This window comes from Centruroides vittatus, unplaced genomic scaffold, assembly GCF_030686945.1.
Source record: "Centruroides vittatus isolate TY-2023 unplaced genomic scaffold, ASM3068694v2 contig_272, whole genome shotgun sequence".
NCBI classification, from domain to species: domain Eukaryota; kingdom Metazoa; phylum Arthropoda; class Arachnida; order Scorpiones; family Buthidae; genus Centruroides; species Centruroides vittatus.
The window spans coordinates 224,416-451,460 of record NW_027121732.1 but is presented as its reverse complement, the minus strand read 5'-3'; the positions used below and the strand labels follow the sequence as shown (position 1 = coordinate 451,460).

The following is a 227,045-nucleotide window of genomic DNA, read 5'->3' as shown; positions in this document are numbered from 1 at the left end:
GCGACAAAAATCAAATGTTTGGAGGGCCGACGCGGCTCTATTGCCCGTTGGCGGGTCAGAAATGGGTTACACAAACGTAACATCTTCCCAAATTCGTTTGCGACGTGTTCATTTTATAAACCTAGAGTACCTAAATATGAGAGTAGCGACACACGGTTCATCGCCGCTGTGTTCTGTCGACTGTCATCACGTGTTCTATGTGTTTATATTAAGAAATAACGATTTTTTTAGTTCATTATAGCACTTTTAGGAATAAAATGTTTTGTTAAACTAAAAAAAAGTCGTCATTTCTTAATGTAAACCCTTAGACCACGTGATGACAGTCGACAGAACATGGCGGCGATGACTCGTGTGTCGCTACTCTGAGATCTAGGAGTGCATATACTTTTGGAATCAAACTGATCCAAGATCACTTCGATCGTTCAAATTGTGTATACAAAGGAACTACTGCGATCCGATCAATCTCTATTTGCGTATACAAACGCCATCTAGGATCAATTGGATCGCGATCAAACTAATCCGAGCGGAGGGTAGGATCGTTTGGATCAGATAAGAGATTAAAGATGGCGGCTTCCATGGTTGAAGTTAAGCTTACAGTAAATAACGAAGAAACACGTTTAATTGTTGACAAGGAAACTTATTTAAAACTTATAAATGACAAGTAAAAACATCATTATTAAAATGTCCGATAAACTGAGATGAAAAAATAAGTATTTAGAAACAATTTTGCTAGATTGTACAGCAAGAATGTATGGCGTGCACTTTCACCTTTTCTGCAAGTTTTATTTTTAATTTTGTAAAATTTTTATTTAAATTTTATTTTGTGGAAAACAATTTTATTCACAGAGTAATACGATTTAAAAATTCGTATGAATGAGCACAAACAATTTTGTCAAATAAACGATAATTCATAACAGCGTATGTCGTTTAGTACCAACTACTGTTTTAATATCGAGGGATAAAATGGATTATTTTAATATAATTAATTGATCCTTGTTAGTTAACATATACAGAGTTTCAAAGATATTATACGTATAATATTTTTAAAAATCAGTATATGTTAACTAACAAGCAGAGACTATTATTAACTAACAAATGTTTGTCGCCATCTTCGATCCTACTTGTATATTTTCTACTATGACAGAAGCTATCTGTATCACGTGACAAGGGCTGATCCGATTTTACAGATCGATCTATACAAAACTAAAAGTATGTGCACCCAAGGTACTCTAAGCCAAATTATGGGCATTGGTGCATGCGCTTTACAGAGCACAAACCTCAACCAGTTTAGCTGGTGGAAACTACACACATGTAACGCTTCCAATTATTCTATCCCTTAGCCACTGGTAGGGAGCTATTTGACTAAGTGAACTGTTTAAGACAATAATGTTAATGAAATCATAGCTACTTCATAATAATATTATTATTTATTTATTAATTTATTATTTGATTTCGCCCTGTGGGCACTAAGAGGCCTTTATATCAAGCTCTCAGGGGTTCGGTCAGATCTACAATGGGTAGGGTGACCATATTTTTTGTTGGAGAAAATAAAAGACAAATCAGGAATTATTTCATAATAATAAAAGCAGGTTGCGTTTATTTGTTTGAATAAACTAAAAAGCTTGATAACAATTATTATAAAATATAAGTAAATATAGCATTTTAATCTCATGTACAGTACTCCGGCCATGTTTTGTATACGTTTATAAATTTATAATTAAAATTAAACAGTAATTTTAAATTTAATCTAATAAATAATTTATTATAATTTACGAATTTATCACCATACTTTATTTAAACAGATAAAATATTTAAAATAACTTAATAAAATATTTTGGCTATAATTGTGCGGTAACCATTTCGTATCGGCGAACAGGATGTGCGTCATCGTACGTAACCGAAAGTTGTATTACGTTCGTAGTATGATGTGTATTAGGGAATAGTGTGATGCAATTCGAATTTCGATCATTGTAACTTTTCTATTTTTAATGAAATGTTCTCGAAGATGACGAATATGGGACGAATTTTAGTGTGTGCTTTAGCTTTTCTAATTCATTTATCAATTGCTGTTGCGGGTAAGTTTTTATACGTGGAAAAACATGGGTTAAGATACGTTCTATTTGTGTATCCATATATATATAGATAAATGACCTATATCTACATCTGTTCTACCAAATAGAAAGTTTCCTTGTGGTGTTTTATTAAACAATGTAAATTACATCATCAAATGGGTACAATTCTAGGTCCGAATGACGCGGTTGGGACTTTAACAGAGCTGTAGAGCATACTGATAGGAACAAAAAAAGTCTAATGAACTATGGGTCTACGAGCGCGCCTTCGCGAGATATAGGCCCCCCAAAATGACTATATGTGAACTTTTCGAGACCCTCAAAAATGAGGTAAAATTTAAAATTCTTCGCTAATTCTGTCAGGCGTTTAACGGCAGTCTTGCCCAAATGAAGCCCTATTCTAACGACACTCGTCGACAACGACCAAAGAAAAGCCACCAAACACGAGGGTGCCACCTCTCGACCGCCACTTCCGTGGAGCGCCGTCGGGACTCGCCGGGAATCTTGCCATCAAATGTGTGAATGGATCCTCATTCTATAGATTCTACATGTTTCTGAATTATTATACTTTTGCCAAAATTTAGTTAATTTGCTATATCATATCGTCTGTTACAATGGTTAGTAGGGATTAAAACTGTTTTATTTTCATATAATAGTTCAATTTACTCAGTTCTGTATAATTTTAAAATCCGCTTAATGTTACCTATGGTAGCGAACATGGTGGCTCGTCTCTGAAACAGTGGGGACACCTGACCTAGCCTAACCTATTTTAATAAATTACCATAATTATTGCCAGTCAAATTATTAGACTAGGTTAGAATGTGCATCTCCACTGTTTCAGAGACGAGCCGCCATGTTCACTACCATAGGTAGCGTTAACTTAAAATCCTTTTAATTAAAACATTTTGTATTTTACAAAATTAACTAGGCAAAATTCAAACATTATGGCACTGCTAGAGAGGTGGGTACGGCTGCCGACTTTCTTCCAAAAACAAGGGAGGACGTTTGTAATGAAGTTATTATTATGAATATAATTTGTAGTTAGTCGTAGAGGTAATTATATAGTCTCTTACCGTTATGCGTTTTCTTTTAATTTGTTACTTTAAAAGATGCTTATTTAATAGACGTTTCCAAAACCTGTAGGATTATTTGGTGCCGACTTGTATAAAAAGCACTATAAACAAACGAATTGTAGGACTACTTTGGGCTGTCATTGTTTAAGCTTGTGTTTGTTGTGGAGTGGCACGGCAGATGCGTACAAAATGTGTTGCATAGCATGGTTTTAATGTCACTCGGTCACGTGACTAACTAGAACCGTCGACATGAAACATCTCCGACGTATTTTCAGAGAAAATTTCTTACTTCAAAGAGTCTGTGGACCACAGTTTGATAAATGTTTGTTACGTTCTGGTAATACTGTAACATTCTACAACAAAACTCGTTGACTTAAGATCTGATAAATTCCCATTGTCGTCTGTCTGTCTATCTATTTGTCCTTCCTTAATCTTGAAAACAGTGTGGGATAGATTAGAGTCGAGTTTGAGAGAAAAAAAAATAAATCGACAGAAAACGGTGTTAAGGGGCTTTTTTAATTCCTTTGCTAGCGCTTTTGATATTCATATAAATATTGTCATCGGGTAACTCAAATAGAATGCTTTTTAAGAACAAAACTTATTCTTTTTTTCTCTCAAGCGTTTTGGCGTGACTACATTTTTACATTATTTTATGAGAGTCGTGACCAGGTAGGGAAAGTTTAGGGGCAGGAGTCTGTGATTAACTATATAGGAACTTCCAGTCTAGACTGGAAATCATGTGATTTCAATTCAAAAATTTTCTCCAGAATGGAGTTACATGCATGACTCTTGTTATCAGTAAAAGTATGATGTACAGAGGCAAGACACTACTAATTTCAGATTGAGAACATATATTTTAAATAAAATAAATTAAAAATAGATTAAAAATTGCAGCCCAGCATTGTGACAATGTCGCAATAAGTTTTGCTTGTCTTTCTCATAATTTGTTAATGGTTTATCATAACCCTTCGTTTCTCTATCAGTTGACTGTAATTTCAAACTTTAACAGTTTTGTATTTATAGTATATGTTGTCAAAAATGCATCTTCCCTTCATCCCTTGGAAATAATAGCTTTAAGCCAAAAAAAACCTTTTAAAAATTATGCCCAAATCTATGATTTTTGGACACATTTTGTCTGGTTTTTGTCAGTTTATTTATTGTATTTTTTCTGTTTAAAATTAACTAAAACCAATAATTGTACATTATTAAATATATTTTATTGATAAAACATTATTTTCAGTAGATAAAATTTAAAATGTAAGAAGTTAATCTGTTAGTTAATATGTGAAACTAAATTTCTAATTTTACATTTTAAAATTTTTTAAAGGATCGGACAGAATTAAGTTAACAGAATTAAAAACTGTTACCTTATATTCTGGAAGATTAACAAATGGTAGAAGAAGTGCTCCGATTTCTCAGCTAAAATGTGTTGGTGGTAGCGCTGGATGTTCGGCTTTCATTCCTAAAGTTGTACAGTGTTATAATAGAGGGTCCGATGGATATGACGTTCAGGTAAAAAATAAATAAATCTATTATTTGTATAGTTTGAATGTTTTCAAATAGTTTAAAGCTACATCTAACTAAATATATAAAATCAGATTTATAAAAATTATATAGTGATACCTCTGTTTTCATCAATAATCTGTCCGAAAACAGTTGGTGAAAACCGAGGCAATTATTTCCATATGAATCAATGTAAATCCAATTAATTCATTCTAAACACTCCAAAATACATACCAAAAACACATTTTATAGAGAATAAATATAGTGTTTAATACTAAAAAACAATAAGAAATTAATATAAAATTAACATAAAAGACTAATGTAAAGAATAAACAAACATTTATCATGGCATTCGAAGGGCTGCTGGCTCTGGTAACTTTCTTTGGTTTCATCATGGAACTAAAAGGAAAGAAAAGCAATGGAATTGTTGGGTAGACACATGGAGTAATGCTCACACGAAGCAGGAAAATGCATGGGTTGCTCTTTGTTTTGCAAAATTAGCAGCAAGGTCACATGGACAGACCAATGTAATCTGAGGCAACCGACAACAGCCAAGACAAATTTTTCAGGAAAAAAATCGACAAAAACTGAAACCAATGATAACCAAAGTCAACAAAAACCGAGGTATTACTGTATGTTATATAACCTACGTGTCTTATATTAAACACAAAAGTAAATAAATAAATAAATGAGTTATTATATATAAAAATATTTAAATTAATTGTACTTTCAAATTTTTATGAATAAAATTTTTGCATAAGTATTGTAATCTGCATTAAGGATGAACGGTGGGGCTTATGGAGCAGGAAAAGCTGGGGCTCCATTCGATCCCTTCGCTTTTATCCAGAGACCACAAGTTATCCTAAGATTGTTATGCTGGTTATTTGCTGTAGTAGTTTTTGGATGTATTGCTTCAGAAGGATGGTTAGAAGATAAATGTCTTTTTAATGACGACATCCATGCTTGTAACTTTGGAGTAGGTATTGGTGTAATTGCCTTCCTTGCAAGTATTGCATTCCTGGTTACAGAGGCCTTGTTTGAGAGCTTCTCAAGTGTTAAGATTCGTCGCCGTGCTGTGATGGCTGATATGGGATTTTCTGCTATTTGGGCTTTTCTATGGTTTGTTGGATTCTGCTATCTTTGTGATGCATGGAGAAAATCTTCAATGCCAAAGGGTGGTTTTGGAGTAAATAATATTTGAGCAAGTATTGCATTCAGTTTCTTTTCCATCTTCACATGGGCTGCCTGCTCTTTCTTTGCTTTTCAACGTTATCGACAGGGTGCCAATTCAGCCTTTGTCCCGTCATATGAAGCAGAGCCACATGAAGTTCCTGGTGGCGTACCTTATACAACTTATCCAGAAGGACCAGAAATGAATGAGGCATATCATGAACCCCCATTCTCTGGTGGTCAGATAGAAAAAATGCAGACAGGTGCTCCTAATTTCCAACAACCCGCTTATTAAATGTAGGAGACACCTAAGTTAATGTAGGTGGCTACAGATAGCAAATGATATCTTTTATGTAACAGTTAATATATGGAGTGAAGTTATTTGTGGTATATGTGATGATTTTCAGAAGTTGAAGTTTACACTTGTGCTTGAAATTATATTCTGGAATGAAATCAATTTTTCGGGTAAAAGAATAAATGCGTTTTTCTGTTGAAGCAAACAGTATGCCCATTATTAAAGATATTAGCTATAAATTTCGTAAGTGAATTGTTTATGCATTATAAAAGAGATTGGATTTCTATGTCATTTAAAAAATGCATTTTACTAAATATCAAAAGAGAAAATTACGTAACATATATTGTAAATTAGGGATTAAGTATTGCAAATAGGCAAGATTTATTAGGTCATTAATAGGTAATGCTTTTTGTGTGACGATTATTGCCATGCTGGAATATGGACTAAAATGTCAATTCTCATTGTAAATACATCCATTACACGTTACATGTCAGCAAATATTAATCCTAATATCTTTTCACTTGTGAATATCTGCAATTAAAAATTGTTAAGGAGAAAATATATTGTATATTAGAATGATCAAATGTTTAAGAGTTCGTACGCATTTATTTCCCCATTGTGGTTGAAGTCAAAGATCGAAAATTATATATTGAGAAACGATTATTTTTATTATAGATATTGTTAAGTTAAAAATTTTTTTTAGGTATTCTTGAAACCGTGTTTTCTTATATGTTGAGCATCAAACACAAGACCGTGTTATTTATTAAACACTTGGCACTTTTCCACTTCTATTAGTTGAGACGAGATTTTATTTCACTCGTTTCGGGCATTTCGCCCCTCTTCAGTCAACTAATAAAACAATATACAACATTTCAAGTAATATAACACACACTAACAGATACCACAAAAATTAATTTAAAACGTACCGTTAGTTCCTCGAACTCAAGGGTGCGCGTGCATAGCACAATTTGGACCTCAAAGTTACAGCAACAAATGTAAATGTTCTACGTACGGCTAATTAAATTGTAAAATTTCTTTTAAAATATATAAACATACAGGCTTATTTTATACATATTGGTATATTAAACATATTCGGTATCTTACTTTTTTAAAATCGAACGCAATAGATCTTTAATCTTCTTTTTACTAACTTTTTTCTTTTCTTCATTGGTGTTTTATCTTGACATAAAGCAATAAACGTTTGGACCTGGTGTTAACTAAAAAACTCACTTTTCGTCTAGTACTGGCTCATTATTATGCAGTTGTTTGTTGACCATTTGCATATTCTGCTGGTTATGACGATCTGAATTTACATAATTAACTGTATAGCCAAAAGTAGCCAAGTTAGGCTGGATCTGTTGCTTATTTTTTATATGATTATAATATTCTTAACCAATTCTTGTTTATATTTATGCTTAAATTTTTATTTATAGAATTACTGGACTTTATGATGGCCACGCTCTCTTTAAATTTTCTATTATAAGCGTATTTTTCTTTATATAAAATTTTTGTACCATCTTGATCTATATTACAATTATTAAGTAGGCAATGATCATGAAAAACAGAGTTTACTCGATTGTATCTTAAGTCGGCGACATGTTCCTTTAATCTGATATTTAACTTACGTTTCGTTTCTCCAATATAAATACTATTATTCTTACAAGTACACGGAATTTCGTAAACGACATTCTTTGTTTCTTTCGCTTCTGTTCTAGTTTGCTGTATACTCTTTTTATTTTTTAGCCGGGATTTAAGTTTCTCATATTTAGGTGCGAGTTTTATGTCTACCTTTCTTAATTCTTTATTAATTTCTTCATATAATCCTTTTACATATGGAAAACTAATATATCTTATTCCTGAGCCTTGTTTTTCTATTCTTTGTTTGTCGTTTCTATTTGTTTTATCATTTATTTCTTTTTCCCATTTTGTAATTATATAGTTTGGGTATCCATTTAATACAAATTTATTTTTTAATTCTTTTATATATTTAGACATATTACTTAACTTACTGGTTCTATTTTTAATTTTTTCATATTCCATATTCCATAGGAATAGAATTAGGATAGAAAGGAATAGAAATAGTATCGAATTTGAACCTTTTAAAAAGCCTTGCACTATCAGTACGACTATCAAATATAACTCTAATATACCTTTATATATCAAATATAACGTCTTTGCAATGGAATATGAAAAAATTAAAAATAGAACCAGTAAGTTAAGTAATATGTCTAAATATATAAAAGAATTAAAAAATAAATTTGTATTAAATGGATACCCAAACTATATAATTACAAAATGGGAAAAAGAAATAAATGATAAAACAAATAGAAACGACAAACAAAGAATAGAAAAACAAGGCTCAGGAATAAGATATATTAGTTTTCCATATGTAAAAGGATTATATGAAGAAATTAATAAAGAATTAAGAAAGGTAGACATAAAACTCGCACCTAAATATGAGAAACTTAAATCCCGGCTAAAAAATAAAAAGAGTATACAGCAAACTAGAACAGAAGCGAAAGAAACAAAGAATGTCGTTTACGAAATTCCGTGTACTTGTAAGAATAATAGTATTTATATTGGAGAAACGAAACGTAAGTTAAATATCAGATTAAAGGAACATGTCGCCGACTTAAGATACAATCGAGTAAACTCTGTTTTTCATGATCATTGCCTACTTAATAATTGTAATATAGATCAAGATGGTACAAAAATTTTATATAAAGAAAAATACGCTTATAATAGAAAATTTAAAGAGAGCGTGGCCATCATAAAGTCCAGTAATTCTATAAATAAAAATTTAAGCATAAATATAAACAAGAATTGGTTAAGAATATTATAATCATATAAAAAATAAGCAACAGATCCAGCCTAACTTGGCTACTTTTGGCTATACAGTTAATTATGTAAATTCAGATCGTCATAACCAGCAGAATATGCAAATGGTCAACAAACAACTGCATAATAATGAGCCAGTACTAGACGAAAAGTGAGTTTTTTAGTTAACACCAGGTCCAAACGTTTATTGCTTTATGTCAAGATAAAACACCAATGAAGAAAAGAAAAAAGTTAGTAAAAAGAAGATTAAAGATCTATTGCGTTCGATTTTAAAAAAGTAAGATACCGAATATGTTTAATATACCAATATGTATAAAATAAGCCTGTATGTTTATATATTTTAAAAGAAATTTTACAATTTAATTAGCCGTACGTAGAACATTTACATTTGTTGCTGTAACTTTGAGGTCCAAATTGTGCTATGCACGCGCACCCTTGAGTTCGAGGAACTAACGGTACGTTTTAAATTAATTTTTGTGGTATCTGTTAGTGTGTGTTATATTACTTGAAATGTTGTATATTGTTTTATTAGTTGACTGAAGAGGGGCGAAATGCCCGAAACGAGTGAAATAAAATCTCGTCTCAACTAATAGAAGTGGAAAAGTGCCAAGTGTTTAATAAATAACACGGTCTTGTGTTTGATGCTCAAAAAATTTTTTTATAAAAGGTTAGTGAAATGTTTACTTCATTATAGAATTAAGATTTTTTCCTCCTGTCTCGTGTGATAATTTGTTAAAAATCTGAGATAAATGTTTAGATATAGTTTGTTTTATCAAATGCACATTTAATCAGTATTATAGTTTTTATTTGGTATTGTTTCATAGTCACTAGAACTGTGAATTTATAAAAATTTCTCACATAATGACTTCTACTATTTTTTGCATTTATTTATTTATTTTTATTTATGTTTAGAACTAGCTCTTTTATGAATTTGTTTAATAGTTGATATTTACATTTTATTTAGTTAAATTATTAATATAAAATTATTTTTTTCAAAACTTTTTTTACTTTAAAAATTCTAGTTATTGCTTTTCAAATTGTGAGTTTTGTTTGATACGGGTGAAAAACTAAATGGTTCTTATTGTCAAATACACAATATTATATTGTGTACTTGAGTGTTATGTCTTATTCAAGTGTAGAAACTATAATGGATTTTTCAACATTTTGGCCAATTGTATTTCACAATTTTCTATATGATGTATTTATTATCAGCTTTTAACATTTAAAAATTATAGGAAGATTAATTGATCTTTATTTTCTTTCATTACTTTACAGTTACTTTAGAAATATTTTTTTCATTAATCATCATTGACATTAAGAATATAGCATGTGACAGTCATCTTCCCAAGGCATCATGCTTGATTCTTGTGAGTTTGAAATATTATTTCCAGTTAGTTCTTAAATTATTCTGAGAGCAATAAGTTTCCCTTGTTACCAGTGAACCCATTTTACAATTTATCAAGGAATGCTATAGTTGTTCTGACAGCCTTTGCTGAGTTCAGTATAGAATCGGCATGTTTCATTGAAGTCCAAAATTATGTTAAAATTATCAGATTGTACAAATGATCTAGATATGTTGTAACCAGTTGAAAATGTTCTCTCTTTATTCACATAGTGATGTACAAAGTATAATAGGTAAATTTGTAGTTGATGTTGAAAATCACATCTGACAGAATAACAAAAAGAAAAATGAGTGGTTGCCGGAAAGTTTAATCATTGTAAGATTTTGAAGCCTCATATATGTATAGATTTGGAGGCCACATTTCTTTAGTCATGTATTGTACTTAATCTTCTGTGATGTATGAATACTAGTCAGAAAAACAAAATAATCTGCATTAAGATTATAGAGATTAAGGATTCCAAGAACTTTCACTGATTTCTCAAATAAAAATATTGCTGAAATTTCTAGCGATCCCTAATTGCTACAGAAATTTTAAGTATAAATTATTATAAGAAAATTTTGATTAAAAAGAACTGAAAGTTTTAGATATAGAAAAAAAAAATTGAAAATATTTTGAATGTTTTTAGTCTGTGTAATCTCACTCATAAAATATTATATTTTATTACAGTATATTAATATAAAAGTTAAACAACTGCCATGTAAATTTTTTAAAGATTATTGTTTTTAACATATACAATAACCGATCCCATTGCTTGATATTTGTTTATTATTTAACTGCCATTATGATTGTATTTTTGTAAATCCTTTGTTATTGCAGTGAAGATCATTTCAAAATTTTTGTTACATCATTTATGACCTATAGAATGATACATTCGTTTTTATCAAATTTGAGTGGAATATATTTATTTTTCGTAAATAATAGAGAGGTTGCAGCTGACGTTTTCGTCACGAAAATGTAAACTCGGACATTCGGCTCTGCCTTCCTGTAACCCTAGAAGTTTGACAATGGCGTTTGGAATGTCAGTGGAATCATGCTTGACATTCCAAATGCCATTGTCAGACTTCTAGTCTTACAGGAAGGCATGCAGTGCTGTCTTCCTGTAAGACTATAGGAAGGCATACAACATTGTCTTACACAAAAATGTGAATGTCGGATGTTCAGTCAGACATTCGTGTTTTTGTGATGAAAACATTGGCCTCAACCTCACTAATAATAAATAAAAATACTTTAGAATAGAATACTTAATACTTTAGTAGAGGCAGTTCTTGACTTTTGGACAATGTGTATTTTAAAAAACTAATATTTCAATTCTTCTAAATTGCTTAATTTCTACATCAAATTAGGACTTTTGTACATTTTCAACCAACAAATAAAAATTTTGAGCTATCATGCGAGAACTGTCAGTTTTCGTTTCACTAATATCAAAATTGTTTGAGAAAAGTTGTTTGGTTGTTTTCTGTTTAATCTAAAGGTTCATTATTTTAAGCATTGTAACATATTCATTATAAAAAAAGTAAAATTCTGCTATCTTAGAGATTTTACAATTTTTCTTTCTAACTCGTTAGGAAGGGTATTTCTTTTATAACACGCAACTCTATATTTTGACCCGTTCACATTTAATTTTCTTACACATCAAAGACTGCCTGTGTTACACAAAATGTGAAAATGTATTTTAAAAATTTTAAGAAAATTCGTTGCAAGGCAGTTCTCAACGTGAGTAAAGGAAGATCACCAATTGTAAATTTATCATCAATGATTTACTCATTTTCATATGATATAATAAGAAAGAAATATAATAAAAGTTAGTGCTCAAGATTAGATTTTTGTAATATAATCAGTTTCTGCCGTTTTCATTATGCAAAATTAGACGTGATTATGAATTATATTGAATAAACGAGGATACGACATCCCATAAAATAAATAATTTAGTGAACAGTGTTGCTTTCAATTAATTCTTAAATAAGTCATCCAGATTAAGATATTTATTATCAGAATTGAAGAAATTACTGTTATTAAAATCCTTCAAAAATACTGAAGTTAGCTGAAATAAAATGAATTATTAACACATCTTTGTATAGATTTTCTGCTGAGATGATAAATTTATATGAAATATTGGAAATGACAAAGGAAAGTTATGATTATTTGAAGTCTGTAAATAAATTTTTTTAAATGAATTCTTAGCTTTGAATTAGTAATATGTCATACAATTATTAATATTAATAAATATCAATTTTGTATGATACAATAGATAATATTAATTTCAATACATCAAAGTTAATGCTGAAATTTATTGGTAATTTAAATTATAAACTAGTTTCTAATAAAAGAAACAAGCATTATATTTTAATTTACTATAAATCATCCTGTTGCTATTTACATATCCTCTAATTAGTAGATAATTTCTGTATATTGATTTATTTTGATCAATTAGGTAAAACATTCAAATTTAAGAAAATTTCAACTTTATAGAATATCATCTAGGAATTAGAACAAATAAATGGATATTTTATTCACAAATTAGTTTATCATTTCAGTTAACAACTAAAATTATTAAATTTTTTTTCAATATATTTATTTCTGGATTTATTGTTTCTATTATAAGCACAGTGAAAACTTGATTATCCAAACTTGATGGGACCAACAGTCTTTCGGATAAATGAAATTTCAAATATTCTAGAAACTTGTGTTGTGGGTACGTCGTTCACTGTGCATTTAAAGTTTCATAATGATAAATATTGTAATGCAATTCCTTTTATGAAAGTAAATGAATTTACTCAAAATCTAATATAATTTTATGCATGTGACTTCGTTTCACAGCAATAAAATCGACAGATGATGTAGTGATTTCCAGTTACATCATCGTTTGGTCTGTGTATAATACTCGTGCAGTATGCCCAATGCTATACATTCAACTTTTCGTTAACTGTTTCAGATAATTCAGAGTTTTGGATAATTGAGTTTCTATTGTAATTAAAATAGTAATAAAGATTTAATTTTTGAAAAAAATTTTATTTATTATTTTATTAAAAAATATTTTTAGTGGGAATGCAAGACAGATATGGATAATGACTACAGATTTGGAAGTGTAGAAGTTCTTTGTGAAGGATATGATTATCCCAATGATCCATATATATTAAGAGGATCGTGTGGAGTAAGTAATCAAATTTAATTTTTCTTATAAATCAGTATGCCTCTACAGGAAATAATTAATTGTTGAAGGTTTTGTACATTTTGATAACAATATACTTTTATTTTAGAAAATTTGTAAAATGTTTTAGAATATTGTAAATTCTATAGAGAACACGGAGGATTTTCTTAAACAATTTTTAAAAATTCTGTTATACAAAAAACTGTTAGTAAAGTACTATAGTAGTAGCCATGTATATACCAAAAGACATTCAACAGATGTGCAAAGTAGTATTTAAGCTATGATTGCAGTTTGCAATGAAAACAGAAGAAAACAAGAATAAACTAAGTGCAATTTATTATATATAATAAATGCTATTCATTGCTACTTAAGCAGTATTTCACACCATATCATCATTAATACTGTTCACTGTTACAAGAACTTGTTCAAGAAATTTGACAATTAATAGATAATTGAGGGTAATAATTTTGAGGGTAGAGATGAATTTTATAAAAATTTGTAAACGTTAATAATGAGTAAAATCTTCATTAACTCCAACCGTTCTTGAGTTATGATCAACCATCCCCTCGACCGAAGAACAGCGAAAACTAAAAATAATGGTGAAAAGCTCCATTCCGTCTGTCAGGCCTTGGGTTGGTGTTGAGCGAATCAGGAAAATAGGTGGAGGTGGCATAACAATTGAGGTCAAAAAAAGAGAAAACATTCCTTTAACTACCAAAATTTAAACCCCAAAATATACAAAATTTTGGAAATTTTTGATAAAAGTCATGGAAATTATTAAGCTTCAAATTGGGTGAACAAAATCGTGCCTACTCCACACACACGTCAATACATACAGATAAAACCTCAAATTTTTTTGTTCTTTTCTTGCATTTCTTGACATTTCATGTCCGAAGTCCAAAAATGTAAACATGTTCCCATTGTTTCCCTCTGTTACATATCATTGTCATCTTTTAAACACTATAAACATTCAGACTCAAGCCAAACTATATATACCTCTACAAACAGCATGGCACAAATATGGCGCAGGAGATGGAGTGGAGCGATGACGTTCATGCAAGTTCTCTATAATACTTGTAAGTGAAATGACTGTATGAAATAAATGCTTGAAAAAAATGAAGCGAGCTTATCATTTTGTCACTGACTGTATGAATTTATATTTGGTATTCAATAACATAAATAATGATTAATGATAAATCACAAAATTTATTTCAATTCTGTGGAAATTATGAAATTTTAACTACATTTGTCTTGACAACAAATTATTGGAGTTATATTTTATTATTATTTTCCTTAAATTGAAGTAAATGTAGTCGTTAAACTTCAATACATAAAATTAATCATAACTGCAAATTTTTTATCAATTCTTAGTGTTTGTTTTTGTGTGAGCATCTCTGTCTATATACTATATATCAGGGGTGGCCAACTTTTGTGCACATAAGATCTACTTTTTATCGTAAAAATGTGTTGCAATCGACTTGTTGTCATAGGCATAGTCTAAGTGGGGAGGGGGAAGTGTGAAATACATACCATGTTTATACACTGTTTCAGTACGAAGTGCACTCACTGCTTATGAGTCGAGTCATAACTGCATGCATACAGTTGCGTTCGGTTACAAATATAATACATTAAGTCAAGACATTGCTAGCGATTGACCAAAATTGGCTTGGCGATTGACTTGTTGGCCACCCCTGCTATATATGATGATACAACAATTCTATAAATACATTATTGATTTAATATAGATGATAAAAAGAATTTTAAATAACATCATTTTCCAGAAATCTAAAGAATTTTTAAATTATTTCAGTTGGAATATACAATTGATTTTACAAAAGGAGGATCTCAACAAAAGAATAGTCATAGTTACAATAGTAATAATAATTATGGATCTAACTATTTCAGGTAAGTATCATAGTATAAAATAATCATCAGTAAATTTTTGATTGATATTTTTCCAAATTTATTATTTCTAGCTGTGATTTCATTATGTTATCATTTACTATTCGTGAATAGTCAAATTTAACTTATGCTTCTCAAATTTCACAATTAGAAACTATGTAAAATGTTATATATGATTTTAAATAGAACATGCTCAGCAAATAATTAGCTTATCACAACACACCTTTCTTGTTACTGAGATAGTTTTCGATAAAACTAACATTTTCGGCCTACTCTATAGGCCATCCTCAGGCTTAACGAGAGAATTGGAACATTGGCGTTCCATTAAATAGAATACGTGCGCTCAAATTCAAAAAACTGACAATGGAAAAAATAAGAAAATAACTGAAAAAATAATATATACAATAAAAAACAAAGTCAGATATACTAATAGAAATAAAAATAAATCCATTAATAATACTTTAAATAAACATTGAAATAAATTGTTAATTAAGGTATAATTGATGGAACATGTAACCATAAACTAAAGTAAGATTACGAGTTCATGGCAAACTTTTTGACTATAAATTTCCATGCCATTGGAAGGCCTTCTGCGTCCCATGCATTTATGCATGCCTCTTCAAGCTTGCTCATGTAAATTTCAATTTTTTCTGTGGTGTTTGCTAATGTTGGGGAGTGCAAGTGTTTGACAATAACTGCTCCATCCCATTTTACTATCGAGCCTTGGGTCTGTGCCGTCTGGGAAAGTACTGTTGTGTTGGAACCTTTTCTGACGTCATACTTGTGTTCTTTGTCTTATCCCCAAATTTCTTGTTGTGGTTCCAATATGGTCTTTCTTGATTCCTAGTTGTGTGTTCTCGTAAGAAATCTTGTACACCCCTGCTTTTTCTTCTTTTTTAATGTTATCTTTGTCATTTCTTAACACGTTCATGGCATCAGTAGATAAACATTTAGGCAGCTGCTGGGTGTTACAAGTCATGGGTGACTCGTAGTCTATTTTAATACAGGGCGGCACGAGTCACCTGTGCTTCGTACTATTAAATTAATATATTTTATTGCATATAATAAAATAATATCAATATATCAAGTATGATGTTTGTAGAATAATGTTATCAAAACATATGCACCGCCCCACCGAAAAACAAGCAATTATGTCTGTAGCCATAACTAGACATGGCCATACGAGTCACATGTGCCTCGTAAAGTGAACGTGTTAAGATTGTATATAGGTTTCGAGCTCTTTTCAAAATTATTCTTGTCTCCTTGCAGTTTGCAATTTCTTTCTCGCATTAATATATACACTATATATATATATATATAATATAAATGCTAAACTAACTATATTTTACAGTTCTAGCAAACGTACAACTTTGGGTGATATCATCTTTTTAATCATCATATTTATTATTATATATGCGATTATCAAAACGTGTCTGTATAGAAACCAACACACTACGACATCCGATGATTATCCATCTCCTCCAAATGACGGCTATTTCAGTGGTGGTTTTTTCTCTCCAAGATCGTCTTACCCGGGACAATCATCTCCTCCACCGCCTGGTTTTAGAACAGATTATGGTGCAGGTAAGATTTATAAAAAAATATATTTTTAATTATAATTCTTATTGTTAAATTATAAATGAATTTAGTACAAAATTTAAGAATTATTTTCTCCAAAGGAATTTTTGATGATAAATAAATTTGTATTTATATTCACTACTAGGGGTATTAAGAGACACAAGGCTTTTTTACATCTTTATTTCTGGTTCTTCCATAAGCCGATACGCATTTCAGAGTTAGGCCCCTCTTCTGTTGGCATGACATGTGAGATTTCCTCCAGGTGGTATTAAAAAATATCATTACAGTTTAAAATATAATATAAAATTACTATTGTTGTGAGCTTCGTGTTTAATATCGTACATCTTCCGGTAAATACTCTTGACACCTGTGGTAGTGGAATCTTTGGACTGTCTTCGGTAATGAATCTTTGGTAGTGGACTCTTGACGCCTGTGGTAGTGGCCTTTTGAAAAAAAAAAAAAAAAGGTTTCACTACCAAAGACAGTCATTAATGATATTTTAACAATTTTAACTGTAAATACGCAATTTTGAACGAAGTGTCCATGTATCAATACCACCTGGAAGAAATCTCACATGTTATGCCGACAGAAGAGGGGCCTAACCCCAAAACACGTATCGGCATATGGAAGAACCAGAAATAAAGATGTAAAAAAGCCTTTTTCTCTTAATACACCTAAAAGTGAATATAAATACGAATAAAAAGAAGACATGGTCTCGGAATACATATTTATATAAATAAATTTAACAAATTCAAACAATAATATAGTCTGATGCAGTTTAGTCATTAATGTATTGTTATATAAACTTTTGCAACATGAAAAAAATTATTTGAATTATTATTTCCTACTAAAACTTGTACAAAATGGAATAAAAACCAATTATGTACTGTCCTCAATTATGTTTTATTCTTTTTTAATCTGTTCTTTAGTTATTTTTATATAGTAATATGTAACTTGATCATTAAATACTAAGAGATTTTACTATCCAGTTTTAACTTAATTGACATCTTGTCTTATATTTTCAAATTAACTATTTAATAATCTATTGGTATTTGAAAAATGAATTATCAAAAATGTTTGCTATAGCATGCATTTCTATTTTTTTTGTAATATTTTAATAAATTACTTTTTGTAGATTGTGGTACTTCGACCAGACCGCCAGGTTCTTCTAGCGGAGGTGGTGGTTTCTGGACAGGCGCATTAACTGGTGGATTATTAGGTTATATGTTTGGAAATAGAAGGTAAGTAAATGTAATTTGTAGTTTTTAAATAATTAGAAATATCAATCATTTAAGTAATATAAAGCTGTATTCTGATAGACTGAAAACTAAAAGCAAGACTAAGGTCATAAATGTATAGTGAGTTCTTTATATACTCCAGAACTCAAACTATATAAAATGTTAACTAAAATTACTGTACATATATTTGAATGGAAAAGTTTGTTTTACAATCTTCAAAAATGATTAATTTTTAGTTAATTTATACTATAACTAATGCATTAGTGAATTTTCTGAAGAACATTAATTAAATCCTTTAATTTTTTAAAATCTTATTGTAATAAAATAATTAGTTTGTAGTATGACAAGTAAAATTTGGTTTTGGAAAAAGAATTAATAGCGAGATTGAGGCTGAATTTTTAAACGTGTACGTCAGACATTCAGCGCTGCTTTCCTGTAAGCCTAGAAGTTTGACAATGGCATTTGGAAAATCAGTGGAATCATGCTCAACATTCCAAATGCCACTGTCAAACTTCTAGTTTACAGGAAAGCGGCGCTGAACGTCCGACGTACACATTTTCGCGTTTAAAATTTCGGCCTCAACTTCGCTAATAATGTTTTCTAAAACTTCTACCATTTAAAATCAGATTTAAGTACAATAAAATACATAAATTTGTAAAACTATATTACTTTATAATTTAGTTCAGATAAATCTACATTTAAATTACATGACAATTTTACTTGCAAAATTTAAAAAAATTTTTTTATTAATGTTTTATCTAGTTTTCTATGCAATGAGTTGGATTGTACTAATATATTCAAAGTCATATTCATATTATAGATATCAATAATACATTTTATCATTCCCAATAGATAGAAATGAAATTACATTTAAAGTCTCTTTGCACAATTTTTTAGCAACTCTTATGGAGGATCGTCTTATCAATATCAAAGACACTCGCGTTATCAAGAGCCTACAAGCTTTTCGTCTGGCTTTTCAAGTTCGGAAACTCGAACGGCTTCTGGTATACTATACTTAAATTTTATCGTCTATATAGTATAAATTTCTATAAACATTTGATAATATATAAATTTATTTAGGTTTTGGAGGAACAAGAAGAAGATGAGTGCCTTTATTTAGTGGGTATTAATGTCACAAGTAATTGTATATAGCTAAGATAACGGTCAAATAAAGCTGTGATAATTTACTACTTTGACAAAAGCAGAGATTTTAAGATCAGACATATTTACGATATTTTAAAAGGTGTTTTTTAATTCACAGTTCAATAGTACTTTCATTAACACTGTACTATTATAACAATGTATATTAAATATTTATGAAATGAAATGGTATGGTGTATTGTTTGAAATTATCATGATGTAAAATCCAATTGGAACAATATAACTATATAATTTCTTCTAGCTAATCATATAAATGTTCAATGAACGAACTCAGGTCTTCCCAATGGAGTTAGTATTGACTCCTTAGAAAAAGGTTGCCCATCCCTGCCCTATGTAAGGGCCACATTTAAAACTTTTGAATGATGCGGGTTGCACACGAGAAAAAAGAAATGTGAATGTGACTTACCGGCATTTTTTTTATGACTATAAATTAACATAATTGTACTTAATTTGACTATTTCTTTACAGTAGAATTTTTGCTGCATACTTAAGTTGGGAAATTGATATGTTTATTAATATTTTGTACGGCACGGGCCACACAAAATGCTCTTGCGGGCTGTGGGTTGCCCACCCTGCCTTAGGGATTGATGATCAAGTTAGATTCTACATATGCATAAGTAAATAATGAAAATATTTAGTAAATACAATATGAACCAACACTAGATGGTTTGTTAATTTTTGCATCCAGCTTTGAGTTGATTTATAATACGTAAAGCATTTTCAAATATATAAAAAATTTATTAAGAAAATATGTTCACGAGGTCAATAAAAAAAGTTTCCAAAGTTAATTCAAAATGTTGAATTCTCCAGTTTTGAATTAACTTACTTTTAATACTTTAAATCAAAATTAAAAGTTAAATTTTTAGCATTATATTTTTTATTACAGAAAATATATGAAACTTATTTATCCTGTGCAGTGATTCAGATTTCTCTCACCGTGCTGTACAGATTCTCTTCAATACTTCAACATTTTTTCCTCATATTTTGACTTGTTACAATCATGTCACGTTTCATCCTTTTAAGTGTTCGTTGATGATATCTTGAGACTTTAGTAAGCTGAAAGCAATTTTCAAATAGACTAATAGACAAAGAAAGTAAAACAACTTTACTTCTGTAAGAATAGTGTTTTATTTGCACAAAGTTTGACTAGTTTGTGTACATAAATAATACCTATAAAACAGTGCTAAACAATTGAGTATTAAAAAAGTCGTAGATTCCTTTAGCAAAATCCAGGATTTTCTTTTCTAGACATTACTGATATGAAGAAGAAAATTATTAAATTAGTTTCCGTATGTTAAATAAATACATTGTTGCACACAATATGCATAATTACACAAGTGATTAAGTAAATAAATAATCATCATATTTAACAAAGAGAACATTTGGTACAAAATTTTATAAATCAACAATTTAAATCTGAATTCCATTTTGAAAAAATTGTTGCACAACAAGCTACTTTTTGAAAGAATAGCTGCCAAAACAAGTTAAATTTATAAATGTATACATTTACAAATAACATTTTTTTATTCATAATTCAGTACAAGTAATTTACTTTGATTACATTAATTTTGATTTGATGAATAATTATAATGAATACTAAACTAAATACAGTTTAGTAAAATATTTAGATAAAAATCCAAAGATGTTAACAATAATCATTAATGTTTATTAATAAAATTTACTAAAATCTATGAAATAATTTGGATAGTGTGAAACATTAAAACTAGGGTTTCTCAAACGGGATCGTGGTTTTATTTTTAACCCGGGAAATCCCGCAAATTTCTTTAACACAATATAAGAAAAAAGTGAACTTTTAAAGTTGAGGAAATTCTGCAAGTAGAGAGTATAATTAACTCAAACTTTACAATATTAAATTCACAGAAGCAATCACAAAATCTTTGTGTCTTCTTTTAACGTCCTTTTCGCACTTGGGAAATAACTGTCTTTACGGTTTTAATTAAATTTAATGATTGTGCCAAAAGCCTTGGGGATATTTTTAACCGTGTTTTACATATTGAGGCGGAAGAGTAGCCTATAAAAGAAGGTCGACTCCACCGTAAAGACAGTTATTTCCCGAGTGCGAAAAGGACGTTAAAAGAAGACACAAAGATTTTGTGATTGCTTCTGTGAATTTAATATTGTAAAGTATGAATTTTGTCCTGGCATGTTTTAATTATAATTATATTTTTTGTAAACTCATAAACTCTCAATTTACATTTGTATTTATTAATTTTAAGCCTGCTGATTAGTTTTTAAATTCTTGCTTGTCGTGGCATGTGACAGATTGTCAATAATCAATATGTAGCCCTATTTGGGCCAGGACTCTGAAAATTCTTTACTTGTCAGAACCTGTAATATCTGGAATAATTGTGCTTATGCTGTCTTAATTTTTAACCATGCTCTCAGTAGCTTCAATAACTGCATTACTCCAGGTTGTGCAAATTTGGCAAGGATACAAACGAGTATGAAGTTTTCTTCATAAATCTGATTATTAAAGACAAACGAACTGCCGAATTATCGGGCTGTAAGCTTAATACCACTATTAAAGCAACTGAGGTAGACAAATCAAGAATACTGGAGAGCAAAAGTAGTACTAGAAATCTTCCAGGCTACAGGTGAAAAACACATAATATCTGTCTTCTCTTGAATGCATTAAACACTATTCCAATCACATCAATTGAATCGGAAAAGGCATTCTTAGTAGTAAGACTTTTCATTACTAAAATAATAAGATTGAGTGATCAGAGTATTAACCATCTTTGCTTTTTAAAATCTTAAAAAATGTACAATAATATTTTGTATTATATTGTTTTATTTAAAAAAATGAAAATTATTTTTTAAGTTAGAAGCTTGATCTAAGTTCATTTTTTTTTTGGTGGTTGTATGCAGTTTCCAGCAAACTATAATAAATTTTTTCTATTTGTGAAAATTTCTACATAATTCAAAGGTAATTTTTAATATATATCTTACACAGCATTATTAATATGATTTTGGAAGTTACAGAATGTATTATAATTATCTTTCATTCTTTGAAGTAATTTATCATTTGATTCTAAGACAGCGTTTCTCAAAGTGGGCGGTGAGTAAATCTAGGGGGCGCTGGAGGCAGGGTACTGAACGATGATCAAAGGTAAAAGTTTCCTTTCCTCTGTCAAACGGATAAGAGGGAACATTGCATTTAATGGTTTCCAGATGTCGAGAACAATGTACGGTAAGGGCACAAAGTGAGAGATTCATAGAAAAGTTTTCCGAAGAATATTTCCAATCCTTTCTCACACGGGGGGCGTTGGGTATAACTTTATGGAACAAAGGGGCGGTGGATCGAAAAAGTTTGAGAATCACTGTTCTAAGATATTTTGTATATCTTAAAAATAATGAATTCTATCCCGGGAAACAGTTCACTTTTATCCCGGAATCCCGGGACAAGCAAAAGACTGGGAAATGAGAAACCCTAATTAAAACTAATGTAAGTAAAGTATATTGCAATGCATAAGATATTGCTAAATATGGTGGTGTATAAAGTTATTCAAAATGCAAACAATAATGTAAATATTTTTTCTATAGTGCCATCTTGTCAATTTTGTGTGTTGAATAGTTCTGGTACCTTTTGTATAACTTGTATCAAAAATTTACATGAGATAGATGTACTAAACTGCATATAATGTTCAAACTATGATATACAAGGTTTTGACAATTCAGTTCTAGGAAAAATTTGCTACAAATGTTTCAAAGCTTATAGGAACCAGATTCAACCTTCTACGACACTTGACCAATCCACAACCGCATCGTTAAAACATTTTGGTTTGTAAAGATGGAATAAATAGCAACCACTTAAAATTTCATTATTCCTTATTTGCCGACTAATCTAGGCCTAAGTTTTGCATTGTTTCATTATTAAAAGAACTCGCCAAATAAATCTTTTAGTTTTAGAGAAGAGTTTCTTTTCTCTGAAACTAACTACTTTTGAACACCGTTCACAATGGAATTAATGAATTAATTTAATCTTTTAATACTACATGGACTTGTTAAGTGAGTGTGAAGGTTGCTATTGTGTTACAACAATAAATTAGAAAAACTTGACCAATTTAAACCATTATCTTGAATAATCTGCACAGCCCATTTTGAAGTAAATGTGGTATCAAATTTTTTCATTCTCATGCATATTTCCTTTTGGAACTTAATTGCCAAATCTCGTATCTTATTTATCAATCAATCGCAAATATTGATTGAATATTGTCATATTGTTTTGTACATGCCCTTAACAAATAGAGGAAGATAAACATGAAAGATATGTACATGTGAGAAAAAAACAAGAAAACCAATCTTAAACGTCTCTTTTCAGACAAGTTTAAATATTAAACAATTCATTAGACTTTATAAAAACAATATTGAATGCTGAATTAAATCCAAAATATATATACACACTTATTCGTATTCTTCTTATGTAGATGATGTGATCTTAGCTACCATTTTTGACGATTAACATCTTACGATTGTTTAGAGCCTCACGCTTAAAATTCTGGACAGGAGATTCTGTTTTGGTTTCTTGGCAAAAAAGGCTGCTTCGGCATCTTCGTTGGGAAAACGATTTAAGTAGATGTTCAAATGGTTTTCTTTAAACTAAAATTGAGAAAATTATAATGTTAGAATGATTATAAGTAAGTTTAATGAGTCTTATTTAATTTAAATTCTCATTATCGACTCTTCTGTTATTTTTGTACAAATATATATATCTTATAGACAGCTCCTAATATTACGTAACAAACCTGTTTTATTTTTCTTCTTTTTTCTTTGTCCGACATGTTTGGATTACTGATAAGATTTTCCAGGAGGTTGGCCAGAGCTTGTTGGGACAATATGTTCTTTTGTTCTTCGTACTGTGGTAACGATACCTGTTCACAATAAGCAAGGCTACAAGAATCGTCCACTGTGTATTTGATCTGAAAAGGAGCCACGAGGGCGGCAAATGTCAGCGATAGCAGAGAGAGTGTGATCCAGCGTGCAGTGGCAGTGAAAAGAAAGGAATAACCATAATACCGCATTTCCCATTACACCGCAGACAAGAAAGAAAGAAGTAAAGGTTTGCTCAGACCAAATATATAAGCTCTTGGCAACAATAAAATGATTAAATTATCACATAAAGAATAAAACTTAATTGGCTTAGCCTATTTATAATTTATTAATGTTGAAAAGTGGGTAAAAATTTTCCATTATGAGAAACTGTATAACTTTAGCAATTATCTCTATCATCATTTCTCCATTTTTATATAGGTCAAAGGCTGGATACGAAGCCTTAATGGGCCGTATCTGATCTGACCCGCGGGATGCCAGTTTGCGATCCCTGCTGTATAATTTAGATTGGAACATTATTTTTCCGTCTTCCATTCCTCTTAATGGAAACTCTGATCCACAATAGAGTAAAAGTAATATATTGATACAAAACTAGACCATCACATATATGATGGAGTTAAACAAGAAAATCCAAATCATCCATTTTTATATTAAAATAAAAATTATATTTAAGACTATTATGGCAAAAACCAATTATATAATTATTTCGTGAATAACTATGTTGAATTTTATCATACAAATATTCTATAAATGAAAATTTATTGTTCGAATTTTGGCATTTATATTATAAGTACTTATGTAACATTGTGTTTCCAGAGTTTGCTGTAAGAACTGATTAGTCTAAAACAACACTTGCCTTGTCAAACACCTTAGATGCAACGGCCTTAGATGCATTGCAAATGTAAAATTCCATAGTGAAGAGGAGATTGGTTGTCAAAAGTGATAAATACTAAGTCAACAGAGGAGCTTTGACCAACAAAATATTTTCAATTCTGTGTTACGGTAAAGTACTGTATTTAAAAACACACTAAATTTTACCATAAAAATTTAGAATTAGCTAATACAATGCATTGGAATATAAATTTCTGAAAGGAAAACCAAGTTATTACTGATATGAAAAGATCATGAAATAGGAGAATAGTCATAAAATAAGATCTTGCAGTATGTTTTGATTTACCAAACATTAATGAATATTATGGGAGTCACAAGCGGTTCCTATAATGTAAGATAAATGGAATTAAGCTCCTAATAGGAGTATTAAAGTACATGTAATAAAAGTGGACCAACACTGAATTTGCTTCCCATTCAGATTCCATAGCTCTTGTTCATACTCCTATAAATTAATGTTATTTTGATTAACAGAAAACAATCTTTAATACTGCTTATTATTCATAAAAATTTTTTACGTATTTCATTGGTTCTCCTTTGCCACTTTTTGAACAACTCTATTCTTGGACCCCCTATAAACTCTTGATGGCAAGTTGACAAGATATCTTTGAAATAAAACAAAGATTTTATGACTGTTTTATTGCAAAAATATCTTGTCAAAATTGATAAGAACAGTGCAAAATTCTATATTAAAGAGGGGATAAATGATCCCATAACATGTCTATGGCTATTGAATGGGAACTAATGAAACAAAGGTATTTGACAAGATGAGCATTATTTTGGATTAATTGGTTCTTATAACAAACTTGGTAGATTTTATATAAAAACAAATTATTTCCAATTCTGTAGGGTTTTGATTTTACAATATAAAAGCCATTGTTAATCTACATAGCATTGTTATATTGTAATTCTTCTTCTTTGGCCTTAGTCCCACTTAACAGCAGGGTCAGCACATCTGGATTTTATTTTTAATCTCCATTTGGCCTGGTCTGGGTGTAGCATGTCCAGCCAACGCTGCCTCAAGTGGGACCCAGGTACCTCCAAATGTAGGCCCATGTGGATGATGGAATTGGCGTCGGCACAGAGTACATGGCCTTAGAGGTGCAGGCGACACTCACGCGCTTTCTCGCTGATCTCGGCAACGCCATACCGGGCTCTGATGTCAACATTGGGTACTTCATTGAGTCTGGTAAGGCCACTCATCCAACGCAACATCCTAGTCTCCACAGTAGCAAGTCGGCGGTCGACGACCTTTGTAGTTGGTCTGCATCCAGCGCAACAGGCCGGACGACGGTTCAATAAATCTTTGACTTGAGTTGGTCTTTGATGCGTCAGTTGCACGGCGCCACTTCAGCCAGACAGCATTGACGCGTGCAACCACCTCATGGTATAAGTCACTGTCAGCAGAGATCACAAACCCGAGATATTTAAAGTGGTCAGCTTGGGGGAAGGCTGATGCCCTCAGCAATGATTGTACCTTGCTCAGTTGTGTCTGTTGTTAAGTACTCCGTCTTCCTCAGGTTCAGTCGGAGGCCATGTTGTACAAGGCGATTACACCACATCTGGACGAGCTGCTGCAGGTCGATCTTGTCCGTGGAGGCAAGAAGCACAATAATTATATTGTAATTAATATCAACCTTTAAAATCAGTTTTCCAATTTATTTACTGTTTTACAAAAACATTTTCATTTAAAAGTTGATCTCGCACTAATTTTTTTCCTTTTTTTTTGAAGGAAAAATAGTAAAAACTGTTGATAATTTTTTGTCACTTCCAGTTTTATGTCTAAGAAAGGTTTTTAAAGTTAAAACTAAATTTGATCATTCACTTATATCTGTGGAATGAGCATACCCGCACCATTAAATTCTATTTAAACAAGATATATTTGAAAAATCCAAACAGTCATATAGCAACTACAAGTTTTGTTAGAATCATCTAATCCCATTCATGTTAAATCAATCTATAAATATAAGTATTATGTTAATATAAATATTAGTATAATTGAGAAAATAAACCATGCAACTACGAGCTTTAAAATTATAAATAATTGATATTACAGGGATAATTAAACAAAAGTTGCATCATTAAATTTCTAGCAATTATAACAATGTTGAGAAATATCTCAATTTGTGTATTCATTCTATTTTATAAATCTGATTTTCATTCTTAAATAATTAAGGCATACATCATAACAGATGATTACAGAATAAATGAGTGATTTAACAATTTTACAAGGTAATTTAATATGGTATTTTTTGAAACTAAGCTTGATAATATCATCAACAATGCATCTTCTTTCTTTCCCTCGATAATAGTAGCTTTTAGCCAAAAAGACTTCCTAAAAATTGTCTAAGTCTGCATTTTTGGACACATTTGTGAGGTCCCGGATGGACATCAAATGTTTGTTTTGAATGGTGAAAAGCCGGTGAGTTAGTTAAGCTCTCACTTTTCGGAATTAAACAGAGCGGACTTAAAATCTAGCTTAAACAATAAAAGTCCTTTCCAACAAAATGGAAAACAAAGGGTTTGAATTGTGAGGAGAATATCAAAGTTGAGGAAATTGTAGATGAACGGGAATCAGGTTTAATTGTGAAATTGACCTCTCCCATGCCCTGAAAGGTTTCGAATTGTCACTACGTGACAAGAGATCATTCATTCATTGAATATTTATTTGTACAAAGATAACATGTACTGTGGGACCATCCTGGTCCCACAATTATTGCATTACCAGGGTATAAGTAAAAAATTACAATAAATGAAGTCCGGTTACAATAATCCGGTTGTTGGAGGAGGGGTTAACAATCAAATATTAAGTATTAACAAGAGGAGACCAATTGGAACATGAAATTGAGAGAGAAAACTGATAAAAACTCGTGTTTCAAGGTGTTCTTTTGTTCAAGACTGTTTGTTTTGCCGTGAAAAGTCACTAGCAGTTTTTCCATCTCACTCCAAGATAAGTGGCAGTCTTTTCATTGTTTGCATTGCTCTCCTGGCAGTTTCTCACCCTTTGAGATTCTTCCTTACCACAAGGACTTCTCTGTGGTGTTACCGTGCACCCCAGAGCCAACGAGTCTGCAGACACCCAGCAAGAAAACGAGGACGACTCTCTTTGGAATTTGAGACTTTACTGAACTCTCCTTGAAATTTGTCAATGGAGATTGAGAAACATTGTAAGAAAACCTTTAAAATTTTACTAAATGGAAATAGCATTGAGGCAAGTTTTCCATCTACTTTCATGCCCATTCATGATATAGACTCAGTTCTTGAAAAAATGATTATTATATTTTTTTGGACATGCCTTATTCAGAAATCCATTCTGATCCGAATCTTCTGAACTCACAGTGAAGTAAATACTTTTTGAGTTCTCACAGATTAAGTAATCTGTGATTCGGATCTTAGAACAAATTTTTTAAACTTCTAAGAAATTTTTGAAATATACATCATCATTTGAAGAATGTTGTTATTTGGATAGCAAACAATCTCTGTAGTTTGATTGCCCACACCTACTAGAAGAAAATGTTCATAGCTAGTTTGGATTAGCAGAACTTTAACCAATGGAAATTTGAAGGGGGGGGAAAACAGATTAGATTTAAGATTTTTTATTTTATGCATCCAAAGATGCAACAACCCACTGGCATGTGTATAAAAAGTGATACCAATAAAAAACCAAACTATAAACAGCATTGATGCCAATCAAACTCAAATATTTTGCTACAGGGCAAACCATGCATAGGTAGTAAGGTCCAGTTTCCTAGAAGCACACCTGTGTATAATTAGGTAATTTATTATATTGTCAATTTAACACACTATTGTTATATAACAGACATTGGCAAATGCAGCTCCGAGAGCTACATGCGGCTCTTGCTGAAAGCGTTAAAATTGTAAAAATAATAATAAAAAGCAGACATTATTTCCACAATTTTGTGAAAATATGTAATTATATGTATGTAATATTTAGTAATTTATTTCCAAGTTGGTGCAATAAATTAAATTGACATTTCAAATCTATTCCTTGAAAACAAGTTCTTGACCCAGATGGGGACACCCTATCCTTCCCTGCCTTACCATACTATCTGCCACGACAGTACAGAACTGCAGCTCCCATGCATTTTGCTAAACCTACATTTCGGCTCCCATTGAACTCTTGCTTGCCCACCTCTGTTACATAATATGCATACACCTCTGTACACATATATATATATATCATTGGTTAATTTTGTACAGAACAGACAAGTCATTGCGTCCTTATTCCTATAACAAATCCCATCAAAATTCACAATTTTTTATAAGGGAAATAACTATTAAACAAAATGCAAAAACGTTTAGAAATATCTTATAATAATAAAGGAGAATTTTACAATTTTAAAGCCAAAGTTTAATTATAAGTGATTATATAGTGTGCTATGTGCAATGAGAAACAAGATATAACTATAATACAAGCAGTAGCTAAATTCCATCACCATTCTACACACAAACAGAAAAGAAATTTTAAGAAACAAAGAAGACTATTTATATCATATTATTTTAAATAATTTAAATATATAATTCAAAATATAAATTTCAATGTTGATTAATAATAATCTTAAAAGAAATTTAATAATTTACAGATATTCACAATGCAAATATGTAATGACTAAGTTTTTTCTGAAATGCTGTTAATTTTGAATCGCAGATTGAAAAAACATAAACAGCCACATTCATGAAGCAAAACAATCCATTAACAGCCAGGAAAGTAAAAAGGTGGGCATAAGAGAAATAAAGCATATATTAATAGACTTCTCAACTGCAATACAAAGTAATATAACTGATCAGCTGGTCTCTCAGTATCACTGAACAAATATCTGAGTCTTAACAGTGGCTCAGTGATAGTGATGAGAAAGGAAGTTTGCAAATGTGAGGCTCCAGACAGGGTCTGACTCCTTGATCAAATCTGCTAAAACATATGTCATTATAGAAAGGAATGCTGAAAAATAAATGACGTGGATCCTGAGTAAGATTCAAGCTTAGGTGTTGGAATTGATGAATGTCAGGCCAGGAGATCAAACTTTGACTCTAAGTTTCGTCATTTCTACAAGCACTAAACAAATTAGAGAAACAAAAAAATCTTTAGTGAAAGGAAAAGTTCTGCATTGTCACAGTTAAAATTTTTGTATGTCAGAAGAAAAACATTGTGGTCTAAGATACAAGTAAAAGTCTCAAAATTCACCAAACACCACTTGGTTGGAGTCGAAGACTTCATCCAAGTTGAATATTGAAGATCAACCTTTCTCGCTACCCTATTTGATCTAATTTCACCCGGAGACAGGGGACCAATTAGGAGATGATAAGAAAGAGTCGAATTAATCAAAATAATAGTTTTGGAAACTGTCTAAAATCCCCAAATTTCAAGAACAGAGGCAGATTTACATTTACATTTACTGGTTGTGTAAACTGTTACTGTCACCATTGATCTGCTAGCATCTCTGTCCCAATATGCTACTATCTCTATCCAAATTGTGGTCAGCCATCTGTTCACTTCTGAAATTCATTGAAAACACTGTCCCAGAGTTGTTGATTTGGCAAGGGAATATCAGTGACTTGATCTCATCTTTTCCTTTGAAAAGAAGTCTACCACAGAATTTGTAAGATTCCAATTTGTTTCTAAATAAATGAACTCAATTGTAAAGATGCTTCCCATCAGTGTATATCACATCCACATACCTTCCAACATTGCTTTTTCCATTCTGAATTCAATCCTCCTTACTGACATCATCACAAAAAATTGAGAAGGAACACCCATTGATCCAAAAGTTTTGGCTTTTGGTTTAATCAGCAAAATAATTAGATTCAAATTTAATTGCAAAATGGTCAAAAATGCCAAAGTTTGTCGTCTACTTTTCTATTATTGAAAGCAATAAAAATGTGTTTCCAGGAAGTTCAACGAGCACATTCTTGTGCGGAAAATTCAAACACACGATAAATATGTTAAATCTTCATCCAAAGTTATCTAATAGTGTAGCTAGGGGAGGGTGATCTATCCCAGGTGGCACTTTTGGTCTACTGTAACAAAAAGAAAAGTTTTTATAGGGATAATAGAAGGATACAAGAAGCCAGACAATTTTGTTTTTTCATAAAAATACCAGTTAAGTGCTAGTCATAATTAATAACAGCACAACACACATCAAAAAATGTGAAAAATTTAGGATAGTGTTGTGCTTTTTTAGGGAGAGCAAAGTCAGGGAACATCCCAGGTAATACAAACTAGCTATGCCACTGTATTTATCTAACGCAGGTGGAAGATTGACTTGTTATAGAAAAAAGGAAAGTATGCACCTGAAAACGAGCTCAGTTATGCCACAAGCATCTAAAAGGATTCATGACAGGTGGAATGGCAATCTTACTACTCACAAAGATAAATAGCCAGTGCTATCATGTCAATGTATTGCAGGAAGTTTATGACAACGTTTAGCACTTTTGGGCACTGAGGGTCCTGGAAAAGTGAAAATCCACTATGATCACACACCTCACTTTTCTTTCAAGACAATGGTTTACATACTGTAACTGAGAGAGAGAGAGAGAGAAGGATGAAAATCCAGTCATTCCCAAATTTCTAACTTGTGTTAAAGTCCAGATTTGGCACCAATAAATTTTAGTATATTTAGAGTGTTCGATCAAACTTTCTAGAAATATAAATGTACAACTGTAAGACTTTGGCATGCTATGAAACTGGAAGGGATGAAACTTCCTACAGCACAATTATATGGATTTAAGAATCCAGGGAAAGATGATGTTGCTTAGTAAATAAAATGCCGTGTCACTCATATTGAAAATGTGAAACACGTTAAGAATTAATTTTGTTCTCAATAAAACTAAACTTTGTTACATTTTGCATTGTGATTCTCTGTATTATTATAAATTTATTAATAATTTCAAATAACCTTAAAATTAATTCTTCCAGCAATATCATTGCATTTATATGATTTTGAACTATCGTCATCTACTAGGACTTTTTTATAGTAATAGGCTCATTATACTGGTGTACGTACCAGGTAAGACAGGTGAAAATAAAGAAAGTCCACTTTAATTTTTGACTACCACTTCTTTATGTCTAGTTGATTATACCAGTACAATAAGTGCCATTAGTATAAGGAAATCCTAGTAAATGATAATAGTTGTAAATAGAATTAGGGGCACGGAGACATAAGTATCTGAAATAATTCAAGAAATCACAATGGAAATCTTAAAATTTCTCTTATGTCAGTTGTCAATTCTATTTAAAATTTAAGAAATGATATATCTTGATAACATTAATTATCCTGAATTAATTTAGTAAATTTATTTGTAAACTGATCTAAATATTTCTAAATAAAATAATTAAATTTCAAAAAAGTCTGAATATTTCAGGAACTTATAAAAAGTTAGAATTTAAATTGTGCATATTTAAGAACTTAAATTAAAAAATACAGAATTAAAATCATCACAAACTTTTTAAAAAGAAAAAAATTATTTACGTATCAAATTTATAAATAAAATAAAATCAGTCTTACTCTTCCTCGTTGCATTTCGGTTAACTTAAGGGCAATATCGTCTTTGAGAGCAGATGAAATTTGGAAAACTATTTCACATTCGTCCAGTAAGAAAGATATTAATGCTAAGGCTTGAATTTCGTTGTAATCGATTTCATTCTCGGCGCATATTATGCAACGAGTAAAGGTGCTCAGTAACTAAAAATAAATAAATCAATCGATTTAGCGCACACAAAAATCTTTATATAAAATAAAAACCTGTCTAAAATGGAAAAAAAAAACTAGTACTGTGTGATTCCGGTTTACACAAGTAAAACTACACACACATATACGCACAACCGGTATATATCAATACATATATACACAGACATTCAACTGAATTTATTTTAAAAATTTAGTTGAATTTTCATGTTAAACTCTTCTGTGGGAGAAAAAACAAAAATAAAGGATATTTAATAGTTTGGAAATCATACGTAAGGAAGAAAAATTATGTGAAGTATATCTTTCATGAAGTCAAAATGAATGAAATACTTAAATTATTGAGAAAGATAAATTTAAAAAATAAACTAGACGTTGACATTAAACAACAAAGTCTTCTTATGTCCCCTTCTCACACCTTACAAAATAACAGTCTTATGGTGGAGTCGACCTTCATTTTGAGGCTACTCGTCCGCATAAATATACAAAAGTTATAAAAAATTCCCTCTGGTGATGGCACAAATATAAAATATTATATACATTTGATAAAACTGCTAGGATGATTAATATTTATCAAATATTTGTATTTGTAATTGTATTGTAAGACACAGATGATGAATTATTTTCTTATTTATTTTGTAACATCTTTGAAAGATTAAGAGCTCACATAATAAAAATGCCAACATATTTGATAAACAATAATACAATAAACAGCAATATAACCCATAAATTCTGCTTCTCCAAGTTCTTTATTTTTCATTCAAACTCAAATAAAATTTAATAATTACTATATATATATATATATATATTATTCTATACATTAAAGAAACTGAAATAATTATAGTTAAAAATACTCACAAAATCTCGTGTCATGATATGATTATATAGGTTTAACTCATTATTTTCAAGTATTTTATATATCATTCTGAGCAATAAATGTAAGTGACGTCTATTAGGAGAAGGAAGTAAGAGCAAACAAAGTTGAAGAGCTGCAATCACTTTGTGTTTATGATCTTCATTAATTTTATCTATAAAAGAAAATATTTTAGTATATGGATAATAATTACTTTTCGACGATGAGAAAAATTATAAAAGATATATATTTCTTTAATTTATTATTTAAAATGTCTATTACAAGTTGGGCGGATGGCTGAGGTGGTTAAGGTGCTACTACTATGGCAACCCGGGATCCAGCCTGGGCGAGCCTCCCAGAAAATTTTCATAAGCCCTGTCCCTCATTACCTGGTCCTCTCATTGCAAGTGTAGCCAAACCCACACTAAGCATGGAAAAAGCCATCTTAGTACCCACAGAGTGAAAACAGAGGGAGAGGAAATCATTTTATATAAGGTAGATTAATTAAATAGTAAAATATGAAAACTGATACATTTGCTAAATATTTTAAAAATTGAGAGGTCATCTTTATATTGTGATATATAATAAATTATGAATTAAACTATAAAATACGATATTTATTCTAAAACAACACAGTTTCAAGATGACAAAGTTATAGACAGCACCCTCTAATAGTAAACTGTTTATTGGACAAAGATAAGGCTTATTTTAAACTTAAAAATTGTGTCTATTCAGCATTGTCTATACTAAGTTGAAATTAATTGTCAGTTTGTTGAATGTTGCATTACTGCTCAAATAATTATGAAAAAAAGTTACTGGATTTATTCTATTAATAATTGCACTCAAACAATAGTCATGCCCAATTCCCAAAGAACAGAAATACTGTATAGTCACCTTCTCTAGCAAAGGCAGTGAATAGAAATACAGTGAGTAGAAATGTAAAGTATATGAAACAAAATTCTGTTGTGTATGTATAACTTCAAAAATTAAACTATTATAAATTAAGAGTTAATTTTTATCTAAAAGAATTTGAAGAATGCAGTTCTATGGAAAATCATGAAGCCGTAAAAATAAAGGCTACAAATTTAAGTTAATATTAATGTTTTTTACATATCATTTTTAACCAAATCAGAAAGAAATCTCTCAATTTTATAGTAAGCACTACATACCAGAACACCATAAGTTAATACTAATAAGAAAAGTTTTAATTATAGATTACAGTTAAACTACATTTTAATAGTTATTACTAAAACTAAAACATTCTTTATATTATAAAATGTAAAAATTAAATTTTATAATTATGTTAAATTTGTTTTTCATGATTACTTTCTTTAATAACTGTACAATGGTTTAGTTTCATAATTAGTCTATTAGTTACTTTCACCTCAAAAACATTAAAATGCTAAATTGCATGCTATATTAATTAGTACTACTTTTAAACAACCATGCATTCAGATTTGAATAATTTTTAATTTAGGTTAATATTAGTAAAGATTAACATACAGTTACAAGAAGATTCTCCATCTGGTTCTGGACGAGGAGGCAAAATTTCATCGTGTACAAATTTTATGCTTTCATTTTCAGACTTTTTCAGATTAACCCGTTTGCTGCATGAAATAGGGGTAGGAGGACGATAGACAGGAATTTTTAAAGAACTAAGTATGGTCTTACGAGCAAGTTGAAGTGATGGTTTCTTCCAGAAATGATCGTTTTTCTGAATGTTATCATTATCTGTAAAATCTGAAGAAGAGCGACTTGAATCCTTCACAGAATCTCTTTCTTTAGACCGATTTAATCTTTCTGGCGATTGATGGAGAGAATTATTTTGAAGATATGAGTTTTGATTAAATGAATATTCTCTTATAGTGTTATTTTTACAAGTATTCCAGGAATTATCATCACTCGAATGAGCAGTATAATACGAATTCATAGTTGTATCACTTTGATTGTCGATTGCTTTTGGATTGCCGTTACACTCAGTACCAGATGCATGTTTACAATTTGATAAATTTTGAACATTTCTTGCATGTTCTTCCTTTTTAAACTTATGATCGTATTTTAACTGTCTTAAACTTCCATATCCTTTAATTCCACAAGTTTCTGTACTTTTTGAAAAGCCATCAATACTTGTAGTTAATTTTCTTGGAAGTGTACATAAAGTTCGAGTGTCCAAATTTTGATTTCTCTTAGCAGAATATCTAAGTGAACGATTTAAATTATCTACAGAATTACATCTTGGAGTCTCTTGTACTTCTTTATTTACATAACTTAATTTATTAGCTGCTGTTAAATCTTGGAGGTCATTAGCTGATCTAACTGTATGAAAAGATTGATTTGAAGGAGTTCTTATCATAAAATTTCTTTGATGAGGATATACATGACTACATGCACTAATCGTGCTAGCAGTTTCTATCCCAGATGTTGCTTGACTAGTTAAGGTGTGCAGACTAGACTGTGAACCGTGTTCTTTAGAATAATTCACAACCAATCGAGTAACAGGACTAACAGTAATGAATGCGGTTTCGAAACAAAAATCCTCAGGATAATTATTGAATGCACAATTATTATCAGAGATTTTCTCACTATTATTACATGACTGTTTCATTGATGATGATTCAAAAGGCATCTGAGTGTTATTTAATTCCGTTGCTAGATATAAAGGTGTAGAGGTTTTCTGTTCAGAATCTGTAGTTACTTTAGATTGAACTGGATTTTGCGTTAGCAGATTTTCAAAAGAAGAAAATGTAGCTGCACTATTGTTATCAGATAATTCTTTATTCTTCTCTAAACTTTTATTTTCTTCTGTTTGATAATACAAAGTTTCTGAAATAATAAGTTATAATATATTATTAGAATTAATATAAATTAAATTTAACTTTTTCATATAAAAAAACACATCATGAGCTTATTTTAATTTTTTCAGCTCTTACAATGTTACAATATTGACAAAAAAGAAATCATCATTTAGTTAGTATTTTTCAAATTATACCAAAATCTGAGTGGACTTTTATGAAATAAACAAGTGTTGAGAAAGTGTAAATGATAATATATAGATAGTACTTTGTACAATATTAATTAACACCTACCTAAAGGATCATAAAGACCTAAATAAAAATAAGTAGAGTGCAAAATACAAAAATGAAGCTTGTGAGAAGCACAGCAGAGAAAACGCAAAAGAATAAAATCAAAAGTGAAGAGATTATAGAGGAAGATTAGACTTAGAAAGTAAGCTAAAACAGATCAATAAAGTAAAATTATGATGATATAAATAAATGAAAGGAGGCGGGAAGGATATTTCCAAGACACACCTATGAAAGTAAAATAATAACAAAGTGATTAGAAAAAAGATAAAGAGATAATTGAGCAAGATTTAAATAAAAGAGGAGTTAACTTCAAGCAAAGACAAGTACATTGCAAGTTACAGAAAGGAAAATGGCAGGAAAAAAAATAATAATAATAATCATGATCTATCTGACTATCCTTACTCCCAGCCAAAGAGGAGAAAAATAATTAATGTTTTTGTTTTTAACATAGAAAAAAAATTTATTTTACATTTAGACTTCATTTTAATAAATGTATTTTATAAATTATATATTTTTAATCTTTAAATAATGCTTTAATAAATGAGCTTAACTTGTGTCTTTCAAAATGACACATTCAAAATTTGTTTTCAATTTTTTGTCTAATAGAAGGTAGAGGAAATGATATATTGTCATTGACACATGAAAACCCCTGTAAGTACTAAAAATAAAATTTACAGAAATGACAAAAAACAAGTGATATTTCGTATAACAGCGTAAGGAACTTTCCTTAAATCTATGTTTGTTTTGTGCAATTTTTGAAAAAATATATAATCATGGATGCCATAGGAAATATCGACTTTGCTTGGCAAGAATTAACTGATAAATGCAGTGAACAGAGTGTGGAAAAAGTTATAGCTGAAGGTATCTGAGAATTCTCAATGAGAAGTGTATTGCTGAATGGTTAGGTTGAAAATTTGGTCAACCTAATCAATACAGCAGGACTAGGAGTTGTAGACGAGCAAGATATTGAGGAGTTACTGCAGGTTTCTGGCGAGAGCCTTACCAACAACAACCTTCAAGAACTAGCAGAACAAGGAATTCATGTAGAACTGGAAAAAAGTCATTCTGAAAACGAAAAACCCAAAGAATTTCCCTACTGATTTCCTTAGTAAAAGTTTTGTAATGATAACCGAAATTGTTGATCAAATTGTAGTGAATGATGCAGATGTTGAAAGGAGTGCAAAAGCAAAACAAGGCATTTTGGATGCAATCTTCTGCTACCGACATTTGCTTAAGGAAAGAAAAAAAGCAACAAATGAAACTACATGACTTTATTGAAAAAAAAAACAAAAATTTTATAAAAGCAAGAACCTTCATCACAAAAAATGAACTTTACATTTCTGTGTGCATATGTTTGTGTGTTATTTAACATATATTATTATGCAAATTAATATAAAAATAACTTAAAATGAAAGTAAAATCTGTTTATTTTTGGTCGTGTGCTCCCCTTTCCCTATTTACTCTACGTTAAAATGATCTCGTTTAACACTGTTTTGTTTAGCGCTTTGTCATCTAGGAATGCATCCCCCACATTCAGCGGAGTCTTACTGTACATTGTATTTACTTCTCTCTATCTAGATTATTATTATTCTAATTAAAAAAACAGTATGTTATTAAAAAAAATAAAAACTATGCATAATATTGAATTATTTTATATTTACAGCACCATATTTTTTATAATTTATTATATAATTTTTACTGTAAATAAAATATTAAATATAATATTATGGTATTATCGATTTTAGTTATGTCATTTTATTTTCATTCTAAATTTTTATTTAATTTCCTTTAATTCTTAATTAAAAGTAAAAATACTTACCAAATATATACATAAAAAGTTTATATAAATTAAATGGTATAAGAGGAATTCCCATATTAGTAAAATAATCTTTAACAACCTTAAAAACATCCATTTCAAAACCTGGATAATTTGGAAGACAACTACTACTTCCATTTGCATTTGGCCCTAAAAAAAAATTTTATAAATGAAAATTTTTTTATTATACAAATAAATTACAAAAGATACAGAATGATCTATTTAAATATAAAATTATTAGTGAGGTTTAGGCCGAAGTCTTAAATGCGAAAATGTATGTCGGACGTTCAGCACCGCTTTCCTGTAAGCCTAGAAGTTTGACAATGGCATTTGGAAAGTCAGTGGAATCATGCTCAACATTCCAAACGCCATTGTCAAACTTCTAGGCTTACAGGAAAGCGCTGCTGAACGTCCGACATACATGTTTTCGCGTTTAAAACTTTGGTCTCAACCTCACTATTATATAAAGATCTGTTCCTTCACATTTTGTGGCAGGTCTCTTATATTCTCTCTTGTGAAACTTTTTTCAAAACACAAATAATTGAAAAGAACAATAAAAAATAAAGCATATTACTGAAATTAGATACATATGTTAATATTATGTTTAATTTAATTGTGAAAATTAATCTCTACACACTTGACATTTTTTAAACAATACATTTTTGTGTATATACCTTACAGAAAATTACAAGAACAAAAATAAAATTTTCACATTACTTGCCCCATTGTATACTTAATGTCTATTTTAACAGCCATTACACCAGAGGCACGAGTTCATGATTTCAATGTATAACACGTGCTATTGCATAACTATTCTAAATTGTCTTTTAAATATAGATAACTTATAAATTATATGCATAAAAATGCAATCACGATCTATGTAAGATACTTACAGTTAGTAAGACATTTCATTGCAGACATAACCCAATGAGGAAGATCATCTGAAGCAAATATCAGTGATTATGAATCTTGTACATTTTCAATAGAAAACTAAAAGAAAAAAAAATCATCTCTCTAACCTGTTTTATCTGTTAATGTCACAACGCCTGTTTTGCTAAGACGTGTAGCATTATGCATAATTACATGGCCATCGATCAGTTTTCTATCAATTAATTCATCAATATCTTTTCCTTTTAATATATCTTGCAGCCTATTTGAGAAATTTATTCATGTAAAAAAATAAAATAAAATAAAATAACAATAGTTATTAATTAAAATAAACATCTTGCCTTGAAATGATGACACTTTTCCAAGTATTCTCAATTTCTCTTATAGATAACGCTCTTGCTACAAAATAACATTCAGGTATACATTCAACATTCTGAAGTTGTACTCTGTTATTTTCCATTCCAAATTTACCGTGCGAAAAGAATGGCACAGAATTAAATTTCTTGGGTTTATCTACTTTCGGATAATTATTTACATTCAATGCCGACAATGGTGCTCTAATTAATGCAATTAATGGTGATTGTTTTGTTGATAATGTATTATAAGAAAATCTGAAAAAATAATTCTTTTATTATGAATATCAAAATATTTATTCAAACACAATTTAATAAAATCATAAAAGTTTTTGTTTACATTAAACTATTATGTATATACTGTTTATAAATTTTATCAAGACATGAATAATTATTTAGAATAAAAATATACACACAAATATGCACTGTCTAACATTGGAGTGAACTTAGACAAACTTTAACTACTACTCATGTAGACTATATATAACACAACGATAAGTATTTATGTATCTAAACATAGAAAATGCACAGACATTTATAAATTTTACAGCTGTATTATAATCTTATCAGTCTGCCTTTGTATATGCAACCTGTCATTAAGTAAAATGACATTAAGGAGCACATACTTGTATATTACACATATATGTAATGTCTACATTTAAAGGTTGTACAAAATTTGAAAAATTAACTTTATATTTTTCTTAAGTTTGAAAGAGCTTTATGAAAAATTAGAGTGATAGATTTTATAGTCATAAAAAATTCACAATGTTAATATTATTCTGAAAATTAAAATTTTTTAATGTAGTTATAAAATTTCATATATATCAGTGATCTAACAAGTTATGGTTAATGATCGGGGAGGGTATTCATTGGAGAATTATGAATACCCATTGGACGGTATGAATTGCTAATCAAAATGTGTATTGTCTCCCAAATGAAAGTTAGCCTGGGATTTGTAAAAGCCTGTAACAGTTGCACATTCTTCCAAAGGTTCAAACTGCCATTCAAGACCTTCCTACTTAATTCTGTTGCTTGCTTGGCTTGTGTTCCTTTGATGTTCAGCTATGTGGGTGGTTAGCATTCTGACTGTGGCTTCTATATAAAATGTACTACCAGCATAGTGCTACTTAACATAAAGATTTTATAAATTTTCAATAAAGCGAGATTGTCCCCATTATTTGTTGATAATTTCCTGAGATTGGATTGGAGAGACATGATTAAAACAGAGCCATACCTCTCCAATCAAATAAGTTTCTAGAGATTTTTCTAATTTCAGGGATACAAGTCAAGTATCCCAACTATGGAATAGAGAATGTTAAGTTTGTTTCATAAACAAACAAAAGCAAGGATAAAGAGATAAAAAGTCTTATGTTTAATGAAGTTGAATTTGCTGTTGACAACATAGTAACCCACATTCAGACTGCTAATTTAACGCAAGCTAACTCAAGGTCTGTTTATTTGGGTGTAGAAGATAATAAGTAATCCCTATAGATTAGGGTAGAAATGACTAAATTTTTTAGAGGTTGGTTGAAAAGAATTGTTATCTTTAACACTGAAGATAGTTTATTTTTCACTTATTGAGTATATCTTGGTGAATCTGCATTATCAGTAAAAATAGTAAAAATTTAGTAAAAATAAATACATAAAAATTATTAAATATGTAATTAAATGAAAAAAAAAGATAAAATGATAAAATTAACTACTAAATAGTAAAACTTGTATATTATATATAAAAACAAATAATTTTTAATAAGAAAAAACTTCTAAAATTTATTTAAATACATCATATTTGGATAATCAGTACTAAAAATTAGATTTTACTTATGAAAAGTATCCTAATCAGACTGGAAAGCTAAGCCTTTAATGTCCAGGTCGATTACATCTAATTATTGTTTAATTAATTGTCCTAATGAAACACATTACAATACTTTTAGAAACAGTCTTTAATAATATTTTTCATATGACTATGATTAACTCAATTTATAAATTACATCCATTTTCATTTATTGACATTTTGGTAACAAATAATATTGATTTTGAATTACTGACATTTTTACCATGATTAAAATCATTTTTATTTAAATTATCAAATTGAAAAGAATAATAGTAATTGTTAAAATGCTATTTTTAATATGATACTTTTTGTATACAGTGGGTAATCGGTTAACAAACAATCTGTTCAAAGTCAATGTTCGTTACCTGAATTTTTCGTTAACTGATTATCGATTTACCATAGATTTCTACGGGAATTTAATTAATTCATTCTGGAGACTCCAAAAAATAAATAAAAAATTATATAATTTCTTATTACATTTATTTATATGTAATAACAAACTAAAAGCAAACTCTTCATTTTTTCATGGATCTTTGTTTCTCAGATTTGATTTTCATTACTCCTTTATCCAAACAAAAACATCTGAATTGTAGAAAAATTTCACCAAGTAAAAATTTATGATAGTTTAGATGATATTCAAAATTTTTCTTAGCAGTTTTTTTTGGTAAAGATAAGCTTGGTGCTTGGAGGTGAAATGTAGAAAACAATAGCGAGGTTGAGGCTGAAGTTTTAAATGCAAAAACGTGTAGGTCAGACGTTCGGCGCCGCTTTCTTGTAAGCCTAGAAGTTTAACAATGGCATTTGGAATGTCGAGCATGATTCCACTGACTTTCCAAACACCACTGTCAAACTTCTAGGCTTACATGAAAGCGGCGCCGAACGTCCGACGTACACGTTTTTGCATTTAAAACTTTGGCCTCAACCTAGCTAATAATACAGGTAAAAATCTTGTGGGTACTGCTTCCAAGTGTGAAGCTTATCTTTACCAAAGAAAAACTGCTAAGAAAAATTTTGACCATCGTCTAAATTGACATAAATTTTTACTTGGTAAAATTTTTTTACATCTCAGATGTTTTTGTTTAATAACTATTATTATGTCAAGACATAACCTCAGTCGGTGCTTGGCGACCGCCAATGAATGCACCGCTGACCAAATGTGCTGCCAACCGAACTCTTTCAATATTCATTTTGATTGGCACCAATCGAACGTGTCACTAACCATAAAATTAAGGCCAAAAAACTGAATTAGCTCTATGGGAAGCCATCATGAACTTTGACCTATCAACCTGGAAGTTTTGCAAGCACCTAACTGATAAAAAGAAAGACTTAAGTTTAAAATTTGAGCTTTCTAGCCCCAGTAGTTTTTCTCTACAAATGACTACAGTGCCGGATAAAGAAAAAGAAGAAAATACAGCTTTTTTTGGTTATTTTTGCACCTTTCAATTGCTTATATTTTGACAACTGCTTTATAGAAATCTTGAAATTTTGCACATGTCCCAAGAAAATTATTCTCTTTCAAATCAGATATTCAAAATTACTTCAGGTGTTTGGGGGGCAGAGAAACTGACCCCCAAAAGTTGGCAAATCTGATTCCTGTAAATATAGTCAGTTGGTGACTTTTTCACTTGGCGGGAGTCAGTGACATGACTCCAGATCTGCTTGAGTCTTTTTGATTATATCTTTCTTAGCTAAAATTGTGCCTACTGTAGACCTGTTGAAGCCATACTGCCTAGCAACATCAGACATCTGCCCACTCTCTACTTTGGCTATGTGAGAGATATGACAACTAGGGCACCTCTCGACAGGAAAAAGGGGAAAAGAATGTGAGGGAAGACCAGGCTATAGAGTAGTCCCGTTTGTCTTGCCATCATTCAAGTCTCGCCGTTATTTATGTATCCAATCCCAAACCGAAATAAAGTGTCTAAGTTTTACATGTGTTATTGTTCATAATCTCAACCTTTGTGTGTGTTATTGCTCATAGTCACGACACAAATTGGTGCCGTGATCAGGATTGTGAGATTTGACGAAGATCAAGAACGTTCCTGATTCAGTGTGAACATTACTGCTCATATCATCACTTCTGCAAGTGAGACTACCTGTACCTTCCGACCCGAAAGTTGGTCAGATCTGGAAACCTATTCTGAGTTGTATCGTTAAGTTAACGAATACGATAAAAACCAGTTTCTATCAGAACCATGTGATTCGCGTTTAATCAATCGTGAAAATGCTATTCTGAGTCGTACGTTTCATTTTCGGTTCAGATAGCCACGTGCAGTAACTAAGCTTTTGTTATCGGTCACTCTCGAGCTGCCGTTAGGAACGTAACGAAAGTGAAAACAACATGGTGTCTTTGTTGTATGAATGATTTTACGATTTTACTTCACGAACAATTGGAGAGAGAGTTAATAAACTATGTTGTTGTATTGCTTAAAATAATTACCTTAACTGTTTATGAATATTGTATGAATAATGTAATTGCTTTCTTGTTAAAATTTAAAGTAAGTAGCTATAGCATGAACATTATTTCTAAAATAGGTTTCATTCGCATATGTATAAATTAAAATGATAGTCATATATTTACATTCAAAGCTATCAGTTACTTTTTGCCATCTTTCTGGATCTTTTTGTGAGCCAACTCCATTGGAATTCAGACAGTCGGCTATTTCTTGCCACAATTTCTGGCGGTCTTTTATGGTAAAGGAAGCATCTAACTTCCCTGACATTAATTTCGGGTTGTCTTCCTAAAATTAACGAGCATCTCGAACTGGCAACTTGTAGTTCGCTGGCTTCGTTGTCCTTTCTTCGACATTTTAAAACAAAACTATTTCACTAGCACTGATACACAACAATGCTAAAACCACGTGCTTCACTTAGAAAATAGCAGGTTGCAGTCATGTGACAAAAATACAATGTTAACTAAACTGTGATTGGTTAAAGTGTACTAGCTATCGATAGCATGGAACCCAGATGCATCTCAACCAACTACCCATAGCGAAACCCACTTAATGTGGAGCACAGAATAGCGATTTGTCTAAGGTTCGCTAACTGCCTTTCGCTAAGGGGACTTATCAAATGTCCTGTGTATCACTCTCATTGAGTTATCGGAAGAGCTCAGAATAGGTCCCCTGACACCAACAGATACGAAGATTTACTTGTTACTGCCGTTATCCGATCCGTTTGTTGTCCTACTCATCACCACGTGTTTACACTGTTATATTGCCACATGCGTTTATTTGCCATATTGCCCTGTTTTCTCCATTGTTCACAGAACTGACTTCATTACCCAACCACCACCGTCGACCCCACACAAATTCAAATTCCAACAAGGAATTGAGCAAGCTCCGACACCGCTGCAATACAGTAAGAACATCTATAACAAAGACGATCGACAAGGTCAACGCCACTTCTGACTCAATGCCATTTGATGAAATCAAACTGTCCTGTGACATGTTGAACGAATGGCTTAGGGAATTGAAGTTACTAGATGAGGCCATTCACGATAAACTTCAGGATGTGGAATACGAAACCGATGCCACTGCCTGCAAAGAAAGGGAAGAATCCTCCTGACTTGCTGTGATTAGAATACAATGGGTTCTCGACTGCAGGAACTCCACATCAGACCTGACTCCTGAAAGCTCAATCAATCTAGACTCCCCTTTCCTTCCCAGTCAATCACAGGCAACCACTTGCACTAGGTTGTCCGCCTTGGTTCTTGAATCATTTGAAGGTGAAATCGCTAAATGGCAACAATGCTTCTAGGAACAGTTTACAGCAGCCATTGCTAAAGATTCAAACATACCAGACATTAAGAAGCACGTCTTCCTTTGGGGATATCTCCAAGGAGAGGCTAATTGCCTAGTAAATGGCATTGCCATAACTGCAGGGACATATTCTGAGACCAAGGCACGACTATTGAAGAAATACAGTGATAAGAACTGTATAATTCAGGCATGCATCAACTACCTAGAGAGTTTGCAACCTTTGATCCATCCTACAGCCACGAACTGAATGACCTCTTCGTTGAGTGCAATAAAATAGGGTGCATGCCCTAAAAGCCCTGGGAGAGCCCATTAACTACTACAGATGCACTCTAACACCAAAAATCCTTCAGGCCCCTACAATATACAACTCACAACATCTGCTCTGGGTTTTTGATCCCTCAACAATTAGTACATCTTAGGCCACAAAATACAATCAACATGATGCAATATTAAAGCTGAAGAAAAATGAAAAATTTAGAAATTCAACTTGCCAAAAAGAATAAAGAGATAGCAGAACAAGCAAATGTCTTATTGAAGGTTGGAGAAGTATTTTCTGAAAAAGAAAGTGAAATCATAAAATTGGATTTAATAATTAAATCTATTAAAGAGCAAAATGATTTGCAAAGTCCGAAATTGTGTCATTATTGGAAAACTTGAAGACCCAAATGGTTAAAATCTACTAATAATGGCATCAATGAAAAGGAGGTTGAAAATCAAAAGATCAAAGAAGAATTGAAATGTCTTCGAGAATCAAGATGTGTTGCCACACCTAAAAACTTACTGAATGCAGATGTTAGAATAAATGAAGTACGAGTTAAACTAGAAGAAGAATTGAAAGAAAAGTTGGAATATCAAAATAGTTTAGAAAACTTAAAGAAACAATTGAAAGAAACTTGTCTCAATAATATGAAGGAGACAGCAGAAATAAAATTATCCTGTGCTCAAAACGTGAGCATGTATTTGGAATTAAAGAATAAACTCCTTTGCAAGATTTACTCAGACAATGCCAAATCCTTCCATGCAGCCAACAAAAAACTGCAGAATCTATGACAATCACTCTCTGATACAGAGATTGCCCGCTACTCTGTTCACCATGGCATCACCTGAGTCTTCAATGTGGAGAAAGCGGCTTGGTAGAAAGAATGATGGGGACCATGAAGAGATGCCTCTGCCAGATCCTGGGGAAAGTCTACTAAATGCAGAACAGATGTCTACCATACTCATTGGGGTAGAAGCCACCCTCAACAGCAGGCCTCTGGTACACAACTATGACACTGAAGAGCCAGAAGCCCTCACACCCTCTCACTTCCTGGTAGGAAAAAGAATTACTGACCTTCCAGAGCCTAACAACCATTTCCGACTTCATGACCTCGTGAGACAGTGGCATCACCAACAGTCGATCACTGAGAGCTTGTGGAGATGATGGCAGAAAGAATATCTGCCTGACTTACAAAGCTTTCATCACATTTGTGGGGTCAGGAAGAAACTGCCATTACCCCGTGAAAGAGCTCTTGTTCTTCTTAAGGAAGACTTGCTGCCTAGACAGATGTGGAGGACAGCCATAATCGAAGAGCTGATCACTGGCCGCAATGGTTGCATCCGAACATGCCATCTGAGGCTTCCTGATCAGAAGTGCATCAGGCGCCCCCATCCAATTGGTCCTCCCACTAGAAGCAGAAGACAAAGGTGGGGAGGATGTGAGGGATATGACGACTAGAATGCTTCTCAATGGGAAAAAGGGGAAAAGAATGTGAGGGGAGACTGGGTTATTGAGTATCTTGAGTAACGGCGAGACGTGGATGAAGGCAAGACCATCTGTCTTGCCTTCATCCACGTCTCGCCGTTATTTGTGTATCCAATCCCAAACTGAAATAAAGTGTCTAAGTTTTAATGTGTTATTGTTCATAGTCTCAATTTTTGTGTGTGTTCATAGTCAGACTTACATAAATTCAGAGAACAAAAATCAACTAGTACAAAAAAGGTTATGTATACAACTGTGAAAGTCTCGTTCCATAATTATTCATAGATGCCAATAAAATATAGTTTTATAAATCTTAAATTCAGTGTCGCTTCTTCTTGTGTTTGTTCTCTGAGATGTTCGTAATCTGAACATGTGTTTGTCGTCCAAACATAAAAATTTTTTGCGAAAGTGTTCATTGTCTGATTTGTTTGCAGTCTGAACTGTTCATTAACTGATCACCCTCTGTATAAGTTTTTTTAAAAACTTTTTCACAAAATTAAAAAAATAAAAGAGAGAGAGAGAATGCTATAAAGTTCTCTCTACATTTCTTTATCTAAGAATACTTTTGACAACTTCTTTCACAATTTTTTTACAGATAAATCTTTATACATTTTACATTATTGTAGTTTATAAGTCAACAAACAGTTTAATGGTTATGGTGTTTAAGACATCAGCCTACTGCTATAGGAAGCCTGGATTCAAATCCAGAGAAGCAAATCTCCAGAAATTTATGATGTGCAGTCAATCTCAGATATTTCAGGCTATGTTCCTCATCCTACCATTCTATGGTGGACTTTGCCAAACCCATAATGGATATAGAAAAAAGGCACTCTTACCATCACAGAAGAGAGTGAGTGAGAAAAAAAAAATTGTATAAGTTACTATGAAAAAATTATGTAATCTTGGAATATATCTATCATCTCCATTATATCCCAGATAAAAAGAAAATTAATAATTTTTAAAGATACTCTTTCAAAATTTAAAATAGTTTTATATTATATTCTTTGTTCAAATTTTCGGTAATAATTTATCAACTTACAAATTAATTTTAATTAAAAATCCATTGATATGAACTAAAAGACAATAAATATGTATAAAATGCTCTTGAAGTATATTTAATTTCACAACTTCCACAAATCTTTTAGACTATAAAAATATTGATCTAGAAATTATTTTAGTGAAACTAACAATCATGGAAGTATTGATTATTTAAAATCAATCAACAGAATTGAGCAGAAAAAAAGCCATTAAAATAATTAGTCATAAGATTTTTGAATTAAAAAACAATAATAATCATCATCATTAAGCAACTCATATTTTACTAATCTTTGATAATATATTATAATTATTATCTTTTACATTAATATATATATATTAAATTATAATATATAATAATAAGATCATAAATCATTACATATATATTTGAAAGGAAAATAATTTAAAGTATCTGCTAAGTGATTTTTTGAACACTAGTTTTATTAGTTTTCAGTGCCAATTTTAGTTCGTTGATTGATCTGTTAAATATTTCTTCCAGTTAAGTAAAAATTATTGTTAGTATTATATTTAATGATAACCAAACTATGGATATTCAGTATTATTCAGGATGCTATTGAATGTTATAGTAAGAGTATTGTTTTTTTATTAATAGAGGTTTGTAAGGAAATTTGGGTTAATGTTATCTTAGGTAGCCAAGATGGCGGCTCGTCTCTAATTCCAGCAAGGAAACAGTGGGACGCACGTTCTAACCTAACCTATTCTAATAAATTACCATAATTATTAGCAATCAAGTTATTAGAATAGGTTAGGTTAGGTTAGGTTAGAACGTGCGTCCCACTGTTTCCTTGCTGGAATTAGCAATGAGCTGCCTTCTTGGCTACCTAAGGTAACATTAACCGAAATTTGTAGTAGTTGCCTGCATACTGACAAATTAAAATTTTTTCCTGTATAGCACACCAAGTAATATATTCATAGTTCACCTTTAAAAATATTTACGTAATATATAAAATATATATTTCTTAAAATATATTTAAATGAAAATTGAAATTAAAAAATATTAATATAATAAGTACCATTTTCTTGATTAATTGATTTTAATATTTATGTAAATACTTACTTATATAATTGTGAGTTATCTTTGAATTCTTCTTGATTATCTTTTGAATTTGATTTAACTCTTTCAAAGACACCAGCTTTCATAAATTTTTGTAATAACTGAACTGTTTGCTGCCTGAAAAATCAAAATTTAATTCATTTTAAGCAATTATACACTAATTATAAAATTAATTTTTTTCTTAAGATTTTTAAATTTATACCTGGTAACATCTGGTCCGAAACTATGATTTCTCCTTAAAAAATTATGTAACCAATCAACTGCTTCACTTGCAGAAAAGCAATTTTCAAATGAACGCATGTGCCTGCGATGTTTCCTTAATGGCATACCAGAACGGAAAGCAACCACTACTTCATTCCACTAAAATAATTATTTCGTGATACATTTTTTTATTATTAAAACCATTACATTCTTACAATTAGAACGAGTATTATAAAGAATAACAGTTAATATGAAATAATAAGAAATAATATATATAATAATATGAAATAATATGAAATAATAGATTAATTACATTAAAAAAATGATAATTTGGTAAGATCATGACATGTTTACTATATTTACTACTAGAAATAAATCACGGAAAATACTTTTTCTTAATTAAATGTGTATTATAAACTTATAAAATAAAATAATAATACCAATATTTGATAAGACATTAAGTTTTCAGAAAGGCACAATTTATTATTGATTTTTCAAGTATTAAATGATAAGAGATATAAATATAGAAATTCAAAGTGAAATATTTTTTAAAATTAAATCTTAAATTATGAAAAAGAATTATTTAATACAATTCAAACAAATTTTATTTGTTTATAAAATAAAATGTAATTATATTTTTATATATTTATGTGCTTAAGCATTTTAAAAAAGTACTATTTAAAACAAAGTTGTTATTAAAAAACTTCTGGGTGATATAGTAAACCTTCATAAAAATAGAAGAAACACTTAAAAAGAGTAAGGTGTGTCTTCTTACTTCAACCTTAACACACCTTAGGAATATAAAACATTTTGGTGGAGTTAATCTTGAGGCTCTCATCTATCTCAACTTTAATTGTATCATCCTGATGTTCTTTTACATAATACTTTTTCATTGTGTCGTCGTTTTAAACAAGTACTGTATTTGCACACTGAGACAGACGAGAGCCTCAAGACAGTCTTTTGGTGGAGTCAACCTTTGTCCTTTAGAAACCTCAGAAACATAAAGTTAGAAGAAACTTTTTACCTTTTTTTTTACGTCTCTTCCACTTTTATAAATTTAAATATAATATAGTAAGAAATTTTGAAATCATTACAATGTAATAAGAAATTAAATACTCTTAAATAAAGATAATTTAGAAGTATTTTATTAATGGATTTATAATTGTGTAATAGTTTATTATAGATGACAATTCCAATCAAACTCCAATATCTTTCATATTCATAGTGAATTTCTATCAATTGTAAAATACTCCAACATCAATCAAAGTAATATCTATGTAATGGTATTAGAGAGGTTGTGACCGATGTTTTCAACACGAAAATGTAAACGTTGGACATTCACCGCCACGTTTCTGTAAGCCTAGAAGTTTGACAGTGGCATTTGGAATGTCAAACACAATTCCACCGACGTTCTAAACGCCATTGTCAAACTTCTAGTCTTACAGGATGGTGGCACTGAACGTCTGAAGTTCACGTTTTCGCGTTGAAAACGTCAACTGCAACCTCTATTATGTTATGTTTATTAATTAAAAATTTTAATTTACATCATTATTATTATTGTGTTTTTTTAAATCGCATTAGTTCGAGTCATGATAATCTAGAAACAAAAACTGAGCAAGCAATTTAAGAGATTTCAAAAACCATTTAAAAATTTAATTTTAAAAAAAGAATCTATAAATTTAGTATTGATTACATTCTTAGTTACCTAATGATAACATTATATCAAAGCTCCGTTAATGTATAATTTAAATTTTTCTTATGTTTTAGTGAAATTTTAATGAGTAAAAAAAAACAACTGATTTAATGTGAACATAATTAAAATTTAATCATATTTATTCTTTAAACAAAAATAATATAATTTAAAATTACAACAATATTTTTACACAATCTTGAGACCAAATTTAAACATGACATTGTCATTTTAACATTTAATAAGATATGTAGGAGACTTCATTCTTATGTATTGCTACTGTAATATCATGAACGACAGAAATCAATTTTACTTCAAATTAATACCTTAATTTTTTTTTCTAAAATAACATTAACAACAGGAACATTGAAATTATTTCATAAGTAGTTAAGTAACACTTATTCTATAACAAAATTAACAACTTCAAAATTTGTACTCTAAATATTATGCAAATTATTATACATTCTACTCTAAAATCAACAACGATTTGTAACAATTTAAAAGTGTACAATTAAACATTACTTACATATATAACGTCGTAATATAATTAATAAAATAAACTTTAAAAACTAAACAAATTTTAAACAGGTGCACCTATTAAAAATATTTTGTTCAATATTTTAATATTTTATTATATAAATTAAAAAAATTACAATCATTAAATAGCAAATAAAATTTAGTTAGAAGTTAAGTAAGCACACAAATTTATTTTGGCAAAAGAGGAACAATATTACGATTAGGCATCTTGACTATTTCATCTCTCATCTGCTGAAGTTCTTCGTCACGGATGGCTTCCCATTTTTCCAAGAATTCCGCTACTTTTGTGTGGCCAAATGTGTGAGATTCGTCAAGAGGTGTATGTCCCCATCGATCTTGTGGTTTGTGATTAACACCACACACTTTTAGAAGAAATTCTACACATTCTAAGTGACCTTCGGCAGCAGCTAAATGAAGTGCCGTACGCCCGTCGTAATCACTCTGTCCCATGTCCATTCCCGATAAATAATGACGACGCATTGCCGTGACGTCTCCACTAGCAGCACTAAACAAAAGGCCAACAATTTTTAATCCTTTAGTTTCATACTTCTGTCTTCTTGGATCCCGTTTTTGAGTGGTATGTCTTAGATTGTCATAATGATGAAAATTAAACATTCTTACTAAATCTTCACAAAACTGAACTCCTCTTACCGAATTCCCATAATTATCGAGTGGAGGAGACCATAAACAAAGACCTATTACGTTAGGTACAACAACCATCGTACATCCCGACACTCCAGATTTAGCAGGTAATCCAACTTTAAAAGCATACTGTCCAGAATAATCGTACATCCCACAAGAATGCATTAGCGACAAAACATCACGTACTGCATGACTTTCTATGACTTGCTGTCCCGTTATAGGGCATATTCCTCCATTTGCAAGTGTGCTGGCCATGACACTGACAGTGTCGCAATTAACCTCGAGAGAACACATTTGAAAATAAAAGTCCATAATATCCCTAAGATTTGCCTTTTCCGGATAACATTTATTTTCTTTCATATAAAAACCAATAGCATAATTCCGATCCGCCGCTTCTCTTTCGGAAAGAAACGTGGCATTATTAAAACCGAGATATTCACCACCTGCCATAGCTTTATAATATTGACATATCCAATCAAATTTTTCGGATACTCTCATTTCCGGTTCGACTAAATACAGCAGCAAAGAACACACGACTATGGCACCGGCATTCACCATCGGATTATGAGGTTTTCGAGCGTAATCGAGTACTAATTCGTTAAACATTCTACCACTAGGCTCTTGACCGATGTATTGGTGAACTATATCGGATCCTAGTTCGTTTAAGGCAATAGCATAATTAATCGGTTTACCCGAAGACTGAATGGTAAAGGGTACGCCAGTATCACCGATGGAATATCTCTGCCCATCTACCGTACATAAACTAACACCCCAGTAATCGGGATTAAATTTTGCAAGCTGTGGAATGTATGCGGCAACCTTACCTCCAGTTATAACTTTACATTTCCAATAAGAGTCTTCTACATATTTAACAAAATCTTGAAAATCCGGTATTACAAAATGGTTACGAAATGCTCTACTTATCAAAACGATATTCTCTTTTATAACGCTTTTAAAAGTCTCTCTGTCAAGATTCAACGATTCGGGCGATCCGACGCTCTGCGTTTCTTTATGAACGCATCTTAATTTAGACATCATTTCTTTTAATCTAGGATCATTTTTTTTCAAACCAGTAGACCATAAGGAGGACAAAAACTGTCCGACCGGTACCGTATCATCATTATTTTTAAACATAGTAAATAGGACATCTTCCACATTTGTTTGATCATCTTTATCCACATCTTTTTGTGAACTAACAGTGCTGCTAACTTTCAATTCTTTAGCCCGAGCAAATTCCTCAACGGGCATAAAAACGCGATTTGCATGAGAATTTTTATAAATCGAATTTCCATGTAAATTTCTTTTAAGTATTTTACTCCCCGAATTACCAAACAGATATGGTATTTGAATATAGGACGTTTTCTGTTTCAGACACGCACACAAATGATGTTTTCTATCGGGTTGACCGAGGATAGTTCGTAGAGGACAACGTAGAAAGAACCCTCTCATCGTAATGCCGACACTTCAGACTACGACAATAGTCATTTTCAAAGTTAAATAATGCTCGATGGGATACAAAAGTATTAACAAATGGACGTTATACGAATACCTACGGACTTCCGACTTCCGAAATGTTAAATGAACGGACTAGCAGCGCAGACGCTGCGTCGAATATTCAAGAAATTTCTGTACAAATGCGTGTTGCATCGCACAGATCGATATCAAAATGGCGTACCGCTGTAGTTGACACTTGGCCAAAATACAATGCTGTTTAGAATAGTCGTGTTTACAAACTTCAAATTGCCGTGTTTGCTCTACTTGTACTCTTAATGAAGGATGGAGTAAAGAAATATCGTATAAAAAGATACCAAAAAACATATTTTTCCTATTTTCTGAGACTCATTTAACGATAGTTAACGTTTAATGTATCGTATAGGTAATAGCATCCAATTCCCCCGATAATAACTGTATATACATGGTCTACTTTATAACTCACAATCCAACCAGACTTTAATTAACCATCCATAAAATCATAATGTTTATAACCTCTCCTAATTAAAAGACATAAAATGAATACTCATATTTACAAAATAGCGTAATTAGTGGAATTAAATGAGAAAAACAACAAATTAAACTCTTAATTAGAGCATATATAGGAAAAAATAGCCATAAAATATATCTCATTATAAAAAGCTGTAAACTTTAAATTGAATAATTAAGATTCTTTTTGTAATATCAACATATTAGTTATATTATGAGGAAGAAATGATTTAAATTAATTTAATATGTTTTCAGTTAAGTAATTCTGTAAATATATTTCTTTATTTGTAGATAAATTTTGATTCTGTTCACATTTGCTTCCTAGACAGATTGGCTGTAAGCCAAAGAAATTTATATATAAAAGTAATCCTTAACCTGATCCTTTCATCTATATAATGTCTACCAATTTCCTACTAAGAATATTTTTTCTGTCTTGGCAACAAATGTAATTCTCTTTAGATTAAACTCAATGCTTTTTTGTAACAGTTTCAATTATTTATTGTTACTATTTTTCTATTTGTATGGAAATTAAAGGAAAAAAAAGTTATTTATAAATTTTAAAATTATAAATTGTAATAATTATAAATATTATTTGATATTTAAATTAAATTTTAATTCAATTTGTAAGCAATAATTACTTATATCAGTGTGTGATAACTGAAAAGAATATAATACATTGATAATTATAAATCTAAGATATTCAAAGCGAATTGTATTATTTTTTTTATTATGAAATGTTTTAAAAGCTTTAAGAATATTTTTACCATCAATAAAAATTAAAATATAATAAATCAAATAGAAGAAATAATTAATAAGAAATAATAATAGAGTAAACATGACAACTTTATGTTAAAAAAATTCTTATTTGTTTAATATTGTAACAGAATAAGAAGTAATGCTTTACACTTAATTTTATCAAGAGAATTACAGAAATAAGATAAGATTTAGCACAGTAAACAAAATATTTTATCAAAAGGCATTACAATTGTTTTAAGATAAAATAATTACATTTATAATTACAAACTGCATAATTTATTTTTAGAATTACATCTAAATTTTTAAGTTTATCTTGTATTAAAAAATTATAAGTTATATATATATATATATATATATATATTTATTTATTTAAAAAAACAATGGTACATGCTTATTATATGGAATAATAAATTACATTTTAACTATATATATATATGTATATATACACAATTAAAATGGGTAGAATGTTTGAAATTAGTTATATATGAAAATTATCTTTCAGTTTTTCCCCTAAAAGGTCATTTTTAAACATATTTTTATTGTAAATAAAATATGTATTTTTTGTACATATTTTTAAATTATGATTTTATTTTATAATCATAGATAACTTGTAAAGTATTTAAAATAGAATTAAAATATCAAATTTAAAGAAATAAACAGCTAATTTTAGTAATAATACAGCGTGAAAATTCGCGCAAAAAAATTTGAAACGTGGGTATTTAAATTTCAAACTTACGAACGAAACTGACAAAAACTTACCATTCTAGTCGCTCTATAAGGAGCCCCCCTTTTATAATTATCCATTTTCGAGGTATAATTACTAATTTATATCATATAAAAACCTAAACTAACATTTGTATATACATTTTTTTATAGTTAACAAATTTAATGCAACTTTTGAATTTGAATTTCCTGCGCTTTGATTTCATTGGTCGAGAAAGATGAACGAAATAAAATAAAACTTTATTCGTTTATATGCAATTAATTTAATAGAAAATGATATATTAATAATTCTAACGATCGTAAATGACTAAAAGAATTAATAAAAAAACTGATATATTCAGAAAAAAATCAAAAGTTTTTGTAAAAATATTTATTTTAGTTTATCGAAAATATGATTTATTAACCGTTTGAAACTATATTATTGGATAAAAGAGGAAATAATTTATATATTTTATAACATTTAATTGTTAAATTGGAAAAAGTTGAATGTTTCCCCCTCCTATTTCCGATCGCATTGTTATCAACTCGCCTGAAATTGACGAAATTTTGAGGCAAATGTTACAATTGCTACCGACTTATCGGTATACCTACAGATATTTGGTATTGGGTGCGTTCGTTAATAGCGGTCGTTCTGCGTCTCCGCTACTACGGGAGTACGCTGCTGTTTGTAGGCATTTAGGAACGACGGTGAAAGAAAGAAAGATGGCGGCGTCCGCACTATCGATAGTATGATGATGGAAGAATCTATAATTCTAAAATATGAGCTTTAAAAGTCAAAAGAAGGGACCCAATTGTAAAATCTAACCATAAAATAGATTATTTGTTGAAAGAGCATTCAAAATAGCCACGAAAAAAATTCGAAAAGGCACTTACATCACCGCGTGCACTAACTTGCGCTTTCACAACTTCTAAATTTTTATTCATAAAACCATATAATGAACCCCGAAACGAAACTATTTGAGCCGTGGAGGACGCCATGTTGCTTTCCACCGTAAACTACTGCTACAAGCGGCCGTTTTTGTCGTTCGACGGCGCGCACTCCGACCGGAATTTAGGAACGCGTTCCTCAGGAATTTTTAAACGGATGTCGCTCGCGCGGAGTTACGCGGAGGAATAAAAGAACGCGCCCATTGTCTACCGACATACCGACATCTCTACTTTATATACTGATATTGAGTTTTGCAGCTATTATTACTAGTAAGTCGATGGATTTGCTGCTGATGGTGCTAATTTATGATGGGTGCTCATTATTCTGTTCAAACACTTTTAAAATCAGAAATTCCAAATTTGTATGTCATGAAATGTATATGTCATTCTTTTAATCTGTGTGCGTCATATGCATGTGAAAAACTCCCGAGAGTTCTTGAGGACCTTATATAGATACTTCAGACTGCGACCTAACAGAGTTGCTGAACTACGTAAATTTCAGGGTTTTGTGAATTTGTAAACCACATAAAATGCTGCATCCTACTTCAGACTGGATGGCTGTAACTTTACAACTTGGTGACCGTGTTATTGCAGCAGAAACCATACTAGAAACACTCAGAACTCCACTCAACAAGTTATACTTGGAATTTTTAGAGTTCATTTTGCTAGTGTTCAATAATCTTAATTGTCAGATGCAAGCAGAAAAGCCACAGATACAGTGTCTTCGTCAGCATACATCAGCTGCTCTGAAAATGACACTCGGATGTTACATGAAACCATCTTACCTGAAAGCGATATCTTTGCGGGCTGTTCAGTATCAAGACCCCGACGGCCGGATGGCCGAGCGGTCAAGGTGGCAGCCTACCGCTCTGGGGGACCCGGGATCGAATCCGAACGGGTCGAATAATCCCCAGGAATTTTTCGGGGGGTGGTCCGTTTGGATATGTCGGGCCCCGTCCCTCACCACCCGGTCGCCCCATTGTGGGCCTGGCCGAACCCATAATGGGCCTACTAAAAGAGGCCCTCTTAGTGCCCACAGGGCGGAAAGAGTTAAAAAAAAAGTATCAAGACCCCAGAAACTTTTCGCCAATATATGACATGTACTTTAGTGCAAAAGTAACAGCCCATCTTGTCTCTGAGAATCTCGATTGCAAAGACGTTCAAGAAATGAAAAAAAGTGTCTTAGTTTTTTGATAGAAGGTGCGTCACAAATCTTCAAACGAATATCATTCAATGACAAAATACTAATTGAAAAATGCAAGCAATCCACCCAATAACATTGAAAATATTACAGCAAAACTAGAAGCAGTTTTTCCGAATACAGTATTATCAAAGACGACAATTTGCAAGCTATTGAACACAGAGTGGAGACTACTATGAAATACTATGATTAGTCAAAACAATAATATTGAAACTGAAGAATTTTTGAAAAATGTTCTTAAAAAGAAATACCAAGATGGAACTCCGATGTTTCCTGTATTCGGCATCTTTATATGGTGCATATTAAGCCTTCCTCATTCAAGTACAGCAAAGGAACGAATATTTTCTTCTACAAATTTAAATGAAAACCAAGGCTAGAAACAAGCTTAGTTGCAAAGCTATCCACGTTTTCCGTTATTCAGCATAGCGCTTGCTACCTGCTAGCGGATATGTAAAGTATTTAACTTCCTACTGACGTGTTAGAAGGAACACAACAGCACGCATCTTGCTAATAAAAGCATCTATTATATATGTTTTGAGTATTTGTTCGGAATCTGTTATAAATCCCAATTCTATCTTTTTCAAAAATGACTACGATGAACTATAAGACTCGTCTTTAATAGCTGCAATCGATTCCAACGAAGAATATCAGGAAGATAGGTCCAAAATATCTGGCTATGTTCATGACATCGTGCCTGAATACAGTGATAATATTTTCAAGCAAGCTTTTTTTTTTTTTTTTTTTTTTTTTTTTTTTTTTTAACTCTTTCCGCCCTGTGGGAACTAAGAGGGCCTCTTTAGTAGGTCATTATGGGTTCGGCCAGGCCCACAATGGGGCGACCGGGTGGTGAGGGACGGGGTCCGACATATTCGGGCGGACCACCCCCGAAAAATTCCTGGTGATTTTTCAACCCAAACCGGATTCGAACCCGGGTTCGCAAAGCGCTACTCGGCCATCCACCCCTAGACAATCAAAGACAATAGCTCTAGACAATCAGACGCCTGTCAAAATTTTTCAGATAGGCAAAAGTTAAAAATATGTTTATTTTTAGCTGTTCGTAAACTGTTATAAGTCCTTTCAAGAATATTTAAATGAAAATTTTGATGTTCTAGTACAGGGATGGCGAACCTTTTTGAGTCCGCGTGCCATATTGTAAGCATACTTAGCTTTAAAGATGTTAATGCGTGCCAATGTCTTAGACTTCGTATAATGATATTTAAAGAAATTAAACGAATACGCTTTAATTCGAATAAATGTAAAAATTCTGATTGAAAAAAAAGATGATCAGGTGATAAACAGAAAGGATGATTGAAAAGAACAGAAATCATATGATACATTACGTGCCAGATGATTTCTCTTACGTGCCACTTTGGACACGCGTGCCATAGGTTCTCCATCCCTGTTCTAGTAGAATAAAAACCTTCAAACATACCGCGCTCGTTGTTTTATCAAAAAGCCAAATTTTGTAAGCTTTTCGAGATGGCGCTGCAAGGGAGCTAAAATACGGAAAAACGTGAATTGGCAACACTGTTTTGAAGCAGAAAAGACATCATGGCGGTGATGGAAGGTCCACTTAGCAAGTGGACGAATGTTATGAAGGGTTGGCAATATAGGTGGTTCGTATTGGATGACAATGCCGGTTTACTGTCTTATTATACGGTAAGATCACGTGCCAGTAATCATATATATAGTTTTAAACAAGGTTAACGAAACAATCAATAAATAAAAATAAATCGGGTATATTATATGGATATTATGCGCAGAATTTACTTTAAAAAACATGTATCAAGTCTTGTAATTCACACACAGCAGCTGTGTGTTAATTACACACAACAATATAAATAAGAAAACGTGTTTCCTGCCTTTTAAACAGCATTCTAGTTTATCCCATTGTAAACATTCGCTATCAGATTTACCTTTGATGAAATAACAAACAAGATTAATCAATAAAATTATGAAATATCTCTTTATTAGATACACAGGATTAATAACAGTAGTTTCAGTTAATTGTGTGATAGCTGACCTAAAATCACCAAAACTTGTGAGATTAGGTTGTTTTTTTTAAACTTCCCATTAAAAAAAAAAATCAGAAGTAAATAGTTAAATATCAAATTACTGTGACTATATAATTACCAATAATTCAATATGAAAATAATATTTTTAAATTATTTTCTTTTGGAATTTTGTAAACAATTGTGTTAAGTTTGTTCTAACATTTATTCTAACATGTTAAAAGTTTACATAATTATTAATTATAATTAAAATATTAAGATTATTTAAGTTGTGGGAAGTAGATGTATACAAAAATATATTTTTTTAAAGTATAGTAATGCTTCTATAGTAAAATAAAGCACGTTTGTTTTTCAGTGTTAAAATTTGAATAAAATCTGAAGATCTTTAAGTATTCTGATGTTTATGTTATATCTGTGATGTTTTTAGAAATATTTTTAAAGAAAAGATTGAATAGAATAGAAATAGTTAAATTGTAAAAAATGTAAATATGCAAAAATGTTGATTTGTTAAGATTTTAATAGATTTCAATAGTTTTTTACTATTGAAATGAGCATAGGAACGTTACGTGCATTTCCAGCTTCAGTTGTTTCTCGAATGTAATTTTAACAAACGCTTATATAGCTAATCAGTTTTTTTGAGTTTATTAAAATAAGAAAACTTTTGAAAATGTGTTTTATTAGTTAAATATTCTTATTTGCTCAAATGTTCTAATAATTTGCTTGAAATAGATGCTAGCCTATATAGTATGTAATGAGAAGAGTTTGATATAGTATTAGTGTAGGAAAAATAGTAGATTTTAAAGTCAAAGCTAGACCAGATGCTTATGGACAGATAGTTCAATTGTATGGCTAAGATTGAACCAAAGTTTAGAAAAAATCTTGTCGATCTATATATATAATCGAGATGAGTTAATAATAATAATAATAATAATAATCAGCGCAGAGCCCAAATGGTTAGGAGTTGAAAGTTGAAATTTGGTACACAGTTAGAGTATGTCACGAGAACGCACACTAAGAAGGGATTTTTTGAAATTCCTCCCCATGGGGGAGAGGGACAGGATTAAGGCTTAACACTTCTATCAACAATGGAAGTGTTACATAACAATGGAATTGTTAAGAGAAAGCAACGTGCAAGACGCAGATGCAGTTTTTTTTGTTTTGCGGAAAATTGAACATATTTTTAGACCCATCTAAAAATTCTGTAATTAGTTTGGAAACAGGGGGACCCAATTCTTGCATTCTGTGAAAAAGGGTAAAGTTGACTATAACAATAATTTTAATCTTCGCTATCGTTACTTTTGCCTGAGCAACGCCGGGCCTCCCTGCTAGTTTATATATAATACTGTAATTTATAGGAATATTTATAACAAGATTTATGTATGAAAAGTAATAATAATGTAGTAAGCTTAAAACTGCATTATCTATATTATTTACATGTATCAGTTTTCAGTTTGATATAATATTTAGTACATTTCTAATAAATTCTTCTGAAGAATTGACAAGTGAATTCTTATTGAAAAAAACTATTATTGCCACATCTTTATGCTATTTGTTTATACTGTTAAGCTTATATTGTAAGATATTTTTATTATATCTTACAATATAAGCTTAACAGTATAAACAGTTAGTGCATCAAACTGTGCATTATAACAAACAAAGAATTTGAGAGATAATTCTGTTGTAAAAGCTTTTAAATTCAAAAAAAGAGATGAAATTTTGGAATTTTTTGATTTAATAGAATTTTACAAAAGATCAGACCTTTTTTCGTTCTACTAATGAAAGTAAAAATTGTGTCTTTGGAAACACGCTATGTAATTTTTCATCATCTTTGTAATTGAAATAAAGTAGAAAAGTATTAATATGGAAAAGAATTTGGTCTTTAGATTTCTCATAATTATTTCAGTCAAACATGATGAAATAAACTGGAAAATATGGAAAATCTACATGCTTATGTTTTTAATTTAAATAAAAGTTAGTAAAATAGAACATTTAATTAGATTAAAAACACCTATTAAGGGAAATATTTGATATAAACATTTGTCTTTCAAGTGAGTGGTTCTTTTGCTGATTTTTTGGGTATTGAATTAGATTTATAAATATTTGATATATTGGTAAATTTTGTCAAGAAGTATAAATCTATACTTCTTGACAAAATATAAATCATAGAAGTATAGATTTATATGCTTTAAAATACCTAGGTCTTTCAAACTTAAAATTAAAGGAAGTAACATGATCACATTGATCTTATAAAAATGATACAAATTAGAAGAAATATTTTATTTTCCTGAACTTTTTCTCTAAATTATTATTGCTAAAACTATGGCTAAAAATGGCTAGATCTGCTCACTGTGTAATTTACTTTGGTTCATGAAGATATTTGAAGTATTAGTTGTAAGTAATCAAAAATTTTGTTGGGCTGCAATTTTAAAAAATTGTAGACCTATAAATTCCCACTATCATCCGTCCAGCTGATTTTCCGTCTTTTCTTAATCTTGAGAATGGAGTTATACAGATGAAATCCAAGACAAGGAAGGGGTACGAGGACCCGATAAACTATGTATGAACTTCCAGTTTGTACTGGAAGTCACATTATTTCAATTCAAACATTTTTCCTGAAAGCAGTTAATAGATGACTGGTATGTCTCTGTTGTTAAAGGAAAAGTAGGATGTACAGGGGCAAGACACTATAGTACTAATTTGAGGTGGAGAGCATATATTTTAAATTAAATAAATTAAAAATATGATTAAAAATTGCAGCCCGGCATTGTGACGATGTCACAATAAATAATTGTTCAATAATTATATAAATCTCTGATATGCTTAACTTATTCTTAGCTATTTTAAGCTGATGAAATGATTATTGCTTCATATACTCTTTACAGATAGCAGTGTACATTGAATGAGACATGCATTCTTTGAAAAATAGTTTTTTATATAGAATAAATACAAATGTTTGTGACCCACTTAACTATGCTTGTGTAATTTGGTCTGCCAGTCAAAAAGTTTAATCACTGTTACTCTAAATTATAAAGTTATTATACTATTATACAGGGTGGGCCAACGAAAATGAAACGGCAGAGTGTTCGTGTTCGTCCAAGCAAATCGCTCGGACAGGTCGATTTTATTCTTGAGGGGACATCTTATGCAATAAAGTTTTTGCGAATCTGAATATTAACTAAACAAACATTTTTTTTCGAAATAAATGTTTGTTTAGTTAATACAAAATAAATGAGTTTTTAAAATTTTTTGTTGTCTGTTGTATTCAGAATCTCAAACTTTATTGCAAAAGATGTCCCCTCGAGAATAAAATCGACCTGTCCGAGTGATTAGCTTGGACGAACACGAACACTCTGCCATTTCGTTTTCGTTGGCCCACCCTGTATATAAAGATCAATCTTTTTTGTATAGTTTTATTTCAAAAAGAAATAAAACAAGGAATATTGAAATGATTGATTGAACCTTAAAAAATATTTGAAGAATTGATTTAGAAAAATGTTATTGTTTTCAAAGTTAAAATTACATGCAGTAGAATCAAGAAATAAATTGAACTTTGAATATAAGTTTTATTACATTATTAGTATAAGTATTTATGGAAGACCGATTAAATAAACACCTTTTGCAGCTACACACTTGTGCCAAATTTTAAAACACTTACTAAACAGTCTTGCAGCACTTTGTATTTCTTCACTTTGTATTTCTTTTAGTAGAACTTTCATTTTGGTGAAAACAACAAAAGTTTGGAGAAGTGAGGTTAGTTCACTTATTGGATATTTTGTGAGATATTCACTGACTAGAAGAGTACAATGTACTGGGATATTGTGATGAATAGAAATAGCTGTGGTTTCAATTAGCTAAGAGCTGTGCAGACCTCGTTTTCATTCAGAATTCACCAAGTGTACATTCCTTGAAAAATATTTTTAATAAGCCATCATAAGTCAAATCAATAATTATCAGCGCATCTTGCTTCTCTTCAGATAAATATAGTAATTGTACCCCACATTATATGAAAGGATTTCTTATCCATGAAGATTTGATGCAGGAAAGTAATCTCTGAAATTAGTTGCTAAATCATTCAGGTGCTCAGTTATGCCATGTTTTTAACTTCTGGTGGCAATTCTTTGTCAGTGGATTCCAGAAATGACTCCAATATTGGAATATTGCTGATTCTACCACCTTCAGCTCAGTTTTCATGTAGCCCTAATTTTACAATCATTGCCTATTATCTCTAATGTAAAAAAATAGTCATTACCTTGAAAACATGTATTAAAAACTTTTTTAAGTTTGCAGAAATATCTGTTAAATAGGCTGGCATATGCACCAAGCAAAATTGTTCAATTGATCACATGATAATTTAGAATCAGGCCGAGACTCCACTAGCATAAAAACGGACGTAAAACTCCTCACTGTAAAAGCTTTTAATCACATGACCATGATATTTTACGCCTGATCAGTTTGTAAAACCAGCGTAAAAGTGAGTTGAGCAGTGTTCAACTTTCGACGCAAATACGGCCGTAAAATGGTACCATCCACCAATCAGAAGTCAGTGAAATCTAGGTCATTGTGACACGGTGCAAAAATGGCGGAAAACGAGCTTTTGTGTATGTTCTCTGGTGGCTACTCTAGAATAGATCTGGAAAGATTTATCGAAAGCATCCAAAAGTATTCACGTATCTACGACAAGAGGTATCCCGATTATAATAATGGATGCCTAAACCACGTGATATGGATGGCCAAAGGAAAATCTTTCAATTTAGAGGAGTATATAATAAAAAAGCTAAGCTTATTAGTGCTGTATATTATCTTAATAATATGATAATAAAAGTTAATATATGAAAGTAAAGATATTATTTTTACTACATTTGTAATTATAGTACAGAAAAACTCGTAAAATATAATCATTGTCTTTATATCGATATATCACATATACAACCGTACAGGCGTAACTTCGACAGCACCGTCGCCGTAAAAACTTCGCTAGCCGGACCTCCACCGCAATCCGAGTGCAAATGCAAATAGGTCATGTGATTAAAAAGTTTTTACGGCGAGGGGTTTTACACCTGTTTTTACGCTGGTGGGGTCTCAGCCTCACTCAGAAATAGCCATACTTTATCGTGTAACTTAAAGAATTGTTGCAATGTTTTTTCTCTTTACAACTAGCATACTACTGTATGCAAAAGTAACTGCATATGTCAGATTCCCATTTCTTCACATAATTTTGAGATTTTAAATTTTATGATCTTGCTATTCTAAATTTCTTGCTAAATTTTGCTGAATTCTTGATCTTGAGTACTTTATCAAGTACTTTATTAATGGGTCCAGCATCTTTCTAGCCAAGGTTTCATGATAAATATATTGGTGAGTTCCATTTTTTTAAGGTGTCGGTCTCCACTAGAGCACAGGTCAAGTTTTTATGCCTGACAGCACAGCACATCTGTTGTTAATGCCACATATTTCTCTCAAATTCTTTGTAAAAAAAGTCATTCAGAGTCTTGAAAATGCATGCTGCTGTAGTAGTACTTACAAGTTCATTTGAAAATAAATTTTCTGTAATTTTGTCTTTCCATATTTAGCATGTAAATTTAGCATTTTGTGTCGGTTGTTTTATCAATTTACAATGAAAAAAGTTAAGGTCTGGATCCTTAAAATGAGACAGATATTGTTTGTTTCAATGTGTTGTTCAAAAGGAGTAGTACTTTGCTAATTTTCCTAGATGCTGTTCATTAAGTACTTGTTTACAGATAGCTATAAAAGCAGAAGGAATCACCTTGACTATAGTATGAGACATTCTTGTTTTATCAATGATTTTTGCAACATCACAAGAAGTCAAGGTTGCATTCCTTTGAATGCTTAACCAAAATTTTTTTCTATAGTTTTTTTGAATCTTTTTCAACTCCACTAATTTGATTTTCAAAAATTCTATCGATTTATTTTTATATTGCAAATAGTTTGTTTTCAAATGCTGCTTGAGGTTAATACGCTGTATAAATTCATTAGCCAGAATATCATAACATAAAATACACATGACTTTGGTTACAAAAGAGATGTTTGTTTGGCATCAATAAATTCATATTGAAGATAATTGTACTTATGAATTTTAGATATTTCTATGTACTTGAGATATAACAGAAGTAGACATATTAACCATAAGATTATTTCACTCAGAATAATACCATTTACTAGAGTTAGAACCTTTTGAATTGGAATTCCATAGGGCCTCTAAGTTTGTTGAGTGTTGACAGGCTTAAATATTCATCACTAGATTTTTGAGAGAATTCAAAGTGGTTTATAAGAACAACGGAGTTGAACTAACAAGTTACAGTTTGTACTTTCTTCGACAGATGGCTGATGTGATGACACTCTTCTGTCATTGCATTATTGGAGAGCTTACAGAAACAAATAATGCAAAACTGAGTGCATTATAAAAAGTTTGGATTTTTATGTGATGCCATAGATCCCTTAAATTAGGTCCAGGACCACCAAATGAGAAAAATTGGTCTTTAGTATGGTTATTTTTAGAAAATAATAATTGTACTTTAAGTAAAATAAAGTAAAAAGAATATTTTTGCTGGTTGGAAAAAATATTAAAATATAATAATGTTGTAAACCAAACAGATTAATAAATTATTTATATATATATATGTTAATAATTTATTAATTTGTTTGGTTACAGGTTATATATATATATATATATATATATACATACACATACAATATATACATTATGCACACCACCACAAAATTATGAAAATTACTATTTAAAAATAACTGTTCATGCCTTTTCAGTTAAGTATCTACTTGAAAACATTTAAATGTACTGTACTGTACATAGTTAAGCTATTCATTTTTAACAATGGTTCTTTTTTTTATTATTTATTTAGTTAATAATTTAATAAATCTGTAAAACACCTGTAATTACTGATTTAATGTTTGAATTACTAAATTTATTTAATTTACATAAATTATTTTTAATTAGTTTTTATAAAAATTAAGCGAATGTATAAATAGAAAACTAAATTGATGATTTAGAAATAAATTATAACATGTTTTTTGTTAACTGCTAAACTTATTACATAGCAGTAGCTTAGTGAGGAAGGGGCAAGGGGGCATGAAGTTAATAGATAACTATTAACTTCATGCGCCCTTGCCCCTATTCATTTAGATAACTATTCGTAAAATATATTATAGATATTTTAAGGTAGGTACTACATTCTATTATTATTTGTATTATATTCTTATTACAAGTAAATTCTATATATTATATTACTATATGTGTTTCTGGAGGGGGGAAGGGGGTGCCAATAAAGTGTCATGCCCTAGGTGCCAGTTATGTTCATTACATCACTGTTACATAGTATTGAAAATTATTTTACTGATACAAACTTGTCTTTAATGTTTCATATGTCAAGATCCTTTTAATTTTTATTCTCTTAAAATTTCTCTTATCATCAAATAAGTATTTAAAACAATTTTAGACTTTTGGTTTTATTCTTAAATAAGTTTTTTTTTTATTTTGCTTAATAAAATTTTACAATAAAACACTATAGTAATGAATGAATGGAACATGATTACGATGGAGTGAATCTGATCAAAATCAAATTTGTTTGATAAAGTAGGGTCAGATTATATCGTATCTTTTTTCTTTTTCAATTTTATATTTATAAACTATGTTGAAAATAAGTTTTTAATAATAATAAAAATTAGCAACCTGCTTAGAGATGATTTATTATTTTTTTAAATGTTTTAAAGATTTAATCTATTATTTTGATTTATTACGCTTCCTTTTCTCATTGAATCATTAGCAATAAATACTTTCATACATTAGACTTTAATTATATTTTTACTTAAAATTACTAAGATTTATTTAGATATTTTATTTCAGTGTTATCTTAAATCAATCAATCACTAATTTTAAGTATCATCTTATATTTAAAATGTCTTTTTATCGAGTTACGTATATCAGCAATGACAAAATATTATATATACAAAATAATAATTTAGTGTGATTGTAATTTATATTGTCTTTGAGACTTTGAAATATGATCTTTTGATACAAATTTTAATAATAAATTAAAACTTTTATTACTGCTTAAAAATTAAAATAACACGTTCATTATGACTATTACTACATCTTATAAATTTTATTGTATTTCTGAGATAATTGGTCTTAATTTGCATAAATCATTATTTATATGCAAGCTCTTCAGAATTGCAATCGCATCGTAAATGTAGTATATTTTAATTTTATACACTTTGTAAATTTATTATATAAAAAATCATAAAATAAAATGCAAACGTTAATAAGAATTATCATTGAACTAGAGGTTTATTAGTTATAATTCTATTATAATATGTAGAAAACATTTTAATATTGTAGTTTGTTAAGGGTTAATTTACAAAATTGTAAGAATAATAAGTTAAAAAAAACTTTAAAATTAAATACCGTGTGCTATATCTAATTTAATAAAGCATATTTTAGTGATATACATGATGGTCATTGTATCAACTAAAATTTTTAGTTAAGAACAAATCTGTATATAAATTTATATGTTGGAAGTTTCAGGTAACTTATAGTACTAAAGAAGATTCTTTAATATGACACTCTTGTAATAAAAACACAATAAACATCTTCTACTATTAACACTGCAGTGAGTAACACAAAGTCAGTGACAAAAAACCTTTTACAGTGTTGTATACGACAGAGAACGGCAGAGACAGAGTCGGCCTTGGTGGAGGCCAAAAACATTAATTGGTTCTCTGTCGTATACAACACTGTAAAAGGTTTTTTGTAATAAAAATGTGCAATAAATCCAGAACCTGTTATCAGTGTAATTTGCGTGAAAAAACCTTCCTTTCACAAACGTTTTCGTTTTTTCACGCAAATTACACCGGTAACAGGTTCCGGATTTAGAATTTCACCCCCGGTGTCAAGAAGAGGTTGAGTTTCGTATTTAAAAATGTTACATTTAATAAAAGAAGCCTTAATTCTAGTTAATTAGTTTAGTTTATTTAGAATTAATCAATATTTGCCAGATTATTAAATGTTTTTGATGTATTATTGTATGTGTATTGTATTATAGTATTGTGTTTTATGTATTGATCACTCTGCTGAATTATATAATTGCAGAATAAGCCATTATGTATTATATAAACTACAAAGATTAAATCTTTTAATTGAAATTAAGTATTTAAAATTCTTTGTTTTTTCTTTTGTATTTGAGTGAAGATAAGATTATCTATATAATATATAGTGTGCATAGAATAATAATTAGATATACAAGGTAATTGGGATTATTTATAATTTGTCTTCTGCAGTTGATTCTTGATTTTAGATACGTCTATATGAAGTATGTTATTTTGTTAATTTGATTTAATTAAGAAAATTTGTGTTAATAGTCACTGTGAGCTGTGCTACTTTTCTGAATGTATTAAAAGTTTTTGGAGTAAATAATGTAATTTATTGTGTAGTCATTTGATCCATGTATTGAAGAGAATGATTTCAGATATAACTTTATCAGTTTTTAAAAAAATACTTTTTTGACAATTTGTACAAAAATATGTCATTATTACAGAAAATAAAGACAGATGTCATATTTATTGAGATATTTGGAATGAAATAGAAAAATAATTCAATGCAGTTTCAGAGCAATGACATGTTATCAATACTTCATGAATTTTTCAAAACCTTATAAAAATTTTATTGGGATTATTATAGTATTATTTTAAAAACCTAGAAAAATAATACGAAAGAAAGCACAATAAACATAGCTGAAATATATGAAAATTAGTGATATATAACCATATTAATTTCAAGTGATAATTCAAGTGAAAAATTATTTTCAAAGGATTCTATAATACAATATCTTAAAATAATTACGATGATGATCGACATATAAAAAATACATCTAATAAATTAAAATTTAGATACAGTTTTGAAGAATTTTGAATAATTTACTTTTTCCTAGGCTATTAGACATGTCAAAAAAAAAAAATTCATTTGACAAATGCCTTAACTTGTTATTCTAATTCTGCTCATTTTAGCACAACTAGAAGGTTAGAAACCTGAAATAAACAATTTTTTTGTTGGGAATACAAATTCCATTTTGAGAATTAAACTGTAATACCCCGTTCGCACCGAGCATTTCAATCTAGATTGTGACCAAGGTCGGCGACTATGCCTTGGTGCGACCACCCTCGACCGTTTCAATCGCGATTGACTTGAGAGAGTTCTTGAAACTAGATCCAGTGATAAGAGGGATCCCACAATCCCACGTGCGCGAGAAAATACAAGATGGCTGCGGAACACGTGTTGGGCTATCGACAGAGAAATAAAAAAGATACTGTATTTGGAAAGACGATGACATCTGTCTATATTTAGATATATGGCAAGAAAAAGTACTGTATTTATTTCTAACCAAAACTTCCATTTTGTTTGTAGGTGTTCGTGACTTACCGCGTAGTTATGTCAGTTTTATCATTGCTTGTAATAGCTGGGTTTGTCTCAAGCGGACTGCCTGTGCAAACAGCACGACGTTCGACTGGCGACACTCACAATCCAGATTGTAGGTAAATCGAGATTGAAGTGAGTCGTGGATTGTGTGCGAACATAGTATTACAGATGCGATCAAAAGTGTCTACAAAGTGGGGAAACTGGGGCACTTGTCCTCTCTTGGAATCAAGAAGAAAATTCCACAAATTATAATTTTAAAATTAATTGAGATATGTGACCTTACACTCTTGATCACGGAGCACTTTGTTTTTTGCATCGGTGAAATACTACTACAATCTACTCGCGAAAAAAACTCCAAAAAATTTAATAATCAAATACAGATTTATTGATGTAATTATTTGTTTCCAAACTTTTCCTTTTCTTGGAAAGTTTTCGCTATATATATAATGTTAATCTTAAAACTTCCAAAAAGGTTCAAGTGAAAGCTATTGAAACTTTTGCAATATTTTATATATAGTATTTCTTTTTACAGTAGAATCTCATTTTAATGAATTGCTTGGGATGCTGAAAATCATCCATTGTTCCGAAAATCTGTTATATCACAAACAACGAATTTCTCACACTCCCAGGAAAATATCTGTTATTTGAAAAAATTTTTATTTTTTAAACTCTCTACATGAAAAAACACCCGTACTTGAAATTATTCAGTCTCTTGAGATTTCTATTCTTTATTTTATATGAATTTGTATATTACAAGATTGTACATTATGCCATAACAAAGCTGACAGAACCGTGTACATTATAAGCCAAAAAGCGACAAAGTACATATGATCAATAACATTTTAACAATATGTTAAAAAACTTGTCAATCTTGGTTTGCTTTGATGACGTTTCAAAGGGCTTCTTTTGGTGGCATTGTCAGTACAAAATGTTAGTTATGCAAGCACAATTTTAAGGTGCATATTCCCAAGCATGTGTATGCAACAAAGATGTGGCGCACACTTACATATCTGGAAGTGTTAAGCCGGAAGTAGTTTTCCTCCACTAATCAACGTGCCACAGTAGGGCACTAATGCTTGGCTGCAATGTTAACCATAAATATAATTAATGGATTTATAATAAAAATTAATTTGTAAGTTGATAAATTATTATTTAAAATTTGAACAAATAATTTATTTAAAAAATTACTATATTCAAGACTGGTTTTAAAAAATGCGTAATTATTGATTGACGTAACCATTAAAAACATGAAATTACTGTTGTGAAAAATTGATTACAAAATCTGCATGATTTTAAATCGTCATTAAGAATAAAGTTTTTGAAGTAATAATGAATGTCTATTTAAAAAATAAATAACAAAATATTAGCTTTGATTAGAAGAATATTAGATACTGAAATAAAGTATTTTATTTTTAAATATATAAAACTAAATATATATAAAGTTGCATTTAGTGAATATCTATATGGTTTTTAAAAAAAGTTGGTCTCTTAAATTTAAAAATGCTTTTAAGAAAAATAATTTTTAGAATGTTTTCTTAATTCATCATTTTTACGTTGCATAAAAAGAAATTTTATTGGAAATTATGAGACGATGACATATGAATTTATTCTGCAATGTAATCATTGTTTATTTCAAGAATACTATATTTAGCTTAAAATGATTTGTTTTAAGATTTGATATTAGAAAATATTTACTTTAACAGCAGTGAAAGTATCAATTAAATATTTATCAAATATAAATACTAAATATTTGTGCTAAAAATATTGATATTTCTCCTGCATGCAAACGATCACTTATTTATAAGAATCACACAATTTACGATGACTTACCATTTTAAATTGCATGCAGTATTAATTTTATTAAATGTTTCGTTAGGATTCTGTAAATGAAAATACAGTAGAGCATCGATTATCCGACCCCCGATTAACCGACTTATCAGTTAACCGACCGCGTTCTAGTCGGCAAATTCAAATGTCTGCTAGTGATGTGGCGCTATAATATTTGGTTATGTCTTGGCTACTTTAATATTATTTTTGTTAAATTTTTGCATGTTTTAGCTGGCAACACTGGCTCGAACATGAAAGGGAGGCCAGTATTTAAACCAGGCCTAATACACTATACTAATAATGTATTTTTTCATACTTTTCGGTTATCTGACTTTTCAGTTATCCGACCAACCCCAGTTCCCAATTAAGTCGGATAATCGATGCTCTACTGTAATGTTAATATTTAAGTTGTGGGTTCAAGTCCTGCTCTGGGCCAATTCTTCCAGAAATTCTAAATTATGTTAATGTTTACGACTAGACTAAAAAAAATTTGCATTTTATTGATATTCATCTAAATGAAAAATATGTTTATTGAATAACTGAGAATAAAAAATTTTCATTTTAAATTCAAAAATAATTAATTATTATTCAAGTCGTTACAAAATAGTTTTATTACTCTCTAAATTGCTGTTATATTCAAACGTTTATAATTTATTGTAGCATTTAACTGCATTATCACAACTAGTAAATTATTTTGAATACTCTGGTGATAATGACCATATCAAAAACTTAGCAGTTTGAAGTTATTTACCATTGAATTCTGTGGTAAAAGTTTGAACAATTTATTTATACTTATTGTTTGAGATATCCATTTATACCACTGAACCAAATGCTGTTTATATGACGTTGTAATGTAGTATCAGATAACATGACTATCACTTTCTTATCTGTTTTTGTTTTAAACAGATTTTATCAGGTGTTTAGAACATTACAGAACTGTATTGATTAATAATTTCTTCATAAAATGTATTTTTAATCTTGTGGCAACTATTTACTTTTTTTCGGTATGTCCTGATTACAAGGATATAATGAAAAGGCAAATACAGCATCTAGATTGGCAGCATTTAAGGTTTGTCAGTTTTTGAAACCTGGTTTTTTGAAGAAATTTATATAATTGAAAACTGGCTAAAAGACTAGGCTAAAAAACCAGTTTTTGAGCTTAGACTTAAACATATAAATTAATTAATTATTTGAGTAAAAAAATCAAGTTTTGACACAATTGACTCTGACATAAAATGGGAATATTGTTAAATACTATGTTTCATAAAACTAACTACAAAAACAAAAAAATCCCCCATGCCTAAAAGGCGTCCAATTCTCCCTACAATAGGGAGAAATCTTTCAACTACGGAAAAATGATAGAAAGGTCTGTACACTTAAAATCGCCTTGTTTCAGCTTTGAATGACATTGGTATTTCTCACACGTGGAACGAAGCACAGTATTGTAAAATTGTAGAGCTCTTTAAAGTTTAAGGACCAATACGTTTAGCAGCTGATGCCTTAGGATGACAAAGTTTGCATCTTGTCCTATTTATTAACGAGTGAAGGCATATTTGAATTTCTGTTATGTGAATTGAAAAATTTGAAAACTGAAATTAGTTTCAAGTTGTTACATGCGGAGAGGTACGAATTCAAGAGAGAAGACAAATGGGATTAGTAACACTTCTCCTTTATTTACAAAATCCACATAACGTTTGGACAAAGTCATCTAGCGTATTTCTTCCACTATCTGCAAAATCTGTATCATTAAGTTATCTGGACAAATATTATCGAGATTATATCCAAATTATTCTATAGAAGATGACTGTGATGATGAAAAAGTGGCAAAGAAGAAAATTAACTCAAATCTTTAAAAAATGCTATGGAAAAATCAATACATAAATATCCCCAAGAACCTGAAGTGACTTCGTCCAGCCCTAAGACACTAAAAAAGAAGTTTTTAGTTTTAGAGGGTACAAACAGAACCAAAAATTTTGATTTATTATTTAATGCCTTAAAGATGATTAAACCCAGCTCAGTAGCAAGTGAGAGAGTTTTTTCTATTTCTGGCAGTTTTGTGTGCAAAATGAGGACGCGGTTGAGCAATAGATCTATAAATGTTCTTTGCATTCTAAAATCATATTTTTTTAGGAAAAATAAGAAATAAAATAATATTTTCTAGGCATTCATTGTTATTCATTTTTCTTTGTTTTTCTATGGAGTAAATTTTATAGTTTAATGTGATAATCTAGCATTTCTTTTTTTTTTTCTTTTTTGTAGATGTTGGTCAATTTTTTTTTTTTTTTTTTGTTATATTTTTGAAATTTTATAAATATTAAATAAATTAAAAAGTTTTAAAATAAGTTGTAAACATTTCTTATTTCCATTTTTGGGGTGAAAATTCGAAAACCGGTTTTTTAAAACATCTGTTTTTGTATAAACCCTAGCAGCATTTTTATTCACTTAATTCTTGATGTGATATGCTGATCAATAAGAATAATAAACTTGCAGTTTAGAACATGGAGCAATAAAAAGAACATTAATTTTTTCAGATGATGCTAGTTCTTTTATTTGCTCAATTGCAAGGTTTGCAACAGTTGTGGAATTGATATATTTTATTTAATCTTTAAAAAACATACTGAATTAATGCATTCTTCTCTCTTCATAAACATACATCAAAATACTACATTTATATCCTATTCATTGTTTGATACTTATTATTCTGCTTTAAATTCCATTGTTTTATATATAAATTGTTTTCCAATATTGTCTATTCTTAATATAATCATGTTGTTATATTGTAAATAGCAATGCATTTTGCCTAGTGAAATGGAATTTTAACCCACTTACACATTAAAATGTTATATTTCTCGAAAGAAAAAAAGTTAAAATATTTTTTTTTTTTGCATTTCAATAAATTACTAAATCATATATAAACCGCAATAGAATTATTATGATGTATAACAATTAGTTTTATTTTAATATTGATTTCAAATATTTCAATTAATTCTAATGTATGCAGTTTATATAAAATCACAGTTTTTGTTTAAAAGATTCTAGATGATTCACCTGAAAGATGAATGTTATCAAATTATATATAAACATAATTTATTTAAACATAATTAACGGCTTTTTAATTAAAATTGATTTGTAAGTTGACAAATTGTTATTGAAAATTTGAATTCAAATAAATTAATTAAAATATTATTAATATTTAAGACTGGTTGGAAAAAAATGCATAATTAATAAATTGATATGCAATACTTTTTTAACATTTATTTGCATCGCATTATTTATTAAACAAAAAAGAAACTATGGTATATTGATTAAACTATTAGAATAAATAGCGAGGTTGAGGCCGAAGTTTTAAACGCGAAAACGTGTACGTCAGACATTCAGCATCACTTTCCTGTGAGCCTAGAACTTTGGCAATGGTGTTTGGAAAGTCAGTGGAATCGTGCTCGACATTCCAAACGCCATTGTCAAACTTCTAGGCTTACAGGAAAGCGGCACTGAATGTCCTGTACACGTTTTAGCATTTAAAACTTCAGCCTCAACCTCACTATTAAAATAAAGGAGTAAAAGCAAAGCAAAAACAATTTAATCATGTTTTAAGAATCTTAAGAATAAAGAATTATTATTGAGTTATTTACAAATATTTACAACAAAAAATATAGATATACATATATGTGTCTTTTCATTACAGTCTTTTTTTTTAAAGTATTTTTTTACATTAAAATAATAATAATTATTATTATCCATATTATGCATTCTATTTTCCATAACATTAAAACTATGAATGTTTTTATATATATTGGAAATGATGATGTAAAATTTTATTAATGATACTCAAAATAATATAGATTTTTTTTAAAAATGTAGTCTAAAGACAAGATGGTTCGTGGTGCTAGACGAGGATGTGTTAGACTTAAAGTAAGTTGTGACGTTTTTTAGTTTGTCATTTTTAACATAATCGAAATATTTTATTACAAGTATATCAGTTGGCTTAAATTCAATGGAAGAGTTTAATTTATGACAGTTAGTTTAATCAAGACTAATTTTCATAGGAATTATATAATTGCATGTAAACCAAGCATGGTGTATAGTAATAAATATCACCAGATTTTAATTAGTTTATGATATGGCTAATTAATTATAAAAACATTACATATTAAATTTAATACAAGATGGCAGCTTAACTTTTAATCCAAATGACCTAACATCTTATTAATAATAATAATAATAACAATAACAACAACAACAGTATCTTTTAATGTAATAAATTATAAATAATTTTGTAAAATTTTAGATCTGTATTATCAAAATTATATCCAGATTGTTGTTATTTTCTAAAAATTTTATTATAGCCGTATTTATTCTATTTTAGTTGCATGTACTAAATTTTATTTTAATTAGTTATGTATGCTTGGATTTAAAATGAGATCACATTAAGTTTTAGAGACTAGGCATATTCAAAATACAAGTTCGTGTGTTAACACTGAATTTGTATTTTGTATTCTAAACAAACAAGGCTATATGATTAAATATTAATAAATTAATTAAAAGTTACTGTGATTGATTTCAAAGAGTCCGAAATATCGGTGTACACTCTGACGCAGATTGTACCCAGGAATCGGCAAGAATTCTGATCCAAAATGCATTTAAATAAAATATCTGAGTATTAATTGTCTTCTAAGTAACTCTTGAACTCGGATGAGCATTGGATTCAAAGGACATTTCGGTTTATTCGTCCAAAAACCCCTTTTATATGGTTATAAAAGGGACTAATTATATTTGGCAATTATTGCTAATTTTAGCTTTGTATTAATAAATTAATTATTTCTGCTAAATTTGACATTAAAAATATTTTTCTTGTATTCCATTTAAAACTATCTTCATTTGTGAATTATTGCCTCAAAAACATTTTTCTCACATTAAATAAAAGAATTACTTTTTATTTCATGTACTTTTTTTGTAGTTATTGTCATTTCTAAATTTATGAAAATCAATGAACAATAAAATAATTATAATAGACAAATTTATTACTCTTTTATACTAAAATTTTATTGATTAAAATGTTAATGATTATATTGGGTTGTTTGGAAAGTAATTTCGTTTTTTCCATAGAAAAATAAATGCAATATTCTTACAATAAATAAATATTTTATTGAATTATATATTGACCATTTTGGTCAAATACCTGTTGTCATTGTTTCTGGTAGTAGCATGATTTCACATTCATAAAAATTTTGATCGTTGTTTACAAAAAACTGATCCAAGTGATTTTTGACATTGTCATTTCAAGTAAATGTCCAACAGTTAAAAAAACTTTATATAGACCGGAACAAGTAATAATCTGAGTGTGCCCGATATGGTGAATATGGTTGGTATGATAACACATTCCATCTAAGCTATAACGGTTTCTGACCAGTTACCAAACTTGTGTGAAATTTGGCATTATCATGGTAAAACAATACACTTTGTTTGTTGATCAATTCTGGCCTTTTCTGTTTGATGATATTACTGAATTTGTTCACTCGATGGCAGTACACTTTCAAATTAATTGTTAAATTGTCTGGTAAAAGCTCAAAATAAATTTCTTTAAAATCCCACCATAGAGAGCATCTCTCTTTAATAACATGTGGAACCCATATATCGAGCTTTGAAACGAAACAAATTCGTTTTAAGTAATAATAAACGGTTCAATTTAACAGATTTAATCTCTTAGTGATTTCATGTGTTGTTATACGGCAGATTGCTTCAATCGGTACCTTTATTTTGTTTGTATTGGCTTCAAATGGGCGTCCAGAATGTCGTGTGTCTTCGATGTTAAAATTGCCAGAACGCAATTTTGTAAACCAGTTTTGGCACTGTTTCTCTCAACACATCTCCAAACATGTACCACAATTTTTTTCTTGTTTGAACAGCATTTTGGTTTTTTAGTTATAAAAAAGCAAAATATGCCGAAAATGATGCTTTCGATTTTCCATATTTGATGGGTCACTGAAAAAAAAACAATTGTACAGAATCAAACAAAATTTTTTACAAATAAGCCTTAAAATGTCAACTGTCGAAATATATAATGAAAATGTGGTTTAAAATAAAATTGGCTGGTAAAAATACATCTAATTCCTCTAGTAATAAAAAAATGAAATTACTTTCCGTGCAACCCAATATTAACAAAACTATTGTTTGAATAAAAGATCTTCATTATTTATTCATGTTTATGTAGATTTTGTTTATCAACATATAAATTGGTAAAATTATACATAAAAATTTTATTTTTGGGCTTACCAGAAGCTAAGTAAACAAAACTTCTGAACACTTAGTTGGTTCCAGGTTCATTCCTGACCAATAGACTGGTTGTATATAGTTTTCCAGGCTTTCTTTTCATGTCTAACGTCTATATATATATATAACCCATTGAATGCATTTCCGTCTGTCCGTCTGTGTAATGTTATGCCAGAAATGGGCACTAGAGGTGCCCCTGTTGTGTGTCATATTTCAAACATTTAAATTAACAATATAAAGTTTAGTTTTTAAGATGAAGAATTGTATACATTTATATATATTAAGTGCATCAAACTTTTAAGAATTAGGCGTATAAAACTTTCATATATTAAGTGCATCAAACGTGCCTCATAGGAATTTGTAATGCTGCTAGAATGCCCACTAGGGGGCGTCCTGGGCTACTAGTCTAAATCAAGGTCTGTATAAGAAGGTCAGCATACTGGACACGCATACTGGAGCTGTCATTTTGGAATTTATTGAGTGACATGTTTAAAACAAACTTGTACGAGTAGTCATTTTTATATAATATTAATTAAACTAATTTATGCAATTTTAGTTAAATTGATGTCGTATAAAACTGACTGCTTGTACAAGTTTGTTTTAAACGTGCGACTCAATAAATTCCAAAATGATGGTTTCAGTATGCGTGTCCTGACCTTCTTATATAGACCTTGGTCTAAATAGGAATCAATTTTTACATATGCAGTAGAACGTCGTTTATTTGAATCAATTGGGGACTGGGGTTGTTCGGATAACCAATTATGTACGAAAAAATATATTAACTTATCCCATGTTGAAGTTTTTCTCCGTTGCATGTCGCTATGTGTTGAATTTTCATCGATGTTAAGCGTAACGTAAATTTTTTAAAATATTAATCGTGGCTATTGTATTGTTAAAAATTATTTCTTTATTTTGTACAAACAAAATAGATATATTGAAAAATATAAAAACAAAAAAATTATATTTTGGAAGTTAATCTAGCATCAAAAACGTTCGATCCAGCATCACACAGTCCGACTGGAGCACTTTCGGTTAACCGACGTTTCGGATAACCAGTTTTCGGATAAACGACGCTCTACTGTAATGTCTTTCCAGGAGACATCCCTCTTTGGCAGATTTTGCCTTATATAGACAGACAGAGACAAAATTATTTGGAGTTTTTTCATTTTTACTAATAAATATATAATGAAATATACAAGTATATGCAGACTTACTTAAAATACTCAAACTCCAACAGTAACATGCAATATTAACACTAGAACTAACGTTTTCAGAGTTCTTATGCCACAAGTACTTGATGATAAAATGTATGTAACCACTGATAAATCCATCTTCAGGTTCTGCAGTCATTTGAACGTAGAACAACTTTTTTTGTCAGAAATATGATGACATTTGCATCAAATGTTATTTAAAATGATGAACTTTACTTGCTGTTTAAAATTTAGCACTTATATGTTACTATTGTTCAGTTAGTGCTAATGACATGTTTGCAGTGTGATATTTTTTATATTTTGGATAAGACTCTCCATGCCTTGGCCAATGAGTTGCTGTCTTTATAGTAGATGGCCATTTCTTTTCTTGTTGCTTAACCTAATATCACAGCGCAAACAGATTATTAGCACTAACCAAACATTAGTAACACTTAAGTACTAATTTTAAATAACATGTAAAGTTCAACTTTTTAAAAAAACATTGGATACAAATGTGAGGACCGAATTGAGCCGGTCCGATTTTAAATTTTCATTATTGCAAATCCCCTCGGGAGATAACGATCGAGATTCGCGATAACGATCAAGCTTCGAAGGATGTACAGTCTTCCGCCGTCAAACTCGCTTTCCTCCTTCTCAGGATCCCACCTGAGTCATGGAACTAAGTCACCACCCTCCATCGCAATTGGTGATTGTTACGGAAGGGACCGGGGGTATATAAAGGGGGAAGAGATCTAAGAAAGAGGTCGGAAGAAGGGGAACAACCCGCTGACCCGTCCTGTACTAAGGCCATTCCAGACGCCGGAGCCTCTGCCTCGAAGCCAATCCTGCCGCTCACTGCCAGGGAAGACGCTAGAAGAACCTTCAGCCGACCCGAAGAACCTTCTCGATCATAAGCGATAACCGAGAGGTATGAATTCCCTAACAATTGTGAGCTCTCTCTCTAACGCGATTAGGGACGGAATGCGTCGCTTCGATGTAATCGATTCTCTGTTCGAATAAATCTTATATGTGTCCTGCTACTACGGATATTGTCGTTTTTCTTATCGACGACCCCACACTTCCTCCACTCGACCTGACAATTACATTACCGATCCCGATAAAACGGGATATCGCGATAAATTTAGCCATCCTTGACAGTGGGGTGGGTCTTGCCGACCTGTTCGCTGACAAAAACGGGGTACGACTTCGTCTTCCCCCCGGCGTTCCCACAAATTGGTTTTTCAGGAGTGGGGTTCGACTTTTTCGAACTATCGGTAAGAAAACCAAAAAGGCCATATCCGTACAACGAGGTCGATTTCAGGCGAGTTAGGGCCTTTCTTATAAGTACCAATCATGGAACCCAATCCTCAACCCGCGGCAGGGCCTGCTAACCCAGCGAATCCAGGACCGAACCCCCTTACGTTAGGCGGTCTTGGCGGAATTATTCCATTGCTTCCGGTATTCTCAGGAGACCCGCAAGGCCCCCGGGTAACGGACTTTTTCGATTCTTTGGCAGATATTATGAAGGTTGCTGCATGGTCGAAAGCGCAAATGCTGGCAGTGGCGAAGTTAAAACTAGCGGGGATAGCCCGGGAATTCGTACGAAAGGATCGGCGAATCAAGGAAGTCGACGATTTCGACGAATTCAAGCGACTTATGCTCCAGCGCTTTGATCGAGTGCCTCTCACTTTTAGATTAAATAGATTTTATTCTTGCATGCAACGAAGGGATGAAGATGTTCAAGCATATGCCGCCCGGTTGCAAGCGCTAGCGATAGAAATAGAAATCACGCCGGAACCCGGTGCGGGTGCGGCGGAAACCGCTATCATCCAGAGAGTACAGAGAAAGGAATTGGACAAACGCCTAAAGGTCCAATTTTTAAACGGTATTACACCAAGGATACAACAAAGGGTAATGAGTCATGCCCCAAAAACCTTCGATGAGGCCTTAGACGCCGCAATTAATGAAGAAACGATTGAAGAACTCACCGCGTGTTCACGCGGAAACCTGCGGACAATTAACCTGCGATCCACCGATCATCCCCCGTTAGATGATCTAACGCAGTTAACGGAGACGCTGGAAGAACTTAAAAGTAGAATAGACGGGCTCACTCGAGGTACAATTCCATGTGATTATAGGACCCCATACGGGAGACGAGACGATTGAGAAAGTTTTGCGAATCCCACCTATGTCAATCCCAACCGCAGACCCGATTGACCGAGCGACCAAAATCAACACCGGAACCGATATAATAACAATAACGACATAGGAAATGATAGAAATAGAGTTCGATTCAGATCCCAGTCTCCAGCAGAGGATCGAGATCGCTGGAGAGGCCAAGTGCGAAGTGTCAAAGGTCAACGACCTCGAATTAGACCTAAAAGAAATCCTATAGTTGAGCGGAAACGACGATATACTGATTCTTACAGAACTTTTCCTCCCCCTTATACCGACTCGACAGGAGAGGAGAGCGACACGAAATGGAAAGGCGGGATCGGACTAACGAGAACCTCTTTCAGACCTAAACCTATCATTTTAGTTTACATTAATAATATTCCTGTGAAGATGCAAGTTGATTTTGGAGCTGAAGGCACGCTTATATCAACTAATTTAGCAAACAACTTGAAGGGTAAAGCGCCTGTTAAATTTGGTATCAAAAGGAAGATGACAGGTTCACAGGGAAATTCCGTTCCGACCGTAGATACGGCGGTTCCCATCTTTAAATTAAGGGGACTCAAGTTCCCTCAGTTTTGCAGAATCGTTCGAACAGAGATCACCTCTTCGTGTGACGGCATAATAGGGCGAGACATTCTCGAAACTGTGCAATTGAATCTCGATTTCCATAATAGCCAGGTGATTCTACCGGATGGAAAGGTCGTTCACTTTTGTTCACCTTCCAAACCCGTAAAACGGAAGATAAAGGGATCTAAGAGTCAGGAGAAACGTCCTCCTGAACCAGGGCAAATACGAATGCTCCGAGCGCCTTTCACAAGAGACGCTATAACAAATCAGAAAAAGAAACGACGAAGAAAAACGGCCCATAGGAAGATTAAGCGACCGAAAATACAGCAGAATGATGCTGACATGACCGTCGATCAATCGGAGGTATCACAAGGAGAAGACACATTAAGGACCACGCCACCACCTAGCGTACTACCCGACCCTTGGGATGAAACTATTCTGGCCTCCGTACTCCCTCCACTACCGAAAGAACCGTCAGAACCAGAAAGCGAAAGCGAGTTAGAGGAATCCGAGCTAGAAAGCGAAATGTGTGAAGCGGAAATGACTGGGAAACAAGAAATCATGTCCCCATATGCCCTTCGAAGTCGTGGCCCGGTGGAAGACCCACCGTGGGTTATGCTTAGACATAACCGCCTCCCTCGATTAATTTCTCCCTCCACGAGTCGATCGTCCTCTCCTTAAACTTTAAATAGACTATTGAAATTATCGATAACACTATAATCGCATGCTGAGCGTAGAAAAAGGTTGATCGAATTCTAGTAAACAACTCTTCTATATATAGATAGTCAATCATAACCTATCACCCCACCATTGGAGAACCATTACCCCCCCCACAAGGGAAACGGATGTTGATGCTAATACCCATATTTCCCTATTTTAGGGACGGAAGAAGTTGACTCGGGAGTAGTGCCCTATCAAGGTGACCATATTCTACTCCCCCGACATCTTGTCAACTCAATCAGCCTTAACGTCAGAGACAGAAGCCATAAAACAAAGAGGGACTAATTCATTTATTACAATACAGTTATTACGATATCTTCTAAATGGGGCCTTAATCATAATATATATTCACCAACTCCCGGAAGGTTATGCGATGTTCCAATCTATACGTCCGGTTTCGCTATTTAAATATTATCCAGGGTAGTCAAACGCGGTAGCCCTAACTGTCAATTTAAGCATCTTTGCAAGTCACTAAACATCCAGGTATCGCGCTATCTAGGGACAGGCAGACCTACATGCTATGGCAACGTCACGACTTAACTACGTGTAAGACCGCATACTTCCCTATGTGCTCATTAGACTGCCCCATACAACGAGAGCTGGTGAAAAACTGTAAATATTCACTATTTAGTAGCAAGGAAACCAAGGTCAAAGCCAAAGCAAAATTTTGCGATAATTGTTAATCTCATTGAGGGTTCCTCCATAACCCCACTAACCCAAACAATTATCCATATATGTATATTTTTAGCACTTCTCGTATTCAGAGTTTATATCTTTCTAATTAACAATATTAAAGTTTCGTATATTCATAGGAATATCGGAAATTGTATTCGATTATTAATTTTTACCTTTAGAAGTTTTGAATATTAGCGTTTAGAGAAATGTTTATATTTTGTTATCTAAATAATTAGCTATCATTCTCTGAGAGAGAGTAATATCCCGATCTACATATGTGTTTACATACCTCTATCCTCTATGTCAATGAACTTTAATCCAATTACTTTCTACATTAATACGTTTTTGAATATCAAGACAGTAACTTTTTCCAATCCCGCCGGAAGAATATAGCCTCCCACAGCTCGATCGTAGATTGAAATTCTGACGTTTGCCTCAATGCATTCAACAAGAATAATACCTGCCTCCTACTTCGCATCGCCGGACATTACGAACTTCCATGAAATCCATTCGCCGAGCACCGAAGTAATCTGCGACCATCAAAAATCCAACCGAGTAACCTCGTCCAACAAATCAACTTCTTACCAAGAACAAAGGAAATCTAACAACCACGTGTTTCCTCAAAATACGAACTTTCACTCTCACACCCAACCCGACCAACAAATCAACTGATTGACAACCGATCAACAAGTTAGATCGAACGTACTGTCACCAGTCCACCTCGCCATCAAATTCATCGTATTGTTTTAATATTGGTTCTTAATAGATACAATTGTAACGCGTTAATCGATACAATCTTAATACGCTGCCATCTTATTACGATGTTCAATACAATTCTATCAAGTCAATCTATACAATTGTAACGCGTCTCAAATAACCTAGCTATATTTATTTATAGCAGTGTGTAATGACAAATGAGAGTAATAATCCATGTACACCCCGATATAGAATTAAAATCAAACTAGTCCCGTTTAGGACCAAGTTCGATTTCGAAAGTCCGAGGCAGTGTGAGGACCGAATTGAGCCAGTCCGATTTTAAATTTTCATTATTGCAAATCCCCTTGGGAGATAACGATCGAGATTCGCGATAACGATCAAGCTTCGAAGGATGTACAGTCTTCCACCGTCAAACTCGCTTCCCTCCTTCTCAGGATCCCACCTGAGTCATGGAACTAAGTCACCACCCTCCATCGCGATTGGTGATTGTTACGGAAGGGACCGGGGGTATATAAAGGGGGAAGAGATCTAAGAAAGAGGTCGGAAGAAGGGGAACGACCCGCTGACCCGTCCTGTACGAAGGCCATTCCAGACGCCGGAGCCTCTGCCTCGAAGCCGATCCTGCCGCTCACCGCCAGGGAAGATGCTAGAAGAACCTTCAGCCGACCCGAAGAACCTTCTCGATCATAAGCGATAACCGAGAGGTATGAATTCCCTAACAATTGTGAGCTCTCTCTCTAACGCGATTAGGGACGGAATGCGTCGCTTCGATGTAATCGATTCTCTGTTCGAATAAATCTTATATGTGTCCTGCTACTACGGATATTGTCGTTTTTCTTATCGACGACCCCACACTTCCTCCACTCGACCTGACAATTACATTATCGATCCCGATAAAACGGGATATCATGATAAATTTAGCCATCCTTGACAGTGGGGTGTATCTTGCCGACCTGTTCGCCGACAAAAAGGGGGTACGACTTCGTCTTCCCCCCGGCGTTCCCACACAAATGTCATCATACGTCTGACAAAAAAAGTTATTCTATGTATGAATGATTGCAGAACCTGAAGATGAAGGCATAAGAACTCCAAAAACATTAGTTCTCATGCTAATATCACATGTTACTGCTGGAGTTTGGGTATTTTAAGTAAGTCTATTGTTTCTTGAGTTAAATAGAGGTTATTTATATAATACAAGTATATGCATATTTGTATTTATGAAAGTATCATATTCTTTTTAATGTTTTTATAATTGGTTTGAATATTTTATTCAAGGGAGCTGTAATTGGAATTGATGATGAAGATGATAGTACTTTTACAATAACAGTTGACGGAAAAATTTTTCACTTTCAAGGTAAAATTTAAACATTATTTTTCAAATCAATTTAATATTTTTATTTAAAAGATGTGAACTGTGAATATGTTATCATTTGAAGTTAGTTATAACTATAATTGTAGTAAGATGGTGCTGAGAGTTAAAAATATTAATGCTATACTAATGACTTAAATAGCAGCTTTAATAATGATGATAATTACATTGATTAGATAATGAGAACATTTAATATTTGATATGCTCTCTATTTATTCATTCTTTTGTTCTTAGCAAAACTTATATTATATATTAGGTAAAATCTACTTAAATAATAAGTTAATATATGTCATTTATTAGGAAAAGTCAATAAATAAACATAATTTTTTTACGACAGTGTTACAAAATAATATGGAGGAATAAAACAATATTTATTTTTTTATGTAGTTTCCCTTGTAAATGCATATGGTTCACTGGTTTACAACTTTTGGAAGACTAACCTGTAAAAATTGTTTCAGTTGAGCTTTCAGCAGGTACACAGCCTCCTGTGTCTCTTCAACACCTAAACATTTTTTACCACATGGATAGTTTTTTATAGGAATTCAAAATTCAAATAAGTAGAAGTTCAAAGGAGCCAAGTCAAGGTTATATGGTGGATGCTCTAATTTCTCAAATCCCAAATATTTTATGGTGTAAGTTGTCTGAACCCATCTATTACAAACCTTATGCTATTCCAACTCAATACAAATAATGTTGTAAGCTGATCTATGACCCATGTTAAACTTGTCAGCAGTATTGTGAATTGCACTTACAGATTCTCTAATTAATCGCCTCTTTCACTGTATCAGTTGCCACAGTGGTTGGACATCTGGAACAGATATCATTCACATTGTCGCTCCCATTCTTTGTAACCACTGATATGCAGCCAATTGAATCTTTGTACTTACTGATATGTAGCCACTTGACTAAGACAATCCTCAGTGTACTGAGCTGTCATTCAGCAATAAATTCTGGATGGTTTCCCTTCCCTCAGCATTCAAAAAAATTCAAAAAATGACCAACACTACACTGCTCTTCAGTGGTGCAGCCATTTTGGAATTATACTTCCAAATTAATGTGACAGTTACCATTAGGACTGCGCAATGCATGTAGCAGGAAGCATTATGGTTCACAGATTATCAGATTTTCTTACATTCCAATTTAATGGCAGTTATACAATATTATGCTTATTAATTGACTTTCCCTTGTTAATGCTGTCTCAAATTATTTAAATTGAATATATTTTTAAATTGAAAATTAAATGAATATAAATCTTATTTCAATAAATTAAATATATGATAATCTTTTTATGCTAATATTTTGTATTGAGTCATAATAGCTTTTTCTAACGAGCAATTAATAGTAATTTCAGATAAATAAAATATGAAATAAAAGCAAAGGAAACAATTAAATTAGAGTTATAACTTACTTTTAATTAATTAATACTTTTGTAATTGTTATTTAGCTAGAGATGAAGAAGAGCGAGAACGTTGGGTTAGGTCTTTAGAGGAAACTATTTTAAGACACTCGCATAGTGGCTTATATCATAAGGTTTGTGTTACTTTACATAATTTAAAAAACTAAACATATTATATAGAATAAAAGTAATTTGAATGAAGCATTGAAAAAATGATAATGAATAATTATTACACATATACTTACATGATATACTTTAAAAAAGTAAAGGATAGATGCAAAAATTATCAATTTGAGATAAGTTTATTAAAATTGTGTAAGACTTAAGAATAAGTGTTCTTAAAATTGATATTTATTATTCTATTATTTTAACTTTAAGAATTTGATGATAAAATGTATATATACATAACAGCATCATAAACTGCATAAAGATTAGATAATTCTGCTAATCAGATACTAAATCTTTATTTATGTTTTTTTTATGTTAAATTAAAAATTATCAGAAGTATGAATCATACATTACATAAATAACTATTACTATTATACTTCTCATATCTACCTTATGGACAATAACATCTTAGTTTTTATCTTAATGAATTACAGAATTATACAATAATAATTATAATCATGTTACTTTTGCTGAATTTTCTGATGGTAGCTGTATTATTTGTTAAGTAAGTAAATATCTCTTCAATCTGAAAAAATCCTTTGGTAGACTGCCTCACAGCTCTTCAGGTTATAAAACTCCTTTATTTTTTTTTTTTTTACAGATGCATTTCGAGCTAGTTTAATTTTCTAGCTCCTCTTCAGTGCTACAAAATAAAATTCGAGTATTGAATTGACAAAAACAACGCGAGTAGATAATGTTTACAAACAATAAAAAACACATTTCACAATATTTTTTCACAATACCCTAAGGATCTCCACAGGTTTCACCGGTTTATTTTTCACACCTATATGGTACTTCTAGTTTCCATTTATAATATTTTCACAAAAATTACTTTAAGGGTGTATATCGTATTACATCAAAATAATGTTCACCATGCTACACAAATAATTATAAATTATAACTTTTAGTAACATTTTACAATATTATTTTTTTTAAAAATAAATTAATTTTTATTTGAATTTAGAAATGGGATGAGCTACATTCATCTTCAACATTACAAGATTTTGATAAAAAGTTAATGGAGTCCGATGCTTATCTTCAAATTTTGATTGATCAAGTGAAGGTAAGATTATTTTTAGTTGGGGAAAAAAAAATGCAAAATTTTTAACTGAATATTTTAAAATTTATCAAAGTTGTTAACTCTTTAACATCAGTTTTTGCCAAAATTATAGTAATTGCTTAAAAGGATTTTTTGAAAAGCTAAATAATTTCTTGTATTTAAATTTGACAAATTGTCAAAAATAATTATTAAAAATGTTTTATTTTAGGAACTTGAATTAAGAATAGAAAATAGTACTGACGAAGTAGAAAAATCTCAACTGTCTAATGTGAGAGATAAAGCTAATGCAAGTATAATATTTTTCTATCACATCAAAACTTATTTCTTTTAGTTATATTTTATTGTATGCAATATATGATAATTAGCATATTAATATATATTTTTAATATGTTCAAATACTTTGGTAATGAGTTTATCTTTCAAATCTTTATTAATTTTTAAAATAAATATTATAAAAATTAATAAATTTTGTTTAGTTTTAAATAAATATTTAAGAAATGTATTGAATTTAAAGGGTGTATACACAAAATTTGATTACAAATGCTTGATACTTTACACCCACAAAAAATGTAAAAAAATTAGGCAGAAAACAGACATGAAAACACCTGAAAGAGGTGAAATGTAAGGCACTATAAAACTATTATAGAACCAGCTATGTATGTTTAATTTTTTTTATTCACAATCAGAGCACTTTTAAAATCACATGATGCAATAAGCTATATAGATTTTCCTTAAGTTTTTAACTTGAAAAGATTGTTAACTCTCACATGGAAGAGTTTTACATTTACTAAATGTTTTCTTTACATTTAGTAAACATAGTTGTTATTGATATTACTGGTGCAAACTTTATCTTTACAACTTTTATTTTAAATGGATTGTTATCATTGATTGGGTTGTCTCTCATCATTGTGATACTGGTACATCCCACAGAAATCTAACCATGATTTTTCAATAAAATCCTGGCTGAAAGTTTTCAACAGATCTTCAGACAATATCATTTTCAGATTTTGATTTGACTGAATCTTCTTCAGAACCTCCAAACTGGATGCATATCTTTCTCTATCTTTTAGTTCAAAAATTTATTTACGTAAAAATGCTAAAGGTAGTTGCAATGGCAGAAAATTTGTTTACATAGATTTGTTTATAATAAAGATTGTGCTTGTGATATGGCTTCAAAATTGGCTGGATTAAATTTTGAAAGTATTTCTTTATCTTCTCAAAATGCTGTTGTAATAAATTAGTTTTAAAAGAAGAATTCTACTGTGTGGTAATAGTAGCTTTGGGATATTTGAGAACTGTTTATTTAGAACGATAACATTACTGAATTATTTTATTGCAGGCATTAATTAAAAAAGTATATTTATAAAGTTCATTCACTTTATTTAACATTCCAGTTTACTATTATTTTAATAATCTTGAAACTGTGTCGGTAACTTCTTCACGGGAAAATATGTAAAAAAGTTTTTTTTAAAGAAGAGATTTTTTTAAGTTTTTAGGAATTTGTTATCTCAAGGTATCTCCATTATAAAAATTTTTTATACATGTATATGTTACAGAAAAAACCCGTTTTTAGTTGAAACGCGTTTTAACTTGATAAGCATTTGCATCATATGATTTTAAAACTATTTCAACTAGTTAAAACGCGTTTTAACTAGTTGAAATAGTTTTTACTGGACGTCATTGTTATAACTAGAATTTACTGCTAGTCAAAAATGAATTTGAGTTAAAACTAGTTTTAACTAGACAAAACGGGTTTTAACAATGACATCCAGTAAAAACTAGTTTCAACTAGTTAAAACGCGTTTTAACTAAAAACGGGTTTTTACTGTAACATATATATCAAAATCTGTAATCCATATGTATTCTGTAATTTTTAGTTGGCTGAAGAGGGGTGTTATAGAGCCCGAAACATGTACAAACAATAGGTACTTGTATCAACTGAATTGAATAAACTCAAAGATGAAAACTGCCAAGTGTTTGGGTATTTGCATTGTATGGCATTCAAGAGACATTCCAGTTCACATTATCTCATGTTAGCTAGCATGTGCATAGTGTGATCTAAACATTAAATGTAGTGTTTGAGAACCTTAGACGTTTAATGGATTGCTTTATCTTTTAATAATAATAATAATCTCATAGTAAGCAAAAAGGCTGTTGTAGAAACTTCACAGGATGCAAAGAACATTTAATTATAGATTCAGTCATTCTACAACAAGCACACAAACAACTCAGAAACTTACTGAATAGCTTACCTAGATTACAGAAGGCATTTGACGGCATTCTTTACTTATGATTATTGCATACATTACATCTATACAAGATATCTAACACTTATTAAATTTTTAAAAAACACATTGCAATACTGGAGAACCAACAAGAGATTTCAGACTTCACGACATGCATCAAAACAAATCAAATACATATTTTCCAAAAATATTTTCCAGGAAGGTTCATTAAATCACTCTGGTTTTGTCTGCTCTTGAACCCACTATTTACTAGGTTAAACAACACCTAATATGGATACAATATCAAACAAAACAGAACAGCACAATACATATTATCTCATCTCGTACTTGGACAATGTGAAAGTTTTTGCAACTCTACAAGCACAGCTAAATCACCTCTTAGAAGTTACACATACTTACTCCATCAACATTCAAATGAAGTTTGGCCTAGACAAAAGTAAAAGGAATCCTGAAGAAAGATGATTTTGTACTTAGTTATGGAGATGATGTTGTATCCATGAATGAGGGCAATCTACAACTATTTAGAATTCAACAAACAGCCTCACAGAACACAAACAAATGAACAAACACTAACAAAAGAATGCAACAGCAGATTAAATTTATTACTAACAATGCAGCTGAATGCAAAACATACATTTAAAGCAATAAACATATACATTGTCCTGGTAGTGACATATTCATTGGACACATATATACAAATGAAATTCCAAAGAAAAATGCAAACACTATTTTAAGTCCTCTGTAGAAAGGCTGACTCTTCTTTGTAAAGAGGGAGAACAGAGTCTTGCAGAATATAAATCTTCACTACAAACAAATAGAAATATTGCAAGAGTTTTTATACAGAAAACAAGAAACAACACAATTAACTCTTGAAGCAAAAACAGTATATTGTTACACTTAAGCAATACTGACCTGGATTTACAAATACACAAAATTCACATATAAATCAGACAGTTCTAGGCTTGAAAGGAGTTCCATGGTAACAATCTTAGCCAGAATTATGTTGATCTGTATCATACTGTTGTTGGCTGACTTACAGATGTCTTGTTGGAGAGACAGAAAGGTTCACGAATGCCATAAAACACCAGGTCGTAAATACAAGAAAGTATAGGAAGCACAACTTAAAAGACAACACTCACAGTTGACGCTTGTAGGACATGCCACATAATACACAAGAATATACAATAAATCACTTTGGGTTGCAAGCTCTTAACAAAAATAGATTACTTATGTTAACATAATTAAGTAGCAAATATAAAACAACAAAAGCTTGCATACAAACACAAACAAATTATTACACACTCAAGAACCATATTATAAATACACACCACAGATGGCCATAAAAAAACACACACACAAAATTACTCCGAGGTATAATCACAGACAGAACAACCCATCACAACAGACCAGACATGCTCATTGATAAACAAAACAAATTCACATTCATTATAGACATAGCTATTCCAAATCCCACAACATAAAATGTAGTGAAAAACTAGTATATTTTTCAGAACTTATTCATGAAATAAAGGCTGTAGAAAATGGATAAGGTTGGTTCTTGGTACTTTTCTTGTACAGATGTCATACCACATACACAACATAGAAGTTTATAAACATTAGGACTTCACGACAGCACATACATCACACAACAGAAGACTATCATACTAAGCACATGTCAGTCACATAGTTAGGAAATTCTTAAACATGAATACAAACAGCATGTACAGTACATAAAGTATTAGGTTGTTCTATTGGTATGCTTTGACCTTAGTCTAGTTTAGGATTAGGCATTACCAAATAAACTGAGAAGGATATAATCCACCAATTATAGCAATAAATATATAAACATCCCGAAACCCAATATATTAGTAAAATGCCAAAATGACTGCCAGATTAAATTGGGCTACTTCACTACTATTATTTTTACTCTGGGTAGTATAACTGGCCATGCATCTGCATGGGAAGTGGGAGCTGTGGATTTGAGTTCCACTCTGGGCTGATTCTTTTTCCATAATATTCTAAATTATTTATTATTATTAATTTAATTATAATTATTAAATTTAGTAAGAGATGGCACCTAATGCTTGCCTTTAGTGACAAATTATTTAGAAATTAATTACAAATAATAGTGGTGAAGTAGTTTGATTTAATCTAGCAGTTGCTTGGCATATTACATAGTAGTAATAAACACTAAATCATATAAACAATACATATGGTCATGGCCAAAAGTTTGGAAACATGGAATGACATAGTATTATCATCATTGTAATGTACATACATTTTTATTGCCCACAGATATTATCTTTTCTTATTCTGAGATGTTAAGGTATTCTTATTCTGAGACTTTAAACAAATATTAATTGCTAAATAAAACTGAATTTTAAAAAATTCAGTTTTATTTAACAATTACTATTTGTTTAGAATGACAACAAAAGTATTAAAACTTATTCAAATTAACATTTCCAAACTTGACCATGGCTGTATGTATCATTATTTAACATATTTTAGTAAAAGATTATATTTTAACAACTATTAAATTGTGGTACTCAAAAACATGTTTTATTGCAGAATCAATGCAAAATAAATGAATATGATTATCACAAAACAAGTCCCAAATACTTTAGAAGGTCCTCCTGGCTTTTAGGGGTATCTAGTGTCTACTCATTACTAATGAGCAAGGAGGCTTAAAAGTACTTGGGATGTTAAAACAATATATGATATATATTTTGTTGGTTGTCTAATAAAGCAGGTTTTGGATATTTGTTTAGTGTTAATTCAAATTTGATAATATAATTTGGTACTAGAGTTAGGTGTTAGGTGCCATCTCTTGCTAAATTTAATAATTAGAATTTTAATTAAATAATTAAATAAATTTAGGCCTAACACCTAAATTTATTTAATTAGGCCTAAATTTATTTAATCACCAGTTAGGCCTAAATTTATTTAATTATTTAATTAAAATTTGATAATATATTTAACTAATTTATAATTTTTTGAAATTCTTATTTCAGGCAATGTTAGAAACTATTAAACATTCAATTGTACTTTTACAAATTGCCAAGGTAAGTAATAAATGCAGTTAAGTCTTTTGTAGTCATTTGAAATAATTAAGTATTCATTCAACTATGACTATCCAGTTACACTAAATGATTATGTATGAAATGTATGAAACAAATCAAAAGATTTAAAATACAGTATTATGTTTTAAATCTTTTCATTTTTGGTGAATGTATGTATATGATAAATATAAAGTAAATAAATTTAAATATTAATTATTTATCTCAAACAATTTGGCTCAAACAATAATACTGTACAATACAATGATAATTCACTCGAAGCATTATTATATAAGGTATATATATATACCTTATATAATAAACTACAATTAAAGCAAAACGTGCACTTGTCAGTAAAAATAAATACTCTTAATTTATATATATATATATATATATAACATATTTTAAATTTTGTATATATTTTTGTATATTTTTCTGTAATTTACTTTGTTAATCTCGCCCCTTTTGGAATGAGGTTAACAACACCAATAAAGAATAAAGGAGAGTTCGAGTGAGGACCTGAAAGTGAACGGACGTGTTTTTATGGTCTCCAATTTTCTTTTGTCTTGCTAACCCTACACTCGACCCCACGACTACGACTGCAAAATAATACGACAATTTATAAGAGTCGACAGGATTACCTTATCCAGCAATGAGTAAATCTAGAGACAAATCCATCCCAGAAACAGGTAGTTCTACCTCTCCTCCTAAACTAAATCTTATTCCGTTTAACCCACGCGAAAAGCTAAGTCTAACTTCGTGGATGAGACTGTTTGAGAAGCAAGCGGCGAGACAAAGGATTGACGAACAAGAGCTCCACTTTTACATACCAGAGTATTTACAGCATGAAGCTTTCGACTATTTTTGTGAAAATTTAGTGGAGGAAACGGATTGGAACAAAATTAAACAAAAATTACTCGAGTACTTTCCACAGGAAGAAGAAGATTACTTCACCGATTTTGTAAATCGACAACACCAGCGAGATGAAGACGTCTTAACTTACTATAGGGACAAAACCTCCTTGGCGGAAAAAGCTAAGTTAAACATGCAACAGACCATTACAGGTCTCAATGCCGGCATAAATGCGGAAATTAGAAAATATATGATAGCCGCACCGCCAGCCACCGCTGTCGAATGGCTTCAGAAGGCTACTAAGTTAATAAAAATTCAAGAAGAAGCAGATCATCCGCCGAAGACCCAGAAAGAAAATCATCCGGCAACTAAACCGAATCGAGAAAATTACACAGGATCCCAACACTTTGCCAAAAACCAGATACTGTCATGGCCGCACACAAAGAAAACGACGCCATCTTGGATTCCACCACGGGGTCAACCCCAGTACAGAAATTTGGTACATCACATGAGCAGACCGCCATCCCCTTGCCGTTTTTGCTATCAGCAGGGATTACCAGCACAGCACTGGAGAAGAGACTGTCCCCAAAGATATTCAGCTCCTATTCACAGAGACGTCCACAAGGTATCTGAAGCAAATGAGGCAGAACCAACTTCACCATCTTGACTACTACTAACTGTTTCAATGGAGAACAAGACGATGCCTGCGCTCATCGATACAGGAAGTTCCATCAGCCTTATATCCCAAAAACTATTAGATACTTTATCCAAATACTTTCAATACCAATCGGATGTGAAGATTATCACTACAGCTGCAGGATCTACCACAAGCATGGCTAATGTATCAATCCCTCTTAAGATTGGAAACCTGACAAAAAACATTACTTTACATGTAGTATCCAGGTATTTCCCTTATTTAATTTTATCTTATCCAGACATTAGAAAATTTAGTCTTGTCATAGATTCTAGTCTTAATCAGATCTCCCAAAATCAGACTATCCTAGCATTAGATCCTAATACTTTTGAAGTACGTTCAAATCACTCTAGTTCCACAAATAGTTACTATAGTAGAGACATTAATCATTTTTGTAATAGAATAAGTAAAAATAGTAATAGCTTATATAAGATAGATCAGAAGGAGACCCCTCAGGCTCCTAACCTTGTCTTCCCACCTCCTTTGGCTCAAAATGCAGCAGGAACTTGTAGGGGTAGGAATAGTTCTACTTCCTTAAAGGAATCTCTGTTAAATATTTTTAACATTAGGGATGTTGTTAACCCTAATCTGAAGGATGATCAGAAGCAGAAGCTAAAGAGCATTGTTTTAGGATTTCGGGAAGTTTTTTCTGCTGAGAAGTTTTCAGTGCCAGCCCTAAAAATAGCTTCCCCTAGAATATTACTTAAAGACGAAAGACCCATAACTTTAAAACCTTACAGAGCATCTTACCGTGATAGGGAAGAGATTGATAGACAGGTGGAACTATTGCTAAAGTCGGGATTGATTGAACCATCGTCGTCCCCTTACGCTGCCCCAGTCACATTAGCCAAGAAAAGAGATGAGGGAAAAACTAGATTATGTATGGACTATAGGAAATTAAACGAGAGGATTAAAGTTAACAATGAACCTATTCCCAGAATAGATGAGCTACTGGATAGACTTATAGGTGCGAAAATATTTTCTACGGTAGATATTCTGTCAGCCTATTGGCAGGTTCCTCTCCATTCTGAAGACAAAGAACTAACTGCCTTTGTAACGAATTCTGGTCATTTCCAGTGGAATCGTTTACCATTTGGCCTAAAGACTTCACCCCAGATTTTTCAGCTAGTTCTAAAAAATATCCTAAATAAATATAGATTTCCTTTTCTCATCAATTATTTTGATGACTTGTTAATTTTTAGTCAGAACGTGGACGAACACCTAAAACATTTAACACAAGTATTTGAATTATGTTCAAGGGAGGGTCTCTACTTAAATCTTAAAAAATGTCAGTTTGTTAGATCTGAAATCAATTACCTTGGGTTCAACATCCAACCAGAAAGTTACTCCCCCTCATTACCAAATATAGAAACAATACAAAAGTTAAAATGTCCAACCAATATCAAACAATTACAGGGCTTTTTAGGGTCCATAAACCATTACCATCGATTTATTCCAAATTATGCAAATTTAAGAGCTCCTCTAAATAAGCTCCTAAAGAAAAATCAAAACTGGGTTTGGACGACTAAATGTCAAGAATCTTTTGAGAAATTAAAACGAGCACTTATCACCAGACCCATCTTAAACATGTATAACCCTTTGCTTCCTACACATCTTTATACAGATGCTAGCGGAGATGGTATAGGGAGTATCTTGAAACAGGAACACCCTGTTAAAGGATTACTTCCTATTGCCTATTTCTCCAGGTCCTTACGTGAATATGAAAAAAGCTACACCATTAGTGAGAGAGAATGCCTTGCAATTGTAGCATCTATTGAAAAGTTTCACTTTTATCTTCATGATATCTATTTCACCATACACACTGATCATCAGGCTTTACAGTGGCTGAAAGGTATAAAAAACCCATCTGGAAGGTTATTTAGATGGTCTTTGAAACTAAGCATGTATCAGTATGATATTAAACATCAGAAGGGAAGCCAGAATGTAGAAGCTGATTATTTATCCAGAGCCCCCGTGAGCCATTTTGTTACCACTGAGGAAGTCCTTTCCAACCAGGATACCTCATTACTCACCTCACCCAAATTCTTCCGAGATCGTGAAGATGTAATCTGTATCAGAAAGAAGGGATTTACAAAGAAAGTCATACCTCCATCGCTTCAATACAAGGTGCTATCCAGGGCACATGCACACTATGGTCACCCAGGTATAACACAGATGCTGAAACTAATTAGTCCACGTTACTATTGGCCGAATGTCATCAACGATGTTGTAGAGTTTGTTAAACATTGTGATGCTTGTCAGAAAGCAAAGACATACAACCATAAAAGGTTTGGCTTGTTAGGTGATTTACCTTCATCAAAAGCTCCATTTGACATGTTATCTATGGACACTGTCTCTGGAATGCAAAGATACGGATCTACTAAAGGCTACCTTCATGTTGCCATCGATCACTTTTCTAGGTTTGCTTGGTGTTTTCCATCCAAATCTACTTCTATAAACGCCTACATAGATTGTCTAGGCAAAATATTACAGACAGGCAGCCCGAAACGTCTACTAACAGATAGAGCACCTTCATTTACCTCCTCTAGATTCAGAAGATATTTAGAAAAGAATGGAATCAAACAACATCTAACAAGTACTCAGCGACCTCAGCACAACGGGATAGTTGAGAGACTAAACGCCACACTTGTCTCTAGACTAAGAATAAAATATTCAGAGAATCCAAAACGATCCTGGACTCAAATGTTACGTGACGTTGTGAAAGAATACAATCAAACGCCTCATACTATAACAGGATTCCCTCCAATGTTTTTAATGTACGGAGAAATCCCCGATTCACCTGACAACTTGAATTATCCCTCTCTCAGCGAAGCACGTAAGATTGCCACCGAAAGAACTGAAATAGCTCATGAAAGAAACAGAGATAAATATAATAGTCAACACCAAACTCCAAACTTCAAAGTAGGAGACCAAATACTACTACAAACCTTTTTCCATCCCGACCAAGGAAAACTTGCTCCAAAGTATCATGGACCTTTCACCATATTAAAGATAGTATCTCCTTGTAACGTAGAAATAGACAGACCTGTCCAATCATTAAATAAATTAACTGATATTGTAAATGTAGATAAAATTATACCGTATTATAATCCAACCAACTTTAGAGTTCAAGCCGATAAATTGTATAACACCCAGCCCAACCTCCCTGAGGCTCCATGATGTCGCCTTTTCAGGAGGGGGGCATTTAACATATTTTAAATTTTGTATATATTTTTGTATATTTTTCTGTAATTTACTTTGTTAATCTCGCCCCTTTTGGAATGAGGTTAACAACACCAATAAAGAATAAAGGAGAGTTCGAGTGAGGACCTGAAAGTGAACGGACGTGTTTTTATGGTCTCCAATTTTCTTTTGTCTTGCTAACCCTACACTCGACCCCACGACTACGACTGCAAAATAATACGACATATATATACACACATACACTATTTTACAAGCACATAAATTAAAAGTATTTTTACTGACAAGTGCATCTTTTGCTTTAATTGTAGTTTATTATTCTCTTATATCACATAAAAATTAGACAAAACTTTTAGATTCTTTCTGAAATTATTGATTATTAATATTAATAAGGTCCAATAAATTTCAGATCTTGGACATTTATTCTTTGCTTTAAGTCTTTAAACATTAACTCCTTGGGACTCCGGCGAATTAAATACTTTTTAATTTTAATGTAGTTAAACATAAAAACGAAAAAAAATTATAGAAATGTGTTAATTTTGAAGAAAAAGCTTCAAAGTATAATTTCCTTTGTCTCGCCTTAGCGCGAAACTTGACACCGATGTGTCATTGTTTACACAGCTGGATGACCTTGAGAACAGCTGGTGTCGTCTTTCGCGGGACATTCTCATGAAACTCTCGGGAGGAGAAGGGTAAAAAGTAGGGTGAATACTAGATGGCGGTATATTTCTAAATATTTTTTTAAAATTACGATTTTAATTGAAATTTCCGACCCCCCCGACTTAATTAAACGTATATATAATAAAATCTATTAATTAAAAAAATTAAAAAACTATTGGATGCTGTTTTTGACATCAGAAAATAGCTTTAAATAACTTTACCGAAGTAAAATCGACGCACTAGAACTTTAGAAAGATGAATAAAGTTTTATAAAAAAATCCCATAAAAAAACCATTAAGCGTTAATTGCGTGTCATTAAAGGTTAATTAAACTCGCAATAAAATTTTTTCGCGCGGGTAAAAATTTTTCAAAAAATTTGGAGACTTAGAAAACATCCGAAAAATCAAAAAAAAAAAAAAATTTTTTTAGGGGTCCTAAAGGACCCCATTTTTTGTAACGCTATACAACTTGCCCGAGATATCTCGGGCTAAGGGCTGAACGCGTTAATCTCAAATATCTCATCCAAACAACGATGCAATTGAGGGAAAGGAAAATATCATAGGAGAATCCTTTATGAAGGTTACTATCAAAGTAGAAGTTCAAATTCAGTTTAAATCTTTGATTTTTCATGGACTATATTTCACATTTATGCTTTTTGAAATTATAATGGATTTAGCAACCTATAAGAAACAAAATTCAAGTTGGCAATATGGCCTATTATGAGATATATGATTCCATGTATTATAAAATATTTAATATTACATATGAATTTGAAATTTTCATACATGTGCTTTTTACTTCTATCATCAGCTTACTTATCATCCTTTATTCAGCCTGTTATTCTTTTCCAGGTCAAACTACTACTCGTTTATTATGTCATTTTTATTTCATCCATACAGAAGCATTCAGTAACATACTTTTGGGTTTTATGTTCATTATTGTTGGGTATTATGTTCATAATAAATATTATAATTGCGAAAAGTTGGGCATAAAGGTAATATTTTATGTCTAATTCTGACAATGATTTGGTAAGAATCGCTCACTTTGTCAGTGGATGGAAACAATGATAACTTTAAAAGTGACTGGAAGTCTTACAAGCTTCCTAGTCTTTTTCATGACACCAGGCAAGAAAGAGTTAATTTAATCATGTCTTGCCTTGTGATTTTAAGATCTACATTTTAAGAGAGGGCTATTAAAAGATCGAGTGGAAATTGTGGGGTTGCGGGTAAGTCGATAAGTGTCCAATTTCAGAATAATCATAGATTAACAAATAGATTAACAATTATCAAAAATTTTAATAAACAACAAAGTTTAAAGAAGGATTATAGAAAGTTACACATAGCTACTTTGACCCTTTACTACTACTAGCTAAATTAAGAGAGAGAGTTTACAATCCATTCTAAAAATACCTCTGTTTGATTATTCATAGTCTTCTGATATAGTCTGATCATGGAGATTCTTTGTAGACTAGAGATGGGTAGAAGTAGGTTCATTGTTATGTAGGAGACTTTCTGGGCTAGGTGAAGAGAGTTGACACACAGATGTTTGTCCATGGTTCTTAGGGAGAGTCCGCGTGCAAATCAAGGTTGCAAGACCTTTTATTCTAAAGTTTCCTCCAGTGGGGAGAAATTTTGATAATTTGATTATGAATTAGTTTGTTAAAGTTTTGTCATGGGAAATGATGACATCTCGTTAAAGAAGTAGATTGGTAAAAAGGAAGTTGAATTTCCTTGTTCACGTCAACTTTTATCATCAAAAAGTGGAAAAATGTCACTTTTAACATTGAAATAATACATTGAAATTTCAAACTTATTAAATAAAATATTGCTCTAACTTCAGATTCTCACATGATTATTATTAGTTTGTTTTAATAAAACATTTTTCACAAAATATCTGAATTATTAGGGAATACATTAAAAATATACTTTGTTAGGATAGCAAAGTTTTGATGAGCAAAAAATAATGTAAACTAGAATACATCAAAAGTAATGATTTAGAAGAAATATTTATAATTTCCTGTAAATTATTTTTAAGAATTCAGAAGCAATTATTTAGTTTATTAAACTACTTACGTATATTTTATACATGCATTTAAATCAATATTCAAGAAAAATGAATGTGTACTGTTTTACGTTCTGAATGTAGATGTTTACTTTGAAATGCAGTCATATTTTATAGTTGATACAACTGCTAGCATGTTGCTAGCAAATGATACAACTGTAACAACTATAAGTTACTACAACTGTAATTTGAACAAGCAGCTGACAATTATACATTTGAGACACAGTTGCAGTATGCTTACAGATTGACTAATAAAATTTTAATAGTTTCTAGTATGTGTAAATTACAAACAACACAGTGATAAAAGTAATAAACTGTTATAGTAATTGATAATATAATGTCTATAAAACTTTTATTCTTTGCATTGTGATTCATTTCTGTTAGTTCAGATTACATTACAGAATTCCAGTTTATTGTTATTTTGAATACTCACAATGACATGAAAGTATTTACTCATTCAATGTGTGCTTAAAGTTTACATAAAGTATACAGGTATACCTCACCTTACGTCAGTAATTGGTTCCAGGAGAGGCAACGTAAATCGAATTTACTCGTGTAGTTATGACGTAAATCAAAACTACGGTGGAAAACACCAATAATGAGCACTTAAAGACTGCTAAATAAGACGACAACATAGAAACACAGATGTTTTCATGTTTTGTTCTCTAGGATTTATGATGATTATATTAACATTTACTGTAAATGTACATATTTTAATACAATTTTATGTGCTTTTAATGCTTTTTTTGTGATATTACGACTTCAATATTTGTGGCGGATGAATGTAAAGTCGAATAAAATGACTTAAACTTGATTTTTATTTTTCCATATACTTTTTTGAGATGAACGTAAAGTCGAATAAAATGACTTAAACTTGATTTTTATTTTTCCATATACTTTTTTGACAAACGACGTATAATCGAGAACGACATAACTCGAAATGACGTAACTCGAAGTATACCTGTATTTACATAACATTTGGTGGGAGGTGGTTTGCTAGTTATTAAGAATAGCTGTTGAAGTTGCTTGCATGGCTGAAAATTGTAAAGTGTGATCATTGCTGTATTGAACCAAATATTTTATTAAGCAGTATTATTATTGAAATTTTTCTATTAAATCATATAAATAATTGACAAACTTTTTTTTTAGAATACAACGCATCCTGTGAATGGTGTTTACCATTCTTATACAGGACCAGAAAAAGCTCCTTCCAATCATTTAGCACCTCCATCCATATTGTCAAAAGCAAATGGTAATGTTTAATTACTAACATATTTTAAAACATTAATGATTTAAAGTTGAATAAAAATTATTATTTTAGTAGATAGTTTAATTGCTGCACAAAAATTTGTCAGTGAAACAGCAATAACTGGTATTGATTGTGCAACTGAATGTTTAGAAGATACATTAGGAAATGAAGGAACAAGAAGTGCCTCAGTTCCTTCTTCTCTTAATTGTAGCAAAGATTCTATTCCTGCAACTGTACAGGGTAAATTAACATGAAGATTTTAATTTGCATGATGAATAAATTTTTATTGATTAGTTAAATTATTAATTACATAAAAATCTTACATATAACAGATTGGAATTTTATAAAATTTCAGAAGTGCAAGAAAAATTACCTCATGTCACAACTGCACCTGCTACACATCTGACGCTCTTTGTACCTGAAACATCTTACTCAAGTAGTGATGATGATGACTACTTTGATGCCACTGAAGATGCTGGAACATCTTTACAAAGTCCAAAGTAAGTATTTATGTTTTAATGAATTGTAAGCTTGTTCTTTAGCTTGTACTATTAATAAAATATATATTAACTAAAAGTTATCAGTAATAATTTTTGTGATAGTATTATTCTGATTATTTTTTAATACAATTACACTTATTTAGTCATAATTATTTTATGTAATTTAAAATTTGATTTTAAAATTTAATCGGTATGCATTTATGATACCAGAAAGTAATTGTCATTGAAGAATTATCATGAATATTATTTAATAATTTCAAATATTTTAAAATCATATCATTTATTCATTATAAATAAAAAAATAAAAGTTTAAATAAGATATTATTTTAATGCCACGAACGTCTTTATTGATATATGATTATATTAATTAAAAAATGTATGTAATTTATTAATGGTTAAAATATTTTACTACAGGGTGATTCTCTCATTAGGAAACCTGAACATTCATCAATAACTTATATATTATTATAGTATATTATGGCTTCCTATAAAATTTATATGCACTTACTTTCTTGCAAAACAAGGTCTTTCTAAAGCAGATGTTGAAAATGGCTTCATCCAGCATCCAAACAATTTTGTACATGAGTTATTGAGGAATGTTTGGGTTTCTTAGTGAGAAAATCACCTTATAATAAATGTCTGTGATCTTAAACCGATTCTAAGATGAGATAATGATTTGGTTTATTGAAAGAATGAGTTGATCAACTTAGTAACTTTGATAACTAATTAAGGCAGTTGTTAAAAGATTTCTTATTTCTTCTGAATATTTCATTACTTAGATTAATTTAAATGTGACTCATAATAAGATTTAGGCTAATTCTGTTTTAATTTTTTTGATTTAATATTTATAAAATTCACTTTAGCATGTGACATGATCTCTGATGATGATGATAAAATCTTAGTAGAAGTTTTAATTAATTCATTTTTTATTGTATAAAAATCTATTAAACAGTGAATTTCTGGTATTTTAAATATATTACTCATTTCGTTTTTAACATAAATCTGTAACTTTTGAATTTAATATATTTTTAAAATTAAAGTTAAAATTAAAAATCTTTTTGCAGATTTAAAAACATTTTTTGAAATTGTATAATTTTTATTTTTGTAAGTAAAAAATAGTTTACAATATAAATTTGATTCTGTTTTTAAGTTTGAGGTATACGATTAAACAGCCTAAAGCCTGATATATTAATACTAAACCAAGCAATTGCCATAATTAATCTAGATTGATTATGGCGATTGTTTGGTTTGATATAAGATTAAATATAAGTGCCAAAAATATGTTTTGCAGATGTGTGTAGATGTTTAAAAAAATTATATATATATATATATATATAATAATTTTTTTAAACATCTACACACATCTGAAAAACATATATATGTAGTCTTTATGGAAATTATTTTTGGAATTTTCTACAATATTTTAAGTAAAATCAATATTCTATCAGTTTTAGTAATGTATACGTACGTGTGTGTAAATATATGTGTGCGTGTGTATATGAAAATTGAGGCATAGAGGCTTCAGAGATTACATATGTTATTTCTTAGAATGATGGAAATTACTAAAGTTGAGTATGTATGATACAATTTTCTCTTCATATTTTATTCAAAAATTAAAATAAATTAATAAAACATAATGAATAATTTTACTCTTGAGTCTTGCCAAACAGTTACTTTTTTCTGTTTTTGAAACACTGTACAGTTTAAAAAAAAAGGTGGTAAGAAGTTTTAAGATCTTCACAGAATGAACACAAATTTAGATACAAAAGAATAATTTGATTTTTGTATTTAATTTGGAACTTATTCAATTTGATTTTTTAGTAATGTTGATGTGTCATAGTAAAGATCGTAATAAAGTATAATGAGCATGTACTAAATCTTCTGAATACTGAAGAAATACTGATTTATTTATTTTTTTCTTGGGCCAATTGAGTATATCTAAACAACTATCATAGTTTAATCTTAGAACAATAATCTTGACAGTTCTCACTATTCTGAAAAATCAGACTACAAGTAAAGCTTGCTTTTGTAATAATGTTGGAGAGTGAACTAATCCCAGGAGTAATTCTAGTGTGAAAACTTAATTTTGAATAGAGCTTTTTTTTTTTTTTATAAAAGCTGGTATTTTACCAGGTGAAAACTTTCTAAACATTTATCTAAACAATATTTTAATTAATACAAAAATTAATTAAAATAGTCAAGGACTATAAATTAATTTAATTAATTGTATTTTAACAAGGCAGATGAGAAGCCTCAAAGAAAAGGTCACTTTGCCCATAAAGACTATTTTATTCCTGAGGTTGTGAGAAAGGACAAGATGTGAAAACTTTTATTGTTGCTTCTATACTGCAAATACTTGTCTGAACATATTAAACTAAATAACAAATATGCTACTTCTATTTAACTAACTTACATTTTTTACAAATTTGGGTAAAATATTATCAGAACCCAGTGTCTTGCCACTTTGAATTTGAGATATTACCTTATCCAATTCCTCTAAGTTTAAAAGACTTATCAAATGAACTATTTAAGGAAAGATATTCAAGGGATAAACTCACTCCCTCATTCATATTTAGATTCAAAAGTGAACAACGAGTTTCCTAAAGAAACAATGGTCACATAAACTGGCTGTATGATTTTTTTATGTTTATTCACCACAGACCAAAAAAATAGGTATTTCTGATGTCTTTTAACAACTTAATTAAATTTTTATAATGTTGTCATTTGGATTTACATATGATTTTTACGTATTTTTATTCTTTAAATAGTTCTTCAAAGAAGCAGCATCTCTTGTCAAGCTTCACTCTTGTAGAAAAGTCACATTCTTGCATTCATTATTAAACCAGGGACTGTTTTTATTGAATTTAGTGTGTCTAGAAATAAAATTGAGAGTATTTTTTGCAAGTATAAAGCCTTAACAGTTTTCAATAAAAAGATACCAACATTTCTGATAGAAAACACTCAATCTCAAGGAAAATATTCCCCAGTATTGGAAGTTTTAGATTTTCAAACGTATTTTCTCTGAGTAAAGAACAAGATTTTGTGTGTAAAAGCATTTGCAGCCTAATCTTTCCATTTCAAGAAAAAAGATCTCCCTTGATCAATTCAAACATTCTTACTTATATTAGTTCTAATCAAATCAAGTATAGTTCCTATAGGAAAATGATGAGAAAAAAAATCTTTGGTTATTTTGTCAACAACAGTCCACAAGAGCTATCGATAGGATGTTAAAATTGATAACAGCCTATTTTTGAGATGTCAACCAGAACTTTACTCACATCTTTTGAGATGTGAGTAAAGTTCACATGGCAGTCAAAAAAACTTTTATATAATACAAAAAGTCTGTCGCGAGTTAATCACCAAGAATCACTCCACAAGAATATACATAATTCAATAATGCTTTATTGTTGTTGTATAAAATTTACATTTTACATTCTTATACCTTTTATTATAATCAGAAAATATTACTTATATATGTGTGTGTGTATATGTATATATATATTTAAAGGTGTTATAAAAATTTACTTGACAGAAGGATTATAGTAATTACGAAACAAATAGGCTACTAATTTTGCAGTACAGCTCAGTTTGCAGAAAAAGTTTTTTTATATACACTATATGTACAGTGTAGACATATGTCTAAATATGTGTCATACATATGTATCTACATTGTAGACAAGAATAAAGAAAAGCAAAATAGCTGTTTGCTAACGATGACCTAAATCAAGGTCGAAAACATGCGTAATTACTTTTGCTAACCTTAACATTAATAGTCTGTTTGTTTTGTCATTATAATAATGGTGCCAAGTTTTGTGACTTTTATGATTTAATTTTTATTACATACTACAGAAAAAGCATTTCATGTCTTAAAATTTTATTCTTAAAATTTATCAATTTAATATTTCTTAAATCGTAATTTTAAATGAAAATTGTGTGTATAACTTTTGAAAAATTTAATTTTACTTAAGTTTAAATAATCATTTTTAAAAATATTTCAGTGTTATATAATATATATATATATATATATATAGTTTAGTTTGTTTCTCTATGTGTGTGTATGTACGTTAAACTAAAAGACTATCAATAAATATTTGTGTATTTATTGATAGCTTCAGTTATTTAATTTCATGTGTGCTAGATGTATATTACGGCGACATTTATAAACTATTAAAGACGCAGCTAAAGCTAATTTTGTTAAAACCTACTTTCTAAAATATTGATTATTCTAAAAAAGTAGCGATCTAGTGGGAAAAAGTCCAAATGTTTTGAAAAATACAGTCAGTCTGTTGAAGAAAAATGCCAACATTCACATTTAAAGTTCCAGCAAAAATATGAAAAAATTAGTAAATTTTATTTCCGTTGTGTCAATGCATATGTGAATTAAATAGATTAATTCCTAAAATAATTGAACACAGGATACTAATAAATGTGGTCAAGGGTGTAATTATCATTTATTAAGTTAATTAATAATTAGTAGTAGTTGTTTAGTTATTTTAAATATATAAATAAGATCTAAATGTTGATTTATTAATTTCTTTTATGATAAAAATTTCAGTAGCCATAGAGTATTCGAAGATGCTGTAGAAAATATGTGTGATGATAAGTTAAGACTTAATCCAATAACAGGAACAGAGAAAAGAATTGACTATGATGGTATTGTTGACAATTTCAATATGTTTTTTTAATATATTACTGAAATATTGCTTTATTTCTAATCATATTTACTTGGAAAAAGGTTAAATAGATGTTTAGTTATGCCCGTTTTCATATAACTTAGAGAAAATTTCAAATGAATTTAATTGAATAGTTTTTTAAAAAATCAAGTATATAAATCATTTAAATTTATTTGTTAATCTCTAAACTTTTACTTTGAAATTTATATTTAAAAAATTAATAAATATATTCCACACAATGACAATTTAAATTTTTTTATAAAAATATGCCAATATTTATTATAAGGTTAAATTATATAAGAAGAATGAAAATAAGTAGTTTCATTGCACTTTTTTTAAGAAATTGCAATGTTTGTTTGTTTTCAGAAAAATAGATATTGCAGTTTAAAATGTACGTTAGTGTGAAGTGAATTTTTTGTTGTTAATAACATTTTAAATTTTAAAATAATTAAGGAGATACAGTATTGTTTAGGGTAAAAAGTTTAAATTAAACAAAACATGTAGAGATATTATAATTTTTATACAACTGATAGAAAATATAACAATAAAATAATAGAAATAAAACTTTATAGTAGAAATGAGAGAATGTCTTAGAGGAAATTGAAGACGTTGGAAACATTATATGAAGCAATGTTAGAATTTTGATAAGATTTGTCAGAAAGAGCAGGATTGAAAAAGTGAATTGCATTTAATTAAATCTAGTTTAATTTTTTCAATTAATTGAATACAAATTAAATAAATACAGTTTTCTTAAAATTATTAACCTTTTACTAACCTTTCTTAATGAAGTTTAGTAATTGAGGTAGGAGGAAAGCATCTCTTGTTGAATTATAAAAAAACACTCTTCTTTGAGATAGTAATTGTTTTTTTTTGGAAAAACTTATGTTTAAGTTATATTCAAATTGCATTATAATAGATTAAAAAATCTCAAATAGTGAAAAATAAAGATATTAATAAAATTAGTGAATGCTTTGAGAAAGTTGTTAGTAGAAATTATATCAGTTTAACTTCGATTTATATAGAGTTAAGAAAATAAATGCTTGGTAATCAAGAGTGAATATATCAATTTATATATCTATGTATTATATTTCAGTATTATATTGTGTTCAGTTCAAATAATTTATGTCTAAAAGTGCAGTGTGTTTTTATTTTTAATAAATTCCAAAATCCAAAGAAGAAAAATATTAAAAATGAATTGCATTTGTGGGAATGAAATGAAGGCAATATTTAAAAACTTATTAATTACAAAATATTTTCACCTATAAAAGCTTGATTTTTAGAATGGAAGATTTGTAAAGATATTTGAAAATTTTGAATTAAGGTAAAAATAAATTTTTGGGATGTATATTATGTTAAACTAGTTGTATCCAGCAAAATATTTGCCATAAAAAAATTATTATTAAGTTAAAAAAAACCCAAGGAAAATGAAAACAAACAAATTTATTTACATAAAATTTAGTTATGTAAAACTTATAAAATTTCTTGATAATACAATATTAGTACTTTAATGAATTGAAAATAAATTTCAGGATAGGTTATTCTTTATAGATAGATTTGATTATGTCCCTGGTTAATTTTAACAAAGACTAATATTAACATGTATCAAATATGGCCTTGTCATATGATTCTCTGAAAAGATTTGAATAACCATGTAAATATCTTCACAGTTGATTTGTATACAGAAATGAATATTTAAGGCAATGACTAATCAAATGAAGTTTTTCATTTCTTCTTTGTCTACCATTAGTGTTCTTTGCACCATTTTATTTAAAAGAAATGATCCCAGTTCTCCTGACCAATATTTTACAATAGTCTTTTTATTAATAACATAAACTAAAGTATTCAAGGCAAGGAACTAATATGCAAAGTCTTCAAACTTTTTGATTTTCTCATGTATATAAAAGTAATGTATACAGACATATCAGGTATGGCTAATGTGTTTAGAACTGATATTAAGATGATTGATATACTACAATGCATTATTTTTTTACATGTAATGTATCTAAATCAAATAAACAATAATAAAAATATTAACTACATTAGTATAAATAAGAAGTTTTATCTTTGAAAACTTAACAAAAACTGTATAAATTTTAGAATGCAAATTGCTCTAACAACGAAAACATTAAAAATTGCAATACTGTTTTTATAAATTAAATATTTGAAGACTGTAGTTATGAAAGATTCTATGTGATGTAATTCTTTTAAACATACAGTTTCTATCTATTTTCTGTAGTTAAAATGGTGGCGTAATATCAAAATGAGTGTCACTGTTACTGATGTTATATGTTAAAAGGATAAGAAAACATCTTTATGTATTTTAACTCTTGTACATTTAAACGGATAACGTGCCTTTTGATTGTTTTTATTTTTACATTTTTACCTAAACATTTTATTTAATCTTAAATACAAGAAATTTTTATAGATTTATGTTTTAATTGTTGTATGTTGAATGGAAGCGCTTTCAAAGATTTGTAATTTAACCATTCAATTTTTTTTTAGCAATATATGAAGATGACGATGAAGAGGATTGTAAGTAAAACTTTTAAAATATACAAGTTATTCCTAACTTATTACCATATGCATTTGAATAGACCTAATATGAATCTTTTATTTTAAAAATTTGAGGTGTGGGTTTATTCATGCCTGTAAGATAATTTGAATCTGTGGATTGATTTTTGTATGTTGTAGTGAGTGGCCACAGGGATTGTTAAATGAAAACCAAAAAATAATACTAAAAAGTAACACAGGGAGCTAGAAATATGATGCAATAATTTACACAATTACAATAGGTTATTTGTTGTAATATGTAGCTTAGAAAATTTGGTTTGAAAAAATCCACATATGGATTTATGCAAATACTGTGGGTTTATTTCTTTTAAATGTGACTGAGATGCGGGGTAATTTAAATTTGTGGGTCTAATTGAGTACGTGTGGTATTTATAAGTGACATACTGATATATAAACTAAAAATTTAGTTACTAAGTTATTAAAATATAAATTTAATACTTCATTATAAGAAAAAATAATTTTTAAGACTGCATAATTTTATTAATAAATATTTTTAATAATGTTTAAAAGATAGAATTAATTTTTCAAATATAATTTTTAGTTTCTGAAAATATACATATATTAAAAGATTATGTATATGTATTTATACAGTGCACTTTTGTTAATCTGAACCTATGCTAATCTGAAAGTTGCTTAATACAAACCAATTTTGTTTACTTTTCTGCTAAATGTTCCATTAAAAAAAACTGTAGATAATATTTTAAAAACCCAACAAATTTATAAAATTAATATGTAGTACACTTTAATATAAATATCAAGTACAGTACATTCATTTGTCTGTAATCCTTTTTGACTTTCTTTTCTTTATGTATAACTCTGCTAATCTGAACATTTCCTACAATAATTAGTTTGGATTAGTGAGAATGCACTTTATATAAAATGTATTGTATTTTTAGTTGGGAAAATTATATGATACATTTTTGATTACAGTAGGTTCTGTTGGTGGTCAGGGAAGTGTTATAAGTCATCTTCTTTCCCAATTAAAGATAGGTATGGATCTTACAAAAGTTGTTCTGCCAACTTTCATATTAGAACGACGTTCCCTCCTGGAAATGTATGCTGATTTTTTTGCTCATCCAGATTTGTTTATCAGGTATGTTTAAGACGTCAAATCATTTCTGTTTCCTTTAAATTGAAGTATTTCAAATTTAAATCTAAATTTAATGGGAAAATAAAATTAAAAAGAAATTATTGCGGACTGTTAAAATAAACTAAAATTGAGAGAACTTTTATGGTAGGTCTTTGTCAAGCTTTAAAAATTTTAAACAGAATATAATGGAATTGAATGGATTCATATATAAGTTAATATAGTAATGTAAAAATAAAATATTTTTAAGAAAATTTATTTTTGAATGAGTTTACATAAAAAAAAAGAGATATTTTTAGCATTAGCCAATTTTCATACAAATTAAGTTTCCGAAATATCATGTAAGTATGAAGTTATAGGTAATGTATATCATTTTTATCCTTATTATCTAAGTTAAAACATCTGATATTCTAATGTATAGAATGTATTGATCCAAATATATAAAATAGATTGCCAGTATTTTCTCTTTACTTTTGAAAGTAAAGAGAGAAATGTATGAGTTTACATCTTACAAAACAATTCATTTCTAAATAATTAAACTAATAATAACGAAATTTCCCATAAGGAAAGGTTGCATGTTTGTGGATATGATTTTGGAAGAGCTTTTGCTATCAGGATAAGGTGTATTAAATAACTCTTTAAGCTCTGAAAATTTTGTCTTTTTATGTTCATGAAGACTAAATTGTTTTTACCCTTCAAGCTAAAAGGAGAATTTGTGTAGAAAAACTACTTAAACAACTTTTTTGCCAGTCGATTTTATTTTGAACAAATTAAGCTGATTTTCTCAGATTTTGTGTTTAAAGAGTTAAAATAAAATAGCATTTTAGGAAAGTGGATGTAATTGATTATCATTTGTGAGTAAAAGCAATTTAAATTTTATCATTTCTTGGATTAAGAGTTAGAACTTTAAATTTTCAACACCAGATTTTGATAACTGAGCTAATGTGGACTAGCTTAGGATTCCAGACTATAGTTAAATAGCTGTAAATTTTGCATTGCAATCATATAATTTTTTTAAGTTTAAAAAAAACTGACAGTTAAAACTTTCCATTTTAAGTCCAACTTTTTGCTTAAATTTTGACTAAACTTTTACCTTAACCATTTGGCTGGATGGCCAAATGGTTAAATTGACAGCCTACCACACTGTTGGTCCTAGGAACAAATAAATCCAGCCAGATTGAAAAATCCAGAAATTTTTCAGGAGTGGTCTGTCCCATATATGTTGGATCCTGTTCCTTACCATCTCGCTGAACCCATGATGGGTTTGATTAAAAGGTCCAACTTTTCAGTTTTATTTGATTATTATTTCATAGAATGCTAAAGTTACTTTATATTAATATTGATAAAAATTGTTCAGTTATGAGGATTTAAAAATATTAATTTCTGAACCTTCTTTTTCTTTTTGTTAGATTTAAAATTTTTCTAAAAATTTTACTAACTTATTTTTGGATGGATACTTTTTTTATCAAGATTATCTCAAATGATGATGGTGCTTTGTCATTGTTTTTTTACCTTTATAATAAGGAACTAAGAATGAAAGTCTAAGATTGGCCATCCAAACCAAAAATCTTATTCTGTTGATGTAATTTACAAGTCCCACACATCAACAAAATTTGAATTGGTCATTAGTTGATTCAACTGCATTGGCATCAATTCATTTCATCAGTTAAGGAGCTACATCAGGAGTTACTCTCAATTTGTGGAGAATATAAATTTTGGAAGCGGACACTATTCGGAATTAGTAGAATATGTTATTCCTTTTGTCGAAGAGCATTGTCACTTCTGTTACCACCCATACAATACATGCCTTCAACAAAGATACAAAGTAAACACTGAAGTTTATATATACATCACTGGGGTGATAGTTATGCCATAAAGTGTACTTTATGGCAAAGCTTTATTGAATAATTATAATGAAAAATATAGCTTATAAGTTATTATAAACAAAATAATTATTTGTAATATTCTTAAAGAAAGTCTATTTCATTCGTTATTAATTATTTCATGAATTTTTTAAAATTATAATAAAAAAATTGAAATTAATTAATATATAATTGCTGTAAACAGATATAACTAAACATTAGTTTTCTATTAATAACTTTCTTTTAGTAATTTTTTAACAGAGGATTATTTGATTATGAATATTCTATTTTACTGGGCTGTAATTTGAAAAAATTGTAGACTTATAAATTCTTACTGTCATCCATCTGTCTGTCTATCTTTCCTTAATCTCAAGAATGGAGTTAGATAGATGAAAAAAGGGACCAGATGCGGAAAGCTTAGGGCAGGAGGCCCTGATTAATTATATATGAACTTCCAATGCAAACTGGAAGTCACGTTATTTCAGTTCAAAAATTTTCCCCTGAAAGCTGTTAGATAAATGACTGGCATAACTCTATTGTTAAAGGAAAAGTATGATGTACGGGGATAACCCACTACTAATTCAAAGTGGAGAGCATATATTTTAAATTAAATAAATTTAAAAAATATGATTAAAAATTACAGCCTTGCACTGTGATGAGGTCACAATAAAATAATTGCTCATTAATAATAATAAGTTTTTTACACTTATGTCTGGTTATATTACTATTGTACGATTCCAAAAGTTGTAAATTGATTTAATTTGTGTAAATAAATGTTCTATTTTGAAAAGGGAAGAGAGTTTTCTGAAGGAAAAAAAAAACAAGTTAATATAATTCTGAGAAAATGCTTTTGTATTTTAAAATTTACTTTTTTTAATAGACTAATATTTTTTTTAATCTGAAAGAAAATAATTACATCTTTAAAATCTTTACTTTAGTATAACAGATTATCCTGATCCAAAAGATCGTATGCTGCAGGTGTTGAAATGGTACATGTCAGCATTCCATGCAGGAAGGAAAAGCTCAGTTGCTAAGAAACCATACAATCCAATTTTGGGAGAAGTATTCCGATGCTTTTGGGACATTCCTAACGTTGAAAATTCTGAGGTATTGATTAAATCAAATTTAATAAGTAAAGTTGAATTAAAAAATTATTTATAAATAATGATGTATACGATTTAGTTTTAATATTAAGTTCTGTTAAGTTAAATTTAGTTTAAATGGAATTTACCGAAGACAAGAATTTTTCTGTAAGAAAAGCATTTATTAATAATTTTAGATAATTGGGAATAATTTAGTTCATAATTTAAAAACAAAAGATTTATATTTAGGCAAGATTATATACTTAACTACAAGCTGAGAAGACAAGTTTAAATACATTAACATATTTGAAATAGTTTGTATACTTTTAATTTTTTTAAGGCTGAATCCCATGAAAAGGTTTCAGATGGACCTGTTCCTTGGGCACACAAAAATAATCTTACATTTATTGCTGAACAAGTGTCACATCACCCACCAGGTAAATATATATATTTTTTAAAATTTACATAATAAAGCTATTTATAAAATTTATGAGTGTGTTATATTTTTGTCAATTTAATATTACTAATTTAAAATATAATAATAATTAGTAATAAAAGCATTACAAAATAAATTAGCCTCTTAGTAAAGGTATTAATATTGATTACCAAATTTTATTTTGTGTAGAAAATAATTGTTTAATTCTAAGATTCCATAATTAACAAATTAAATAATATAAAAATATATTTATTTATCAATCTTTTTACATTGGTAAAAAAAGAAAAAGAAATTAGCAGTTTGATTATTACTGTAATCAAAGCATTAATCAAATTAAAAGATTGTCACTGTAAGTTACCAATCTTTTGACTTAAACTCATTCTAACATTAAAATACTTGAAAATTAATTTGTTTGAAATCATTCATTGTTTGTTCTTAACCTTTTACATGTTTATTCCTTTATTCATCTTTTCTGTGAAGTTTGGAATGAAATAGGATCATTTTATTACAAATTATTAAGAGACAGATATAATATGCATTTAAAATTGCAATATATGTGCATAAAGATGCATGTTAAAATGCTTGAATCATGGATGACGCCTGTTAAAAGCACCAGTAATACATACTAAAATTTATAGATTGAAATGCATACATATTTTACTTCTGTCTGTAAACAAATTTTACTAACATCATAAGTCAAATTTTTTTAGGTGGGAGGGAATAGGTATGCAACAATAGGTGACACAAGAGATTTGAACATTACATTGAAATTATGACATCACAAAATACATATTAGAATAATGGTTCATGAAGATGTGCAATCAAGTCAATTACAAATAAAATTGTGTGCACAATAAAATTTTATAACTTTCTATGCTATCTAACCAATCATTATTGAATTTATTTTTATATACATTACAATAAAGGATTTTTTCATTTGTTTTAAATATCTAGTATCCAAACTTCTGTAATATTATACTTTATTAGCAATTCAGCATGGGTATAATGGCAAAAACTTGCCATTATACCCATGCTGAATTGGACAGATTGTGATGTAACAGAATATTTCCTGCACATGCTCCATACATAAAAGTTTGACAATGTCATTCACAAGAAATTCTCTCTTGTATTTAATTAAACATTGTACTTACACAATTTTCCGAAAGATTTAAATGTGTGGGAATCGAGGGTAAGGCGGATGTCTTACCCTTTTGCCCGCAACAGGTTGGTGAAACCTGCCCACTTTGTCAGTGGATGGCATGCTTCTCTTGATCCCATGAAGTAAGGATCAGTTTGTCAGGTCAGGTGGAGGAGGGAGAGGGGGGGTCATTGGTAAGGTGGTGGCAATATACGAGTAATGAACACTATTAACAAGAAGCAAAAATTTAATGGAAAAACGAGAGAACAATTTACAAAAACAAAATCTGACATAAAAGCCTTTCTAAACCCTCTTGTACTGTACATTTACTAGATTCGTAACTTGTGCATACAGTTGGGAGGGGCTGAGAAAGAGTTTACATCAGTTTGATATCATACCTCTTTCCTATTTCTTCTGAGATTCGAACTAATATACCGGCTGAGGATTTTTGGCACTAATTAAAAGTTTTCTGCCCGACTATTAAAATTTCCATGAGTTGCAAGGTGACTGTCCACCAGATATAGCGTTTGGAGAGAGGCTGACCCCGAGGGGAGTGTATCGATCTTATATTTGGCGGGGGAAAATTGGTCAGGTGATTGCCTGTTGTCGAAGATGAAGGTTGCTTTTTGCAGGTGTAGGGTCATAGGTATTCCTGGAACACTGCGAAGATAGTGAAATTGGATGTCAACTTGCAATATTAGAATCCTTCAAAGCTAGATTGATAATGATTGTGTGGATGAATGTTATGTTCTCGATGGAGAGTTATAAACCTTTAGCAGTTGTTGATGAGAAGGGTGATATTCAATCTCTTTCCCAGTGATGTTATTTTTAAGATTGTGTTAAGAAAGTTAGTTAAAATATTTCAAAAATTTTAATTAAAAAAAATATCCTTATAAAAGTCCGGATCTCACAAATATAATGCTTACAATAATTTTAGTCCAATTAATTCAAAGGATTTGAAAAATAAGAGATTTCCATGGCAATGCAAAACATGTTTGTTTGTGGGACTTTTAAAAAAATGTGAATTAGATGGTTCAAATATAAAAGTTGGGATTTTTCACCTCTCATCAGTAATTGGATGATGGAGTGATATTTCTCATGTGAATTGTACTTATGCAAAAAAAAAAAAAAAAAAAAAAAAGAAAATTTACTGCACAGATAGCAGAAATGGACTACAGAATCATTAAAAAAAATAGCACTTTTAAATTGTGTAAACAAGCTATAAAGTTCATGAATCACTTATTTAGTCTCAAAAATAGTCAAATCTGCTAAATATGCAGTAAAAATTATAAACACAAAATATGCATTATTGGACAACATTACTTTGATCCACTTGGACCTAAATTGTATTTATATTGAAGTTCGAACATCATAGCATTTAAGGAGAAAAACATGTGTTTTATAATGATAATTTTATTTATTTAAGGAACGCCAGATTTTCTGATTATAATTAACTTACATAAAAATTACTTACTAAAGGTCGTTTATTATTTTACAAATTATGAAATATTTTATTTTTTAAGTAATTTAAACAATACAAATATAAACATCCATTAAACTGATTTCTGATCAAGGCCAAACGATCTTCCTGATTATATCAGGCTATAATGTGGCTACTAACTAATTTACACTTACCATACAACTTCCAGCACATTTATTATTATTCTGATCACAAACATTTTTGGCTTCATTCAGAGACCCTCTTCAGGTGAAATAACAAATATTATAGTTTTTAGTTTCCAAATGCCCTAAGCTTGCTTAGAATATTTGGATATAACAAAGTCAAATTAAATCTAGCACAAGCTTTGCAAGTTATGCCGAATTTATACAAAGAGGTGTGAATTAATTTTTAATATAAACATCCACTTGTTATAATTTTATATCCAGGTTTACAATTCACATCTGGGAAATTTTTTCAAAAATAAATTTTAGAACACCTTGAGAATTATTCAAATTGTTATTAACTGAACAAAGGAATTTTTTCAACATTTGGACAACATATTTGAATAGCTTAGAGCAGTGTTTCCCAACCTTTTTTGTGCTATGCCCCACCTAAGCCTTTCAAAAATTCTTATGCCCCCTAACATATACACAATTTTTAATATTCGAAAATTGAAACGTTCACTAAAGAAACTTGAATGATTGGTTTTAGGAAGAAATCACTAGGAAATTATTGAGAAAACACAGTAAGTAAATTTTCAAAACATATAATGGAGAACTGAAATTCAAGTACAGTGTACAAAATAATTTTAATGAAAGATTTTCTATAATATTTTAATTATTAGTAATTATTTATTATTTAAATTCAGTGAGACACTTGCTCTCGATGCTTGCTGCAGAGAGATTTTATGTCAGGTTCCAATTTAGTTAACTTTAGTCTCAAGTCTTCCCGTTTAGTTATATCCAGCCGATTTCTTTTTTTTTAGCAGCAAATCATTTATGGCACTAAATCCGCATTCAGATAAATATGAAGATGGAAAAGGTAACAATAGTTCTTTTGCACAATTGGTTGCATTTGGATATTTGTTTTCGGTTTCCTCACAAAGCCATGCCATTGCACCTTTTATATTAAATAATGTTTTAATTGACTCATTATTTTGCATTTCTGCGAGATCTTCTTGGTACTGCAAATTTGAAATATCAGACAAATCCACTAACATTGGCTGCATCATCCAAGTTGGGAAATCAATTTTTTTCAAATCAGAAAATCTTTCTTTTAAATCAGCCAATAAAATTTTCAGATGATCGACAATAACAAGTATAGCGGTATCAGTAACTTCACACTTTTGGAGCCAATGAAACTTATCAAAATTTTTGTTGTAAATATTTGTGACATAATTCAATAAAGGTAATGAAACCAAATATCTTCACTTTTGCATCGACAAGAATTTTGGTAAGTTATAAGTATGGCCTCACTGTCTCTCAAAGTTGATTCATCCATTTGCGCCAAGAATTGTCTTGATTTCAGCTTTTCGACAAGTTGTTTTTCAATATCCTCACTCATTTTGTCTATTCTTCTGCTAACAGTATTGTTACTTAGTGGCATAGCTTTAACATCTTTGTCATCTTTGTCCAGAACCGTTTTAAGAAATGCTGATATTGATGGTTTGATTAAATTCTTCCCTATAGTATGACTTTTCCCAGATTTAGTGATGAGTAATGAAATTTGATAACTAGCCTCCAGAGTACGATTGATAGTTTCTTTATGAGCAGCAAATAGGCATAGAGGCTTTAATGTTACTCTTTTTTCAAAATCTTTCTTCAAAATTTGAAAGTAATTTAAATCTGAATTAATATGAGCATTGTGTTTTGCCTTCAAATGTGCCTCAAGACGACCTCGTTTCATTGATTCGTTGGTCAAGCATCGTTGGCATAAAAGACAAAAAGGTGACCGTTCATCGTGGACAGCGGGTCATAAAACCAAATTTTAAATATTTCTCCGAATACTGATGAACTTTTTTTCTCGCTTGCACCACTTATTTCCTTATGGGCTAGAAAAATGTATATAAAATCAATTAGAAACTAAAAAAAGATAATATGATGTTGGATTCATGTGAAATGGTGTAGAGCTGTAGACCGACAAAAGAAACACGTTTCAAAGACTATGTGACAGTATGGTCAACAAAGTAATTTATTTTGCATAAATGTACAGGTTTTATTTTATATTCCAACTCCACGATATTATAAAATAAGTAACAATAGTACAGTGCAAACAACATATACCGTTTGCAACAATATAAAAACTATAACTAAAACTTATGTACTAACTTAAAACTAGCGATAGAAAAATTAGTAGGAAAAAGATAAGATAGGAAATAGAACATAGAAAAGATTGGAATACATGGGTTTTTTCTTGCTGAACTCTACAATCTCTGGGTAGGATACCACGTTGAACATTTTTGGAAGGTCTCTCGTTGTCGTGTTCGTTGAAGTTTCTCTTGCACTTTCCTGTCATTGCCAAATGTGACCTGGAACAACACAACTCGTGTCTGTCCACCTTGACGTCTGGCAAAGAATGTCCTTTCTCCTCTTTCACTGGCCTCGGGGCCTCGTTTATCTCTTTGTTCTCAGTGGTTCCCAGAATTGTTAATCCCACCCCAAGGGAAAAGGGTTATAAAGGAAAGTTCTAGAAGGAAAGGGAAACAAAGAAGAAAGAAAACTAAAACTAACTTAAATCAATATTTACAATAAATATGGCGTACAGCAGCTATACGGTTAACTTAAACTCTAAACAAGTCCATTTTGAATTGCCCCCCTTAAAGATCAAATTGCCCCCTTGTGGGGCGAGGGCCCCACGTTGGGAAACACTGGCTTAGAGCATTTGGAAGCTTAGTAGAACTATTATTTCACCTGAAGAGGGCTTCTGAATGAAGCTGAAACTATTTGTGATTGAACACTCAGTGTGCTGGAAGTTGTATGGTAAGTGTAAACTAATCAATGTATAAAGTTTCAGCTTGTAGGATATTTCTATGAATGTGGCCACTGTGTAATAATTAAATATTAGCTATATTATAGTCGGATATATTCCGGCAATTATTTGGCCTTAATTGAAACAATTTTAATAACTATACTTGATTTACATAAATATAGGAAATTAATTCTATTTTAATAATTATTTTTAGTATCAGCCTTCTATGCAGAACATTATAATAAAGGAATTTCTTGTTGTGCTCATATATGGACCAAGTCAAAATTTCTAGGGCTTTCTATTTGTGTTCATAATATTGGTCAGGGTTGTATTTCAGTATTGAAATATGATGAAGAATATTTAATTAATTTTCCAAGTGGATATGGAAGGTAAATATAATTATTTTATATTGATTAGCCGTATAATGAAACGTCTTTAAAGGTTTAGAATGAATTTATTTATTTATTTTTACGTATAATCAGAAAAGTCCTAAAAGACAATTGATATCTGCCCCCAAATTAACAAATTCACAAACATAAATATAAATATAGCAAATAAAAAGAAAAAAACAACAATTAATTAAAATTAAAAATTGTATAATGTGTTTTTACATTTTAATTTAAAACGAGAAAAATCATCAAAATTGTTTAAATTTTGAGCAGTATAGTTAAAAAAAAAGACCTTTTGAGATACCCTCAGATGAAAAAATGGAGTAAACACACACAATGAAGGTAGTAGATTTTTTGCAGGAACGTGTAAAAATAGCCAATTATAATAAATAAAACTGTTAAAAAATTTAAAATAAAATAAGTGATCGAAATATTTGATACGCTCAAAAAATGAAGGAAAATTCTATGTAATATTTTAATTACAAAACAATTAAAAAACTACAAAAACAATTTTTGTTTCAAATTAACAACAAATATACACTTAGATGTGCAATAACATTTGCAAGGCCAATGCATGTGACAAGCTTTTGATTGTAATTGCAATCAGTTTCTTGCAGTAAAGCTGTTATATCTTTTTGCTTGTTATTCATGTTAATGGTAGCAGACAGCTCATGTGTGAAATCATTTTCTTTTGTCTCTTTCTTACAAAGGTTTTTTGAATGTGAAATGATATGTTTAATTCATTAAAGAACACTTTGCAATAATACTCAAAAATCGTCCAGTTTTCATCCTTTCTATCAATATTGCATGAGCAATATTGATAGAAAGGAACTGAGGCTGTGATTTACAGTGATGATGTTTAATGTACAGTACTTGTAATTCATCTTGTTAATATTTATCTTCATCATTAGTGCTACTAGAATCAAAATATGAATTAATTTTTTAATTATAGGCTAATCACTCAATCTGTTACCAGTGCTAGAAATATTGAAATCCAACAGAAAATATCCCTGCTTTAGCTTGCTCAGCTGTCCTATTGAAATGAACTTGGAAATGCAGATGGAACCTTCTGATGCCATTAATAATAAAGACTTCACAGATGGAACCATCTAATTTCATTCCAATATCATGAACTTAATGAGAGAGCATTCTAATAATATAGCAGATGGAACCTGATGTGTTTGAAACTCATAGCGTAACTAATGATATCCTACTATGTGGAAATTAGACATTTAAATCATATTTGAATCAAGCTTCCATATTCAAAATTATCATTTAAAAAATTAATAATTGTTTAATTGTTAGTTACCATGAAATGGCAACAATAGCTAATTGTAATGTCATATTTGTTCATAATTAATTCATAATTAGCTTAAAAATCACTCAGTTACTTAACCATTATTAGTTATGTATACAAGTACTGAATTTGAATAAATTAAATTTTGAAAACAGTTTTACATTAATTTTGAATGTCAATAAATTGATTTTATTCTAATAAAAAATTTAATTCAAATAAATTCTTTCAAATAATTGTAGTCATAATCCAATTTAAAAATTGAACATAAATTTAAACAACATTATTCATTTATTTATCTCTGCACACAAAGCTAGAACTAATTTAAAATTGTAGGCACAAAAAACCTTTCACCCTCTGTTTCTATGTTCAGAATTTAATGATAAAATGTTTACTTTTGAATATTCATTGAAATCAATATGTTTATTTTAAATTTAAATTTAAAATTTATATCATTGGGCTCTTATATGGACAAGAAAGAATAAAAGAGTACAAAAATGTATCTTACAGTAATTTACATCACAGTATGTTTTTCAAGAATTACTAGTAATACACATTAATTATCATTGATTATTAATTGGTTTAGAATGTACAGCTTTTGTAATTTTAATTTTTAATAGTTTTATAGTTGTTTTCTTTTCTTAATATTATTTATATTTAAAATAAGAACTTAAATAATAAGTTTTAATATTTTAGATTCATGAATAAAAAAATAACTATATTTCTAAAAATTTTTAAAAATTAAAATATAGAATACAGTCTTCGAGTTTAAATATTCGAGCGACACTGATTCTGAGGTGAAGAATTATGACTTGAGACAGTTAAACCATAAAAAAGATGTTGGAATGTCATTGGATGCATGCTGCGATAGCCTGGTACTGTATAAAAGCATCAATGTAAAACGAGTATTGTTATCCACTGATGAGGCCAAGGAAAGAAGGCGCAATGCATGTGGATAAGAAAAAAGTAAAATAGACATCTTTTTTATAATTTAACTGTTTCAAGTCATAATTTGTTACCTTGGAATCAGTGTCGATTGAGTATTTTAACTTGGAGACCGTATTCTACATTTTAATTTTAAAATATTTTTAGAAATATAGTTGTTATTTTTTAAAATTCATTTTAACTAAATAACTGATCCCATTGAATAATTTACTATTTTAAAAATATTTCAGATCCATTCTAAGTGTGCCTTGGATTGAATTATGTGGTGAAGTTAATATTAGTTGTGCCAAGACAGGCTACTATGCTCATATCGATTTTCATTCTAAAGTGAGTTAAAATGTTTTTTCAAATATTATGTTATGCTTATTATGAAATGAATTATATAATCTTTTAAATTTTTTAAAGTTAGTTTAAAAACTTTATCATAAAAATTGTTTTTATTGGGCTGCAATTTGAAAAAATTGTAGACCTATAATTTCCTACTTCATCCATCTGTCTGTCTGTCTTTCCATAATCTTGAGAACGGAGTTAGATAGAGGAAAGCTGAGACCGGATATGTAAAGCTTAAGGCAGGACTGATTAACTATATGTGAACATTTGATGCGTCGTATTATTTCAATTCAAAAATTTCTCCTGAAAGGAGTTAGACAGATGACTGGCATAACTCAATTGCTAAAGGAAAAGTATGATGTACAGGGGCAAGACACTACTAATTTGAAGGTGGAGAACTTATATTTTAAATTAAATAAATTAAAAAAATATGATTAAGAATTGCAATCCGATATTGTGATGATGTCACAATAAAATAATTACTCATGCAGTTTTAAATTACTAGCTATTTAAATTTCAATAAAGAAGATATTCTTTATTTATAAATATATCAGTTTTTTTTTTCAAATTGAAATAATACTGTAGATCAGGCATGTCAAACTCATATAATATTACAGGCCACATGATCTATTTTGTATAAGTCAGGGGCCACATGTTTTCAATGTTCAAAAAATTAATAAAATACAATTTTTAGAATGATTATATTATGTATTCATTAGACTCAATGTATTGTATATTATATGTACTGTACATAGACATTTTATATTTCATATTATTTTTTGAACTTAAACTATAAATATTTTATATTTTTTTATAAAAAACAAAAATAAAAGTTATAATAAGAAATAAATGAAATCACAGTTTAATATTACTTTTTAGGGAAGATATTTGACAACGTTTTTCACAAAGCAAGTTCCTATTTTTCTTGAAAATTACGATGTTCCTCTTCAATTGACCTTTTCTTACTCATTGTTCATGAAGTTAGTCAAATTTGAAATACCTCTTTTCAAATTAAACAGAACGTTTATGACAACTATTTGACGCTACATGAACTTACACGGTTTACGAGATTTACAAATCACAAAAATTACAATGTTTGCAAAGTAGATTCACACAAACAGTCAAAATTCCAAAAGTCACTATTCCTGAACAGATCCATCGAAAAGACAGCTTGCGACGTATACTTCGGATACAGTTACTCGGAACACTCCTCCTGTCACTCATCATGGCAATAGTAGACGAAACACCTTACAGTAGAGCACACAAACGTCCGCCTTGAAGTTCCAGCAAAAACTTGACTTTTGCACCAAAACCTTTCCTTTTGTATGAATTGTAGCAATTGCCGATGGACCAGTCAGCGCGTAGCAGTCTTCCACGACGTCCGCTCTCATACGATGTTCACCGGCCAATCATCATTCGTAGATTCAAAGCCGTGGCCGTTATCCAACCGTCTTTTGTAGCATCGACCAATTTGAATTGGTTGGACGAAATATGGAACGAACAAACACAAAAAGGGCGGGAATCGTACAGTTCAAAAAAGATCAAACTTTCCAACTTCAAGCGTCAAAGCTTGATATTTAAAAATTTTTAAAAAGTCTCGGCGGGCCGCAACCCATGTGTTGGCGGGCCGCATGCGGCCCGTGGACCGTGTGTTTGACATGCCTGCTGTAGATAGACTTTCTGCTTCTATCGTGTCAATATACATATAATGTCTTAACCTTAGAAGTTGGCAATGTTTTAAAATATTTTAATTTTATACACATGTGTCTGGCATGTTTCTATATATATATATATACATACAATGAAACTTTCTAAGATGAATACCTCTTTTGGGAGATGCCCCTGATATGACTGCTATTCTCAAATGAGTTTTTGGTCCCTATGACCAGTATAACTTGATTTTCTTTGTAAAAGACTACCTCTTCTTTACCAATGGCTACCCACTTACAATATGATAATGAAAAACACACACTTTTAAATGACCATATGTGCTTCAGTCTTTATCTGTATCACTTTTAAAACTGCACCTTTTAAATGGAATTGCCTCTGCAAACAAAATGACTGGTCAAAGATAAGACATCAGAATGTCTGAAGCAAAGTGTATTATTAGTGGACCTTGTTTTCTATTTTTGGCACTTGTATGATACACCTTTAATACTTTAGAACAGCAATTCCTTAGGGTACACAAAGAGAAATTAGTAATGGCGAATGTACTATAAGAATATTTGGATTTTGATTGAGGTCTTTGGCAGCATCACATAACTTGAATTCAATAAATTGATCTTCTGAGTTTTAAATACATATATACAATTTATTATAAGTTTTTTTTTTATTAACCAACTTCAGAGAGCAATGGTGTGGTAAATTAGAAAAGTAGATAAAACACTGAACACTAAACATTTTTACCTATACAGATAACCTTTTAATTTTCATCAATTCAGCAGTCCTGTGCACCTTCCTTGCCATGTTACTGCTATTTATTTGCAGTTGCAAGAAGTTTAAAATACAACTGTATAAAGTATAAACATTTTTCTAATGTAAGAGATACAATTTAGAAAAATGGGCTGCCAAGGGGTATGCAAGTCAAAAAAGGTTGGGAACTGCTGCTTTAGCTCATAATGTTAGAAATTTAAGAGAAATTTTAATTACTGTAATTTGTCTATACTATATATTGTATTTAATTTTTAGATAAATTTTATTATTTAAATGCTTTCATAACAGTGTGGTTTTAAACTTGTAAACTATAGTACAATAGCTTTCTAAATTTTTGTGTATGGATGTATGTTTGGAAACTACAGTACAAATCAGGCTGGTGATTCATCTTTAACTGAATCTATTTTTTTTCTCTCTTGACCCACTTTTCTTTACAGTAAAGTTTTTCTGAGAATTAACCTCAACGTTTAGGGCTCATAGCTTCATTTTAGTCAGCTATGGGCAAGCAAAATGTCAGGTAACAAATGGAAGTTTCTTCCTTACTTTAAAGGAAAATGTTTCTGTATTGAACAAAGTGAAACTGGAAAATTGCAGCAACAATTGGAAAAGGAATTTAAGTGTATGAAGACTCAAATCCTAGCAATTTTTGCCAACAAAGAGCTTTATCTGTGAATGGGAAGCAAACATTATGGAGAACATCAAGCCCTATAAAGATGTCATCAGAGTTATTTTGGAATGATTTTATCACTGTTGTTTCAAAGGCTTGCCTGTCTTGGGATTGATGCTGCAAGAAACGGCTGTAAAGTTTGCCTTGGAACTTAGTGTTTCAACCTTTTTTACCAGCAGTGGATGGTTTGTTAAGTTTTGTCTGTGACACAACATTGTTTCAAGCTGTTTTGAAAGTGAACAAGTAAACAAAGATGCTTTTGATGAATACATATTAGGAATTCTGATTATTTCTGAGTGGACAAGATGAGACATGATTGTGACATTTACAATATGAATAAGGCAGTACAGAAGCTATAATGTGTGTACAATTTATATATTGTTTTTTTTTGCACTTATTACTAGATAATTTCCAGCAAGTCAAATAAAACACACTTTTTTTCCTATCTCACAGTTTTCGTGTATGTGTTAGTAGAATACTGTATGCTGTCAAAATGGTGTATTTATTTTAGAAGACCACTTTCCAGGACTACTGTTTTTCATACAATTTATGAGGGCTATTTTTTAAATAAGGTCCGTTTGTGAATGAAAGTGAGAATAATGCGCAATCACGGCAGTATGCATACGCTTCTGCTCCGAGCAAGCCTGGCGCGCATTTTGACGCCATTTGCAGCCATATCATCTGTCTGTATGCTGAGCTGTAGAAGTGTAAAATGTTTAAGAAAATTGAGTCTCCCGCCAACTGTGAGATACGATCTGTTATTCGATTCTTGAATGCAAGAAACTTGGCAGCAGCGGAAATTCACCATCAGATTTGTGAAGTTTACGGTGATAATGCTACGAGTGACAGTAAAGTTCGAAAATGGGTAAGAATGTTCAAGGATGGGCGAGTTAATGTGCATGATGAGCCACGCCCTGGCCGACCTTCTCTGATTTCTGAAGATTTGATTCGTGATGTGGATAACAAAATTCGAGAGGACCGACGATTCACGATTTCAATGTTATCAATTGAATTTCCACAGATTTCAAGATCAGTTTTGTATACCATTGTTTCGGAGAAACTGAATTATTGAAAATTGTTTTCTCGGTGCGTTTCAAGACTGCTTTCTGACGATCACAAAACAAAAAGATTAAACAGTGCTTTATCGTTTTGACTCGATACGATCATCCACACAGTCCAGACCTTGCACCCAGTGATTTTCACTTGTTTTGATACTTAAAGGAGTTCCTTGGTGGTCAACATTTCAACGACGAAGAAGAAGTGAAAACTGCAGTCGTGGATTGGGCTTCTTGACAGGCGGCAGATTTCTTTGAAGTCGGAATTCAAAAAATTGTTGAGCGGTATGACAAATGTTTAAACAAAATGGAAATTATGTAGAAAAGTAGATAAAAGTATGTAGAATATGGAAAAAAATATATTTTAATGATATTTACAGTATTTTTCTTCTTATTAAAAAACGGACCTTATTTAAAAAATAGCCTTCGTACATGGTCACCTAAGAGAAGTTTTGCTGTATATGTATAATTTACATACACATACTCCATCTAATACTTCACATACATAGCCAATATTTTGAAAATATAAATATAATAATTAAAAAGGACCAGTAAATTTTAATCTTAAATATTTTCGTAAATGTTAGAACTGGAAAATTCATATGATTACTGTATAATTAAGAAAAAAAAATGTTTGGCTTTATTTATCTATATATACAGGTATTGAAGAAATTAAATTTTATTATAAATTTATTGGTGATGCAATCTACTATATAAAGCTGAAAAATGGGCATTTTCTTTCTGTCACAGTATACCAAAAATGGATTTAAATTAACAATATAAATTATTTTATATTTTTACAGTATAATACTCAGTATATTATTATTTTTATTATTATGTAATGTGGAAAACAATTTTATTTTTTGTTGTTATATATAAAGTTATTATTATTATTATGTTGGGTTAAGTGAGATATACTCGGTTAACACCGGTGGCTGTGTACTATGCCGGACCAAAGTCAAGGCATAGTAACCAAAACAGAAATTAAAGATGTGTATCAGTGTGTGTGTCTGTATTCAGGAATTTTCTCACAATATGACATGCATTCAATATAGTGGCCTTCTGTAGTGTGATGTATGTGTTTCTATTCAATTGTAATGTGCCCAGGCTTTTGTGTAGTGTGTGTGGTATGACACCTGTAGAGGAGAGAACAACAGGTACAATAAGCACCCTATCCATCCTCCACAGATGCCTTATTTCCTGGGCGAGTTCTGTGTACTTGCTAATTTTTTCAGTGCATGCATTTTGTATATTGTGAGTGTTTGGAATGGATATGTCTATAATGTATGTGATTTTATTGTGTTTGTCAATGAGTGTGATATCTGGTCTGTTGTGGTAAATTGTTTTATCTGTGATTATGGCTCTGTCGTAGTACATTTTGTGCGTGTTGTTTTCCAATACTGTCTGTGGAATGTATTTGTAGTATGGTTTGTGGATGTCTACTAATTTGTGTTTCTTTGCAAGCTCTTGGTGTATTATATTTGCTACTTGATTATGTCTGTGTAAATAGTCTTTCTGTGCCAAGAGTTTGCACCAGAGGTGATGTGTTGTATAGTTTCTGGCATGATGTGACATTTTCTGCACGTGTCATTCGTGAGTGTTGCATCTTTGAGTATGTGTTTTTTGTAGTTTTTAGTATTTATGACCTGATCCTGTATGGCAATCATGAATCCTTCCGTCTCCCCAAAGAGGCATCCCCGACCTAACCAGCTGTTTGACGCAGTATTGTCAACAAAATCCTGGGCCAGATCATAAGGATGCCTGCCATGGAGTGCCTTTCGAGCCCACGATTGCTTAATGGTGTCTATGCTTTTTATATGTTGTGTTGTGTCCATATGATGTGAGTGTAAGTTTAATGGTGTGTTATTTGAGTCTGCTAGAGTTACTGCTTTATGTAATTGTGATGTTTCTTGTTTTTTGTAGAAAAACTCTCGCAGTGACTGTATTTGTTTGTAGTGAAGGTTAACTATGTCAATCAGGCCACGTCCGCCATCTTTACGTGGAAGGGTTAATCTTTCTGTGGCAGATTTAGGATGATGATGTTTATGCTTAGTAAGTGTTGTTCTTGTTTTCCTTTGGAGTTGCTCAAGATCTGTGTGAGTCCAATGTATAACTCCAAAAGAATATGTGAGTACTGGGATGACATATGTTTTTATTGCTTTAACTGTATGTTTTGCATTTAACTGTGTTCTGAGAATAGCATTTAACCTACTTTGGTATTCTTTAATTAATCTTTGTTTTATTTGTGCATGTTCTGTTAGTTTGGCCTGTTGGAATTCTAAATACTTGTAGAACTCGCCCTCTTCCATGGATTCAATAATGTCTCCATTTCCAAGTGCAAAATATTCTTTCTTCAGGATTCCTTTTTCTATGTGAAGTGTTTTGCATTTATCTAGGCCAAATTCCATTTGTATGTCCTTGGTGTATGAATGTGTGATTTGTAGGAGTTGATGAAGTTGTTTTTGTGTGGATGCATAAAGTTTTGTGTCATCCATGTACATGAGATGTGACAGTGTATACTGTGTTGTTTTTTCATGACTGATATTGTAATCATATTGCATGTTGTTTAACATGTTGGATAATGGGTTCAGGGCTAAGCAGAACCAGAGAAGACTTAAGGAATCTCCTTGAAAAATTCCTCGCCTAATAAAAATTTGGTTTGTTTGTATGGAAGTGTTACTAACCCTGAGATGTAGTGTTGTTCTCCAGTGCTGCATAGTGTTTTGGAAGAATGTAATGAGTGATGGATGTATTTTGTACATGTGTAGAATATGTAGCAGCCAACTGTGTGGAACACTGTCGAATGCTTTTCTGTAGTCTACATATGCCATGTGTATGTTTCTGTGTTGTTTGTGTGCTTGCTGTAGAATGACTGAATCTATGAGGAATTGTTCTTTGCATCCTCTGTGATTTCTACGGCAACCTTTTTGTTGTTCTGTAAGAATGTCGTGTTCTTCAACATGTTTATATATTTTGTTTGCGATACAGGATGTCAATAATTTGTAGAGTGTTGGAAGACATGTAATTGGTCTGTATTTTGTGGGGTCTGTGGTATTGTTGTTTTTAAGTTTCATGTAGGTGATGCCCTGAGTGAGAAAATTTGGCATGTCTTGTGGATTGATGATGATGTGTGTTAGGTGTTTAGCTAGTTCTTGGTGCAGTGATGTAAACTTTTTGTACCAGAAATTGTGAATGTTGTCTACACCAGGTGTCTTCCAGTTGTGTGTTCTGTTAAATGTGTATTGGAAATCATGTATGTTTATTTCAGCACAGGGCATAGTTGGTATGTTGTGGAAGTTTCTGTTCTCCTCCTCAATCCAGCCTGCATCAGCATTGTGCGTGACAGCACTGGACCATAGAGAAGATTAATAAGTTGTGAGTTCTTCTTCTATTGGTGTGCCACTGTGCTGTGTATCAGTGTTTGCTTTGTTATTAATTTGTCTGTAAAAGAGTTTTTCATTGTTTGTAAATAATTTATTTTGTTGTTTTCGTAGTGTACATGTTTTGTATCATTTCAGTCTACGTGCTTTGGCAGCAAGTTTTTGTTTTAGTGTATCAATGTATTCTGTAATGCGTGTGTTGTGATGTTCATGTTTTGTGTGTGTTTTTATTTTCATGAAAATGTTTTTGAGCTGTTTTTTTAATTTGGGTGTTATGTTGTTTTTATTGTATTGTGTCAGCCTGCCTGATTGCTGTCTAATGTCATTTATTTGTGTTTCTATTCTTCTCTGCCAGGCAGGCTTGTGATAGAGTTGTGTTTTCTGTGTATTTGTCTGTGATTGTACTTTCAGTCCATGGTGTGTCACTACTGTGACTGCTCCAGCATAAACTAATGTATGAATGTCTGCGAGTGTAGAAATTGAATGAATGTAGTGTGGTAGTAAGTGAGTGTTTACACAATTTAGTGTTTTTCCTACTTCCTTTGACGTGTTGATTTTTGGTATTCGTGGTCGTTGTGTGGGATCTGTGCCTGTATATTTAGTGAGTGTTTCCTGAAATATAAGTGAGAGCGTATTAACTAAATCCATGTCTATGTTATCAGTAATGGATGAGGAAGTATCTGTAGTATCATTAGTGGTAATGGTTGTATGTGTGTTATTATCAATGCTTGTTACTGGATTATCCTGACAGGTTACGTGATCTTCATTAATGTTAGATGTTTCTGTCTGTTGATGTATTTGATCAGCAACCTGTTGTTTGATAAGTTCAAGTGTTGTTTGTGGAATAAGGTTGTTGTGTATAATTGTTTTTTTTTTATCAACAACCCTTTGTTCGGTGACAGTGAGATGAGGATACTGTTGTGTGAATCTATGGTGTAGTTGTTGTCTGTATGCTGTCATGTTTGTTTCGAGTTTTATGATGGTGTAGTAAGTACGGATGATAAACTCGTTCATTTCTACTGTCCATTTCATCTGTTGGCGTGGTTTTCCAGCCTTTGTGGTCTGTGGATGCATTGCCACAGAAACACCAAGGCTGGGTTGGTTCCTCACATCTGTTGAGGGCATTGCAGTAGCCATGCTTGGGCCGGTGCTGCTTTTGCCACCGGTAACCAAGGGAGACTGTGGCCTATTTTTCGAACGTTAGCCTCTGCCTAACCCACGAACGCGGACCTTGTTAACCTTGGCGACATCCAAGTCGGTATCACATTTTGATCTGGTTATTACCATAATAAATATCTCCACAGAATGTGGGTGTGGTCACTCTTAGCTTCAATTCTCCCCATAAACCTTACTGGCATGGGTGTCTTTACCAGGAGCTTATGCTCCAGCCTGCATTGCCCTATGGATCAGTAAAATTACTGGGTTCTCCCACCACGACCAGGTGGTGACCACAGGAGAGTTATTATTATTATTATTATTATTAATTCACTAATGCATTTATGTGATGTCATTTAATTTACATAATAATTTAATTATTTAACTGGTAAATCTTTCTGACTGCAGGAAACATAAGTAACTTATGATGATACAATGTTAAGATAGTTTTTACAAGTATTTCATTATACGTTTATATTGTTTAGCCTTTCTATAATAACAAGAAACATCGTATCACTGCTAATGTCTTTCAACCAAATGACAAAAAGCCTTTTTATACTGTGACAGGAGAATGGAATGGTATAATGGAAGGAAAGAATTTAAATACTGGGGTAAGATAAATAATTTATTTACTGAATACTATTTTAAATCAATCAACTAACTAGTTACATTCTAATGCATTAAAATTACATTAGAATATAACTAGTATTTTTCATTATCTTACATTAATATAAACAATATTTGTATTATGAAATATGACATTTATTTAAAAATTTTCTATCAATTTAATAAACTTTAATTTTGTCATGCTTATAAACTATAAAGATTAAGTTGAAAAAAATCTTATTATTTTTTTAAATTATAAACTTATTTATTCAAAACTTAAAGATGAACAATGTTTGCATATGAATAAGAGAGATGTTAATGAATGCAGGCAAATATGGCAAGTGCTGTATTTCCTGGTATCTAACACAGGATAATACACAATAACTTTTAGGATTTTACAAATACGAGGGCTGTTCGGAAAGTTCGCGGCCTCAAATAGAACAATAAACAAAATAATGTTAAAACCCTTTTTATTTTTTAATGTAGTCTCCTTTGTTAGCAATGCATTTATTCCAGCGATGTTCTAGCTTTTTTATGCCATCACAATAGGTCGATTTGTCAAGGTGTGCAAAATACTCTTTCACTTCAGAGTTGACTTCATCATTTGAGTGGAATCTTTCCAGCCAAGAATTTTTTTAGGTTTGGAAAAAGGTGGAAGTCACTGGGGGCCAAATCAGGTGAGTACGGTGGATGTGGAACCAATTGGAAGCGAAGATTGTTTATCTTTTGTTCAGTGATTCTGGCAGAATGTGCAGGTGCATTATCGTGGTGGAACAGAACCTTTTTCTTCTTCAAGTGTGGCCTCTTTTCTTCGATTTCTTTCTTCAGTTTTTCCAAAAGTTCACAGTAATAGACAGCATTGATGGTCTTTCCTCTTTTTAGGTTGTCAATAAAGATGATGCCTTTAGCATTCCAAAAAACCGAGGCCATCACTTTCCCCACTGATGGAACTGTCTTTGCCTTCTTTGGTGGTAGCGAACTGTGGTGTTTCCATTGCTTTGACTGTTCTTTTGTTTCAGGAGTGTAGTAGTGGATCCACGTTTTGTCAGTAGTCACAAACAGACGCAAGAAATCCTGTGGGTTTTTCTAGTAGAAGTCCAAACACTCCTTTGACATCAAAGTGTGAACACGTTTTTGCTCGGCAGTCAGCAGACGCGGCACCCACCTTGCTGAGACTTTCGTCATACCCAAATTTTCGGTTAGGATGTGGTGCACTAGGTCGACAGAGATGCCTTTTGTCTCAGCTATCTCACACGTTTTCAAACAGCAATCTGCTAACGCCAGATCGTGAACTTTGTCGATATTTTCTTCAGTGACAGCAGTTGACGGCCGTCCGCTGCGAGGGTCATATTCCACTCTCTCTCTGCCAGATTTAAAAAGGGCTATCCATTTTTTCACAGTGGTGTACGAAGGAGCAGACTCTCCCAAAACTTCATCCATGTCAGCTTTGATTTGAGGTGGGGTCAACCCTTTTTTCGTCAGGTATTTTATGACTGCACGAGTTTTGGTCTTCTCCATTTTTGACAAAGCATGTGCACACTGACTATCTGCTAAGCTGTTGTGGCAAAACTTTACGACAAATCAAGTGGAAATTGGTATTTTATCTTTAGCAAAGATGTCTGAATTATTCTTGCCAAAAATTAAATTGATTGCAGCGCCGCATATAGGCAAGGCCGAGAACTTTTTGAACAGCCCTCGTAAAAGCAAAAAGAGAAATATTTTGTGAAAAAGATATACAACAGTTGGACATAGATATAGAATGCATGGAAAGTGCTTACCAATATTCATGTAGAGAGAACTGTTAGTTTGGAGGCAGGCTTTGTTTGTACGGTACAGGTATACAAATTGTCACTGGACTGGCTTGTTGACTTTTTCTAGTTATTACATTAGTTCTTAGTTCGTTCTTATTTACCACTAGTAACTGTGTTCATCCTGAAGTTTTGGACATGTGTATAGGAAAATATATATAATTGATGATTATCAGTTGTTCTCATCAGTTTATTTGTTGTTATTTAGATAGCATTTTTTTTACAACACAAAAGAGACATACAAATTTTAAAATAATACAATAATATAATAACAAAGTCAGAACTATGACATGCATTTCAACATTAGACTTATTGTTAATTGAAAATATTGCAGTAGTTATATATGGAAAGTTTATCATCAATTGAAATGTGTGCCCTATTGCCCTATATAAAACTTGTTAATTTTTATATTTAACTATATTAAATTAATGTTATAAGATTATCATTAACGTCTGCAAATCAAATTTAAGGTAATTATTAATTTATATTACTCTGTGTTTTATTTCATGTATTTAAAAAGAAAATTTGTTTCTAATGCTTTTTCTTCAGTCTTAGTTTGAACAACACCTTAAATACTTTTTTCAGCAAGACTTTGATTTATTTAAATGAACATTTTCAACTTCTTTTACTAAGTTTGCCTCAGGTTTAACAAGGAGATTCAAACTTTAAGTTCTAACTGATGCTCTAACATTTTTTTAAAAAACAAATTGAAATAAGATTTGGAATGGAATGACTTCATATCTAAACTTGATATTAAACATAACATATATACATTTTATTCTTCTTCCAATAAGAACATCAGTTTTTCATTAGCCTTTATTATGGCTAGGACTTTCTTATAAAGCTTGGCTGGTGTGGCCATTGTTTTTTTTATGAACTATGGCCACACCAGCCAAGCCTTATAACAGGCCTGGTCAACCCGTGGGCTGCATGCGGCCCGTCATGTTAAATTGTGTGGCCCACTAAATGATATTATATATCTATTAAAACTTTTGTTTCCCATTATGTGTATACCAAAACAATTAAATAAATGAAAATTTGCATGTGTCATTGTTATAATGCGGAAGTGCGAGTACGAACTCTTGGTATAACAATAAAATCTCATTCATTTTGTATTTGTTTTACTTTTTTAAAAGCATGTTTACCTAAATTGTGGCCCACCGTAATGTTACGCGTGATCAAAGTGGCCCGCAAAACAATTTGGGTTGGCCAGGCCTGCTTTATAAGAAAGTCCTAGCCTTAATAAGGGCTAATGAAAAACTGATGTTCTTATTGGAAAAGAAGTTGAAAATGTTCATTTAAATAAATCAAAGTCTAGCTGAAAAAAGTATTTAAATTAAGGTGCTGTTCAAACTAAATTTGTTTCAGCTTACAGACAGGTGTTTTTCACTTTGAATTGATTAATGTCTTTTATATAATCAGATTATTTTCATTAATTGTTTAATTGATAGATCTTTATCATTATTCACTTTCTGGAAGTTTAGTTTATTAATGTTGATACGTAATATTTTTACGATATATTTAATTTAAAATTAAATACATTTTATAAAAATCATTAGACTATATTCAAAAAATCCATCAGATTTAAATTTTTTTATGATTAATCAATTTTTTTTAATAGGAAACAGAAGTTTTTGTAGATACAAAATCTATTCCAATTGTGAGGAAAAGAGTCAGTCGTGTAGTAGAACAAGAACCATACGAGTCACGAAGGTAAATGTGTCCACATGTTTCATTTGTGGATACACCTTATTTTTTTGTTATTAAAAATACATTTATTATCTTATACAATGTAGAAATTATATTTTAATTCTTAATCTGTGGGCACTAACAGTTTTTTAGCAAGTCCATAATGAGTTTGATCAGGTTCACAATGGCCAGGTGATGAATGACAGGGTTCAACTTATTCAGATGAACCACTCTTGAAAAATGCCTGGGGTTTTTCAGCCTTTCCAGATTTGATCCAGCTCCTCGGAGAGGTAGGCTGCCACCTTAAACTGCTCAGCCACCTGGCCATCAACTATTTTATGTGATATAGATACAGTTAAAATTATCATTTATTAATTAAATTATGATATGTTTTAATATAACTGTTTCGTGATGATGCCTGAATTCAATATAGTCTTTTGTTTAAGATATCAGTTTCTAACTTTTATCAATGAAACTTACAATAGATGATATTAATAGTTTAATACTGACACTAAGTTTGTCATTACCTTTCCTCAAGGGTTAGTTGGCAGCATCAAGTCCACCTTTCACTATATCCCAGTATTTCATTCTTGGTTGTCTTCTTATTGCATTTCTCTTCATCGTTCCCTCGAATAATATCCATTATCCATTTGGAATGTCTCAATAGCTGTTTGATCATATTGTTTCTTCATTTATTTAATTTAGCTGTTCTCTTTAAAACCTGCTCATTGGACACTTTTTCAGCCCAAGATATTATCTTCATTCATCCTCCATATTTCAAAGGCTTGTAGTTTTGTTTCTTTTTTTTCCTTCAGTGTCTAGGTATCAAAACCATACAAGGTCACTCTCAAAACATAACTTTCGATGAAATTTCTGTTCACAGAGATGTTCTGTGATGTTCACATTACTTTTATTCTGTAGAACCACATTAAATTCTCAATCTCACATCTTTTTCGTACCTTCATATGAGGCTTCCCAGGTAATAGAAGTTCTCATACCAAAACATATATATTCAGTATTATAGTATTTAAGTCTAATTTTTAAAAGTAATGCTGGTTTAAATCAGTTAATTTAAAAAAATTATATAACTATATTAAAATGTAGGCTATGGAAAGATGTTACTGCAGCTTTAAAACTGTATAATGTACATCATGCAACAGAATCAAAATTTGCTTTAGAACAAAAACAACGAGAAGAAGCCAAAGAGAGATTAGCAAAAGGAACAAAATGGGAAACTAGGGTGAGTAGTGCAATAATTAATGTTTGTCATTTTGGCCGCTTAAGTGATAAAGCCATTAAATTTAACTTTTAAATTTATTATAGCTTAAATTTTATTAGACTGTACTATTATCATTATTACTAGTACTTAAACAAGATTAAGTCATGTTTACTAAAACTTATAACAGAGTGTGGCTTCCAAGAAATGTGTGTTCTTTCATGCAGGGAGGATATGCATTTTGGACCTAATTGGTCCTTTCTCAGTCATAATACACAGTTCCTTTTGTGGATTTTTAGGCATATGCATATACATGATTAATTTTATAATAAAAACTTTACAACATATATGCACGTACACGACAAAAATCGACCAAATGAGTACATTTTACTCTTGACACACAAACTTGAAAAGAAAAATCTATACTATTCAGTACAAAATTTTGGAAATTGATGAATACATATTGCAGTATGATTTTACACTACTGGAAATTTACAAGCTATATCTCACTTATGCATCTACATTTACCTTGCCTTTGGGTGTGATTCCCAAACGCATATCAAAAAATAAATACATAGAGGAAAATTGTGTCTCATTCTGGTCCGTGGCTATCCAGTTTGATAAGTCCATCTGTAAGAAAAGTGCACTAGCAAGAAACATAAGAGATTGTAAGTGATGTATAAATAAAGCACAATTATGCTGCATGACAATTATGCAATGACAATTATGCTGCATTTAAACATCACTTACTATGTAAGTGATGTTTAAATGCAGCATAATTGTGCTTTATTTAAACATTATTAATTTTGTTGAAAGTAAATAATGTTTTAAAATGTAATATTTATAAAATTATAAATCTATACACGATTTTCACAGAAAATATAAATTTGAGAATTTATAAATACTATAAGACACTTCTTGTTTAGCTTGGAATATATTTGTGAGCACTATGATGGTCTCTTTATTCTTAGATTTATTATACCATCTTAGACACAAGACCAGCCATAGAACATCAATTTACAGTCGACTCCGCATAAGTCGACACCCGGATAACTCATCACTCGTCGGTTACGTAGTCAGCTTTTTGTGGTCCCGGCCGACTTACATAGGCATTAATGTTATTAACCTTAAAAACTCAGTTTACTCGACATCGTTTAACTTGTCACCACTGGATAAATCAACATACTTTTTCTGTTTCACACTTTTTAGAATTCTGATAAGTTGACTCCCCCCTCTGAAAAATGAGTTTACACCACCCAGCTTATTGTACAGTGTGAATGCATTTTTTCAGGAGGGGAGTCGACTTATCAGACATCTAAAAAGTGTGAAACAGAAAAAGTATGTTGATTTATCCAGTGGTGACGAGTTAAACGATGTCGAGTAAACCGAGTTTTTTAACATTAATAACATTATTGCCTATGTAAGTTGGCCGGGACCACAGAAAATTGACTAATTAACCTACGGTGTCGAGTTATGCGGGTGTTGACTTATGCAGAGTCGACTGTATATTCCAAAAACGCCCTTTTTTTGGGAAATAAATTGACATTCTAAGGCCGGTCTTGTGTCTAAGACGGTATAATAAATAAGAATAAAGAGGCCATCGTAGTACTCACAAGTATACATAAATACATTAATTCAGATGGAACAACAGATATATAATAATAAATATAATTTTAATGGAAATAATCATAATATAGGTCAGTCCATAAGTTCATGCGTATTTTTATCTACAAAAAAAGCAGCAAAAAATTTTAATTAAATTTTATTTCAATCTATAATGTATTCACCATTATTTTGTACAATTTCTTGCCATCTTGATAATAGCTTTTTAATCCCGTCTTCGTAAAATGATTTCGGTTTTGAATCAAAATATTCAGAAATAGCCTTTTTTACTTTGTTCTCATCCTCAACAGTTTTCCCTTTTAAAAAATTTTGCAAACTGTGAAAAAGATGATAATCACTGGGAGCAATATCTGGCGAATATGGTGGATGAGGAAAAATTTCCCAGTTGTAGCTTTCAAGTTTCTGTACAGTTATTTTTGCAGCGTCTGGTCTGGCATTATGCTGCAAGAGAACCTGCTTTCTGTTCACTAACGACGGTCGATTTTTTTTTCAATTTTTCATTTAAACGCTCTGCTCACAATACATTTGAGCTGTAATTGCTTGATTGGGTTCTAACAGCTCAAAGTGAATTACACCTGACATATCCCACCAAACAGACAAAAGAATTTTTTTTGGACGCAACCCACCTTTTGCAGTCGGTTTTGGCTGCTTGTCGCGATCCATCCATTGTCTTTTTCTCGTCACATTATTATAGAGGATCCATTTTTTGTCTCCAGTAACCAGCCTACCAAGAAAAGGTTCTAAAGCAATACGGGATAAAAGAGACGTGCAAATGTTTACATGCTGTTGTCGGTTAGCTATTGACAGTTCGTGTGGTATCCATTTTCCTAGCTTTGAAACTTTTCCGATTTGTTGTAGGTGTCTATGAACAGTTCCGTGGGATGAATTTAAACGTTCCACAATTTCATCAACTGTTAAAGATTGTTCTGCTTCAACTAGTGCAGAGAGAGCATCGTCATCAAAGTCAACAGGTCTTCCAGTACGAGCCTTATCCTCCACACTAAAATCATTGTTTCTAAATCTTTCAAATCACTTCTGCAGTCCTTGCACTAATTACAATTTGATTATGTACAGTATTTAGTTTTTTGGCTGCATTTGTAGCATTCTCACCACTTAAAAATAAAAAGTATAAAACATGTCTTTTGTATTCGTAGGTTACTTCCACTTTAACGAAAATAAACAACTGAAATGTTCACAATTCTGAACAGTATTATATGAATGAGATCCAATTTAACACTTCAGTGTAAAAATTATCACATTAGACTGACATTTTTAACAGCAAAACAAGATTTTTCTCAAGGTCATAAAAATGTGCATGGACTTATGGACTGACCTGATATTTATAACTATGATATTGCTGATGTCTGAAAATATTTAAATATTTGTTCTGATTTTATTGTTCTTTTTGATATTAATATTTTACTGTTAACTATTTTATGCAGTTTTTTAAATTTGTTTACCTAAAAAAATAATAATAAATTATTTTTCTTTGTTAGGTATTTCACGAAATAGGAGAAAATTGGGTGTACGACGAACCACTAATAAAACGAATTAATAGGGAATCATTAAAATAATAGATATATATGAACTGTGAAATATTGTAAGGAACTAGTCATTGTAAGAGAGGAGTACAAATGTGAATGTATGTAAAGAAATTAAATTATAATCACCACTCTTACAATATTGCAAACAGCACCACAAATTTACAAATGAGTGAGAAGATACTATATTAATGGGAGTTATATTCTAATAATAATTTCAAGGACATGGTTATGATTTTGGTTTGTAGCATAGCTATAATTTTTTGGATGTCATATGAATTTGTGCACTATATAAACATTTCCATTATTCTCTTTCATTCGTGAAATTTTTTTTCATTCAATTCAATAACACCAAAAATACAATATCAAGTATTTTATTAGTATTTACAAATTTGTAATTTAAATATAGAAAATTTAAGTTAGTAAAGAAAAATCTTCTTATCGAAAGATATAAATATTAAATGTAAAGTTATATAATTGTAAAGAATAATATATGTATATAGTAAATACATATAGAATGAAAAAACTTAGTTATCGAATTATATAATGATTCTTCATAGCAATATATATTTAATGAAAAGGGTGCTACAATGGAAGAAAGTTTCTTGAAATTTTTGAATTCTTGGCTTACTTAAATATAACAAATTAATTTTTTTGACCTTTAATAAAAACTTTAAAAAATTGATTTAAAAAATTCTTTAAACTAAATTTATCTGTAATGAAAAATTTGTTGGTGAAATCCCAGGAGATTGCGTATCATTAAAGAATGATCTATATCATTTTAATGTAATGATATTAAGTTGAAAGTTGATATAAAATATATTGATAATATTGTATAAAGCTGGTTTTTTAATTAAATGTTCTGTCTTAACTGTTCAGAGTTTTGTATCTGTACAGATTTTCATACAGTAAATGTAATTTAAAAAATTCCCCGAGATATAATTTTTTTTTCATGTATACTTTTTGAGTTGTAGTAAACTTTTTCACATTTGATATTTTAATTTGTGTATTTTGAATTTTTAATATATTTTTCATTCATTTGTTAAATATTTAATAACGATAATAACTAGAATAATAATAAAACATTTTATTATTTACGTGAATATATATATATAATATATATATATATCTACTTATTATTATTACTATTTAAACTTGAAGCAATAAACTATTTTAAGTTTGATATTGTTGTTACTTTGATATGTTGTTGATAATTTGATATTTTTGATTTTCTTATTCTAAATTATTGTAATTTAGAATACAAAAGAAAAAAAATCAAAAAGTCAGATTTTGTTTGAAGATTAATGTTTTGAAAATCTTAATTTATATGTAAGATTTTATACCTATTCATTGTAAAGACTTGATTTAAAAAATGTTTCTACAAAAATTCTGTAAATTACTATAAAATGGCTGGACATTTCGAATGTAAAATAACACAAATGAGGAAGTAGTGCACTTGAAGTAAAGAAATATCAATAACTTGTACTGACATAATCATAGCAACAAACTGTCACAAACCTAGCTTTAAAATGATCAGGGAAGAATTGTTTGTTTGTGTCAACAATAAATAATTCAGTTGCAAGTTATGGATATACATGGATAAACATTAAAAATGGCATGGCCATATATTTCAAATGTAGTTTACCCCTGTTCAATCTCTGTAATTTTGATATTAAAAATTGCCAATATTTTAGAGATAGATTCTAGGTTCAAAAATAAGTTTAAAATCTTCTATAAAGTATTTCAACATCCACTTTGCTTTTGATATATGGACTTCCAAAAAGGTACTTTTCAAATTCCCTACCATACTACTAACACTAGAGTTGGCAATTTAAGTAATTTTATACTTTTTTCTGCTTCTGTCAACTGATTGAGGTAAGTAAATGTTGCCCAAGTAGGCCCTGCTATAATAATTGTAAACAAAGACTTATCCACTTGTAAAATTTTGCATTATCCTTCTGTTTCATAGTAAAAAAAAATCGTTGAATAGCAAGAATTTATCAATAAAAATTTGAATAACATTTCATTTTTTACAAAATGAAACAGGATCATTTACAATAACTGCTCAAAATGTCCATACATGTGGATGCACAATTGAATACAACAAACCAGAAACTTGCTCACAATGTATTCAGAAAAACAATTTTCAACATTTAAAATAACAAGGCTTCAGATTGTATTTGTTGGTAACACAATATTGGAAAATAAATAACAGTATGTTTTTGCAAGAGGTTTAAAATTGATTTCCAATACGATTTCTTGGCATGCTATATCTTGAAAAACCTTTATACATTGTCTTAGGTTTATTTTCGGCTTAGAATCTATTCCTAAAATATAGGCACTGATTCAATTATAGACACCCTGTATATTGCCAGAATTTGAAGAATAGCGATAGAAATATTAATTTTGCACGCCTAGTTTTCATTTAAAAAATTGTTTTTAGCATTACCTATGTTAATCTAAAAGTTCTGGCATTCATCCTTAGTATTAAATAAAAATACAGTATTAATTGTGTTCATAGAAAATGCCTAAAATTTTTAAAAATATATTTTTAATATTGAATAGTTCTATAAATTAACAATTCTTATTGTGCTTTGTATTATTCAGTTTTTATTTCATGTGATTTAATTGTTAAATAAATTCAATTTAACATTAATTAAGAAATATTTATTCTGAGATTATTGCTAATAGACAATAATGCTTAATAATAATTGAATGCATCAATGATTCTCCAAGTTATTAATATGCGGACAACTTAAACTAAGTTACAGGTGAAACAATGCCCCATCCACTTATATATCATCTTAGATATTGACAGAATGGGTGCCAAAAGTATTTTGTATATCTGGTAATCTAGTTTAAGAGATGTGGTGTATGAAAAATATATTTTTTTTCTGGCTAAACAGCTTGGACTTGCATTCTGGATAATTCATAATTATATAAGTAGACCCCTATAACACGGTAGATACGTTCCGTGTTGTACGAGTCACTTAAATACATGAGCCAATCACAGCCCGTTTGCTGGGTTGTGATTGGCTCATGTGTTTAAGAGACTCGTACAACACGGATTCACATAACACGGAACGTATCTACCGTGTTAAAGGGGGGTTTACAGTAATAACTACATTAAGATATTTGATTACTTTAAATTTTATTTGGAATTTCTGATACAATTTTAATCAATTTCAATATTTAAAATTCTACTCAAATTTTAATTTTGCTTCTTATTTATTGAAATAATACATTTTAATCTTCAGAACTGTCTTCCGATTCAAGAGAGGACCAGTCACTTTCGGGTTCTACATCTTTGATGTAATAAAGTACGGCTCTTGGTATAATTCTGTCTTTGAAATATTTCCCGATTTCAAAGTCATAAGATAGAAATTCCCTGAATTCTTGATCGTCGCTTTCTTCAATATGGCCGAAGATTCCGAAGAAATTGAAAAATGATTGCTTCTCTGTAGCTGTTTCCTCTGTAACGTTTGCTCCATTTTCCTTACAGACGGGTTTTATTGTTTTGTTGAAATTTTCATTCCACTCAATGGTACAGCCTGTACATTTTACTATTTCGGGACCTTCGAAATAGTAAGGATCAGTGGGATTCAGACAGCATTTCACCTCATACTCTTTCGTTAAAATTGTGTTTCTGAAATACTTGTTCGGTTTAAAATGAAATTCCAGAATGAAATCTCTGCAGTTAGCTGCCTTGTATTTTAAACAGATGTCTTTCAGATACATCAAGACATCTTTATCATCCTCTTGTATCATACTTTTTATACCCGAATTTAAAAGAACTTTAAGCCAAAAATCCGGAATTCCTTGAACAGTTGCTTCTTCTGGTTTCTCAGTTTTGCTCAACATATTCGTATCGCTATTAACAATTTCCTTTCTCATTTTAAAGAGTGGATCTGTTATGCCGGCATATTTTAGATCCAAGTCGTGAGATTCATCAAAGTATTTCACTTCTTGGTGAAAGTATTCCAGTTGTAACTTTCGAAGCTCTTCGATTCTTTCCACGACTTCCATATTGACATTTGCAAGCTTAGGGAACAAGATGCCATTTTCTATCAAAGCTTCCGCATCTCCTAACGGTTCAGTTTTCTTTTCAGCGAGATGATTTTTTAAATTATCCCAATCTTCAATTTTTAACGTTGATTGATCCATTTTTTAGGATACAAATTAACCTGAAAAATATTCTTTCTACTTGATGCAGGAAAGCGATTATTGTAAAGTATTATAATTGTTAATATAGTATTGTTACTTTAATAATTATGTTAAAATGAAGTATGGCAAACACTTCAAAAATACAGAAAATTCTACGTTAAAATAGCTTTAGTGATTGATTTGTAAGAATTTAACATAATTAAAAAACAACGATAATAAATTACATGTTCAATGTATTACAAAATGTTTTAAAAATATAATTAAGGAAAATAACATTCGCAATACAATCAAACTTCTGAATGACGGCCATTGATGGAAATATAAAAAAAAATAGCTATTGTTCGGAGGTTATTTTGTAAGAATTTGAAAAAGAAACGTCCCTGAAAAATGGCTTTTGTTGGGATGCCATTATTGGAATATTGACTGTACAATACATTAAGAAGTAAATGTATTGGTTTCACTTTTCAAATAAAAATAAAAACAAGTAACTTGTACAGTACATACAGAAATTCTGATGATCATTTACATACCAGCGGCCGAGTGGATAAAACCACTGAACACGTGGGTTCGTGCCTAGCCAATGAGCTAGTCATATTGAGTTTTCTTCACGTTTTTTACACAAGTTTCCCATAAAAGACCTCCCACGAGGCATTTCCTCTCGGCATATCGGCCATGTGTCACATTGTCCTATACGAGTAAAACCATGTGTATACAATATAAATGCCTAAGTTAACTGGAAGATTAAATATGGTTAATGATTTGATATTGATAATTTCAATAACTTTTAAATAAAAATAAAACTATTAGTCAAGAAAAATTATAATGATAAATAATAATGACTTTGGAGGCCGGATGGCCGGAGCGGTCAAGGTGGCAGCCAACCGAGATCGAATCCAGACCGGTCGAAAAAATCCCCAGGAATTTTTCGGGGGGTGATCCGACTGGATATGTCGGTCCCCGTCCTTCACCACCCGGCCGCCCCATTGGGCCGGGCCGAACCCATAATGGGCTTGCTAAAAGAGGACCTTCGTGCTCACAGGGTGGAGAAAGCAAAATAAAATTTACATTTACATTATTGTCTAAATGAAACTCTGCTTATTGCATACAATTATTCGTTATTGTTATCATATACAACTAAACCTCCACAAGTGTCAGTGAATACTTATGAAACCATCTTTTCCATAAATATTGTTTATAGAATTTTCCATTGCAAACGACAAGGTTATCAACTAATCATGACTTTCAACTTCAAACTAACTTGTGCGTAGATTTTATTATCTATATATATATATAGATGAGAATGTTTGTTTGTTCTCTATACACTCCTAGGTCGTTTGACCAATTACTACGAAACTCGGCAGTTACGTTTATATACATCTAACTTAGATCATGTCGTACATCCCACCCCAAAATATTTATTGAATTTCTGTAAATCAATTAATTTCTATCTACATTACAATTTAGTTCAGTGTACCATTGCACCAATGCCTACATCGTCTGTGCTCAATGTCTATCCCGACTCTCCACATGTCACACCTGTAGAGAACCTCTCGGACATAGCCGTAGTTTGATTGTAGAACAAATAGCCTTAAAAATTTTTTTAAATTTAAACAATAGTACTTTTTAAAAAAGTAGGAAAAAATGGTGTGATTATGAAAATAGGAAAAAATAACGGTTAAAATGTTGAAAAATTGTGTAAGAAACATTTAAAATTTTTATTAGATGTATAGTTGTGAATATATTTATATTTAGTAGAGTATCAAAAAAGTGTTTGTACTTCGTTTGGCTTGTTTATAAGAAAGCCCACTGAGGAAACTGGAAAATGTGTGACTACTGCGTGGTCGCACATTTTCCAGTCGTGCCGCTTTAGCATCATCGATTTTTCAGTGGTCAAAACAGACCTCTAAAGAAGCGTTCGTAAAGACCATGATGTCACGGCGTCGACGTTATGGAAATGTATACGTTTGCAGAAAGAAGATTATTTTGAGAAGTGGCAGAAGTTTCAATTTGTTTGCGTAAGTATTTTGTCAGAAAAAAAATAAGAGACCTTAGAACTTGAATGAACTCGCACAAACTACGTCTAAAATCTTTTAAAATTATTAGATTAATCCAAAAGTTCACTTCTTCCACATTTAGAGAAGTGCTATTAAAATGAACTTTTAACAGCACTTCTATAAATGCGCAAACAGCAAAATACAGTAGAGCGTCGTTAATCGGAACGTCGGTAATCGAAATGGCCGGAAATCGGAACGATTTTCAGTCGGACTGTGTCGTGCTGAATCGAACGTTTTTGATACTAGATTTACTTCTAAAGTATAATTTTTATGTTTTTTATATTCTTCGATATATTTATTTTGTTTGTACAAAATGCAGAAATAATTTTTAACGATACGATAGCCTCGATTATTATTATAAAAATTTTCGTTAGGCTTAAAATCGACGAAAATTCAACACGAAGCGACACGCAACGGAGAAAAATTCAACACGAAGCGACACGCAACGGAGAAAAATTTAACACGAAGCGACACGCAACGAAGAAAAATTTGAACATCGGACAGGTTAATATATTTTTTCGTACAAAGTCGGAAATCGGAACAAATGACTAATTGGAACAACCCCAGTCCCCAATTGACTCCAATTTTCGACGCTCTACTGTAACTCGAAAAACACGCCTCCTCCATATTAGCGAGGTTGAGGCCGAAGTTTTCAACGTGAAAACGTGTACGTCGGACGTACGGCGCCGCTTTCCTGTAAGCCTAGAAGTTTGACAATGGTGTTTGGAAAGTCAGTGAAATACCAAAGGCCATTGCCAAACTTCTAGGCTTTACAGGAAAGCGGCGCCGTACGTCCGACGTACACGTTTTCACGTTGAAAACTTCGGCCTCAACTTCGCTAATATCATCGAACGAAAAATGCTAAACATTAAAAAACCACAAGATTGGGCTATCGGTTTTATCGTAAACGGCGCCATAATCGGCAAAAAAATCGGTTCAATTTTATTTTTCTAAATGAAAGTCTCAATTTTCAATTGCATATAATCATCCTATTCTAAATATAAACAACATTTTATCCAAAACATATTTTTCGAAAGATGCACTTATTCCATTAGATCAGTTTATCGAGATATGGAAACGTGACACATTCTTACTACTTTAACGTAATTGCCAGGAGAAAATTACCTTTCGATAATTTTTATGGAAATCTTTCCACTGTTTAAGTGTTACTATATGTTAAACTTAAATACTAACGTGTTTACTGTTAATAACAAACAAAACCCAGAAAATACAATGTTCAATGTTGTTTGTATCCAATAAACCATGCGGGCCGCGCACTTCTGTATAGTTATTAGCGTTTGAAGTATTACCCAGCTGCCACATAGATACAGCGTGAATCTGCTAATACCTGTTAGATTCATTAAGCAAAATAATTCGGAAACATAAGAAAACAATTATTATTCGATGAAATAAAGATCATTCTTTTCTTTATCTCAGACTTGAAGCATTGTTTACTTTATCTTTCTATCTTACATTATATTACAATATTCCAATTGTTATTTTTTCTATTTCCATAAACACATCATTTTTTCTATTTTTTGTTTTTTAATTATTGTTTAAATTCTATTGCAGTACTTCTGTTATTTTCTTTAAACATACACAATTTACACGGCCCTTGCATTCGTTACTTTCATTCGTTGTTTCTCATCTCATTCAGCAACACTTCTACTGCAACTGCAAATCCTCCCCTCTTGCCTTTTATCGGACAGAAACCAATTCCACGATTCGTGTAAATTTACTCCATCATTCTCATTCATTAACAATAAAAGACTTTTGTTTCTATTTCTATGTGTTCTTATAACAATAACAACATAATATAGAATTGACCCCAGAATGTAGAACAACTACTGTATTATATAAAACGAGAATAAGAACAATAGAGTAGCATAAAATTAAGGACTTATAAAAAAGGCAAGTGTTATATATAGATTTAATTGTGATTGTCAGAAACCATTTACTTAAATAGAATAGACAGGAAGAGAGTTACGTGAAAGATTCAAGGAACATGTTAGAACAATGAAATACGACTACAAGAATTCGGGAGTTGCTAGACATTGCGTGACAAATGTATTGGTCTTAATACACGAAGCCTAGTCCAGAGAGGAATACGATGAAGAGAAAGTTGTATGAACACCTAGAAATAGTTAATAACAAAAATCTTTTATTATTAACGAATGAGAATGCGGGAGTAAATTTACACGAGACGTGAAATTGGTTTGTGGCCGATAGGAGGCAGGATTTTCTACTGCAGAAGTGTTGGTAAATGAGGTCAGAAACAACGAACGGAAGTAATGACAGCAAGGACTGCTCAAAGTGTGTACAGTTGAAGAAAAAAACACAGGTACTGCAATAATTTGAAGATTAAATTCTTTAAAAATTAAAATATTTATAACAATAGTATTTTTTAAAAAATAAGAAAAAATGGCATGATTATGGAGATAAAAAAAAATAATGGTTGAAATGTTAAATTATTGTGTAAGATAAACATTTTAAATTGTTAGTTAATGTACAACTGTGAATTTATTGTATATTTACTAGAGTATTGAAAAAGTGTTTGTGTTTCGTTTGGCTTGTTTGAAAGAAAGCCCATTGAAAAGGATAATATTTTAATTTCTGAAAAATGCATCTGGGTAAAATAGAGTTGTTGATTGACTGGTATTGTTGTAATCTGTGAATGTGAAAATTCCTAAAGAATAATGGTGTTTGAATAGGTTACAAATTGAGGGTTTAACCCTCAAAATTAAGCTTTTGGCCATTTTATTATAAGAATATAAAATTTTTAATAACTCCGGGAAGTTACCTGTTGCTAGATCTTTTCATTCCTTTGAAACCCCAAATTGATCGTCTTGAGATTTGTAATTCTAAAACCATATTTTCATAGGTGTTGTGCTCACATACACCATCTCTGTTATCTCCATCCTAATGGTCTATTTTTAAATTTTGTAGAATACTTTGAAGTAAAAGTACAGACATCGACGGATTAAAATGGAAATAGTTGAAGAATCAATGGAAGCGCGTATGGTTCTAAAATTTGATAAAATGATGACATTCTACAAATTATCGAATTTCAACACCACGTGCAGATCCGGAAATTGGCTTTCTTCCTTTTTTCTTGACTTGGCTCATTCATTTTTTTAAAGTATGTCTTGTATTTGACTTAACGTAAAGTGGTGTTTTTAAAAATTTGCATATGAATAATATCATAATTCATTAAGTATACAGTAGAGTCTCAGTAGTTTGAAATATACTGTTATGTATCGGACAGTAAATGAAAGAAATATGTTTTAAATAATCTTTAGGAAACTGTTATTTACTGGCGTCATTCTTTTTCTTTTCAACTAACGAACTGACGCAGAGACTATCGTGGGAGTCACTGAATTTCTAATTTACACGTAGCGCCATCTATTGGCAAAAAATCGTAAATATAATTCTTACAAAAAAAGATATAATTTAAAATATATATATATACAGTATTACATTCACTTAATTACTGCTACAGGTAGTATATAGCACTTGCCACTCGGATTTTTCATTTCTGAACGATACTTTCTTAATAAGTGCTTTCCCGTAGCCGAATGGATAAAACCACTGAACACCGATAGTTAGTTTGTCCTGGGTTCGGGCTGGGCCAAGAGGACGGTTACGTGCAGTTTCCCGGGTTTTCTTCGTGTTAGTAACACTTAAATTAAGTCAAGCTTTACATAAAAATCTTCCCGTAACCAAATAAACCAAACTAATTCTAACGAGCGATTATTCATTGTGACATCGTACAATGCCGGGCTGCAATTTTTCGTCACAATGTTCTCAGTTCTTTTAGTGATGTCTTGCCCATGCACGTCATACTTTTCTTGTTAGAAATGCAGTGGTCGGTCATCAACAGTATCTTACTCGTTCGGGGAAGTTTTGAATAGAAGTAACGTGACTTCCGGTCTAAACCAGAAGTTCATATATTGTTAACCTGGACTTCCTACCCTAAGTTTTCCGTATTTGGTCTCAGTTTTCACCTCGTTAACTCTTTTATAGAAATTAAGGACAGACAGGAGAGGGAGGACAGTGGAAATTTATAAGTTTTTTCAAATTGCATACCAATAATTTTTCTATAAACGCAATATTTACGAGAACATACTTTGCACAAAGTTTATACAATCTGTTGCAAAAATATAAACACTTTATTGTCACATAAAAGGAATTATTCTAGCATTTTTACAAGATTTTTTATTTAAACAAGTTTCATATAAAGTCTTTCGGACATTAACGTTAGCAACTTTGATCAAATGCAGGGCCATCACAACCTGTCTAACACGGATTTTCAAATATTAATAATAGACCGGTATTAATTAGTAGTCGTTGACCATCCTGTCTTCCGGAAGGAGGTCAACTACTACTTTTGGTCGAATTAACTTCTGCAACAGTTCCTTCTTCGTATTAGACCAGCAATATGGTGGCATTCGAATAGGAAAATTACATAATACAAGGTTACCGGAGAGCACAAATTACGTTTTAAGCAATTAAAAATTGGGGCTTTCATTTAAAAAAAAAAAAACAAAAAATTCATTTAAAAATCTGTTCTTGATGTTGAAATCTGGAAGAAATGTCCTGTATGTTTTCAATTGAAACCGATGTTTAAAACATAAAAAAGTTTTTTGAAATTGTATAACATTTATTGTGTTATGTGTACAAGTTTAAACTGATCCTGGATCTTCTCGTATTACTTGAAAAAATCTTCTTCGTAGTTGTAAAAATCATTTAAGGAAGTTCAATAAGATTTTGAAAAACTTTTACTAAATTCGCTTTGTACTCCAAGCCTTTCTTTTGGAGATTATAGTGATAGGAAATTATTAAATCACGGTTAGAAACATTTAAGTTCATTATATGCTATTTAGGATGTTACATTGTTTATCGTTTACTGCCATAATTTGGTTGTGATGAATGCAAAAATATATTGACAGCAAAACCTGAATACAGTGAAACCTGTTTTTATGCGGTCTTTTTTTGTGCGATTTTTTTGTGCGGTATAGTTGGCGACTAGTCTCGTGCGATTTGTCATGTCTCACGTTGACTTATTATAGCTGAATAAACTTATTATAGCATAAATGAACTTATTATAGTAATATTATTGCATGAATATGCGAAAAATGAAATAATTTATTTTTTAAGTCAAAAAAACATTACCTGGACAAAAATATGTAAAACAGACGATAGACCAGACGATGTAGTCAAGTGCTGACATCTGTTGTCAATAAATTCTATTTCGTACGGTTTTGAGTTATTTTCTATGTGAGACTTTTTTATGCGGTCCCTATTGACCGCATAAAAATATTTTTTTAATTGTGTTGCGAAAACTATTTTTTATAGCCACTCGTGAAGTTTCGTGCAATTTTTTATGCGCTTTTTTATGCGGTCCCTATCCACCGCATAAAAACAGGTTTGACTGTATTATCCTTTTCAATGGGCTTTCTTTCAAATAAGCCAAACGAAATACAAACACTTTTTCGATACTCTCGTAAATATACAATAAATTCACAGTTGTACATTAACTAACAATTTAAAATGTTTATCTTACACAGTAATTGAACATTTCAACCATTATTTTTTTTTGTATCTCCATAATCATGCCATTTTTTCTTATTTTTTTAAAACACTACTGTTTAAATTTTTTAAAAATTAAAATAATCACATCTTCAAATTATTGCAGTACCTGTGTTTTTTCTCCAACTGTACACACTTTGCGCGGTCCTTGCCGTCATTACTTTCATTCGTCGTTTCTGACCTCATTTACCAACACGTCTGCAGTAGAAAATCCTTTTCTCCTGCCTCCTATCGGCCACAAACCAATTTCACGTCTCGTGTAAATTTACTCCCGCATTCTCATTCGTTAATAATAAAAGATTTTTGTTATTAACTATTTCTAGGTGTTCATACAACTTTCTCTTTATCGTATTCCTTTCTGATTCCTCTTCTTCGAGTATTAAGACCAATCCATTTGTCACGCAATGTCTAGCAACTCCCGAATTCTTGTAGTCGTATTTCATTGTTCTAACATGTTCCTTGAATCTTTCACGTAACTCTCTTCCTGTCTATTCTATTTAAGTAAATGGTTTCTGACAATCACAATTAAATCTATATATAACACTTGCCTTTTTTATAAGTCCTTAATTTTATGCTACTCTATTGTTCTTATTCTCGTTTTATATAATACAGTAGTTGTTCTACATTCTGGGGTCAGTTCTATACAGGGTGGGCCAGCGAAAACGAAACGGTAGAGTGTTCGTGTTCGTCCAAGCAAAGCGCTCGGACAGGTCGATTTTACTCTCGAGGGGACATCTTTTGCAATAAAGTTTTTGCGATTTTGAATACAACAGACAACAAAAAATTTTAAAAACTCATTTATTTTGTATTAACTAAAAAAGCATTTATTTCGAAAAAAATGATTGTTTAGTTAATATTCAGAATCGCAAAAACTTTATTGCAAAAGATGTCCCCTCGAGAGTAAAATCGACCTGTCCGAGCGCTTTGCTTGGACGAACACGAACACTCTGCCGTTTCGTTTTCGCTGGCCCACCCTGTATTATGTTGTTATTGTTATAAGAACACCTAGAAATAGAAACAAAAGTCTTTTATTGTTAATGAATGAAAATGATGGAGTAAATTTACACGAATCGTGGAATTGGTTTCTGGCCGATAAAAGGCAAGAGGGGAGGATTTGCAGTTGCAGTAGAAGTGTTGCTGAATGAGATGAGAAACAACGAATGAAAGTAACGAATGCAAGGGCCGTGTAAATTGTGTGTGTTTAAAGAAAATAACAGAAGTACTGCAATAGAATTTAAACAATAATTAAAAAACGAAAATAGAAAAAATGATGTGTTTATGGAAATAGAAAAAATAACAATTGGAATATTGTAATATAATGTAAGATAGAAAGATAAAGTAAACAATGTCTCAAGTCTGAGATAAAGAAAACAATGATCTTTATTTCATCGAATAATAATTGTTTTCTTATGTTTCCGAATTATTTTGCTTAATGAATCTAACAGGTATTAGCAGATTCACGCTGTATCTATGTGGCAGCTGGGTAATACTTCAAACGCTTATTAGCGTTTGAAGTATACAGAAGTGCGCGGCCCGCATGGTTTATTGGATACAAACAACATTGAACATTGTATTTTCTGGGTTTTGTTTGTTATTAACAGTAAACACGTTAGTATTTAAGTTTAACATATAGTAACACTTAAACAGTGGAAAGATTTCCATAAAAATTATCGAAAGGTAATTTTCTCCTGGCAATTACGTTAAAGTAGTAAGAATGTGTCACGTTTCCATATCTCGATAAACTGATCTAATGGAATAAGTGCAGCTTTCGAAAAAAATGTTTTGGATAAAATGTTGTTTATATTTAGAATAGAATGAATATATGCAATTAGTAGATTACATCAAACATTAGTAAACAAAATTAGATGTAAAATAAATGAAAGAAGAAAGCATGGACAACAACAGCACAAGAATGTGTAAATAAACACAATGAAACAAATCACTCTGTTTTTCACCAAGATATCTTTTATATGGTAGATGTTACGATTTTACCAGATGAAATAAAACAAGATATATCACATAGTGACTGGAATAAGGATAGAAAGACAACATTAGAGAATATAATAAAATCACACAATTACAACAAAACATTATTTGACAAAAAACTAAAATATTGGGAATTTAATGTAAGAGACATGGTGTATGTGGAAAGTGATAACAAGTTAAACAGGAAAAAGCTAGATGAATTGAAAGTGGGGCCGTATGAGATTATTGATAAGATTTCATATACAAGATAGTTACTGGACACAAAAAACTGACTCAAACCTGTACCATATTACAAAACTTATGCCAGTTCCTGTATTAGAAGACATTGAAATGGAAGATGATGGAGATGATTAGCGAAAATTATACTAAATGTTTCTTCCCCAGGAGAGAAATGTAAAGAGAGAAACCTCTGTTTCAAATTAAATTTTGCCGCGCGTCGCGCTGTCATCGACATGAGACGTAATCGCTATGGTATTGTGAAGCGTGAAAAGACAAATAAAAAGGAATTGATATAGTGAAGAATAAACTTTAAATGTCGTTTCTTTGTTTACAGAGCAACACATCGTGTTTTATTTCATTTGTCGATTTTTTTTTGGAAGATAATAAAATCCTTATAAATACGAAGGCTATTTTTAAAATAAGGTCCGTTTTTTAATAATAAGAAAAATACTGTAAATATCATTAAAATATATTTTTTCCATATTCTACATACTTTTATCTACTTTTCTACATAATTTCCATTTTGTTAAAACTTTTGTCATACCGCTCAACAATTTTTTGAATTCCGACTTCAAAGAAATCTGCCGCCTGTCAAGAAGCCCAATCCACGACTGCAGTTTTCACTTCTTCGTCGTTGAAATGTTGACCACCAAGGAACTCCTTTAAGTATCGAAACATGTGAAAATCACTGGGTGCAAGGTCTGGACTGTGTGGATGATCGTATCGAGTCAAAACGATAAAGCACTGTTTAATCTTTTTGTTTTGTGATCGTCAGAAAGCAGTCTTGAAACGCACCGAGAAAACAATTTTCAATAATTCAGTTTCTCCGAAACAATGGTATACAAAACTGATCTTGAAATCTGTGGAAATTCAATTGATAACGTTGAAATCGTGAATCGTCGGTCCTCTCGAATTTTGTTATCCACATCACGAATCAAATCTTCAGAAATCAGAGAAGGTCGGCCAGGGCGTGGCTCATCGTGCACATTACTCGCCCATCCTTGAACATTCTTACCCATTTTCGAACTTTATTGTCACTCATAGCCAGTGGCGTAGCGTGCGTCGGGGGCCGCCCGGGGCGGAAGAAAATTTCGCCACCCCCTTATTTAGGTATCTCAATTTAAAAGACTAAAATATACAGTAATTCTAAAGAACTTTTCAGCAAGAACAATCATCATTATTGTGTATTGTACGGGTTCAAAGTTTTACAAAATATTATTATTATTTATTGTGAAATTTTGCCGCCCCCTAAAAGTGCCGCCCGGGGCGGGCCGCCCCTGCCGCCCCCACTACGCTACGCCACTGCTCATAGCATTATCACCGTAAACTTCACAAATCTGACGGTGAATTTCCGCTGCTTCTAAGTTTCTTGCATTCAAGAATCGAATAACAGATCGTATCTCACAGTCGGCGGGAGACTCAATTTTCTTAAACATTTTAAACTTCTACAGCTCAGCATACAGACAGACGATATGGCTGCAAATGGCGTCAAAACGCGCGCCAAGCTTGCTCGGAGCAGAAGCGTATGCATACTGCCGTGATTGCGCATTATTCTCACTTTCATTCACAAACGGACCTTATTTAAAAAATAGCCCTCGTATATAAAAAGTGATGGTCAAGAAACCACTAAAAACCCTTCATTGACTGAAAGTGACACATTACTGCACTGTAACCCTAACTCAGCTGAAATTATTCCTTCAACATCGTCATGGATGCCGCTGCCACCTAGTAACAATAGCGAGGATAATGAGTCAACATCATCATTGTCTCTTACACTGTCGCAGCCGCCGTCAACACTATCCAGTCAAGATTACGTATCTGAGTCTATGTCTACATCCATGACTGGCGGAATTGAAAATCTGAATCCTCAAAATGACCCAGGTTTGTGGCCATTAATAATTACTGATGTTGATCGAACTGAGAATGTATTAAAAGGTCCAATCCGGGTTAAAGTTGATTTCCTTTCCCCGTAAATGATAATGGACGGCGATTCAGCGAATATCATTACAGTAAAATATTAGCTAATGGTGAAAAACTTGACAGGCGCTGGATGATTTATTCGCGAACAAAGGATGCCGTTTACTGCTTTCCGTGTCGAATGTTCGGACTAGAAAATACAAGAATTGGATCCAGTGAAGAAGTGCGTGATTGGAAATACTTGGGTGATTACCTAAAGTCTCATGAATCTAGCCGACTGCACAAAGATTGTATGTTGAAATGGTTAAATTTAGAGAACGGGTTAAAAAGCTGTACCACTATTGACTCTTTAGCCCAGACTTAAATTGAACAAGAAATTCAGCGTAGGAGAGATATTTTAGAAAGACTACTTGCAAATGTAAATTTTTAACATCTCACAATTTGGCCTTTAGAGGTCGTAAAGAGAAATTAATATCTGACTCAAATTCAAGAGAGACTAGCGGCAACTTTATACATTTAGTAAAGTTAATAGCCCAATTTGATCCAATGTTGCGACTTCACCTAAAACAAGTATAATTGAAAGACGGCCGGATGGCCGAGCGGTCAAGGTGGCAGCCTACCGCTCTGGGGGACCCGAGATCGAATCCGAACGGGTCGAATAATTCCCAGGAATTTTTCGGGGGGTGGTCCGTTCGGATATGTCGGGCCCCGTCCCTCACCACCCGATCGCCCCATTGTGGGCCTGGCCGAACCCATAATGGGCATTCTAAAAGAGTCCCTCTTAGTGCCCACCGGGTGGAAAGAGTTTTAAAAAAAAGTATAATTGAAATTAATTCACTTGCTAATTTTTCACCTTGTAGGAGTCACAGCTGGAATCTCATCCTAGGAGATGCAGTATCATCTTGTATTGAAGCAAAATATTTTTTTGGTTTGCTACAAAGGCTGTACATTCTGTTTGCCGGCTCGAGTCAGAAGTGGGCTATTGTAAAATCCTTATCGCTAAAACCACTTTCCGAAACTAGATGGGAATGCAGGGTAGAATCGGTGAAGGCCGTTAAATATCAACTAAGCGGTATATGTGATGCTTTGAAGGATTTAGCAGAAAATACAACGGATTGTCGGTTAGTGAATGCCATTCTGTAGGAAAGGAAATAACTACATACGAATTTGTAGTTGCTCTCGTCGTATGGTATGACATTCTTACAAAGATAAATGTTATAAGTAAAATGTGACAGAGTGAAAAAATGCACCTAGATGAGGCTATACAACACCTAGACGCATTTACACATTGGCTTGATAATTATCGGGAAAATGGTTTCCAATCAACCTTGGTAACAGTGAGAGAAATAGCTGAGGAAAATGATATTGACAGAAAGTTCAAAAAGTCATGAGAAGGAGACGTAAAAGAACGAATTTTGATTATGACGGAGAAGATGAAGCTCTCGAATTGCCTGCGGAAGAGATTTTCAAAATAAACTATTTTTATGTCATTGTCGACAATGTGCGCGCAAGCTACCAACCTAGATTTAAGGCACTTAAACATTACGAGAGCATATTTGGTTTCATGTATATTGTATAACATAAAAAGATTAAAGGAAATTAGTGATTTGTGAACTTTTGAAGCAATGCAGCGACTCGCAAATATCTCTAACAGCAGGAGAAACATCTGATATTGATGGACATGAATTGTATGAAGAACTGAATATGTTTATCCGTGTATATGAAGGAAACAACGGCATTATCTCGGTGCTGAAATATATAATAGAAAAAATTTAACTGAAGTGTAACTCACTATCGAAGTAGTCCTGAGAATTATTGCCACCACACCTGTGACAGTTGCATCTGCGGAAAGGAGATTTTCGAGGTTAAAAATTATTAAAACATATTTGAGGAATTCAATGACACAAGATCGGCTTTCTGCCTTTGCTATTCTTTCAATTGAAAATGACGTAGCTCATTCGTTAGATTGTTGTGCTTTAATTAAAGATTTTAGTCTTAGGAAAAGCCACAAACATCATTTTTAAATCCCTGCGTATATCTTTTAAGGCATTTATGTACTGTATCTTACTTTATCATCATTAATAATTTGTCGTCTTTATATTTGTTAACTTTTATAAATATTCTAATATAATATTTTAAAACTCTAAATTTATTTATTTATAACTTTTGCATTTCACGTCAATCGTCAGAAATACCTACTTTCAATTCACATACTTCGCACAAAGGACAAGACCCTTGCAAAGATCTGCCTCCCGGAGCCTCGCTGCTCGTCTGTCATCGATTACCTGGAACAGAGACATCCCGAAGTTCCGGAAGAGACAGGCACGCGAAGAAGGACTCGAAGAGGAGTGTAAATCGGTTCTGAAAAAGCGTAAAAAGAAGCCTTGATAAAAGATTTTGTGACTTTTTTCACCCGGATATGGATTTTTACCTGGCTATGACCTAATGAACCAGATGAAACTTCCTTCATCGGATGTGACTTTTCATAGCTCCTTCCTGCTCACGGTATTTGGATTGATACGCGTCCTTCGTCATTGCTAACGAAGGTCACGTTCTTCCACGTCAGTTAAAGTCACAGTGACAACTTAGCGCCGTCTTCAGCCGTTTGAAATATCTCAACTGAGAACATTCGATTGGTAAAATTCTGACGGGAAAATAATGGATTTTCGCCAACAATGTGCATCACTAGAGAGGTACTGGATCTAAATAAAAACAAAGGAAAAACATTTCAGTTAGCATAAGTCTAAGCCAGAATTATAATTATTATGAACAATTAATGTTTCAACCAGCCAGAGTAGCGAGCGAGCCAGAATAGCGACTAACTCGCGGTTCAGCCAGCCAACGTCTAGCTAGACGTTGGCTGGCTGAACCGCGGTTTAAAATGCGTTGCAAAGACGACGATCCTGTAATTCTGAACGCCGTCTAAACGAACCTCGGCGAAACGTTGGCGATTACTTTCTATGCTGTTACCCCCTCTCTCAGAAATCGTTTACCCAATCAGGTCATTCGTTTATGACGTCAGAAAAATGGCAACGAACAACGTGTTCAAATCATGCAGGAATTTTTCCGAAGAAAAAAAAAGTGTCGTCGCGAAAATTATAAAAATTATCCTGCAGTTGAGAAGAAAGGTTACAACAATCGTGTTCTGGGAATGAAAAAAACCGCATGGGAGATGATACGAACGAATTTTCTTCGTCGTTTCCTTGTCGGTCTACTGGCAGCAAGACCTTATTCTTACTCGTTAAACAAGACCTTATTCTTATTATAAACGTCTCTATCACTATATAATAACTTTTTAAATTTATTTAATGGTAGTTTGATAGATAGCTGCATACAGTAGAGACGTGAACTCTGATAAGATCACAGGCTACCCTCTGGAAAGATCGGTGGCATAAAATCATAATGTCGTCAGCAACTGTTCAGTAGTTAATTGCAATCCTCTTCCATCTAGATTCTTAATTTCGTCGCCAATACGATTTAAAATACGAATGAATCCAAATTTAGAAAATCTATACCGAATTCGAAATTCGTCTTCGGAATAGATTTTAAAGGATTATTCCGATCTCGTATTACCCTCTCTCTCTTCGTTAATTGTCGAGATGAATAATTTTCTTGATTCGTCCCGTTTACAATATTTATTAAATGAACAATATCCATTATAATATAAACTTCGCGACCAACAAATGAATATGGCGACTTCTACTCAAATAAAATGGTGTCTAAACCTGCTATCAAAGGAGTCTAGAAAGTAGGTTTATAACTTGTTTCTAATCGCTGTCTAAGCTATGGCAAGCGAGAAACGTCGTCTCTGCAATGAAATTTTTCTGAACTGCGGTCAAATTGTTTTCAATGGGATCGTCTATAAATTACGTAACGCTATTTTTATACTTTTCAACTATCATCTAACCCTCTGTAACGCTCCGTAATGCCTTCTCACATACCCATTTTCAAAATTACGTAACGCATGTCTTTGATCGACACTTTTAATTGTACTAAGAAATATTAATACAGAGTGCGGAACGTTACATAATTTTATTAATTACATGTATATCGTACAAAGCAGTGACATACTGTGAGCAAGTACAATTTTCTATGCAACACTTCAGAAATAAAGTTTTTGTTTTCACTTTTTTTCAAGTTTTATCATCTCAAATTCCTACTAACTACTAACATCTCAAATTCCTACAAAACCAACTAACTAGAATGTACAGTACTATATAAAGTGGCTGTGATCTTACATACAGCGCTCTTGGTGGCAACGACGGGTACTATTGACAGCGATTTTACTTTAAGTCAAAACATTGAAGGCTATACCACGTATTTGGCAGGATTTTCACTTTAGAATCTATTTTTCTCATCTAAACCTAGATTGTTTTGTTTGCCCCTAGATTCGAGATTTAAGGCAATTAGATAAGTGATATAAATCTAGATTGTTTCATCTCAAATTTTGTTATTTTTTAGACTTTATTTAATCATTGTGAAAAAGGTATTATCAGAGTTTAAAGTGATACGTGTAGTACTTAACTCTCAATATAACAATATTTTTATAATTTAAGTACGAACCAGGTTTTGAAAGGCTTTACTCTCAGTCATATGATTGTTTATTTGTAGTGTACTCAGGTCAGTCTGATGTGTGCAATACTCTTTTTCATTGTCAATAATAAGATATAATCATTCATTATTATTTAGGAATACATTGTTTAGATTAAGAAATGAACGTTAATTCACTGATTAGAGTTTCACATGCAATTTAAAACCAATGGAAAAAAACATGAATATGTTTAAAAATCCATTCTGTGTCATTTAAAAACTAGCCATTTATATTATTGGGGATAAAGATAGAAAAGGAAGACAGACTTTATCTAATACTTGATAGTATAATCTTCAGGAATTAAAAAAAGGCTCTCATGAGAGTCAAAAATAATTGTTTTCAATTGACTTTTTTTTTGTTAAAAGAAAGTATCATAATATACAGCTTTTCAGATTAAATTGATTTATCCTAGTCATTTTTTTAAAATGATTTTTCAGTTTCTTATTTTATAAATTTTACTTTACTCCTCACTTGAAATTTGCAGGTCTCTTATTGTTATCACAGCTCTTATTATATGCCAGCTTAAAGTAAATACATATTAACATTTTTAAAATTAATTTCACAATTTTTAAGTTTGATATGGATTATTGAATATCACATTTATGATTTACATTAAGATAAATCATGTTATTTAACACGAACCTTCATTACTAATTATAATTAATTATTATTGTATCAATTGTTTAACTGTAATAAGATATTATTAAATTAAACTACTTTAACACGATATTTACATCTATTTATTTTTATGAGACAGAAAGAAACGTTATTCAATACAGGCGGCCATAAGCTCTAGCATATAACAAGCCTTTCCCTCCAGGGCCGGATTTACCAATCCAGGGGCCCTGGGCACAAATTCGGTTGGGGTCCCCGCTTTAAGAGTAGGCAAATTTGATGATTTAGAAAATTTACACAAAATACTGTACGTTCAATTGGATTTGAACTAGGAAGTTGTAAATTTCATTTAAAAATAAGGTTATTGTAAACATACATATATTTTCTTGTGTAAAACTAATTATTTTAATTTAACTGAAAAATACCTATGTGAAATTTTTTTCCGAAATTTTCCGATGTTTCATAGGTTTTTTCACGGGTTTGGTTTTCTCTGCATGCTGCCCTCATGATTAGGCCACACTAGACTGTCGCGGTAACAGAAAAAAAATTATGTTTAAACATAATTTTTTTTCAGTTTTGTGGGGGCCCTGGGCACAGGCCCCAAATGCCCTTATGTAAATCCGGCCCTGTTTCCCTCCACCAAATAATAATACATGTAGAAATGTCAGGCCTTCTAAGCTGCAGTTTATTAAACTTATGTGCAAATCTGGTTCATAATATTGCAATATATATCAAATAGAATTAAGTATTGCCAAGATAATTAAAACTATTTGATGATAAATATCTGTCAAGAATTTTGTTTTATCAAAAGAAAAGCTTTTATTGTATCAAATACTGTCAAATCAAGAGTTAATTATCTATAAATCAAAGGTCAAAAGTAGATTAGAATTTAGGAAATGTAATCATGATATAGAATTTTCTAAGTATTAAAAGTGATACAGACACACAATATGATATTTAATTATGCTATATAGAGACTCATATGAGACCCTTCATACGATACTCTATGTATATAAAAGGATTGATTAATTTTCTTTTGATATAAAGATATTATTAATTTTTTTTCTCCAATAAAATAGTTTTGAAATTTAAAAATAATTGAAATTTCCACCATTTTGAGATCCTGTTTTTTTTTTAAATATAAACGGAAATACGTCATAGTTGATATATACTTCCCGGGAAAAATTGTATATGACGGAATTTATATCTTTTAACGAAATGATTAAAAGTTTTTATTTTACGTATAAAAATAATAACGATGCCGATGTAATTTGAAAGAAAATACGTTGTTTATTACACAAAAGAAAGAAAAAAAAATAAAAAATGTAATTATAATTCCTAAACTCGATGGCCGAGCACGTGACTTGATGCGGAATTACTTCCGTTGTTATGACAACGAGGTGATTGAAAGGAAGAAGGAATGGAAGAAATACGTTAAGGTTGGGTGTGTACCGGAAAGTTGAAAAAAAAACTTAAAAAGAAAGGAATACAAAGCGGAATAAGTTGTTCTGTAAGTTAATAAACAAATCCGATCATGTTTTATGCATAAAATAGAAATTAATTCGTACATTTAAGCGGAAAATGATGATTTTTTCCTAACCCTAATATTAGGTTTAAATTACATTTAATATTTACCGCGAAATTCTGTTATATCCTGTTTGAAGTGTGGAAGTTTGTATACATTAATTTCCATTTAGGGTGAAAAGTAAGGTGTTAGAGGAGTTACCTTAATTGTAGCTTATAAGCCTTGCTTTGTAGGTTAACCTGTTCTCTCTCTCTTTTTTTTTTTATCTGTTTAGGAAGTATGAGATTGAGATTTATGCTTATAAAGTGTTTTTAATAGATAATTAAGCTATATTAATGAATTTCATTATTACATGATAGAATTCCTGTAAAGTAACGCTGGCTGTTGACAAATGCATCGGAATTTAGTTAAGAAGCATTTTTTTGGTTTTAGAATATTTGGTATGTTCCATAATTGGCTTTTATATATTCGAGTTTAGTTATTTTATATTCTTCTTTGTCTTAGCTTTTTCCCATGTTTATATGGGGTCATCATTTCCACTTCTCTCTATCCAGGACATCCTCTCGCCTCCATCCTTCTCCCAAATCCTCTTCATCTTGGCTTTGGTCTTCCCTATTTCCTCCTTCCTGTCGCTTCCAACTTTTCGATCCTTGCTTTTCTCGTGTCCAAATCGTCTTAATTTACTTTCTTGCAACTTCTTACTTACAGGACCCACCTTGACCGTTCCTCTTGTGTAATCGTTCCTAATTCTGTCCTTCTTTGTCACGCCGCAATCGGTCTTGACATTCTTGTCTCTGCCGTCTCTGCCTTCTTTACCTTGGCTCTTGTAATTACCCCTGTCTTAGGGTGCAACTATGCAGATGTGAATGAGCGAGAAGAGGCGAGACGCGATAAATATCAAACCCTGTCGGATATGTGCGAGAACCAGAATTTGCTTTTGCCAGCAATATTTCTCACTTCTCGCTCGTGCATGGTTTCCTTTGTGAGAACTATACCACTCACAACCTCTTGCTTGCTACTAAATTCGCCTCTGCATAGTTGCACCCTTAGGGCTGTATATCATTGCAGGTTTTACCACGGTTTTGTGTTATCTTCCTTTCATTTTGCAATAATTATTTTATATTAAGTGTTTAAAAATTAATTTTTAACTCGTTCGTAATGTTATGAATTTAATCACGATAATGATACCGAAAATTGTCTGTGATTTCCGATGTTAGTGGCGGGTAAATATCTTTGAGAATTTGATAAGATAGTATTGAAATGAATTTGACGTGCTTTTAGTTATATGCTTTTGATCTTAAGTTTTTAAAATCTATTATAGTTTTTATGACTGTTTTCTACATTGTCTAGACACAAGAATGTGAAATTTATTTCAATCAATATTATATTTGGATATATTATTTTGTATTGTGTTTTATCTGGTTTAGTATTTTATTTAAAAAATATAATATATAAACTGGGTAGAAAATCTTGTCAATTATCTTGTCATATTTACAATAATTATAAACAATATATCAAATTTTTGATATTCAATCCCAGTTTAGTATTGATGATTATGTATGATAATTTAGAAATAAAGTATAGATTTCCAGTGAATCAATGGCATTTATACAGACACCAACATAATGCCGTAGAATCTAACTGTACCTGAAGTCATTTTATATAGCTGGGATGTTTAATAATTCACTTGTTTAATTCTATTTTCTTGAATAAATTTCTTTCTATTGAATTTTTAATGAGTAAAATTCAAAATAGAGTATAATTTAGTAAAAAAAAAATTGCATTTTCTTATATGTTATCTAATTATTGGTGTTAAGAAGCCTTTGGAGTATTGTATTATAGAATTTCTGAATTTTTAATGGATATAATTTGAAATTTTAATACGATACAATTTATTTAAAATTATGAAATCTTCGATATCAATTTCAGTGAGTCATATTGGCGATATAAAATTAAGCATTAAAATCTATACGTTGTTTTTGAAGCTCGAGAAAAACCTTGGAAATTCTTATATAGCAGTAAGTACTAGAAGATAAATTGGTTCATTTTATGTAGTTTTTATCATACGCTATATCCTTAAAACATTCATGGTTGAAGTGAAGATATAATGACATTGAGGATGTTATTAGATGGATCTCAGGCTATTACAATAGAAATTACTAATTCTTTTTAGGTCAATATATAGTTCTTAGTGTTCAAAGTTATCTTATAATTAAATTTTAAAAATTTAAATAGTAATCTATGAGATTATATATATAATAAATAAATTTTTGGAATTAATATATTTCTTATTATGATTTTTCTGTTATATTCAAAAATTGTTAAATTAATATCACTCAATTATGAAATAAACTATATAAAATTTTAATTTTATAAAAATAACATTTGTTTAACTATATTTATCATATTTTTTTAATAAATAAGATATATGCCTATTATATATTTAATTGAGAAATTTTATTGATAATTTCAAATGAAAAGTTCACACAAAAGCAGTTGTTGTTATCATGAATAATATATTATAAATAGCATGAAATTGAAATAAGAGAGGAATGGAATATAAATAAAAAAAATTGGAGATATTTTTTTCGACTTATAAATTTTAAATTCTAACAATGGGATTGATTTGAAATACGTTATATGAAAAATTATAAATGTATATTAATCATAACAAAATATTTATATAGTAAACCTTCAGTTTAACAGACTAATTAGGAGAAAAGAGTGTTTGACATTGCCGAAAATCCACTAAATCAAATGTGTTTATAAACATATTAGGTTCTTAATAAATACTGTATGTGTGTTAAAATGTTGTTTTGTTTAAGTATGAATAAAATAATAATGAATAGTGAGTAATTTATACTCACCGACTTATTGTTTCAACCTTTTAGACTGTCTGTTTATGAATAACAAAAAGATTTTAAACTTTTCCTATAAAACTTGTCCATTAAATCTAAAGTCTGTGGAGTCGGGATTGGTTAAATTGAGGTTTACTGTAATTACTTACAAACTTTTTAATATGATTAATCAAAAATCGATAAAATTTTGTAAAAAAGTTTTGCAGTTAAGTGTTTTTTCTGAAATATCAATTATATACGGATTGGTGCCCTTTATCATTTATATATTTTTTACATTTTATGTTTGAGTTTTGAGTAGTTCAGTATGCATTACTTATTTCTATTTGTAATTATTTTTTGTTTACTTTTCAGAAATGCATGAGTAATTAGTTTTACTTTTGCTATTAGATCTGTTGTAAGACCAATTCTTTTTGTTATAATTTTAAGTATAGGGAATATAATATAATAAAGAATTTGTGTATATATATACACATATCAATTTACATTTTGAACTTTTCTGGTACATGTAATTGTCTGTTACATATTTCTAGAGAAGAAGTATTAAAAAATTTTATCTTTTCAATGGCATTTTTTAATATAATTATTTTATGACCTCATCACTATTTGGTATTTGTATCAAAATTTACTAAGAAAGCAAATAAATTCAATTGTATTGATCCATTTTTAATCAAATTCAATGAGACAAAAATGTCTCAGTAGAAATTAATTTGAAATTAAGTATAATTTGCAAGAACAATGATAACCTTGTATTCTATTTATTTAGCCACTTAAATTTCTACACAAATTAAGTACAATTTCATTAAGTATCATAACATAAAAATTTCTTTAATAAGATATCCAGACAGTTTTAATACTAATTAATCTAATAAAATCTTTAACGAATACTTCAAATGTAGGTTCCGTTGATATTTTTAATGGAATTGTTAAGTCTTTAACAAAGCTTATGTATATATTTTATATAGAATTTTTTGCAGAAAATCAATAGGAATTTTTTCCGAGAAAATTTTTATCGTCTTATGGAAAAAAAAAACACGTTCAGTCTATAGTTACTCGTATCCGAAATAAATTTTTAAAACATTCAAATATTAGTTAACTAGAAAAAAAATTATTATAAAATATATATAGAAAATTTTGACAATATTTTCTATAAAATTAAAGAAATTTTAAACAGATACATACTGTATTTTTAATTATATATAACACCATTGTATTTAAAGCAAGCGTATCACAAAATAATCATCAGTACGAACGATACCTTATTATTGATTACAAAGTTAGTTTCCCGCTAATTAAAATTTTATATCCTTTAGCAAACTGAATTAATTTTATAAATTTTTACAAATACGTAATTATTTGTACACGAAAAATTAAAAAGTTTTTAATGTTATAATGAAATTAAGTTGTTAAATGATAGCTTGATTTCAAAAATGGTGTATCATGTATCCATTAAACCTTACCGTAGCATATTTATCACCATTTAATGATTAGCAAAAATACGAATGATTGCAAATAGATATTTAATAAAAATAAGAATCAAATGTAAATAGATATATTATGTAAGAACCACTTATAAAATTGCTCTTATATAAAATATCTATTTGCAATGATTTTCTTAATCTAATGATTTCTATAATTTTAAAATAATTTCTTTTTTCGAAAGAAAATTTTAAATAATGTTTTACGATTCTTGAAAAATTTATAGAAAAAAAAGAATTTTTTTTTTTTTTATAAATTTAAGTAATTTATAATAATTTATAATATAATAATAATTTAAGTAAGAAAAAAAGTAGTTATATTTCTGGAAATTATTTGTATAAATGTTAGAAATATTTGTCATTATAGCTTGCGAAAGAATGTTTCAATTCCTGTTATTTGTTAACCTCATTATTTATTTAGTTTTACTTAATCCATTTTAAAATAAATTATATAAATTTCAGTAAATCGTAATCATATTAAACAGTTTAATTTCTCGAATTTTTAAGTTAATTTTTGATTTGTCTCGTTTGTTTTTACCAATTGTTCAAATTTTGTTTGTTTATACATTGTTTTAATATAAAATGTACCTCACTAAACTGAAGTAATTGGTGCCCAGATCTGTTCAGATCGGCAAGTATTTTGAGTTATTCCAAATGTATTTTGTTTTTTAAATGTTAATATGGTGTTTTTCAATAAACTGTAGTTAGATGAGTCTGTTGTATTGTCACGATGACTGAAGCGTCTCACTTTCTTGAAAGTTGACAAATTTAGTTCATATTTGGATGTCTTCAACCTGTCTTTGTAAGTGTACGATCGTGTAGAAACGAAGAGGCTAGAGACTAGCCTTATTTTTAGTTTATTTTGAAGTTTTATATGCACTGTCTATTCTGGTCAGCACCAGGAAGCACAACGGCCACATTTTGTTTGTTTGGAAGAGAGAGAGAGAGAGAGTGATTTAGATGTTTTCTTTTTCCCTTCCATTTGGATTAACTTGGATTTTGAACTATCTTGCTTTGTATTAGTGAGGTCCTACTGTATTTATTAAGATTCTTTTTTTAAGTAACATTGAGAATATATATTTGAATCATAACTCCTTTATTTTTACATTAACAAAACAATCAAAAAAGTTGTTAGTATTTTTTTCAGTTATATTAATTTAGTAAGATTTATTAAATAAAAACATTTAAATTTATAGGCCTATTTGAGTTTAAAACATAAAATATAAACTTATTTTAAAAATATTTAAAAGTATTTTTTAGCATTGTTCCTACAAATCTTCAAAACCAACTCGCAATGTTTTTTTAAATTTTTCCCCTTGGAATTTTCTTGAATATTGGCATACAACCATAATCCGACTTGTAATAGCTTAAATAAGATTGTATATTTGAAATTATTGTATTATATTACTGATGAAAATAGCAATTATTTGATTGATTAATACATTTTAAAGAAGTGATGTTAATTTTGATTAAAATAAAATTATTGCCTAATAAATCATCTTAATAGCTATTTTGAATTTGCAATAAATTTTAAGGACTTAAACTAACCGAGGAAGGGTAATAGTCGGCCCGAAATGTACATATTGATTTAATAAAATCTCGGCGAGCTTTCCAATTGAAAACTGTGGTGTGATAAGTCAATAGCAAATTCAAAATAGCTATTAAGAAGATTAATTAAAACATAGGACAAAAAAGCAAATAATTATAATTATTGCCTAATATTGTCAAAATTCTTGTAGCAGCTGAAGCAAAACCATGGAAGAAGGCAATACAACCTAAGATCAATCTGCCAGGTGAGGTACCCCAGGAACATTCTTTTATGACAAATTTGCCCCATTTAGATGTTTTATATAGGAAAGAATTTGAAGCTTCATTCAGCCAGCCTATTGGTTAGTAGAGGCATTGTTATTTTACCCAGCGTTGTCATTTTATCCATTTAACCACTGATGGGCATTCAAATAGTTAAATACATCTTTAAGATAGCAGCCGTTCTGACTAATTCAAGTCAAATTCCAAGATTTAATTAAAAATTAACTTAATTTTAGTCTGAAAATAATCTAGCTTTTAAACGGTTAACTTATATTAGATAATAAGTATGCTTTGCAAATAAAAATTGTAATATTAATGATTGTGTTAATTCCCGAACTCTGTAAAATATGGTTGAAGTGTAACAAGAATAGGATAAACATTGTTAAATGATTAATAATCCAAAATGTTAAAAAAAATGCTTGAAAGAATGTCTCTGGTTTCTAAGTTTTTTAACAATTTCCATTTAATTCTCTTTATAACTTATATTAATGTGTGGCTTATTCATATAAATTAATGATTGCATTTTATCAGATTTGTTATAAAAACAATACAGTAATTTATACATTTAACTTATAGAAGATTGTTTATATCTGTATAATAATTATAATTAGGCCTATTGTATTATATTAATTCTGGCAACAGTACAAGAAGTTCTTAAATACGTAAATCATTCAACTTTCTAAGCAACATCTGAATTTTTTTGTAACTTATCTCTCTTTTTATTTTGAATATTTTTTTTGGTATTACAATTTTTAATTTCACGCAAACATATCGATACGTTTGCATGAATTAAATTGCCAATTCTGCTTTTAATGAATTGTGAAAGAATATAATTATATTGTAATGCTATATAAGTATACTATTTTATATGTATACCATTTACCATTTACTAAAGATCTACTTTTGCTTAACCATTTTGGAATTTGTATTAGTAATGAAGAAGAATGCTTTCTAATGTGATGAGATTCTCGTAAATAAATGGATAATAATTAAATTCGGTCACTATTTGAACTTGCGTATTATATTTTTTTGTATACAAATCTGTATATATTGAGTTCTTACATAAAGATGTAAGTTAAAAATTCAAATATTTTTACATTTTTGAGATAAAAGGAAAAAATGAATGTATATTTTACGTTCATAAATATCAATCGTACCATCCAAATTTTTCATTTTGAAAGAAATTTAAATTAACGTTGAAAAAATGTATAAATCTCATTAACTTTGTGAATAAAATCATCATACATTATTGTTACAATGATGATGGATGTCAAAAATGTAATATAATTTTAACAATCGCAATGTTTTTTATTTTTATCCTTATTATCCAGTTTTTCTACTCGCAAATTATTTTCACATTGAATTTCCATTCAATTTACTAGCTTATTTCTGTGTCCACTCTTTTATTATTCATTGTTTTTCTAATGCCATGCATCCATGCTTATTGAAGTCGTTACTTGGAAATTGTTTTCCGATCTGTAATTACCCATTCTACATATACACATATATATCTACACACTTAAATTATCATAGATTTTAGACTGTATCAATAATCTAATTAATTTTTTTTTATTCATTTCTTTTTAACGTCATTGAATATCTCTTTTTATTTCTGTTATTATTTCTATTCTATCCGTTCTTCTAAAGTTTTTAATGCCCATCACTTTCGGCTTTTTATTATCGTATTCTTGTTCGATTTTTTCTCTAAGGTAAAATAGAGTAAAACAAAAATTTTTTAAAACGGGTCTTGTAATAGCATTGCTTTTTCACTAAAAAGATGATTGTTTTTTCAATTGAAATGCTATAAATTTAACCATTCAATTTTATTATTCTATTACTAATCTCATCAGCTAAATTTCCTTCATTAGAATATCTAAATATATAATCTTCCTAAGTGTTCTAGTTTCTCATTTTTTTAGTAGAAGGAAATGTTGAAAATCTTGTATTCAATCTAAACAACAAACATCTAATTTCTTTCAAATTAAATTTTAAAATTCGGACTTTAAAATAAATTAATAATTAAAATTTTTTTTATAGCTTTACGTAGTAGATTGTTACTGATGGAATTTAAAAATTCATTATGTAAATGACAAAAATTATATTATAAAATAGGAAGACTATTAACATTTTAAAGTTGTTTTCCAATGATTTTACGGGTGTTTCTCTGTTTTTAATATTCCGCATCAATTCCTAATACACTAAAATGTTTGTTTTCTAGATACTTGTTTGTACTTGTTAATAATAATCCCTACATAGTCTACTCGTCCTTATATTAAAATAGTAATAAAATAACGATTCTATCGACTAATCAATAAATAAGTTATTTGTTTTTCTAAGTTAGAGTAAAAGATAATAAAACACAATTTGAAAGCATCGAGACTAAATCTCAAGATAGAAAATTTCGAATCTGTTGTTTTTTAACATAAAATTTTTTCCGTATCTTTCAAAAAATTATTTTTTTAAAGATAATTTGTATCTGCTTAAGACGACGACGATTAATTATATTATTATAATTTTTAAGTATACGACGAAGGCTAATCTTGATATAAATTTGAATGAAATAGAATGATTTAGATTAAATTAATAATTTTAGATCAGAAGCATAAATTTCCGAAGATAAAAAATTGGATTGTTCACTTTCTCAAGAATTTATCATCTTATCAACATTTGCTTATGTAAAAGTGCTTTTATTTGGTTTTTTTTTTGAATTTTCAAGTAATTTTTGTTTATACAATAAAGATCTGAACTTGATGATCTTGGTGATTGCGATAATTTGGATTTTGGGATTCTTGAGGTAAGATTTAAATTTAAAGTATGAAGAAAACGAGAGCAAGTAAATTACGATAGTAATTTTACCCTAAAGGGCACAGTATAAATTTATTCTGAAATAATTTATAAACGTAACATTTTTATTAAAAAAATTATGCTATCATTTTGGTGATTTCGTGCACTGTTTGTAGACGGAACACTTCTTTTATTGGTATACATTTCTACAGCTATTTTAAGAAATATTCGTTTGTTTGTGAGATTGTAATTTCCTTAAAATCAAATTGTTTTCTTACTACATGTGCATACATGACTATTTCACTCTTGAAACTTTAAAATTTCAAGAGTGATTAAATTATAATTATTAATGTTAATACGACATGTCGCCTAACGTTTACCTCTAGAGCCAAATTGGTACGTAATTCATTTAGTAATTAGCCTTAAACTAGCCCGATGGAGTTTCGGCATTTGGTTGGTGTCTAGTCTTATTCGTAGAATTTTATCATGTATCTTTTGTTCTTAAAACCAATTGTTATATTTATTACATCTTTTGAAATCACTGTTTTCAAGTTTCAAACGGTATGGCATCTTCAAGCAATCTGCTTAGAAGCAGCAAATACATCTCATATTGTTTTTATAAAGTTTATTAGTTATCACATTTATTGAAACTTTATAGCAAATAAAGTTTCGATATATTATGAATCTATGACATGAACAGGTGTATGAATAATAATAAATTTTTGACAAGATTTTTTTTTCACTATTTAGATGTACTCTTTCAATTCTAATCATTTTACATTGGCCAGATGTTTTGTATATTGTATTTTAAATAACATATTGATGCATATTAAGTTTATGTAGATAGATACTATTCTGCATTGTACTATACAGATAAAGACTATATTTTGAGAATAAAGCTTTCATACTGAAATTATTAAAAAATTTATAACTTAGGATGTAATAGGAAAATTAGTTTTAAGCAAAATTAAAAATTAACTAAAGTACGAAAGAAAAATAGTACAGCAATTAGACACAAGATCTAATTAATATCGAAATACTTTATTTCTTGGCTAATAATTAATTATAAAAGATAGAATAAACAGAATTAATAGATTATCAAAATAAACTGTTTGAATAAAAGCAGATTTATTACGAAATATCATTCATTGAATACAGTAATCTTTTGTTTTATAAGTTTAAAAATTAAACTACAGTAGAAATTGTTTGTCGTAATTTCAGATAACGTCTTGGGACACATTAATTCAGATAACACGTAACTTAATAATAATAATAACAACATTAATAATAATTAATAAACCTTTAAGTTATACACATTTTAATTGTTTTAATGTCCTTTTAATGGCAGTCTATAAAACTAGAATTTCCATCGACTGTAATTTTATCATTTGATTATTAATTCGTGTGTGTCATATAAAAATTTTATATTATTTTGAAAATATTTTCGAAACACACATTTCTAATGAGGTCTACTGATGATATAAATAATACTTTGCTTTAATTAATGTTGTGTTTAGAAATTTTATAAAGTTTTGGGAGATTGCTTGATTGAATTTAAGTAAAATTCCGAGAGCAGTTTTGAGTCGAATGGCAGTTATTGAGAGAAATTCATTTGAAGAAGAGAAAGTTGTCATTTACCCTTATAAATGCTAATGATTTGCAATAATAAAATGCTTAATATTTGATTAAAAATACATATTGAATTAGTTTAGACAATGCAAATTAATTTTTTCAAAATTATCTGTCGGTAGTTCTAACAGTGTATGAGTTTATCTTAAACATCAAGAAATAAATGAAATTAAATTAATATGCTTACATGTCAATAAATTTGCAAATGTGAATGCTTTTGTATTTTAATTATAAACTATACATACTGAATTGGAATTTTGATTATTAGAAAACAAAATCAATCAAATTGTTTAATATGTTTGTGTGTTAATAGATTTAATTAATTTCTTAATTTTTCATAATTAAACTTACTTATTGGGAGTTCCAACAGTGTACAAGTTTGGAAATGTAAATAAATTTTCATATTTTAGAACAATTTAAATCACAAATCTTATTAAAACGTTCAAGTTTTTATTAATATAAAGTATTGGTTTCGCTACTAGACAATAAACAATTACATTTTTCTGTAAATTTAGTTTTCAGTAATAAATACAGGTATATCTTGCCTTACATCGGTAATTGGTTCCAGGAGAGGCGACGTAAGTCGAATTTACTCGTGTAGTTACGACATAAGTCGAAACTACGGTGGAAAATGCCGATAATGAGCACTTAAAGACCGCTAAATAAGACGACAACACAGAAACACAGATGTTTTCATGTTTCGTTCTCCAGGATTTATGATGATTATATTAACATTTACTGTAAATGTACATATTTTAATATAATTTTACGTGCTTTCAACGCTTTTCTAGTGATATTACGACTTCAATATTTGTGGCGGACGAATGTAAAGTCGAATAAAATGACTTAAACTTGATTTTTATTTTTCCATATACTTTTTTGACAAACGACGTATAATCGAGAACGTAACTCGAGGTATACCTGTATTCTTATCAAAAATTACCATTTAGATTTTTTTGCTTAAATTTTAATTCAGTATGTTAAAGTATTGTTTATACAAATTAAGATCAACCTTTATCGGCCTGCAATGGATTTGAAGAACGAACAGACATTTTCAGCTGCTGTAAACGTAATTAGGTTTACGCATCCAAATTCTACAATTATAATTTTATATACCATGTATTTTTAAGCCGTTTTTTGTTTTTATTTTCTGTTACGTGTTACTTTTTATTATATCTCTTACTATATTTTTTGTCGTTGCTGTTCTGGGGTTCTTATTTGAAGGAGGTAATTCCTTGTTCTTTCAACATTAACTTTGGTAGAGCTGAATTATTCATTTAATTTATGTTTGATTTTAATTTGGATTTAATATCCAGTTTAATGTATATTTAATATATTTTATTTATACCTCATAATGTTGATATAATGCATAATACAATATTTATAACAAACGCAGCTTAATATTAAACAGTAAATCTTGTAAATAATTAAACTAAGTCTTGACTATGTTGCTAATAAATATGTTCTGTCACAAAATAAATGATAGCCGAAAACTTTTAAATTAAAGTTTACATTGAATTTTTTATTAAAAAACTTTATAGATTCTAAATTTAAGCATTCAGTTCATATAAATATAAAATTATTGTGACAAAACATCAATCAAAACTACAATGATTCCTAACTATAACATAATTTTATCATTTGTTATATTAATCTAAATTATATTTCTGTATAATAAAATATTGACGCCAACTGCTCAATTGAAAATGGAAAATATTCTTGAAATAATTGTCAGATGTATTGTACAAGAAATTTATGAAATATGCTATAATGTGTGACCTATAAATAAATCAATACTTTTGTGAATGAATTTTTTAAGGCAATCAATTATCTTCCGTCCTTTGCCTAATAAAGAATTTATAGTATCTATCCTAAAGCAAAATAACTCTTAGAATGTCTAAACATATTTTCCGAAATAAGTTATTTAAAAATTTTTCCCCAAAGGTTTAAAAATTCGAAAATACTTTATCTTGGATTAGAACTTATATTATTTTTTTAATATAATTTTCTGTAATTTAGTCTATCAAAGTGAATCGATATTTAACAATAATTACCAATTTGCTTTTATCATTAAAATCTTTACTTGATTAAGTTATCCTTTCCGCTCCTAATATTTAACTTCTAATTATTTTAATTTTTTATAAAAAACATTTAGTTAAACAAAAAGATATTTGAAGGTTATAATTAAATTTATTTCTGTTACAATTTTTACAAACTGTAAATAAGTTTTATGTATACATTTACGTGTCATAAGACATTAGCGAGGTTGAAGCCGAAGTTTTAAACACGAAAACGTGTACGTCGGACGTTCGGCGCCGCTTTCCTGTAAGCCTAGAAGTTTGACAATGGCATTTGTAATGTTGAGCACGATTCCACTGACTTTCCAACATCCGACGTACGTGTTTTTGCGTTTAAAACTTCGGTCTCAACCTCGCTATTAATTTAGTCTCATTCAATTTTGTTATTCAAGCTATTTAAAATTTTAAAAGCCAATTTAAAAAAAAAAAAAAACCATGACAGCTGCCTTTTATGATTTAATCCAATGCTCAATATACTTTTTAAAATTTATAATACTTTGTAAACAATATATCATGCTAATATTATTTACAGTTACTTAATCTATACACTCACCTGTTTTTGTGCGGTCTTTTTTTTGTGCGATTTTTTATATGTGCAATGTGTTTTGTACAATTATTTTTGTGCAGTATACCAATTTGATTGAAATTCATATACCGCACACAAAAAATCACACAAAACAAATTGCACAAAAAAAGACCGCACAAAAACAGGTTTGAGTGTATGCAAAATTTTTTTAATAAAAACATAATCAACAGTAAGACAAAAGAAAGTAGTGTAATTTAAAATAATGTGAAATAAATTAATATCAATAAATATCTGTCAAAAATAGGAAGCTGGCACTTAACACCTATTGTTTGGTGCTACGATGATCCGTGAGGTGTTGAGGCTTAAACGTTAATGCCTTGTAGAATGTAACTCAATTTAATTTTTAAAATTATATAATCGACATTCCCTTTCGAATATATTCTTTTTTCTTGAAGAATTTTGCTTCCATTCAAGCATTCTATGCCCTTGAATTGGTCAGTAAGTGAGGCCAATGTAATTTATATATATACAGTTAATGAAGTTTCAGTATTTATAAATGAGAATAGTATTAAAATATGTAACAGTAAGACAATCGATATTTAAAAGGATGTAGAAAATAGAACATTAAAAACAAAATAGACAAGTTGAGTCGACGAAAACAATAATAACGTAAACCAAAGCAGTGTTTTAAGACAAAATAAACTGAAAATAATAGACTTATTATAAAGGAACAAAAATGTTTGTAAATTAATGTCATCAGATCACAAACTGGAATGAGGAAAGAGACTTTGAACAAGAATATTTACAAATAATTTTTAAAATATATTTAAATATGAAATAATTATCATAATTTATTATATTTATTATAATAGTAACACTTAAATTCTTAAATTCTTTCAGAAATTATCATAGCTGTCTGATGAGATGGGGAAGTTGTTATCCAAGATATTTGGAAATAAGGAGATGAGAATTTTAATGTTAGGACTTGATGCAGCTGGAAAGACTAGTATCCTTTTTACGTTTTTTAAAAGTTTACTTTTCTAACATGTAGAATTATTAACGAATATTTCAAAAACTAATATATTGAGAACATCATTTTCTGCATTAAAAAATGTTTTATAAATTGCATTAGACTAGACATTATACAGTATATACGGTAAAAAATTCCTTTGTAGGAATCGAATAAGTTGCCGACGTTATAATATAAATTATGTAATGCACAGATAAAAATTATCATCAGTATTCTCAATCAAATATTGTTCTATACACCATACTTTATAATTTTTAAGCAACAAAGTAAATTTATAAGCTTTATAAAAAATTCGGCTTTCGTACTTTATCTAAACAAGAATCGTGATTTATTCAGTTGATTTAATGTAATAAAATATCGAATTTGCACTTAAGCCGGCCATTTTACTTTCGATACGAAATTTTGTTTGTAACTAAGGAAGAATGTTAAATACATATATTGATGACTATACGTTTATAAAAGTTTACATTTTAAAATGTGTACGTTTAATGCGAGTGCGAATATGATTAATATTAATAAATACACATTAATTATTAAAACGAAAAATTCTGTATTGAATATTAAAAGAATCGTAGAAGCTAATATGTATAGAAAATAAACATACATTGATGAAAATAGTTAAATTTAAATTATATCGATGACAATTTCTTAATTAAAATGATTTATTCATTTTATAATTATTTTGTTGATCGCTAATACCATGGAAACAGAATGCATTGCAATAAACTATTATTAACTGTGCTACCAGTATACAATATTATTTCTTAATACTTTTAATGTAACATAATAGACGGCTGGATGGCTAAGGCAGTTAATGTGTTAGCCCATTGCTCCGGGGAATGGGAATTGAATCTAGACGAGCAACCGCCTAGGAATTTTTTTGTGGGTGTTCCATCTCATTGTGAGCCTGTCCGAAGCCACGATAGATATGGATTGACCCTCTTAGTGCTCTTTAGAATTCATTTGCTGTTTAATTTTAAAAAAAGGAATGTAGAAACTGTTTAAGTACCAAAAAAAAAAAACAATTATTAAATCATTTAGTAGTTTATGTAACTTATATTTTGGCAGAGCTATCACATTTTTATCATTTACTATCTTAATAAACATTACTAATACAATTTTGATTATTTACGAAAATCTGTTTTTAAAATTAGAATTGTGCTGATTACATTTAAATTTAATAAATTGCTACTTTTTATTCTCAATTCTGAATGCGTTATAAAATAAACATTAACGTAATGGCAATTTTGCATTCTAGAAACTTTTAATATTTGAATATTTAATACATATAGAAATTATTAAAGAAGAGAGGAGTGAACTTTATTGGCATTTATCCAGCTTATAATTATTAACAATTTATGTTACATTAAAGAATTTGGCAAGTTACACTTAACACGCATTCCTAGATTTGAAATATTTTAAAATCAGATTTTCGGAAGCTCAATTCTTTAGATACGTCGAAATTTAATTAGTTTTACATCTGTAAATTGTTTAATTATAAAGTGAAATTTTTGATTTGTGGTATTACATTAAAGTTTAACTTATAAGAACATTAAATTTCCTTAAATCATTTAAGCAATTCTTTATAAATTAAAATTAGGTCAATCAGTAACAACCATTCCAACAGTAGGATTTAATGTAGAAACTGTAACTTATAAAAATGTAAAGTTTAATGTTTGGGTAAGTTCTTTTTAAATATTTTATATTGGATAACATGTTTTCAAATATTTAGTTTGCATGTTAGTAAATAATTAATAATTAAAGCATCATCCTAAAAGTACATTGGTTGCTTTGCTGAAAAACATTTCTGTTATTCCTAGGTCAGTTTCATCTTACGTAACATGTTTTATAAATATATTATTTTATGGAAGAATATTTATCAAAAAAAGAATGGAAAATTAATAGCGAGGTTGAGGCCGAAGTTTAAAACGCGAAAACGTGTACGTCGGACGTTTGGCGCCGCTTTCCTGTAAGCCTAGAAGTTTGGCAATGGTGTTTGGAAAGTCAGTGGAATCGTGCTCGACATTCCAAAGGCCATTGCCAAATTTCTAGGCTTACAGGAAAGTGGCGCGGAACGTCCGACGTACACGTTTTTGCATTAAAAACTTCGGCCTCAACCTCGCTAATGATAACTATTTGAATGAATGGTAGGATCTACTTTTCTACTGGCAGCTAAATTAAATAAATTATAGAACTTTTAATGGAAATAGTTTTTTAAATGCATGATTTTTATTCTCCTGGCTGTTAAGTAACAGAGGAGGAAAGTATTGTAATTGGACAAACTTTGATCTCGGGTCTTTCGGCCTTTCTTGATATTTTAAGGTCCCATTTCCAAAAACATGTAAAAAGGGGGGGAAACAAAATTTTGTTTGTTTTGCTTCATATCTCAGGACCTCATGGAACAAATATTTTGAAATTTGGCAGGAATATTTCTACACGTGGAGCATTGGTAATATTACAAGTCAAGGGGTAGGGGTGTCAGGATCATATCTTGAGTGGGATAAGATTTTGTGAAAATTTTACTTACGGCATTTATAATTTTTTAAAAACTTCCCCTATCTGCAAAGTAAGGCTTTTATAAAAATTAATAATATAAAAATTATTTTTTTAATAAAATTTATAAAATTCATAGATGGCACCACACAAAATTTTAACTTTGAGCCAGAAAAATGGATTATTGTGGAATGCTTCTATAATAATCGATTTTTAAACATAAATATTCTTTTTCTGAAAAATAGAGGAATTTCTTTAAAATTTAACAAAATTACTCCTTGTATGCTTTTATTATTATTAAAATTTTTTTTATCAAACCATAATTGAAAATGATAGTACTTCCTTCCTGGTCCCCTGTTTTGGTGCTCAGAAAGTCATGCAAATGCATTACAACTTCTTTTTATTTGCAAATAAAAAATTATCTTCATAAATTAAAAGATTTTGATGTTACAAAAAAAGTATAAAAACTGTTTTGAACAAAAATAATCTATAAATTTAAATTGGTTGCTTTCGAAGAATATGTAATGTACTTGTTTTTCAGCTGGAAGTTACATTTAGCAATTAAGTTTTTAATATTTTCCTTTTATCTAAAAGTTTATCCACCTATAAACAGAAATTTTCCAAATCCCGAGGTTTCTTTAAAAATTCAGAATTTTTACAAGAATTTCATTTATTTAACTCTGTTTTGTGTGTATTATGTAACGTATTTAGTTCCGTCAACACGATTTGTAAAATATATTTTCTAAAAATGGGGAACACGTCTTAAAATGTTTGTTGTTTAAATTAAAATTCAAGTTACAGCTTTCTTTAAAAGGAAAGCTATAATTTTAATATTTTTAAAAATTACTGTGTTTTTCTTATTAAAATTAAATCTTAGTGAAGTCAATAAACTCGTAATTTTTAAGTAATTTCTATATTTAATACCAAACAAGACACGATACTTTGAGAAAAGTTTCTCGAAGAAATTCATCTTGCATCTAATAAGACAATTATTAAATCATTGTAGGTCTATGGTGTTGCATTTATAAACATTAGACGAAAATTCACTTGCCTCTTAGACTTATCGGAATGAAATACACATATAAGCATTTTCTTCTTCTTTTCTTTTTATCTAGAGCTAGCTCGAAGCAAATAAATCACTTGATGCATTCATTTTTTGTTTGTTTCCAGTACTAAGTGATTAAACTAATTTGTCAATTACTTTCATCTTATGGTTATGAATATATCCTCATTTAATAACTTTACTTAAAATTTGTTAGAATAAGCACGACAACGGGAACGCGAAATAAGATTTTATATCCTAATCGAAAAAGTTAAGATAAACTTTACATCTTAAAATATGCTCCAGCAACAATTTCTGACATTCCCTTCAGTTTCTAGAATAGTTAATAATTAAATTTTATTCCTATTCTGGACATTATTATCTTATTGTGTCCCACAGTAATTGATTTCTCATTCAACATCACTAAAACTCTTTACAATGAAAATATACAAATTCATCTTTGACTAGAATGTTTGTTGGATTCTGCATTAAAATAAATGTGTAACAGTTCATCAAAATTTATAAACGGTCTGTATTGGGAGTGAAGGGTTGAAGCCTTTGAGGCGAGTGAAGCAAGCAGGGAGGTCAGGCTATCCTACAGTGGCCAGGAAAGAAAAAATAGAAATGGCAGCACTGAGAATATATGAATTGCTGTGAAATTTTTGAACAAAAGGGTATAGTCCGTGGGGTGAGCAAGTAAAGCATGTGAGGGTGAATCCTTCTAGTAGTAGTATATTTATTTCAGTTGATTATTTATTTATTATTATATAAATAGTAGTATTAAATCATGTTTTAGTTCTATGATCAGAAATTTAATATGTTCTTTTAAATACAATTATTTCTAAAACTTTTAAATACAGTCCTCAAATTCAGCTAATCAAATAACGTATTTGCTTTTGCTTTGTAGAGAGGAGTAATTATTTAAGTTGCTCGTTAACACGTTTACTGTACACTCATGCATGTCACGAGAACTTCCTATATTATATTGATGATGATGTATGTGAGAGTCCATTATTTTATGTACAGGTTTTCGTTCAGTCAGCAAAATATTCTGTAATAAGTTTGAAGTTTATTTGACTAGTTAAATTGAGTTTTTAAATTATTAAATATTTATCTCATATTGAATATAAGTTGGGAGAAGGCAAAGAAAAGTTTTGTTTTGTGTGTGGTCTTTAGTAAGAAGTTGATTTCATAAAGGAAAAAGTAATATAAAATTATTACTAAGTGTACTGAAATGAATTATTTTAATTAATGTATGTATATAAAAAATATACACACACACACACAGACTATTAATGAGCATTCTTTAATGTAATTTTAAATGGCTTCTTAGGATGTAGGTGGCCAAGATAAAATCAGACCATTATGGAGGCATTATTACACAGGAACTCAAGGATTAATATTTGTCGTCGACTGTGCAGACAGAGACAGGATTGACGAAGCCAGACAAGAATTGCACAGGATAATTAATGATAGAGAGATGAGAGATGCTATAATATTGGTATTTGCTAATAAACAAGATCTACCAGATGGTAAATATAACTTTTTAAATTTATTACTTAACATTTTGTTGCTAATTATAATTGAAATTTCAAATTCAATATCTATTTAGTAAATATAAAATATAACTATGACATACAAAGATAAAAAAACTTTGCTTTTGTCTTTCTTTTTCGCCGTTCACTCCATCGGCAGTCCTTAGACGATTCACATAATCTCGGAGACGACCTTTCCTTTGAGGCTACAGCCTCCGCAGAACAAATGTAAAATCAGGTAACAGCGTCATCTGGTGTTATCGCCACATTCATAATATAACACTTTTAAAGTAAAGAATTAATAAAAATTCGTGGCCGGCGTTAATTACATTTAGTAAATATAAAATATAACTATGACATACAAAGATAAAAAAACTTTGCTTTTGTCTTTCTTTTTCGCCGTTCACTCCATCGGCAGTCCTTAGACGATTCACATAATCTCGGAGACGACCTTTCCTTTGAGGCTACAGCCTCCGCAGAACAAATGTAAAATCAGGTAACAGCGTCATCTGGTGTTATCGCCACATTCATAATATAACACTTTTAAAGTAAAGAATTAATAAAAATTCGTGGCCGGCGTTAATTACATTTAGTAAATATAAAATATAAGTATAAAAATATAAATATAAGTATTCTTTGGCATTTATAACATATATATGTATCTGCAAAGTAATACAGTTTATATATAAAAAATATAATGCTAGGGAATAAACCTAGCAACATTAATCCTATTGATTGCATTTAGATAATGTTTAAAACTTAACATCACAATTAAATAGGGAAATTTGATGAAAAATTTTAAGCCGTGATCGTGTATCAAAATAATTAATTCAGAATATTTTGGAGAAAGTGCATCTGCACGGTAAGCAGAAATTGCAAGCTTCAGTTGTGTTCTGGATTGATCTTTTCTTATAGAATACTCTGAAATCTAATTTAATTAATTGCATCACAAGATATCCAATTGCTCCTAATTTTGGTACATGAACTTAAATCTGCTTGATTCTGATTTGATGCATGGTTGGATGAAGGTGATGAAGGAAGCATTTCAGGACCTGTATTGATATAAACTATAGTCAAACCTCGGTTCACAAACTTAATTTGTTCCTAAAAGTTGTCTGGAAATTGGTTTGTTCTCAAACCAAAATAAATTTTTCCATAAGAAACAATGTAAAACAATCCATTCCCAACTCCCAAAACAAAACCTTTTTGTACCTTTTCAGCTGTATTTCATCCATGAAAATGTCTATAAATGCAGTGCAATATAATATATCTATATCTGTTCTATATATATATATATTAAAAGCAATATGTTCTGTCACTGCCAACCAAAACCAAAACTAACACTTCACAAAGAAGTTCTATAAATAGAGATTAAACTATGATTGCTTGCATGAAATATAAATGGCATTTAAGAGTTTGGTTATATCATGTGAATGTCAGTTAAACATGGTTTTTATTAATTAATTTGATTTAAATTCAACTGTGGCATGTACCAAAAACAGAAATATTATCTTTCCCACATGCGCATTGAAATGTAATTTAAATAGCAATGTCATCGACGATTCATATCGTGATACAAAGTGATCTCGGTGCCACTAACTTCCGAATCGGTAGTCCCATCATTGATTGGTCGGGCCACCGACTTTCTTTAACATAAGAAGTATAGAAAGTTGACCATCGGTGGTTGGGTCTGCTGAGTTGCCTGTTTGGATAACATTTAATAATAATAATGCAAATTATCTCTTTTGTACGTAAGAAAAATGATTTTCTTTAAATTTTAAAAATAGATAAATAACTTATCAAAATTTTAAAAAACTTTTAACGTATTCCTAATTTTAATAATTCTGATTTTTTTTCTGTTTTGCAGCAATGAAGCCTCATGAAATTCAAGAAAAGTTAGGACTCACTCGAATAAGGGATCGTAACTGGTACGTTCAGCCATCTTGTGCAACCACTGGAGATGGCCTATACGAAGGACTAACATGGTTAACATCCAATCACAAGTCCTGAAGACAATCTGACATTATGTTACATATTCACCATGTGAATCTTGTTTTTCCCTTAGTCCCAATTCCTTGTTTTTTCACAGCTTCATCTTATCATTCATACAATATGTATTTTGAACCGTTCGGGTTCACCGTCTTCCCGCTTTCCAGAAGGCACGTGGCTTTGCCAGGGTGGAAGAGACGTCTTCGTCCGAGTCGACGCGGAGCGGCGGGCGAACGGAACATTACCTCGGAGGAATCGCACGCGCCCGCCGTCGACATCATTCTGTATATAGTACGTTGGTATTTGTCCACCAGGAAAATAACAAAGTATGACGGATCACACCTAATTCTAAGTAACGAATACTAGCTGTGGTCTGCATGTTGTATGTATGAATATATGCATACATGATTCCATTTAATTGTCACTCATCTTGACCAAGTTATATTTTGTTTTGTTTTGTTAAAAAGAAGTCTTATTACGTTTTATTTTTCGAATTTGTTTATTTAAGTCTACCCTGATAGCCAAGATAAACATTTAGAACCAATTTAGAAACTCCGTGGCAGCTTGTGTCGTCGCCATCTTTCTTCGGCATCTAGTTGACTTTCGAACACAAGTACATAATATGAAACAGCAAGTGATATCCAGGAAAAAAAACTGGACCAATTAGTAAGACTTTAGTTGACAGTTGATAAATATAAATAATCTAATTAGAAGCAACACGTATGTCTAGTGCGCTCGCAATATAAGTTGGTCATTTTTATCTGGCTGTAGCTGTGCAATATATCATTTTGGTAAACCAAATAAGTTTTGATGCTTCAAAATGTTTATTTATATATATATAAATATAATATACACAAATATATATTAATGGGTACTTTACCTCTATTGTTGACTCTTCACGAATGCGTTTTAGTTCCAAATACTGAATGTGATAACAGCACTAATGATAAATGTTCTTTCCTACGTCCACCTTTGTTACTCCATTTCTTTATGACACTCTAGCCAGAAAATTTTCTCGATGTGACGGATCAAAAAAATTTTGTTTATGAAAAAACATTATTTGATGGTTGTTAGCAAAGACTATTGATAACTTACAGTAATTATTATTGGTTGGGAAACTTTGTATAGCTGTCGATAAAAACGTTAATTAAAAAAAAAAAACTGGAAATATGTGTTGGTGATTTTGTATTTATAAATCTTAGTCATTCTTTTTTATTAATACAATAAAATTAATTTAAATACAGATTTTGTTTTCTATTACAATAAATTTCAGATAAAAATTTTCAATTTTTGCAAGATGTTCTTTGACATTTGGCCCGCCAGTGTTGCAAAGGTTCATATCTTATAACAGAAATTAATGAAATATTGTCAGAGTTTGCAATATTAATACTATGTTGTGTAACACAATGTAGCTTAAAATATGTTTTTAATTAAAGAATATTTACATCATAACATATCTTCATCTAGTAACATTCTGCCAAATTCTCCTTTTCTAAATCCTTTAAGAAAATAATCTGCTGCTGCTCTAAGATTTGGTTTAAGTATCTTTTGGTTATCTGAAAATAAAACATAACATTTAAAAATTTCTAAATAATTTTTCCTGCTAAAAATTGAAATTTTCACAAAATTCTATTTTGAAAGAACATAAGATAGAAGTGCATTTATAAGTCAATATAGGTTATTTTTGTAAAAGTCCTTCAACTGTTCTAACAGTAAGTGTGTAAGATTAATACTTGAAGAGCAGACAAGGGAAAACGTTTTGGTGGTTAACAGTGCAATTAAAATATTTGGTTTTATTGGGAAAAATACAAATAAAGATTCCTTTGCTGTTTGTACTTTAAAAGGCAGAATTGCAAAAAAATAATTGCTGTACAGAATGTTCTCTACATTCTTCCAAATCAGAATACAGTATCCAGTTTAATTTCAACATAAGCATATTCTACAAACATATGCTTACTGTGTGTCATATCACTTTCAGACTTGCCATTAGCTCCATAGTAGAGCTGAACAATGCAGTATGCAAACCATGTCAACACTGTCTGCCTGTATACTTTTGAGCATAAAATTGTAAATCTTTCTGTCATGAAGCATGTGCTCATCTTCAGCATTGAATTCAAACATGCCTCTGTCTAGTTTTTCTTGGTTGCATTCCTGAAGTGCAGATCTGTTCAAAAATCTTTCTTTTCATTTGCACTACTTGCAATTTTTTTCTTGGAGTTTTTGATGACAACCTCTGTCCAATGATCAGATGTATATACAGGGTTAAACGTAGCAGATGCAAGTATGCAAGAGTAAAGTTGATTGGTAGTGGGATATTTGATGGAAAAGTTGCCATGCGCTCTGCCCCTTCTTTTCATAAGGTCTAATCTCACCTCCAAAAATAGTGGCACGGTTTAAAGTCGTAAAAGAACATTGAATATTTTAAACAGACAAAACATCTCAAAGGGAAAGCAGTTAGACACCATTAAAAACTGCATGGGCTTTCTAAAACACTTTATACACAGTACAACACACAAGGCCATGCAGAGAAGCCTTGCAATTTTCCCATCCACTTTTGATGACATCCTGCTTCCTCTGAATATTTTACCTAGACAAAAAAACATTTTGCACTAATTTTGAAATACTCTGCAGCACAACTTAAATTATGAAGTTGTAATCTTCTGTAAAAGTCAAGACAGAATATGGCCCCAAGAGAGGAGAGGGTTGGGGGTGCATAATAACTATGCCATCATATAGCCCAGTACCAATTAACTATACTGATTTGCACTTGTATTTGGCTTGCTTATGCTACATATTAGCTATTGTCCACACCCTGTATATTCTGATGTTGAACATTACAATTTTGTAATGATTGAAAACAATCTGATCGGCATATTTGGTCACCAATGCTGCCACGATCTTGTCAAACCTGACAAGGGATTTTGCACAACTTCAGTTGTGTGTTACCTTCTGTTATGAGATTAAACAATTACATCTTTTTATAAAAGTTTTTTGGGTTAAAAAGTAAAGTCAAGTCCAACCCAACTTGAGATATGCCTTATGATCTCCTCCACCCCTTTGACCTTTAACCATCAAAATTTAATGTTTCTATATATGGGGAATTGATGCTAACCCCATCAAGTTTTAAAAGTCTTTGTTCATCCAGTTGTAAGATACAAAATTCTGTGTATGTTACAATGCAAAATAGATGCTGAAAGGTTTTTTTTATATTTGACTGATCACCATACTTTCCCTATGTTACATTCTATAAAAGCTGGGAAATAATAAAAAATTGTCCAATTTTTGTTTTGTTCATTGTAGTTTTCACTAAAAGCAACAAGTACCTTACCCTAGTTTTGGTTGGAAATAACTTGAAGTGCTTCAATTTATTGCAGAACATACCTACTGATGTCTATTTTGCAAGCCATGTATAGACAAAACTGACTTTTACTTTCCCAGCTGTTATGTATACATAACAAGGGAAAGTTGTGAAATTGTGTCAAATATGACCCTCCAAGTTTTTTTCAGATCTCCATGTTTTGAGACCCTTGAACCCAAAAACGTAAAATACACGTGAAATTTTTTTATTTTTGTATGTTGGCATCTATTTTGTTTAATATCTCAGGATGGGGTGAAGATTAAGAAAGAAAATTTGGCACGGTCAGTATAAGTGGCATTAATGATATTAAATTTTGGTGATGGGGAGGGGAGATAGAGGGTGGTCACATGTCACATCTTGTGTGGGGTTGGGTTTAATGAAGATTTTACTTCTTGCTAGCATTTACAGATCTTTAAAAATACATAAAGAACTTAACAAAATCTATTATGAGATTTAATTTTATATTTTAAGGGTAGAGATGAGATTTATAATTATTAAACAGCCAGGAAAGTTATGCAACTCATTGCTAGATTTTTTTCAAATGAGAAGTTCAGTATCCTCCTGTTAAATACTGTATTTAACAGATTGGATTCTCTTGCTTTCAGATTGGCGCACGTCCAGTGAATATCTTTCCTCCTTGTTAACTTAAGAAGATAATTCACATGATCTTCGAAGTATGTGAGCTTCCAAAACTTCTTAAATAATTTACTGAGTGTCTTGTGGAAATTTTTTCAAAACAGTTCAGGACACATTTTCTAAAACAGGATTGTCTTTATTTCCTGTGTATTTGGGTACTGCAGACCAGAATCCTTTCTCCTCTCCATACTGTAAAAGGAAAAGACAGCTTTTTAAGCTGTCTTTTCCTTTTACAGTATGGAGAGGAGTGTCAGATCTACATTCCTATAATAGATCACTAAATATATTTTATATGATAATCCTCACCTGTTTAAATGATAAATGCGATTTACACACTAATTAGTAATAAATAACTATGAGCCTCATTGGCCTTATTGTTATAAGTACAGATTCATTTTTTTGATTTTTATTCACTAATGCGGTCCCAGAATGCATTTTGGCTTATTCAACAGCCCTCTTCAGCCAGGTTGCATATATACTCTCAACATCATGGTATTATAATTAAAACACTTCTAAAAGAAAGCCAAAATGCATTCCGGGACATCATGCATTAGTGAATAAAAATCAAAAGGTGTGTGATGAAGCTGTACAATAAAGCCAACAAGGCTCATAGTTATTTATTACTAATTAATTGATGATACTGATTAGAACTTATATCAAACAAGTTTACTATCATTGCTGCCATCTTTCTCTAAAATTATTATGTCTGGGCTCATTAGCAGCGTATGACATTCTCTGTTTTGCCTTGGTGGTGGTGATAATTTGCATGCATCAGTGGGATAACATCTTTTACATAAACTCACTGCAGTTTATCACACCTCCAGAAGTACCAATTTTTACTCTTAGAACAATCTGCCTTGTGAAATGATTATCAGTAAGGATGACTCAAACGTATATATTTGTGAATCCTTTGCGATATCCAAAACCTTCATTTCATTTACAGGTAACCAACCCTCCATATAACACGGGAGTAATGCTCCAAAAAGTTGCCGTGTTATACGAAACAAAGAACTAGTGCGAAAAGGGGGGTTAGGTTCCAAAAATTAAAAAACTTGCTATTATATTTTCATAATTAAGATAAATATCTTTATTAAAACTTTCTTAAGAAGTGATACTTACTAATATAAATTAAACAACATCAAAAGCAGAAGCGTCGAGGCCTGGCAAAGACGTGTATCGACAGAAGGTGGGAAAAGAAAATTTACATACAGTACTTAAGTACTAATAGTTCATGAAAATTATGCAGGAAAATCTGATATTACGTACGCGCTCGAATGAAAAATGTCAAATGAGGTATCTTTTGCACTTATCGAACTGTTGTACGGTGTTGTATGGAAATTTCCCTAATTTTAAATTAGATAAAGTTTGCTTTTAATAGTTTTAATTACATTCATGTTGTACGGGGGGTTTTACCTAATTCTCGAACCGTGTTAGAGTGAATCCGTGCTATAAGGGGGTACCTGTACATTAAAAACTGGGTAAATTTTATACACAGGTAATAAAAAATCTTTGATTGTAAGCAGTTTTGAGGAAAATATAAATACAATAACTTAATAAATTTATGTTCTGGCACAAACATGTTTGTAAGAATATAGTAAACCTTAAATGTAACTAGTACTATGAGTCATATCTCCTGGCTGTTTTGATTTCAAATCTTCATTATTTTATTTAATTTTTTAAATTTAATAGTTTTATTTTTGCAGGAAAGGTGGGTTACATTTTTTTTTTCTTGCTACTGAATTATTTATTTCTATATTTGTTTACTAATTGTGTATTTTTATTCTATCGATGCTCTAGTTTAATTGCAAAAATATATTAAAAGTCGAACGAGAATGCAAAATACCAATAGCGTAAACAAATAAAAATGTTTTAATTCTCTTTCATTTGTGTCTTGATAGGGATTGGACATGTTGCACCTGTGTTAAAACTTATACTGACTTGTAAATGGAAATGGATTTAGGCCTACTCTTTGCAATTTTACATTTTGAGTTAATTTGGAAGGAGTATTTATAACTTTGTTGTTATTTAGTATTTATCTTTGGATGAATTCAATTTTAATTCAAAATAGGTTAAGTAATCGTCGTTTACAATGGCGAGCATAGTAAACAAATTAACAAGTTGTAACCCATTAAGTATTTATTTTCATTTTTTCACTAAGTAAATTATCTCCCACATAAATAAAATTTATTTTAATTTTTAAAAAATGTCTAAAAATCAAGATTTGATCCAAAACAGCTGTTAAAATTGAACTGGTAAGCTGAGACATAACCACTATACCCCCCACTCTTACAAACATTTAGGTTATTCGCACCAGAACGTATTATAAATACAAATTGGTTCCTTTTTCCCCATGTTTAGGATCGTGAAATTAAAACTATGCAAAGCAACCAAAAATTCTCAACCTTTACCCAACTTTCAAATATTTCACATTTAAAATAGGTCGACGATACACCTTTTGTTTTTAGTATTATAAAAATTTCTTGCAAAGAAATGTTTGAAAGAGCAATATAGAAGACAATGTTGATTACTTAAAAATTTATAATGTATAAGAATATTCTAAATTACACATACCAGATGTTTTGAAAATAAAAGATGCTTTCAAGCTGATGGCAGTTTTTAGTAAAACTATTCTGATGTCGTCACAAGGTTCTTCCAATCCTAGGTAATGCAAGTAACTGAAATAGTGAGAAAAAGATTTGTTAATAAGAAATTCTTATCCAAGAACAAATTTATCTTTGTTTAACCTAAATATTACAAATATTTCAAGATTGTCTCATGTCGTTACAATGTAAATTTCATCTGTTTAATTCTAACATAAAATTGAATAGACTTTTGTATAGTAGTTTGTTAATTAGGCAAATTGTTATAAGATTTTATTTTCTATCCTAGAAGACATAAAGATTTGATTATTAATTAAATGCATTGTCTGTGAGTGTAGACAATTATGAAAACACAAAATAATCTTGTGTATCATTCGCGGCATGAAATATTTTTAAAAATTGACAAGAAAAGAGAGATGATAGTAATAAAATTGTTACTTCTATGCTTTTTTATGAAGAAAATTAAAATCTTTTAGATTTTCAGTCAATTTGAAACTTCCATTCGTATCATTTTTAAAACATGTCAAAGGAAATTGCTACGTATAGAAACCGAGCTGGTTAAAATTAAACTTGGCCAATGTCATTTATGTTAAAATATAAAAAATATATATACTGAAGATATAAAATTGTCTTTATCTTCCATCATTTACAATCGTCACTTGCGCAGCCTCAAAGGGTTGTCTCTGTATCTGCAAAAAAACAGTGAATAAAAATATCAGGAAATGATGAAAAATAAAGAAAAGTTTTTCTCCATAAGTGAAAACATTTTTGGATTGTCACTGGTAAGTGTAAATGATGGAAGCCAAAGACAATTTTGTATCTTTAATATATATATATATATATATTACATTACTGTGAAAGACTGAAATTAGAGAATGTCGATATTGTCCGGTGAATGTCAACACATACAAAATATGTCGGTGAAAGACCGAATATTTGGTTATATTATTATGCATTTGAACAATTGCCAGTGTATGTCGACAAGCACAGATAAGCTTTGGTGGAGGTCGAAACAACACCCGAGAAGCCGATGTCGACAGAGAGGCGACAGTCTGCCGCCAAATCCTTTGTGGGTAACGGTTTTCCCGGCAATGGTTTGGTGGAAACCACCCACTTTGTCAATGGATGGTGTTTTTGTTCTTTTGATCCTGTGAGGTGGGGATCGGTTTGTCAGCTTTATACCCGTAATCAGTAGAATGTAACTTTTCTTTACAAATTACAGACAAGATTTTTTCTCAAGAAATATCACTGAGAGAAGCAGCTGCAGCTAATTCGAAAAGTGGAGGGCAAGGCTATACACGCTATCATTGCAAAAAGAAGTGTTCCACGAATAAATGCAGTTGTAAAAGCAAGGGACTCTAGTGCAATTGAAAGTGCCATAACAGTTTAAGTTGTTGCAATAAATAAGATTTTATAATGTTAATAACTTAATTTATGTGTAAGTTTATTATTGTATTATTTTCTTTAATGATTTAGAATGTACTGTTCGTTTTAGGTTCAACAGTTTATTTACATGTGCTGTTACTTAAGCTTTCTCCTATTTTGACATATTAAAAAGTTGCATTTTTGTCTTAACGTAATAAAAATATTTTTATTCAACATTCACCATCAGTGCATGCTGAATGTCGACATTTGCCGGTGTAAGTGAGAAATAATGATATTTAGCAATTATTTCACACATACAAGAAACGACTGTGTGAATGCTGACATTTGCCAGAGAATGTCGACATTCGCCAGATATTAGTCATTCACAGTAACATATATATATACATATATTTACGAGCTGATTAATTATTGCAACATTAAAATAATTAGTTTGATTACAAAGATTTGAGCTGAAATTTTTCTAATCGAAAAATATCATATTTATTTTGAAGTTTAAGGCTAATTTTCCGCAAGCCAAACAAACAAAAACTATATTAAGGCTAATTTGAATAATTAATCATAAAATAATTTGGCTAGAGGTAAGTGGTCAGGCTGCCATCTCTTGATAAATTTAATAATTAACATTTAATTTTAATTTAGAAAGTTCTGGAAGAAGAAAATTGTCCTAGAGTGTATGCAGATGTTACGCATGTATATTAAATATTAATTTATAATTATTAAATTTAACAATATATTCACCATGCAGGAGTAAAGGCCAGTCCCCATTCGGTGCCGAGAATATGGCTGTCTCGATTCTGCCGATACCGATACTTTAAAACTACTCGTGACACTGGTATTGATACTTTTGTGGTATTGGGAAGTCCCTAGCTGTGAGTGACCAGTATGGTTATCTCTTAATTATTAATTGTTCTGGAGGTAAAGGTCGAACAGGCATCGAGGTAACTGGCAATACATCTGTAAGGTATGCAGGAGTTACAGGTTTAAGTCCTACTCCACGCTTATGTTTTTCTCCCAGAACTTTCTAAATTAAAATTAAATATTAATTATTAAATTTATCAAGAGATTGCAGCCTGACCACTTACCTCTAGTCAAACTGTTTTATAATTAATTATAAAAGTTAGCCTTAATATAGCCTGATAATGTGATAGTTTGTTTTGTTTTATTTAAAAAGTCAGATTACGAATTGAATGTTTATATGCATTATCCCACTTTAAACTATGAAGACTATAAATAATATTTAATAATTACGCTCGGCTTATTAAATAATAATGCCAAACTCATCGTGCTATAACTTGACTAATTAAATAAAAAGATATATTAAAATACTGTAAATTATTACTTTTATTTAATAGCAAAATTAATTGTTTTTCACTAAACAGGTAATTAATTTTTTAATTAGAAGAAAAGCAGGAAAATTAAAATTTATTAAACTTGAATTCATTAGTATGTATATGTAATATAACGACAAAAAGGCTCGATTACATTTAATGAGTTTAGTAGTCATTCGCTGATGCTTACTGCTATTAAACTTGCTTAGTGATTTATTCAAGTAAGTAAATTTATTGACTGGGCTAGTCTTGTCTCTAAATGCTTGAACATTTACTCTCTTATTAGGAAACTTGCTCTGTGTAACCATGTGTAGTGGAGAGTAACACAGCGAATAGATTTCTACAGGAATTATAACATCTTTTTTCAGAACAGACAACTATGAGGAGATAGAGTACGGGTAAAAGATTAGAGATCAAAATGAGAGAAATATGGTGTATCCTTAAAGTATATAAAATAATTATTTTTGTTAAGAATGTCACTATTTTTGGATTAATTTTCCACTATCATCATTATGACAATTAAATGAGCTAAGAATTGCTACGTTTCTTGGAATTACACCACCGGTGGTAACATTAAAGCACTAAGTACCTTTCCACTACTGAACAATAAGTAAATTTACTAGCCTAGAGTAATTAGTACTCATTATGTGTGTAAAAACTTGTTCACACTTTTGTCAGTTTGAATTATAGCAAGTAGCTGGTAAACATGCCCGATGTAATTGTATCCTAAGTCAAAGTAACAATTACGAGTTTGTGAAATTCTTCAAAAACACTTTATCATTTGAAAACCAAAAATTACAGTAATTTCCTGCGTGTAACCCACAGATTATCTGTGTTTAAAGTAAACTGAGACATTCCATAGTAGACATTCTAAAAAAGAAAGTAGATAAAGCAATTTCATATGAATATAGTCAAACCTCAGTTTACAAACTTCATTCCTAAAACTTGTCCTCAAACTGAAACAAATTTTTCCGTAAGAAACAATGTAAACTGGATTAATCTGTTCCTGACTCCCAAAATGAAACCTTTTTTAATTTTATTAACTTTTTTAGATGTATTTGATTCATAAAAATGCATACAAACGTATACAAAGTACTCAATATTTTGGAAAGTGTGGATAATTTTTCAATTGATTTGATTTCAATTATAATTTAAGTTTCGGTTTCGGTGAAAAAACCAGAGTTTTAACACCAAAACGATTATTATTTTATTATTTTTAATTTTAATTAACTGGCTACCTAGTGTTAATAAATATTATATAAGGTATTAATATTATGATACATAATATTTATTAATAAAAAAACTTTAAAGATGCTTAACACAAATTAAATAAACATGGATTCATGGATGTCAATTAATGCAGTTTTTATTTAATTTGATTTAAATTCAATTGCGAAGTGTACCGAAAAATGGTAGTAGTATCTTATTCGCATGCGCCATTGAAATACAATTTGAATAACATTGATGGTTCATGTTGTGATTTCTAATGACACAAGACGATCTCTGCACCACTAACTTCTAAATTAGGCCGTCGACTTTCTTTAACATAGAAAGTATAGGAAGTGGCCGATTCTACCGAGTAGTTAGTTAGTTTGTAAATCAAGTTATCGTATGGAAACTGGAGCAAATATGGCATTCAAAATTTTGTTTGCAAATGGGAGTTCGTAACCTGAGGTTTGACTGTATAAAAATAAGAGGCCTAATCATTTTAGATTTAATGATTATATATATAAATTACAAAATTTTCAACTCTAAGAAATTTCTTAATAACCAAATTATTTTTACATTTTATTAAATATTGCATTATTTAAATGCTAATTTATGCTTAAAGATTAACATACAGTAGAGCATCGATTAACCGACCGCGTTCTAGTCGGCAAATTCAAATGTCCGCTAGTGATGTGGCGCTACAATATTTGGCTATGTCCTGGCTACTTTAATATTATTTTTGTTAAATTTTTGCGTGTTTTAGCTGGTAACTATGGCTCGACCATGAAAGGGAGGCCAGTATTTAAATGAGGCTTAATTTTCTATTTTTCTTTATTTTTGTATTTATTTTGTGCAAAATAAAGAAATAATTTTTAATGATACAATAGCAACGATTATTATTTTAAAAAAATTTTGTTATGCTTAACATCGATGAAAATTCAACACAAAGTAGGTTAATAGCGACATATTAATATACTAATTACATGGGATATACTAATATACTATACTAATAATGTATTTTTTCATACTTTTCGGTTATCCGACCAACCCCAGTCCCCAATTGAGTCGGATAATCGATGCTCTACTGTATTTGATTATTTATAACAATGGTGCTTACCTAAAGTTTCTGTGCTTATTTAAAATAAATAATAAATAATCAGCTAGAATATCACTATCAATTAATCCTTCTTTAATTGTATCTGAAAAAAAGATAACAAAATTTATTTCTTATAATTATTAAACAGACAACTTTATTAGAAATGAAAACTTGTTCCCTGATTAAACAATAACACTACAAATTGAAAAAAAATGTTTGGAACAAACAGCAATAAGTGAATTTTAATCTGTTTTGTTCACTGAATCTGAAAATGAAGCCAGTTTTTCTCCATCATCCACCACATTTTTATTATATACCATTAAAAAATTGATGAAAAATGTGAATTTCCCACAGTGACCAAGTTTATTTGTATATTAAATTTCATGCAATGCTAAATAAATTTCCAATACTCATATTTTATTTTTCTGACTACATAAAAAACTGTTGTATAAAATAACTAAAACAGGCATAAAAAGTACCTGAAATTTTTTATAACTGGAGTCGGATAATCACTTCTTCCTTCTGTGTAGGGTAGGATCTTTCTTTGCACCAGCAGTAGTCACCCGTCATCGATTCATTCCATCTCCCTTGGTAACGCTGCTCAATTTGCAATGTGTCCTGGTGAAACCGTTCACCCTGCTCATCACTCACTCCACTCAAATTTGGTGGGAAAAAGAATGCAAGAAATGAATTTTTAAGGACATCTGTCAGCCTAAATTTTTATAGTTCAGCAGGAGATTTTTTTTACTAAAATATCACTATTTTGTGCTTTTGTTATTTCCAAGAAAACCATGGACTACATCCTTAAATGATTTCCATGCCTTTAGCTCTACGTCTAACTTCATATCAAAATTTTCATCATTAAGTAATTTTCTAATCTGAGGTCCAACGAATATTCCTTCCTTTAATTTAGCTTCACTTAATCTAGGAAACACTTGGCTTACATGTTTAAATCCTGGTCCTTCTTTATTCAGTGCTTTAACAAAATTTTTTATGTAAAGGGGGTAAAATTACTTGCTGAGGGTTGACTAATGGAACATACTTAATATTGTTTCGCCCAGGAGTGAAATGACTTTTTGGTCAATCGTTAACCACATAATGTTCACTTGTTGCATGACTGTCCCACAGACATAAAAAGCAGCAGTATTTTGTAAAGTCACCTTGCAGTCCAAGAAGACCAGTAACTTTTAGGTCACCACAGATACGCCATAAGTGAGCACTGTAATTGACTGCTTTTAAAATTAATGACATATTTTCATACATTTCTTTCAAACCAACAGCATGCACTACTGGTATAGAAGGATTCTTGTTTCAAATATGAAGTAGCACTGCTTTTAAGCTCATTTTTGATGTGTCTATATATAACCACCAATCATCAGCTTTACAAGGAATATTCAACTCTGACATCAAACCATTTATATCACAACAGGAACGCAATTGATCTGCCATAGTGAAATATTTCATTAAATCCTTATTTCTGTGTCTGAAAAGTGGAACTTTGGTATCCTTATGCAATAAATTCCACTGATTTAAGCATGAACCTAACACTTCTGCTTGCTGTTTTGATAAATGCAAGTCACGAACCAAATCGTTTAGTTCCACTTGTGAAATGAGATGTGGTTCACTATTTGATTTTTCTGCTATAAAATCTTCGTCTCTTGAACCTTGTGCCGCCGGATCAGAACAATCCTCTTCAGAATCAGAAATCTCCTGCCGAGAAGCCGGAGCTGTGGGAATAGGTAAATTCTCTCCATGAGGAATTGGTCTCGTAGCTGACGGAATATTTGGATACATAATATTACTTTTATTTTTTGCAGAGAAACCTCTGACCTTTGTTAAACAGAAGTAGCAGTTGTCATAATGATTTGCTTGTTCTCGCCAAATCATTGATATAGCAAAAGGCCAATGTTACTTTTCCCCTTGTAACCACTGTGTGAGCTTGACATAACATCTAATAAATGTTAAATGCAGCGCCATTGTTTGTCTTGATCTCCGAGTGGACATCCAAAATAAAGTCCATAGGCAGTTTTCATCAATTTTGAAATGGGCCTATGCTGACCCTTTGTTGCAAAATTGCCACATACATAACAAAACACATGCAGAAAATTTGTACATGAACGTGTTTGCCACTGCATATTTCAATAAATGTTCAGGTAAAATTTAAAAAATAAAAAAATTTCCAACTTTATTTTACCTGCAATTGAACACAGATTACCACACACAACTTCACTTGCCAATGTCTTGAGCTGCACTGAGATGATGTGTTTTCAAAGACCGATAACGCGTCTTCTTTGTTCATGGTCGATGATTCATTGGTTAAAGTGTGGGTGTCAGAATAAATAGGTTATAAACTGGTGCCAATCAGACTGCTGTTCTTTCATCAGCAATCTTACTCATATCCGGATGTGCCTTTTCTCTGAAACTACCGAATTGTAAAAATGTATTGATTCTAAAAATGTTGACTTTTGAAAATGAAACCTTAAATTTAAGAATTTTTTGACAAAATCTTTATTTACAACTGAAAAATTAAATAAAAAACACGTTAAAATGTGCACCACCACAAGAGGAACAAGTCAAAGTTCGCTAATTTTCATGGGCTGGGATTGAACATCTGACTGCCCTTAAAGTCAAATAACTAAATAACGTGACATGATAGAGCATTTCTGATCACACTTTCCATTTCAGCATGAAAAATACATTATAAAAAAATCACTGACGTATCCGTTCTGAAAATCATGTAGACTAGTGTAACCATTTTTACAACTATAATTTAAATTTAATCACAAAGAATTTATAAATTTGGTAAAATTCAATAAATTTTATACAATTGCAGTTTTAACATTTAAGATTTGTATGAATTGTATATTTTAAAATGTTGTAATGAGCTTACAGAACAGTGGTCGCCAACCTTTCTGACCTCACCGACCACTAAACTCACAATTTTGAATGCCACAAACTATTCTCATGAATTTTTTAAAATAATACAAACATCTATAGAATAATGATCATAAAAGTACCATTTTACTTTATTTTACTTCATTAATATGAAATTAACTTGTTTAATTATAACAAATTAGTGTGAAGTTTGTTTCAGCTTGTTTGAATAAGTTTATGGATTCTTGGCACTTTTCCACCAAGGACAACAATGGTACTCACAACATTGTTGATTATTTATTGATTTAGCCACATTATTATTTATTGATAACAGTCATTTTGCGTTCAGTTTTAGATGCAAATGAAACCCCCAAACAACCACCAGATTACGTCGAGCTACTTTTCCACAATTAATTACTAAATAATTTGTCACTAGATAGAGGCGTTAGGTACCATCTCTTATTAAATTTAATAATTATAATTAAATTCATAAAAGATGGCACCTAATGTCTCCCTCTATTGACAAATTATTTAGTAATTAATTAAAATATAATCGCAGAAAAGTAGCCCGATATAATTCAGTGATGGTTTAGCTTTACAAATTTATCAGGTTTTGTGAGGTTTGTTTATGTATAAAAACACCCAATGAGTGAGTAAAAAACAACAAAGCATTTTGTATTTCTTTCATAATACTTCACATGATGAATGTCCAAATTTCTCCATGGACCACCAAAATTTCCTCTTGGACCATCAGTGGTCTATGGACTACAGGTCGGCAACCACTGTTATAGAAGGAAATAATGACAACAATATCAAAAAAAAAAAAATTGAAATACAGTGGTTAGAACAACTTTATATGGTAGATTTCTTTAGGTAAGTTCAAAAGTAGTCACATTAAGTGATGGCATGAAGTGGAGTAAGTAAATCAGATTACAATTAGACAAAATTCTGACTTTGTTTTAACATGCTTTTTTTTAATATTAATTTAAAAATATATAAGTTTTAACTAAATGTAAGATTTATTAATTAATATATAATTCATCCAATGTTCTTTGGTAGTTACCAACTTTAACAATGGTTAGCATAATGACATCAATTTAAACTATTGTATTAAGAGCAAATAATGATTTAACCATGCTTGTTTAGAGTGATAACATGCAATCATTATCAGTTATTAAAGGCCATGTATCAAGACTGAGAGCACAAAAAAGAAAGCTTAAAAAGATCTATTTAATTGAGTTAAATAATTACCAAATGTACAAATTTAAGACTGAAACAAGTTTCATATTTGATATTTATCATTTATTAACTCAAAATACAAAAGCAAAGAATGCTAATCAGCATTTTAGGAGTCACTTTTTATTCTGATTAAATGTTTTGAAGACAATTACAAACAACAAAAAGCTTTAAATATTTATTAGCATGTTTTAGGATTTATCTATAAAGTCATTTCTTACTAAGAAAAAAAAGCAAATTTTAATATCCTTAGGAGGTTTAAACAATCATAATCATGTTTCACAAACATCTTTATTAATAACTATATTTTGGGTTTTTTTATGGCAATTCATTTTGAAGATTAAACAATTATCATTTATTAATATTGTCTTTGTCAAAACTGAAAAGTTTCCTACTATAATTTAATTACACGAATATAATCAGCAAGTTAAAAATATAAATAATGTGCTTATTTTACTGTAAACAAAATTTATAAAATATACAAGGTGTTCCCTTCAAATCTCCCTATTTTTGTGGATTAATTTTGGGAAAAGAAATGTTAGTACAGTACTATAGTCGATGGGAATAGTAAGTGCATCTGAAAAGGTTACTTACTATATTATATCGGTACATTTCCACATTCCTGATATGATGCGTATGGAATTCAGTTGGTACTTGATTTCGACCCACGTCTGATTGAGCATGTTAGAAATCACACTGTTAATTGCATCCATGATTCTTGTGTCTGGTACTTTTGGAGTATAATACAATTCTTGACATACCCACAAAGAAAAAATGCAAAGGAGTGATGTCAGGTGATTGGCAAACCAAGAAATGGGATCGTTAATCAGCAAACTAAACTATGTGGCAATAAAGTCTAGATCATCACTACACAGCAGTAGCTGTCCTTTCTAGCATATACATATTAAACTTGAAGTATTGATCAACATACTCTGACAAACTTCATTCACAGAACAGTTTAAAACAATGGAGTTCAAGGGAATACCCTGTATTTTCTTTGAAACACGGTTTTAATCAGGGGTGGGCAAATACTTTAAAGCGCGGGCCAAAATGAAATTTTCAAAATGTCTCCCGGGCCGGAGGACTATACCGCGTATGCTTTGCACAAGCGGATGTTTTGGATGGAGTTTTTTCCCTGCCCAATTTTTTTTTTTTTTTTGACAAAAACACTAAGTATCATTTCAATTTGAATAAAATATGTCACGTAATTTTTAAAGAAATATTATTATAAATAAATGGCTATTAGATAAACCAGTCAATGAAAGATTTTATTTTGTTACTTATTTATGTCTTAACGATACAAATTATTTTATATTGACACATAGTTATTACAATTTAACATTTATATTGCATTTCGTAAATATAATAGTAAATAGAATTCAAAAAAGAAAAGAAAAACATCAAACGTTAAAATAAATATTTAAAGTTAATGCGAAACGTGAAATCTCGAATGTTCATCTGACATTATTTCTTCAAAATTGGGTTCCAAATCACTTGTAGCAATCCTTAATACCGAGTGTAGATTTTCGTCAGTAATTTGTGATCGATATTTATTTTTCGTGGAAACCATTAAAGAAAAAGTTCTTTCACAAATATATGTCGAACCAAATAAAACAAGGTATTTTTGAACATAGTTCAAAAAATGTTTGAAATGTTCGTTATTCAAAGCGCCATAGAAAGCACTCAATTCGTTTGAGTGAAAATTTTCTTTTAGTAAATTATTTGATTGTAAGTCAATTAGTTCTAGTTGAATTTCAACAGGAGCTTCTTGCACATCGAAATTGAAAGGTTGGCTAATTAATGATAAAGGTTTTTCAATAGCTTTGAAATCTTGAAATCTTCTTTGGAATTCAGAATGCAGGTCTTGTGTTATTGCACTATATTTAAAAAAATCTGTATTTTTCAATGATTCTCGCCGTGCTTGCAATGAGGGGAAATGATTTAATAATTTATTATTAAAGTTTTCAGCAAATAAATTGAGTTTTGTCATAAATGCTTTGACGTTTGAGTGCATATTGAAAGCGAATTGGTTTTTCCCTTGTAGATTTATATTTAGTTCATTCAAATATTTTACGATATCTACTGAAAACGAGAAATCGTTTAGCCAAGCCTTATTTTGCAATTCAGGAAAATCATGTAGTTTTTCTTTTATCGACAAGAAGGATACTATTTCATCAAGCAAATATTGAAATCTGTCCAAAACTTTACCAATGCTAAGCCATCTCACTTCAGTGTAATAAGGAATTTCGTAGAAGTCACTTTCAATTTCTTTCAAAAATTCAACAAACTGTCGATGATTTACGGCACGTCCTCGGATAAAATTCACAACTTTGGTCACAACAGTAACGACGTGATTCAATTTCAAAACTTTTCTGCATAGCACTTCTTGATGAATAATGCAGTGCAAAAATAATATATCGTGTTCTGGTTGTAACTCTTTTACTTTGTCGCGAATTCGTTTAAGTAAGCCTACATTTTTCCCTGTTAAACTAGGACAACCATCCGTAGTGACGCTTACTATTTTATTCCAAGTTAAACTTACTTTAACTAAACACTCTTCAACAGCGAGAAAGAAGTCTTCACCAGTAGTTGTATCTTTCATTGGATGCACACTAAGAAGTTCCTCGCTAATTTCACATTTCTTGTTAATGCCGCGAATAAATATTAATAATTGACTTGTATCAGTAATATCGCAGGACTCATCTAAAGCCAGAGAACAATAGGTAAAATCAGCAATTTTTGTTCTTAGCTGGTCAAGTAAGTTTCCTGAAATATTTTCAATCCGTCGTACTATTGTTCTTCTCGAAAGGCTTACATTTTCAAAAATATGTTTCTTTTCAGGACAACATATCTCCGACACTTGTACCATGCATTGTTTAACAAATTCTGCTTCAGAAAACGGCTTACAGAACTTAGCAATTTTGTGTGCGACAACATAACTTGCTTTTGTGGTAGATTTCTCTATATTACTTTGTTTGGTAAAAATATTTTGTTTCTTATTCAAGTTTTTTGCTAAGTTTTCTGCTACAGTTTGAAGTTCTTTTAAAGAAAGTGATGCATATTTTGGATGTTTTGTTGTAAAGTGCCTGTTTAAATTGTATTCTTTGAAAACAGCAATTGTTTCCTGACAAACTAAACAAATTGCTTTCTTATTAATGTTTGTAAAAAGATATTTTACCGTCCAAGCTTCATTGAAGTTTCTGCATTCCAAATCAACTTTTCTTTTTTTAGATTGACTCATTTTACAAAGGTCTACAAATAAATAATTTAATTAATACAATAAAATAAAACCAATGTTTTAAAATTTTACTTACAAAAAGTCCACTTTTTCAATTTTATATTTGCAAACTAATATTAGACTCGAACAAAAAAGAGTATGCGATCAGTGCTAAATCAAAATTAACAATACGCGTGGTGCGACCTGTCGTCCCTCGAAAAGTGAGAGGAGTGCAGCATATGCCGTCCACACATGCATTTCGAACCTAGCGCGATCTCCTTTGTGTTCGACGAAAAAACCGCCCTGAGAGCGATCGTCGCGACATCGTCCACACTAGTGTAGTCAGCCGACCGCCCATTTTATTACGCCTATTATATATACAGTACGCACACTAATAATGTTGATGTCAACAAAATCTCATAAAAGAGTTTAAAAAAATTTGCGTGCGGAATTTTTCAACGGGCCGGATAAAATTAGCAAAAGGGCCGGATCCGGCCCGCGGGCCGGCTTTTGCCCACCCCTGGTTTTAATGATAATTTGTGTATTCTAATTAACAACAATAATAAAAATTAATAGATTTCTCAAAATTGTTATAAAATTATTAAACAAATGCCATCAAAGGTTATTATCAAATTAAATTTCTGATGGCATTTATTGTAAAGTATAAAAAATTATTAATGATGATTATTTCATGTAATGGAATTTGAAAATTAAATTTCTATTAAAATAATAATAATATTATTATTATTATCATCATATTGAAATAAGTTAAAAATTAAGAAAAAATAAATGTTAACGTTAAAGTGATTTTAATTACATTATGTTTTTAATGAGTTATCAATTATTAAATTTTAATTAAAATACTTATTACAACATTTATAATATTAAAAATACTCTCTTAAATTTTCTATTATATTGTGTTATTTTTGAAATCTGAATTTTATGCAACTTCAGAGATCAAATAAAATACAATTCAGGTAAAAATGTAATTTCAATAGTAAGTAAGTAAAGATAATGTACCACATAATGCCAGCCTAAGAGCAACTTCAATGTTTTTAATTGCGGGTATCATAATTCCAGGTGTATCCAATAAAAAAATAAGAGGATCTTCATTGATCTGTAAAAAATGATGAAAAAATATTAATAATTAAAAAATTTTAGAAGAAAAGATCAATCTAAAGTGTGACTAAAAGCCACAATTAATTACTGATTACTGTGCAGAGGGATTTCCAGTTGTGTTTTTAGCAGAGATTGAACCTCCATCCAATCTTTGCTTCCAGAGAAATTAATTAATTTAGATATAATCTGGCTTTTTCCACATTTAAATTAATATATTTTATTACAAATTTTTGACATTTTTACATAATTGCTATAGTTTCATTCGGTTTCAATTTAGGACACTAAACTCTTTACTAAATTTGTTTCAATCAAAATTTTCAAATTACAATTTGTTAAAGATGCTAAAGGCGACTATATTAATTGAGCTTCCACGACAAGCTTAGCTTAAAATATTAAGATATAAGTAAAATATTAAGATGTTTTCACACGCACGTGTTTACACAAATCTATCACCAACAATTCTCTTTTTACCATATTATAACACGCATTTATCAAATTAACAACCTGTTAATTTTAATTTATGCTTTGTATTCCATATATTTTAAATAGATTCATAAAATGTCATTTCAAAATTATTACAAAAAATTGACTTTATTAAAGTATAAATAAACTTAGGCATACATTTAAAATAATATTTTGCTATATTTCTTTAAATTCATTATCATCATAGAGTGATAATTATTTTATAATACAGTTAAATAATCACAGTGTTATATTAACCTGTTTAAAGAAATGTATGAAAATAAAAGTTATTGATATTATTGGGGTTTATCCTTATTAGGGAGAACCCTAAGTTTCATGAATATCAGTTGAAATGATGATCTAAATTTTGGATTTTTGTTTTGTTTATATTATTCTCTTATCTTTAAAGTAAGGATTGTAACGATAGAAATCTGTAAAATTCAAACAGTAATAACTCTTTTATTTACTTTTACTTAAAAGTCTTTAAAAATACATTTAAGAGTTAAATAATTATAACATTTAAGTTTTATTCCATTCCTTTCAAAGTTTGTGTATTGTAGCCAAATCTGGCCACCATTTCTTAGAAAAGGAAGATAATGTTTTTTAAATTTCAGCACAAATATTTTCCTTTTGTCACAAATGACAAACTTTTTAATCCTCACTGGCAAATTGCTTGCCATACTAGATATTTTAAGCCAAACTTTTCAACACTGATTGATGATTGAGATTCTGGAAAAACTCCTCCTTAAAGCATTATATCAAGCGTGAGCCTAGAAGTGTCGAGCAGTCGGTGTCGTGTATGTTTTACTGTCTGAAACCAAACAAGCTTTATTCTTGCAAATTACAGAATACAATTTTCAAGCTCTAGTTTTACTTACCTTCCTTTGTTTTTTAGTCACTCTAGTAAGTATTTTTTGTTTTTTATATGCTCTCATACTTGTACACTGCTTAGCCCTTTGAACCATTGTTTGATTAGTTTTGCCATTTTTTTTGCAATAACTCTTGTACTGCAATTTTTGGAAATGACTGATTATTTTTCTGGTTGAGTTGTGAGCTGTAATTATTTTCTACTGGAACCTGGCTTCCAAGAAATGGACAAATGTCTTATGATACCAATTTAACACTCCAGCCACTCCATTTTGGGAAACTTGTAGCTCTTTTGCTATGAAATGTCTTGGTTTTTATGGATTTTTCAGCCATTTGTCAACAATTGTTTTTCCAGTCTATTTCATTCATTGTTTAAAGCAATAGCATAGTTACTTTAATAAAACTGATAACAAAATTCTATGTTAACTATTTGAAATTGTTGCTTTGGCAACAAACAGAATTATAAATAATAAACAAAATAAGCCAATACATCACCAACTGCCGTAAATAATCGGGCTAACTTTTGGATATATACGATTAAAAATTATAAATAAATAAATTTGGCACTTGAGGTAGGCGTTAGGCGCCATCTCTTATTAAAATTAATAATTATAATAATTTAAATAATTTAGATTAAACTGGAAGAAATGGCTTAATGTTATCGGGTTTAGTGAGTGTTTATTTTGTAATAAACAAAATAGTTAACATTTTTTGAATTTTATAGACTTCTATATAAAATTTCAAGAAAATATTACTAATTGATTCTGCACTATTTATATTTACTTTTATCTTCTCCAGGACTGAACGTGTGATTCCAGGCGTGGATCCAACAGCTGTTGCTTTGTCTTAAAAAAAAAAAAAAATCTTTTGTTATGATTATTGTTTAAATAATGATTTAAATCATAATATGGTATACCATTACCTTTATGTAAATATCTGTTTCTGAGAGCATTTATTACTGAAGATTTACCAACATTTGGAATTCCAATAATCATTATGGTATAATTACTTTTCTGATAAATAAAAATATTTTCAATCAATAAAAATTAATAATTATTCAATTGTTTGAAGAATCAACTAATTTAAATTTTTAAGAAACGAGTTTTAAAATTCATTATTATTTCATTAAAGAAGCAGAACGGAAACAATAGAGAGGTTGAGGCCGAAGTTTTAAATGCGAAAACGTGTACGTCGGACGTTCGGTGCCGCTTTCCTGTAAGCCTAGCAGTTTGACAATGGTGTTTGGATAGTCAGTGGAATCATGCTCGACATTCCAAACACCATTGTCAAACTTCTAGGCTTACAGGAAAGCGGTGCCAAACATCCGACGTACACGTTTTCGCGTTTAAAACTTCGGCCTCAACCTTGCTAATATAAACTAAAAAAAATTGTAGTAGAATGCATTATAAATCATTGTTCTAAATCAAAATGCAATTATAAATCATTAATACAGTTTGAGCAAATAAAAAAAAACAAAAAACTAATTTTATAATTCTCAAAAATAGCAATTTAAATAAATTAAAAAATTATTGTAAAGCTCATTTTTAGATTTTAATTGTTTAACATTAAAACAATCATTTACAAATTATATTCAGAAAAAGACAGAGAGCAAATAGGATAAAAGTATATACTGTATAATACATTCAACATGCTGTATTACTCATTGATGGGAGATACTTATTTCATAAAATTATATTTATTTGCCTAAAGAGTATATCTGCAGAGAATTGTTTGTTACAGATTCATAATATTCCTATTAATGGGTGGAATAGTTTCTAGATAAACTTATTGAATAACCTCTTGTTATACAACATTTCGTGTTTCTTTATCAGGGGCACAAATGAACAGAGATTTGCAGCTACTAACGTGTGAGCATGCAACATACAGTTGGCCATGTGAAAAGCAACTGCATTCGAGGTCAAGTCCTGCAACTCTCAGGCTTTGGCTTCGTGACTTGTTAACGATCATTGCAAAGCATAGACCGACTGGAAATCGTAGGCATTTAAATTTGAATGGGTAGTTTGTCAGGATTAATGGTATGCTATTAAATGATTATCTTTCCTTGAATTTTGAATGTTGGCATGAAATTTCTTTCAAGTATTTCAGTATTGGTATGGCACCACATCTTGTCATTTGAAAGACACTATTGTAAACCCTAATGTTCTTTAAGAAATGTTTAGTGTCAGGATGAGTCCCATTTAATAGTGATAGAAGCGGTCTGGAGGAGCAAGAACAATATCCAGTTTAACTCTGCCAGAAGAGCAGCACATCCCGTGATTCATTCTTCCATTTTAGAGCACTGCAATTCCCACATACTTTATCCATACACTCAATATTAGCTGATGATGGCTATAATCTAGAATATCTGAAAGAGTATCATAAAAGAAGACACTTCGAACCTATTTGTGCCAAGGAATCAAAGTACTCCTTGTAAGCTCAGAAGCATTCTCAGAGACTTGAAGTGGCTTGCCTTTCTCTCTGAAAACTAAGCCTAGCCTGTCTCGAAGATGGGTTCTCTGAATCTCTAGACAGTCTTATCTGTTTACTTTTACTGAAGATTGGCCAAGGTTTTGTCATTTCTGAGAATGCATGATCTTCACTCACACAAATAAATAAAACTCATGCAAATACAGTTAGGCCTCACAAATACAATATGTAATGGTTCAAAAAAACCTGCATATATTTACATGTACTGCATAATGATGTTACTTTTTTAATGCCTCAAAGATTTTGCTAATTAACTAATTATTTTTTAATGTCAGTTCTTCAGATATAATAGTAAACTTCAATAATACACCTTTCTTATAGATATTCCATTGACAGGAAGTATTAATTTGTGTGTCACCATCTAGTGAAGAGAGAGACAAATAGATAGACAGAAATCTGTTACAGTTTAATTTAATTAATGTAGATTTTGAGATGATGTGTATCTATAAACCTTCTCCTGAACTGACAGATTCAAAATATGAAGTTTGGTTAAAATATGTTCAGGAGTTTTCCCTTGATGCAGCAACAAATATCTTAACTGATACAGTTTTATTTATATAGATATACAGATTTTATCTCATCATGGGCATATGCAAAAAATTTTCCAGGGGGGAAAAGTTTAGAGATAAATTGAGCCCTTCTCACCAATTTATCATAATCGATTAAAAGTAAATTTTACAGGAGAAGAATTTTTTAATTATCTTCTCTTGCACATTAACTATGAAGTAAATTTGTTGTGTATAATATTTTTATAGGCTATTTTAACTAATAAAAATACTTTCACTTACAATTTTAAAGTACAATGCTATATTTTGGTGGTTATGATTTTTTCACTACTATTACTACAGGCCCAGAAAGACTATAGTGGCATACGTGTTGCACCCTTACAATAAAAATTATAGACAATGAAAATAATGGAAGTGACTGTTTTAAGAAATTTACTTTCTTTTAATGAAATACTTATAAAATTGAACACAATAAAAAGTTATTTGAGAAACAAAAAAAAAAGAACTTAATCTTTAAATGATTAGATAAAAATTAAATTAAATTTCTCAATAAAGAACATTTTTCCTTATTACTATTAGTTTCAATTAACTTATCAGACTATAATGAGCTGTAGACACACATTAATACACTGGTAACACTCATTCTATATTTGAATTATCTTGAATCATCGCTTTCAGCTAGTACATTAAAACAATTTCTTACAGAATTACTGGAATGTATACTTCACACTAGAGAATCACAAAGGTGCTTATACTGATCTATTACAAATAAAGGACTTAATTGTATTGTGAACAGAACCAACTGGCATTATGGTGTGTCCAGGTAACAAATAAATTATCATAATATTTATAATGTGAGTGACATTTTTTAGGTAATGTATTAACACAGCCAACATGGGTCTATTATGATTTTGTCAGGCACAGATATCACAAAAAAGGTTTGCAGCATTACATGTTTTTTTTCTGATCCACAATAGTCAAATATTTAAATATAACAGAGCAGATTTCATTACATCCTTGTTTGCCATCACTTTCACACCACAAAAGAAATAACCAGATCTAGTGCAACTTTCATAAAAACTTTTTTGTAATATGCCTATTTTCTTGAATAATACAGTTACACTATTACCATGACGTGTATTTAAAACTGTTTGAAAGTCAAAACCTGCACATAAAAAGGAAGAATTGGTTTTACTTTTGGCTTGATCTTCTAGAAACATTTCTTTTGATTTGTTTTTAATGTGGTTCTCTCCTGTCTGTTTTAAAGCAATCATCTGTTCTCTCTTGGCACGGTTATATTTTTCACACAATGTACAGGTACATTAATCTTTTTTTGCGTAAGTGAAAGCCAAGATGAAAATCATTATTAAAAATACTGCAAAATATTTTTTAGGATATTATAGACATCTGTAGATTCTTTTCTTGTGAATGTTGAACATAAAATCTGTATAAACATTAATAAAATAGATACAGAATTCTTGGGAAAGATAAAGCTTATTACGTGTATTCCGACAGTAATGAAAAGGGACTGCAGATCCCTTTTCATTACTGTCGGATGTTCAATAAAAGCTATTTCAAGTAAAACTATGTTCAATAAAAGATTTCAAGAGTACAACTTTGGTCTCATCAGATTTATTGTGAGGCTCATGTTTCATTTTATTATTCGATGTTTAAAAATCTTGAATTTGCCACTGTATACCTCAGGGTCATTTGAGATATATCAAGAGTTTTGAGTAAAAATTGTTGATAAACTTTAATATTTTTTTCCTTGATAATTTATGAAGTAATCATAAGAAACCTGTAAAACATTACCGTGGCCCTTTTTCTTCCGATATTTTTAGGTTTTATACACAAAAATAACCAATCTTTTCATCTCTTGCTGTTACCCATACCCCAATAATATTCATGTGTAATCAAGTGATCATTTTCTGTTAGTTTAGCAGCACAACCATTTCCGTTTCTTTTGTTTAAACAAAGGTTAAACGCTTAACACGTTTTCTTGCAGTGGTCCAATGCTCTTCCTTCTTTTTTAGTTTCTTTTGGCCTTGCTTTCCTTCACAAGTTTCTTCTTCAACTTGTGTTGAATAGCCTGACTCTGTACTTAAAGACTGCAGACAATAAGAATCTTCAGAATCTACATAACTGGAACTACAAAGAAAGATATGTGTTTGATTTGAAAAAGAGTTAGCTAATCTAAGAAATTGTGATGAAGTTATCTAGTTTTTTTAACGTTGGATATGATATTTCTATCATATAAACAATTTATCATAAAAAATATAAACAAAATTTACAATAAAATTCTCTCCTTCCTAATTTTTTAAAGGTCCATCACAGTGTTACAATAATTTTGTGACATGATTTGAAATGCATAACAACATTGTTTGAGATAAAAAAAAATTGTTGGTTACGATAAATTGGGTAGGCTCGAAATAATTATATCAACAAATTTGTATTTAATTACTTAATTTTTTTTGAGGATTTTTTTTCAAGTAGATTATAGATTACAATATTGTATCAATACAAAATGATAGACAAAGCATCCTGTGGTTGAGGGTGTAAGGTGACATATCTCAATCACTTTTACAATTATAATTTGTGAAAGTTTTTACTTGATCCAAGGGAAGAGCAACTGCCTGTTTGTCCTCCTCTGCATATGTTCATGTATCTCATTCAAGTAAATTACAGTAGAGCATCGATTATCCGACCCCTGATTAACCGACTTATTGATTAACCGACTGCGTTCTAGTCGGCAAATTCAAGTGTCCGCTAGTGATGTGGCGCTACAATATTTGGTTGTCTTGGCTACTTTAATATTATTTTTGTTAAATTTTTGCATGTTTTAGCTGGCAGCACTGGCTCGACCATGAAAGGGAGGCTAGTATTTAAACCAGGCCTAATACACTATACTAATAATGTATTTTTTCATACTTTTCGGTTATCCGACCAACCCCAGTCCCCAATTAAGTCGGATAATCGATGCTCTACTGTACCAAAATATCACAAAGCACTCAGCAAAATATATATATTCATACACTTAACACCTTATTCTTGCCGAGAAAATTTATTCAAAACAAACGTTTTCAGCCTGATTCACAGGCCATCTTCAGGTTTAGAATACATTTGAACTAAAATTCTATCATTGGAACACAAAATTCAAATTCAAAATTAATAAGATACATTTAAACAAAAATTAAATAGACAACATAAATACCAATAAACTAAAACACAAAATATATAAACATGCAAGAAACGAATATATAAGTATTAATAAATGCAATACTAAGACATTCAATAAAACAGTTATAACTATTGGTTAGAGCCCTTATTAAAGTTCCTAACCATGAACTTCCACGCAGAGGGTAGACTTTCTGCGTCCCTCGCATTTAGACAGCCTTCTTGTAATCTACTCCTATAAATCTGTAACTTTTCTGCCGTCAATGCCAAAGATGGAGAAGATAAAGTGTTTATGATGGTCGCCTCATTCCATTTAACTATAGCTCCTGGCGCTTGCGCCATTTGGGACAAAATTGTTGTATTAGACCTCTTTCTGATGTTATAACTATGCTCCTTGATTCTAAGCCCTAAACTTCTAGTGGTTACTCCAATGTAGTCTTTTTTAACGCCCAATTGCATGTTCTCATATGGAATTTTATAAACTCCTGCTTTCTCTTCTGATTTTATACCATCCTTATCATTCCTGAGGATTTTGTATAAATTATACAAAATCCTCAGGAATGATAAGGATGGTATAAAATCAGAAGAGAAAGCAGGAGTTTATAAAATTCCATATGAGAACATGCAATTGGGCGTTAAAAAAGACTACATTGGAGTAACCACTAGAAGTTTAGGGCTTAGAATCAAGGAGCATAGTTATAACATCAGAAAGAGGTCTAATACAACAATTTTGTCCCAAATGGCGCAAGCGCCAGGAGCTATAGTTAAATGGAATGAGGCGACCATCATAAACACTTTATCTTCTCCATCTTTGGCATTGACGGCAGAAAAGTTACAGATTTATAGGAGTAGATTACAAGAAGGCTGTCTAAATGCGAGGGACGCAGAAAGTCTACCCTCTGCGTGGAAGTTCATGGTTAGGAACTTTAATAAGGGCTCTAACCAATAGTTATAACTGTTTTATTGAATGTCTTAGTATTGCATTTATTAATACTTATATATTCGTTTCTTGCATGTTTATATATTTTGTGTTTTAGTTTATTGGTATTTATGTTGTCTATTTAATTTTTGTTTAAATGTATCTTATTAATTTTGAATTTGAATTTTGTGTTCCAATGATAGAATTTTAGTTCAAATGTATTCTAAACCTGAAGATGGCCTGTGAATCAGGCTGAAAACGTTTGTTTTGAATAAATTTTCTCGGCAAGAATAAGGTGTTAAGTGTATGAATATAGCTCTACTGTACTTCGATTACTCACCAATTAGCAAATTTATCTTTCTCAATTGCTAATATGACTAGTGTCATAGTGTCATTTACTTTTATATTATCTGTTTTGTCCTCTTTTAAGTCTATTTAAAATTTCATATAGTACAGTCTAAACAATAGCACTTCTTGTCATTATGTTTTTAATACTTCAATTGATGATACTGTCAATCTTATATTTCTTAAATATTATCATAAAAGTTGATATCACTATAAAGAAGTGTTTTAAATAATTTTGTTTGAATGAATTTTTCTGTCATGGAAGAATTATGGTGGATCATTAATTAAATCAGAATTATGTGCATCTTGTAGAATAAAAGATTTCTTGATACTGCATTAAGTTTTTGAATGTAAAAATACAGGTATTAATAATAAAAATCATGCTGGACAATCAAGAAAAATGCAGTGTTTGAATGATGTTCAATAAAAATTGTTCTGTAGTATTTATTTTTAAATTACTTTAGTGGATAAATAAGATTATTCCTTAACATTATTAAAACTTAAAACACTTACCTTTAATTGATGCGAATTATCATAATTTTTAACTAAATCAATCACTTTAGGAATTATCTGTAAGAGAAAAAAGTTAATATATTTATATTTTTATAATAATAGTAAACTTAAGTTAAAAAATACTTTCATAAAGGGTCTTCTATAATGAATGCTATCATTTTAAATTATTGTAATTATGTTAATTATAATCTGAAAAGTATGCAATGTTCACCAATCAATAGAGTATCTGTCAGGGTTTCATTTTCCATTTGCATTTGAACATCTTGTTCTCTACTATTTCTAGAAAGTGCCATAGCTAAAAATGGCAACCCTGCAACAGAGAAAGTATTTTGCATTTTGTGAAGATGAAAACTTATCCTGGAAGTCAGAATCACTCATCATTGTGCTACATGAGTAATCTGCAGGAGCTGCAGAATACTGTTGTGGAGCTACAGTGGCTGTAGAATTTGGCTACTGTGGAGTAATGACAACAGATATGAATAAATGTGTATCAGTTGGATGTGTGCCATGTGACAACAAGGTGCACACATTGAGAAATAATAATGGGCAAATGTGAAACTTGAACAGTTTTCCAATGTTTTAACTAGTGATGGGACAGTTGATTAGAATTGGACAAAACTGGACATTTTCCGGGTACCGGAATTGAACCAAGAAAAATCTCGTCACAATTTCCAATTCTTAAAAATGATTCAAAAATTAATTATTTGTTTCACTTGAAAATGAAAAATTTTTAAAATTACAATATTAACAATTAAATATTAGTTTATTGGAAACTTTCATGTCGACAAAGCAGAGAGTACACGATGCCTCCCATACACAATGTGATGTCAGTCACACCATGCTCTAACTGTCTCCATTTTAGGGGAGATAGGGTGACTTTAGCATTGCCATCTGGTCGGTTTGACTGGCAATCTGTATTCTGTATCTGTATAAGCTTATACTGGTTGTAACAGAAAGGTGTGTAAAAAATCTGAGAGATTGTAGAGCGGTTAATTTCAAGTCAAAAACTCTAGAGCTATATTTTTATTTAAAGCATCCATTTTCAGTTATAAGCTATTTTAAAAATGTGACATCACTTCGTTTTTAGCAAAACGCCAACTCACTTAAGAAAATATTTGTTGATAACGCACATTAATTTGATATTTGTTACGTATTATCTGGAATTTTAAACATTTTATATTCAAAGATGTTCTAAGAACATTTTCAAAAATGCAAATTTTGGCTAACTTTGGAACTTACCACCAGCCTGAAGCAAATGTATAAAGTCAAGTCATGTATTGTTACAAAAAAGACTCAAAATCCAAGTAACAAATTAATAAAATTACAGATAATAAGTAATGAATATCAAACTAACATGCAATTATCAACAAATGTCATACATCAGTCGGTGTTTTGCTAAACAGGAAGTCGCATTACATTTTAAAAATCGTTTATAACTCAAAATGAATTTTGTAAAAGCATATGTATCCACATATAAATGGAGAATTTTTACATTTCTTTCAAAAGGTTGATTATGGATTTCCCAATCATCTTCCATTCTTCAGCTTGATGTTTATTACCGCTAATTAATGAATGTACCATGCTTGTAACGTAAATCAATAATTTTTCCAAACTAAAATAAACTTTAGAACATACTGTATTCAAAAGAATCAGAATTGCAGTTGGGAATTTTATCAGAATCAGGTATTTTTGGCAGAATAAGAATTGAGAGAAATTTTGGTATCGTCCTATCACTAGTTTTAACATACATTACAATGTTGTCAGATAATTATTAACATAACTAAAATAATTTAAAATGGTAGCATTTTTTGGAAGGCCCTGTATATGTTGTATTTTAATTAATGAATGAATAATGATCTCATTTGGTACAAAGATAAAGTTAATAAACACAAATACCTATATATTAGGAACATATTCTTGAAGAATTTATTTGGAAACAAATTAAATTTACCTGCTTTTGAAATATACTGTATTGGCTTAAATATTAGTTGGTATTTTACTAGTTTTAAAGGGGCTAAAAGAAAAGGTGTATGGAGTTAATTGTTGCACCAAATTTTATCATCAATTTGTTTAATGATGCTAAATGTCATCCAAGTTATGACCCGCCATGCCAAACACTTGGCATGCTATATTAATGTTACTAACTACTAATTAAATGTCAAGTAATTTGGCCTAAAGGTAGATATCTCTTGATAAATTTAATTTTTAATAATTAATTAAACTAATTATTAAAATATTAATTTAATTATTGAAACAACTCCAAACATTCATTCATCAATAAATCATAAACAGACAACCCAATCTCAGTTTAATGTCAATATTACTGCAGTATTTATTCAAGCTGATATACCACTCTTCAAACTACAACATCCTGCTCTAAAAACTTCCAATAAATCCATCCATTGTATAATTCAACATTCACAAAAATTGGAAAAAAAAATTATAGGAATTCCATATATATAGTGTTAAACAAAACAATGAATGAACTAAACAGGTTTGTTCTTAACATTCTAGTTGCATCACTCAATAGAAATAGAGTCAGACCAATGTTTGAAACTCCACTACTTTCTGAAGAAAAGTAACTTGACAATAGTCATGTAGGTCTTCAATAGTATTACAGTAAGTCTGTGACCAACTATTGCTTATAACAAAGCAGTGGCGTAGCCTGGGTGTCAGCCGCCTGGGGCGGAAGAAAATTTCGCCAACCCCTTATTTAGGTATCTCAATTTAAAAGACTAAAATATACAGTAATTCTAAAGAACTTTCCAGCAAGAACAATCATCATTATTATGTATTGTACAGGTTCAAATTTTCACAAGATATTATTATTATTTATTGTGAAATTTTGCTGCCGCCTAAAAGTGCCACCCCCGCTACGCCACTGTGACAAAGTGTGACTTGTAACGCATGAGGCAAGTTTCATGTTTCTTGCATTTTCAGAGCTCAGGGCCTTGTATCAGAATTTGAAACATATCACTTGTAGAGTTCATGCATTATCAGAATCTGTGAAAATTAGAAATGAATATCTAACAGATTTCAAGATCTTACTAAAGTGTCCTTCATGGATACAGATGTACCAAGAATTCACCAATCTTTCATTGCTTCCAACACCAGTAGTGTCATGGGTTATTTCTATAACTTTTCTCTGTGAAAACTTTGATCAAACTTTAACTTTTCCAAATGGTTTAAGTGAAGATTCTAAAGCCATTTCAAATGTAGAGGAACTGTCAGCTAGCAGTGACCTCCATGAAAAATTGTTCTTAGTTCATACTTATAAGTTCCCAATGGAAGCTGTAACTAAACTTAAAGAGCAAGGTTTAGGAGAAGAAGAGTGATAAATCATTATGAATAAAGTTAAGACCACTTGGAAGGGTTTGTAAAAGTTGATGGCAACTCTGAACAAATATCTTGATTTTGAGAGTCCTCACAAAAAGTGAGCTCCCATACATACTACTCACTAAATTAGCTCCTCTCATACCAGCAGATTTAGACAGATGCTTTTCATTACATAAGCATCTTTTTGGGAGACAGGAAGATGAATTTTATCATGCAATCAATCAAGAAACAATATCATTTAATATACCAATAAGTTTCTGATGTAAGTTTAGTGATATGCTAAAAGTAATGAACATGAAAATGTTATTTCACTAATATTCAATTTAAATCTCATCCTACTTTAGTTTAAATAATGCAGAAATGTACCAGGACGTGAAGTAATTAAATAAACATGCACCTTTTCCAGTACCTTTTTAGCAATTTTTTGCACCTAAAATTCTCTCCTTAAAACATATGAAAATCTTTAAGTATGTTTAATAAAAATAAAGAAAAACTTACTCTCTTAATTCCTTCATCATGCTGATTTTTACAATTAGTAAAAATAACATTGTTTACATTTTCAGTTTTAAATTTTTCCAAAATCTGTGATTTATAAGATAATTCTGAAAGATCCATTTTGTTTAATATCAGAATATGAGGCTTTATTGCTGTCAATAAATTATGAAAATTGTAATTTCTTCCACTGAAAGGAATGTTAAATAGTTAAGAAATATTAATTCCAACAAAACTTTATTTAATAATATTAAATTATTCTTTTATTAGGGCTGAGACTTATTCACAAATAATGTGACACTCTATTCGAATACAATCACACAAAGAGTGAAGCTACTAACTGAAATAAACCAACTACAAATTTTTTTAATTACTGTCAGTTTGACAAACTGATAGCAATAAAAAAACTAGTAGTTAGTAGCTTCACTCCTTCAGTGATTGTATCCGAACAGAGTGCCACATTATTTGTGAGTATACTCAACCTTAATAACAGGTATGTATGGACTTTGATACTCATTAAAGGAATATATTTTTTTCTTAATTCAATTGATCCATTTTTTCAATGACATGACCAGACAACTGTTTCCCCGAAAATAAGACAGTGTCTTATATTAATTTTTGCTCCCAAAGATGCACTAGGTCTTATTTTTTACACGGTATGGTGGCTTCTGGCCACCAGGGGAGCTCACTACAGCACAGCAGGGACAGAAAACAGTATGGCAGCAGGCTATGACAGCATACAGTATGACAGCATACTATCAAACAGAGGGCCTCTTGATGCCTAGCCTGCACATTTACAAGTGACGGCCATGTAAGGAACATCAGGGTTGGTGGTAGGTGACAGTCTTCATGTCCTGCATGCAGCTGCTCTGCAACGGAGGTGAAGGTAGGGGATAATGGCGGCAGGCTAAAAAGAATCACAGCTGCATGCTCTGATGGTCTGTTTGGTGGGCATGCTTCTAAACGAAAACTTTGCTATGTCTTACTTTCCGGGGAGGCCTGATATTTAGCAATTCAGCAAAACCTTTATTAAGTCTTATTTTCATAGGATGTCTTATTTTCGGGGAAACACGGTATCTGAATTGAAACAGTTTTTCTTCTTGTAGTTTCTATTTTATTTTTAATTTTTACACTTTTATGATTTCTATTATAGTAAAACAAGTGCTATTTAAATCTCTACAACAAAATATGATTTCCCTTCTTTCATTATATAATATATACCAAAATGTGACTTTCTCAAGAATAATTGTCTAGTAGAACTGCGTAGAGGGTTGTTTGATAGTATGGAGCTGGTATAGAATTTTCTAAAATATCATTTGCTTTAATGAATATTTTAAAAAATCTCTAAACCATTGGATATTTTGAATAGCCAATGGTTTAGAAATCCAAGAAGTTCATTGCATTTATTAAAATTAATATTCAAAATAGAGTATATTGTAACACATTTTATGTATTAAATATTCATTGGTTGAGATCATACAAAATAAAGTTCTCACTGCAAAAATATGTTCCATTTGCATAATACGCTTGAATGAACAGACCTTCTACAGCGAACATTGTTAACAGTTACTTGTTAATGACTTTTGTTAGGCCCCTGTCAACCATAACCACACCCATGAATAAGTCAGCCTGTAAACACTGCTACATCATGCATTTGCTATTGTATATATTAAGGCAATCGATTAACTAACTGAACACGATTGATCAGTACATAAAAATTGACCGTTTAGTCACCACTGGCATATATTATATCATTTTTTTTAAATACTTAAATTAAGAAATCAAATTATAAATGCATGTTTTTTAATTATATAATAAATTAACAAAGGATATTCTAGCGTCATGCACTTCAAGAATACAGTCAACATTCTTCAATTTCTGTTGCATTTTTCGTATTCCTATTAAATGAAAAAATTATTAATTTAAATATCATTATATTTTTAAAAGTAAATATCTAGAAATAATATCATTAAAATATTTTATAAAAATGAATTTAATGATAATAAATTAGAACTATTTGATTTAAACTGTTTTTTAGAAATAATAGCACACATATATAAAATGATTCTCTTTATTTGACATTAATTATATATAACAGGAGTTGCTAACCTTTATTCTGAGAAGGGCCATACAAGCCATAAAAAAGTCTGGGGATAGTTATGAAGCATATAATCAAACATTAAGGTGTTTTTTATTTCTGAACAATAATGGACATAAATCAATGTAAAATCTGCAACTGTTTTTTCAAAAGAATGTATCAAAATTGTATATAAATTGTGACACCCAATATTAAATCCATAAATATTCATTGGACGGTGATTTTTATTTTATATACAGTAAAATCTGTGTAAACCATAAATTCACAATTCCAAATATTTTTTCTGGTTGACAGGTTTTACTATTTTTTATTTTAAATCTATAAACTACACTAGATAAATGTCACACAGGTTTCATCATTTTTTTAGTAGTAAAATCACTTTTATATATGTAACAACATTTTATTACTATGCTAATCCAGATTAATCCAAGTGATTTCAAAGATAGGAATATTTAAATGCAAAAATTGAGAGCTATTTGATTGCAAAAAGTTCTCATAGCTCTTTGTGCTAGATATTTGAGTACTTTTCTGATGCAATCCTTATGAACTCATATGATAGTGAACAAGCCAGTTCAATCACCAAAACCTAGCATCTTGCTCTTCTGTTAGAAATTCTACTTGCATTACAATAATGCAAAGATCAGGGCTGGTTTTGGTAGGTATGCAGTGCATGCTTGCATGCGGGCGGCTATATTCCTGGTTTAGCTGATAGTGCACTTTAAAAAATAAAATTCAAATGTAATTTAATATTATTTTAATATAGTGGTCGACAATGAAATAGACTGATGATACAGTTGTGCAATTTATGGATACAAATAACTAGCTTTATTTATTTTAGTGTCTTATGATTAAGTTTAAAGTTACACTTATATAACTCATTGTAAATGGTTGCATTAAATAATATTGATATAAATATAAGTTTTATGTTTATGCTTAATTTTCACTGTGAATGGGCCTTTATTCCTGTTCCATTAATCTTAAGGCAATACTTACACAATTGTTTTAATTGTCAATGGAACCGAAAGAAAATTTAAATAAAGAAAAGATGCACATGGACATTATTAATTTAAATATTTAAATTAATTTTCATATACACATATTTAGTATATAAATACAATATACATATAAGAAAAATTTCTTTCAATTAATTTCATCATAATTTGCATATTCTACTTTATGGTCACACTAAAATATAACCTTGAACAATGGTGCCTCATATCTACGGAGCTGCTTGATTTAATTAACATCAAAATAAAAATATATCAAATATTTTTATAGATTTTTTTATCCCTGTCAACTATATGAAACTGTTATAAAACATACCAGTACTCTCATGAGTTGAATTAAGTTATGAATTTACTCACGATTAGCATTAAAAGAGGTGGCTAAATATCTGTAGCACGCAGGCAGTTAACATTCAAAAACCGCCCCTGACAAAGATCAAGTTATTTTGTGGTCTGGCATCTTGAGGAATTTTAATACTGTTATTAAATATTTACTTCATTCTCTGTAACTATCAACTTATAACTTATAGTATGTACATAATCAATTTATATAAAGCAATAGAAACAGACAATAAATAAATTAGCAATATAAAATGGTTTACTGACCCAAAAACCAGCAGAAATAGTAAAACTCACATTAGCATACATTTTTCTCTATATTAAATGGACATCTTCAGGTTTTTAACATTCTAAATCCAAACTGCATGAGATGGAATGCTTTGATTTGAAATACAGAAACTCATTTATTGATGAGGTTTGACTTTAGAATATTAAAAGCATGATGTCCATTTGATATGGGGAGATAAAATTTGATAATGTGAGTTTTACCATTTCTGCTGATTTGTTGTTTTTGGAATGATAGTTTATTTAAGTTTGACTTCTTTTTTGCAATTGTTATTTGTTTATTAATATAAAATGGTTTGAATAACTCCATCTAGAACAATTGCACTTAAAGATTAAATACTTGGCTGGCACTGGATCTGAAGCCAGTACAAGTGCCATGATCAGGATCCTTGCTCCAAAACCCTGGTTCTAGAAATCTCGAGTCTAATAGGATTTGGGTCTCCCTGTCCCAGGCTTATATATGTTGAACTTTGCAAGACATTTGCCATATATCATTCTACTATGACTTGAATTGCTTATTCGATACATTACAAATATTTAGTTATTCAATTAATAATTTATTATAAAGCATATATTAAAAAGAAGAAAATAAGGCATTAGTTCCATAAGCCATGCAAGTTTTTAAGTTTTAATACCGTGTATGTTACAACCAATGTTAACCATTTTCTCACAATATAGCAGTAGCATGCAGTGACATTTAATGATAAGGAAGCTGTGCAAACCCTGGATAGAATCATTGGAAGCGTTATATGATATTTTGGTGTGTAGCATCCTTGAGCTAAACCGTGTGAGGTTGGTGCTCTGTAAAGTGCATGTGCCAATGCCTGTAATCTGGATGCTTTACGATTAAAATATTTTTGCCATGGAAGCTGTCTCTTATTTGACAATACAGCACTTTCATTCGGAATATGCATATATGAATTAAGGTTGCCATTGTTTATTCGAATATAATCATTTTTTTCACATGTAGATAAGAAATTTGTAATAAGATACATAATGCGATTATAATAAAATATTAATTTCAATTAATTCAAAGTACGTTAAAATATGAAAATAATCGTGCATTATGTATTTATATTTCAGAAAATACAAGGGAAGCAATGCTTCCACTTCCGTGGATTGCACGCTACTACAATATAGTTATATAATATGGGTATTATTATAAGTTAAGTTTTATATTTATGAAAACGAAATTTTTGTTTGTTTTTTTGGGATGCTTATAGGATTTCTTCCAAATAAAGAAAAATAATTTTCAACTGTTTTATTTCAAGTGTACTTATATACAACATCTACTGTATAGGTGCATTTTTTTTTATGCAGTGCTTGAGAAGCACTTTACAGCTAATACTCTGAAACCCATTTCTAAATGGCCAATGCTGCTTGTAACGTTATTTCACTACATTTTCACCGCATAAAAAATGCACTCTATGTATCTAAAAGTAGTTAGTCTAATTACCAACTTAAAACACAAAATAATAAACAATCAAAATGATACTTTAAACTATAAGAAATATCGACTTTGCTTGGCAAGAATTAACTGATAAATGCATGAATGGAGTGTGGAAGAAGTTATGGCTAAAGGTATCCAAGAATTCTCATCGAGAAGAGCCTATTGCTGCATTGTTAGGTTGACAAAATTGTCAACTTAATTGATACAGAAGATGTAAACAAGCAGGATATTGGGGAGTTACTGCAGGTTTCTGGTGAGCCTTACCATGTTCTCGAAGGTTGTCGTTGGTAAGACTCTTACCAACGATGGCCTTCAAAAACTGGCAGAACAAGGAATTCGTGTAAAACTGGAAAATAGAGATTCTGAAGACAAAGAACCCAAAAAATTTCTCTACAGATTTCCTTAGTAAAAGTTTGGTAATGATAACCGAAATCATTGATCAAATTGTACCAAATGATCCAGATTTTGATAGGATGCCAAAGCAAAGGAGGCGTTTTGAATGCGATCTCCTGCTATCGACATTTGCTTAAGGAAAGAAAAAGAAAGCAACCAACGAAACTACACGACTTCACCACAAAAAACAAGAATTTCAGAAGAGCCAGGACCTTCATCACAAAAAATTAACTTTACATTTCTGTGTGCATATGTTTATGTATTATTTAACACATATTATTATGCAAAAATTTATATAAAAATGACTTAAAATTATAATAAAATTTGCTTATTTTTTGGTCGCACATTTCCTATCCCTATTTACTCTATGTTAAAATGGTCTCGTTTAACGTTTTGCTTAGTGCTTTATCATCTAGGAATGCATCCCCCACGTTAAGCAGTATTACTGTACTTATAACTAAGATTAGGACATCCAGATACTAAAAATCATATATATAGTTGTAAAAATAATAGCTTACATGAGTTTTAGTGCCTAGAAGTTCTAGCTGTGATTAATAAAGTCAAAATATAATAAATATGCTAATTTATTAAAAAACAAAACATTAAAAATTCCATTATACATAAAAACAATGAGTGTATTTGAATTGTTTGGGTATAATATAAATTATATACCTGTACTCATATGTCCTGGATACCAATTAACTGTCTCTTTAATGGGATAAACAAACTTCTCACGAAAATTGAACACGTGTTTATATGCCATTTCCTTTATTTTTCGAAATTTATATCCTCTGATAATTGCTTTCTGTAAGTAAACAGAAAAGTATCGTTAATAAGTTATTTTTAGGCCAATGTCTATATATTTAATTATAAATAAATTGCCTTAAAGTAACTTTTACTCATTAATATAACGTGAAAAAAGAAATAAATATAAATAACTTCAATAACAGCTACGTATTTTAAATATATTTAATCATGTAGTTGCTATTTTATCAATTTTTCTAATATTTTCGCTATTACAAAGAATAAAAATTGAAATGAAAATAAATTAAAAAACTCACACATGCCGCTCGAAATTGTTTACACCTAATAGGCAGATGGCAGCGTCTTAAGCGGTTATGAAATGAACTAAAATATAAGCTCAATTTAAAAAATAAAATTGTTTAAAACTAACCATAAAATTATTTATAATAATTTTATAAATATCTAAAGAAAGTGAAGAATACTTTCATTGGACGTTTAGGAATATTTAATAGTATTTATTAAATGGCCGAGCGGTTAAGGTGGCAGTCTACCGTTCTGGGGACCCGGGTGATCCGACTGGATATGTCGGCTCCTGTCTTTCACCATTTGGCCGCCCCATTGTGGGCCTGGTCGAATTGCTAAAAAAGGTCCTCTTGGTGCTCATGGTGCGGAAAGAGTAAAAAGAAAATACTCTAAGACAGGGGTGGCCAACTTTTGTGCACATAAGATCTACTTTTTATCGTAAAAATGTGTCGCGATCGACTTGTTGTCACAGGCATAGTCTAAGTGGGGAGGGGGAAGTGTGAAGTACATGCTATGTTTATACACTGTTTCAGTACGAAGTGCACTCACTGCTTACGAGTCGAGTCATAACTGCATGCATACAGTTGCATTCGGTTACAAATATAATACATTAAGTCAAGACATTGCTAGCGATCGACCAAAATTGGCTTGGCGATCGACCGGTCGATCGCGATCGACTTGTTGGCCACCCCTGCTCTAAGAAATACGGTTTGAATCTTGTGAGGAACAAGACTCGTAATATTCGAAACGGACCACTTCCCAAAAAATTCCTGAGGGTTTTTGACATGTTCAGATTCGTTTTTAGGTATCTCAGAGCGGCAATATCCTCATTGACAGATTACCGCGTAGGCATTGCATATCACACCAAACTGAACCAAACCAAAGCAAAGCACTGTACAAGAAATGTTAGAGGAAGAACTAAAAAAATTCCTTACAATTACAAAAATAAAAAAAATTACATTATTAAATTCAGACTATAAAGCTTCAAAAGTTAAATTTGTTTCTGAAAAATTGCTCTATAAATAAATAACAGCTTTGGATCCGAACAGTCGGAAGGCCAATCCATTATGCCCGGTGCAAGCTGGTCTATAAGCAGCAAACTGGTCAGAGGCGATGTTGAACGAAATTCGTTCGATTGTCATAGGTCGACCACAGACTCAATGTTATTTTACGTCATACTCTTCAATGGAAGATAGACGGTCTCTTCTCCACGATTCTTGAATCAAACATGTGTGAGGCCCGGAATTAGCCCCCCAAAAGGGGATATGCACAAATTTGTTAAGTTAAACCCCAAGATTATAACTTTTATAAGCGTCGAGCGACGACATCGGACTTTGACGTCGACGCTCATAAAAAGTAACGGGAAAAACAAAATTTTAGGTAAAGAAAATTTAGAAAGAAAAATATTAAAAATTTAAGACGCAGTTTAGAAAGCAAAACGAAACTAGAAAAAAAAAAATATCAAAATGAGCGTAGGTGTCATAGTCAACGATTAAACGCGATCATAGTTTAAAAGACGGTGTCGGATATACCTTCTCTTTCCGACCTTTCCCGCGACTTAAACGGAACTCCATTTACACCTGGAGACAGGTGAGAGACCGATTAGGAAGCGCAGAAAAATAATCTGTCCAATTAGTTCCAAGGTAAGCTCGAAAAACTAATAAAAACTCCGACTGCAAGAAAGGAAGACTTCCTCCATAACATAACAGATCCTTTAGGAATCGTCGCCCTCTTCGCTCCGTGCTTCTGCTCGCCGCTATCTTGTGTTACGTATCTGTGCCGAACTCCAATACGCCGTCACCCCGGAGTCCGCCATCGCCAGGACGAAAGAAAACCCTTGAAGACATCTAACGGACTGGACAGTGCTTTTAAGGACCTTGTCAATTATATGTAAGCAGTGGCGTGCCGTGACATTTGATGATAGGGAAGCTGTGTTTCTGTAAGAAGCCGACTTCCAGGGGAAATCAGTTAATTGCGCGTCAGTGATGGTCTAGGGCAGTGGTTCTTAACCTTTTTATACTCGCAGTCCACCAAATATTTCATAATTTTTTGTGACCATCATTTTTTTTAAATAATAATTTATATTTGATAATTTATCTATAATAAATTGATTTTTTTATTATTGCTTTATTTTTTTATAAAATAAATGTAAATCATAACTTTATTATTTCATTTTCTATTTAAATAACATTCAAACTTCACAATTAAACATAAAAACTCATTTATTTTTAACAAAAAATAAAATAAACAATTAAAAATTCATAGAAAAAACAAAAAATATTCGAAAATAATTTAACGAGATTTCTTGTGATTTTGTAATTCCTTGAACTTCTATTCTTACGAACCCATATTTGATATAATCACGATCGTATTTTCTAATTTTAATGTTACTTAATTTTATACCTTTAGTTTAGGACTTGTGGTTTTTTTTCCGTTGCGTTTTTCACTGTATTATTGTCAGAACTTTCACTAGTATTTTCTTCAGTATATTTTCTTTTTGAAGGTCCCGGTCCGTGATTACTTACATTAAAAAATTTTCTAATGTTTCTTTCTGTTTTTTGCTCATTTTTTGTGGGTTAATTATAAATAATTAAAACTAAACACACAATATAAGAAAGAAATGCACTATTATTAGATCCAAAGCCCATGCTAAAACTAAACTAAAACACCCACAACTTGTCATAAAGATTTTGCATAACTTTTGCAAAAATATTTTAATTTTCTAACCCTACTACTAAGCCTACTATTTTTGCATAATTATTTTTAAAATCCTAAGCATTAATGGTTTCTTAGAATTCCTTTGGAATAAAAGAAGTAAATACTGTGGTGTAAGTAGCATATTTGCATTTATTTCTTCTGTACTAACAAAGTTGTATGTAGGAAGAAATAAAAAACAAATAAAAACCTAAATAGGAAAACTTTATCTTTCTTATTTCATATTTCAATAC

The 227,045-nt window shown here is 30.5% G+C and overlaps 9 protein-coding genes across 15 annotated transcripts; 4 read left to right on the top strand and 5 right to left on the bottom strand.

Annotated features, from left to right (window-relative positions):
- The first annotated feature begins 1,871 nt into the window (after positions 1-1,871).
- On the top strand, positions 1,872-19,544 carry LOC136971790 (store-operated calcium entry-associated regulatory factor-like). Its single transcript, XM_067266292.1, has 8 exons — positions 1,872-2,075; positions 4,470-4,654; positions 13,392-13,502; positions 15,310-15,404; positions 16,753-16,985; positions 18,115-18,220; positions 19,115-19,221; positions 19,298-19,544. Exons 1-8 carry the CDS (start codon positions 1,994-1,996, stop codon positions 19,321-19,323), a joined length of 945 nt encoding a protein of 314 aa, XP_067122393.1. The 5' UTR covers positions 1,872-1,993; the 3' UTR covers positions 19,324-19,544.
- LOC136971788 (synaptogyrin-like) lies at positions 5,427-6,810 on the top strand. The gene is given in 1 exon segment (XM_067266291.1): positions 5,427-6,810. A coding segment is annotated over 1 exon segment (684 nt). The 3' UTR covers positions 6,111-6,810.
- Positions 19,545-23,735: 4,191 nt separating the features above from the next.
- LOC136971772 (DEP domain-containing protein 1A-like) lies at positions 23,736-55,970 on the bottom strand. Of its 3 annotated transcripts, none has more exons than XM_067266266.1 (12): positions 55,822-55,970; positions 49,459-49,616; positions 49,260-49,373; positions 39,799-40,068; positions 39,589-39,719; positions 39,463-39,510; positions 38,573-38,719; positions 35,174-36,493; positions 33,676-33,845; positions 32,641-32,817; positions 24,145-24,270; positions 23,736-23,998 (listed from the first exon to the last, which is right to left on the bottom strand). In XM_067266266.1, exons 1-12 carry the CDS (start codon positions 55,864-55,866, stop codon positions 23,876-23,878), a joined length of 2,829 nt encoding a protein of 942 aa, XP_067122367.1. In that variant the 5' UTR covers positions 55,867-55,970; the 3' UTR covers positions 23,736-23,875. The 3 variants fall into 3 exon arrangements, with proteins under 3 accessions (XP_067122367.1, XP_067122366.1, XP_067122368.1); XM_067266265.1 differs by having other exon boundaries at positions 23,739-23,998; positions 24,145-24,318; XM_067266267.1 differs by having other exon boundaries at positions 23,741-23,998; positions 24,145-24,318; positions 35,342-36,493.
- Positions 51,712-54,231, bottom strand: GLS (Glutaminase). Its single transcript, XM_067266264.1, has one exon. It carries the CDS (start codon positions 53,773-53,775, stop codon positions 51,853-51,855), a length of 1,923 nt encoding a protein of 640 aa, XP_067122365.1. The 5' UTR covers positions 53,776-54,231; the 3' UTR covers positions 51,712-51,852.
- Positions 55,971-59,435: 3,465 nt separating the features above from the next.
- LOC136971776 (oxysterol-binding protein-related protein 9) lies at positions 59,436-141,419 on the top strand. 3 transcript variants are annotated; one of them, XM_067266276.1, is made up of 21 exons: positions 59,436-59,572; positions 76,061-76,111; positions 85,789-85,867; positions 87,327-87,412; positions 88,411-88,509; positions 88,715-88,792; positions 93,764-93,814; positions 102,426-102,528; positions 102,601-102,765; positions 102,881-103,025; positions 107,581-107,678; positions 110,201-110,230; positions 111,200-111,362; positions 114,157-114,325; positions 114,641-114,737; positions 120,497-120,671; positions 123,141-123,237; positions 132,416-132,541; positions 135,966-136,057; positions 137,138-137,273; positions 140,369-141,419. In XM_067266276.1, the coding sequence occupies exons 1-21, from the start codon at positions 59,465-59,467 to the stop codon at positions 140,444-140,446; spliced, it is 2,226 nt and encodes a 741-aa protein (XP_067122377.1). In that variant the 5' UTR covers positions 59,436-59,464; the 3' UTR covers positions 140,447-141,419. The 3 variants fall into 3 exon arrangements, with proteins under 3 accessions (XP_067122377.1, XP_067122378.1, XP_067122376.1); XM_067266277.1 differs by having other exon boundaries at positions 102,598-102,765; positions 111,203-111,362; XM_067266275.1 differs by having other exon boundaries at positions 102,598-102,765; positions 140,369-141,418.
- Positions 141,420-143,572: 2,153 nt separating this feature from the next.
- On the bottom strand, positions 143,573-144,577 carry LOC136971800 (nucleosome assembly protein 1-like 1). The gene has a single exon (XM_067266301.1). It carries the CDS (start codon positions 144,575-144,577, stop codon positions 143,660-143,662), a length of 918 nt encoding a protein of 305 aa, XP_067122402.1. The 3' UTR covers positions 143,573-143,659.
- An 18,325-nt stretch (positions 144,578-162,902) lies between these two features.
- LOC136971769 (ADP-ribosylation factor 6) lies at positions 162,903-185,489 on the top strand. Of its 3 annotated transcripts, XM_067266260.1 has the most exons (6): positions 162,931-163,058; positions 166,283-166,325; positions 177,133-177,238; positions 178,839-178,942; positions 182,131-182,329; positions 184,200-185,489. In XM_067266260.1, the coding sequence occupies exons 3-6, from the start codon at positions 177,157-177,159 to the stop codon at positions 184,340-184,342; spliced, it is 528 nt and encodes a 175-aa protein (XP_067122361.1). In that variant the 5' UTR covers positions 162,931-163,058; positions 166,283-166,325; positions 177,133-177,156; the 3' UTR covers positions 184,343-185,489. The 3 variants fall into 3 exon arrangements, with proteins under 3 accessions (XP_067122360.1, XP_067122361.1, XP_067122363.1); XM_067266259.1 differs by lacking the exon at positions 166,283-166,325 and having other exon boundaries at positions 162,903-163,058; XM_067266262.1 differs by lacking the exons at positions 162,931-163,058; positions 166,283-166,325 and adding an exon at positions 169,160-169,199.
- LOC136971799 (uncharacterized) lies at positions 163,591-164,045 on the bottom strand. The gene is made up of 2 exons (XM_067266300.1): positions 163,977-164,045; positions 163,591-163,896 (listed from the first exon to the last, which is right to left on the bottom strand). Exons 1-2 carry the CDS (start codon positions 164,043-164,045, stop codon positions 163,591-163,593), a joined length of 375 nt encoding a protein of 124 aa, XP_067122401.1.
- A 13-nt stretch (positions 185,490-185,502) lies between the features above and the next one.
- On the bottom strand, positions 185,503-224,120 carry LOC136971770 (mitochondrial GTPase 1). Its single transcript, XM_067266263.1, has 11 exons — positions 224,112-224,120; positions 223,723-223,855; positions 219,315-219,379; positions 217,488-217,682; positions 213,654-213,710; positions 206,632-206,722; positions 206,493-206,554; positions 204,282-204,378; positions 195,956-196,037; positions 190,887-190,990; positions 185,503-185,877 (listed from the first exon to the last, which is right to left on the bottom strand). The coding sequence occupies exons 2-11, from the start codon at positions 223,811-223,813 to the stop codon at positions 185,768-185,770; spliced, it is 954 nt and encodes a 317-aa protein (XP_067122364.1). The 5' UTR covers positions 223,814-223,855; positions 224,112-224,120; the 3' UTR covers positions 185,503-185,767.
- Between the last annotated feature and the right edge of the window lie 2,925 nt (positions 224,121-227,045).

Excerpts from the sequence above, each read along its gene's own strand:
- LOC136971790 (XM_067266292.1), top strand. The coding sequence starts at position 1,994 with ATGTTCTCGAAGATGACGAATATGGGACGAATTTTAGTGTGTGCTTTA. Across the intron at positions 16,986-18,114 it reads TAGAACAGATTATGGTGCAG|ATTGTGGTACTTCGACCAGA; the intron begins GTAAGATTTATA and ends TACTTTTTGTAG. Across the intron at positions 18,221-19,114 it reads TATATGTTTGGAAATAGAAG|CAACTCTTATGGAGGATCGT; the intron begins GTAAGTAAATGT and ends ACAATTTTTTAG.
- GLS (XM_067266264.1), bottom strand. The coding sequence starts at position 53,775 with ATGAGAGGGTTCTTTCTACGTTGTCCTCTACGAACTATCCTCGGTCAA.
- LOC136971772 (XM_067266265.1), bottom strand. The coding sequence starts at position 55,866 with ATGGATAATTATAAAAGGGGGGCTCCTTATAGAGCGACTAGAATG. Across the intron at positions 40,069-49,259 it reads GATAACTCACAATTATATAA|ATTTTCTTATAATACATTAT; the intron begins GTAAGTATTTAC and ends TTATTTTTTCAG. Across the intron at positions 36,494-38,572 it reads ACTTTTTATGTATATATTTG|AAACTTTGTATTATCAAACA; the intron begins GTAAGTATTTTT and ends TTATTATTTCAG.
- LOC136971776 (XM_067266275.1), top strand. The coding sequence starts at position 59,465 with ATGGCGGTGATGGAAGGTCCACTTAGCAAGTGGACGAATGTTATGAAG. Across the intron at positions 85,868-87,326 it reads AAAAATTTTTCACTTTCAAG|CTAGAGATGAAGAAGAGCGA; the intron begins GTAAAATTTAAA and ends ATTGTTATTTAG. Across the intron at positions 107,679-110,200 it reads GAAAAGAATTGACTATGATG|CAATATATGAAGATGACGAT; the intron begins GTATTGTTGACA and ends ATTTTTTTTTAG.
- LOC136971800 (XM_067266301.1), bottom strand. The coding sequence starts at position 144,577 with ATGGATCAATCAACGTTAAAAATTGAAGATTGGGATAATTTAAAAAAT.
- LOC136971799 (XM_067266300.1), bottom strand. The coding sequence starts at position 164,045 with ATGCACGAGCGAGAAGTGAGAAATATTGCTGGCAAAAGCAAATTCTGG. Across the intron at positions 163,897-163,976 it reads TCTCGCACATATCCGACAGG|AGCCAAGGTAAAGAAGGCAG; the intron begins GTTTGATATTTA and ends GGTAATTACAAG.
- LOC136971769 (XM_067266259.1), top strand. The coding sequence starts at position 177,157 with ATGGGGAAGTTGTTATCCAAGATATTTGGAAATAAGGAGATGAGAATT. Across the intron at positions 177,239-178,838 it reads TGATGCAGCTGGAAAGACTA|CAATTCTTTATAAATTAAAA; the intron begins GTATCCTTTTTA and ends AAATCATTTAAG. Across the intron at positions 178,943-182,130 it reads ATGTAAAGTTTAATGTTTGG|GATGTAGGTGGCCAAGATAA; the intron begins GTAAGTTCTTTT and ends ATGGCTTCTTAG.
- LOC136971770 (XM_067266263.1), bottom strand. The coding sequence starts at position 223,813 with ATGGCATATAAACACGTGTTCAATTTTCGTGAGAAGTTTGTTTATCCC. Across the intron at positions 217,683-219,314 it reads TTGAAGTGCATGACGCTAGA|ATTCCTTTCAGTGGAAGAAA; the intron begins ATATCCTTTGTT and ends TAACTATTTAAC. Across the intron at positions 206,723-213,653 it reads ATAATTCGCATCAATTAAAG|AAAAGTAATTATACCATAAT; the intron begins GTAAGTGTTTTA and ends TTTATTTATCAG.